The sequence below is a fragment of the Vulpes lagopus genome, chromosome 1, assembly GCF_018345385.1.
Source record: "Vulpes lagopus strain Blue_001 chromosome 1, ASM1834538v1, whole genome shotgun sequence".
Lineage (NCBI taxonomy): Eukaryota > Metazoa > Chordata > Mammalia > Carnivora > Canidae > Vulpes > Vulpes lagopus.
Window position 1 is genome coordinate 173645068 of NC_054824.1, and position 288358 is coordinate 173933425.

Genomic DNA, 288358 nt, shown 5'->3' on the forward strand with positions numbered 1-288358 from the left:
AACTTTCATGGGGCACAGAGCCTGTGTGGCTGTAATATCTTGAATCTAGCGTCCAGCAGAAGACCTGGAACATAGTAAACTTCAAGATACAGTTGTTGAATTAATGCATAATGATTGTTTATGTAGGAATGGAAAATTGCAGCCTTACGTTTGTAGGCATAAATAAACCAGTGACCTAAAAGTCAGTGATCTTCTGTTCTTCCAGATACGTTAATTTACTGCCCATTTATACTGTCTCCTCCTTCCATAGACAAGTGGTGGCGGACACCGCAAATATACGAAACTATATGGGAAAAAACACAAGAAATTGAGAAACTTTTATGTACTCACTTTTTGGGGAGATTTTAGAAGAGACAAACCATTATATTTTGTATTTGTAAACCGTTTTAATGCAATAAAAATTGCATTTTACCCGTAGAAAACGTTAATACTTACATAGACTTCTGTACCGGTGTTTGGGGATTGAAAGATAATTTATGACTGACATGTCCATAGAAATCCAGATGTGTGGATTTCTAACCCTAGTTCCAGAACCACAGGAAGTCCACTACTTGTATGGTTCCTAGAGCATTGGCCCAAATCACTATTCTTCAAAATAGGAGGTTTGTGGAAAGGAAGATATGAGGGAACTATGAACTTCTAAAGCCATTGATGTAGCAGAAGACTTGTCTCAGAAAAATCAAGGTATCATATGATTTTAGAGTTAAAAGAAACTTTAGGCCAATTCCCCTTATTGTGTAATCAGGGAAACAAAGACCTATAAGTGAATTGTAGAATCAAATGGCCAGTTTTCAACTTGTAATAATGTCACTCTTGTCTGAGTGGATCAAGCTCCAATCCTAAATTATGTGTGTAAATTTGTGTAAATATTGAATTCATACTTACAATCAATACTGATGCACATAATATAAACAAGGCAATGGTCATATAGCCTTGGTGATTTACCTTGAATAAGAAATAATCCCCCAATATATTTATTTCATAAGTTTGGAATTTTTATATTAGGTTTTCTCCAAAGTGAGGCCCTGCTGAACTACTCTGATGAAATCCCACTTTTAGTACAAAAAATGTCACTTTCTCCCCTTACAAGCTCTTGCTGAGACATTGGTGAGCTCACCATGTGTCACACAGTGAGACCAGAGCCATGTGTTCCAACAGCCCAGGCACAGCTATCAACAGCTGGAGTGGAGGGTCTCTTGTACATGAATCATAAATCCCCACCCTGCCAATATTTTATAACTTACTGATTTCTCTGCATTTTTGAGGAAATTGATAGTTTTATGTAGCCATATCTTAATATTTACTTTCTTGGTAACAGATTTTGGTTAAGAAATAACTAGTTAAACATAAATATAGGGCTTTTTCTCAAATTATTTTTCTTTTTCTTTTAAGATTTTATTTATTTATTCATGAGAGACACAGAAAGAGAGGAAGAGGGAGAAGCAGGCTCCCTATGAGGAGCCCCATGTGGGACTCAATCCCGGGACTCCAGGATCACCACCTGAGCTAAAAGCAGACGCTCAACCACTGAGCCACTCAAGTGCCCCTCAAATTATTTTTCTAGAGCACTTGCTTCCTACAAATCAGTAGCAATGGTTTTGCTGGTTGCAAGTCAATAAAAGTGAGTATTCAGTCATATATATAGAATATGCATAAGGATGTAAGTAACTTTATGGAATAGCTATTATATAAACTTTTTATTTTTTATTATAATTTTTTTCCTTTGCATGATTTTTCAAATACTAGGAATTCTGTAGTTAGAATCCTTCTATGGCCTTCATTTACAGTTTGTACAGCGAAGTGCTATTTTAGCCAGAAATGGTGTTTCCATGCTCCTACTAAAGATTTTCTTAAATCCCAACCCTGTTTTCATTATTTGATTATGCCATAATGTTTTTTGAGGTTTTATGCCAAGTCTCATTTAATTTGAACTATTCTCTTTTAAATTAAAAACTACGGAAAAATGTGGTAATAATGCTCTTCCAAAAAAACAAGCTATTGAACATTCTCCCCATATTCTATCATTTAAAAAACCTGCACCATCCATCTTTATCAAAAAGTATGTATTCATTCAAAATGCTGTTATTAGGTATAGGAAGTGTTGACTGATGATAACGAAGACCTGTTTCTGTCTAAATATAGTACATGTCTTACTCAACTGGGTATTATCAGCACTTAGTAGGGGATTATTAAATATTTCTGAAATAATGTTGAGATCAACTATGTACACAAAAAATTAACATAGTTAACCTGTATATAGTCGATAAGAAATAGATTAAATCTAACATAAATACAGACATATAAATGTTTATAAGGAGTTTGTAGGAAAAACTGGGTAGAAAAGATGCTCTCTTTAATTGGGAAAAATGTCACAAAAAAGATTCCATTGACTTTATAGAACATATGGAGCTGGCTTGGCAGATGGGTGGGAGTAGGTGGTTCCTGGCGTGCAGAAGGACCTCACAAGTCCATCTTCCTGCTTCTTGTCAGAAAAGAGATAATAAGATGTACACACTAAATGTTTCTCTCTGTTTTTAAATAAGGTTCATGTAGTTATGATACTTGGTCTCTATTTATATTTGTACGCTTGCTGAGCTTTCTTTTTTCCTTTTTCCTGGACAAGTTTACTCTGATGAACTTATCAGCTATTTTAATGGGATAATTGTAGCTGAAACAAATAATTTTAAAAACTGAATCAATAGGCTTGACCAGTTGTTTTGGTGCCCTATACAGAGGTTCCCTAAAGAGTCAGGTCTCCTGACTTTCTCCAAATCATGGACCACGGGGTGTGTGCATTTAAAAAGTTATGTATAAATCACTTCTTGGTCTTTTGGCTAAGATCAAGTGCGAAAAGTTATGTATAAATTTAATAAAATGTACACATTAAAATCAACAGTCGTGTTCACATTTTATTATTTTTTTAAGATTTATTTATTTATTCATGAGAGACACAGAGAGAAAGAGAGGAAGAGAAAGAGGCAGAGACACAGGCAGAGGGAGAAGCAGGTTCCTCGCAGGGAGCCCCAATGCGGGACTCGATCCTGGATCCTGGGATCACGTTCTGAGCCTAAGGCAGATGCTCAACCATTGAGGCACCCAGGTATCCCGTGTTCACATTTTAAAGGTGCCTTTGGTTATACTTATGGTTACTAGTTTTTGGTGAAAATTCCTTCCACCCAATCTAAAATTTTTTCCCTAAGTTTGAAGTATTTATATTGTCTTTTCTCCAAAGTAAGGAACCTTTGAACTTAGTCTGATAAGTCCAAATTTCAAATTTTGTGCAAATGAAAATTTCATTTTCTCTCCTATGTCGTTCACAGTTTCGGAAATGTTCTTCTAAACTTAAAAAAGAAAACCTTGTGTATGTCTCACCCAAAATGTAGGATGACTCACAGTCAGCATTTTGTAGTAGCTAATGCTTAACCTTGGCTTTTTCTTGCACTTAAGGGGGAAAAAGAAAAAGAAAAAAGTACATTCAGAACATAAAACCTTTGTATCAGTATAGAATTAAAGTGATTATCTCCAGGGAATATTAAGATGAAAATGTGATGTGAAAACAGATAATCCACCTTTTAATTATTTCAAAATTGTTTGAAATGAGAACATATTATTTTTATAATATATACTTATAACTTTTAATTATTATTAGGTTTTTAACTTCATTATTTCATATTTATATAAAATTAACCAGAATTCTGTGACAAATTCCCATATAGCCATTACTCAGCTTCCATAATCATCAACTCATTGACAATCTTATTTTATAGATATTCCTCCTACCTCCGGGAACAAAGGTTATACCTGGAAACAAAATCCAGATACAACATTTCAACTATAGATATTTCAATATATATTTCTAAAAGAAGGGTATAAAGATAATAGCAGTTATCATATCTCAAACATTTTACAATAATTCCTTAATATCTATTCAGTGTTCAAATGTCCTCATAAAAGGCATAAACAGCTTTTTTAGAGTTTATTTAAGTTAGGATACAAATAAGGTCACAGGTTGTGATAGTTGATACATCTTTTAAGTCTCTTTTAATCTTTAGTTTACTCCTATTTCTTTCCCTTATCACTGAACTGTATTTGTTTTTTTTTGTTTTTTTGTTTTTTTTTTTTTTTTTATTTATGATAGTCACACAGGGAGAGAGAGAGAGAGGCAGAGACACAGGCAGAGGGAGAAGAAGGCTCCGTGCACCAGGAGCCTGACGTGGGATTCGATCCTGGGTCTCCAGGATCGCGCCCTGGGCCAAAGGCAGGCGCCAAACCGCTGCGCCACCCAGGGATCCCACTGTATTTGTTTTTAAAAAATGTTTTCTAGGGGTGCCTGAGTGGCTCAGTCCGTTAAGCTACCGACTCCTGATTTGGGCTCAGGTCTCTATCACAGGATCGTGAGATCAAGCCCTGCATCAGGCTCTGTACTGAGCATGGAGCCTGCTCAAGATTCTCTCTCTTCCTCTGCCACCACTAGCTTCTGGGGTTTTCTACATCTGACATTTTGCTGATTGCATTTCTGAGATCTGTTCAAACATATTCCTGGGCTCTTGTATTTTTTTTTTAATTGGCAGTTGATAGCTGGATCTATTCTAGGGGTTTGGTCACATTCAGGTTATTTTTCTCAAAGCCAAAATAGTGATAGTTTAATATCCCTTTTTGTGATGTTAGCAGCCAATGACGCATGTGCCTAGATTTTTACTTTATCCAAGGCAGCAAAATAATGATACTCTCATTTTATTATCCCTTCTATTTATTATCTAGGATATTTCTATAATGGAAAAAAAAAAAAAAACCTTCTCATCTGGTACTTAATTACCAGTGGTATCATTTCCTAGGAAAAACAAGATGGTTTGGTTCTATCCCCTCATTTATTATTTTTCAAAACAATGAGTTGGTTCTAGTGGTAACTAATTCATTTTTTTTCTTGGATCATTTGACAAACTTTTGGAAATAAACACATTTGAAATGTTACACATAATTACCATTATTATCCTTATTGACCTTAAAATTTGCCCATCTCTAGCCAATGAGAATCTCTTCAAGGTAGTTCCTGAGTCCTTTGGTTATGACCTAGGTGTTCTTTTTTTGTTTTGTTTTGTTTTTTTAAGATTTATTATTTATTTGAAAAAGATCAGGGGGAGGGACTGAGGGAAAGAGAAGGGAACCTCAGCAGATCCCTGCCTAGCATGTAACAGCTGAGCCACCTAGGCCCTCATGTTCTTTTGATAGCTTTCTTGTATATATGTTTCTTGCATATTCTTTCCTCAGACCTGGAGTCCACCACTTCTCTAAGGATCCAGCTTCCATTTAGTGGGAAATATCTGGAATGAAATGATGTTTTTAGTTGGATGAATACTTTGATCCAATCATCTTTCAGCAACCCCTGAGGATTGGGATTAAAACACAAGATTTGGAATAAAAAAAGACTAGGGTTTGAATATCACTTACCACCTTGGTGATCTTGGAAAATTTACAGGGTTCTAATGTGTAGTAAGATAGCAAAGCAGCACAGGCCAGAAGCACAGCAGCACCGGTATTCTCTCCTGAAGACACGCCACAGAAAACGATGGACCTGAGAGCTGTTCTCAGAGACTAGTCCCAGAAATTTCTGGGATGGGTAGACATAGATTCTGTCCACAGGCAGGGAAAGGAGGAGGGCCTAGAGTCACAAATAGGTACCAGGTTTGGGGAAAAATGTTTTAGTTCTGCCCTCATCCCCCTATTGCCCTAGGCAGATTTCCCCCTTCCTTTTGGTACTTACTGCAGGGGCAACGATATCAGAGTTTAGGCCAGAAGCAGTGGGTAACTCTGCTTGCTCTGACCTGGTATGGTTATGAGCAGAAGACCTTAGTATAGCCGGTCGGACCAGTCCCTGGGAAGCCCCCCCCCCCACCCCCCACCCCCCCCCCACCCCCCGCCACAGCCTTGCTCTTGCACTCCTGTGGGCATCTGCTTGTAACAGACAGACTGCCTTCAAAAAAAGATTATTCAGGGATCTCTGGGTGGCTCAGCGGTCTAGCGCCTGCCTGCGGCCCAGGGCGTGATCCTGGAGTCCCAGGATGGAGTCTCATGTCAGTCTCTCTGCATGGAGCCTGCTTCTCCCTCTGCCTGTGTCTCTGCCTCTCTCTCTCTCTCTGTCTCTCCTGAATAAATAAATAAAATCTTTGAAAAAAAAAAAAAGATTATTCAGATGTCCCCTGGAGAACAGGTGAGGACAATACCATGTGTCTCCCACAAAGGCCTGTGACAACAATTATATACTCCAATTCACCTGAAGAAGCACGATCTTGCTAGACGTCTGCCCCTGTCCATGGGTGCATTTTACTGATCAGGGCAGCTAAATGCCCTGAAGGGTCAAGGATGAGCTCAGAGGGCAGATTCTGAGAACTCTAAGTTTGGAGAATGTCAAGCTGAACAACCAATACCAGAGAAAGCAGAACTCATGGAGAACAGAAAAAGAAGTTAAAGCCAGTGTGATAAATATACTTGAAAAGATGAGAGAATTTCCTGGGAACAGAAAGTGAAAATAAGCAGTTGAATAAAAGAATTAGAATCATTAAGAAAGAATGCTTCCAGGGAATGACAGTACTGCACAATATCATTTACTTGTGGAATCTAAAAAAAATAAAATAAACTCTTAGAAACAGAGAGTAAAATATTGGTTGCCAGGGGCCGGGAGCTGAGAAAACAGGGAGAGTTTGGTAAAAGGGTGCAAACTTTCAGTTATAAGATGAATACAGCTTGAGGCTCTAATGTATAAAACAGTGACAGTAGTTGATAACGCTGTTTTGTATAATTGGAATCTGCTGAGAGTAGAACTTAAAATGTTCTTATGTGCACAAAAAGTAAATGTGTGAGACGACAGATGTGTTAGCTGGATGCACATTTGTATCAGATCATCACACTGTACCCTTGAAATATCTTACAATTTTACTTGTCAATTATACCTTGAGAAAGCTGAAAAAATAAAGTGAAACTTAAAAAAACATTTAAAGAATCCTATAGTTCTGGAATAAAGGATTCAATGGATTGTTCAAATAATGAAAGTATCTGGTAAATACGAGAGCTGGGGAAGTTGGTCACAGAGTTTTCCCAGGACGCATCAGGGAAAAGATAGGTTCGAGAATGGAAAAGAAAGAGAAAAGAAATTTGGGTAATCAGACAAGTGCCCAAGTCCATTTGTTAGGGACACCAAAAGAACGAAAGGAAATGGGAGGAGGCCAACAGTTCAAGCAATAATGACCAAGAATTTCCTAATGTCACACGGCTAGTGAATGGCAAAGCCAGGAGGTCAGCCCAGGCAAGCTAGCTGGACTACATACCCCGCCTTGGATCTACTACATCAGATGCCAGTGTGGAGGAGGAGGAGAATGAGGTTAGGAATAGGGCATAGAGAGGGGACAACTACAAAATAAGTAGAAGAGAACCCGCGCGTGAATCGAGGGAGGCAGTGCGACAGGCGCGGGGGATAAGTCTAGATGTCTCAACTCAATGCGACTGAGGTCTTTAAAAATAAACACTGAAACCCCCAAAACTCAGAAACCACAATCTAAAAATAACAACAAAAACAGACAAGTCACTTCCTCTCCCTACTCCTGATTTTCTTCATCTATAAATGGCAGATGGTAACCCCTACCTCCTGTATTGTTGTAATAAAGAATAAATCATATGACATCGGTAAGATGCTAAGCATAGGAGAATAACTGCACATACTTATGTAAAAATAATTGTTTATTTACTTAAAAATTCAATAATTGTTGAGGATTTTCTATGCACCAGGAGGTGGAATACAAAACACACAAAAATCTTGAAAGTGATGGATTTCCTGGGGTAGAAGGTGGGTGGTAGGAGGGGGTGGGAAAGGCAATAAATAAATATTAATAGATCATATGATGCGAGGCAGTGTGAGTGCCACTGATGAAATTAGAACAGGGTGAAGGAATAGAGAATGGGGTGGTGAAGAGGTACTATTTTGACAGGATGACTGGGAAAGGTCTATGTGAGGAATGAAGTGAGTGAACAAGCCAGGAAACGTCTGGAGTAGATTCTTGGGGGGGAGGGGAAGGGGGATGGACAACAAGTGCAAAGATCCTGAGGTAGGAGAGTCCTCGCCATGTTCATGTTCAAGGAATAGCAGAATGCCAGTGTCTTGCGTGGAGCAGAGTGAGCCAGGGAAGAGTAGTGGGAAGTTAGATCAGAGACGTAGCCAATGGCTAGATCGTTTGGATCTTCATCCGTTGCTAAAAACTCAGCTTCTCTTTCACCATTTGAAAACTTGCTCTTTGTGTACTCTGCTAAATCAGGGGTGCCAACCGTGGAGGGAAGCCCAGCTCGTGCCTCTCTTATGTTAGTAAATTCTTTCCAGCCCCTACGAATGAGTATGTTAGAAGACACCTCTGCCTTCTAGTTGAGCAGAAGACACCTCAAAATTGAGCTTCCTAGGCAATTGCCTTCTGCCTGCTGGCCACAGGAAGTATCTTTTGATCCACAGTGGTCATTCCAAACCAGTCCTCTAACTGCCCTTGTCCAGATCCATGGGAATTACTCAGAAATGTTTGAAGTCCCAGAGCCAGGCACACTCTGAGTCACCCCTTGGTCTAGGGGAGGCGGCCAGAAAGCAGCCAGGTCTTAGGAGAGGTTTTGATTTAGTGCTGTTGGATTCTCTTACACAGCCCTGTCCATACACACAGGTAACCCTATCTCACCCCTGCAGGCTGGGGTGCCCATGTTCTTTAGAAAGGCATCCTAAACATGACCTGATCCTTCCCTCCCCCAACGAAGGTTGTTCCTTTTCGCTAATCACAGCCGAAGATTCCTTTCATGTCCCATACCTCTTGGAGGGGTGCTCTGGCTACAGCTGCCGATGTCCGAGACAAATGCACCCTGTTCTTGTTTTACTTTCCAGTCTTTTCTGGATTTGTACTCGGTCCAGAAGGCTGTCCATTTTTCACCTCTCTCAATCTGCTAGAGCAGTTTGCTTTATTACTTGCTCACAACTTCATCTGGGTGTTTAAATTACATTTAAACAATACGCCCAAAACTAAGGAGATGAGAGGGCGGGGAATAAACTAATGAACTGCCACCTATGGGGGTTTATTTAAATTTGTCATTTAGGACTCCCAGAAGGAGAAGACTCAGTGGCCCATAAGAGGGTAGCCCAGCTTTCTCCCATTGGATACAGTTTCGGAGGTTTTGGGCAGCTAGAAATACTGGCAAACATAGACAATGTCAGAAAAAGAGCCATATCTGGGCTGGCCCCTGTAGGCCAAACACCATAATTATGAGAAGGTCAAGATAGACCTCCTAACTCCAAATATTTTTCTTCTGAGGTTGGTGGGAAAGGACTAGAAAATGTGCATAATGAAGAGGGGAGTCTATCGACTTTTTTACTCAGAAATGTCCTGGCTGACTTGACTTCCTATAATAGTGTGCCTAACCAACACTTTCTTTATCTGCTGTCAACAATAATTTTAAGATTGCTCTCAGGATTTTTGCATCCCAGTTATTCTTAGCAACCTGGCACCTATTCCCACTATCATGCCACTAAATGGCAACAGGCAGCTATTTCGGAGAAGATTAAATGAGGATAATTATAGCTATCATGTACCTGCCCTCATGCAGCTCAGGAAGGGTGTTGATGGCTCCTTGGCCAGCCATGGCAAATTCTATAGCTGTGTACCTTCCTAAGAGGTGGGCCAGGTAGGGATATACACAGGATGGAAAACCATTCAGCTTAGTTCATGGATGGGAGATGCATAACTTAGAATTTAGGGTATTTATGACCTTTGGAGATTGCTGTCATGAACAGAGGTGACTCCACACTCCCAGAAAGTGTGACCTCATGTCAGTCAAAAGCAGCCTCTTGTGTGCTAGAAGGACCACGGATCCAACTTGCCACTTCCTGGACCCCATGCAACTAGGAGCCAATGAAAGAAACAGTAGCAAGATATTAAGGTGTTTTGAGAGGATCTGTTGTCTGATCTAACAGCAGCTTCCCTTCCCCTTATGCTGTGCATGCTCAGGTAAACGTGGGAAAAGAACGATTTGAGAAAATTGGGAGACATGGCCTTTGTATATGTGTCTTCTCATTAGCACAATTTATAATCAGCCAGGTAGAGCTGTCTCCTGGTAAACCACCGTCATGGGAACTTAGAACACACCCGATTTCCCCTGTTTTTACTATCCTATCCAATTTTGGCCACCTTCTAACTCTAGTCCTGACGTATGGTGGTACTTGATAAACTTTGCAGCAACATGATGGATGAAAATGAACGTGAACTTTAGAATGAGAAATGAGAAAGCTGTGAATCCTGGCTCTACGATTCACTTAGGCACCTACTATCTTCGTTACATGTCTGAGTATAAAGTACATAATGTTGTGAGGTCTCAATTTATTTTGCAGTGAAGCAACAACAAACACTAACCTAAGTGCATTAGCCTGCCCAGGCCACCGTAACAACATACTACAGACTGTGGAGCTTAAACAATAAATGCTGATTTTCTCACAATTCTGGAGGCTGGACACCCAAGGTGAAGGCGCCTTTAGGGTTAATTTCTGGTGAGACCTCTCTCCTTTCTCTCTTTCTTGCTATGTCCTCACATGGCCCTTCCTCTGTGCACACATAGAGAGAGGAGCTCTGGTGTGTCTTCCTCCTGTTAGGATACTGGTCCTATTGGATTAGGGCCTCACCCTCATGATCTCATTTAACCTTAAATACTTCCATAAAGGTCTTATTTACAAATATGGTCGTATTGGGGGTTAGGACTTCAACATATGAATTTTAGAGGAACAGTCAGTTTATAACACTCAAATGCTGTCCCCAGGATTGCCTCAAATTATACACACACAGGACCTAATCTCCTTCCTAGAGCACAAGTGGATATTGGTTCCCTTACCTTCCACCCGAGGTCATTTCCCCCCCTAGTGGGTCACTTTCATCTCTCCACATGAGAAGCCAGGTTTGGTCCTTTGCATAGATGGTGGAGATAGTTACAGAGTGAACAGAGGGATTCCTAAGACTTCAGTTTGGTAAAAAATTTCTCCTTTCCCTTTCTGGCGTGCTTTCACTGTTTGTCCCCCACCCCAGCGCCTTCCGGCCACTTTCTCCTTTCTGGGAACTGTCCTTCCCACGCAAAGGGCTGAGTCCAGCCACAGCAGTCTGTTCCTTCTCCAAGACTCTTGGTTGACAACTCAAGCCACGTTCTTTCTCTTAAGCATTTGGATTTGAGATTTAATCCCTGCTGAAGGGGAGAAAACCAGTCTGCAGAGCTGGAATGGGGTTGATGATGATAATATTGATAGGTAATATACTAAGAGCTCTGTGTGTATCAGGTACTGTTCTAATTTAATCATTACTACAACTCTACAAAGTAGACATGTTCATTATTTCCCCCTTTCTTTTTTACATCATTCTCCTTTTTTGAGGAAATTCAGGTGAGAGTTATTCGCCCAGGGCTACATAGTTTTTAAGCCTGGATACCTGCAAAGGTGGAGGATAGTATCAGACAGGGGAGAGTAGCAGAGTACCCTCATGGTTCTTTGGTCCCACCCTTCTTTCTCAGGATTCCAAGACATGTTTCAGTATCCTGCCAATATATTCCTTTTTGGCTTGGACAATCTGAAGTGGGTTTTTGTTCTTACACTGAAGGAACTTATACTGAGGCAGTTGACCTTGCCTACCAGGTCTGTTAGATTCAACATGAGAGTAACATGAGAGTTTTACCACATGTAAATGACTATGGAAAATGTAAAAACATTTTTAAATGACTCTATTCTTTCATAAAGTTTAAAATTGTTTAAATCAAAATGAAGAAGCTCTCCTAGATTACAAGAGCAGTAAGATCCTCCTTTTCCAGATAACATGATTTTAGGCAATAAGGATTGGGTCAGCTCATTAGCAGTGCGCCGAGCAGAGAATGCAGTGATTTGATGCGTGTGTACATATTCCCAGTGTGTAGGGAGATAAGCTGTGTGGTTCCCATCAGGCCTGGAAAAGCTAGAAGGCAGTATTAGGGTTGGGGGAAGTGGGGAAAGTCAGCAAGCTGAGCCATGTGGATATGAACAGGAAGCTGTGCCATTAAAATATGATTCAAAGAGTGTTTGCAACCCAAGGTGAAATTTAGTAGAGAAGTGAATACACTGAAATTGGTAAGATCCTGAATAGTGCCTAGGTTTTCTTTTAAATCTTTCTGAAAGTACAAATTATGCATGTGAATTACTCTTTCTAGAATGTACTTGATAATATATACTGCTGCTGTACAGACTTTTTAAAGAGTAACTAACTGACTGAATCTTGTGCGTTTTCATTGGAAAAACTATTGATCTGCCTAGAGTGAATGTCCAGAGAGCTAACTGATATCGTGGCCCATGTGGTCAACTGTAGTTGCCAGAGGAGCTGGTAAAGCATCTCAGGAGGACATAGTCATCTTTCTCCTCCCAGCCTGAATAAAATACAACATAAAAATGTTTGACATTCTTTCCAGAAGGAAGTAACAAGGAAATAATTCACTTGTGGCTTAGGTTGACAGGCATGGAAATCGGGGCCCTTTCTCCGTTGGCTCAGGTCAGGGAGTAGTCAGTCCCTTTGGGAGGCAGAGAGCCTTCTGCTGAGAAGTGGGTAGAGGAAAGAGAAATAAAATGGAGAGGAAATGACCACAAGGCTCAGTGACCAGAGAGGAGGGCACAACTAGAATGAGAGCGTGAGATATTAGGACAGATGAACCAGAGATGGTATGTGACATACACACTATGGAGAGACTCCAAAAGAGCCTGGAGAGCAAATCCAAGCAAACGTCCTGCACGTTCATCTAATTTTTTTTTTTTAGATTTTATTTATTTATTCGAGAGACAGAGAGAGAGAGAGAGAAAGAGAAAGAGGCAGAGACACAGGCAGAGGGAGAAGCAGGCTCCATGCAAGGAGCCCGATGTAGGACTCGATCCCAGGTCTCCAGGATCCTGCCCTGGGCCGAAGGCGGTGCTATACCACTGAGCTGCTCCAAACGTTCATCTAATCTATGCCTCCACAAAAGTCTCTCATTATTTTACCAATATTTGAGCAGAATGTGACTTACTGGCTTAGTCAACGTGGGGAAAGGCTGCGATGGGGTCCCTTCTCCCCGCCAAATGAAAAGCCTCAAAGATGCAAGAGGAGGGAAGTCAGAAATGATTCTTCCAAAGCAGGTACCATGAAACTATTTCTAAAGGGAAAACTCCTAATACCACGGTCACCACATTGTACAACTCCAGAGGATGCCATTCACACTCCAGATGATTTTAGCACATGGAGTGGCATTGTGTACTTGTATGTGGCCATACACAATAGCTCTGCAGAATCATGTAGCTTGAAAAAAATCACTAGATAACAAGAAGTTCCTATAGTGGTCAATTTACTTATTTGTTTTTCATTCATAAGGAGCTCTGAATGCGTACTACCATAAAAACACTCTTAAACGCGGATCTTCCAAAGTGTTCTCTTCCTTTCCTTCTCTGCTTAATATATTTTTGTGGTTACTAATGATCTAGGCTTATTTTATTACATTTTTGCTGTTAAGTCAGTGGTTCTGAATTGGAGGGAGTCAGTATAACAAAATTATTTGGGAAATGTTTTCAAAATATACCTGCCCAGTACATCAACAGAAGAATGGAGAGCAAAATCTGATATGTACGCACACACACACACACACACACACTCTGTAATTCCATTTATATGAAGTTTGAGAACTAGCAAAACTACACCATGGTGGAGAGCTGATATGGACTTAAAAGTCACAGGAAGGAAATTTTTATGCTGATGGACATTTTCTGTATCTTAAACTGGGTGGTGGTCATATGGATGCATGTATATGAAAAAAAATCATCAAGTTCTGTGTACATTTAAGACTGTGCTTTTGATTGAATGTGAATTATGTGTCGATAAAATACTGTCTAAAAACATGACAGATAGATGCATAGATACACCAACCCAAGCCTCCACCCTAGACTGAGGGAATAAGATAAATAAGATAGAGAGCAGGGGATACAGAGACCATGTGTATTTTTAAAAAGCTCCACATTATTCTTTCCCAAGATTACTGTAAGCTTCCAAATATTCCTTTGGGAATTGGAATTAGACTCAGGATAAAAACAAATACATAATATATATGACTTTAACATTTGGAGAAGGTCCCTTGAGATCATCAGTTTTCCTAAAAGTCTGCTTACTTTCCAGTTTGCTTTGATTGGGGATCTTGTTTTTGTTTTCCTTTCAAGTGACTTCTGAAGGTATAATATTAATAAATTAATGTGAGGAATATATTGAAGGTGGGAGGAATTCATGAAGGCCCATGAGATCCTGTCTGTATTTATAGTTTGAATCAGGCTTAGAACAGGTTGAAATATTTTGGGAGATATCTAATACTGACAAGTTCCTAAAACTGCAAAGTTTTAAAGTAAATCTGTAGTGACATATGTGTTTGGGACCTGGGTCATCAACCATCCCGTTCACTCTGATGCATATTAAGGAGACTTGAGTGTGATGTAGACTTAGGACATTTTTTTTTTTTTTGAAAGTAGCTTGTGACTACTAGCTTTATCGTATTTATTTAGAGAATGAAAGGCTTTTTTCACTTCACATCCAACGTCTTATTTAAAAAATACTTACTTGTAGCATGACTTTTTTGTGGTATCTTCTAAGAAAGAGAAATGTATCTGGTCAGATGTACTTTATGGGCTTTTAAACTGATAACGTGTGTGGTTTTTCAAAAGTTAGAAGTAGAATTATTTAAATTAAAACGAGGCCACAGACTTAGTGCTAAGTCTTGGGGTGTGTGTTTTGTTTGGGCCATGGACTGCTCAGCAACATTCCCAACATTCATTTTGATTCCAAAGGCAGCGTGAAAACAGTCCTCACCCCAAGACATCCTGGCCTTATCACTTAGCTTCCTTCACAGGCAGGCCATCTGCCTGGAGGAGTATACACATTCATTCAAGTTCAGACCCGGGAAAGACCTCAGAGATGAAGTAACTCAACCAAACTCTGACCTCCATGTCACACTCCACTTAAAAAATAAACTTAGGCCTAGGGGTGAAGTGGCTTGTTCAGGGTCACATGGCTGGTCAGAGGCAGAACCAGAATTGTATGTCTACGTGCAACCTTTGCTCTTCTACACCACAACTGTCACGGCATGCTGTGCTCACAGTTTGGCATCACAGAGCCACAATACACAAATGCCTGCATCTTTTCCTCCAAGACCCCATGCGGCCCCCTCATCTGTATTCCTTTGAAAGCCGGCAGGTATTTCCTTCTTTATAATTCTAATCCTACTTTGGTCAAATTTTGATGAATGTAAGAGCCTGAGTTCTGGGGCCAGACTAGGGTCCATCATCACGTTTCACGAGTTGTGGGGACCCTTGGTGAGACAGGTGAATTTTTCACTCCTCACTTTTCTCACCTAGGAAATGGGGGAATAATGCAGGTGCACATAAAAAAAAAGTGCCTTTTGTGCTTCCTGGAGCCAGTAAAGCATTCGGAAACTTTCTTTGGAAATCCAGCAAGTTCATAGTGAAGCTATCCAGCTATGTCCCTGAAAGTTTGAGAATCGAATTTTCAATTCTCTGCAGTCTTTTCCTTCCATCCCTGTGGGGGCCTTCTCGACTTCTTTATTGTTCTGGAGGTTTGCAAATGCTCCGAGAAGTCAAGAGTCACACAAATTGGTCCACGAAGGGCACAACAGGTTTTGCTTTTTGGTGTTTCCAGTTCTCTTCCCCAAGAAATCCGGGTTGTTTTTTTTTTCTTTTCTTTTTTTTAATGAGTTGTGGGGCACTGACAACTTGGGACATCTTCTGTGACAACGACTTCAAGGATCTTTTTCAGGCTAAGAAAGGTTGAAAGAACTGGGTTGCGAGTCTTCGTTAAGATGACAGATCCCCAAGACCTGTTTTTGGCAACGCAAAGGACCACGGAGAAATGGAAACTACTAGGGAAATGATTTTACAGCTGCAGAAGGCAAGGCTTCCAGGAGCTGGGATACCCCCTCGGTCACCCCTTGGGTCACAGGCACGGCGGGTCCTAAACCCAGGTTCCCTCTCCGGGGCCGCGTGCTTTCTCTGGCAAGCAGCTGTGTCGCCCCAAAACCCAGCTCTGAAAGTGCTAAGGAAGCCCCCCCCCCCCCAGCGCCCACCCAGGCAGGGGAGACGACCTCTTCCAGGTCCCAGCTCTAAGAAACTGCTCCTGCGATCGCGGGCGCTGCGGGGGGGGGGGGGGGGGGAAGGGGCTCGAGGCACCGGATCCAGGACGCAGAGACTCCTGGTGTCCTGGACCGAGAGCCTGGGAATCCCTGCTCCGAGTCCCGGTCTGCCCCCCCAGCCCCCTGCAGCGGCGGCCCGGGGACGTCCAGCTCGGAGGGTTCCCCCCAACGGGACGCACTGTCCTTGCTCACGGTCGGAGCGCGCAAGCCGCGGCCTCTGCCCCGCCCCTGCGGCTCTGGAAGGTCTAAGGGGGATTTTTTTTTTCCTTCCCTTCCCGCCCCCGTCCCGGTCCGGGTCCCGGTCCCCGCCCCCGCCCCCGCCCCCGCCGGGAGCGGCGCTAGGCAGTGCCGGCCGCGGGCGCTTCTCCTCCTCCGCTCCCGCGTCCCGGGCTCCCGGGCGTGTCCCGTCCTCCCTCCCCAGCCGTCACCTTTCAACAGTTTCCCCAAAGCCACCGCACCGCCGGCGCGCGGCTGCTCCCGGGCCTGCTCGGGGAGCTCCTGCCGCCCGGCATTCCTCGGATTCCAGCGCCGTGACGTCCCCGCGGCCGCCGCGCCTGCAGCCGGGAGCCGGGCTCCGAGTTTCGGCGCTGCCCCGCGCCCCCCCGCGCCCCCCGCCCCGCGCCCCCCCGCGCCCCCCCCCCCGCCGCGCGCGCCTCCCGGGCGCATTCCTGCCCGCGCGCCCCCCCGCGCCCCCGCCCCGCCCCCGCCCCGCCTGCGCCGCCCGGCCCGGCCCGGCCCCGGGTGGGGGGAGCCGCGGCCGCCGGCGCCTGCTCCGTCCCCTCCCACCGCACGGCCCCTTCCTCCCTCCCCTCCCGGCCGCTCGCGTTTCCTGCCGCCCGGGCTCCCGCGGCCCCGGAAAGTTCTGCCCAACTTTCCCCCGGACCAGCGCGCGCCGCGGGGCGCGGGCCGGGCCAGGTTGCCGCGCTCGCCCTCGCTCGGCCCGGCGGGGTCCCCGGGGAGCCGCCGAGTCCCGGGCGGCGGCGAGCGGCCCTCCCCGCCCACCTCACCCCCACCCCCGGCCCACCTCACCCCTCCTCCCGGGCCCCCCCGCCCACCTCACCCCTCCTCCCGCCCACCTCACCCCTCCTCCCCCCCGCCCACCTCACCTCACCTCCCGGCCCCCCCCCGCCCACCTCACCCCTCCTCCCGGCCCCCCCCGCCCACCTCACCCCTCCTCCCACCCCCCTACCTCACCCCTCCTCCCGGCCCCCCCGCCCACCTCACCCCTCCTCCCCCCCCCGCCCCCCCCGCCCACCTCACCCCTCCTCCCGGCCCCCCCCGCCCACCTCCCCCCTCCCCCCCCGCCCACCTCACCCCTCCTCCCGCCCCCCCCCCACCCACCTCACCCCTCCTCCCACCCCCCCACCTCACCCCTCCTCCCGGCCCCCCCCCCCGGCCCACCTCACCCCTCCTCCCCCCCGCCCACCTCACCCCTCCTCCCGGCCCCCCCCGCCCACCTCACCCCTCCTCCCCCCCCCCCGCCCACCTCCCCCCTCCTTCCCCCCCGCCCACCTCCCCCCTCCTCCCGGCCCCCCCCGCCCACCTCACCCCTCCTCCCGGCCCCCCCCGCCCACCTCCCCCCCTCCCCCCCCCGCCCACCTCACCCCTCCTCCCGCCCCCCCCCCCGCCCACCTCACCCCTCCTCCCACCCCCCCCACCTCACCCCTCCTCCCGGCCCCCCCCCCCGGCCCACCTCACCCCTCCTCCCCCCCGCCCACCTCACCCCTCCTCCCCCCCCGCCCACCTCACCCCTCCTCCCGGCCCCCGCCCCCTCCGCCGGGACAACCCCGGGCTAGGGCTCTCCTCCTCTCCGGGTCGGTGCGCCGGGATCGCGGCGGAAACCTCCCTCCCCTTTCGCCTGCTCCGGCCCCGGCCCCGGCCCGGCTCCTTCCCCCCGCCCCTCCTCCGCGGCCGCTGGAATCAGTTCCTTAGGGAATCGGGGCGCCGCCGCCGCCGCGGGGACAGGCTTTCCGCGCGGGACCGCGGGTCGCGACGGGGCCATGTGAGCAGGTAGGCGCCGTCTGCGGCGGCGGAGCCTCCTCGAGCCCGGGCGCCTGGCCGAGGACCGGGGCCAGCCTGCGACCGGCGGCCCGGGAGGCTGGCGGGGCAGCGGGGGCGCGGGGCGGCGGGGCGGCGGGGCCCGGGGTCGCGGCGGGGGCGGCCCGACGCGCGGCGCTCGCCGGGTCGGGGGTGGGGGCGGCGGGGGGCGCTGCGGGCGGCGTTGCCCGGCCCCCTCCTCCCGGCTCCCTCCTGCTCTTTGGGAAGCGAGCGCGGGCCTGGAAAGGGCAGCGGGACGGAGCCGGGCGGCGAGGGCAGGAGGCAGGGAGGAGGACGAGGTCGCTGCGGCTCCCGCGGACCGGGACGCGGCTCCCCGAGGCCCCATTCCCACCGCCTCCTGGGGGGTCTCATGCGCTCCCACTAGGCCGCAGCCGCGCCCCCGGACTCCTGGGCTCCTTGGGTGGTCGGGCTGGCTGCGGGGAAAGCCTGTGGCCACATCACTTCGCAGCGGATCCGCGCCTCAAACTTTTCAAAGTTCTGAGTATTCCCCAGTTCCGAGGGGCTGTTGGTGCGCCCGCCTCTCCTTTCTCCCTGGCGTGATCCCTAAACCTGAGTGTTTGAGTGCTTCAGTGGATTTTACACCTTGGGGAGGGAGTGGTCTCAGGTACTGGTGCCATCTCCTTAGCATCCCCTTCCGCTTCCTTTGGTTCCTGCCACCCCCCCCCCACCCCAACCCCAACCCCAACCCCAACCCCACCTACAAATCAAGGAGATTGTGGGGTTTGCGCTTCAGCCCGTGCTGGGACTGGGTGTTGCAGGCTCTTTGTGAAGATGTGCGGCATCTCTCGACCGCAGGCGGAACACAGGGTCGCAGGGGTTCCACCGACCTGTTAATTTCTTAAACTGGATTAGTTCACCCATTCACCCAGCAAACCTGGTGTTGCGCCTCTACTCTGCTGGGAAAACAGGATGCTGAGACACTTAGACAAGCGGTAACTGCAGCCTCCCGGAGGAAACCCACAGGCTGATGAAGAATTGCAGTAGTGAGCGAGCGAGAGGTGCTGGAAGAGGCAGGGAAGGCTCGGTTTTGGAGACGAGGGGCACGCTGTGCCCTGGGTTTATAGGGTTAAGGGAGTGTTTACCTTGCAGGAGTGATCCGGAGAGAGTGCATTCCAGGTGGAAGAAACAGCTTGTGCAAAATGAAGAGTCATCCAAGAAAAATGAGTTCAAAAAGCTCGCTATGTGACCCAGCTATTTGGGATACGATAGATATCAGAAATGAAACTAGAAGCGTTTTATCCCCTTACGGGAACCAAGTAGTTTCCAGAGGCGCCTGAGTCTCTCTCTTCGGACACACCTCCTTGTCTGATGCTGTTTCCCTACAAGCAGCAGTTGTGTGACCATCTAAATTTTAATTGGCACTAATTGGCCCATGCCTGTTTTCATTAGAATGGCACTTGATTCCCTTTTAAAGAGCCACTTGACAGCAGTGGGTGATAATACTGCAGCATCACAGAACCTTGCATTAAAGTTGCTTATCTTTTGGGGTTGGGGTTAAAAGCTCGAGCGGTGGAAATGAGTGGGAGCTGCGCAGGATGACGCTCTTTTTGCCTGATCTGAATGGGTGGCCACAGATGCGCAGAATGAGCCCATGGACGGGTGTCCCTGTGTTTGTCATGGTTTTCTCTACATGTAAATGTCATCAAATGTTGCTTTAGCACACTTGTAAGGTAACTTTTCCTTCCTCTGAAACTTTATAAGATCGAATTCTGTTCCATCGGGTTTTGTAGCCTGATGGTCCAGGATTGGGCAGATCTTGCCTAGGAAGGTTCCTTATAGGACGGAAGCACAACGTGGGTTGCCCTTCAGGGGTGCCTCTTCACTGGGCTGAAGTGGAGTCCTAGTAGTATTCACCGTGGCTGAGGTCCAGCCAGTACATCGGAGGAGCAGAAAAAGAACAACTTGGGGGTGTTTGGCTAGGCCCCTCCACAAACACTTTCTCTTATCTCAAGAACAGCCCCTTGACAGGAGTTTTATTGGAGGTATAGGGCCTGCGTGAGAGACATGGCTGAAGGGAAGCTCTTTCTCGCTAATCCCGGTGCTCGCCCGGCTTCCATCATTGGCTTAGACACAGTTATTATTCACACTTTAGTTATTCAGCTTTGTGCACATGTGTGGGCCGGACAGCTGTAATGGAAAGAGAACAGTTAGACTATTTTAATATGGAAGAACCTAAAGAATTTCGGAAAAAAATCAGAATTTTTTAGGAGAATTGCTATTTGTCCTGAATGACTGGGCCAGGGGTCAAAAACTATGAGTTTTTTTTTTGTTTCCTAATGCCCTCCCTCCTTATTAAGGGTTTATGTTTTTTTTGCTCCAGGGAAGCAAACATAAACCCTTTGATTGCACAGTGAACCCCACCTGGATTCCATATTCTTATTCTTTTTCACCTGCTATGCTGCATTTGAACTTCTAGACTTCGTCACCAGTGGTCGTGTAGAATCTGAACTCATTCTGAGCCTCAGAGCTACGCTGTGCACTTCGTTAAAGAGAGAAGGCAAGGGAAAGAGATAAGATGAAATAGTTCATTAGCCAATTAAATCATTACTTGCTTGAGCTGATTAAAAAAGAACGAGAGAAACCAAGTTTTGGTACAGAGGGGATTAAAAATAATGTTAGAAATAAGACTTTGGGATCTCCCCTCACTGATTTAATTTACCTTCCCCTGTCAGAGCCCCATGGAGTGGTTCCTGAGCAGTCCAAGGGGTGTGTAGCAAGTTCTGCAGCTTTCCGGTTAGTGTGCTGGAGCAGGGGATCCAGCTTTGGAAGTTTGAAATGTAGCTATGTTTGAATCCCAGCTGCACCACTTTTTAATTTTTATTTTATTCATTTATTCATAAGAGACACAGAAAAGCAAGGACACAGGCAGAGAGAGAAGCAGGCTCCATGCAGGGGGCCCGACGTGGGACTCGATCCTGGGACTCCAGGATCACGCCCTGGGCCGAAGGCGGGTGCCAAATCACTGAGCCACCCAGGGATCCCCTCAGCTCCACCGCTTCTTAGCTGTGTAATGTTGGACGCACTCTTCAGTCCTTTGGAATCTCAATTCTTTCATCTATAATGTGGGGTCGGTAGTATGTAACTTGCCAGGATATTTGTGGAGAATTCAGTGTAATGCTGTATGTCACCCTCCTCATATTGTGCCTCGTACAGAGTAGGTGTTGGATCAAGGCTATTTATACGTTTGAGGAGTTATACGTGGCCATGAATGTGCTCTTTATGTGGGTCATTTTTTTCCCCCAGCAGTATGAATTCACGTGCATGCCAACATACACATAAAGCTTTGTCTTTGACCTTTTTTTTTTTTTGGTCTTTTGGCTCAAAGCAAATGTGTTGGCTGGCAGTTTTCATGTGGCCCCTCTATAGGAGGAGGTTGAGAATTGCATGATCAGACAGTGGGGAAGCTTGGGGGAGGAAAGGCCACTTAAGAGAAGGGGAGAGAAAAGGATCCTTTTCCCTGGACACCACTTACTGTCACAAGGGTCCGGTGCTAATGGAAGGATCCTTGTATTTCTAATGTCGGGATCCAGTTAATTAGAGAATGTGAAGAATGAATCTGCCTGCTTTTAGCAAGAATGCAGGAGCTGGCCAGTCTTCACAAAGGAGTGTCTTTGCAGCCTTGATTTCTTTCCTTCTTTGAAGCCCAAATATAGAGTGTACTGCAACACCTCTAGTGTAATGCCAGCTCAGGTCTCTTGAACTTTACTGTTACCTTTCATCTGAGAAGCCTAAAGTATTTGACAAACATTAACTCATTGATCTTCATATCAGCCTCTCAACAGGAGGGATTGTTAGAAGAAGGGAAAACGTCAGTAGAGCAGGTTTGTAGTATGTAATACGTATTCTTGAAGCAGAATGGGTTGTTAGAGCCAAGAATTTCCAGTGTGGATTGCATGCAGGCCAGGAGGTCATGAGAGTGAGTACCCCTTCGAGAGGTTGGGGGGAGAAAGCCTAGGAAAGTTGAAGATCTGGCTGCAGTTTTTGCCCTGGGAGGAGGAGAGGAAGTCCATGTTCCCCAGACCGGCTATGCCTTTGCCATATATTCTTTGCACACTGATTATGAAAATAGTCTCTGAATTATTTATAATTCTGAATGAAAGGATATGAGGCAATGCTTGGAGATGAGGACTTAGAGTAGCTGGGGATAAAAGGTAATAATAATGACTCCTTGTGGGGTGGTTATACGTCTAAGTTGGATTATAAATGGCAATTAACATTGTTTTAATTTTCTTTATCGTTTTCTTGTTGGTTCTGTAGTTCTTGGCTTGGTTTTGTATTTCTTTCCTTCAAGCTTTTGTTTGACTTCTTTCATGGTTCTTGCTACCGGAAAAAAACTTGTGGACATTCTTAGATCAATCTCATGTGTAAAGTTTGATACTTGATTTAGCTTCGTTCCTTAGGGACTGTATTAGGCCCAGCTCGAGGGTTGCATCCTGAGCCTGGTCAATTAGCTTGACCCAGAGGCCTATCGCGTATCCTGAGATCCTGTAACCCTAGGTGGCCATGCCCATAAATGCTTGATGTTGGGAGGTGTCTGATGAGAAAATGAGAAAGAGATTGGCCGGCGGTATGGCATCCTCTGACGTGCGGAATATCTTCTTCACATTTGTGATGTTTGAAATCTTAGCACTGAACCGTATTCCTAAATTAGGAAGCTCTACTGTATGGGCCACTGACTCCATCTAATTTGCCTTACAGATTTTTAGCTCACAGGGAGAACTCCCTCATGTTAAAATTAGTAACAGGTCCCAATGCTTTATCCTTTACCTACCCTCTACTTACTTAATTTCCTCAGGTCTTTGGAAATCCATCTCCTGGGAATTCTTTTTTTCTCATACTTCTTTGCGTTCAAGTAATGGAGGCAGTGGCTAAGGCAGGGGCTTTGAGACTCTAGTGGGCATCAGAATCACCTGGAGGGCTTGTTAAAACACAGAGTGGTGTTCTCCGTGCTCACTCCAGCCTCTGAGTCAGTAGGTCTGGGGTTGGATTCGAGAATTTGAGTTTCTGAGGACCTTCGAGATGATGCTAATAGTCTGGTCCTTGACCAACTGCATTTTGAGAGTCACAGAGCTAAGGAGTCTGTCCATCTCTGTCCTCAGGCTCTTATGGTAGTCTCTGAAGGTTTTTGCTACGCTGGCTTGAATGACCCTGTTCCTGGTAGTTGTAGAGCCCTGGAGAGGCCGGGAGTCACTTAGCCCTCATCAGGCCCATGAGTGCATGACTTCTTTCCATTTCAGTGGATCTGCTTGGTTAGCATCACCAATCCAGACTTCTCCACCTGGTTCCAAACAGTTTGGTTTATCTGGTATTTCTGTCCGCCTGGGTATCCAAATTCCACCTGTCTCAAACCGAACTCACTAATTTCTTGCCACAAAATGTGCTGTCTCTGTATTTCCTGTCTTAGGCAGTGACCTGTTGAGTTAGCTGTTGAAACCAGGCACTTGGAGTTCCCGTCAGCATGTCACTCTTAGCAGCCCCCAACTTCTACCTGCCAGTAACAAACCCTATCAGTCTTTAGACGGCCTAAAATATCTTTAGTTTGCCCCTTGCCTGCATCCCTGCATATGGGGCTGCCTGTCATATATTCTTCATCTACTCTTTCTTCTCTCAAAGAGTTTTTATTTTAAAACAGTTTTTAATACTATTTAAATTCTTTTGATTCTTATTATGTGTATGACAAAGCTTCTTACCCCTGACTATCTTGGGGTCATCTGCTGTTCTTTCTCTCTCTGCTAGTGCCCTAACATCTGGTGACGGTTAATTTCCCTCTTTCTTATACTCCCACCCAGAGGGACCTCTCCCCTTTGCTACCTGCCTAGCTCCTATGCATTCAACTAAAGCTTCACCTTCCCAGACGTTCCTTCTCACCACCAGTTAGGCTTCCCTTTCGTCATGGTCCCAAAGCACTTTGCACTTACTTATGTTGGTGAGTTGTGTCTCCTTTTGTCACATTTATTTCTCTCTTTGTCTCCTCTACTAAGTTATAAGCCTCCCCACCAGTAATTACATTTGCTTGGAATTAGAATTTGGAATTAGAATTTCTACCTGATACAGATATTGGATAGCAGTAGCCATGGCTTATAGGTACCGCTGCTGACTCTATAATTCCAGTGTTCATAGCACTCAGAATGATTTTATTAAATTTTTCAATGACACTTTGAAGTAGGTACAATTACTATTTCTATTTTTCAAAGAATAGAATGGAGTTCTTATTATTTATTCTCTAATAGGTTCAGTGCTCTGGGAAAATTACATCATATTAAGGATTCTATGACTTTTGTAATTACACAGGTACCAGTGCTGTTTCTTATACACATTTCATTCGTTCACTTAAGGAGATGAGTCATATCCCTAAGCAGTTTTCTGAAGTTACTGATGCTCTGGTTCTTAGTGTTATTTTGCTTTACTTGGAAACTTTTTAAAAATGTGCTCATTTTTTTTCCCCTCATTTTTCAAACCTAGGGAACCTTGCAGATCAAGGGAGTGTACATATCTCAGAGGGATTAATAAGCAGGAACATTTGGAGGACAAGGCATCAAACAAAATTGTTTTTGTAGGTTTAGGTACATTGATTAGAATATGCTTAACTTCCTGTCCATACATTTTGCACCCTTATATTAAAGAGCAAGAGACAGAATTTCTCATTATTCAAACTCTGAGTCACTAGTTTTTAAACTGAGAGAGAGAGAGAGAGACCCTCTGTGACAGTGTCCCAGCCGCTTTCCCAGTCTGCCCTTAACCAAGACTGCCTGTTCTGCATCTAGGACTATGATAAGCAGCAGTAGTATCACTGGCATTATCCCCCAAATCACAGGATTGGCTGTTGCCATTATTTTAGTTCCCAAGTAAAAGGGATTAAGGCAGATTTCATGGTCACGAAAGCGAATTTATTATGAATTCCATATACACACTGTATACACTTCATCTTGATAGTTCAGCCTCTCTGCAAATAACCCCCCAAATGGCCCTCTGCTTTCTTCAGATTTATGTTCCCCACGGTTCTGCCAAGGTGCAGCTGTTTCCCGAATGGGCCCAATAATTTTTTCCACCTCTCCCCAGGAATCCTCCCGCTCAACATTGCTTGTCAAAACTGTCCCTTGAGGGGTACCTGGGTGGCCTGCGGTGTGATCCCGGGGTCCTGGGATCGAGTCCCACATCGGGCTCCCTGCAAGGAGCCTGCTTCTCCCTCTGCCTGTGTCTCTGCCTCTCTCTCTGTGTCTCTCATGAATAAATAGATAGAATCTTAAAAACAGACGACTGTCCCTCGAGACCCCCCCTCCTTAAGTCCCAACTCTCTGGGCAGCCTTCCTGGGTCATGCCCTGGTCAGGTTGTCCTGCCCATTTGTTCCTGGTGTTTACCAGGTTGTACTTTTGTGTCCTGGCTCATCGGCCTGGATCCTCTCATCAGTGTTAGCCGGGGCCTGCCACCTGTCCCACTTCTGTCCACATCCTGCCTCGGGGCTCACTATAAACTGTCCCTTCTCTTTTGCTGCCTGTGCACCTGTGATGGGACCTTCAGCTCCACCTCCTCCTTGGCCCAGGAATGCCCTCCGCCGCTGAGGCTGCCCCTTCTCTCTCCATCATGACGGTCCTTCACTGATGACAGCTCCCTTGACAGCTCTTTCTCACCTGCCCCACTGCCCCTAGTGTGGAGGCCAGTCTCTCCTCTGTACTACAGAGTCTTGTTTTCTTTTCTTTTTTAAGATTTTATTTATTTATGAAACACACAGAGAGGCAGAAACTTAGGCAGAGGGAGAAGCAGGCTCCCCACAGGGAGCCCGATGAGGGACTCGATAGGATCCCAGGATCATGACCCGAGCCAAAGGCAGATAGATGCTCAACCACTGAGCCACCCAGGAGTCCCCAGAATCTTGTTTTCAACACATCTGATATTTTCTCTCTCCTGCTTGCAATCTGTCCTGCTGCCTTACTTATATTATTTGGAGATGCCTGTGTCTGTAGTAAAAGCGTAAGGAAATGCCAGAAGGATAAACACCAAATACAGGGGATGGATGAGAGGAGGTAGAGGTGAGGGCTGAGATGTGACGTGGTATTGCTTTTTCCCCCAGGCTGAGTGGTGGGAACATGTATATTTACTACATTCTCCTGTAAAATACCTAATTTAGGGGCTCCTGGGTGGCTCAGTTGGTTAAGCATCTGCCTTTGGCTCAGGTCCATGCTCCCAGAGTCCTGGGATCGAGGCCCACATCAGGCTGCCTGCTCAGCAGAGAGAGAAGCAGGCTCCCTGTGGGGAGCCCGATGCGGGACTCGATCCCAGGACCCTGGGATCACGACCTGAGCCACCCAGGTGCCCCAATAAATAAAATCTTCAAAAAATAAAATACCTAATTTAAAAAACACCCGCAATCGCCCACGTTTAAACGCAGATTCCCTAGCAGAGCATTCAGGAGTCGCCTGCTCTTGTTCCTACCTAACCTGATCCGGAGCTCCTACGTCTCTTGGCTCCCCATCACCCTTCTGCAAACATTTCTCGCAGTTGAAATCTTGTGGCTTTGACTCCTGCTGTTACTTTTCCCTTAAATTCTTTTTCACACCTGGTCACATAATCATCTCCACCTCTGTTTTTTAATGTCTAGTATGATTTTGATGTCTTTGTAGATGTTTTGTCTGACGTTTCCTTGTTATCATTAGGAGAGTTCATTGTCACACGATCTGCCTTCCGGTCGTATTTCACCCATTCTTTACTGATAAGCCTCATATTGTATCTATGCACTTGTTTCTCTACCTCCCCAAAGTTGAGAACTTTGAGGGTGTGTTTTGTGATTTATTTATCTTTGGCCTCTTGGCACCTGCTGCAAAGTAATAGGTTGGGGGAATTGTTGAATAGTACAGATATGTTTTTAATTGAAGTCATGTTTTCTTTCTTTCCTTCTTTCTTTCTTTCTTTCTTTCTTTCTTTCTTTCTTTCTTTCTTTCTTTCTTTTCTTTTCTTTTCTTTTCTTTTCTTTTCTTTTCTTTTCTTTTCTTTCTTTTCTTTTCTTTTCTTTCTTTTCCTTTCCTTCCCTTTTCTTTTCTTTTCTTTTCTTTTCTTTTCCTTTCCTTCCCTTCCCTTCCCTTCCCTTCCCTTCCCTTCCCTTCCCTTCCCTTCCCTTCCCCTTCCCCTTCCTTTCCTTCCCTTTTCTTTTCTTTTCTTTTCTTCTTTCTTTTCTTTCTTTCTTTCTTTCCCTTCCTTCCTTCCTTCCTTCCTTCCTTCCTTCCTTCCTTCCTTCCTTCCTTCCTTTCTTTTTGATTTCAAAACAAAGCCCCCAAAAAAACTTCAAAGCAAATTAAAAGGACTATCTGTTGGGCTCAATATCTGAAACGTGGGCTGTACATTTGAATGGCTTTACACATGGATTTCCTAAATCAAACCCAGTTGTAGAAAGTTTCTTCTGCTTTTCCCATTTGCCTTCTGGTGGTGGGTGATGCTTGGCTTCTTTGGGTTTGTTTCCGTGTTTCAGCCCTTGGCCCCCTCCCCCTCCACCATGGAGCATGTTGGTGGTTTCCGTAATGGTGTCTCAGGGTGAGTGTGTGAGTCTGGGTTTGGAAGTAGATCTGGGCTGTGAAGTGGTACCACTTGTTGGAAGGTGACTACTGCCGTCAACACTTACTTGCTCTGGGATGGAGAAGTGACACGTCCATTTAGAGAAGAGGCAGCGGAGTTTATTTTTGTGGCAGACGTGTCCCACTGCAGAGCTATAATAACCGTAATGAAGGAGGATTATGCTGTATTAGGTTTATGAAGGGTGTACTAGTCTGTTACCAGGGTCAGTGGTGACAGCTCAAGCCAGCAATTAGGTTTCATTAAAGACTCCAGCCGGCAATTAGCATTCACTTCTGCCCATGAAATCCTCTGATCTATTAAGCATATTCTTCTTCATGATACATTTTGCAAAACGTGCTTTAGATGATAAAGGTACATATTTTTTTAGACATGCACAAGTCTCCAAATGATCATTTGAAAAATGGGGCTGACTTTTGGACTCCCTATGCTTACATCCGTGAGTTACCCTGACATTCTGGGTAGACTGTACTGTTTTTAGAATCTGTACATTTTTAAAAGATCATATAAATACTTTTCTTCAAAGGCAAGGAATTTGTTATGGACTGTGATTTCATTATGTGATTTAGGAGGGAAAAATGTGTGACTGATAGGAAACGAATTAAAACAGGAAAATAATGAGATGACACCTACGGATCTTAATGATATTCTTTAGAAAATTATTGTTTTGCTTAAGAGGCATCTAAAAATAAAGCCTGGGAAGGATGAATTGTGCTGTGCTTCTGCTGAGCAGCTGTTTGGTTGTTTTGAAAATGAGGCTTATTTTTCCAAGCGCTAGGTTAGGTACAAGCATGTATTTCATGTCTCTTTATCCTGATGAAAGCGTTTAGGCATTTTAGCTTCGCGGCGAATATGAAGTGATGTTTACACTAAGCTATTCAAAGAAATTTCTCCCCTCCTTCCTCCTCTGCTCCTTTCTCTTCCCTTCTTTCTCCCTCCCTTTATAATAAATTGTTTTCCTTTGGAGGCTTCTGATGGCTTAATTACTATATATATGTATTCAAGATTGATACTTATCAGAGATCATAAAAGGAAGAAATGCACAGCGCACAGCACATCAGGCCAGTGCAAAGATCTGTGAAGAATGCCTATTGCCCTGGTATAATTAAACTCTGTCATTTGATTCTCAATTCATATTATTATTTTTCTCATTCATAGACTGGTAAAATGGTGATAATGGCTAAACATAGCAGTTTGAAATCTGTGTACATGAGTGTATTTTAAAGACTCCAAGAAGTCTTGCAGTAAACAAAAGTGTGTCATAGCTGAATTCATTTTAGTAGGACCTTTATTTTTTATTTTTTATTTATTTTAAAGATGTTATTTATTTATTCATGAGAGACACACAGAGAGAGAGGCAGAGACACAGGCAGAGGGAGAAGCAGGCTCCTCACAGGGAGCCCGATGTGGGACTCGATCCCGGGACTCCAGGATCACACCCTGGGCTGAAGGCAGAGCATAGCTGCTGAGCCACCCAGGCATTCCCCCCGTCCCCCTCGCTTTTTTTTTTTTAGATTTGATTTCATGGGACGTGTGTAATCTCAAGGGACACTGATACTCTGTGAAATACTTTCTAGAAAAAGTTTGGTTTAGGAGGTCTTTGGAATAGAGAGATGTCATGTTTATTGTCTTTAAGAAAGTCAACATAAATTAGAGAGTATAGTGACTTGGATTATTAAGATGGGTAAATATTTAAAATCTCTATTTGTAGACCAGACTCACTTTTTAAAAAAATTAATTGGATTTTTCTTGGAGGGGTGGGGAGCACATAAGAAGAGGAAGTTTAAGGGGCGCCTGGGTGACTCGGTTAAGAACCTGCCTTCCGCTCAGGTCATGATCTCAGGTCCTGGGATCTAGGCCTGCATTGAGCTCCCTGCTCAGCAGGGGAGTCGGCTTCTCCCTCTCCCTCTGCCCCTTCCCCTGCTTATGTTCCATCTCCCACTGGCTTGCTCCCTCTCTCAAAACATAAATAAAATCTTAAAAAAAGAAAATATTTTAAAAAAGCAAGTTTAAAACAAAATATCAGGAATCTTCACAGAACCTTCAGGGAATGTTTTAGGGACAGTAAACAGTTCATCTAACTTTATGTATTTATATAGTAAAGAGTAATATTTCAGATTACATTTGTGGCACTGCAGAAACCTCATTGTTGAAAGAAAGATTTAGGCATAGTGAGGAGCCCCATCTTATCGAGGCCAGAAGCTGTGGTTAAGGCACTACTGAAAAATCGTGGTTCTCCGGATTCTGGCAATCGGCCCTCCCCCCTCCTCCCCTTTGCCCACGATACTGCCAAGAGGAAAGCAGGCAGGCTAACGAGGTAGAAAACCATTGAGGGCTTTAGAAAGGTCATTGCAATTATTTTATTAATAGCTGCCACTGTTTAACTTCTTTTGTGTAACCGGGCATTTTTAACAAAGGCATTGTGACTATAACACGAACGGTTTTCTCTCCACCATGGCCCCTTTATTACCTCAAGCTAATTTGCCCCGTATCCCCTTCATCAGTTTTTCCTACCCCCCATTTCTGACCTTTCACAAAGCAGAGCTTTATATATGGGAACGGCTTTCCCCTCTACAACCTTTAAACTCCTAACAATCTTATGAAAGAGATGTTATTTTTATCCATAGCTTATCCCCCAGAAATGAGAGAGTTGAAGAGGTTATTGATGAAAGTCTTGCAGCGAGTCAGTGGAGGAAGTGGGGTTTGAACCTGTTCTCTCCAACCCCACAGCTCAATTAGTCTTAATGCGACAGACACATCTGTGTCTGTGCTGGTCCAGAACATCTCCTCTCCTCTTCCTTCCTTCCTTTCTTTTCTTTTCTTTTCTTTTCTTTTCTTTTCTTTTCTTTTCTTTTCTTTTCTTTTCTTTTCTTTTCTTTCTTTCTTTCTTTCAAGATTTTATCTTTGCAGTCATCAAACTGGTTTCAGGGACAAAACAAATCCTTGTGAGATACAGCTTGGCAAAACAACTTAGAGAAAACCTTGCTCTTTTTAGCAGCACATTCTCCCATAGAAAGGGACTCACTTTGTTGAAAAGATGCTGGCCTGCCTTCCTAGGCATTAGGATCACTTGAGGTCTTCGACTAAGAGATTCAGAAGAAAGCTACATTTCTTTCTTTTTTTTTTAATTTAAAGATTTTATTTATTTATTCATGAGAGATACAGAGAGAGAGGTAGAGACACAGGCAGAGGGAGAAGCAGGCTCCATGCAGGGAGCCCTATGCGGGACTCGATGCCAGGACCCCGGGATCACGACCTGAGCCAAAGGCAGACGCCCAACCACTGACGCCCACCAGGCGTCCCTCCTTTCTTTCCTTTTGTCCATCCATCAGTTTCTTTTAAAATGGCTTTTGATGTTTTTGAAGAAGGGGATGTCTTTCTGCGGTCATAATCTTTAAAATAACAAGCAACTAATAATGTAGCTACTGGCCACATGACCATTTGGCATCTGAAATGTGCCTCATTTGAGTTCACACGTGCTGTCGGTATCAAATACATATCAGACTTTGCAGACTTGGTATAAAAAAGAATGTAATATTTTAAAAATTGATTACATGTTGAAATGATATTTTGGATATGTTGAGTTGAATAAAATCTATTATTAAAATCAATTTCTTCAGTTTTGCTTTTTAATGTGACCAGGAGAAAATTAAAAATTACCTGCATGGCTTGCATTGTGGTCCACGTTGCATTTCTGTTGGAGCAGCACTGTTACAGATGGTTATCAGACTATTCCTGGGAGCCCTGGTTCAGAATGATGCCTCAGGATTGGGGACCAGTAGATAGAGACAGAAAACAGCAATAGTTAGTGATGGTAAGAGGTAAGCTTGATGACACCTTAGATGACCACCAGACAGAGACTAATATTAGCTGGCATTTATTTACTACTTAGGGTGTGCAAGTACTTTGTCGAGCACTTTAAGTGGATTATCATTTTGATCCTCACAACAGCTCTGAAGTAAGTACTCTCACAGACTTATTTTGTAGATGAGAAAACCAGGGCTTAGAAAGGCTAAGGCACAAGATCCTGCAACTAGTAAATACTAGTTTACTGTGTAACACCATTGGCATGCAAATACTAGTAAATGATGGAGCTCAGTGTCAAATCTGGGCACGAATCCAGAATGTGTACTTGTAACCACTCTGCATCACTGCCTCCCAAAGGCAAAAGAGAAAACATTACCTAGAATGATCCATAGCAGTGCTTTATTTATTGAGTGTCTATGGGTGGGGGGCAGGCACACAGTCTCCTCCTCGGTACTGGCAGACAGCATCTCTGTGAGGGAATATAGTACAACGGTGATGTTCCTGAGAATGACCTTAAGTTAGCAAGAAATGATGAAATTATGCTTGATATATGTCATTTACTAGTTCAAGGTTGCCTTAACTAGGAAGATTTTTTTAAATCAGAAATTGATTTTAGCAACTTCAGGAGTGTCTGGGTGGCTCAGTCCGTGAAGTGTCTGACTCCTGATTTCTGCTCAGGTCATGATCTCAGGGTCCTGAGATCGAACCCTGTGTCAAGCTCTGCGCTGAGTGTGGAGTTTGCTCGAGATTCTCTCTGTGGGCACCCCCGCCCCACACAGGCTCATGTTCTCACTCAAAAAAAAAAATTAAGCTCATTTAAAATTGCAAGCTTTTTAACTGAGAGGCATTGATGTAGCAAGGATAGCAAGGATATTTAGTAAGGATATTTTACATAGCAAGGATATTTTGTAAATATAAGCATTAAATCTCTCCCCCTTCAGAATAACAACTTGAAAAAACATGGCAAAAGTCTACCCACAGGTCTATTTCCAGCTAGTTAAAATTTTTTTTTCACATTATTCTTATCTTTGTTCCTAAATAGATGTATTTTTATAGTATTATGTACTCCTTCATATATATACATGCTTTTCATACTTATTGGTTAATAATATTTAGCATATCTACATAGTATTGATATATTGTAATTAGCTTTATCATTTTTTATTACAGAAAATACATACACTTAACGTTTCTTGCTATCCCATAAAAGATGATAGTGAGGATCTTCACATTCATAGCTTATTTTTGTTGAATTTATTTTAGGATAAATGTCTGTGAGATTATCATGGACATTTTTTGTGATATCTGAATCATACAAACAGAATTTCAAGCATAGCTCATGAAGACTAATTGAAAGGTGACACAACTTTATTTTCAGATGCTGATACTCTTTTAGATCTTGCTTTTTTTGTACAATGTTTGATGCCTAGGAAGTGGATTATCCCAACAAATAAGTCTTGCCTTTGTCTGTGTGGTTTTTCTTATAGTTCCCTTTGTTATAGTTTGACAAAAGGATTTAATGAGCCCTAAATCGATACATTCAAAGGCTGAATAATAACCCTTACGCTAGATTCACTTTTGGCATAAGTGCTCACTAATCCTTACATCATTTAATGCAGAAAAAAATATGTTGGAATTATTGCTGGATATGATATGTATACTATACATATATATGGATATGGTGTGTTTAGAATTATTGAAAATATGTTTACATAAGAGGTAGCATTTAAAAGGGAATTAAAGATATATATGTATACATGCTTCATTGATAGAAATAATTATAAACTATTACATTATTCTAAGTTAATTTCTGGTGCCTGTTGGCCTGCCTTATTTTATCTAGATGTCATCAGTATCTGCTTCTTATTCTTGTCTTTTACTTTTTACCAAGCTTTTTTCAAATATGTTTTCCTGTAATTTGCCATATTTTGATGACTATTGTATTTTCATAGTTCTTGCTATGGTAACAATAGGGTTCCAAAAACTTAGTGGCTTTAAACAGCAAGTGTTTGTTGCTTGTCCATGTTATGTGAGTGCTGTGGATGTGCCACGGCTCTTAGTGGCTTGACTGGGTGTGGTGGTGCTCCATTGTCTTCTCACTCAGAAACCCAGGCCAACGGACAGCCCCCATCTGGGACATGCTGTGCTCATGGCTAAGCGCAGGAATATAGTGAGAAGCATGCAGTCCCATTTAAAGCAGCTGCATGAGAGGTGGCAAATACGTTGTCTCCTCATGTCCAATTTGCCAAAGTATATTATCACATGGCCAAGCCAAAACCCCAATGATTTAGGGACCTATACTCACCCCACAGGATTCCCAGGCGAGTCCCTGGGATGTGAAGGGGTACATTACAGGAAGGGAGCAAAGGGTTGGCATCAGTAATCCCATCTTTTATTCCATCATCGATTTAACCATTTCCTTATGGTATTTGGATTGTTTTTTGGATTTGGATTGTTTCCAGTTGTAACAATGGTAAATAGCATTGTTCTAAAACACTGTTGAATAAATTACATTTATTTATTTGGAGATTATTTTCTTGGGATGTAGTTTCCAAAGTAGGTTATCTGAGTCAGGGAGCATGAATTGCTTGTAGATATTGTTACATGCAGCCAGATTGCTCTCTAGAAAGCCTATCAGTTTATCATGCCATCATTAATATTTAAGTATTTCCTTATATTCTGCTAGTGCTGGGTTTTGAAATTTTCATTTTGTTGGTGTTCTCGACTAAAGGTGGTATTTTAAAACAAAAACTTTTAGAACAGATTTTGTTATTCATCTAGTTAGCTAGGTAAAACAATAAAACAATCTATAATTTTCTTTCCCAGTTTCTGAAAGACATTGTAAAAAAAAAAAAAGTGCTCATTTTCATGCCTTCTGTTTCCTTGGACTCATATTTTTCTGAGTAGACTGTGTCTTAAATACATCTTATGTTAAAACAGTGATTGAAAAGAATACACATTTGATTTGAGGTTTTATCACTGTTATTTTTAAATCAAATCATAGTAATAGCTACTATGGAACTGGGTAAATGGCTGAACCTACTTATATTGCTGAATTTTGTTGCATATTATAAAGTCTTAGGAGAGAGGATTTATTATTATCCTGTTGCCTAACATTGGATAGGTTTAATTCCATGGTTTTCAGATGCCCCTATTACTGTATGGTTTATATAGCAGAAAATACCAGTTGAAACCTAAGAACCAGCCCTTCCTGTAGTTTCCCCCCTCAAACTGTAAAATAAAACTTTTTATTACCAACTGTATCCTCTCACTTGGTTTACTTTACAAGTGCCATGTTGCCTGCTGGGTATGCTTGTCCTTGGCTTCTGCTTGGAAATAGCGGTATCTAGGCCTACCCATAAATATCCTTGGTTATATTTCTTCGTGAAAAGCTCTGAGATCTCACAGCAAAAGCAAGAAGACTTACAGGGCAGATAAGAGAAATCCTTAGGCCACTCAACCCAGAGTCTATAGACAGAATAGACGGAGACAGAGACAGTGTTGGGATGGGAAGTGGTGCTGGGATTTGGGGATGATAGCTGGATTTTGCAACTACTACTGGAGTGCAAATGCCTCCCACCCCATTTAGCAGAGGAATGTCAAAAATCCCCTGAACTGAGAAACCCATTCTCTGTGTTTTGAGACACAGCCTGGTAAAGCTTGTAAGAAATATTACAGCTCAGTGGGAAACAAGCCCGAGTGTGGGAGAAGCAAGATATGTGAAGCAGACATCCGTGTGTGAAGTAGAGTTTATTTGAACAGTAGTAGTTGCTGACTGCAGAATGTTAAAAGTATTTAGGATGTTAATAGTGTGAATTAAGACTCAGATTAGTTGTTGAAGACATAGGAATTTGAATAGATTAGTCTTTGAGTTTCTGTTCCTGAAATGATTTCTTATTTCAATTTAAGTTCTTTCTGTAAGTCTTCTGGGAATTCTTGGCAAATTTTTTTGGAAGACGAGGACTCATTGGCTTACGAAGTTTTGATTTTGTAATAGGCAATACGCTTGGGAAAACTGGATTCTGAGGCTCAAAATAATTGAGAATCAGGGTGTTTTATGTTAATACAAAAGAAGCCAAGTAATTACAGAGACTTTTAAAAATCAATGCAGTAGGGGCACCTGGGTAGCTCAGTGGTTGAGTGTCTGCCTTTGGCTCAAATTGTGATCCCGGGGTCCTGGGATCAAGTCCTGCACCATGCTCCCCACAGGGAGCCTGCTTCTCCCTCTGCCTCTCTCTGTGTCTCTCATGAATAAATACAATCTTCAAAAAAAAAAAATCAGTGCAGTGAAACAGGATGCTGGTTTGTATGGAATCATTACATACCTAGGTTGAATTGATAAAAAGGTTACTACTGAGCTCTTCCTGAAGGTTGTCATGCTCATGGTAAATGTTTTCTTAAGCTGCTTAGAACTTTGAAGAGAAAAGGAGTGCTTGCACCTGCTGTGTGTTCTGCTTCACTCAATTTTGTGTTTGGGAGAATTGAGGCTAAGGGTGTAAAATGCATTATACGTGTATATGGCTTTTAAGTCTGGTTTGATGGTCCCACCTCTGGGACCCATATCAGTTAGAGTTACTCTGTTCCACCCCCTAGTACTTTTTTCCTCCTCTTCCATTTTACTTCCCTCCAAGCCTGAAGGTTGGCCTACCAGTGGGATCCACTTAACTTGTTGCTGGGATCTGCTCCCACACCCCCAATTCGTATGTGGCTTTGGGGAGGTGATTAGGTCATGAGCGTGGGGCTCTCATGAATGAGATTAGTGCACTTATAAGAGAGACTTCAGAGAGTTCCGTGGTCCCTTCTGCCATTTGAGGATACAGCAAGAAGTTTGTGATGTGGAAAAGGGCCCCCACCAGACCATGCTGCTATCCTAATCTCAGACTTCTAGCTACCAGATCTGTGAGCGATACATTTCTGTTGTTTATAAACTACCCAGTCTGTGGTATTTGCGTTCTATCAGCTGAATGGACTGACAATGTGGCTTAACCTGATGAGTTAGGGTCAGGCAAAAGGTTGTGGTTATTTACCGAGGGAGGCCGATGACTGCAGACTGTATTAACATACCTGCGTCCATCTGACTTTGTCTTTAACCAACACTGAATGTTCAGTGCAGCCCACAACTTTTGTGGACATAGGCCAAATTTGTGGTTCTTCTAATCTGTTATTTATCACATAGTAATTAGTGAATGTTTGCTGATGTCCACGAGTTATTTGAGGTTGTTTGTAAGGAGGGAAGTGGCAAAACCCAAGTTCATTTCCCTCATGTCTCCTTGCTGCAGATCCCCCAAGGAAAGTGTAGGCCTTATACACTGACTTGCTTGTGCGCTCACTTGTCAAATACGAGTGCATTGTTTTGCGTAGCCATCTCGTGAGTGACCCATCATTGTCCCTTCTTCTTTGCTCTCTTGAGAACTTTGGTCTCACAACTTCATACTTTGCTTGTGATGAGATATCCATGACATAAGGATTAGCACCCATAATTCTTGACTTTAACGTGTGTGGATATCACACTGAAGCCCATTTTTTAAAACAACCATGCTTTGGTTTTTGAAATGTCTCAATAAACTTGGCACTAACGATCCTACCACTTAAGCATAGCCACTGTATTATATATTCTTTTTAAACTTTCTGCTAGCTATGTAACTATAATCATGTTCTATGTATAGAAGAATATTCAAATAGAATAATGTGTTGAGAGAATACTTTTTTCTCTTCTTTTCCCCCACGTATATTTATACTTTTCTTGTTTCTATACAGTCCTCATGTATATATAAATTTAACAGCTGTATGATTAATTCACTGAGTTAATATATTAGCAATTTCTATTTCTTGATTATTTGAGTTGTTTCCGGAGTTTTTGGTTATTATAAGTAAAATGCTATTAACATTTTTGTCATGTAGTGTCCTTCATCTTTTGGAGTATTCTTTTAGGTTGAATTCCCAGGAGAAACAGTAGTGCATCACAGGAAATAATGCACACGTTTTTATGTTTTTTGTTGGCAAAACCACCTTTCCAAGATTTGCCCAATCTGCTACCATATTTTATAATTTATGAAGTTTATATTTAGTCATTGTTTTGTTTTATGGATTAATACTAAGTATCACTAGCATATTATTGACTTGATGTCAGAGTCTTTTATTCCATGATTGGTCCTCAGAAGTTGCTCAGTAAATTAAGTTCTTGAGCTTTAGGAAGAAGTGCTTATCAGTGTTAGCATTTCCAGTATATAACCATTCCTCTTTGTATGCACTTTATTGATTTTTATATATATTTTTACAGGGTTTTTTTGGGGGGGGAAAGCTATGAAGAGAAAAAAAAATTAAAAACCACTAGATTGCATTTGGCCCAAAGATTGCAATCGCTGCTTAACTGCTTTTCCCATCTACCTGTTAGATTTTTCTGCTTGATTGTGATTGGTTAGGTGTATCTCGGCATGCTTTTCTGTGTTGCTGTAAAATCCAGTCCATTTTTAAAGTACATGACTATTCAGAATCATGGACATAACTGCTAGAAGGAAATATGATTGTGCTGATAGGAGTGTGTAGCAGTGAACGCTAAAGAGGAGGAATTTAATGTGTAATTTCTGTTTAATGGACACCCTGAACAGGCAACAGAAGTGTCAATTGTGAATAGGCTAGCCTTGTCCTATTACAATAGGTAGAGTGATTTAATTCCCTTTATTCAGAATTTTTGAGTATTAAACTCATTTGCCCAGACATTGGACCTTTTGGGTTGAGAATGAGCTGAGTCCCCTTGACAGTTAGGCTTCTCAGTATAATTTCTCAATTGGTATTGGTTGCTCCTGATTGAACTCCTGAAATCAAGTTCCTCGATGGGCAGAAAAGTAAAAGACCAGACCTGATATGTAGACAGAAGCCACTGTTTGCACCCAGACAGAAATCTCCAGATGTCCTGAAAACCTATTCTGATTCTCGTGTCTTGACTGAAGCTTTCCTCCCCTGATGGCAGGGCCTTTCCTGCTGTCCTCTTGGATAAAGTGCACCATTTTGCCTTCCCCGTTTACATCCCCTGCTCTCTGCTACTTCATTAACTTTCTTTTCTTCTGATGTTCTACTCCCCCATCATTTCTTCCACATATCCTAGGAATAAAATAAAATAAAATAATAAAATAAAATAAAATAAAATAAAATAAAATAAAATAAAATAAATAAAAAATAAAATTCCCCTGGATTTTCTAACTTTCTGTCAATCACAGTTCCACTTCTTCTCTGCTGTGTCTGACTCAGTCAGTGGTGAGGCATAGTCTTGGGTCCTCTCATTGCTGTATTTTGTTTCTGGGAGCAGTGCTCAAAGAACTCTACTAAAGCTAGCTGTCTCTATTTCTTTCTTTTAGTATTTGGGGACCTGACAATCCTTAACTAAACAGATTCTTTGTTTTTTTTATTTAAATTCAATCAGTTAACATATATTACTAGTTTCAGAGGTAGAGGTCAGCGATTCAACAGTCTTATGTAACACCCAGTGCTCATTACATCACATGACCCCCCCCTTAACATCCATCACCCAGGGACCCCATTTCCCCACTCCCCTCCCCTCCAATGACCCTCAGTTTGTTTCCTGTGATTAAGAGTCTTAACGGTTGGTCTCCCTAATTTTGTCTTGTTTTACTTTTTCCTTTCTGAATAGATTTTAAAGGTAGTCTCCTTATTGTGGCTTTTTTTTTTTTTTAAAGATTTTAAATTTATTTATTCATGGAAGACACACACAGAGAGAGAGGCAGAGACCCAGGGAGAGGGAGAAGCAGGCTCCACACAGGGAGCCTGACATGGGATTCGATCCCGGGTCTCCAGGATCATACCCTGGGCTGAAGGCGGCGCTAAACTGCTGAGCCACCAGGGCTGCCCTATCGTGGCTTTTTTTTACTGGTAATGGATTCATTAAATAAATTTTACTGGCAAATGGATCCATTAAAATATCCACCGTATGGATATTTTTTCCGTAAATTACGATTTGACCTAGAAAGCCAAACAGTGACTTCTTTGAATGGTATTTGGATTATTGTTGGTATGTGTACACTTGAATTCCAACTTGATTTTAATCACTTTGATCACACATAGGTCTAAAAAAAAGAAAAAGCCATTATGCATTAAAAAAAGGCAGCACCATTATGAAGTGACTCTAGCTTGTTACATGAGAGTCCCCTTAGGCCATGTAAGATGAAACCACTCTGGGCAGATGTGTAATGGGCCACGTCCATTTTGAATTTTTGCAAGCTCTCCAGCCATCCCCCATGACCCCCCACGTGGTACAGTGGAAAGGGCACAACTGTGGAATTTCAGAAACCTGAGTCCCTCCTTCTGCTACTAATTAGCTATTTTGGTGTTAGGCAAGTTACTTAGCCGCTCATGACTCAGTTTCCTTGTCTTCTTCATGAGTTAGTTGGTCTAATAGACTCTGATTCCTTAGGTTCCTAAACGCCACACTTCTCTGAAAATTCAGGAGTTCTAGAAAACTTTTTGTTTCAACCCTGCGGTTGAATTTGTGGTCAGAGCAAAGAAGGAAGCCTCTGTGCTGTTTCTCTTCTCAGAAGAAACTGCTGGTTGTCTGATGCATTTTTGTACAGGAATAGACTCAAGGCGCCTATTTAAATCTTAGATTTAACATACTTTTTTTTTGGTAGTGATAGTTCATTTCCATGTTTCTGTGGCATTTACCTCTGAGCGTCCCTGTGAAAAATGGGGTTGTAATGTATGGAATCTACTTGTTATAACATTCATTTAAATTAATGTTGATGTATTTAAATTAATGTTGGGATGTATTTTCAGAGCTTCACTGGGGTGGTGGAGGTAACTTTAGGGCGTATCAGGTGTTGCCCTGTCAGAGAGGCAAGGACTGGGGTGAGGTGACTTGGGTAAACAGCAGAAGTCTCCATCCTGTGGAAAAAGATACGTATCCTTCTGTCCATCCATTGCCCTCTGCAAAACATTACCTTCATGACTGTGTGGCATGACTTTCAGATCTCTTGGCAGAGACTTAATGATATTGCTGTTTACTGTGTTCATCTTGAAAGAGTTTGTAGGTTGTTGTATGTCACATGTGTGCCTCTTTGGCTTCTGCTGAGCTGTGATTTGCATCCTTTTGAGAATTGTAACATCATCTCCAGGGTTTTGGGTTTCTTGACACCCTACACTGCAGATTTCTTTAATAGCAAATGCTTATTACATTGATTTGTTTTGAGAATTTCATAACTTATTTTGAAATACTTTGAGACACTCAGGGGTGTTTCAGATTCTAGGCTGGAAATCTCCAGTCTAGAAAGCTGTGCATGATGGACGAGAGAGAAAACAAGATTGAGAGATGGGTCCTTGATATCCAAATAGGGAGAATGTTTTTATATACAGGTTGCCGGATGGGAGCATACAGTAGTCGTCCTTTATCTGAAGTCACAGTCATCCACGGTCTGGAAGCAGATGATCCTCCTTCTGACTCATCCTCAGAAGGTTAGTAGTAGGCTAACCCTACATCACAAAGGCCATGTCGTTCACCTGACTTCATCTCAGACATTTTGTCATCTCGTATCACAAGCAGAAGAAGGGTAAGCATGATCTAAAAGGATATTTGGAGAGACAGACCACATTCACATAACTTTTATTGCAGTGTATTATAATTGCTCTGTTTTATTATTATTGTGTTAATCTCTTACTGTTTCTAATTTATAAATTAAACTTTATCACAGGTATGTATGTATAGGAAAAAAACATGGTATATATAGGGTTCAGTGCTATCTGGAGGTTTCAGACATCCCCTGAAGATCTTGGAAGGTATCCCCCACAGTGAGGGAAGGACTCCTGTTTTCTGGAAAAAAAAAAAAAAAGATTTTTGTAGTATATTTGGTATCTTTCCTTCGATCCTATTATATTTTGAATCCTTTTGTATTTTTATTTAAAGATGTTATTTATTTATTTATTTGAGATGGGGAGGGGGAAAGGCAGAAGCAATTTCCCCTGCTGATCAGAGAGACTGACTTAGGGTTTGATTCCAGAATGTTGGGATCATGACCTGAGCCAAAGGCAGATGCTTAACTGAGCTCCTGAGACACCCCTCCTTTCATATTTTTAAAAGCATACCTTGCCTACTCTCCACTTTAACTGGATTTTAATTTAACCAAAAATCTGTATTTTTTTTGTTCTAGACACACAGATGAAAACAGACACACAGCGCAGTTTGTTTTTATTGATGCAAATTGCTCTTTTTTGCTTTTACTGCCTTGAAACACACATACTGTTTCCACTTCTAGTCTCCTTTTATCCAGGAATGGTACAGAAGTTTGTGAGTCAATTCTCCTGGAATCAGAAATTGATTTTCCTATAGAAACCATGCCTAAGTTCTCAGCTAGCTGGTGAAAGCCCATTTCCCTTAGGTAGCATACTATGGAATGAAGCTACTCTTTTTAAATAGTATTTCAGTGCAAAAAGAGATCCCCAGCTCTATGCCTAGTGACCAGAGTTTGAGGCAAGAGACTCAGCAAGAGGAAGGGCTCCAGGCTTTATCGTGGTGGCCAGTGTTCCTGGGGCCAGCTGCTTAGGAAATGCCACTGGACACCTGGGCTCCCATCCCGCTGGAGGCCTCTCGGAAACTGCCCACAGGGTCCTTAGCTGTCAAATCCACGGATTCAGTTACAGTGATTGCCCTTGGGTTCATTCTTGGTTAGGAAAGACTACCAATAAGATATGCGTGAGGAAAATGGGAATTTAGGGGAGGCGGAGTAGAGAAACAGATGTGTTCCTATGAAAGATTATGTTGACCTTTGGATGCGAGGTCCAAGGTCCCTGCCTCTATAAAAATGGATCATACCAGTCCCTGTAGATCCTATATTGTGCAAATGCCAGAATCACCCAAGGATTATAGTTTATTAGTCTTCTATATGCTTAGAGGCCTCATACATATGATTGAATCTTAAAAAGCAGAATTAATTTTCATTACTTTGGAACATAGTTGCCTCCTGATCACCATTGCAATTAAAAAAAAATCTTAGCTTGGTGTTTCCCTGCCTTTTTTTTTTTTTTTTTAAGATTTTTTAAAGAGAGAATGTGTGTGAGGGAGTACATGCGGGCTTGGGGGAGAGGTAAAGGCAGAGAGAGAGAGAACTTAAGCGACTCTGTGCTGAGGCAGAGTGTGACCCAGGGCTTGATCTCATTACCCTGAGATCATGACCTGAGCTGAAACCCAGAGTCAGACGCTTACCCAATTTTGCCATCCAGGTGCCCCTCCCTGCTTCTTATTGGACCTACTGGCTGCTTCCTTTTCCCTCTTGGCCTTGTCTTGGCAGCATTTAAAATGTAATTGATATCACCTGCAATTTTATTAAGTGTTAAACATAAAGTTGCACAGTGAATCACTAAAAGCGCCGTGACGTTTATTTTCACAATTGGTGATCTTTTGTTTACAAGTAAAGTTTTTGCAGTTTTCTCATCATTCCTCCTCCCCCTTCCTCTTCTTTTTTCCTTTTTGGTCGTCTTCGTATACACTTTCCATGTTCTTTATTTAAAACAGCCTAGAATCCAGTATCCGCACTTAGCACTATTTGGTACAGGATTCAGGAATCTTAACTATTTTTTTTTAATGCTGTTCTAAGACAAATGTAATTAGGAAAGCAAATTTGTTTCAGAACCTGATATAAAGCATGTGTTATATATGTATTCTTTAGTTACATTCTACTGGTCTAGATGTTTGTATTCTCAACATAGTTATTTGAGGGGCACCTGGGTGGCTCAGCATTTGAGCATCTGCCTTTGGCTCAGGTTGTGATCCTGGCGTCCTGGGATCGAGTTCCACATCGGACTCCTCGCAGGAAGCCTGCTTCTCCCTCTGCCTATGTCTCTGCCTCTCTCTCTGTGTCTCTCATGAATAAATAGATAAAATCTAAAATAATAATTATTATTTGAGTCTGTTGATTTAGCTGTTGATCGATCATTTTGCAAGTTACCCTTTTTGAAAAGGAGACACTTGTTTAATCTAAAGCTTGCCTTAGTAATGATCGTACCAACCCCCAAATTGGTATTTAATAAAAGCTAGTTTTGAATCTTAGTTGCTATATTACTGATATGAAATCTCTCAAACTTGTGAAAAAAAAAAAAAGATCCTCTAAGCTCTCAATTTATTTATGTATTTTTTTTGCAAATTAAATATAAAGAAGACAAATCTTACGAAACATGGTCTTTAGGTGCCTCTGAGAAATTGGGGGAACACATGCTAGATCACTGTTGCCCATACTTCTTCTGTTTATTTTACCACCTTTAAAGATTTTCCTCCTGGGACGCCTGGGTGGCTGAGGGGTTGAGTGCCTGCCTTCCGCCTAGGGCGTGATCCTGGAGTCCTGGGATTGAGTTCCACATCCGTCTCCCTGCAGGGAGCCCACTTCTCTCTCTTGCTGTGTTTCTCATGAGTGAGTAAATAAAACCTTAAAAAAAAAAATGAAAAAAAAAAAAGATTTTCATACTGAACTTTTCTTATTCCTATTTATTTAACCGTCATGTAGTTATTAGTATTTATACATGCTTTTTTTTTTTTTAAAGATTTACTTATTTATTTATTTATGATAGACAGAGAGAGAGGCAGAGACACAGGAGGAGGGAGAAGCAGGCTCCATGCCAGGAGCCTGACGTGGGACTTGATCCCGGGACTCCAGGATTGTGCCCTGGGCCAAAGGCAGGTGCTAAACCGCTGAGCCACCCAGGGATCCCTATATATATGCTTTTTATAGAAGTTAGGGATCTGCTCTTTTAGTTGTACTTGTCTCTTCAAAAAGTTCTTTCCTGTGGCAGAGCTTAATTAGGGGACTAAGAAGTCCTTTTTTTGCTGCTAATTAAGGGATTATTAAATAGTTTATGAAAGCAGCTTACATACATACAATCTATTGACACTATTAACAAGCCATGTATACCATGAACTTTGCACTGATTGATGCCTTTAATGCCTTTTTTTTTGAGAGAGACAGAGACAGAGAACATGAGCAGGGGAAGGGCAGTTAGAGGTGAGAGAGAATTTTAACCAGGCTCCATGCTTAGCGCAGAGCCGGACAGCAGGTTCGATCTCATGACCTGAGATCATGAGCTGAGCTGAAATCAAGAGCCAGACACTTAACTTACTGAGCCACCCAGGCACCCCTGATTAATGCCTTTTCAGCAAAACTATGTTTTAAATTGCACCTAGCTACATTTTTTTCTCTTTTTTTCAACTGCCACTTTCAAAGATAAACTTCAGTCTCAAGTTAGGAAAACAGATGACTCTTTTTCCCCCCTAAAATTCCTCTCTGAAATGACATGTGGACCTGGTAGCCGTTGTGAATCTGCTTTATTTTCCCCGCTGTGTTATAAAAAGCAAGGCAGGCATTTTAGTGCCCTTTCAAGAGATGCTAGCCTGGGGTAAATAACAATTTAGTTCAGGTGGGTAGAAAAGAATGCTGATGACATTCTTTTCATCAGCTCCATGTGTAACCTCCAAGCAGGAGGTCAGGCAGTAAAACATTTGAGTGAACTGGTGAAATGTTTTGTATTTATTTACAGGCCTCTGAATCACAAGACCGATCCCAATAAACTCAACAAGTCAGAGTGATGGAGGAAAGTCTATGAGGCATGCAGAACAGTAAAAGTGGGCAGTGGAAGGGACCTGTAGAGTACATTTAGCCTGCTCTTCTGTTCCCGCCGTGGAAGGATGACCATGAGGATCTCTGGTGCGGTGGACGTGGGTGGATGTGATGAGGAATGGGATTGTACTCCTGTTCTTCCCACTGGCTGCTGAACTGCCTGCCATTTTGCTTTCAGATTCCCGCCACCCTGAAGTCTTAGAATTCTGTTTTGCTGAAAATTCTCAATTCTTTTTCTTGAACCTTTCCTACCCAAACCTTCTCTTGCATCATTCTTAAGGCATTCTGTATCTTCTCTTGTACTAGACTTGATGACTTGATGTCATTGCCTACCACAGTTGGGTTTAAAGTTGGGGGCATTCTGAAACCTTAGTGTTGCCATTTTTAGTGTTACCGTACTAAAGAATGATTGAGGTGTAGCTTGTAGAGAATTTTTTAAAAGGGAAGAGAACAGGGCCTTTGGGTAGGAAGTCCATAATGTTTTCTGACACATGGTGAGCCTTGGGGTCCATAGACACTCATTTCCTCATCTCCTTCCCTGAAGCCTTGCTGTTCACCTTCCCGTCGCATGTCCACCAAACTGTGGGCCGACCTCTAATTCCTACCTGACTGCTCTGCCTTTTTATATCTCAAATAAAAGATTTCATGGGGGTAGGAGGGTTAAACTCTTTGTGTGAATATTAATAACCCAAGTTAATTTGGAAGAGCTTTTGTTTTATATACTACTAGAAAAATTGTTTTTATAAGCAATTATCTCTGTGACCTAGCAGAAGTCAAGGCAGAGTAGATTCAGTGAGTAAGAATAATTTAGTGTTAGCCTATTGTACAAATAAGAATGCTTTAGAATCTAAAATAAGATTTTCTTAAAAAAAAAAAGATTTTCTTATTACTTGAATGTCTCTCTTTTTCAGACTGTTGCTGGACCTTATTAAAATGTGTTAGGAAGTTACTTCTCGTTATTACAGACCAGCAATCATTACTGAGAATTTACTCTGCTGCTAGGTGAAGTGGAAGTGGTAGGTTAGGAGTTATGAAAAGATACCAAAGCATGGTTCCTTCTTTAAAGGAATTGTATTATAAATTCTTTATATGTTAAGTCCCCTTTTTAGAAGACTTTATTATTATAAGCTTTATATTTTTAAGCCTTTTCTTTCCTGCCCTCCTCTTCCTGCTTCTAACTCCCCCCCCCCCCCCATTTCATCTCAAGAGCAAGATATGTTTTGCTTTGCTCCTGTGTTCTTGCCTCTTTTCATTTATGGCTCCTGGTGAGTGCTGTGATAAGATTTTTGGGTGTGGGTGGCTAAGTGACACTTCTTTCTTTAGCTATTTCAGCTGTGTTATCCTCATTAAATTTGGTGAGTTGACCCAGCAGCAGGATCTTCAAGCTGCTTCTTTAGATGCGATGGATGGACTGACTTTGTCTTCGACTAGTCTTAACCTCGACGGGCCGTGATTTGATGGGCTATCCATTGAGGGAGGGCTCGCCCTCCATTTAGGTTCCTTAAAATTTTGGCACAATAATGGTTTCAGAGAGGAAGAAACATTGTGCATTTTGTAATGCATACATAAAGTCTGCTTTTTTTGGGAAAAGCATTTTAGTGCACCTACCGGGCTTTCACAGAATGGAGAAGGCAGTGCTATGAGGCAGAAGGAAGTATATATGTAGGGTTGATGACTGCTCTATAAATGATTTTGAATAAAATATTGCAAAGGCAGGACTTATTGCATTTGCCTGGATGGTATGAAGCGTGTTAGCAGAAGAGGAAGTATCTGAGTCTGGAAGGATGAACGGGACCTCCAGGAAGAAAGAATGTCTCCAGAAGGAGAGAGGTATCATGGGCTTTGAGAGTGGTGGATATGCAGGGCATACTGAGGAGGCTAGGAGTCCAGTATGCCTTGTGCTTGGGGTCTGCGGGGGTGGTGGGAGGTGGGCAGAGGTGGTGGTAAAGAATGAGAATTCCTTTTAAGCCGGGATATGATGGTAACAAAGGAATGTGTGTGACTTTCCTATTTGGAAAGATTAGAATTTTTCTAGATGGGATCCTTAGTATCTGCCTGTCTCACTGAGGTTTTTTTTTTTTTTTTTTTTCCCTTGTATCAAAGTTAATCCAGTGTTTTCAAACCTACATGGCTTTTCTGTTTCCATTTGACTCTGTCCTCAAAGAAAATACATATTTATAGGACTGGTAGCAATATGGATTACCTGGGTAAGCATTTAGGGACACAGGTAACTTTAAACACTCTTTACCAAGCCATATTCTGTCTTTGTTTTGCTCTGGTGCTGATATGGCAAAAATGGTGTCCAGCAGGAAAGTCAACATATCTTAATAAGCCATTTGTTGTACAGGAATGCTGGGGTTTTGGCAAATGTAATATCTGCCTGGCATACATTTTGCAGTGATGACTCTTTTAAACTTGTTCCAACGGGGGCAGCAGCATATTTCATTGGTCACTGTCAGTCTTGCAAGTAAGGGAGAGTCTGACAGGCTTTGAATTACTTTTCACTTTGTATACATACCTCAGCCTCTTAGACTGTCACCATGAAAAACAAAACAAAACAAACATCATACAGAAATCATTTCTACCCATTTAGTACTATGCCTTTAACTGTCAGAAGTGGGTGGGAAGAGTGAAAAAACTGAAGAGGCAATTCATCTGTTCTTATTTTGTGACTGGGCTTAACACCACATGCATGTGCCAATACAGGGAGAGTTTTCTTGAGAACCTGGAGGTGGGAAGTGGAGTGGGTGGGGGAAGCCTAACTCCTCTGGGGAGAGGTAGAGGTGTACTTTCTGTTTTTATTGTTTGGCAGGAGGGGTTCAGGAGAATTATACCCAGATAATAAGAGCTTCTTTGGAAGTTGGGCACAGCCCTCTTTATCACCTATAGGACAAGGCCTACATGAGAAAATTGGCCCAATGTCATTTTGGCCAGGAAAGTTGTCTTTTCCCAAATGTTACTTTTCCCAGGGCAATGATACAGCAGGACATTTCTGAGAGAAGGAAATAAAATGTGTTTTATGGGATTAAAATTGCAATGAAGATGCTGAACTGAGTTTTAAAAAAAACTCAGTCACATAACAGGTAAATTCTTCATTGTCTTTTATTCTGAGACGAGTCTTTCTGTGCTTATGGAAGGATCTTTCTGTGCAGTTTTTGATATCTGACTGGCCAAAAGGCGTTGATTGAAAAAATGCCATTCCCTGGATCATGTGTCTATTTTATTAAGTTTGAAGATACACTGGGAGGAGGGATTTCTTTTTTTGCAGTGTGTTCTGCTCCTTGGTCATGGCCATGGATGGGGCAGGAGGCAGATGCTTGATTATTATTGACCATAGAGCAAGGGCACTGCCAGGACTCTGAACATTAGGCCCAAGAGGGTTTCTGCTGAGCATGTGACTTTACACTGTTGCCTCGAGTGCCTGTTCCGGTGCTCACATCCTCTGTTATATGAGGGTCCCGAGGGCACACAGCACATCTCTTTTGGAGACACAAGTGTGTGGTATTCACACAGTGGGGTAGCACCGTGCAGCAGTTGGTTTGAGCTGGGGTGAGGGAGACAAGGCTGGGTATGAGGTTGGAGGTGTGGGGACACTTAGGCATCTTGGCCAGCCCTAGCTCCGCCTTCCAGGGAGCTCAGGAAAGGTGGGGTTCCTGCAAGGGACTCCACACAAGGTGAATCACACTCTCTAGTGGTGGAGCCTTGGAGTCTGCATTTTAACACATTCCCTGAGTAGCTTTTCAGTTGGAAGACCACTGGTTCGTGCTTTGCTCCTGCAGATGACTGCTCTCAGCCCATTTTGCAGTATTGAAAAACCTTTCCTCAGATGGTCTGGCTGTGGGCTGGTGGGTGAGGAGCCTGGAGCATTTCTCATGCACTAGCAGGGGCTCTAGTGTGTAGCACGCCTTAAAATCATGATATCTCAGCAGAGAGCTTGAGAGTCTATAACAAGTATGAGGTTTGTTGTTTTTTTTTTTAAAAATGGGTTGTTTTCTTCTGTTCAAAGACAAGCTCAGATTATTAATTTTGCTCTCTGGGGTTATATGCTGAATATGCTTGCTGCTCTGGAAATTGTGGTTGGGGGAACGTCCAGATGGTAAAAGACTACCTGGAGTTCCTAAGTCAACTCTTCAAATTATTCTAGATGGGGGGAAAAAAAAGAACACAAAAGGAAAACTGTTGAGGGCCAGGAGTGAAGGAGGGAATCTTTCACAATTGGGGAAGTCCTGGAATTCCTTCCATATTTGTTTTTCTTGCAGTAATAATGATGATGATGATGGTGAAAATGAAAGTGAAAATATGGCAACAAATAAAAAGAATAGCAAGGATTTTATGAGGACTTGCTCTATGCCTTTGCATACATCGCCTCATTTAATTTTTGTCACAACCCGATGAAATAGGTGCTGTTATTTTTTGTTAAGATTTATTTTTTATTTATGATAGACATAGAGAGAGAGAGGCAGAGACACAGGAGGAGGGAGAAGCAGGCTCCATGCCAGGAGCCTGAAGTGGGACTCAATCTCGGGACTCCAGGATTACGCCGTGGGCCAAAGGCAGGCGCTAAACTGCTGAGCCACCCAGGGATCCCAATAGGTGCCATTATTGTCACCCCATCTTACAGATGAGGAAATGGAGGTAGGCAGTTTCACACAAGTCAAATAGCTAATAGTGGCAGATGTGGAATTCAAACTTTGAACCTGAGCACAAAATCCAGTGCAGATTCAAGATTCAAATCCCCTTCCAGCTAGGCAGGAAGAATAAATGAATGAAGCAGGCCTGTAGTCACACCAGAGTGGTTCATTGTCAGTGGGTACTCACTTCAATCCCAGCTTCTTGTTGCTAGGCTAAAATTCAGGCCAGTGCAATCAGATCTTATTTTTTTTTTTTTAAGAGCAAATGGAAATCTATTTTTATGCGAAACATCTCAATTTTTTTAATAGTGGCAACACATTCAGATTTTAAAACTATCTGGGCCGAGCAAACCATGAGAACGTAAGCAAGGCTTTTAATCTGCTTACTGCTATATGCCCAGCACCCAGAACAGCGCCTGGCCTATGGCTGGTGCTCAGGGGATGCTTGTTGAACAGATGAACGAATGAATGGCTGTGGGCCGCATTATTGCACTCGGAGGCTGTCAGTTTCTCACCTCTGTTCTGTGGGTTTCCCCAACTACCTTTTAGGTTTTTCTGCTGCTTCCAGTCCCAGACCAAGTCATTTTTTAGCTAAATATATCAATCAGCTGTACTTCAAAGGTTAAAATCCCTTTAGTTTGAGTTGGTGTCCAGACGACCAGCATTCCTGGTGTTTTTCTTAGTTTTTGTTTGTTTTTAAAAATTTCTATTTGGGTCGCCTGGGTAGCTCGGTCAGTTGAGCATTTGACTCTTGGTTTTGGCTCAGGTCATAATCTTGGGGTCATGAGATGGACCCTGGCACTGTGCTCAGTGCTCAGTGTGGAGTCTGCTGGAGTTTCTTCCCCCCGCCCCCTCTCTCTCTGCTTCTCCCCCTCTATTCCGCTCCTACCCCTCACATTTTCAAATAAATAAATAAATAAATAAATAAATAAATAAATAAATAAAATCTTTAAAAAGAATAAAAACTGTAGGGCGCCTGGGTGGCTCATTTGGTTAAGCATCTGCCTTGGGCTCAGGTCATGGTCCTGCGATGGAGCCCCACTCAGCGGGGAGCCTGCTTCTCCTTCTTCCTCTGCAACTCTCTCGCTCACTTGCTTGGTCTCTCTCTTTCAAATAAATAAAAATCTTATAAATAAATAATTCTTTTTAAAAAAAATTCTGGTAAAAAAACTTCATAAGAGATCATGGTTACCATTTTAACCATCTTTGCAGTATACAATTCAGTAGTGTCAGGGTACACACACTATTGTCTAACAGATATCCAGAGCTTTTTCATTTTGCAAAACTAAAAGCTCTATACCCACCAAAGGACAGCTCTTCCTCCTCTAGCCCCTGGTAGCCACTGTTCCATTTCTACAAATTTGACTACTTTAGGTACCTTACATAAGTGGAATCATACAGTATTTGTCTTTTTGTGACTGGCTTGTTTTCACTTAGCATAATGTCCTCAAAGTTCACCTGTGTTGTAGCATTATTAGAAGTTCCTTGTCTTCTAAGGCTGCATTGTATTCCGTTGTGAGTATAGACCACATTTTGTTTCTCCATTCATCTGTCAGTGCATACTGGGGTTGCTTTTTCTCTTGGCTATTGTGAACAGTGCTGCTATCAACGTGGGTGCACAAATACCTGAGATTCTGCTTTCAATTCTTTTGGATATTAACCCAGAAGGGGGATTACCGAATCATATGGCAGTTCTATTTTTAATTTTGGGGGGAACCCCATACTCTTTTCCATAGTGACTCTACCATTTTACATTCCTATCAACAGTGCATGAAAGTTCTGATTTCTTCCCATCCTTGTCAACTCTTGTTATTTTCTAGGGTTTTTGTTATTATTATTTGTTTGTTTGTTTTTGTTTTGTTTTTGGATTGCAGCTATCCTGATGGAGAGGAGGTCATATCTCATTGTGGTTTTTGGCTTTCATTTTTCCAGTGACTGGTGATGTTGCACATCTTTTCATGTGCTTGCTGATCATCGTTTTGTATTTCACTTTTTATTAGCTATTTTTTTTAAAGGGTTTATTTATTCAGGAGAGACACACACAGAGAGGCAGCACACAGGCAGAGGGAGAGGCAGGCTCCCTGCAGGGAGCCCAATGCAGCCACTCTATCCCCAGACCTGGGATCTCACCCTGAACCAAAGGCAGATTCTCAACTGCTGAACCACTCAGGCACTCCTCTTTGGTAGCTTTCAATCTATGAGCTTTCAAGGGCTGTAAAAGTATATTTCCTATTATTGGCGTGGTGTAACATAGAAGAATCTTTTCAGTGTGATTGTGTTCTCTTCTGCACAAAGATGCAAAAGTTCATCCAACCAGCCTAGCTTGAGGAACCATTCAAGGATCAGAAACTAAAGTCAGGAACCCTGGTGTCTGGCTCTAACTGCTTAGGAACATAATACTTATTTCCAGAAGACCTACTATGTTCTGTTAGGTTTAACCAGAAAAAGTACAAACTGAGCAATCTTTAGTCTATCAAAAAGGGGGCCACCTTTCATCCTGAGAACACTGTTCTGTGGAATATGATTAAAACTTTTGGAGTCGAGGTGGTGAAGGGTAAGGGAGATGAGGGTTGAAGTGACTCACTCCTTTTTCAGACAGTGAACCATCTCCTAGTGACAAGCTTAGTGTACTTAGAAAGGATTGACAAACGAGAGTGGCCATATAAGACAAGTAACTAAATGATCTTTCCCCCCACTGTATCATTAGTTGGTGCTGATTAGAACAAAAGAAAATTGGTTGTAATCAATCTGGTGAAAATAATGCTAGGGTCAAAACCCCCTAAATCCTGGAGAAGAGGAAATTTCACTCTGTGACAGCTAATTTGTAGTTTTAGGGTTAAAACGTGTTATATACACCTCTTAAAATTTAAAATTAAAAAATTTTAAATTTAAAATTCTAGAACTCACTATGCTAGAGTGGACCCCTTGTGACTCAGGATTAATCGAAAAAAGGTAAACATGTCGAGGTCTTGACTTCTGAGATGTCCTTTACTGATAGGGCATTGATGTGGGATTGAACATAATCTGCAGCCTTCCAAACAGGAGGCATTCCTGACTTTTCAGTGTGTGGTTTGCGGGCCTGGAGGGCTGGGAAGAATTGTGGGGGCTATTGTTAGCCGGTAGGTTAATGGTTAACTCCTGCAACAGGCCAGAGGGAACACCTAATAATCTCTGATGAGACCCACTGCTCAGAATGAGTAATAGTTAACCATTCCTTACCTTTGACTAAGACCATATACCTTCCATAGTTTGTTCTCCTGAGTGTGTGAGACTGCAAGGGTTTTGTTTTTTTTTTTTTTTTAATTTTCCTCTTGCAAATAAAATGTACATAGCCCAGAAGTTTTATGACTCATTCCTTGCAAAGAAAGCAGGTGGTATCCATGAATAGTTTGCCCTTTTCAGGGACAAGTGGAATGATTGTTACCGAATCTTCACTTAACTCAATTGCAGTTGTGTAGAGACCCATATAAAATGGTCTTGTCTTCAGTGTTACAATAACAGCATTACCCTTAGCAAATGTGCCCTTTTAGTCTGCTGTGCTGCATGTGACAGTGAGATTTTCTCATTTGTGGGGACCAGTCATCTACGGTTGGAAAAGATAAAAGAGTTTTCAAAAAGGGGGAGCAAAGAAAAACAGGAGGTCCCCCTCTCTTCACCTGGGCTGCTTCATGCTTCAGGCTGGTTGCATGCCAGGCTCTGAGGAGTCAGATGCCTCATTCCTGGTTAATGCGTGGTAGTCATCTGGTAAAATGCCACCACCATGAAGGTGTAGTTTCAGATGTTCCATTTATTATGTCCAACTGAAGCTTTTGGTGCTCATGCCCACTTAAGAACATCCTAGAAACATTAGAAATAGCCTTTATATTAAAAAAACACAACACTTTGGCTGAGAATTTTGTGCCTGATATGTTCATGGTTCTAAGCTCATTATCAGGGTCCTAGTGTTTTCTATTAAAAACCTCTCCAATGTTGTTTCCTTTCTTCCTCGTAGTCTATCTGCTATCTCTAATTTGAGGATGCATGGCTGACATGGCCAGTGTCTCTCTGGCTTCGGTTTACCTTTGAGAATTCATTGTAAATCTATTCTGAACCAAGAGTTTGGTCTGTGTTGGAGTATTTCCTGCTTATTATAAACTCTTTATTTGAAAAAAATTTTTTTAAGGAATTCATTTATTTATTTGACAGAAAGCAGGTGGAGCAGCAGGCAGAGGCAGAGGGAGAGGGAGAAACAGGGAGCCGAATGCAGGACTCGATCCCAGGACCCTGGAATCATGACCTGAGCCAAAGATAGACACTTAAACCCACTGAGCCACCCAGGTACCCCATAAACTCCTTACATTAAACAAAGAAACAAAAAAAGACTGGTCTCTTTGCTTGGTAGCTAAGGCATTTGAGGGAGTTTCTGAGGGTTGACTGCATCTCATGTTCGGGCTTGGGCTCCATGTTCTTGGCTGATGGCACCATCTCTCCCTGGATACTGCATTTGCCAAGGGGCCAGACATCTCATAATGATGTAATTCTCAGCCTCTATCGTGTTTGACTTTCCTTTGAAATTCAACATTGAACACAGCCTCCTCTTTGAAGCATTACCTTCTTGGGTCTCCTTGATGTTCCTTCTCCTACCCTGGGTATTCTTTGTCACTGTCCTTTGAAGATTCTCCTCCACTGATTCACCTGTTGAATGTATGTGTAGTCTGGCATCTATTTTCACAGGCATATCCAAGACTTCTACTCTAAGCTCCTCTGTAACTCATATCCCTCTCTCTTTGGGGCCCCCACATTCCAGCTGCCTACTAGATTACCCATGGAGATTGACTGCAGAGATCTTAAACTCAGAGCGGCACAAACAGAATTCATTGGCTTTCTCCTCAAACTTGTTCCTTTCTTCTATGTTTCTTACTTTGGAGATGGTGTAAGAGTTAAACCAAGCACTTGAGTCAACCTAAGAGCCTCATTCTCCTTCACCCTCTATCTGCCATAATTGCCAAAACCTCTTCCTGACTCTACTGTAGCTACTTTTTTCCTAATCTTAGGTAATCCTAATTTCCTAATCCTAGTCCTTCCGATTCAGTACGTACCTTACCTTCTACAGGAAGATTCCCCGAATTGCAGACCTGACCCTCCTCCTGGGGTATGCTTTACCTGTTTCCCTTGGGCATCTGTCTGTGATTGAGTTTGGCCTCGGCAGGGACCATGCCTCCTCCACCATAGTTTCCTACTCACCAAGGTGGAATGGTACCTTGGAAATCTGTCATTTAGTGGAAGTGTTTGAGTACTATTCCATGGCTGATGGGTTTCTACCCTTTATATTAACGGATGGGGCTGGGACTTCAATCTGTTGACTTTCTGGTCCTAAAGGTCCTGTTTCTGTGGTGCCTGTTCCCTGTTTCCTTGCTTCAAGCTGGTTATGACCTCTATGGGAAGGTGATGGAGGGCAGGAGGCAGTTTGGGTGCATTGAGAAGAACAGACTTGCAGCACTTTGCTCTAAGGACTAGGGAAGAAGCTCCTGATGAGTAGCTAGTTCTCAGTAATGGGATGTTTGGGGCAGCAACCCATTGCTAGGGGCTGGGCTGGATGCTTGCATGCAGCAGTGATAAGGTTCCCTGTTTGGCTAAATAGTGATTGACTGAGGTCACCTCTTCATCTGTTTTATGGCTCCTGGGGTGCAGTGTGAAGGTCTTCTCAGGGCTGGGGATCAGGGGGAGGCAGAGGCAATTACTTTACATTTGTAATCTACGTTGGAAGACTTTTCTTTAGTCTTGGGTTGGCTTTTCCATGTCCCATAACATGTGGGGAGGAACTGGGACATGGCGACATCACTGGCCGTATCTTGCCAGTCTCCTGATCCGGCAGTTTGGGGAAGGTACCAGGTTCCCAGCTACATCTCACACCTGTCAATAACAAGAAAGCTCTGAGATCAAAATGATTACAGGCCGAGGAAACATGTCCTTACTATGAAAGCTCAGAGACTCACACCCGTGAGCTAAAGTAAATGCGTAAAAAGACAGGAGGCAAACATTGGAGGAGGGGAAGTCGTATGTTTGCTGCTGAACAGATGGAAATGTTTTATATGCAGATAAAAGACAACGACTCCCAATAATTGTTGACATTAGGCTGTGCTCTTCCGGCAGCTGAACACGTTGTGTGATTTTTCCCTCCTTGCCCTGCCTGGTTGCTCACAGGCGACCACTGCAAAAGTGGGATGACAAGATTGCATATTGGGCACCTGGGTGGCTCAGTGGTTGAGCGTCTTGCCTTTGGCTCAGGGTATGATCCCAGGGGCCTGGGATCGAGTCCTGCATCAGGCTCCCCGAAGGGAGCCTGCTTCTCCCTCTGCCTGTGTCTCTGCCTCTCTCTGTGTGTCTCTCATGAATAAACAAATAAAATCTTAAAAAAAACATTTTAAAAAACCAAGACTACTTATTAATGTGCTGCTCTTCACTTTTCAGAGATGGGACAGTCCTGAACTGAGAGATGTGAAGTGACATTGGAGTGCTGGTTTTGATTTTTCTGTTTCTTACACTCTTTTTTGTTTGCTTGTTTAAAGTTGATCTTGTCCTGCAAATACACACCTGCCTACTGGAGATAAGAATGGAAGAGGCAGCTGCCGATCAGCTTATGTCTATGTGTGAATAAGGTGCAGGCCTGCCGATTACTGAGCTGTGTCCAAGACCAGATCCGGAATGTCTTTCCTCACCCCAACGACATGCGTTTAGCCAAACACACGTTTCTATTATGTCACTGGAGATTATTTTGAAGATTGAACAAGTTAGGTCTTAATAGAGTACTTGAGATAGTGCCTGTCACAGTAAACACCGTATAGGGCTTGCCATTTTATTGGTGTCATTACTTGCTTTTAACGAAGTTGTGCTTCAGTTTTACTCTCAGTGACATGTGTCTCCAAATATAAATTAACAGTGTGATTTTCACAGTTTGAATTTAAAGCTCAGAATCCCTCCCTTACTTGGATTTTGTCCTTTTGGTTGGAATTTTCTTTTGAGATATTTCGTCTGCTTTTGTTGGGGTAGGCTGCTGCTGTTGATGCTCAATAATCTACTCCGATTAGCTTTTAAAATTGCAAATTTTGACAACTTCCTATGTTTCTGTCCTGTTAAAAAACTTTGGAGGAAATCTGGTTATACCCTATACAAATAGCTGCTGTGAGAACAATGGCGTGGTTTCATTTGTATTTTCCACATGGATAGTTTCTGTGATATTGTTATTTCTGACATTACCATGCTATGTTTTATTAGGGAACTATTTTGCATGATCAAATCACTCTGCCCTTTTTTTTTTTTTTTTGATAATTTCTTTTCAGTTCCTTGACAGATGCTATATTTGCCCCAATGCTTAAATAACAATGTCTGTTATTTTAACTTAGCTTTTAAATTATAGAAAGGTTGGAACGTCTAGATGGCTTAGTGGTTGAGTGTCTGCCTTTGGCTGAGGTCCTGATCCTGGGATCCAGAATCAAGTCCCAAATCAGTCTCCTTGTGGGGAACCTGCTTCTCCCTCTGCCTGTGTCTCTGCCTCTCTCTCTATGTCTTTCATGAATAAATAAATAAAATCTTAAAAAAATACATTATAGAAATGTTTAATATTACATATACTTTTCAGGGATTACGATGTGTTGGGCACTATTTGCATCTGTTTTTCGTGGTTGAACCTTGCCACCGAGTGAGCTGGATTTCAGGAAAATGAGATGTGTTTTGCACCTGGGAAAACAGACCTGAAAAAAATGCACATCACACACACACACAAATGCACATCACTTGCTAGGCTAGTAAGGGGCAGAACTGGATTGAACCCACATCTCTCTCTCTCTAAAGTCCAAGCTCTTCACTACCACTATAAAAAATTTTCACAATCACTCTTGGAATCATGTGTATGGCATGAAAAAATGGATTTCAGTTAGTTTTCCTCTATATCCACCTGGTGGTCCCAATTCATTTCCTTAGCAGCTATTTATTGGACTCTTGCTATGTTCCTGGTACAGTGCTGGGTAAGCAGTTCAACCAACAGGCATAGGGTCACCTCTTAAAGAGTTGATAGCTGCTCGTGCATAGGATTCTTACTATGTTTTCACTGACGAAGTTTTCTGTGTTTTGCCAGCTCTCATATGGCTTCTGGAACTATAATGTTATTATAATCACAATGTAATATTACTAAAGTATTAATAGAGGAGCTTAGCATTTTTGCCTCGTTCTGCCTTTTGCATTTCACTATTTGCCATATTTTCCCTTGAATTTTGGTATTGACTTGAACCTGCACAGCGTATCAATCAGAATATATTTTCGTCTTTAATTAGTTACCTCAAACTTTTTTTTTTTTTGTTTAGTTTTATTCATTCATGAGAGACACAGAGAGAGAGGCAGAGACACAGGCAGAGGGAGAAGCAGGCTCCCTGCAAGGAGTCCGATGCGAGACTCGATCCCAGGACCCTGGGGTCACACCCTGAGCCAAAGGCAGACGCTCAACCACTCAGCCACCCAGGCATCCCTAGTTACCTCAGACTTACTCTGGAGCATGGTGAGTGTGTTTTAACAGTGATGAATGATACCACCTCCCAGGCGTCTTTTTTAATCTTTGCTGTAGTGTTGCACAACCATCCTCCAGAATGGGTCTGTGTTTTCCTCCTGTTATCGATTCAGGGACCTGAGACACCACAGGCTCCGCAGACATAATTCCGGAGTAGGTCTCTGCTGGCTTCAAGTTTCTTTTAGTCTTTCTCATGAATACCATACACAGGCTGTAACAAATTATCCCCTTATCCCCTTCTGGGTTAGCTAAGGTTCACGTAGTCATTGAAATCTGGTGAGACTCGATGATTGAACATTTCTTTCTGTCTGCTTCTCATTGATTCTGACACCTTAGAACGTTGTTGTTCTCCAGATTTCCGCACCTTATCCAGTTAATCCGGTGGTCTTAGAACCTCTTGTATCAGGAACCAAAAAAGAGTTGTTGTTTACTGATTCCCAGGGGAGGGTATTGGTGACTTCCTTGTGTTGCTCAAAGAGTGGCACTGATTTATAAGAAGCCTCTCATGTAGACAGCACTCAGGAAAGGTGAAGCCACGTCCTGTGGAGGAGTCTGGGAAGTTGGGGGAAGGGGTTTAAACAACATTTGAATTGACTTGGGGTTGTCACAGAGATTGAAGACTTGGCTAGGAACAGGAAGGCTTGGGCAGGAACAGGGTATGGCTCCTTCTAATTAGGAATCTGGGACCCGAGTCCATCTCTTGTCCCAGGCTGCTAAGAGCACTTTTCAGGTATCCTTCCTAATTGCCACAGATAGGTCAACAACATGAACACGTGTGGGTTTGTGTTACTTGTCTGGGAGAATGTTCTGCTGAAAACTCTTGGTCTTGAGCACATCCTCATTATGTGTTAGAATGAAGTATAAAGCCAAAGTGCCATAAACTGGAATTTTAGTTCATGGCTTAGAATGAGAGAGTATCACACACGAGTTGCTGGCAGAAACACAGGTAGTACTGTGTGCCCTTTCCCCTCCTCAAGAGCCTGGTCCAGAAGTGTCACCAGGAGCAAGAGTTCCTGTAGGAAATGTAATGGCGTTTGAAGTTGAGTTTCCTGTAACATGAAGAGTGTTTCTGTGTTCAGAGACATCAAACAAAATGGAGTATTACTTTCTTTTTCGGAATGGTCTCATAGGCACGTTTAGAAAATTTAAACTTCAGTTGGAAATAATATAACAACGTTACAGAGAGTTTGAGAGATCAGCCCTTTAAAAAGTTGCAGTTACTTGGATTTTGGCAGACTTTCTGAGTTCACATAAAGGGCTAATTTTGCTGTATAAGGTATTGGCGTTGAAGTTTTCCTTAGAGGAAAGAGATAAATGCATTATATTTAAACTCTAAGTTATATTTATTTTTGTTCGAATGGGTGAAAAAAATAAGGCAAAATCTTAAAAATATAAAAGGTGATGCAGTAAAAAAGTCTTTATTCCGCTCTGTTTCCTGGTCTCAGTTCCCCTCCTAGAGGTCATAGTTTTTAATATGTTTATATGTTATAATAATATATTTCCTGGTCTCAGTTCCCCTCCTAGAGGTCATAGTTTTTAATATGGTCTTCCAGAGGTATGTTGTATACATATAAACATACATACATCTCCCTGTCCCCCTTTTCCCACACCGCTAGCACACTGCCCCGCTCCTGTTGTGTACCACGAATTGTCTCTCATCCTGGAAGCCATTCATTTCAGTGTTTAAAGGACCCCTTGATTCATTTTTCCCTTATTTGGACACACCATAATTTAGGCTGTCTTCTGTGATGGACTTTTTAGGTTGTTTCCAGATTTTGCAATTTCAAAGAATTTTTCACACATGTATGAGTCTTAGGATAAATTTCTAGAAGTGGAATTGCTGAGTCAAAGTCATTTGTAATTTAAATAGATAATTGCCAAATTGTTTGCCATGGGAGTTATACCACCAGCTATATAAAGGAGTACCTTGTGGAGTATGGACTTTGAAATATTGAGTTTGAGAATCTGAAATATGCGTATTTATTTTCTAAAAATATATATATTTATTTGACAGAGAGCACACAGCAGCAGAGGGAGAGAAGCAGGCTCCCAGCTGTTTTTAAAGATTTATTAATTTGAGAGAGAAAGCAGAAGGAAGGGCAGAGGGGAAGGGAGAGAGAGAGAATCTTAAGCAGACTTTGTACCTACGGAGCGCAGAGCCCAATGTTGGGCTCCATCCCGTGACCCTGACATTGACCTGAGTGAAAACCAAGAAGTCAGTGGCTTAACTGACTGAGCCACCCAGGCGCCCCGATGTGATTTTATATTTTCCCTTTTCACCCCTGCAGCTCCTGTTTAGGATATACCCTTCCAGAACTTTTCCTTTGCACATACACAGGTAATTTGAAATGTAAAGAAAGTTTTTGAAAACAAATTAAAGGCAAAACTATACCATGCATGATGCTGAACTTGCTTTTGCTGTTCAGACATACATAGTCAGGCCCTTCTTATGTACCAGTCCTAAGTCTCCTAAGCATTTGCACCATGTTCCATACAACATTCTAATGTATTCAGTTTTCCCTATTATAAATAATGCTGAGATGAATGTTTTTGTAAATTTTTTTTAAAAGATTTTATTTATTTAATAGAGAGAGCACATGCCATAGAGCACAAGCAGGGGGAACGGGAGAAGCAGGCTTCCCACTGAGCAGGGAGCCCAATGACGTGGGGCTCTATCCCAGGACCCTGGGATCATAACCTGAGCCAAAGGCAGATGCTTAACCAACTGAGCCACCCAGACGCCCTGAACATTTTTTTCTTTCAATAGATGCATGTAGAATCTTGTGGGCAGATTCCTAGAAGTGAGAATACTGGTGAAAGGTCATACACACTTAAGTTTTTACAGGTAATGCCAGATTTCCCTTTAAAAAGTCTTACCGGGATCCCTGGGTGGCGCAGCGGTTTGGTGCCTGCCTTTGGCCCAGGGCGCGATCCTGGAGACCCAGGATGGGATCGAGTCCCACGTCGGGCTCCCGGTGCATGCAGCCTGCTTCTCCCTCTGCCTATGTCTCTGCCTCTCTCTCTCTCTCTCTGTGTGACTATCATAAATAAATAAAAAAATTTATAAAAAAAAAAGTCTTACCATGTATATTCCAATAAATAACACTTCTGTATCGTCAGCACTGAACATGATCAGTCTAATTTTTGGTGTTTTTTTGCAGCTTGAGAAATTTTTTTAAGTGGCCTCTTCTGCATGTTTAATTTACTTTTTCCTGATAGTGAGATCGAATGTCTTCATATGCTTCTTAGCTCTGTTGCTTTCAGCTATAAATGGTCAGTTTTTCTAGTTTCTTACTGGTTATTAGCATTCCTTTGACACTAATTTTTGTGTGTTACATATGTTGCAAGATTTTTCTCCCAGGTAGTTATCTTGTCACCTGCTGTACATCATCTTTAGCCAGACAGCACTTTTAAATTATGTAACAAAATCTGATATGGCTTCAGAGTTTGAGATCCTAGGAAAGACTTCCATAGTTTCACATTTATAATGTATTTACTTGTGGCACTTTTATAATTTTGTTTTCTTGCATTTAGACTCAGCTAGGTTGACTGAATGGGTGAAGTCTGTTCCTTTCCCTCTGCAGTTTAATCATGGAAATTGGCATATTTTTGAATAGGATTTTTATGACTGAACAGAGCAATTCTGTCCAATAATAAATCAAGTTAAAATTGAATGATGGAAAAAAAATTGAATGATGGAAACTTAAATTTTCCAGGTAATTTTTTTTTTCTTGAGGATTTACAAATCTTTCTCCAGCTCTCATTTAGGTTTTTTTTTTTGTTTGTTTGTTTGTTTTTGTTTCCAAATAGTATTTCCTGGTCCCAGGACTTGGGATTGGGGTCGGGGGTGTCACAGAGGATGTACAGGTGTCAGCAGGCCAGTTCTGCTTTTATCTGTAATGTTTGCTTAAAAAAAAAAAAAGGAAAGAAACAGAAAACCAATGCTTTGCTAATCTATTTGAAGTTTGGGGAGCTGGGTGAGTAATAGTAACTCATTTTCCCCGAGGGGCTCCAGCCTGTTGGTGTTGGTCATGCGTGCGGTTAGTGTGCCTGGAGAAGAATTCCTTGCAGTGAGGGGCTGGGCTGGCCTGAGCCTCCTGTGTTTCCAGCCCTATCCTGTTACAGTTATAAAGTATGTTCCGTGGTTTGACCTTCTGCTCTAGAACACTTTGCCCGCTATTATTCCACATTTCCTCTTGGATACCTTTCTCATCTGTACACCGGGGATCTCGTTATGCAGGAGCAATAAATACTTCAGAGCGTAAATATTTTTGTTAAGAACTGAAGTACTTTTCTCAATCTGTGAGCACAAAAGTAAAATGGAAAGTTACTGAGTACAGTATAAGCTCAGGACCAAGAATGCCAGGAGCGTTTTATTTTTGTGTTTAGAAAAGAAACATGAAGTGTTGCTTATCTGTGGGTGTGAAAAATATATTAAAATAGCAAATGGTGACTATTTCAAAAGGTTTTTTTTTTTCTCTGCCCCATCTCAATTTGCCAACTGCAGCTTTGTCCAGATGCATTTTTTTTTTTTCTTGGAGTGGATTAATGGCACATTATTTCTTATTTGGACACCCTGGAGGTACTGCAGATTCTTTTGCCCATTCAATTCTTATTCCTCACCTCTAGTTTGTTTTTCAGAAGGTATCAGATTAATTTTAGCTCGTTGTATACCCTTTCAAATCTTTTTATTTCTTGAGGTTTTTTTCTTTCTTTTAGCACCTTTCTTCTAATTGTAATAGCTATAATAATAAATAACTTATTAGGTATTTCGTTGTGGCCAGATACTCTGGTAACTGCTTTACATGCATGACCTCATTTAATCCTACCCATAACCCTGTGATGTGTAGTGACTATTACAGTTGACCCCCGGGCCATGTGGTTGACCTCCTCCCCCAACACACAGTTGAAAATACACATCTGACTTCTGACTGCCCCTAAACTTAACTATTCATAGCCTACTGTTGACCAGAAGCCTTTGTGATAACATAAGCAGCCTATTAACACATAGTTTGCATGTTATGTGTATTCGATACAGCATTTTCATAGTGAGATTCTAGAGAAAAGAAAAGGTTGGGTCACCCGGGTAGCTCAGTGGTTGAGCACCTGCTTTTGGCTCAAGTCATGATCCCTGGGTACCGGGATCGAGTCCCACATTGGGCTCCTTGCAGGGAGCCTGCTTCTCCCTTTGCCTATGTCTCTGCCTCTCTCTGTGTGTCTCTCATGAATAAATTAGTAAACTCTTAAAAAAGAAAAAAAAAAGGTTAAGGAAATCCTAAGGAAGAGGAAATACATCGACAGTATTGTATTATAAAAACTCCACATGGAGATGGACCTGTGCAGTTCAAACCCGTATCATTCAAGGGCTTTTCTTATTTTCATCTTACAGGTGAAGAAACTGAGGCTCAGAGAAGCTAAATAGTTTGCCCAAGATTTTACAGTTAGCTGAAACTCAAGCCTAGTATTCCAAGTTTACAACACTCACTTCAGACCTCAAGCTCTTAACTATTATGATGTCTTCAGACATCACCTTAGAGCGTAAGTGGATGTGTCCCCATCCCCTTCCAGGATGAGGCTAAGAAGAGAATACACCTCAGCACAGTGGCTGGTCCCAAGTCTCAGATGGTTGCTGCTTGATCCAAGGAGAATGACAAAGTCATCTCCAAGACTTGTTTAGTTTCATGAGTCAAACAAGAGGAATCCCACATCTTGCAGGCATCTCTGCCTTAAGTTCACTTGCAGTGAAGATGACTTGTGGTCAGCGTTGCTACTTAGACTTTCCTCCCTCTTTTACTTGAATCTTGTCCAGGAGCAGAACCCCCTCCCTCATTCCCGCTCTTCCATTCAGTAACACAGGGGTGACTCTTGGCATCGGAAATGTCATGGGGGGGCCACACTTCCTTTGACTCCTGAGTAGTTTGTTAGCTTTGGTTCTCTCTGTTTCGCTCATGGAAGAACTTCTGCTGTATGGGCAGTTTCTTAGCATCTTTTCTTTTCACTTTCAGAAGAAAAAAAAAAAAAAAGAGCAGCTCTAACTTGTTACGGTTAGCTAACAATGACACACAACAGAGCATGCACTTTAAGTCACTTAACTCAGCGGGTAAAGAGAAGTGTATCCAGGGCTCGCTCCTGTTTTGGCCAGAAAGCATTAAAGCGTATGTCTGTATAGCAGGAATCTCCAACCTCCGTGATGTTGGGGGGTGCTAGGCCATTAGGAGGGCTGACAGGACCACTGACATCATGTGTAAGGGAAGGAAGGAGAGACACTAGGGATGGGGGGGAGCAGACACCAGTGGGCTGTCCCAACAATTTACCTCATTGTCTCTATGGAAATTAAGTACCACTCAAGTTGAGAAATTGTTGTTTCCTCCAATAGATGCCAACAGGACTACGTTCTGTAAAAGATCCTCCTGGTGTAATCATTCTGCCCCTATTTCAGATTTGAGGAACTTTTGGTCCTGTATAGGTGACCCCATATGAATATAAAGTATGTCTGGTGTGGGCCAGCATATGAGCTTGTATCATCTTCATTGATTCCACTGTGCCTCTGAATAGATTAAAATTATGTAGAAAAGGTCAAGTTCTGGTTTAATGTTCTGAGTTTTTAGACTAGGTGCTAATGTAGTAAATTATTCTTTTTTAGAGGGCGAGACATAAAAGAAAAATGAAACATGAAAGGGAAAAGGATGTTTGCTGTGGTCCGTTACACAGATGAGCTTAACTCTGGGGGAAATCCTTGTGCCCTCCACTTCAATCTATAGCCCCTTTCCAAAACCAACTTTATGGAAATCCCTGGGTGGCTCAGCAGTTTGGCGTCTGCCTTCGGCCCAGGGCGTGATCCTAGGGAATCCCGGATCGAGTCCCATGTCAGGATTCCTGCATGGAGCCTGCTTCTCCCTCTGCCTGTGTCTCTGCCTCTCTGTGTGTGTGTGTGAATAATGAAATAAATAAATAAAATATTTCATGAATAAATAAATAAAATATTTTTAAACATTTTTTAAAAAAACAACTTTATGACTTCCAAAGTTTTCATTATAAGCCTGGAGGGGGGCACAGCTGTGTTTTTATCAAGACTGTTGAATAAAAATTGGGATATTCCAGCAGCATTGGCAGCTCTTACGTTGTAGTTTTATCTATGAAATAATATGATATTGCAACACCATGAAAGCATGTCAGGTGAGGCTTGATTTTAGAGTTTTTCTGGACCATTCTTAGATCTACATAATTATTACAATGAGATCTTTAGATTTTAAAAACCTGTTAAAGAAAATGTAATTTTTTAAAGAAAATGTAATTTTAAAAACAAATCATGCCTAAGCCACTGAATATGGAATAAAACCATTTGAAGTAAATTGTATTTTTCAAAGTAGCATAAATAGAACTATGAATTCTGACATTTTTCATGGTGCTGTCATGTATATATACAAAATGGGAAACACTTCTGTTGTCTAATTTATGACCAGGGATATTTTGATGAATATGGCATAAAATGACTAGGGTTTTAAATCATGACATCGTGATGCACGTGATACTATTACTAATAGTGCTTTGTCAAAGGCAAATGTTATACAAGCAACTGTATTATTCTGAGCTAGGTTATCAGTTACCACGGAAATGTTTAGGAGAGAAGGTTAAATTCAAGGTTAAATTCAAGGTTTTCCTTTAAAAAAAAAAAGATTTTATTTATTTATTCATGAGAGACACAGAGAAAGAGAGAGGCAGAGACACAGGCAGAGGGCAAAGCAGGCTTCGTGCAGGAAGCCCGACATGGGGTGGGACTCGATCCCGGGTCTCCAGAATCAGGCCCCAGGCTGAAGGTGGCACTAAACTGCTAAGCCACCCGGGCTGCCCCAAGGTTTTCCATTTTTATGGAAAAACTTAGATGACTCATTTTTAAAAAGATTTTATTATTTGTGAGAGAAAAGGATGAGCAGGGGGAGGGACAGAGGAACAAAGACAGAGTCTTTGCCCTGAGCTGGGAACCCGACGCAGGGCCCAGTCCCAGGACACTGGGACCATGATCTGAGTTGAAACCAAGAGCTGGCCGCCCAACCAACTGAGCCACCCAGGTGCCCCAACCTAAATGATCTTTAAATGTTTAGGTATGGAAGGGACGTGGATTGGGTGTGGAAATGAACTTTCTACCTCCCAGCCACATCATGAGAAGAGTGACTTTATATCTGTTCACAGCCTTGAGGTTGGAGGGGAGAGTAAAGCGGACCATTGGGGGTAAAGTTCTTTGTTATTAGAGGGCCTGGTTTTTACTGTACTTTACTACTAATAGCTAACATTTATTGAGCACGTACTGTGTGCCACTTACTGAGCTAAGTTGCTAAATCAAAACCCTGAGGACAGCCTCTTGTGCTAGGTGCTCCTTGACAGCCTTCGTTTTATGGATGAGACACTGAGGCTTAGAAAGGTAAGTAAATTGGTCAAATTGGTGAGAAATGGAGTCAAGACTTGAACTCAGGTATTTCTGGTTTTATTTAAAAAAAATTTTTTTTTTATTTATTTATGATAGTCACAGAGAGAGAGAGAGAGAGAGAGAGAGAGAGAGGGGCAGAGACACAGGCAGAGGGAGAAGCAGAGGGAGAAGCAGGCTCCATGCACTGGGAACCCGACGTGGGATTCGATCCTGGGTCTCCAGGATCGCGCCCTGGGCCAAAGGCAGGCGCTAAACCACTGCGCCACCCAGGGATCCCCGTTTTAGAGACCATCCTGGAATGAGCCCCTTAGTCTCAATTCACTTTCCTCCTTCATTTGTTCCACCAACCAACACAGTTCTTTGATGCCCTCTATGCGTCTCACTGGGCTGTGGAGCTGCAGAGCTGGACGTGAAATGGCCCGTGGCCTTGAGCAGCTCATGTCTGAGTGACGCAGTGGGAGAGCGCTGTGAGGGAGGGGGTCCATGCCCAGGGTGGAGCCCATCCAGACAGGAGGCATCAGACTTAAAGAGGGGGCACCAAGAGAGGTTTCCTGGAAAGGTGACTCCAAGTGAGTTCTGAAAGACAAGCAGGAGACAACTGGATGCAGACTGGAAAGTAGGGCCTCCCAGAGAGAATAGTACTGAAAGGCAAGGAGAGTAGAAATGCCACCACTGCAGGTATTTGGTGCACGTGAGGCAAGGGTGGCTGAGGGAGGCCATGGTATGATGGGTAAGTGGTTGGGCTTGGCTTTGCCACGTCCTGGCTTTGTGTTCCTGAGCCAGATCTCTTCAGTCCTCCGTTTCCTAATCTGTACAATGGTGATAAATAAATGCGGGTCTTGTAGGGCTGTTAAAATCACACTGCTTGATGCATACTAAATGCTCAGTACATTGAAGGTACAGTTATTGGGGCACCTCGGTGGCTCAGTGGTTGAGCGTCTGCCTTGGGCTCAGGTCGTGATCCAGGGGTCCTGGGATTGAGTCCCAAATCAGCCTCCCTGCCTCTCCCTCTGCCTATTTCTCTGTGTCTCTTGTGAATAAATAAATAAAATCTTTTTAAAAAGATGCAGTTATTAATCACCATTGTCATTGTCAGCATCCTTTTCCTCCTCATTATTTAGGTAGGCCAGGAACAGATCTAATAGGATCATCCTCATACTATTGTATTTAATCTCTAGGAGCTGCCTTAGCCACAGCATAAAATAGGGAAAATTCTGATGTCTCTGAGTGCCGCAGTGGAAGGGTAGAGTGAATTTCATGTTTTGAGAAGTGGCAGCAAGCTCATTTCAATGAAATGCATTTCAACACAGCAGAGAGGTCAAGAGCCCATTCTGACATTTCATGGTTGTTATATGGACATTTGTAAGGCGAAAGAGGCAATAATACTACTTTGTGTCAGTTTTGCAAAAAATTTAAAAAAGTTAAAAAAAACTTTTTAAACACAGCTGTCAAACCTCTTTCCGGAGTATGCCATTTGCCCTCTAATTCTTAAGAATTCATCCTCATTAGTTCGTGAACCTCTGAAGACAAGAACCATATTGTATCTGCAGTGTCTGACACTTGGTAATTGCTCAGAAGAAACGAGTTGAATGAGTGCAAGTTGGTGGTTTTCCTCAATGTTCTGGTGTTTGATAGTTTAAGGAAGGCACATATCGTTCAGAAAGAAGACTTGTGCCAGTGTGTTACTCGGTGATTTTTTTTTTTTTTTAATATGCTCAGCAATAAGACCGCCCTGCTTAGACTTCAGTGCCTTGCTGCGCCTGTGCACACAGTTGTTTTAGAGACACTTAAGGTATCTTATGGTGTGAGGACAGCACAGCTGGGTTTCTCTTAAATAGTTTTATCCCTACTGCCTAGCCTGGTGCCTGGCACGGATAAATATCCGCCGCAATGAATTTCCTTTAAAAAAGTGCATTAGGCCATTGTCCTGAAATACAATCTTAATCTAACAAGGGCAAACCAATTTGACTTTAGCTTACTTTTCTTGGCCCATAAGTAGGATTGCTTGCGGTCAGCACAAAATTCTAGTTTGGGTGGAAAGGCTCTTCTGCTTAGAAGGCTGGCGTGTGCACCGGCTGGTGTACCTAGAGCTGTTGGTTCCTCCGCCTGTGTCCTTGGTTAGCGTCAGATGGAAAGGGCCAGGCCTTTGCGCTGGGTGGGTACAGCGGCGTGTTAGGGCATGGACGTTAGGTCCCAGGTCCGTGCCATGTCCATGCGGCCCGGTTACCATGACGGGGCTGTGGGAGCTGTGCCGTGGGAGGGCAGGAAGCCTTGCCGTCACGCTTTGCCCCCTCCCTCAGATGCATCCAGCTCTGCGGCCTAGAGACCCTACTGCCAGCATCTGCCTCCTCTTTCCCAGCCTGTTAGAGACGGCCTCCCTCCAGCCCGCTGCCTTCTCTTGAAGTCGCTGTGAGCTTGTTACCTTGCCACAAGATGATTTCAGACTCTCTCTCTCTTTTTTTTTTTTTTAATATTTTATTTATTTATTCGTGAGAGAGGCAGAGACACAGGCCGAGGGAGAAGCAGGCTCCACGCAGGGAGCCCGATGTGGGACTCGATCCCAGGACTCCAGGATCACGCCCTGGGCCGAAGGCAGGCGCTCAACCGCCACCGAGCCACCCAGGTTTCCCGCTTTCAGACTCTTTCACACATTATTTGCAAAGCACAGGTTGGTTAAGCTCTTTTCCCTTGTTGCTCTTATAATGGGTTGAATAATCTCGGATTCACTCTCCTAATTCCAGCCTGGCTGGTTTCTGAGGCCGTCAGGAAGTTGTTCCCTGCCTCCCCTCCTTCCTTTCCTTTCTCTAGTCCTATGTGAACTGTCCACGAATGGGTGACTTGACCTGAATTCGTTTTCATACTGGAACTGGCTTGTGAGGAGCATGTGCCGCATGGTTTGTGGTCGCATCTGCGCTTACCCATGAAAGGAGAAAAGCATATCAGGGTGTTATTTTTTTTTCTGGTATTTATTCTATTAATTTTTTAAAATTTTTCAGCTTTTTTGGAGTAGAGGTGCATATAAAATTGTAAGATAGGGGATCCCTGGGTGGCTCAGTGGTTTAGCGCCTGCCTTTGGCCCAGGGAGTGATCCTGGAGTCCCGGGATCGAGTCCCATATCTGGCTCCTTGCATGGAGCCTGCTTCTCCTTCCGCCTGTGTCTCTGCCCCTCTCTCTCTTTCTTTCTGTGTCTCTCATGAATAAATAAATAAAATCTTTTTTAAAAAAATAAAATAAAATTGTAAGATATGTAAAGTGAATGTCATGATATGAAATACATATCTATTGTGAAAAAAGTCACCCCCCCAATCTAGTTAATCCACACATTCATCACCTCACACGTTTATCTGGTATTTATTATTCTGTTGGTAGAATGAAAAGATGCTTTGGAGAATTTGACCAGAGTGTACAAATTAATACGAATAGGTAAACGCTTGGTGCCTCTGGGTGACAGTGGGTCAGCTTTTCCAGATTTCCTGAGAAGTGCCATAGTTAAAGGTTGGGATATGCCGGTTTTTCATGTAAATATCTGAGACCTTTCCCACATTCCAGTTTATTTTATTTTATTTTCTAGCACTACAGTATCAACATTGGCCTTCGTTCACTTTGGGGAGGAATGAGGATCTATGGGACGTTGTTTTTGTTTTTGACACAGAAGAGGAGTAATAGGGTAAATGCCAGACCTGTATTTAGAGTAAACACCAGGCACATGTTGGGTGAAGACTGGGACACCTCCCTTTCCACTCCGTCTAATCTCAGTTCTTGCTTTTTCTTCTGACCCAGGGGTCATTTAGCAACTTCATGCCCATTGTCCTAACCCTAGGCACTGGAGTTTTTTTTTCGAACACAGTAAACTAGTTGTACACAACACTATCAGTAGGTCACAAGCTCTAAGTTAGATTTCCATTGGCAGAGATTGACTTCCCTGTAACCCTCCAGACTCTGTAGGGAAGTCATAACAAATCCTCCTTTAAGATGTTAGGGAAGATAGGAGACTATATAACCTAACTGAGACTATGAATTCCATCACTAGCTGGTATGTCATCTTAGGTGAGGTAAACTCTGTAAGCTACAGTAGTTGACTCATCTGTAAAATGGGTATAATGTCTTCCATAGGGTTGATGGTGTGAATACTAGAAATAATATATGTACAGAGTTTAGTATGGAGGAAATGCTCCAGAAATGCTAACTATAATTTCTGGTAAAATTAGGGCATGGCTTTGGTCATGAACACATAGTAACCATAACGTTGACACACTATCAGTAATATCATTCTTAATAGTGCCAGCGTCTATGGATGTCTGCGCTCAGGGCATCACCATGTACATATAAAAAAAAGAAAGAAAGAAAGAAAGAAAGAAAGAAAGAAAGAAAGAAAGAAAGAAAGAAAGAAGAAAGAAAGAAAGAAAGAAAGAAAGAAAGAAAGAAAGAAAGAAAGAAAGAAAGAAGAAAAAGTCTTCAGCCCTAGCTCTTCACAGGTTTAGGCTCAGTACAAAGCTGTCTGAGCTTGCATTGAGATGGACCGTCTGTATGATTTCGGTGGTGGGGGTGGGGAGGTCTAGGTCAGGTATTTTAGATTTCTCTTCAGGTCCACTCACCCCAGCTCAGTGTCCACTGGCTCTTCCTTATTCATCTGTTCTTGTCTAATGAGGACTTACTTCTGGCAGTTACCATAGACTTCCTGAAGTTGGGCGGGATGCTTCCCTTCTCTTGCTGAAGGAATTCCAAAGGCTGACAGCAGGGCATTCAAAGGGGGCTTTCCTTGCTAGAGAAATCTCCCTCTTTCCTCAATCTGGGAGGCTTCATGATGTCTTTTGTTTTGTGGTAAGACTCCCTGGGAGAGACACAAGGCCCGCTTACAAATGCTCAGTAGGACAAATATAAAAGATGGTGAGTCCTCTGTAATGTTAGCCAGGAGGATGGTGGTGGCAGTGGCAGCAGCAGGGAAGGACTTTAGCTCATTTTATACATCATCTTCCTTGCCACCATTATTCCAGAATCGTTGCACTGATATTCTGGTTAGATTCAGTTTAGTCCTTTCTGTTCAGCATAAATAGGCAAGTCAATGTTTACAGCTTAGCCAAGTGTGGTGTTTAGATTGGGTTTTCTTTCTTGAACATATTTTGTTTTTTTCTTGAGTTTGTTGTAAATGCTTCACCTTTGCATTTGCTTGGTTTTCTTTCAACATGTGACTAAGCCTTCCCACACACCTCCAACTGCTTTAAGGAACTCCTCTTACACAACTTTCCATGTGAGCCGGTCTTGTCAGAGAATTTCACCCCACCCCCTGCTTTCTTTCCTCCTGGAGCCCTCTGACTTCCTGTGCCATCTGGACTGGGAGGAGTAACACGTCCTTATAAAGACATTAAACAATCCCCCTACTTTCAAATCCTTCCCTACTGACAACCTACACAGTTCACAAAAACAAAACGATGTACCCACCTCACAAAACAAAAACCGACAACTGGTACCTTGTGCCTCTCAAAGTTAGGCCTCCAGACAGCCTGTCTAGCTTATTCTCCCAGGCTTTCCCTTTCTGTATTTGTATTTCTTTAGTGTGGGGTTTCTGAAATCTCCCTTGTTTCATCAAACATGAAGCTTGTAGCATGTGTGCCGTGTTCTCCTTCACGATTTGAAGTGATTTTTCAACTGGGGAAACATTTTTGTTTTGTCACTTAAACCTGGTTATCTCCCAACTTCCAGCTCTAACTTTCTAATTATCGACTGGATGCAAGTAACCAGACAGAGCAAGGGGTTAAGCCTAGATATTCCAGACCCACTTGGTACTTTCTTTTTTCTTTGTCACATTCTTCATTATCTGACACAAATGAGAGCATGGTTAGATTTTCTTTTGGCGTCTTCTTCAGTGAGAGATCTTTTTGTTTAAGTGACAATTTCATGGGCAAATCCAACATATGTGTTCTTTGTTTTCTGTTGCATAGTAAGGCCATCTCCATGAATTAGGTTGTAAAGATAACTTGCCTCATTTTAGTTCTGCAACGAAGAGAAAACGAGAAGGCTTAAGAGTAAATGAGGAACCACAGAGATGATTACAGGGCAATGAACTCGTACCTCAAAAGAGAAGGCAAGCAAGGTAGGAATATTTATGTTGGAGAATCTGAGGTGGTAAGTGTTGTATTAAGAGTGTTAAATATATGAAAACATGATATGGAAATGTTGGTTCCCAGTTGCCCTTTTCAGGGTGAAAGACTTCAAGGAGGAAATAGATAAAATTATCAGTGGAGATTTCTGTATATTTTACAAAGAAGAAATTTCACTATGGTTGAAGGATTGTTACTAGAATGAGCCGTCTTGAATAATTTTGCTTTGCTGTGTTTCTTTTTTTTTAATAGATTTTATTTATTTATTAGAGCATGTATGAGCAAGGGGAAAGGCAGAGACCGAGAATCTCAAACAGATTCTGTGCTGAGCATTGGGCCCAACATGGAGGTTGATCTCATCACCCTGAGATCATGACCTGGGCCAAAACCAAGAGTTGGACGCTCAACTGACTGAGCCACCTGAGTGCCCCTCTTTGATGTGTTTCTAAAAGTTCTAACTTAGTAGAGAAGTGAGTCCCTGCCATTACTTTTTATTTTTCCAAATTACTTCAGTCTTCTTTGAGAAGGTCCAAGCACAGGTAGTAGAATGAAATCTTCAGTCTTCTCTACTTGCCTGTTCTAATTGCTAGATCAGAATCCTCGTTTACCAGTCTGACTTACATGCTCCGAGCTCTTGAGGACCATTGACTATGGCTCCAGTGTTGGTTTCAATGGAACAGTTAAAAAAAAAAAAAAAACACACACACGTACTAGTAAGATGAATAGAATATTTTAATTTTTATTCTTGCCTTGTGCTGAATTTGCTCGGGCTCCCCATTGCTTTGGCTTCAAATACTGTACTTATATAGAATAAAATGAGCTTCGACATAATCTTCAGTAAAAATCTGTCCACACTGGATGCTCTTCTTTTTATTTCTTGAGCCATTTGCCTTTGCCATCTGCTCTTCTGCCTTTTATAGATTATCCTGAACCAGAGGGCAGCCTCTGGGTGGTTGGTGTGCATTTTCACCCACTCCTTGTTTCTTGCTCATCCTCGCCTATGTCTAGGCTCATCTCTTCCCAGCTGCCCAGCCTATGTGCTGTTCTGTTTTTATCCTTACCTAGCATTTCCTACTACTTGGTAGGCAGAGAGGGTGTCTTTACTTGTTCTTTGGGATTTCCCACAATCAGTAGTCTGTGCTGAGTGAATAATAGTTTTTGAGGAAATGATATATACATATAAGGAAGTACAGTCATTTGATGTGCAGGCCAAGTGATTTCCATAGTTACCACTTGATGGAGGACACTACATTGTGTTTCTCAAAAGCTGTCATCAGAGCTGCTGCTTCTGAAGTTGTGATGCTGTGACCTAGCTCTGTAGCTAATGAGAGAAGGGATCCCCTATTTATTGCAGGCTGGCTTTGGAGACACAGTCTGTTGCCCAGACCTACTCTCACATTAGGACTTTGATATATCCTCTTTGGGTTGAAATTTTCCTTTCCTAAAGCCTTGGTGAGGAGCCATGCTTAAGGTAACCCAAAAAGAAAACACTATTATTGAGAAACCAATTGAGAAAACACTATTATTTCAATCATCTTGCAGGTAAAGAAATGGAAATCATAGCAATTTATCTGCATTTGACAGTCCTTTGGGAATCAGTTGAGGAATATGCAATAAGAAACTTCTAAAAACATACAGCATTTGATTTAACTCTCTTCCTTAAGAATCTGCCCTAAATGGGCACCTGGCTGGCTCACCTGGTTAAGAGGCTACCTTCTGCTCAAGTCATGATCTCCTCCAGGATTGGGATCTAGCCCTGCTTCAAACTTCCCTGCTCTGCCGGGAGTCTGGTTCTCTGTCTGCCCCTCTCCCTGCTCATTCTCTCTCTTTCTCCTCTCTCTCTCTCTCTAACAAACAAATAAATAAATAAAATCTTAAAACAATCTACCCTAGAGAAAGAATCAGAGGTATAGGCAAATTGTTTTGAGCAATAGCAAAACATCAAAACCGATGTAACATTTCAACAAATAAATGTTGATCTGCACTGTAGAATATTATGCAACAGTTTAAACTTGCTTTTGAAAAGTCAGTTTTACTTACTGAACTTATGTTCAGTAAGTTTTTCAAAAACAGTAATATAGGAAAATAGATAGTAATCAGAAAGAATGAAAGGTATCAGACGATGAAGTACGATCCCAACTATGTCAACAAATTTAAGATATACTTTTTTACAAGAATGGGATAAAGTATGCAAAATTTAGAAATTGATCCTCTTTGAGTGGTGACATTGGGGCGATTTTTGTTTTTCTCTCACAGTTTTCTATAATATTCAATTTTTTATAGTGAATTGATCATCAGGAAGGATTAAAGATGATTACAATTTTTAGTTAAAGTAGAAAAGGAAAGGCCTGCCTAGGCCCAAGAGAATGAAAACTCATCGAAATCCCAGGATTTAAGTGGTTTTAATGCCAATTGTGAAAAGGAATGCTTGAGCCCAAGTGATTTTTTTCAGTTTTGCTTTTGCTCCTAAGTAGTCAAGGTATGATTTATATGGTGCTAAAAGCCATGTAGTTAATGAGATTGTGTTCCAAGTATTGTTATGTGTGAAAGGGGCATATATGGTCAATGTGCATCTTACTGCACGTGTAATCGATAGTAAATAGTCTTTCAATAGTAAAGACTGAGCTTTGGAGCCAGTCTCTGCCCACCTGCTAGCTTTGGAATTTTGGCCAGGTTATGTAGTCTCAGTTTCCTTATCTGTAAGCTGGGATTGTGAGGGTCAGATGATACAGTCAGTGCATGTGAAAGACTAGCTCAATTCTGATACATGGTAATCACTCAGATGATATTATAGCTGACATGGTAAATGGTGGCTGATAGAATAATACTCCTGAAGGAAGACTTCTCCCCATTTTTTTTTTTATAGTATTTCGGAGAGACAGTATTTATTTATTTATTTTTAAAGATTTTCTTTACTTGAGAGAGCAAAAGAGCATGAGCAGAGAGAGGGACAGAGGGAGAAGAAGCAGCTGACTCCCCAACTGATCAGGGAGCCCAATGAGGGCTCAATCCCAGGACCCTGAGATCAGGACTTGAGCCAAAGGCAGACATTTAATCGACTGAGCCATCCATGTACCCCAGAAGAGGCAATATTTAAAATATTGGGGTTTTTTTTTGTTTGTTTAACACATTAATACTCCAAAGATTATAAAGACAAAGTAGATGTTCTGTTTCCCCTTTTATCCCTCTGAGGATGGACATGTCCCACCCCTTACTCCAACCTTGTGTAAGCATAAACACAAGATGACTAGCTTTGCTGTTTCTGCCTTATGTATTACCCTGTAACTTTTCCAACAAGCCAGTGGTTATAGAATTTTCGATGGGTGTTGCTCTGAGTTTGTAGATTCAGATTTAACTAATTTTTAATAACTGCATAACACCCTAAATAAGGTGGCTATGCCAGAGTTTGTACATAACTCTATTATAGATATTCAGGTTGTATTTAGTCTCCCACCATCTACTACAGATGACGTTTACTGCACCATCCTTGTACATAATCCTTAAGATCCATTGCTTTTATTTCCCCAAAGTGGCATTGCTGAGTTAGAGTATGTGCTAATTATAGTGCAGAGGGATTTGAGGTTCTAAAAGCTGTAGAAAGCGTTGTTGGTTCCTGGCCTCGCACAATCTAGTTGAAGGATAGATTTGCCTTTCTTTTCCCAGGAAATTTTTGCTGATATACAAAGATTTCAGTAGACAGGGTTTATTTCCAGGGAGAGTTGAAATCCTTAACATTCTGAAACATACATATAAATCAGTAGAGCAAAGGGAGTCTCTTCTTTTTTTTTTTTTTTAAATTAAGATTTTATTTATGAGAGACAGAGAGAGAGAGGAAGAGACACAGGCAGAGGGAGAAGCAGGCCCCATGCAGGAAGCCTGATGTGTGGGACTCGATCCCGGGTCTCCAGGATCGCCCTGGGCCAAAGGCAGGCGCTAAACCGCTGAGCCATCCAGGTGTCCCAAGGGAGCCTCTTGAATTAGGTTTACTCTATAGTATTTAAGGTATTTATCAGATCTGAATTTGTTAGAAATTGTACATATTTAAGTTTCTCAGTCTTTAAGAGCTAAGAGTCCAACCTGAGAACTGAAGCCCTAGACAGTTGCCCTCCTGTCCCCCACCCAGGGGGAGAGCCATCCCTGCAGATAGCATCTTGTCTCCAGAGGCACAGGCTTCCTCAGCACTGATGCAGTCAGCTGAGCCCATTTTCAGTTTTGAGGTCACCAGTGGTAACAGGAATGTCAGTGTGCTAACGACTTGTTTTTGTAACAGCAAAGTTACTGTGCTCGAAACAGGTGCCTTTTCTTTGCAATGTTGCTGAGAGCTGCTTAGTACAACGTTAACGTTTTTCCAAGTACTCACTTAGGTCGTGTGTGTGTGTGTGTGTCTAATAGGGGACAGAGAGCAGAAAGGACGGTTAGGATGGGCTTTCTGTGCGTGTGTGTGCATGTGTGCATGTCGTCTACCTATTATGTAGATGCCAACCTGTAGCATGACCATCTCTGTTTAGAAGCTTTGTTTTCTCCCATTCGTAATTAACGTTGGGTTACATCAGTTGGGATTATGCAACTCTGCTACAGCTGACACTAGTTCATACCTGTTTCCATTCTTTTCTCCCCTCTGATTCAACTTCTTGGCTCTGGAGAAGTGATTGCATTGTAACATTTTAGAACCCTCTTGGTTGTATTCCTTCTCACTGAAGTGGTCACTCTATTCTGGAACCCACTGGGCAGCATCCTGTCATGGTTCCCAGTCAGGGGGACCTGCAGTTGCTGGTTTTGCATTCACGGTTTGTCTCCTTGTGATAAATAGCCTTACCTCTAAAACTTCGATAACCATTGGCTTGTTGGAAAGCAGTTCTTACTCTTGTGACACTTGGCAGTCTGTGTTTCCTTGGGTTTCCTGCGGTATTCAATGACAGGAACAATAAGGACAGTGACTGTGGACAGATGACTAGCGCTCACCGTGTGCCAGGCACTGGGCCAGGACTTGATGTATTGCTAACGGGTGCAGTCCAGCAGCTCTGCGGGGTGGGCACTGTTACCACCCCATAGTACAGTCGCAGAAAGTGAGGTTATATGGCCTGAGGGTGGCCCGTGCAGGGAAATCACTCCACATCTGGACAAGGTTCACCGGTGGGGCTGGAGCAACCAAGGAACGTGGCGATGCAGCCAGGGCAGCTGGGCGCTGGGTGCACACCGACCCACTTGGAGAGAGAGTTGGCAGAGAGGCGTGGCCGCCGCATATGTTTGGATAGGAAGTGACATGGGTGAGTCCTCCCATCCGAAAGCCCTGGACATGTGAGGGGAGTTGAGGGAACTCAGGCACAGGCAGGAAGGAAACGGGAGAGGGAGGTGTGGAAAACTTTGCTAAGGGAGGTCACTTGCCACAGCCTCTGGCGAAGAGCCCCTGTCTCGATCAGCTCCGTCCCTTCGGGGTGCACATCCCAGAGGAGGGCGAAGCAAGTTGGAGGTATGTTTACCTTCAGCGAGTTTCTTTTGTTTTGATGAGTGAGTCATACGAACAGGCTGGAAAAATCTCTTCGTTTGCTCCTGTGATTGTGTTTTTCAAAGTGGTTTTTGAAGGGGTGGTATGGGATGGGCTAGGATTATCCCTCTCTGCAGTGCAGACTGCAACTGTAGAAGCCAAGTTGTCTAGGTAAGAGGCACTGGGTTTGGAAGGGGGGGAGGAGGAGTGGGATGCAGTGACAGAGCCAGGACCCCGATCCTGCTGCCATGCCCTCTGGATAGGCCATCCTAGGACTCAGGACCATTTCCACCATATTGGAATAGAGTCCACTCTGGGTGAGCATAGCTGGACTGCAGATGGCATGTGGAAGCCTTCCTTATAAAATGTTGGCTATTGTCATGATGATTTTTATATCACCAGGTCGTTTCCTGTCTCCTTTCTGGGCCTTTTTAGCATGGTTCATTGAGTAAGAGCCCAGGGTCAGCTAGTGGCATTAGTAACTGTGTGATCTTGGGCAGGGTCATAACCTCTCCAGCCTTGGTGCCCTAGTCTCAGAAAGGGGGTGTCAGGAATAGCCATCTCATAGGGCCATTGGAGATAATGCTTAGCAGGATGCCTCCATCATTGTGTCTGCTTTAAGAATTACTGTCTTCTTAGTGTTCTGACACTCGCAGGACCCTCCCCTGTTTTGCTTCCTTGCTGTGATTAGCTGTGACATTCCAGGACGCACATCACCATGGGTGTAGACACTGACGGCAAAAAGAACTGGATTTGGAGAGCTGCAGATTCTACAGTCTCTCAAAGAAGGGTGGAGTCTCGTAGACAAAGCATTCCTGGCGTGAATAGACAGAGAAAGCTCCTCAGAGAACTAAGCCAGCGTCAGGTGTTCTGATACAGTTGATGAAGCAAGTTGCACGGGGCAAAATCCCTTATCCTCCACCTGATTGTTCTTTGCATTTTATTCAGCTTGTCAACTTTAACTTGCAAAAAAGAATTTTTCTTGCCCTCTTTTAAAAATGGAATGAAAAATCATTACTGTCAGTTTCATCTGGTAAAAGGCAAGTTTCGTTTTGGAAGGGCAAGAAGGGTTTGCATGGCAGGAGACTTCTGACCCCTTTTTCCTGTAGCAAACCCCCACAAAGTGGGCACTGTTTTCTATTTTACCAGATTACTTTATAAAGTGCCATTTAGGGGTGCCATTTAGTGTCTGCCTCTCTCTCTGTATCTCTCATGAATAAATAAATGAAATCTTTTTTTTTAAAAAAAGATGCCATTTTTTTAAATAAAGATTTTATTTATTCCCAGAGAGGCAGAGACACAGGCAGAGGGAGATGCAGACTCCCTGCGGGGAGCCCGATGCGGGACTCTATCCCGGGACCCCAGGATCATGCCCTGAGCCAAAGGCAGACGCTCAACCGCTGAGCCACCCAGGTGCCCCATGAGCCGAATTAACTTCTCATCCCTCTTCTCCACCGTTTAGCCTCTCTTAAGCCCCTACAAGTCAGACCTCTCCCATGCTCCAGATTCTTCAGGTGGCACTTGAGGTCACTTGAAGGCCCCTGCCCTAGCTTAGCCTCAAAAACTCGAATCAAATTCTTTGATTTATCATAATGACAAATATTTATTTAGCTTTCTGCTATGTCCAAAGGAAGACTACAAATCTGAATCTGACACAGATCTTTCCTTTTGAAATTCTATTTAGGGAGCTAAAACGCATCCAGGGGTTTCTCTGGGGTGAGGGAGACTGTGATGTGCCATCAGCTATAGAGACACACCATATGGATTATAAGACCAATGACCATAAATTGCAATCAATTTCCATTGGGGGGAAAAAAAACAGTTGTTTAACACAACACACTATATACCTTTTGTTGACGAAGATAAGAAAAAGGCAATGGCCTTCCTACCCATGTAGGATGGACTGTTTATGGGAGCATTTCTTCTAATGGTTGGCTCCTTTTTGCTCCAGGTGTCAGCATTTGGGGGATTACAAAGTAGAGTGCTGAGAGAATACGTGGGTCAAGTTTTATACTTGGTCAGTTTCCCCAGGACTTGTCATACCTTCTTGTTCAACTCCATGTTGTTTGCTTTGCCTTTTTTTTTTTTTTTTTAAGACTGTAGGTGATAAGATACCCAAGTCCTTCTTTTCATAGCTGCTCTACTATCCTTTGAGCAAACGGGGCTTCCTGTCCTGGGGGGCATGGGAAAGGGACATGTTTCTACCTGTTGAGTTCTTCACAGAAGCATTTTCTCACTGACTTCTCACAAACAGGTGGGGAGGGTATTATTTTCACAGATGAGTAAACTGAGGCTGGGACAGGTTACGTCACTTGGCATTCACCCAGGCCAGTTCTTGCAGGAAAGTTTGCACATGTTCCCTTTGTTTCCAGAGTAAAACTCTGGTCCTTAGAGAGGACCTCCCTGCTCCACTGTACTTCACGCCTTCTGCATGTGGGTGTTCTTCCTCCAGGCAGCCTTCCAAACACGCTTCCCAGTTGCTTCAAGGAATGGACCCCAGAGCCTGAGAGGTCAGAGAGTTGGTGGCACTTTCCCTGTGATTTTTTTTTTTTTTTCACATTTGCTTCTTATCCCCGTGATTCTAGTCACTTGAAGGGTTAGGGTCTAACTCTCTTATCCGATGCTATCTTTCTCACTCTGGTATATCTTTGAAAAAGAGGATCAACAGATGATGTTTTGAAGTTAGAGTATGTTACTGTTTGTCCTGAGAAAAAATCATGGTCAGCACTGTTGGTTTCACTATTTATACTAACAACAACAACAAAAAGTCCCTTCCATTAAAGTTCCATGAATGGGTCTCAGCAACATTTGCAGCCTGGTATTATTTACTGGGTATGTTCTTATAGATAAATAAGACTCTAGACTTTTGTTTGTAAAGAAAAAAATGACTTTATTTGTAAAGGAAAAAAAATGTAAATTTTTTCCATTAAAAAAAATCTTATGGTAAACAGAATTGACGACCCCCTACTTAACCTCTTCTGAAAAGCCAATTTCATCAGAAAATCTAAAGAGTCATAAACATGTGACCTTTTTATGAGAATATGGCACTTAGTTCTAGGTTTTATAATGTTGTTCATGTGCTAAAGTAAATATGATGGGGCCCCTGAGAACCACTCGAGGAAAGTCATGAGAGTGCCAGGAGCCAGACTAATTAACGGAGAGGACTTGCTTGTAATGGATCTCACGGGCAAGTCTACTGTCTGTGGCATATCTTCGTCCCTGCTCCCTCTGGTCGTCAAGGACAAAGCAGAAGAATTAGGCTTAAAATACAGAGGGTGCTGGGTTACGTATAACGTCGAACTCTGTGCCTATAAATGGTTAAAAGATGGACTCGTGATACATGTGCTATGGATTCCTTGAGAGCTAGACATGGCGGATAATTCATGGGCTATTAAAATGTTCAAACTGAAAGGGACTAAGAGGTCATCTTTTCTAATCCTATCGTTACAGATGAGTGTCACATAGATTGTTTACTTGAAATCATTTAGGTGGAACCCATCCTAGAGGTGAGGGGTGGCTTCAATGAGCATCTGAAAGCTCTTTCTTCCAGAAGGACGGCTCTACGGCCACACAGGTTCTGGGTGTGAAGGCCATGAACTTTTAATTTAGGTGAAAGATCTGGGTGTGAAAGAGAGAAAAAACATGTCTCTAGCTCCAGAGGCGTTTAGAGTCAAATGTGCTAATACTTTAAACACAAGTTTGATGAGTATGTTAAAGTAAGCAGAAATGATGTGGGAGTTCAGACAAAGAAAGAAGACTTTGATGGGAGGGATCAGAGAAATCTATTGAAAGAGGCAGCTACGTTTCAACTGAGCGATAAGGACTATGTTTAGTACTGGCATTGAGGGTTGCCTTTTTTTTTTTTCCTTAATCTTTTGACTATGAACATTTTTAGGTAGACAGAAAAGCTGAAAGAACAGTGAAGTCAATATCTCTACACTCACCATCTAGATTCAACAGCTTAATGTTTTGTCATATTTCTTCAACTCTTGATTTGTCTAGGTATATATTGCTTTTTTAAGCCATTTTTGAATAAATTACAGATATTATGGCATCTTTACTGTTAGATGTATCCACTGGCATCTCTTGAAGCATTCTGTTAGACAAGCACAATTCCACTGTCAAAAACAGAAGAAAATTATCAGCAATACATTAATATCATCTAACTTCTAGGGTCTATTTCAAATTTCCCTTGTTGCCGCATGTCTTTTATAGCTATTTTTTAAAACCTGGATTTGATTAAAGTTCACACATTGCATTTTGTTTTTATAGGTCCTAAATCTATTTCACTCTAGAGCTGCCCGCCTCTCCGCTCGCTTGCCTGCCTCATTCAGTTTTTGTTTTTGTTTTTTTTCCACAACATTGACTTTTCAGACCAGTTTTCTTATAACTTTTTTCTTGATACCTTACCTGGCAAGTTTCTTGCAAACTGAATATTTTAAAAATCTTTAAAATCGTCAGGCATTTTTTAGGAGATATATTGCCAGATTTGTCAGTTGTTGCTTCTGACATACCATTTTTGGTAGCTAATGTATTTTAAGCTAATCTGTATTTGCAAAAATAATATAAGGCGACTATAAAATGTTACGACAGTTCAGAGATGTATAAAATAGACTTCTATATAAAACCACCTCTGTGTAGCCCTATTAATCCTTTTAGTGAACGTACATTCTTTCCCATTACATTGTGTTTTTTGGTTTAGTATAAAAATTGCAATCATCTCTATATTTTGTGTATGTTTACTCTTTATTTCACTAACTGTGCATTATGGATGGCATTCTGTAAAACATACAGCACAGATTGTTTTTAATAGTGGCTGGGATGAACGTGTACCTAGCCAGCCACATTCTTTCATAGGTGTTTAAGGTGAGACACACCCAAATGTAAAGTGCCTGGCCCAGGATTAGAAATGTGGCCTATGCCCACAGAGCAAATATTTTTCTCTGTTTGAGGCTCCCTGGTTTATATATGAGTTAAATCTTAGTGTCTGCTCTCCTGTGCTTCAACAAGTGAAGGAATGTGTGAGTAGTCAACTCTTAAGGGCTCTGTATTTGAATTCTGGCTCTCTCTTTTTTGCTTTTTTGGGTGGATCCCTACATAGTCTTTTCTACAGATATCAGATCATCGGGTTGGCCTACCTTAGAGGTAAACAGGACACTGTGCCAACACAAAGTGATTTAGAAACGTTAATAGATTTCACCAAGCCACAGTCTCTAGAATGTGTATTTTAAGCCATCATAAAACATATACCTGTCATGCTAAGGAATGTGCTGGAGGGCAGGCACATCAAAGACTGGCCGAGGGAGTCTGGGAAGTATGTTTTGCTGTGTTGTAGGGTTGTGCCCTGACAACCTCAGTGAGGCCTGGGGTACTGACAGGGAGTGGTTTCTAAATAGTAAAGCCATTTTATTTATTAATTCAGGAATTTCTGTTAGTAGTTATTTGCATTTGCCCATCTAAGTGTCCGGGAGCTCATAGGTAATTCTGTGGATGAAGGGTGTGAAGACAGACCGAATCTGCTTGAGTTAGGGAATCAACAGAACAGTCATAGGAGCAAGTGATGGTCTTTTGAGCTTAACGGAGAAGGAAGAGTTGAGCAGAGAGGCTGCCTGGACATTTCTGGCTTCTTTGGAAGATACGCTTAATGAGCTCCCAGTGGGAGTGTTGGTTGGCTCAGGGTGGAACAGTAAGGCCACTTTTATTGTTGTTGTTTTATTCTGTGTTCTCCATGACAATCACATCATCACTTGACTTTCATGGGACATCAGGATGTCCATATATCCCATTACTAGTAAGTTAAATTATCTATAATTTGGTGACAGGGCTTTTGCATCAAGCATTTTGTAAAAGAACAAAATGACAGGGCGACTCCCCCACATCTAACTGTTCAACTCTTTGGTAAAGAAAAACGCAGAGAATCATGATCTTAAATCCACAAAAGGATTCATATATTTAAAACTTTTTCAAACGTACGATGTTATTGACTATAAAATGTGTATTCCTTCCATTTTCTGTCATCCATTCTAAGTGTAGAAGTAAGAAAGTAAAGTAAATAAAATAAGTATTAAAATTAAGACAAATGTTAATGAAAAAGAGAGAGGCAGTGTTGCAAAGAGGAGCAAGGAACGAGAGAAGAGTCTATGTTCGGGATCAACGAGTCACTTAGATCATTAAAGCTCCCTTCTTCTGTTGAAGGGGATCCTAAAATCTACACCATCTGGTGGGGTTAATGAGATCGAAATGAGATAATCTATTTAGAAGGTAAGCAGGGCTCAGATTCCACTCCTGCTGCTTTCTTGAGTGGATAGGATGATGCACGAAAGAAAAGCGCGTGAACTTCAGTTGCACAGCTGTGGGTTTGAATTCTGGCTCTGCCCTTCACTCTGTGCATCCTTGGATGAGTTCCTTTCATCTCTCCGACCCTCCGTGTCCTCAGCTGTCCAGTAGATTTGATCAGATCTGCCCTCTCGTAAGATAAGTAAAGAGCCTGGGCTCCGCCAAGACCTCAGAAGCCGCAGAGCTTGCAGGATCTCGAGTGGGGATGTTCAGCCGTCGGGGCCGTGGGCTCACGTGCGCGGAATGTGGGAATGTGCCGCAGCGTCCAAAGCTCCCTCGGGGCTCATGACCTTGCTGCTTTTCCCTTTGCAGCGCCCCTCGGGAGTGCCGCACCGGGCATGGCCACCTTTCCCGGCATCTGGAGGAGCACGTGTGCGAGTGTCCTCACCCAGTCACGAAGCTGCTGAGGCCGTCGCAGGGCCGTGGGCGCCAGGAGAGGAAGGCGGCGTCCGAGGGCCGCATAGCCATGCCTTTCGGCCTGAAGCTCCGCCGGACGCGGCGCTACAACGTCCTGAGCAAGAACTGCTTTGTCACGCGGATCCGCCTGCTGGACAGCAATGTCATCGAGTGCACGCTGTCGGTGGAGAGCACGGGGCAGGAGTGCCTGGAGGCCGTGGCCCAGAGGCTGGAGTTGCGGGAGGTAAGAGCGGGTGTGCGGGAAGGTGTCCGAGCCAGAACTCGCCCGGGGACCGGCCACCTGCCCCAGCCTCGCGTCTGGAAGGATCCTGCTGTCCTTGGCCCGGGCTCGACCTTGCAGCCTCCGTGCATCAGGAGGCCTGCTCCGGTGCCGTGCGGAGCAAGGACCCGGCCCGGAGCCTTGCACGGGGTGGTGGCTTCCCCTTTGTCCCCGCCGGTGAGGAGGTTGGGGGGCAGCGTCTAAAGTCATCGTCTGTCTCTAAAACCGTTGAGTGGGTGGCCGGGGTCTCGCAGCCAGCTGCACATCTGGGAGGAGACGCCCACTTAGGGGCTGGATGCAGCTGCCTTTTGTGTTTGTTTGTTTGTTTCTATATTTTCCTCTTCAAAGAGGGGGGAGAAAATGGAAAAAGTGTTTAAAACAAGCCAGACCACTGAGGCTCTTTATGGGCGCTTGTAAAACGGGCGTTTTGTTCCCTTCAAGATTCCTCACGACCCTGCTTTTCTTCGGGCCGCCCGTGAGGCTCTTCTGGGTTTTAGGCAGAGCCGGGGTTGGCCGTGAAGGCTGCCCCGTTATCCCCGTCCCAGTGAGACTGCCAGGCGCTGTGGCCCGGTGACGGCAGGCGAGCCCTGCTCTTCCCAGTCTTCAGACGTTCGGGCTCCGGGGAGAAGCCCACACACGCCCGCGTGTCCTCTGCCGTGGGGCAGCCAGGCCAGGGGGAAGGTTGGTGTGGTCGAATGGGTGCCAGTGCTGGGGTGACTCCAGCCCCTGAGATCTGAGGACCAGGAAGAGCTCCGTGGTGGGCCCCCTAGGCCCTGGGAGCGCGTTGCCCCCACCTCAGGGCGGGGTGCAGGAGGGGATGGTGCTGCTGGAAGCGATGGAGGTTGCTGTCTCTCCCCACACCCTCGTTCATGATCCACTTCTCACCACATACACAAAGGAATTGGGGTCAGGGAACGTCTTCTGCCCCCTTGGCGTCCTCCACAGGCCGACTGCCGTCCCCTGGGGGACTGTCTCACCTGAGCACTGCTGTCTCCTGCCAGTCTTCGTGTTTGTACTTGGGTTTCTGTGATCAGGGCTTCCTCTGACGTGTATTTTCCTGTAACGGAGACTCTCCTGTCCAACAGCTACATGGAGCTTGAGAGCTGGTCCCTTTTTGCTTCTTGGTAGCACCTTTGGGTGTGCATATGTAAATATATGCGTGGGCATAAAGGAAAAACCTTAATAGTGAAGATCGGTTGGTTAGACGACTGGTCTAAAAGCTTTAAAAGATCGTTTAAAAAGATATGCAGTTAGTTCCACTTTTGAGTAATCTCGGTAACTCACGTTAAAGTAACTATCCTTTGCATGCATCAGGGGGCACTATCGCATGTGCTTATTAAGTAGTCACAGGCTCAGTCTTCTGTGTCTGGGAATTGGGTTTAAATTATCATTCTGTCACTTAGTAGGTGTGCTTGGAAAAGTCACTGCCCTTCTCCGGGCATCAGTTTTCTCACGTGTAAAATGGGAATAATGGTACTCACCTTACTTGTCTTATGGAGCTGTTGTAAATAGTGTGGAAAATGCCTAGTGCTGCATCGAATAATTTGTAATTGTCCCAGTTTTAGTGTCTTAAAAGATTTTCGATTGAAGAAAATCTTGGGCGACCACAGCGTGCCAGGGTACTATGTTAGGACTTGATGAATGAAGATAAATAGGGTATAATTTTGTCTTCAAGAGATGCACAGGTGAGTAAGGGAATCCGGCATTTAAATAAGCAGTTCAGATTGAATGCTATCCATGCTAACCTGCAGTGCAGGGGCAGGCCTGAATCAAGGCAACAGCTCTTCTTAGAGTTGTGCAGTACACAGTCTGCACCGCTGACCACTGCGGCCCTGGGAAGGGGAGAGGGTGTTCGGTGAAAGATGAACAGAGCCTTCACTCTCTGCATGGGGACTTGAAGGATGCATAGGACTTCAGCAGGTGGAAAAGAAAGCAAGGCCATCCAGGGCATGGGGAATTGGATTTTTGAAAATCCAAGGACTCAAAAGGGCAGGCGCCCTTTTGGGGGTGGAGAAGGCATCTCTGTGAATCCCCAGGTAGAGCTAGAGTCTAAGGTGCAAGCGGAGGCGGGTTTGGAGAAGTATAGGGCAATAATTACTCTCTGCAGACTATTGTTTCTCTCAGGGAGAGGGCAAAGGTCAAACCCGGATTAGCTCACAACTGTGTTGTCACAAAGGATAAAGCAGTGAAGTCCAGATTCTACTGTCAAGTGTGTGTTGCAGGGTGATTGATCTTCTAATGCTAAGGTGGGGTTGACATTTAACGCTGGCTTTATTTTGACATGCTCTAAATGGGCGCATCCACATTAGAGCCAGTCACTTTCTTTTTTTAATTGTATGCTTTTGTTCTGTGACAGATGACATTGAAGGTACGGCCTTTTGTGAAACAATACTATAGCTACTTTCAAACTAAAGGAGGAGATCAAGCAATCTTCTCCTCTGTTCTTCACTTGCACATTCACACCTCAAGGAGGAATGCATTCTCCCAGAAGCAGGAGGAGGAGGGGATCAACATAGGGTCTGCTCTACTCACTTGACTTCTTTTGTATTCAGGTCATTTTCCAAATAGAGCTGATGGAGCTTGAGAAAGGAAAGTGAAAATCCGTCTAAACTATAGCAAAATGTTTAGTCTGTCTTAAAGCTTGGAAACCAGATAATTGTGGATATCTGGCTTCGCCATGAGAGGTGTTCTGGAGGCTAGATTTATCTTAGACTCTAGAAGAGCTTTATATTAGGAAAGGAAAATTAATTTTGATTTAATTTTTGATCTACATTAATTATCATTTGTGTTTTGCCACTTCGTTTGATCATTTTAGACTTTGGTTTTCTTTCTTTTCTTTTCTTTTCTTTCTTTCTTTTTTTTTTTTTTTTAAAGATTTTACTTATTTGTTCATGAGAGACACAGAGAGAGAGAGGCTGAGACACAGGCAGAGGGAGAAGCAGGCTCCATGCTGGGAGCCCAACCTGGAACTCAAACTCGATCCTGGGTCTCCAGGATCATGCCCTGGGCTGAAGGCAGGAGCTCAACTGCTGAGCCACCCAGGCATCCCTTCGGTTTTATTTCTTAAAGCAGTTTTAGCTTTATAGCACAACTGAATGGAAAGCAGAGAGTTCCACACACCTCCTGCTCCCCACTCCCACGTCCTCCCCTACACCAGCGCAGAACATTTGTTACAATTGTTGAACCCGCATTAACACATCATTATCACCCAGATCCATAGTTTACGTTAAGGTTCACTCTTGGTGTTGTACATTCTGTGGGTTCTGACAAATGTGTAATGACATGTATCCATATGGTAGACTTTTTGGGAGTCACGTTTGGTTTTGTTGTTGTTGTTGTTGTTTTAAGATTTTATTTATTTATTCATGTGAGACACAGAAAGAGAGGCAGAGACACAGGCAGAAGGAGAAGGAGGCTCCCTGCAGGGAGCCCGATGCGGGACTCGATCCTGGGACCCCAGGACCACGACCTGAGCCAAAGGCAGACGCTCAACCGCTGACCCACCCAGGCGTCCCTCACGTTTGGTTTTGAACGTCCTGATGTGCTGACATTTTGAATGGCATCTAGAGAACCCAGGCCCTGGCTCATAGGGTCAGCAAATACAGTCGTCCCTGAGGGAAGCTGAATAGGAGAGGGTCCCTGCTCCCAGAGACTCTGGAATTTAGAGAATAGGACAAACAAGAAACAAAGCAAAGGGAATAGCCCATGCTGAGGTAAAGAAACAGGACAGCCCATGGAATTTTCAGGGATGGGCAGAGTTCATTTTGCACTGATCTTGTTGTGTGTGTGTGTGTATGTGTGTGTGTGTGTATGTGGAGGGGTCATGGCAGGGAGGGTAGGAGTGTAGAAAGGCAGGCGGGAGTCTGCTTTTGAAGGGTTTGATGTCTCTGGCTAGGGAGTTTCAACTGGATTCTGTTTCTAAACTGTGTCACAAAAATAATTAAAATAACCCCTACCTTTTAATGCACCACGTATTGTGCTGAGCACCCTCCCTTTATCAATTCATCTAATTCTCTTAGCTCTGTGAGATGGCTCCTCTAGCTGTCTCCATGCTACAGACGGGGATACCACAGCACAGGGTGACCTGCTGGCCGTGACTGGGCTGGCTCCCACCCAGGCAGCCTGACTCTACTGTTCGAATTCCCAGGGGTGCATGTGTAGTGGCAGAAAAGGAGCTGTGGTAAAATGCTTTGGGAAACACCCTCATAAATGCTACTTTTTAAAAAGGTGTTGAACTCCGTGTTTCACAATTATTTTAGCCTTCTGTTAAATCCTCTTTGAATTGCCTGGAGAATAAAATGCTGCCATGAGATGGGAATACATCTAAGGGTTTCAAGGTGGAGCGTGACCATGAACACCTTGCATTTTAGGAAAAGTACCAAATTGCAGAAAGAGAATGAGGATTGGGGTAACAGGAGGGACAGAGGTGCTAGCCGGCTGGACCTAGCAATAGTGCTGGCAAGAAGAAATCAAATGGACTCCTTAAAGAAAACAAATTTTTAAAAATTGTTTTAAGTTCAGAAAAACAAAGTAGGCATGAATTTCTGGCTAGGAACTCTTTTTTTTTAGATTTTATTTATTTATTTATTTATTTATTTATTTATTTATTTATTTATTTATTTATTTATGAGAGAGAGCACAAGCCAGGGGAGAGGGAGAAGCCAGACTCCCAATGAGCAGGGAGCCCAGTGCAGGGCTTGATCCCAGGACCCTGGAATTATGACCTGAGCTGAAGGCAGATGCTTAACTGACTGAGCTACCCAGGTGCTCCAGGAATTCTTATTGAGGAAGACACTTAAAATGTAGAGGCTCAGAAAATTAGAATTCTGATAATATTTCTTCCTCACTGCTGCCTGTGGAGTTGGCAGCCATCTGTTACTAGGCATCATGGCCTCCCTCAGACCTCTGGTGGACCCCAAGATCATTAAAGAGGACCAAGAAGTTTATCTGGCACCAGTCAGAATGATGTGTCAAAATTAAGCGCAACTGGCAGAAACCCAGAGACATTGACAGTAGGGTGCACAGAAGATTCAAGGGCCAGATCTTGATGCTCAACATGGGTTAGGGGAGCAACAAGAAAACAGAGCACATGGTGCCCAGGGGCTTCTGGAAGTTCCTCATTCACAATGTCAAGGAGCTTGAAGTGCTGCTGATGTGCAATGAATCTTACTGTGCAGAGAGGGCTCACAATGTATCCTCCAAGAACCCAAAGCCGCTGTGTTTAGAGCAGCCCAGCTGGCCATCAGAGTCACCAATCCCATGCCAGGCTGCTCAGGGAAGAAAATGAATAGACAGCTTATGTGCGTGTCGTATTTGTCTTAATAAAATCATAAAACTACAAAAAAAAAAAAAAAAGAATTCTGGTAATAGTTAAAACATGTTTGGATTAATGGATGTCACCCTTCTCTTCAAATGAGATCCTAGGTGGAACTTCAATCTATAAAATGGAGCTATTGTGTTTGCAGAGGGGTTGGATGTCTGGAACCCCATCTCCTTGTACCCTTCCTATCTTCCAATACAGTTTGAGAATCACTGACCTAAGTTAAGAGAGAAATAGTTAAAACAGCGTGTCTTGTGACTAATTCTCATATGTAAAAAACAAATGCCTGGAGAAGCACCAGGGTTTATGGCTATGAATGTGAGCCTAGACCAAGCTGCTTGAATTGGAGTCCTGCCTCTGCCACTTATTACCTATGTAATCTTGGATAGTTACTTAAATGCTCTGTGCCTCAATGTCCTCATCTATAAATAAATGGAAATGGTAATAGTAACCTTCAGGACTTACTGGGAGGATTAAAAGAGTTAGTTTTTGCAAAGTTGCCACTGTTACATAGAACTTGGCACATAGGAAGCACTCAATATGGCAGTCCCCTTGGTGAGGCACCATGTGCTCTAGATCCTGCCGCATACTTCCAAAAAGTGGGCTCTTACCACTTTATAAGTTTGCCTGTTTCATTTTTAGATGGCTTGAATTGTTAGAAACTGTGATCATGCATTGAGCCAAAATCTTTCAGTTCCTTAAAGAGTTAAGATTGTATTCTCCAATACGATAGCCACTGGCCACATGTGGCCACAAAACACTTGAAATGTGGCTACTTTGAACTGAGAACTAACTTTGCAGTTAGTATAAACACATATCAGATTTCAAAGATGTAGTATGAAAAAAGTTAAAATATCTCATGAGTCACTTTTGTATTAGTTACATGTTGAAACCATGCGATTTCGAATGTATTTTATTTGTTTGTTTATTTATTTAAAGGTTTTATTTATTTATTCATGAAAGACACAGAGAGAGACAGAGAGAGGCAGAGACACAGGCAGAGGGAGAAGCAGGCTCCATGCAAGGAGCCCGATGTGGGACTTGATCCCAGGACCCCAGGATCACGCCCTGTGCCGAAGGCAGGCGCTAAACCGCTGAGCCACTCCGGGATTCCCCTTGAATGTTATTTTTAATAAAATTTATTAAAATTAATTTCACTTTCCTGTACTTTTTTAATGTACCTGTTAGAAAATTTAAAATTAAATATGTGACTTACATTATATTTCTAGTAACAGTACTCTTCTTAGAAAGGTAAGAAGGCCATGTTAATAGTAATAAGGAATGTTAAGAACTTTATTGGAATATGAAGAATTCCAGTAAAATGTAGAAATAGGCTAGATTATTTCCTTTAGGGATACTCCTGACTCTACTTTTAATTAAAAGATAATAAATGGAGGAGGGATAAAAAATTTCCACAAAGGTACCTTCGTGGCTAAACTTTATTCAAGACAGAGAACCATTGCTTTATTAGAAAATTGGACATCCACATGCAGAAGAATGAAACCAGACCACTCTCTTGCACCATACACAAAGATAAACTCAAAATGGATGAAAGATCTAAATGTGAGACAAGATTCCATCAAAATCCTAGAGGAGAACACAGGCAACACCCTTTTTGAACTCGGCCACAGTAACTTCTTGCAAGATACATCCACGAAGGCAAAAGAAACAAAAGCAAAAATGAACTATTGGGACTTCATCAAGATAAGAAGCTTTTGCACAGCAAAGGATACAGTCAACAAAACTAAGAGACAACCTACAGGATGGGAGAGGATATTTGCAAATGACATATCAGATAAAGGGCTGGTTTCCAAAATCTATAAAGAACTTATTAAACTCAACACCAAAGAAACAAACAATCCAATCATGAAATGGGCAAAAGACATGAACAGAAATCTCACAGAGGAAGACATAGACATGGCCAACACGCACATGAGAAAATGCTCTGCATCACTTGCCATCAGGGAAATACAAATCGAAACCACAATGAGATACCACCTCTCACCAGTGAGAATGGGGAACATTAACAAGGCAGGAAACCACAAATGTTGGAGAGGATGCGGAGAAAAGGGAACCCTCTTACACTGTTGGTGGGAATGTGAACTGGTGCAGCCACTCTGGAAAACTGTGTGGAGGTTCCTCAAAGAGTTAAAAATAGACCTTCCCTACGACCCAGCAATTGCACTGCTGGGGATTTATCCCAAAGATACAGATGCAGTGAAACGCCGGGACACCTGCACCCCAATGTTTCTATCAGCAATGGCCACAGTAGCCAAACTGTGGAAGGAGCCTCAGTGTCCATCGAAAGATGAATGGATAAAGAAGATGTGGTTTATGTATACAATGGAATATTACTCAGCCATTAGGGAATGACAAATACCCACCATTTGCTTCAACGTGGATGGAACTTCCAACGTGGATGGTATTATGCTGAGTGAAGTAAGTCACTCGGAGAAGGACAAACATTATATGGTCTCGTTCATTTAAGATCAAATAGTGAAAGGGAATAGAAGGGAAGGGAGAAGAAATGGGTAGGAAATATCAGAAAGGGAGACAGAACATGAAGACTCCTAACTCTGGGAAATGAACTAGGGGTGGTGGAAGGGGAAGAGGGCGGGGGGTGGGGGTGAATGGGTGACGGGCACTGAGGGGGGCACTTGACGGGATGAGCCCTGGGTGTTATTCTGTATTTGGCAAATTGAACACCCATAAAAAATAAATTTATTATTAAAAAAAAAAAGAAGAAAATCTACTCTTGGGAATGGTGAATTTGATAATTCTCAGACCTCTCCTAAGGCTAGGCTAAAAGAGCCCTGGTTTCTAAAGGAGGCTTAAAAAAAAATCCCTAACCATTCCAGAGGGTGGGTGATGATCCTCAGATTTATCCCCTTTTTCTTTTGCAAATTTGTATTTTTGTTTTAACTGAAAGGTGATTTATCACAGGCTATGGGCTACAGTAGAAATGTCCTGCATTTTGCTGTTTTCATAATGGCTAGAGTTTATAAAGGTACCGAATCTTAACTAGCTTAAGCTAACTTACATTAAAGATATTTCTGTGGTTTGATTTTATGCTAATCTTCTGGGCATTGGTAACATACCATGCTATTAGGAGAGGAATTAGACGGGGAAACTACTCCTATGGAAATGCCATAGGTTAACTCATAGGTTAGATGGAATACCTTGTTTCCTGGCCTGTCTGATAATAGTGGAATTTGCTGTATTTGAGAGCAAGAGCCTCACCATATCCATCTGTGTTTGTATCTGCACAGGACTAAAATCACCACTAAGCAAGAATCAGCTGAAGAGTAGACTGCTGGGAGATCTCTGGTCTTTGAATGTTCTATTGCTTTTTTGTCTTTGTAAAGATTATGACTTGAGACCTTGTTAGCATAATGTCAGTTCTGTGAGGCAAACTGGCACCAGTGTCTGTTTTCTACATAGATTGTAGGTGAAATAATTTCCCCTACAGTCTTCATCTTTCTGGATATTTTGAGTGAGCTGTATAACCTCAGAAGAGTGAGCCCCCCCAATCCCCCCCCCGTCTATGAGGTTTGCTTCTTGGGTCTGTGTTACTCTACAATTTCTTTTCCGATACTTTTATGAAAGATAGGCTAGGGAAATGAAGATGGGGCAGTTGTTAATTATAGACGTGTCAGTTATGGAAATCCCAGAACTGCCCAGAGTAGAGGTGGATCGCACACAAGTTGTTCATTACGATCGTCCAACTCATGTAGAGTGGTTTATTTTCCAAAGCCATTGGAATGAAATGGCATGAAGTGCTGTTTCAGAGTCTGCTTATAGTCATCTTTTGAAGCATTTTCCATGCCTCAGTGAAAGTTTTAATGCTTGCATGTAATTCCCGTCTATTTTATGTGGAGGCATACCAACTCTCTGTTCCTTAATTTACAACCTAAGCACTGGCTATGACAGGCAACCTATTACAACATAATGCAAGATATTTTAAACTTTTGCTTCTGGATGATTAACTCTTCAAAATGCTTGAGATAAGATCGTGGCTTTAATCCCTGGTAATTGCCAAGGCTGCATCTGTAACCCTTGCGAATAGCATTAAAGCTGTGCCAGTGGTCGCAAAACTGGAAAAACAAAATCCTCAAAAAAATCTTTCCCCATTAATAATAGCTCATGTGGGGGATACCACCAACTTTACAGGTAAATGAACAAACAAACCACAACTCAAACTATCTTTAAAGGCCCTTTTCACTAGAATCTTTTTCTAAGGTCCCTCAAGAGGGACCTTATTTTGGCACTAAAGTATTCACACACCAATCTGCCGCTGAAGAAACTAGCATATTTTTTAGTGCATGCATACATTTCTGCTTCCTCCGTTAAAATGAAAAACTCCAATTAGACTGGGAAACTACTCCTATGGAAATGTCATGTTAGGGTGTCTCTCCTTACACTGTTTCTCACTAGTGCCTTTTTTGTCACTGATTCAGAGATGTGGTTCCTTTCCCTGGGAACTGGTTCTTCTGTCTTCTTTTTTCATTGCAGTGAGCTCATTGCAGAACTCAAAGCACCAGACCTGCCTGTTTTCTAGAGAAAACTAGAGAAATGAAATGGGATTTATAGCTCACTCATAGGTATTATGAGGATTAGCTGGACCTGGCTTATGTTTAGAGCTGCAGGGAGAAATAAAAAGTGCCTGGAGTATTTACCTGGGCAGTACGATGGGATCTTTTTGGTTAGGGAGGAGACAGCTTCTATTTGGAATCACCCTACCACATTCTCCTGAACCATGTGGCAATGGTTAACAGGGGAGCTCAGCTTTCAGGATTCAGCAGGAGTTTAAATTGGCAAGTCAATTATGAACCAGCCTTGTGTGGTCTCGGCTGGGCCTGATGGCATTAGTGGTCCCGTGGCTAATACAGAGGAAGTTGATTGGTGCACATGTTAGCTTAAGTGAGGAGTTAGTTGCTGATGCCATTTCTTGGGAGCCACGGTGGATACCTGGCAAGATAAACTCATGCTGCATCAGAAACTTGAAGGATGGGGTCTTTCTCCTCTGTTGAATACTCCAGGGTAGGGATATAGCTAGCCAGCAGAAGAATGGTGGGAGTTGTAGGGTGGAAAAGGAGGAAGTTAACTTTGGGCGTAGCTTCACAATGTGGTGTGGGCATGGGCATCTCATAAGTGGATTTTATTTCCCACTAGATAACCGAATTCGGCATCTCTAAAATTAGGTTATTCTGGCCATATAGGTAGGAACTGGGTCTTCCAGGTTATCTGCCTCTCAATTCTGCCTTGTGCTGGACACCCCATTTCTTGAGGAGGAGTGTAATTATTGCATTGTTTTTATTTTATTTTTTTTAAGATTTATTTATTCATGAGAGACACACACACACACACACACACACACACAGAGAGAGAGAGAGAGAGAGAGAGAGAGAGAGAGAGGCAGAGACACAGGCAGAGGGAGAAGCAGGCTCCATTCAGGAAGCCTGATGTGGGACTCAATTCCAGGTCTCCAGGACCATGCCCCGGGCTGAAGGCAGGCGCTAAACCACTGAGCCACCCAGGGATCCCTACTGCCTTATTTTTAAATGCATAGTGGGTCACTCAGATATTGTGTCTTCTGGAAAATGCCATATAGCAGCAACAAAAACATCTTACGCCATGCATTAGGTTTTTGCAGTAGAAGAGGTTTATGTGGTTGTTCCCAGCTCTGTACTATTGATTATGGTTCAAGACGATTTTTTTTTTAAAGATTTCATTTATTTATTCATGAGAGACACAGAGGCAGAGACACAGGCAGAGGAAGAAGCAGTCTCCCCACGGGGAACCTGATGTAGGACTCCATCCCAGGACCCCAGGATCATGACCTGAACCAAGGCAGACACTCAACCACACAGGCATTCCTTGGCTCAAGACTATTACCTTGATTTCTCTTGTATCTCTTTCTCCTGTTCACTATACGCATGCTTGTATCTGTGTACCCCATAGAACATTCCTTCTCAGGGTGTTTTTTTGGGGGAAGATCAGGTCTGATTTAATGATCTGGTAGGTGGGAATGAGAGGAGGAAATTTAAAATACTAGCCTTCAAAGCACAGGCTAGTAAAAATTTAAAAACCCTTTTTGGGGGGCAGAGTTGATGGTAGAATGGTGATGCAGTTAAGGTGGACCCGTTCTATGAGTGTTGCTGAATCAAGTGAATGTTGTAATTTGAATGAAGTATGGATCATAAAGTTATACCCCCAAATGTCAGGACTGCTTTTAGTGAAAGGTAATAAATCATGGTTGGCCTGTTTAAGCAGCTGCAAAGCTTCTCCTCCCTTTCTCCACCCAGGCTTTTTATAAAAGGGCTCTTTTCCAATGAAAATAAGTATTACATAGCATGTTACTGTTTACATATATTACCTCATTTATTCTATGCAAACTCACTCCCAGCTACCCAAAATGCTGTGCTCCATACAGGAATTCAGTAGAATGCAGAGCTACCTTGTACCCTTTTCAGACAGTTAATTAAGTCCCAAATTACCTCATTTTAAGGTTAGCTTAAGCCTGCCTCATAGATCCCTTAGGACACGATCGGGGTGATGTTCCAATGTCCCATAAATACCAGTAAGCCTCTAAAGAAAATCTTAGGGGAGGCACTGTTTTGTAAATTTTTTTTTCCTTAAACCTTTTGGGTTTTTATATTATTTCTAGGCCTCCCAGCTTCCACTTTTGCCTGCTTTTTCTCATTTATTTCCAGATAACCTCTGTTTTCTAATTCTATGGTTCATAGATATGCCAGGAGTGCTGGCGAAAACGATTCTTGCCTGCTTTCATTTACTGATGACGATGGTAATGACGGTGATGATGATGATGATGACAGTAGCAGCGACAGAAAGTACCATGACTGAAGTAGTTACTTAACATGCGTCGTGTGCACGGTTCGAGACATGATCTCATTTATGCCCCTTGCAGCCTGTGGGCGATGGCCGTAAGCATCACCCCATCTTACAGATGAGAAAGCTCTGACACTCTGGAGGCTCAGCAACTTGTCTGGAGTTATTAAGGCAGTGAGTGCAAGCACTGGGAGATGCACAGACTTTTGCAGCCTATTTTCTTTCTCTTCAGCCACGTCTCATTTCCCCTACATCATCCATCACATTGGAACAACTAACAGACTCACCGCAGCTGGAAAGTGAACCATAGGGTCAGAATTCACTCAAGCAGTTCGTCCAAGTTGATGGAAATAGAACCTTGGCTCTGTTTGTTGGCATTTTGCTGCTCAAGAAATGCCTAGGTTCCTCCCGTGAACTTGCCCCTTAGAACATCATGGAGCAAAGCTGACAAAGTCATTGTTGTCATCTGAAAGCACATGCACTTGAAAATACCCTGCAGAGTATGTGGGTCGGTAGCTTTAAGTCAGCAAGGCTATGTCTGGTTTCCTAGTGAAGTCAGAGTCAAAACTTTTATAATAGCTTTTGGTAGAGTTGTGGCAGGGATTGATGTGCGGTATCGTTGAGGAGACAGCCAGCTGGAGTGCCAACACGGACACAAGAATGCCTTTGGAAATTAAACATTGTAATGAAAACATTCTTTTGAAGGCAGGTTTCCAGGTGTGCTGTAAACCGTTCTAAGCTATAATTGAAATATAAAAGAATATTTCAAAAGCAGTGATTTATTTTTTGGCGATTGTTGTGCTAATCCTGAAATCCTAGCACGAATTAATATAAAGACAGGATTGGATGCATAAAAGTACCTGTTTTAATCATTTAGCACGTTGTTCAAAACTAAACTGGTTGAGGCTTCAAGTCTAAGGGTGAAAATCTCACTTTCATCTATCAAATCCCACCATAATCTGCCAAGAACAGCCACCAGGGGCTCCTGTGGCAGCTGTGAAGACATCCTTCCATTCTCAGAGCTTGATGTGGGGGAGAGATTTGCTGCAGTTCATGTATAATGAAGTGGTGGAGGCCGATGTTTTTGAAAGTACTTCATTAAAACTCAAAAAGAGTGAATCAGTTTTCTGTTGAAATCTGGTACTGTATGGAAATATTCTACAATGTGGAGGCTTTCAGCTGGCAGAAGGTTTTGTCTTAGGAGTTGAGTCATAACTTACTTTGCAGCAGGTGCAAGAACTGTGTTTGCCGCTGCCAGCATGTTCCACGTGAGATGGTGAGGCATTCAGAAGGCACGGGAAAGCCAGCCTTGGGAGCCTAGGAAAACAGACAACATTGTCCCCACCTTGCACCCACCCCCTTGCCAAACATAGGTGCGTCGGTACCCACATGTACCCAGTAACCATGGGTATGAATACCGCGTCGGACACTCAGTGTAGATTGTGTGCATGTGGTTTCTTTTAGCTTGTCCCAAAGTTAGAAAGCAAAAGCTGGATCATCGTGTATGAGCTGGGAAACCAAAAATGACATAAGGTGCTGGAGTCTTGTATTCCCTTGCAGTCTTGGGGGTACCCCTTACAAAGCATACACTGATGTTACTTTACCCTTTTATCTAGACGCACTACTTTGGCCTTTGGTTTCTCAGCAAGAGCCAGCAAGCACGATGGGTGGAGCTGGAGAAACCTCTGAAGAAACATCTGGACAAATTTGCTAATGAGCCTCTGCTTTTCTTCGGAGTCATGTTCTATGTGCCAAATGTGTCATGGCTTCAGCAAGAGGCCACAAGGTAAGTGCATTTTTTTCCTGTGTTCCGTATAAGGGTGTGGATTAACTGTGAGGCTTCAGATGAAGTAGATGAGCAGGTTGATTTAGGGATGTGTATGTGTAGGTGTGTGTAGTGGGGGAGAGGGTGGAGTAGCTGCGGATTGTTTACCAGGTGCTTTTGTAGCTTTAAAATTGAAGTTTGAATGCATGGTGCTAATAACTCCAGTGGTTCCCTATGATGCTAGTAAGGTAGCAGTGATCCTGAGGCAGTAAAATATGGTGTCTAGCAGCATGGAAGTATAAGTTGGAGACCCTGGGTAAATAGATGTGCTAGAATTTAATAAAGAATTAACCACCTAATACTTGTTTGGCCTACTTTTCCCCTTAAAAAGCTCCCAAGCGAAATGTAGCATCAGAATTTGGATTTTGAGGATTGAGAAGGTAGCTAAAGATGGGAGCAGAATTGAGGAGGACATTGAGAAGGGAGAGTATTGCTCATCCTCAGTTACATAAGAAAAGACAGGAAGAGAGGAGACCTGGGATTGACCCTACCCTCTTGCTCATTGGCTGTATGCTTGGAAGAAAGCACCTACCATCTTTGAAATGATGCTTTTCCCTTATCTGTAAAGTTAGGGGTTTGCAAATGTTTCTAAAGTTCTGCAGTTCCGTGAATGAAAAAGTTGGTGTTGGTTGGTATTATTACTGGTAAGAGTTTTCCATTAAAATATGAATTTTCCATCCACATCAAATGGTTCTTTATGGTAATAAAGGGAATTATATTAACCCTCTGTTTTTTTAGCTTTTACTTGAATGATGGCATTCAAAGTACTTGGGAAGCAATGCTAGTGACACACTGAGAAGGGGGAGCAGTATTGTACTTGATTATTGCACGCCTAGTTTCTTAGATTTAAAATGTTTAAAGTAAGAATGCACTTAAACATTTTTGTATGCATTTGAAGGTGATGGTGTCCATCTTCTTTTTTTAAAAATCAAAAATTATTGTTAAATAGGAGGTATTTCTCTCAGCAGAGGCCATGAAATAGCTCACAGCCTGACCCAGAAAATTTCAGGTGTCGCTCATTTGAAGCACTTGGGTGGATGTTATACACCATTTTCAAGTCTTTTCACTTAATGTAGGTTCCTTTCTGGGTAAGAAGTTATTAACTCCTCAAAATGGAACAGTTTTCACTGGCTCCTGAGATCTCCTTGAGTATTTTACACAGTGTCAGGAACTCAGCGTTAGATTAATAAGTACTTGCTGATTTGTGGTTCTCAGACTATGAAATGCAAGGCAGTGGGTAACGAGGATGAAACATGGACTATAAATTAATGCATACTGGGCAAAGTTCAGTCTGTAAGAAAAAACGAAGTGGTGTTAACTCTGGACAGACTTCTTCTGTAAGGTCTATTGTTGAGGAAGAGCAGTTGAAGTAAATGGTGAGGGCTCAGAAATTGTGCTTTATGAAGTTAAAAAAGATTGGTTAAGCTTAGAAAAATGAAGACTTGCAAGAGTGCAGTAGCTGCCTCTGGATAGTTGAAGACTCTTGCGGGGAGGGAATTCTGTGTTAGCTCTGGAGCACAGAATTTGGGCCAGTAATAAAAGAAGTGCAAGGAGTTGAAAGACTTTGGTTATTTGATTCAACACAGGAACACTGTTTCTAATAATTAAAGCCATAAAAAGGTAGAACAGCAGACTTATAAAAGGGTGAGTGCTCTGGTTTATGGAAGTGCTGTGGCACTGAGTGGATAGTCAGGGTGGTATTTGGAAGAGGAGACCGCAATACTGGGTAGGATGTTGAACTAGATCAATAGTTCTCAAAGAGACCAGGGCTTGCTATATCATAATTATGTGGAGCGTTTACTGTAAATGTGATTCCAGGGCTGTAACAGAAGTCTGAATTGGAATGTCTGGGGCTGGGAATCAGGAGAATATATTGTTTAAAATAAACAGTATTCTTCAGGCGGTTCTGATACTATCCAGGCTGGGTAATTAGCAAATTAATTAACCTCTAACGCTCTTTACAGTTTTAGATTTGCCAGGTAAGTAAACTTCATGCCAGATTATTCACTGTCGATATTTGCATTCATAAGCTGAAATGGAAAGTGTTGAAATCTCAAAAATGGAGTTATAGAGTAAGAATTATGATGGTAGGGGTTATTGAGACTGGAGATCAGGAAGGACTTCTTTCCTTTTTCTTTAGAATTTCTTTTTTGCGGGACGCCTGGGTGGCTCAGTGGTTGGGTGTCTGCCTTTGGCTCAGGGCGTGGTCCCTGGGTCCTGGGATCGAGTCCCATTTTGGGCTTCCCTCGAGGAGCCTGTTTCTCCCTCTGCCCATGTCTCTGCCTGTCTCTCTCTCTCTCTCAGGAATAAATAAATAAAATCTTTAAAAAGAAAAAAAGAGAAGAATTTCTCTTTTACTCAGTTAGCTTGGTTCATTTCAGATGAGTTTTGATAAGGAGTGAATGAAATCTTTTCCAACCCAGGATTTTGAAACAAACTCTGTTACTGTCATTTGATCAGAAAAACTAACAAAGAAATGAAAACTTGAAGGATATTTTTACACTTAAACATGGAACCAAACTGTATAGATGTAAGGTACAGCCCTCTCTTTGTGGCAAAGGATATTTAAAGGTAGGAGCTATGTTAGGGTGAGGAATTGTGAGTTTTTATTTTTTATTTTTCCCCCCAGTGTTGCAGAAGTTTTTGTTGCTTGCTCCAGAAGGGCCCTAAAAGTGGAATGTGCCAGAGGATGTCAGAGCAAGTGAATGAGGGGAGATGAGAAAATAAGAGAAAAGTATTGTAAAAGTACAGAAAGGAAAATTGATGGAGAACGAAGAGAGAATGGCATATACTTGGGAAGTGACCCAGGTGTGTGATTCACGAGACGTACCACAAGTTATGGGCGAATGGACTAGATAGGGTACAAAGGAGATCTGGTTTGGATGGAATACCGTTGTAAAATGTGCAGGGTTTGGTGTTAGAGACCAGTAAATGAGCTGCACTCAAGGTGAAGAATGCTACTGATGGTCATCAGGAGCCTTTGAGAATCTGAGCCTTCTCGGGAGGTTTCAGAAGCTTTGGGGTCCGAACCGAACACTGAAACTGTCTTCCAGGCAGAGCAGCCAAAGAAGAAGCAGTGGTGGTAGGGCAGGATTCCAGAGGAATGTTTCACAGAAGGCCCCAGCAGCATTCATTAGGAGCGGGTCAGTGACTAACTCCTCAGCCATTCGCTGTTATCCAAGTTACCAGGCATCTCAGGTGGAGATGTGCTTTGGCATCTCCGAGAGCACCTGGGATCTGCACCTCTGACACAAAACAGTTAGTCTTTGTGATGCCCTGCAGAGTGAGATATTTGCATAGATTAGAAATAGGAATCTGTCTTTCATTGTGGGCAGCCCTTTGGAGGAGGCAACCATTCAACCATCTGTGCTTAAAAAATAAGCCTTTGTCTAGAGCCAACCAAACTTGTTTTCACCCAACACATGTTTGTAATGGTTCGGCTACTTCTGTTTGGGAATAAAACAGGTTCTATAACATGAGCAGGGCCCAGCCATTTCTTCTTTCTGAGTAAGGACAAAGAGTTTAGAATTAGTGGTCTGGTTGTTTTGAGGGTGTATGTGAACCCACATATATCAAGACATATAGCAGTGGGAAGGAGGATATATTTAAAAGTTGTGTATTTCCTTTTTTGTCCTCAGTGCCATTCTTGAAAACTTGCAGTTTAATAGAATACTGGGAACAACACAACAAAAATTTGAGGATGATGTTGATTGTCAACTATCTCAGAAAAGTGATTGACTTTATTAAAATTATCAGCTCCGGGATCCCTGGGTGGCGCAGCGGTTTGGCGCCTGCCTTTGGCCCAGGGCGCGATCCTGGAGACCCGGGATCGAATCCCACGTTGGGTTCCCGGTGCATGGAGCCTGCTTCTCCCTCTGCCTGTGTCTCTGCCTCTCTCCCTCTCTCTCTGTGTGACTATCATGAATAAAGAAAAATTAAAAAAATATATTTAAAAAAAAAATAAATCACCTCCTTCATTTCATCAAGATATTGCATTTAAAAAAAATAAAATAAAAAAAAATAAAATAAAATTATCAGCTCCAGATTTTTTTAATTAGAAAACTGAGCAGCTCTGTTATTTTTTGACATTAATTTTGACATGCTGTGTCTCATCTCATCTCCTGGATATGATTTTTTTGAAGAACAAACCTCTTTGTAAGAGAAGGATGTCTGCCAAAATACTCTTATTGCATTGGAGGAGAAATGGACAATTCAGGCCCTACCTTTAAGTGATAATTGAACAAGAAGACAAAAGATACCAAAAGGAGGACACTCACAGGAGAACACAAACATGGGGGGGAAAAATCTCTGGATATTCTTACAGAAGTGCGAAAAAGCTGATACAAAGAACACACTAGTAGACAGATGGAAGATGAGTCATGAAACCATAGGAATTAAAGAGATTAAGACCAGGGTTGGTTAACCCCACTCCAAAATGTAAGATACATTACCTTGGGGCTTTAAAAATGTTAGTTTTCCCACTTTGGTTAAAATGACTCAGGGGATGGGACCACCATAATTTTTTCCACTTTGCTTTGCTTCTCCTGTTCTTTTGGGCCAGCTCCTCTGTTCAGCAAAGGGACTCTTGCTAGCGATTCCTCTTTTCCCGTTATGTTCTCCTCCTGACTCAAAGGAAAGATTTTTGTAATGTGTTTTAATGATTTGCGTAGCAACAGGCTCAGTATAAACACAGGGTTTTCAGATTTGTCTGGACACAGAAGGAAAAAAGATGGTTTGTGAGAAGTGGAGAAATTCTTCGTCAAACAGAAGGATACTTAATAATAGCAAGGGGAAGCCAGAAAACTGCTGGCCAAGGTTCCTGCTTTTAGTTGAGGTCTGGGGTTTTTTCCAAGTCTTTCTCCAGTATGGAAGTGCCTCTTTAGGTTTTTTTTTTTTTTTTTTTCAATATGAAAGAGAAAACTTTTAAAAAAGCAATTTGTTTTTTCAGGGTGAATTTTGGTTTCAGAGTATAAGTCACCGACCAATGCCCTGGTTTCTAAAATGTTTAATTCTCATTTTCTTGTTAACCAGAATATGTTTGTCTTTGCATTACTCCCTGCTGAGTGGGATGTTTGCCCCATGCAGAGGAGCTTTTGATTGTCCCCATGAAGTCAGATCACCTTTCAGAGTCTCTTCCTGGACAGGTCCAGAGCCTGCCAGTTGAGGTGGGGCTATCTGCCCTCCTATGGTGAGTGCTGTGGAGAGGCAAAGCCACTACTGCCACCAGCACGAGGTGCTTACCTTGACCAGGACAGTCTTAGCACATCTGGCACATCTGGTGGCCACTCCAGAGCTGTGGGACCTGTTACAAGCTCCCTCCATCAAGTGGGTGCTTCCTCTGTGTTTGCTGCACCTCTCGGCCTCCATGGGTATCCCCACTTTTCAGGCTCACAGTTCTTCTATATATTTCCCACTGTGTCTTAGGCACCTGATAATGAGACTGAATTCTAGCCTATTAGGTACACCCACCAGGAATTAACAAAAAGACTTAAAAAGTACTTAATCTTTGCTTGGGCCCATAGAGGGCATTCTTCTGTGTGTGTGTGTGTGTGTGTGTGTGTGTGTGTTTAAGAGAGAGAGAGAGATAGATTGGGAGAGCAGAGGGGGAGGAGAAGCAGACTTCCCACTGAGCAAGGAGCCTGATGCAGGACTTGAGCCCAAGACCCCAAGATCATGACCTGAGTCAAAGGCAAATGCTTAACCATCTGAGCCACCCAGGTGCCCCACATTCTTCTATGTTAAATGAAGTTCTTTATCTGGGAAGAACTTACTGGGCAAGGGTGTCATTCCACTCTCTGGGAATAAATGCCCAAATTGAAAAGCACACGGTTCAGGTATCCTAGAGAGGGTCAGGGCATTTTTTTTGTGACTGTGCGTGACAAAGGGGTTAGGTGATTCCATGTGTAGACTCTGATGGGGCTCGTTCCCTCCAGTTACGGATTTGGGTCTGTGGCATAGTGATGGCAAAACCAGATCAGATGACTCCTTACATCCCCATCAAGGTCCAAATGGTGTTTGGATTTTTGGTTCGGTTTGGTTTGGTTTTGAAACTAGGTTTCAGGAAGTATTTCCAGTGACCTTACAAAAGCTTTCTTCACCTTTCCTGTCCTTAAATACCCATGCTTTCCCGGGGGAGCCTCTCTCTCTCTCTCTCTTCTCTCTCTCTCTCTCTCTCTCTCTGAGTGCCCTGAGTGCTATTGTAAACAAGTCAGCCCTTAACCAATGTTTAAAGTGTCTCTTTTAAACGCTCTAATTATGGTAATGTTTCCATTTCCTTTTACAACACCATTTATTTTGTTCCTCCGGTTCTTTGAGTTCTTTTATTATTTTGAAATGTCATTTTTAATGGCTAAAGTTTACCCATGGGCTGGGAAATAGGGACTCCCTTCAAGTCAGACTTAAGATCCAGCAGGAGTCCCCCATAGATAATATAATTGCTGAGAATGGCAGATCTTCCTCCCGGCCAGCTCCAGCTGGTGAATGGGAACTTGTTTCCCTCTCTCTCTCCACCCCCTCCTCCTCTCTCCTCTTCCTCCTCCCCACCCTTCATCCCCCCTTCCTTTCCCCCCTCCCTTCCTCTCTGTGTGTGTTGATGGTTGAGAACGGAGCTGCTTCTGCCAGATATTTTAGACATTTTAAGATGCTGTTGTTACTAGGATTTAACCTTAAACATTATTCTCTGTGGGTCATGTATCATTTGATGAGAGGAGAAAACTAGAGAGGACGACAAACTGACAAACCGTGAGAGACTCTCCACTCTGGGAAGCAAACAAAGGGTTGTGGAAGGGGAGGAGGGTGGGGGGATGGGGTGATAGGGTGACAGGCACTAAGGAGGGCGCTTGATAGGATGAGCACTGTTACATTATATGTTGGCAAATTGAATTTAAATAAAGATGATTTTTAAATTACGATATAGCATTAACTCTTAATGCAAGAAGAGCATTTCTGGAAATTAAGACAAATAAAAGATGATGTGATCTGGCCAAAGGAAAAAAAAATGACTGTCTCTAAGGAGCATCCTCGAAGCTCTTTGGAAGGAAGAGCTGCTTCCCAAAAGAAGATTAATTGATGACAATGTCAGTTGCTATTTGCATTATTTTACATTTCAGCCATATTAAGGACCTATGCTGTGTCAGGGTTTTACTAGTCAGAGACTGGAAGAAGGAACAGATCGTCACAATCCTTTTCTGCAAAGAACTAGGGTCTCCAGGCACTTTTTATTTCATTTCCATGTATTTTATCTATTGGGTCTATCCTTAAAGCTTACACTGCTGACCCTACTGGCTTTCTGGAGAAGACTTTCTCACTGTTTTGGTGAAACCCAGAGAGCCTGGCATGTGTCTCCCACTGGCCAGCTTCATGGGCCTGTGACCTGTGCAGTACGTTGCACAGTCCCGAGCTCAGAAAGGCCCTGCACTTGGTTTAATGCTCTGCTGTAGCCCCTGTTGAAATTTATAATAATTTTTGAAACACCAACTCTACATTTTTTATTTTTCACTGGACTCTGAATTATGTTGCCAGTCCTGCCTGGGAGAGCCTATTTCCATCTCTGTTCATTTTCTTCTTCTTGTTTTGATGTTACCTTATGATTTGTTCTCAGTTATGGGTGGATCTGAGTCTACTCTGATGACCGTGATCAAAGAGAAAAAGTAAGAAAACAAAAAACAAAAAACCCTGCCATGGAACAAAAATAACATTTTCACTATCTATGCAATTATGAAAATAGAAACGTGGCCCTGGTAACCATTCCTCCTCCTGGACCTGACCACTGGAAAATCCTGCAGAGTCTGGGAGACTGTTATAATATCAATTTAATTTCCTTTATGGAAGGTGTTTGATTAGTGTATCTCATCCCTCAACTAGGATTTCTTCATGTTTTGCTGGGAAGGTGTCTCTGCAAAGTTTCTATGTTTCTTGATTAAATCAAGGGTGCACCTTAGTCCCTGTTTAACTGTTCATGTCTGCCAAATGCATAGGGCTGGTTCTTGCCCAACTTCTAACTCTCCTGCTCCTACTGTTTGTAAGACATGCAAGGAGGTTGGTAGCTATATTAGCAACCTACTGCCATTAGAACAACAAAGTATAGACAAAGTGAAGTTAACCCTTAAACATAATTAGTATGGGTTTTTTTTTTTTTTAATATTCTTTGCCTTTAGGGGAGAGAAGACAAATAGTAATACAACTTCAGCATATTTTAATACTATCACTTAACATTATTATTCATTGTAAGTGTCCTATAATGCATGGAAAATGAGAATTTCTTTTTTTTAAGATTTTATTTGAGAAAGAGAGTAGGAGAGAGGTGGGGGGAGGGGCAGAAGGAGAGGGAGACTGGCTCTGGGCTCAACCCCAGGATCCCTGGATCATGACCTCAGCTGAAGGCAGATGCTTAACCCACTGAGCCACCCAGTGCCCCCCAAAACGAGAATTTAGCATCATTTATATTTCAAACGAAGCTCTGACATTTGAATTTTACCCTTTGTAAAGTGAGGTATACTTACATATGTCTTAATCATGAGTAAAGCAAAGTTTCCTCAAAATAGGTGAAGTAGTATACCTCAAAAAGCCTTTGCTTTTAAAGTGTTAAAATTACCTTATTTGTAATCCTATGGTTGACGTATGTTTACCAGTAGTTGATGATCTAGCCTGAACTTTTCAAAAGCAAACAAATATCATTTCTAGTAAGCCATTTTGAAAATAACTTAATTTCTGAAGCAAGGGTTATATTTCCAGTCTTCATGTATTTCTTGATTTCCAAAGATAGATTTATTCATTTGTCCATTCGCTCAGTCATTGATTCCAAATAGTTCTTTATCAGAATTACATTGCAGAAGACTGGGAAAGATTCCACATTTGACCCAGGGAATAACACAGATTTGTAATAGAGTGTGGACTAAAATTTTAGCATATTCTATTTTTTCAAAAGCTGAGTAGAACATGATGATCCCGCACAGCACTGTTTACCTTCAGCTGAGGGGTGGAGAGAGGGGAAAACAAACAAAAGCTATGTATGGGAAGAGGTGTTTGGTCATGTCAAAGCATGCCAGCTATGCTTTATGAATTTTTTAAAGACATCCACTTCCTTATGAAGGATTCTTAGGATTTGTAGGGGTATCATTATAATGGGTGGGAGTTTCAAAATGGGTTTTTGAGAATCTTAGGAGGAGAGGGAAGCACAGAGAGTAAACACTTTTGAGTCCTCTGCTCTACCTTTTTCCTGGAATCTCAGGGCTGGGATCTTAGGTTGGGGTTGAAGGGGTGCAGAAAGAGGAGAGAAGTGACAGATGCAGTATTCTCATACATCACAGAGACCCACGGTATCTGAGCAGCAGCAGGATCTGGAAAGCTCAGAATCCTTCACTGTGCTTTATGGTATAGCTGCTGTCTGCCCCAATACCAGACTTCCAAATCTCCTCTGTGGAGTTCTGTGCAAGAAAGTAGTTTACATTCCATCACCTGATATAATTTAATAATAGTAATAATGACAGTGGCTAGCATTTATGTTCAAGGCGCTATGCTAAATATCTTCAGTGATCATCTTTTTCAGTCCTCACCAGAACCTACAAATGGGCATTCTTACTATCCTCTGAAAAAGATTGTTTTTCTAACAGAAGTTTTATTACCCACAAGTAGAGATTTCATCCATCAAATAAACTGAATCTTTTAGGTTCCATTGCCAGAGAAATACATATGTCCATATGTCCCCCTACTTCCCAGCTTTACCAGAGTAACAGGGAGGTTTAATTTCTACTGAAGTGTCAACAAAGAAATCCAGACAGCTAACATTCCTGTGAGGTCAAAGGTGGTAAACTGGTACCATGAGGGTGGATTCTGGTTGCCCGGTAGGTTTTGTTGCACCTGGACCATTTTTTTAAAAAACTGAATTTGGATGCCTTATGTATAGGCATATGCCAAGCAATCTGTGCCACTTCCTGCCCTGCCCACGGTGTTACAACGTTTACTCCTGTCTGTAACCTGCTGGTCCTGTAGGCATTTAGACAGCCCTTGATTCGTGTACTGTCCATACAACCTGAAGTCCTTCTGGGTACTTGGGTCAACCAATACCTTTGCATTGGCCCACTTGGTTTTATGCCACTCAGTATCTAACTGTCTTAATACTGTGGCCACCTATCAGAGAGACTGTAGCTGGATCTGGGAATATCATTTCCCTCAAGTCCGCATTTGAGAACTGTTTCTGGGGACGCCTGGGTGGCTCAGTGGTTGAGCGTCTGCCTTCGTCTCAGGTCGTGATTCCAGACGGAGTCCCACATCAGGCTCTCTACATGGAGCCTGCTTCTCCCTCTGCCGCTGTCTCAGTGTCTCTCATGAATAAATAAATAAAAAATCTTAAAAAACAAACAAACAAACAAACAAACAAGAAAACTATGTTTCTGTGTAAAATTACTCTGGGGTGCTAGATTCCATGGTCCTCTGCAGATATAGCTCAGGTCTTTCAGATTTCCTCTTCTTATTGCTTTTTAGTATCTGCATCATTCTGATTACCCATCAACGGTTGTTCCATCCAGAAGACTGGCACCAAATGTGTTCTGTAGGCAATAAAAACAAAAAAAAAAAAAAGTCACTAAAACCTTAAGCAAACATAGTCTATTTGAGAAAGTATAGTTTGCCTTCTATCAAGACAGATCAAGCTTTACTAGAACCACAGTCACATCTAAATACAGCACATCAGGGATCCCTGGGTGGCGCAGCGGTTTGGCGCCTGCCTTTGGCCCAGGGCGCGATCCTGGAGACCCAGGATCGAATCCCACGTCGGGCTCCCGGTGCATGGAGCCTGCTTCTCCCTCTGCCTGTCTCTCTCTCTCTCTCACTCTCTCTGTGACTATCATAAAAAAAATAAATAAATAAATAAAAAAATAAATAAATAAATACAGCACATCACACATGCCGATGGAGAAACGGAACCAAGGACATTAAAGGGACTTCGCCCATTGTCACTCTCTGTCCCTTGACAGACGCCCGACTCTTGGCGAGGTGCTGAGCCGGTTTTAGGTGAACCGGGCAGGCAGGCATGGCATAGCCCACGGATAAGATTCATGTAAACTTCCAGAAAGCCCCTGCCCGTCTCCCCCTCCCTGGCCCTGCTGCAGCGAAGACACTGCCACTGGCAGAGATGAGTTCTGTCAAAGGGAAGGAAGTAGTCCAGACAGAAGAAACAAAGTGTAGAGGAAAACAGACACTTCTTTGAATGGAGTCATTTAAATAGTGCGCTTTATGTAGAGCTTGGAACTAAGATGGGTTTTATTTAATGTTTTTATCAGTCATCTGCAGCCCTGGGCACCGAGGGAAAGTGCCAAGCTTTCAGATGACACTCAGCCCTTTGGAAGAGTGGAAAATTGAGACTTTGGAAATAAACAGCAGAAAGGTGTCAGCGAGTGTCGAGTTACCAGGTGCGACCATGAAATAACGAGCCTGCTTTCAGGTGCAGTTTGGGAGCGCCAAGCAGAGGAGGCGTAATCTGGAGGGACGTGTTGCAACATGTTTCATTTTACCCCATCCGAACTCTCTGTCAAGGTCAGCCCTTCAATCTTAGCCTGCAGCTGGGGAGAGAGCATCGATGGGCCTGCCAGGGGAAAAATGTTTCCTGCCAGCGTAAAAATGTGTTACTGTTATTCAGACCAAAGCCCAGCACATTTTACGTAAGTTGACCTAAAAGCAAGTCAGACACATGATACTTTAATAGAAACTCGCCGAGATAAAGCAATGTGAGAAACACATGTTTTTGACCGGGACAGATGTTTTGAAGGGGGTAGTCAAGACATTGATGGTGGTGACTAAAGAAAGAAACCTGTAGATCTGAGGAAAACTGGAAGAGTTCAGATGATTTGGATCCTCCAAATAAATGACCAACTGTGGATCCTGATGGAAAAATTTGAAGGCCAGTTATGGATCTGCCAGACTGTGTTGTATATTTAGAATGATTGACGGAATCAGCAAAGAACTGGTATTTGGCCTAATCTTAAAAAAAGAAAGCTGAGAATAAAATGTCGTTCAAAACCAAAACTACCTCCCTGTAGCAGCTCAGACCTGAAGTCAGAGGATCTAACTCCCGGGTATTTGTTTCTGGGCTGGTCCTGTAAATTCCTCTAAACTTACCTTCTGTGTTTATAGTCAATCAGGAAATGATATTTAGCACAGCTTCAGAAAGCACCTATCAGTATGTTCAGTACGTAGTAGGTATCCAAATCATGTTTGTTTTTTAAATAAAAAAGATCTGTTAGAAGATAGTGACAAGGAGCACCTGGGTGGCTCAGTGGTTGAGCATCTGCCTTTGGCTCCGGTCATGATCCGGGAGTCCTGGGATCAAGTCCTGCATCAGGCTCCCTGCATGGAGCCAGCTTCTGCCTCTGCCTATGTCTCTACCTCTCTCTTTCTATCTCTCATGAATAAATAAAATCTTTATTAAAAAAAAAAAAAAAGAAAGAAAGAAAGAAAGAAGGTAGTGACAAATTGCTGCATCCCCCAGGAATCCCTGGAAGAAAGAGTCCTGCCCCATACTACCTGGAAGCGCACAGGGAGATGCATTCTGGGAAATGTAGTTCAGCCTAGCCAAGTTGAAACATTACAGTGCCACTGAGGGACGGAGTACATAATTGATGATTAGCAGAGTCCAGATCGCTGTTAAAGGCTATTAAATCCAAAGTTGGTACTGACTCATGAGTTCCAGAAAACAAAATTATTCTCAAAAGGTAAAAGTTTTAATGTAGTTGAAGAGAATTTAAAATCTGTACCTTAGTCTCTTGGACACTCCCCAAGGATGGAGTTGCAAAAACTCATTTAAACAAAAACTATATTGTTATCATAAATACAGCTTTCCCAAGGAGGTTCTCCATCCTCACTCCACTCCCATCCAAGGGGACAGATCTAATCCAGAGGGCCCAGGCTGGTCCTGCTCACTCTGCTGAGGTTATCAGATGAGCATGAGGAAAGAGGATAAGGCAGGCCTGGCCTTGAAGCTTCACAGATGGTCAGAGCAGCTGTTCAGGGTCTTGAAGCCAGGTTGGCTGCAGCAGGAGGGACCAGGCTGACCTGATGCTAATCTCGCAGTACTTGTAACTTGAAGAGGGTGTAGTCTGAAGAAGATAAACAGATTACAATTAAAGATTAGTTAAAGAGATGATAGACTCTTGGTAAGTGATGATTATTTTAAACAAAACAAAACAAAACAAAACAAAGCAAAACAGAAATTGGGAACCTGTTGACTCTTTAAATGTGGTCCTTAGCAGAATTTCCCTGTGTCATTTTTTAAAAATGCAGACTTCTGACCACTCCTGACTTCCTGAGTCGGAATCTGTTTTTATTTAGTGCTATAGATTATTTTTACACTTAAGGTTTGGTTAAATGGAATGCAACTATATACCTTAATATTCTTTCCGCAATAGCTGGTGTTTTATGTTAGTATATGGATGTTAGAAACACTCTGGGTGGATTTCAAGGAACTGGGAAAGAGAGAAAGAGTTGCAAAGTCTGGAATATCTGGTTTAGGCTGAAGAGTTTTTACAGGATGGATGGCATGGGCTTATTTGTAGAATAACTGTGGGCATCTTCATGGCTCTTGGAATAAACAACATGAGAACCTAAGATTCTACAGAAATTTTAGTCAGTTTGTATTTCCTCTACTTCAAAATGTAATATTTTAACCTTTTAATTAAACTTTGATAATGCATAATAGATTATACATAGTATAATGTATGATGTACATTATAGGGAAAATACCATGTAAGGATTCAGTGTTCTGTGCATCTGTAATAAAAGCTGTAATAACCACTTGCCGGAATTATACTACATTAGTACTCTAAAACCTTAAATGAGACCTTTTCCACTATTTCCCCAGATTTTGAAATTGTAGACTTAATTTAAGAATGAGAATTTTTCAAAATTGAGAATTCTGTTCATGGATTTCAGTAATTCTCTTGCCATTCTCTGCTTTTTTTTATTTCTACTGTATTTAGGTAAATAAAAGATGAAACAATAGGTAGATTGTGGTAAATTGGGAAAATTTCAGATAAAAGTCTAAAGTTGTGAAAACGTTAAAATATCTTTTCATGATCCGCTTCTAAAAATATATATATTTTTTTCTAGACTGGTTATTGAGTCCTTGATTCCAGTTATCAATGAGAAACACAATATATTTAAGTAAAAAAAAATTTTTTTTAATAGAAAGGCTCTGTTCCAGATAGCATTTATCTTAATTTTCCAAACTTTTGTGACCACCTCCTTACTATACATGGAGAGATTTGTGTTGCTTATATGCGCACTACCCCCCACCCCATGATTTTGTGATGCGCTCCCTCTTGTTATGAGTAGTGAACGAGATAGCTAATATTCTGACAGTCTTTCACAAAAAAATTCCATGTTTATTTTTAAAAAAGAGGCTTGGAAATATTTTATCCACAGGAAGTTGGAAAATACCAGAGATAGGGAAACTGTATTCTTTCTACCTGGTTCATGTTCAAAAGGGTGTCACAAATTATTTAACCATTATTCCCAAAGTAGGCATTTTTCCTTTCTCATTTGTTGTGATTATTTGCTAATTTGTAACTAATTATAACTACAATGCAATTAGAATGCATTTAGAGTTTTGAACATCTGTAGGAGAAGAATATTGAATTGAATTGCAGAGATTCTTATCTGTTGCTTTTTGATACTTGCATTTTACCTGAAATCACATACACAAAACAAATCTCAAACATTTGACCCCTCTTTAGCCTTTACTCAATCTATAAGTAATTACATTAGAGAGCAATCAAATAAAAGAGAGAATCAATCTAGCTTTTTGGCCATGGGGAGCGAAATATATCTATTTAATTGTCTAGAGTAGTGTTCGCAGAAAAGATGCAGGAGGCTCATTTGGGCATTGTACAGATTCTCTTCTTATGATTTTCATTTAAGAAACACAATCTTGTAATGGTAAAGGACATTACAGATCATCAGATCTGACTCCTTAGGAAACCAACCTGATCAGAGCCTGCCCAAGCATTTGCTTCCAGAATGGTGTGCCGTGCCTGTGTCCTGTGCTTGACACTGTCCAGCCACTGATGAACCCCTTCCAGCCCCACCCCTTCCAAGGATGGAGTTTCAGCTCTTCGCAAGAAAGTCAGTCCTTCTGCCTTTTTCCTTGATTCTCAGTGCTTTGCCCAGGCTCACTCCCATTTCCAATAATTTTCAAATATTTTAAGTATCTGCTTCTCATAGATTCCTTACCTTCTGTTTCAACCATTTTTTTTTCTCAATCGCAAAAATTAACCACAAAATATTTACACTTGTATATAGTTATATGCCCTTATATGTCTTAATTCTTAGAGAATATCTCTCTTACCTTTGGATGTCTGGTTTTTTGCTTGTTTTCTGTGTATTGACCTGCTGCCACTATCATTTTGTGCTTATCTGTTCCTTTTGAGTCCTTGAAAAATTATGTTTGTTATCAATTTTGCTCACATTGGCACATTCGCCTCTTGAAGATTCTCAGAGGACACCCCCACTTCTGAAGCAGTGGCCTTTTCTTGCTCCTGTTCTCTTCCCTAATGGATGACACTAGACATGGGAACCCACTCCTTGAAATTCTCCTCCTCCTTGGTTCCTGATGCGTTTCACCTCATCCAGTCTCGAGCCTACTGCTTTTCATCTTCTGATCTCCAGTTTGCCAAAACTCTGCCCTTCTAAGGGTTTTTATATATGCTCTGGAGTAGACTTTAGTTATCTTCAGCCTTTAGACGTAGTTCCTGACAGCTGTGTCTTCATTTTGTACCAGCTACGTCTTATTGATTTCCTGCTGACAGGACAGTCTTTCAATCATTCATTCATTTACTCATTCATTCATTCATATATTGAATATCTACTGTGTGCAAGTCACCAGAAGTATACTTAAAATACAACCCTTTTCTCCAGGAGCATGCATTCACGTCAGCCCCTCTGCTCTGTGTTGCATTCTTGCTTCACACTCTTTGGGTGATGATGACCACTACCATTTGTCCATCATCTCTACACAGGATACTTTGCTCATTCTACCTCAACCAGTCCTCCTAGGAACTAGAAAGATTGATACCAATGAACTGTTTTCCTCCTGTTACTTACTCTTGACCTTAAATTGTTCCCCAAATACCTCATTTTTCTCTAAATGACTCTGATACTTTTGCTATCACAAACTGGAGATTAGAGTCACCTGGGTGCTCCTTCCTTCCTTCTATTATTTGTTACACTGGGCCTGACCATTCATTCAAGCTCTGGTAGACATTTCTCTTGGAGTCATGTTGTCCCCTTCTATTATTAGCAAGTCATTTCTTTAGGTAAACTGTTGAGGTTGAACAGACAGCTGAGTACAGATATCAAAGGATACAGCTCAATGAATCTATGCAAAGCAAATACATCTCTGTAACCAGTCCCTAGTTCAAGAATTGAAACATCAACATCACCTCAGAATCCTTCTTTGTATTCCCTCTCAACCTCTGTCCCCCAAGAGTAACCACTATCCTGACTTCTAACAACATAAATTGGTTTTGCTTTGATTGTTTTTGGGTGGGATAAGATAGCATGTGCTCTTTGGTGTCTTACATCTTTGATCAACATTTTTTGAGAGTCATCTGTATTGTCGAGTTTGGTTAGAGATTGGTTATTCTCAGTGCTGCCTAATATTCCAGCACAGGAATATACTATATTTTTAAAAATTGACGTGTTGCTTATGTACAATATTCTGTTTCAGGTGTACATCATAGTGATTTCAATATTTTTATAGATTATGAAATGCTCCCCATGATAACTTTAGTTACTGTCTGTCACTGTACAAAGTTATTACTGTATTATTGACTGTGTTCCCTATGCTGTATGTTACATTCCCATGACTTTTTAATTTTATAACTAGAAATTTGTATTCCACATTTTACTCATCCTACTGTTGAAGGGCATTGGATTGTTTCCTGTTTGGATCTTTTGTGAACTGTGCTGCTGTTTACATCTCTAGTATGTGTGTATTAAGGGCATCCAAGTGCACATCCTATGGACATTCTTACATGTAGCATGTACTTATTTATGCTGAGTATGTATGGCAAGTTTTACCCAATAGTTCTCCAAAATTCTTATTACTACCAGCAAAATAAAAAGCATATATTTTTTTAAATAAAAATTTTTATTACTACCAGCAAAATAAAAAGCCTTACTTTTATAAAATAAAAAGTAAGGCTGAAAAATTTTAGATACTTGACCTCGCTTCCCTTTTAAACTCTATATTGAATTCATCATTAATTAAATATTTATTGAGTTTCTACTATGTTTGAGGCCCTTAGTCTACATCAGTAAACATAAAAACAAGTACTCTGGCACTTAGTTGCAGATCAATAGGATTAGTGATCTTTCTTAACAGTAACATTAATGATGACCACTAATGTGTATTGAGTATGTACTTTGTAGCAGGGCACAATTCTCAACTCTATATGCGTGTAGTCATTTAGTTCTTACAACAACTTTTAGAGTTAGCACTATTATTATTCTAATTTTACAGAATAGGAAACCAAGACACAGAGAGGTTGTATAACTTACCAGCATCACAATATGTGTAAGTGACAGAGTTGTGATCTGAACCTACACTGCGTAGCCCCCAGAATCCACATTTCCCACTATTCCACACATACCTCATTTAAATCCATTCCAGTCTACTTAGCCCCTACCTTATGTTTTCTTACTTCTGGCCTGAAATAGAAAGAAGTAAGGAAAAGCACAGGTGTTTGTTTGTTTGTTTGTTTGTTTGTTTTAAAGCACAGGCTTTTGAATCAAAGAGGCTTGGATTTGAATCCTGGCTCAGTTGCTTACTCCTTGTGTGCCCTTGGGTGAGTGATTGGTCCTTTCTGAGATTCAGTTTCTTCATGAACAGAAGGATCCTGCAAGGATTGAACTGGTTATAGTAAGTGGAAAAGCACACTCTATAGTGCTTGACCACCATTCCCATTATTATTTGGCCCTTTGTGCCAAATGCAGTGTACACACCAGGGGCACTTGGGTGGCCCAGTCGATTAAACATCCAACTCTTGTTTTTGGCTCAGGTCATGATCTCAGGATGGTAGGACAGGGTCCACACTCTGAGGAGCCTGGTTTTGAGGATTCTCTCCCCTTCTCCCTCTGCCCCTCCTCTTTCTCTCTTTTTCTTTCTCTAAAATAAATAAATAAAACTTAAAAAATATGATGTGCACACCAACTCTGTGCATACTCCTTAAAGTCTGTTGTTTTCATCATTTCCTTCTCTTATCAAAATTACTTCATGACTTACCATTGCTTGGCAGGTAAAGACAAACATACAAAGGCTTTGGAAGCTTTGCAAGACTACATCCTTCTTTTGCCCTCTATTTCCTTCCACAAACTCTTCTTACTTGTCTGACTGGTCTATTCAGTATTTGACACCCTGGGCTTCTCAGTCCTTCCTTGGGTCTTTGCCAGTCACTGAGGTATGGGAAGTGGAGGCCTGGGAAGCCTCCTCTGTCTTCTGGACTCATCTCTGGGCATTCATGTATACATGAGTAGAATGTATAAAGTATACTAAGTATTATACATTCTAAGTATAAAGCACTCTGCAAAATGCAAAGTGGCACAGGATATCACTCCTGTCCTGAATGGGTTTTCCAGTCTATGAGGGAAGATTAGATGGTCACATAAACATACCTACTATTACAGGGTGTACTATATGATATGTACCAACTGGGGGGATCCTTCATGGGTGGAGTGATAAGGGGAAACTTTGGCAAGGTATCTTAGGGTTTTCTAGAGAAGCAGGCCCAACAGGATAACTATATCTATATATATACAGAGATTGATTTATTTTAAGAAATTGACTCACATGATTATGGAAACTGGCAATTCCAAAATCCATGATGTAGTTTTGCATCCTAGAGACCCAGAGACCCCAGGTTGAGTCAAAGGGTAGCCTGCTAGCAGAATTCCTTCTTCTTTGGGGGATGTCACTCTTTTTCTTAATGCTGTCAACTAATTAGATGGGGCCCACCCACATTATGGAGGGTCATCTGCTTTACTCAGTCTACTGATTTAAATGTTTATCTTATCTAAAAATTACCTTCACAGACACATCTAGAATAATCTTTGACCAAACATCTGGGTAATATGGCATAATCAAGATGATACAGAAAATTAACCGTCATAGGAAGTATCTGTTGAACTGGGCTTTGAAGAAGACATTGGATTTTGATAAGTGAATCAAGACTGTTGGAAGGGAAGACAAGTCAGGCCAGGGTCCGGTCCATAAGCCTGTTTTCTCCCCAGCTATACCCAAAGGGTAAGACGGATGGGTGAAGGTGGGAGGTGTGAAAGAAGAACATTCTGAGGAGAGGAAAATTGAAATGTAAACACCTCATGGGTGTTGTAGAAGGTGGTGGGAAGGAGCCAAATGTAGCAGACAGAGCCCTGAATTTATATTTTGGCTTCATTCCTTCACTCCTTGCATAACTGTACAAACTGACTACCGTCCATGAGCCTGTTTTCATATCTATAAAATAGAGATGGTTAGGTTTATTCCTTCCTTCTGCCAACACAGGCATATCCATTTGTCCAGTTACTTTCAATCAGTGTGGTTGCAGCCAGAAATAGAGAAGACCAGGGGCCAGCAATTTTGCATTGCTTTTGGTGCCCCCTGTTAACTTTCTGTGTGACCTTGGGGAAACCAGCTAGCTTCTCTGTTATCTCCTTAGTCTGGTAAATATCTTCTTTACCACAGCAGAATTTGGAAATTTCCATCTTATAGAAATAATTAAATCACTTTGCATAAGGTTTTGATTTCGTGGAAGAGTTTTTTGAAGGACATGATTTTCCTGTTATTACTGGGTCACATATTCCTGGTATGAAGTCGTGTTCTGTGTCTTGGAACTAAATTATGTAATTTCTTCTTTAGAGTTTTAAATTGGTGATTCATTAAGGAAAAATACTACCTTCCATGTCTAGAGTACCCAATATTTCATTATAAAGGGACCACTCTTCTTTTACTTTTTCTTCTCGTTATAAAACCCTGTTTTGAGATTATTTATTTGTTTTAGAGAAAGAGAGAGTGAGCAGGGGGAGGGGCAGAGGGAGAGGGTGAATCCAGAAGCAGACTCCCTGCTGAGTGCCAAGCCAGACTTGGGGCTCCATCTAAGGACTCTGAGATCATGACCTGAGCCGAAACCAAGAGTCAACCACATAACCAACTGAGCCACCCAGGTGCCCCCAAGCCCTATGTTTTGAAAAACTTTTCTACCATTAGTACTTTCTATCAATATTTTATTATTAAATATTACATATTTATCTTTAACATGAAATAATTAATATAATTTACTATGATTTTGCATTATCAGTATTTTAGTTAACTTGGTGTATATACATTCAATAAGTATTCACTGAGCGTCTGTTGTGTGTTAGAAATCTTCCAGGTACTGGAGATACGGCAGTGAACAAAATAGACAAAATCTCTGCCCTCATGAAGATCACATTTTTGAAATGTTTATAGTAGCTGATGAATGGCTCCTTCCATTTTCATAAAATTCTGGTTGGGAATTATAAGAACATATGGTACTCTAGTTACTTGAATGATCAAAATTAGATACTGAACTATATTCTCTAAAAAAGAGTGTGAAACAATGTTCTGTTCCCAGAGAATGGTTTATGTTCATGTGCTAATTATTACAGATCCCCTCCATAGAGAAGGTGATCAACATAAAGAAGAGCTTATACAAACACATAAATGATAAACTATAGAAGAGTCCACTACAAGATGTTTTCCTTTGTCTATGCTTTTTTTAAAAAAGATTTATTTATTTATTTATTTATTTTTGAGAAAGAGCGTGAGCGAGGGGAGGAGCAGAGAGAGAGGGACAAACAGATTCTGTACTGAGCGCAATTCCTGATGAAGGGCTTATTCCCATGACCCTGAGATCATGACCTGATCAAAAATCAAGAGTCGGACCCTTAACCGACTGAGCCCTCCCCCAATCACTCCTTCCAGTGTAAAGGTGATAGTGGCTGTAAATGAGTTTTCATAAAAATAATAAAATTCTAAATAACAAAATATATGGGCTTCTAACTATTAATTACACAAACTTGTTTCTCTTCTCTAATTTTTTTTAGGGCATGTTTTGTGGTTAAGTTGTACTGCAAAGACCATTTTTAGTGTTATTATTCTTAATTTGATGAATGATACTGGTTGTGTTTTTTGTTTTTTTTTTAAGTATGACAGTTTTATAATGAGGATCAAGTAGGAAGTGGCTGTGATTTGACCTTTCCAGAGAGTTTTGCCAAAGATGGAGTGAAAGTAGTGCTTCATTTCCCATTTTGTACCACTTAACCTTTGCCGATTTCACACTTACTACACATCTCCTTATCGTTCTTGGTCTGCGTGGAAAATTCATGTCATAGAAAACAAGTAGAAATATCTGAGTTTCATTCTGTAAAATTATTTCTTTTTTTTTTTTTTTTTTAAGATTTTATTTGTTTATCTGACAGAGAGAGACCACAAGCAGGGAGAGGGGCAAAGGGAGAGGGAGAAGCTGACTCCTCACAGAGCAAGGATTCTGATGCAGGGCTGGATCCTAGGACCCCAGGATCATGACCTGGGCCAAAGGCGGACGCTTCACCAACTGAGCCACCCAGGTGTCCTGTAAAGCTATTTCTCATACAGAAATATGAAGCAGAGGATTTAGGGAACAAGGAAGAGAAAAAGAATGATTAAAAAAAAAAAGAGGAAATCAATTGCTATATCAAAAAGAGTCCCCCCCTCCCTCCACAACTTAAAAAAAATATGAAATCAAATGTTTGAATGAAGTGGTTTGATGAACTTATAAGTTTTAGTGAAAGATAATCTGGGTACAATTTTTTTAAAGCAATAGTTAAGTCTATTTTCCCCACATTTAAGAAGCAGTCTGTCAGTTCTCCAAAAAGGAGGAGGAGTCTTCATCTAAAATTTTTATTTTCGAGGTACCCAGGTGGCTCAGTGGTTGAGCGTCTGCCTTTGGCTCAGGTTGTGATCCCAGAGTCCTGGGATCGAGCCCCTCATCAGGCTCCTCCCACGGAGCCTGCTTCTCCCTCTGCCTGTGTCTCTGCCTCTCTCTCTCTGTGTCTCATGAATAAATGAATGAAATCTTAAAAAAAAAAAAAAAAGTATTTTCATGCCTCCAGCGAGAACTCTTGCAAGCATCCTTGAGTTCCTTCTCACCCAGCCCACATCTAACCTTCAGAACATGCCCAGAGTCTGACCACCTCCTCACATATCCGCTGCTACTTTTCCAGCTCGTCCACTGTCCCTTCTCCTGACTTCCATCCTGATTTCCACCCTTGCCCCTCATAGACCAGTGTCTATGCAACAACCACTGCCTTTCTTTTCAGTGTGCTAGGTTATATGGCTTCTTTCCTTCTCCTGCTTTGCCATCTTACACAGAATAGTCCAGAACCTTCCATCACAGTTTGCCTCTGTGACGCTTCCCCCTTCCTTCCCTACCATTTGTCCTCTTGCTCACTTCTCGCTTCAAGGTCTTCCTTGCTGTTTTTGAACACATGACTACACCAGTTCCTATAAGCCCTTGTATCTGCTGAACCAGAACATCCTTCCCTCAAATACTAATAAGGCTAGCTCTTCATTTCTTTCAGATTGCTGCTCATAGTTCACCTTATCAGGGAGACCTTTCTTGACCACCTCCCACTTTACTACTCTCCATAACTTTTATCTGATTTTATCTTTGTGAACTTATTTATTTCCTTAATTGTTGCTTGTTGTCCTCATTGGTAAGTTCCTTGAAGGAGAGCAGAGACTGAGATTTTTCATTTGCTGCCATATCCTTGGTGCTGAGGACGATTCCTGGCATGCAGTGTGTGCTCATTGAGTTTTGTCAGATGGATGAATAAATAATTGAACATATTTACTAGTACATTTCTAATATTTTGCCAGTAGATTGGGTCTAATTTGGTGTCATTTTTTAAATAAAAGTGTGCAAGAGGCTAAGAAATCATGATAGTTATGGGATTTGACAGCTTTTAAATGATTTGTAACCAATAGATTTCAGGCTGGTTTCATGGGCACATTTAAATATAGGAGACCATATATTTTCTGCAGGCTTAATTTTTAGGACAAGCCTACTGAGCTTTGTGTTAAGGGGGAATTTGAATACCTACTTAGTACTTCTGTAGGACTCCTGTCCTCTAAACCTGGAGTTATATACCCACCATGGGTGCCCAGTTTAGCCACTGGATGTCCAGAACTGGCACCCTTTCTTAGATTTATGCCCCAGTGAATTCTTGGTTCCTAAAAAGACTTTTGATGTGCTGCTATACCGAGTTAGTTTTAAATTCTTAAACTTAGAATGAAAAGGCGAAGTGTATTTATAGCACCCTTCTCCATGAAATGGAAGAAACGAATTTTCTCTGATGTGCCAATTACAGTTCTTGGCTAGACAATCCCCCGTCTTTGTCCTCATACCTAAACAAAGGGCTTCTTTCCACCTGTATGTAGTCTGTTGTCTCTGTAGATCATCATTTTCTTTTCTAGGAAATGACATTTTCTACCTTTAAGTTTACAATGTGTTTGGGGAGTAGGGTGTTAAAGATTGCCTTTAAAAGGGACTGGGGCAGTTAGAAAACCATACTCTAAAAGAAGAAAGGGCATCCAGAAGTATTTCTTAAATTGCATCCAACAAAAGGAGTATCTCTATCTAGTCCTTTAATCCTAGAGCCCTAGATGAGGGTTGAAAGGAAGAATTGTAGACAGACATTTCCATGCCTGAAAATGTCAAGCACAATTTTGGCAGACATAACAGCATAGGAAGATGCTAGATTCTTGGGCAGTGAGATGTTTGCTGGTTTGGTATTTTATCTTTGGCAGTTGCTGCTACATTTGATACCCTCAGCTGCTTTTGAAGATTCTGCAGAAGAAGAGCATTCATTTCCAGCTGCAAAAATTCAGTAAATGGTCCCTGGTCCCTGGATTCATGTTGTCTTGTGTTTACAACTTTCTGTAGTTTTTTTTTTTTTCATCCTTCCAATGTTTCCTTTCACATTTATACTCCAGATCTACAGAAATGACAGACCATGCCAGTTGACTACACAGGCACAGCATTGTAATAAAAGGGCACTTGCCTATAAAATTAGAAGACCTGGCAAGTCACCTTGCCTCTCTGAGCTTGCATTTCCTCATGGGTAAATGCAAAACATGTGACCATCTTTGAGAGTTTCTGTGAATATGAAATGACATGAACTACTGCACCTAAGAACACTTGGAAAACAGTGTTGTGAATCTAAGCCACCATTATAATGAAGGATCATTTGAATCTTCTGATTTAACATCTAGAGAAATTGATTATGATTTCAGTTGTGGAGATTTCAAGGCTCTAAAGCTTTTAATAGACATGTGGGATATTTTTATTTTTATTATTTCTTTCAGAGTATAACCTAGCAACAATGTAGAGTTTCTTTCAGCCATTCTGTAATTAGTTGGCTTTGAAGGAAGGCCACGTCACATATAGGTGTCCTCCTGTCTTGCTCTGATGTAAACGTACAGTGAAGACCTACTGTATGCTAGATGTTGAGGGCAAATACAAAGAGAAACAAAACAAGCTTTTAAAATAGCCAAGGAAAGTAGATATTCATAATTAAACAAATTGCCTAATCAAACTATGTTAGTTACAAAATCCAGTGGCAACAAAGAAGATAGAATGAAATATTCTAGTTCAGTGGCTGGGGAAAAGCTTTATATTGTGCAATACCTGGAGTTTAGGTGATTTGGGGTTTTTGTTTTGCTGCTGAGTCCAATATTGTTTTATGCCAACTATGTGGGTGGCTCGCTTCCAAAGAAGCATTCTTTTTACCCACTGCGCTTCTCTGAGTCAGTAAATGATCGTAATGCTTTTTGCACAGGTTCCTGAGTCTCAAATCATCTACTGTATCTGTGAATTATTAAACAAAGAGGGGTGGTTACTGACTTCAGGGTTACTTATGGGCTCAGTGGAAAGGGGTGAGCCTGTCATCATTAGCAATATATAAAATCTGGGACACTGAAGAGCTGTGGTTCATGAGAGGTTGAACATGAATCTTATTGGCCAGATTCAAAGTGGGATGGGCTGGGCAGTTGTCTCAGAGTAGGGTACATAATGTGGAAATAAATGTCATCCAGTAGGATCTCAAGGGATCTCCTGTATTTCTGACTTCTTGGTAAAAGTAGCTCTTTTGCTATTTCTGATGAATTTCCCATCTAGCTTGTATATGTATGTGTGTTTCTCTGTCAGTGTTTTTAAATATACTTTAATATGGGTCACTCTTTTAGTACTCAGACGTTTTTAAGCCATGACTATGAGAAAATGTGCATGAAGTGACTAAGAGAGCCCATGGGTACCTGCAGAGTTGAAGTACAGAAACCTAAAAGCCCAATGATTAGACACATTTAAAATTTCAGTTAGGGGCAGCCCAGGTGGCTCAGTGGTTTAGTGCTGCCTTCAGCCTAGGGTGTGGTCCTGGAGACCAGGGATCAAGTCCCACATCAGGCTCCTTGCATGGAGCCTGCTTCTCCCTCTGCCTGTGTCTCTGCCTCTCTCTCTCTCTCTCTCTCTCTCTCTCTGTGTGTCTCTCATGAATAAATAAATAAAATCTTAAAAAAAATAAAATTTAAATTGGCCAATAAGTAGAAACCGTAACCAGAGTATAAAATTAGACTTGGCTAGCTCATAGGGACAAAACCTGTGTGGGGCCATGGTTTTGATGACAGGGATGCTGGTGGGAGGGATGTGTAGGAGGTGATGTTTGCAGAGTACTGAGAGGTCAGAGCCCAGACTGGGCTAACTCTAGACAGAAATGAAGGCAGGCAGGAAAAATACCATGATCAATGACAGATCATTTCCTTCTAACACTTACCTTAGATGAGAGAGTCCCCACAGCTGCAAGGTGTTCCCTTGGCCTGACTTATCACTTGCCTTTTGGATAATATAGAATCTGAGGTGGTTTCTGGAGTCCACCAGGTATGTGAGTTGGGTCGACTGGCACATTCCTTTTTTTAAAAATTTTATTTAAATTCAGTTAATTAACACATAATGTATTATTGGTTTCAGAGGTAGAATTTACTGATTCCGTAATACCTTCTAGTTCCTTCCACATCCTTGCAAATGGCAAGATTTCATTTTTTTTGATGGCTAATTATTATTCCATTGTATTAATTCCATTTCTGGGGACGCCTGTGTGACTCAGCAGTTGAGCCTCTGCCTTTGGCTCATGGCATGATCCTGAGGTCCCGGATCCAGTCCCACATCAGGCTTCTTGCAGGGAGCCTGCTTCTCCCTCTGCCTATGTCTCTGCTTCTCTCTGTGTGTCTCTCATGAATAAATAAATAAAATCTTTGAAAAAAAATAATTCCATTTCTAAGAGCAAAGGACAGCCTCCACTTTGTGCTGACCTGCTGTGATGGTAGGAAATTGGGTTGAAGAAGATAGAATGCTAGTATCCGATGGTCTTCCCATTCATCTGTATCCATCCTGAGCTTCCTGGTCAACAGTAATGATCAGAGATACTCTGTGTGTCTAGCTATAGGCTGGGAACTTCTATTTCTCTCTTCTATTTCTCTAGATCCCTAGAGATCTATGATCTCTAATTAATTACAGAAAGTAATTAATTACTTTCATTCCATCATTCATTCACCAAATATTTATTAAGCCCATACATAGTATCTCCTGCTCACTTCTGGGACATTGCTGCATTGAGGGAAGAATTAGCTTCTTTGGCAGTTGTCACTTTTGAGAATGTTGGCGCTATCTTTAATTAGGGACTATAAGGAAGAGCTCATGACCATCCACAGAGATGATCCTCTCGCCTCATGTTCATTGATTGTCATTTATTTTCTCCTTCAGAACAGGCAGAGAGCTAACAACAGCCCTACTCTTCCGTCTGCTAGCTCACCAAATTTTTAAGGATTCATGTCAACTTCTTAGCCACAATCCTGGCTCTTTACCAGGAAGACAGATTTTTGGAAAGTTGACTCACCCAACTTACAGCTGTAATTTAAGCTCCCTTTTCCCACAGTGGAGTTATAGGTAATATTATGAACATATGATTTTCGAGGCAGGCAGGTATATAGTTTGAACTGATGAGTCAAGACATACTTATTCCTAGTATCAGAGGGATAAGGCTCCATATTTTACAGTGGCAATGTAGAGGAGTGGTTTTGTCATGCTAGTCTGCAGGGACCCTTGTTGTTTTTGCCCACCATGAGGGTTACTTTCTTTTTTTTTTTCTTTTTTTTAAATTCTTGATTTGAATTCAATTTTGTGGGATGCCTGGGTGGCTCAGTGGTTGAGCATCTGCTTTTAGCCCAGGGCGTGATCCTGGAGTCTTGGGATCGGGTCCCACATCGGGCTCCCTGCATGGAGCCTGCTTCCCCCTCTGCCTGTGTCTCTGCCTCTCTGTGTCTCTCATGAATAAATAGTAGACTCTTAAAAAATAAATAAAATAAATAATAAATTCAATCTCACGAACATATACTGTATTATTCGTTTGGGGGGTAAAATTTGATGGTTCATCATTTGCATGTAACACCCAGTTCTCATGACATCACATGCCCTCCTTAACGCCTGTCACCCAGTTACCCCATCCCCCACCCACCTCCCCTCAAGCAACCCTCAGTTTGTTTCCTAGAGTTAAGAGTCTCTTCTGGTTTACCTCCATGAGGGTTTATTTCTTGCTGTTGTTGGTCCTTGACTGTGATTCAGGCCTGAGTTCCTTCTTTGCTACTTGGTAGCTCAGAAAGCAGTGTAAATCATCAACACGTAAACAAATGGTCCACACTGAATAAGTTGTGTGTGCGTGTTGTTGTTGTTGCTTGGTAAGATTCTTTTTTAGAGCAGGTTTAGATTTACAACAAAATTGAGAGGAAGATACAGAGATTTCCCGTATACCCCCCTGTCCTCATACATGCTTAGTCTCCACCAATATCAGCATCACTCATCAGTATCTTTACCGAGAATGATACATCATCATCACCCAGAGGCCATAGTTGACCGTAGGGGGTTCACTCTTTGTGTTGTGTATCCTATGGATTTGGACAAATGTATAATGACATGTATCCATCATTATAGTATCATATAGAGTATTTTTACTACCCTGCGAGTCTGGGCTCTCTGCCTATTCATCTTCCCTTCCGCAACCACTGTTCTTTTTAGTGTCTTCATAGGTTTGCCTTTCCTAGAATGTCATGTAGTTGGAGTCAGACAGCGTGTAGACTTTTTATATTTGTTTCACTTAGCAATAGACATTTAAGGTTCCTCCATGTCTTTTCGTGGCTTGATAGCCCATTTCTTTTTGGTGCCAAATAATATTCTATTGTCTGGATGTGCCACCGTGTGTTTATCCAGTCACCTACTGAAGGACTTCTTGATTGCTCTCAAGTCTTGGAAATTATGGATAAAGCTGCTGGGAACATCTCTGTGCAGGTTTTTATATGGACAGAAGTTTTCAACTCCTCTGAGTGAATACCAAGGAGCATGATTGCTGGATCATATGGTAAGCGTATGTTTAGTTTAAGAAACCACCAAACTGTCTTCTGAAGTGGCTGTACCATTTTGCATTCCCACAGCCGTGAATGAGAGTTCTTATTGCTCCACATCCTTGCCAGCATTTGGTTGTCAGTGTTCTGGATTTTAGCCATTCTAATAGTTGTGTAGTGGTATCTCGTTGTCTTAATTTGCCTTTCCCTCATGACATGATGTGGAGTATCTTTTCATGTATTCCTTTGCTATCTACTTATTTTCTTTGATGAAGTGTCCACTAAGATCTTTGGCCCATTTTTTAATTGGGTTGAGTTTTAAGAGCTCTTCGTATATTTTGGATCAGTCCTTTATCAGATGTATCTTTCGTAAATGGTTTCTCCCAGGCTGTAGCTGGTCTTCTTATTTTCTTTGACGTTGCTTTTTGCAGAACAGAGTTTTACATTTTAACAAAGCCAGTAATTTCCTTCATTAATTGTGTCTTTGGTGTTGTATCTGAAATGTCATTGCCATATCCATAGTCATCAGATTTTTTCCCATTATCTTCTAGGATTCTTATGGTTTTACATTTTGCATTTAGATCTGTCATTCGTTTTGAATTAATTTTTGTGAAGGGTGCAAGGTCATTTCAATTTTTTGTTGTTGTTGTTTAGGGTTTTTTTGTTTTTTTTTTTTAATTTGTTTTGGTATGTGATCCACAATTATGCCAACACCATTTGATAAAGAGGTTGATTATCTTTGTTCCATTGTATTGCCTTTGCCCCTTTGTGAAAGATCAGCTGACTCTATAAAGGTTTATATCCAGACTCCCTCTTCTGTTGGTCTATTTGTTTATTTTTTCCCTGATACTACATTTTCTTGTCTGTGTCTTTATCATGTCTTGAAATTGGGTAGTGTCATTTTTCCAGATTTGCTCTCCTTCAATATTGTGTTGGCTTTCCTGGATCTTTGAAGGAATTTTCCCCCCTTTGTCTAAAAGCAGAAGTTCAAGGCTTTCTGCTTAGTGCATGATGGCATGATGGGTTACATGTTTGAAACTTCTCGTTGCCTCTTTTGTACTATAGAAAGAACATCTCATAATCTTACTATGAGGTGATCAATCTCCCTCCCTCTGTATGAGTTCTCCTGTTAGCATTTCATCTACTCAGAAATGTTTATTGAGTATGTACTTAGTGCCAGGTACTGACATCAAATTATAGGATCCCGTCTCCAGTCTGGGAGGAGGTTATGGTGGACTGGGGGAGGTACAGATGACATTGCAGGAGAGTCCTGGGTGAAGTGCTGCAGGGGCTGGGGAAGGCTCCATTTACTGGCTGAGGTTTGGGAAGCTGATGAAAACAGATCAATTTCAACTGAGCTTTAAAGGATGAATAGGTGATTGTACAAATGGAGGAGGATGGGCAAGGACTGTCAGCAGAAACAGGAAGGAGGCGTAAAGGAACATGGTGGGGAAGCATAGTACACCGATTACAGTTCAGGTGTGTGGCATGTAGGGAGATGTGAAGTCAGAAGGGAAGGAGTCCTGAGTGGATCATGAGGAGCCTCTATACCATATCAGAAGTGTGAACTTTTTCCCAACTAAGGCAGTTGGAGGTTTTATTTGGTTGAGATAAAATTCACTTCACATAACATGTAATATTTTAACTATTTTACAGTATACCATTAAGTGGTTCTTCGTATAATCACAACATTGTGCAACCATTGGCAGGATCTAATTTCAGAACACTTTCTTGCCCCCGCCTCTCTTCTCTTAGCCTCTGACGACCACTAATCTACTTTCTGTCTATGGATTTGCCTATCCTGGACATTTCGTATAAATGGAAGCATCCAACATATGACCTTTTTGTGTGTCATCTTTCACTTAATGTTTTCATAATCCATTCACGTGGTAGCAGTATCAGTACCTCAATCCTTTCTGTGACTAAATCCTATGCCATCGTATGGACAGATGGACAGATGGCATTTTGTCTATCCATTCATAAGTTGATGGACATTTGGGTTGTTTCCTCTTTTGGACCATTATAAATAATGCTGCTATTTGTGTACGAGTTTCTGTGTGAACATGCATTCTCAGTTCTCTTGGGGATCCACCTAGGAGTGGAATTGCTGGGTCATATGATAACTCCATAATTAACTTTTTGAGGAACTGCCAAACTGTTTTCCAAGCCATTGGAGATTTTTAAGACAGAGCAAAACAGACTCAGATTCTATTTTAACATCACATGCTCTAGGACTGTATTTTCTTTCAAGACTAGGTATTTCTACTTCTGTTATGTTTTCCTAGTTCAGGGCATCACAGCCCACAGCAGTGAAACCTATCTAGCTCTTTTAAATCCTATCATTGGGATTGTCATGAAGGAATCTGTACCTACTAGCATAGAGTGTGGCAGAAAGTAGTGTCAGGATAGTCTCTCTCCCTCTATGATGTTGTATTGTAGAGAAGGAGTTTTTCTTTTTTAAAGAGAACCCTTGATTAAATTATAGGCTATTATTAGGGAGTTTATTGTACTTATAAACTGTACTTGGATTCCCTGTAATTTGTTATAATTAATGCAGGAGTTCAAGAGCAGAAAGCAAGGATCAGGTTGTGGCATGCTTTTCTCTTTTGCAACACCTTGCTATCATTGGCCTTTTTTTCACTCGTAGTTAAGGCCTGTGTGTGTTTGTGTGCATTTCAACAAACATTATCCTTTTTAGGAAAGAATTGCAATCCTTTGACTCATGAGACTCCTAAGGAGTCTCGATAAGAAGTTAGGCGTCAGTGGCAAAACAGGGTATCGATCCATGAACGTTGAAAACTTCTGGAATTGAATCTTTCCCAAGACAGTCTTGTCTGAGTGTGTTTGAGTATATGCACGTGTTTGTATTTTCATGCATGCACATGTATTGGCTTGTGGTGTGAAAAGGCTAGGACAAAAACTTTCCCTTTTAAGGTTATCTTTGTCAAGTTATAGTGTTAGCCATGCCTCCCCCATTGGGTTTTTTCAATTTTGCACAGTTGCAGGAGTGTTGGCTTTGTAGTAGGCTTGACAATGCAGAGTTTTAATTGACTGTCAACTTGAACGTTCATTAAGTATAAAAACTTTCAGATAGTGCATGGGTCAGGTCTCAAACACATTATTATACTTGAATAATCATAAACTGAAATCTTCTAAGGGTTTTTGAGGATAGAGGGACAGAGGGAGGGAGGCATTCAGGTTTATCTGGGCGCATTCCTGTGTCCGTCCTGTTTATCTGGTCCTAGCAGACAGAGAACAGGGTGGGCCACCCTGCCCATTATCTGGATTTACAGTTGTGAACACCCTTTGGAATGGATGGAATGTGCTCTTTCTCTCTTGTTGGTATCTCTGTCAATCTCAGTGTTAAAATTACGTTCCTTTGCTGTTCTGTACCCCAGAATTCTAGGACAGCTTGTCCTCAGTCCCCTCTTTTTTTTTTTTTTTTTGTCTTTTATAGTAGAGAAACTTGGACATTTATTTCCTACTTGCCCAATGTAATGTCAACCAGAAAGCAATGCTTGTGCTTTGGTACATACTGCACTGTCCTGGGAGAGCTGGGTTCCAGTACATTCTAGCAAGATTAGTCTGATGTGGATGATTGCAAAGGAAGTTTTCTAGTGAGGAAACACTTGCCTTCATAATAACAATAACAAACAACCCATCTTTCTCTCTGTTGCACTCCTGCTCCAGTAGTTGATGGAAAACCTTCACGGATTGAAGAACGTAAGGATGGCATTAATATGCTCCCCTCTGCTCTAAGTTGTCACATCTCCACTGACTACACACATGGGAAAAGATAAGCTGGTTTGACTAACCTTGACCTGTAGAGAAGGGAGAGGCAGACAGGAGCTGTCTGGTAATAACAGTGGTACTACAGGTCGATAGTTACAGCTTACAGAATGCTTTCACTAACCTATTTTTAACTATGAGAAAGCATTTTCTTTCTCTCTCAGATCTCCTTGGGCAGTGGGGGTGAAAAAAGAGTAATGCATGGGTGATATGTGCCAATCATACAACTCATCAGGTGTTATTAAGTAAGCTAGCAACAGAATGAAGTCTAGATAACTTTCTTACGATCCATAGTATAGAAGTACCTTGTCTCAGTGCAAGAGTCAGTAAAGAGTGTGTGTGACACTGAGGATGAACTGTAGTTTGCTTTAAAAAAAAAATCTGCCATTGGAAATACACAGCCCTAAGGTCCATCTAGGCCCACTTCTGGCTAGAGCCTAGCCTCTCCTAGGTAGGGACCCTGCTCTCTGGGTTTTACTTTGTCTCTCTGTGGGTCTTATACTGTTGTTAACGAGCCATTAGAATGCACAGCTCCATCTTCTTTGCCTCCATCTATCTCTGGAGGAGGAAAGTGAAATTTCCCAGAGACTACTGCTGGGACAAAAAACCAGATCTGAATCCACTTAGGACTGTCCTATAATATGTTTTTACAGAAAAGCTCCTCATGTCAGTGTCTGTCTCATGCTGTGACACATACAACCTGATGGGGAGGAAGGGTGCTTGGTTATGAAAGCCTTTCCTTAGAGACCTCTGGATCATAAATATCACCAGGTAGCATATGTTTTTATTTTTGGACTTCAATGGGAACGATGACTTGCCTGCAGTGGCTGAGAATCAGATCCCACTCTTACTATTTGTGTGGTTGCTGTGCGGAAGGAGAGCTCCAAGCTCTGGTCTGTCTGGCCCTGACCACAAGGACAGTGCTACCTTGGGCCAGTCATTCTTCTTCCTCCACACAGTTTCCTTCTATAAAAACAAAAGGGTAGGACTTGGATTTTTGAAATCTTTCCTTTGTCAAGTAGCTTAGGCTTAATCATGCCGTGACAGTGCATGACCCATGGATCTCTTTGGCCTTCAGAAACAAAGGCCTGTGTCTTGCCTGACTTACGTGTCTACTGTGTCCACTGCCTTTTTTCCCTGGAGCTCAGGCCAACTGAGCGGCAGTCCTCATTGGACACAGCAGGTCTCAGGGCAAAGAGAAACAGATGACTTGGAAGCCTTCTACTCAGGGGAGGCACGTGTCACCTCCACCCCCATTCCATTGACCCCAAAGCCTAGTTACAGAGTTGATGAGGTAGGTGGGCGGAGGGGAGGCTTCATGGAGAGCAGACATTTGGAGCAGTAATAATGGCCACCCCCTCTCCTGTCTCACCATCCTGTGATTTATGCTGAGAATGTTGAGCCCTTGAGTAGAAGCATGATCAAGATCAGCTCTTAAGGCTTTTGTTCTTTCGCAGCTCTTCTCTGTTGGAGGCACTTCTGCTGAACTGGACTTGGAATGAATATTTCACTTGTGGGAGGGGTGGGGAATACTTCAAAAGCAACACGTACTCGTCCTCTATGTTCGTCCTGTCGTATTTGTGGTTCTGTGGTAGTACAGTCCATACTTTTCAGGACACCACATGGAATGTCTCCATCTGAGAAGCAGTCACAGACCTGCAAATAGAGCAGAGTTGCATAAGTGCTTAAAGTCCCCATATATAAATCAAAAAGAGAGATTGAAGATCTTAGCAGTACATCTATAAATGTTGAGGATAATGTTACAGAGTATAATTTTGAAAGAGTTCTTTGATAAACTGTCAGAAGTACTGAATACTCCATTGATTTGACCCGGTCTGGCATTTTTTAAAACTTCCTTTTCAGAATTCTTGAGGGAAGAAAGAACATGGAGAAGTCACTTGTTTTCTCAAGATTGAAGGGGAACTATCCCAGATAGATGAGACATCCAACAACTGGCTCATATTATCTATCAGTTTCCAGTTAATAATATTTAATAGCACTGACTATCAGGAAGCTTTTCTGTTTTCTCTAGAGAAACCTGAATTTTAATCTCTATGGATTAAAAACAAAACAGAACACTTTGAGAATAGACATTTTACCTTTATTCAACAAGCATAATTATATTTACCAGTTCTTGGAGAGTAGAATCCTAACCTAAAACTATTCATTGGACCCCAGCAGTCAGATGGACTATTTCCAGGGTCTTTGAATATGAAAAATGTTAAAAAGTTTTCCTTGTGAGCTAGGGTTTTCAAAGAGGATCCCTTTGGAAAGTTGGCAAATACTTACTTTCCTGGCATGAAGATTGGTGTGCTTTTTTTTTTTCCTCCTCCACCCAGAGCTATGACAGGGTGGAGTATACTTCCGTGAAATTGCATGTTTCCAAAATAGGATTCACTGTTATATTTTACTGCCGTTAGAATTGAATCTCTAATCAAAAATAAGCAAAACCCAAACATTCTAGAAATAGAATTTCAGCTCATATTCTCTAATTTAGTCTTCATATAGGATAGAATTATTATACTTTACAAAAATGGCTTTTGAGCCAAAATGTACCAATTTCCAAAGTGGTCCAGATTTCGTTCTCATTTCTGCAATCTCACATCGTAATCTCCACAATCTCACGTGGGAATAGCAGTGTATCATTAACGCTGTTCAGATTCTCTCGTAGTCTGGGTGGCTTCCGGGAAAGAGTTATGCATTCAACAGCTCCTCAGTCTTGTGTCCCGTAGGAGCCTATGTCTAACCTGATGACCAGGAACAATCCTGGTGTTCTTTGCTAGTGGGCTGGGACACACTGTTGCCTAGAATGGAGTGGATCTGTTCTAGAACTGCCCCGTATGTTATAAAAGTGTTAGCTATAGATGAAATTGGGTCCAGCAGGATAAGAAAACTACCACTATTGTTTTGCTGGATCCTGTGGATTATATTCCCAGAAGTGTCAGCCCATCAAAGGCTCTAGCTATGGCAGATAATGCTAGGGTAACACCTTTTAAAATGCTTTACTCTTTGGTTCTTGGAAATCAAGCCCTTCATAGCACATTAGAGAGAACCATGACATCAGTGGTTCAAGAGAAGATGAGCATCCCTGCAAGGCAGAGACAGTCGTAAACCTCTCCAGGGTGTCCCTCCGCATCTATCCAACATCTGCATACAGGAGTACTTAATAAATGTGGATATCCATGTTTCTCCTGGGCTTGGAGAGCAGAAAATAAGTCAAAACTGCTCAGGATGGGGTGGTGTCTGGGTGGTGCAGTCATTTAAGCAGCCAACTCTTGATTTTAGCTCAGGTCATGCATGATCTTGGGGTCCTGGGATTGATGGGTTCCCTGCTCAGTTGGGAGTCTGCTTGAGGATTGTCTCTCTCCTTCTCCCCCTCCTTCTGCCCCTTCCCCCTTATCTAAATTAAATTAAAAAAAAAACACTCAAGATTGTAAGGAGTGGATGGCATATAGAAGAGATTTGGTATTGTAGATTAGGAGGGGTAGGTGACCTTTACCACTTTTTCCTACCTTGAAATTGTGTGTTCTGGTTTGTTCTGTTTTTCTTTTTTGAGAATCCCATTGCACATTTCTTCAGTAAACTTAAGATTATTTCCTATACCGAAATTGTGGGGGGCGGGGGGTGGCATTTGTTTTTGTTGTTTGGTTGTTTTGTTTGTTTGGTTTTAATATCCTTTACCTTTTCTGAAGAAAGTCACAGCAGGATCATCTGGCAATAAGATGAGGTAACACTTCCTCATCCTTCTTTTCTTCTTCTCCCACTTTCAGAAGTATGGTCTTCAGATTCTAGGTGGCTCCTCTTCAAAGTTCACAGTGAACTCTTGTCACTCGAGAGGATCTTTTGCTGACCTACGACCCCCTGGCCTGCCTCGATGTCCACAAGGAGGTGATCTCCTGCCTAAGAACTGGCTAGGTTAGAAGCATGAAAGAGCTTCTGTAAAAGGCTCACGGGCAGGTCCCAGCCTCTTGAAGGGAAAATGACCTTACACGAATGAGTGGAGCTTTTCCTGTTTCCTTGAGAATTGGCCCAGAGGCACAAGACAGATGCTGGAGGAAAACGGAGAGTCAGGCTGGGGAACAGGGAAGAACTTGGCAGACGGTGCTGAGGAGGAACCCTGATGGAAGGGAACAGACAGGAAACGTGCTGTGCCCCATGAAAAAGGAAGTAAGCTTCTGAAGCCCAGGTTTTCCATCCTGGTTCAGGTTTTACTGAGCTTTCTCCCAGGATGAACTAAGAGGGTGCATCAGATTATACTGTTAGATGTGAATCTGTTATTTAAGGCTGTAAAACCCGAGCTTTGCTCCCAGTTGGCCGGGTGCATATTCCTTGAAGCAAAGGCACTAACGTAAACCATTTCTGTTGGAACCTGGGATTCTCAACACTGACCCTGTGCACAGCTTGGAATGGGAGAGAAGCAGACAGACAAACAGCAGGCGCTTGTATCGTAGGAGTGTGCAGGACCGCGCTTCTGTAGTGTTGACTCACCTGGGGCGAAACATTTGAAAATAAACTTGAATGTACCTGAGCTTGGACAGGTGAAGAAAGAGAATCAGAAGATAACATGTGGCATTTTTTAACCACAGCAAACCAGATTTCTTAGCCTTTGCTCTTTTGGTTTACTCTTGGTATTTCTTTAATTACTGCTTCAACATGTGTTCCTTTACTCTGATTCTCTGCTATGCATAACAAATAGACAGGTTATGACTTTTGCTTTAACTTTCATGGCAGATGATTGCCCAAAACTACCCCCCACCCCCCCACAGGCAGCGCCTTCCATTTCATAAGGTCCTTAAAAGTATCCTACTAGGGAATCCCTGGGTGGCTCAGCGGTTTAGCACCTGCCTTTGGCCCAGGGCATGATCCTGGAGTCCCAGGATCGAGTCCCATGTCAGGCTCCCTGCATGGAGCCTGCCTGTGTCTCTGCACCGCCCGCCCCCCCCCCCGCCCCCCGCCCTTGTCTGTCTGTCTCTCATGAATAAATAAATAAAATTAAAAAAAAAAAAGTATCCTACCTAGTATTTCCTCCTTACTGTTTGTGCACTTTCAGAAACAGCAGCACTGCTACTTTATTTAACCAGCAAAGGACTTTTAACCATATGTTCTTATATATAAGGACTTAGAATCCATGACGCCCCTAACCAGCTAAGGATATAATAACTAGGTGAAATGGAGCCGTGTCTGCTAGTCTCAGAGCAGGAGTGGGCACAGAGCTTTTCTACACATACCAAGGACTTGTCTCTGAAAATCAACGTAGATACTTATTGTATATATTACTTGATTTAATCCGTAGTGGAGCTCGGGTTTTACAGCCATAAATAACAGATTCACATCTAACAGTATAATCTGATGCACCCTTAGTTCATCCTGGGAGAAAGCTCAGTAAAACCTGAACCAGGATGGAAGTACAATGACTGATCCAGTAGTGGAGCCTATAAAATGATTATGAATAATTTTAGGGGACAGGTAGGACGGTAGTAGGAAGAACATGTTGTTTTTCTGTTACCTACTAGGTTTTACTAAAAAGGATTTTCAAATAACTCAATGTTGGTCTTTGTGACTTGAGAATAGGTTTTTCCCACCAGAGACTGACATGGTTGTCTGTACCCCATCCAGTAGATCCAAGAGGAGACAGGAAACAGAGACTCTTTGGAAGGAGGCAGAAAACCCGAGACCTTCCCTCAAATAGGCATCGGATTGCTATGTAATGATATTCATGATGCCAAGGTAGAGACAACAATAATTAGCTCTCAGTGCTGGTTGCCTCTCTTTAAAAGAGTTGAGCTTTGGATCACTCTTGAGCTCCCTGGATTGACATGTCCAAATTTAGAAAAAGTAGAGTGTTATGGTTACCCAGAGCAGAAAGGTTGTTAGCATTTGCTAAGAATTAAGGCTAGGAAAAGTCTGTTATAGAGGTGACTGTGTTTTTCAGAGTATGGTCAAGGGAAGGGGAGAGTCCTAGGAAGAAACATTTGGGGATGAGGAGATTTCTAAATGTTTAGGTAATTCTATTTTTTTTTTAAAGATTTTATTTATTTATTCATGAGAGACACAGAGAGAGGGAGAGAGACAGAGACATAGGCAGAGGGAGAAGCAGGCTCCATGCAGGGAGCCCGATGTGGGACTCGATCCCCGGTCTCCGGGATCACGCTCTGGGCTGAAGGCGGCGCTAAACCGCTGAGCCACTTGGGCTGCCCATAAATGTTTAGGTAATTCTAAGTACAGTTTTGTTGGCAAGGAAACAATGCACTGTATTGGCTTTTGAGGACAGTGGTCCACTCTGATGTTTGATGTTGCACATGGGCACACTCTATTTACCTGTACTTGGCTGTTTGGGAATGTTCTTCAGGTTGGGTTTTTGTGAGGCACAGACCTGTCAGGTGAGCCTGGCTCTGAAAAACTTTATCCCATCCACTAGCAGAATGCCAAACTATGTGGCCTGTTTGTGATCCACCCCACCAAACTGTTGAGCTTAAAAAATGGCATGTTTCCATAATTTTTTTTAGGAATGCACCACTGTTGGATGTAGGTTTGGCAGCTCTGCTGCCATGGGTGTCCAGGTGTGCAAGAGCATTTTCCTTCCCGGTCTCTGTTATGAAGAACTGGTCCTTATCAAGTAATTCATCCTGCTGACCTACAATGAGATGATTTGATGAATGCTCTCAAACTGAGAATGCACAGGATGTGGCACCTGCCACATCACACAGAGATAAACACAGGCAGAGGGCACATTCCATCTTTCACAGGACTGACCTTTCTCAGCATCGCCTGCATGTCCTGCTGTGTATACAGAGTTTTACATCTAGAAACATTGATCCTGTGGGAACATATTTCAAGTGTGTGTTTTTAAGGTTATTTGTTCCTCTGCTCCCATGAACAGATATCAGTATTACCTGCAAGTCAAAAAAGACGTGCTTGAAGGCCGGTTGCGGTGTACGTTGGAACAGGTGATCCGGCTGGCCGGCTTGGCTGTGCAAGGTAAGGAGCGTGATGGCCAGCATGTGAAATCCCATTTTTCTCTTCAACTGCAGTGTTGCTGGCCTCTCACAGGGAAAAACTGAATTTACTTAAATGATCTCTTAGTAACTCTCACTTTCCATTTCAAGATATGTTAAAAGTACAGAAATAGAAAAAACAACAGAAATAGTGATTTCTGGTGGCAGGCTGGTGGATTTCTCAAAGCTGTTTGCAAATCATTCATGCTTGTATCATTTTAGTTTTATTTGAAGAAATAGCAGCTTTCATCCTGCCTTTAATTAAAGCTACATGCAGGGTTTGTGGAACATTTTCTCAGAATGATTCCACTGCCCATGGTGGTCATATTTTGTGGCTTCATGTTATGACTCTTTGACTTTCCCATCAGTTTCAAGTGTGATAGCTTTAAACATTGTAGAATAATTTATTCTCACACAGTTAAAGGGAGATTTAAAGTGTACAATTGGGGATCCCTGGGTGGCGCAGCGGTTTGGCGCCCGCCTTTGGCCCAGGGCGCGATCCTGGAGATCCGGGATCGAATCCCACGTCGGGCTCCCGGTGCATGGAGCCTGCTTCTCCCTCTGCCTGTGTCTCTGCCTCTCTCTCTCACTGTGTTCCTATCATAAATAAATAAAAATTAAAAAAAAAAATAAAGTGTACAATTGTAGGGGGCGCTGGGGTGGCTCAGTTGCTTAAGAGCCTGACTCTTGCTATCAGCTCAGGTCTTGATCTGAGTCATGAGTTCGAGCCCTGGGTTGAGCCCCATGCTGGGCATGGAGCCTACTTACAAAAATAAATAAAACAAAATGCACGATTATAATATAAAGCAACACACACATAGTGGAGTGCATTTACCTTTCAACCTGTCCTACCTAGACTTATCGGACAGTTATTTTTTTTCTTTCTAAATTGTTACATATACTTTTACATATTTTTATGTAACATATATTACATGATTCTTACACAGATTTATACATTACATTACTCTTTAGTGAGTGGTGGCTTAATTGCCTTTAGTCACAGTGAAAAGATCAAAATGTAATTTTTTTTTAAAGATTTATTTATTTATTCATTCAGAGAGGGTGAAGAGAGAGGCAGAGACACAGGCCGAGGGAGAAGCAGGCTCCCCGCAGGAAGCCCAATGTGGGACTCGATCCCGGGTCTCCAGGATCACACCCTGGGCTGCAGGCGGCGCTAAACCGCTGTGCCACCGGGGCTGCCCAAAATGTAATTTTTTAAAAGAAACTCGTGTCCTTTGCAGTCCTTCTTTTTCCTTAAAGTCAGTTCCCATCCAAATGGAATCCCAGCCGCCGAGTCCTTACTGTGTGGACTGTTGTTGGAGAAGCTGTGAGCTGAACTTCCCATCCCCGACTCTGAACTGATGTTGAACCCTTTTTGGGCTCTGTAATATCTAAAGAGGCAGCATTCCCTTGATCTTTTTCATCCTGGGATATTAGCAGTTGAACAATTTTTGCTGGACACACGATTCCCAGTAGTTAGCTGCTGTTGTTACCTTCTGGATGAAAATACACAAAATATGTTGTATCCCACCTGTCCACTTAAAGACTAAAAGGGGAAAGAACAGTGCCCAGAATGATACAGAACAATTAGTATTTATAACAGAATGATCCTCAAAAACACGGAAGAAGACACCTTTAATAAAGAGAAGATCCACTATGTCCCTCATCTGCCAATCACATCTTTCTCCTTTCAAAAAGCTTTCTCTCCTGTTCACTTTATTACCCTCTTTTTTATCCCTCTCACTCTTCAACCAGCAGGTTTATTACAGAAATCCTGGATATTGGAAGACCCTGGTGATAGCTTTCAGGCTAAAGGAAGTTGGTGAATTAACCCTGGCTTCCCTTTTCACTGGGTCCTTAAAGCTAGCCATTCGGAGTGAGGGAAACTCCTCCAGCTATAATATTTGTAAGATAATTTTCCCAAGAACCCTTCTGGGGCAGTTAGCAAGACACAGCCACAGAGCTATAAGTTGTGAGAAAATATGATAACTGATGAGTAAACTTGAAAGTAGGCCGAGCACCTGACCTTTGCTGTCTTGAACGCCTCCCCTAATCAATCATTCGTTATGTGATGAGTTAGTAGGTACATCCTTGTGTTCTCAGCAGTGTCTGTTCGCTGGCCTTCTGTCTGGACTCTTGTGTTCCATGTCTCCCATTAGATGCCAGATCTTTTACATGAAATTAAATTTGTATGCTGTTATGATTCTTTTCTTCTTGAGAGCGAGCAGGATGAGAAGCAAGACATTTATAGATTGACGATATGGACTCATGGTATTCTTTTTTGCATGTGCTCAGACATACCATTGTGAGATGAAAACAGGACAAAACAGAGTTGCTGGCATCTTGCAATATGGGAACTTGTTTGGGAGGTGTAAAAATTTGCAAGGTTGCTTGCCAAGGGTGATTTACAGGGGGAATTTCCAGCTGCAAATATATGAAAAGATGCAGATGGGTTTGGCTCTTCAGTTCTCTTAATTAACCTTGAGTTAAAAAGTCCCCTTGGCAGATATTCTTAAGATATGTGTTGATGCGTATTTAACAAAAACATAAGTATAGGTTTGTTTTAAATTTTTAAAATAGCTTAGGGATCACTTTCAAATTTCCCTGGGTTTTTTTTTTTTTCCTGGAAAATTGTATAACAGTGCTCACATGCTGATATTTACAGTATTGCTAAGTGAAAGTGGTAACAATATCAAACACATCGTGGCACTGTTTTCACTTAATAGTGCAGAAATAGGATGAAGTAGGAATAATAAATGTGGCAATTTTACTCTTATTTTATTCCATCTTCAATTTCATATAATGTACACTACCACTCCCCCCTCTTTTCTTCTCAGCTGATTTTGGAGACTACAATCAGTTTGATTCTCAAGATTTCCTCAGAGAGTATGTGCTATTTCCTATGGTAAGTGTAATTTCCTTCTTAATTAATTTTCTACCTTCTTTGGATGTTTAATTCTTTTCTTTGAAAATCTCAGAGGATTTTGCAGACACGTATTCCCTGGGGAGGCAAGTCCATGTCCATGCATTTATGAAGTAGGGACATATTTTGGAAAAACAGTGAAAAAGTAAACATGCCTCTTCCCCCCTCATTAAGACACTTCCCTGTCCCCTGACATCCCCTCTGCAACCCTCAGTTCTACTACTCTCCAGAGCCCTGGTGCTGTTCCTTCCTTCCTTCCTTCCTTTATTTATTATTATTTTTAAGATTTTATTTATTTATTCATGAGAGACACAGAGAGAGAAGCAGAGACACAGGCAGAGGGAGAAGCAGGCTTCATGCAGGGAGTCTGATGCGGGACTCGATCCCAGGACCCCAGGATCACGCCCTGAGCTGATGGCAGATGCTCAAACACTGAGCCACCCAGGTGCCCCCTCTTCCTTCGTTTCTGAACACATCAAGCTTAACTCTTATCCCAGAGCCTTCGTCCTTGGGTTTCCTCTGCCTTCAGTACTCTGCTCCAGATATTTCTATGGCTTGACATTGAGGTCTTGATTCAAATGTCATGTCCTCAAAGAGGCCTTCCTTTTCTTTAAGCGCCTGTATGATACACTCCAGCCATCAACTATTTCCTGCTAAATCACCGTTTATGTGCATATACTTCAGAGCTCTTTCAGTATCTAAATGTGTTCAGTACTGATTGATTGTCTGCTAGGACGTCAGCTGTGTGGTCCGTAAACGAGGACCCTCTCTGTCTTGTCACTATTGTCTGGCATATAGTCCACCCTCATAAAAATTCACTGAATGAGTCAGTGAGGTCAGATATCCAATCTTGGGTTAAATTAGGAATGAGGCTAGATTTTAATCCCTGGAGAATGTGTTTGTTTTTTGGTAGCTTTGGGGTAAATGAGAAGAGTTGTAATGAGGAGGGATTAAACGTTTGAAAAGCTATACCCGCTCCAACATCCTGGCTCAGATTTTAGAAATCCTGATCATTCACCACTTATTTTTTTTTTTTATCAACGGTTTTGCCCAAAGCACTGACCTGGGTAATAATTCCCAGGGGATGAAGTTATATAAGAAATGGTGCTTGTTCTCAGGGAGGTGGCACAGTAGTTGAGTAAATAGGAAGTTTGCAAAATCAGAATGCAAAGCCAAGCATCATAAAGTGCACTCAGGATTTTATGTGGGGAGAACTTACATCTGCGTGGGGGGTTAGGGAAGATTTAAAGACTCACGGAGTGTGAGCTGCATCTCAAAGGATGGGCAGGATGGCAGCAGGCAGCCAGGGAGCAAGGAATGATCTAGATAGGGAGAGAAAGAGCAGGGGCAGGGTGGCACGAGTCAATGGTGAGTGTGGCTGTCACTCAGGAGTGGCAGCAGATAAAATGAAACATCTCAGGGCTGAGAACACATGGGCTCTGTCTGCGTTTGCAGATGCCACACTTCGAGAACCGCTGGATTAAAGCAACGTGATCATTTGTGAAAGCAGGTCGGATGAGAATCTGCATGGTGCTCTTGGCCAAGAGAAAATTTAGGTGTTAATGAGTGGCAATAAAAACAAGAAAGCAGTGCAAGAGATATTTTGGAAGTAAAATGGGCATCCAGTTGGGTGTGGCATATGGGAAAGGGTAGAGTGGTGACAAAAGTTCAAGTTTTGAAAGACTAGGATAAGTAAGGCTACAGCTGTTATCCCTATCACTGTGTGATGAACTCAAGTTGTCACAAATTTACCTCATTCTTGTAGGTTAGGATCTCTCCGTTTTGCATGAATAACTCTATCTTTGTTCTTCCCTCCAAGAAAACAGCAGTGTTATCTGATGGGGCTCTTGTTTTTCATGCCTCGTTAATTTTACCCAGCAAATCAACCTGCATTCAAAGAGATGAGCATATTATTTAGCAGAGAAGTTCTTCCTAGGATTTGGTGTCAACTGGCTTGAATCAATGTCTCCACAGCCTCACAGGCTCACCTCAAAAATCAGGAAGTTTCCCATTATACTTGGTGGGAGGGAAGCAAAGCTCATACCTTAGAATTTTAGACAGTGTGCATTTTTGTGTCAATGGAGACGATGAATTGGCATGATAATCTTCCACATTTTTCCCCCTTTCTCTCCTTAAAGGTCTTAATCACATAGACTTCAGACAGAGACCAGGCTTGAGCGCTATTTAGAGTTTTTATGAGTTTGTAGATATTAAAATGCTCTGGCAGGTCCAAGTGCTATCTGTCAAGGCCAGAAGGGAGTTATTTTGTGTATCATGCCTTTTTCAGAATAAGACTGTGTCTCCACTGGGCTCTGAGCAAATCAGATACTTGAATGACATAGACCTCATGAAATCTCACCATGGGCAGACAAATAGGGATGTGTTATTCTTGGATCTAAAAGTTCCCTCTTCAGGGAGTTGCCTGGATGGCTCACTTGGTTGGAAAGCCAACTCTTGGTTTTGGCTCAGGTCATGATCTCGGGGTCCTGGGATCAAGCCCCAATTTAGGCTCCCCACTCAGTGGGGAGTCTGAGATTTCTTCCCCCTTCTCCCTCTTCTTCTGCCCCTCTCCCTGCTCTCTCTCTCACTCAAATCTTTAAAAAATAAATAAAAACAAACTTCCCTCTTTGGCATAGTAGCTCCTTATGTGGACAGGTGACTACTTACATTCAGATTTAAGTTAACTAGAGTTAAAATTAAAAATTCAGTCCCATAGTTGCATTAGCTACATTTAAAAAAATGTTCAGGGGCCCCTGGGTGGCTCAGCAGTTGAGGACCTGCCTTTGGCTCAGGGTCTGATCCCAGAATCTAGGAATCAAGTCCTAGATTTGGGCTCCTTGTGGGGAGCCTGCTTCTTGCTCTGCCTGTGTCTCTGCCTCTCTCTCTCTCTCTCTGTGTCTCTCGTGAATAAATAAATAAAATCGTTAAAATAAATAAATAATTAAAAAATAAATAAAAATTTTAAAAAACGTTCAGAAACCACACGTGGCTAGTGACTACTGTACTGGAAAGCCCAGATACAGAACGTTTTCATCACTGCAGCAAGTCCTGTTGGACAGCCCTGAGGAGGCTGTGGTACAAGCTGATGTCAGCATGTGTACTGGAGTCGTGCACATTCCCTGGCTTTTGCCGTGTCATTCCATCCCATGTCATACCCTGGACACACTGTGGCCTGTGGTCAGGTGGTTCAGGCTACAGGAGCCAAGTATTCTGTGCTCATGTCCTGGCAGTGCCCCTTATCAGCAGTGTGAACTCGGACCATTATTCGGCCTCATTTATGTTTGAAATTACTTATTTATTTAACCAAAGTGTCCCATTTTTTTTCATCTAAAAATGGGTGTAGCAAGCTCATTCCAGTCATGAGGACAAAAGGAGAGGATGCATGTGAAGTAACGTACCATATGGTAAATTCTCAGCGAGTGTTTAGTCAGTTGTCCTGGTCCTGGCCATCGTTGTCCTCTTATCAACACGACTGTCCCACCTCTGTTACGCAAGCACAAGGGTGTGCAAGACTGTGCTTTTCAGGCAGCCGTACTCCGTGCATTTTGTAACGTAAGCAGAGGACAGCCAGAGGGTACAAACGATGCTTAACCGGCTCTGCGTGATTAGAGACCCCCCCCCCCGATCATGTGACACTCATACGTTGCTTTACGGAGTTGAGGTCAGTGGCATTTGCGGATCACTTCCTGTGTCTGGAGAGCTTAGAAGCTGGCGTGGTGTTAAGAGCCCTGTCGTAGGCCCAGAAGGGATGTGGAGAAGAGCTGCCGCCCTTAGGCACCTATAATTTAGTAGAGGGAGGCTGACGTGGGTACGGGGTTAGATGAGCATCCAGATAACTGTGTAAGAGGGACCATAGGCAGACTGTGGTGAGGGCTGCTCGAGCCACACTGAGCGCAGAAGAAGCAAAGGCTTACCTCCTGCGTGCCGGTGGCGGTGGGGGGGTCTGGAAGCCGCTGGAACGGCAGCTGAGACGGGACCTGAAGAACAGGGTGGCATTTCACTTGCCGTGATGGGCCCCGGGTGACTAGCAGGAGGGGTCAGCATGAGTGTGTCAGGCGGCACACACGCGTTCTGCTAGGAGAGACGAATCTGCCAGATGCCTTCAGCCCTTGAGAGGGGCGGTCTGGCAGGCAAGGCGGGGTCACGCCGAAGGCTGGTCTGAATGCCAGGCCCAGGTGTTGACCTAATTGAGCAGGCCGTGGGGAGCCACGGAAGGTTGTAAACTTTCTGCTTGGTTCCACTAGAGCTTTCAAAGGGAAGAATGCATTCCTTTGGTGGGGGAGGGAAGATGGGATGAATGGCCTCGTTTGATCCTATAAAGCAACCGAATTTGTCAAATGGCATTTGTGCAGCAGAGAAAAGAACAAAGTTAAGTACACAGGGCACTCCACAGGTGTGCAGCTGTGTACAGGCCTGCACTCTGCCAGTTGCCATTCACGCGGGGCGGCTCGCGGCCTGGGCGGCGGGCGCATACCTCCGGGAGGCCCAGACGCAGGCGGCCGCGCTGGAATCGGGAACAATAGCAGAGGGGCACCTCTGGACTTTTTCTTCTTTCAAAGTCGGAAGCCGGGGTTTAATGGAGCACTTTTTGATCTTCACTTACCTGTTTTTTATTTTATTCCATTGGCCACACGCCTTTCATTAGCTTTTCAAAATTAGTACCGGGTGATTAGCGCCGCGCGGTACCCAGGGGCGCGTTCCCCGACGACTAGGACTGAGCGGCTGCTCCCGAGGACTCCAGTCACTGCAGTAGGATGGCTAAACGCATCATCGGTGGATGCGTGAAAAATAAGGGCCGCCAGGAATTCCCTCCACCTTCTCTGAGGTTTCTCGTGACCATCTGCAGAGCTAGAGAATTCCCAGTGTGTAGTTCACGCCCTCCGTCTTCATCTTTCAGAGATAACTGATTTTTCAGGTTTTTGTGCCTCCAGATGGGATGTTTCTTGCAGTTTGGAGGTGCACCTTTTTGGGGGTTAGTGCTTCATCCAGGGAAAAACTGTTAAATTGGAGACCATCTTTATCTAAATGGTGTTTTGGAATCAAGGCAATGCAGTGTTTGGGATGTTCTCTGCCAAATTTCAGCCCCCAGGCCCCCCACCCCCAGTGTCTACGATGAGCTGCAGAGGGCCCCACCGGGGCACACAGCTCAGAGCCCCTTCTGACCACCCCCCTCTGGAGCTCAGAAGGAAATGGTGCGCATCTGCATCCTCTTCAGTATTTACCGCCTGGGGCAGGGGCCGTGGAAGCTGCTACCTGGCAAGGTCCGAGGCAGCTGGCCCTTGGCTTGAGCCTCCCCAGGCTACCACCAGGGATGCAGGGAACTCTGGAATCGCCGTGTCTGTCAGGGTCTCAGAAACTGGTTGCTCTGGTCCTCCCTGTCTTGAAGTCTCCTTCAGACCATCTCTCTATCCCAGACAGTGCTGTGCTGGTAAATGTTTAACAATCCCTGATAGACCCCCACGGTCATTGAAGGGGTATTGGGAAGAAGTGTGTGCAGTTAGCTCGCATCCAGTGGGACCCAGCACACCAGTGGTCCCAGGGACCTAGGATTCAGGTAGTTGAGACACCAGCTGGTCAGCTCCACACTGTGACCTTATAGAACTCCCTAGTTTTAGCCAACGTGGCCCCTTCTGCTTCCAAGGCTCTGTCAAGTAACATTGGAATGAGCCTCTCTGCCTTCAGGTAGAAGAGTATTGGGCCTCAGGTAGCAGAGTACTGGGGCACCTGGGTGGCTCAGTTAATTGAGTGTCCGACTCTTGATTTCAGTTCAGGTCATGATCTCGAGGTCCTGGGATCAAGCCCCACTTCGGGCTCCGCACTCAGCAGGGAGTCTGCTTAAGATTCTCTCTCTCCCTCTCCCTCTGCCACTCTGCCCTGTTCTGTCTCAAAATAAATAAATCTTTTAAAAGAACCACGTAAGTACTGACAAAGCAATTTCAATTAAAGTGAATCTGAGAGTCAGACAGGGAATAAGAGGGTAAATGAAAAAAGGAGACATTCCCCAGGCCCTGAAGAATTTAAGCAGTGACCCAAACTATGCCTTGAAATAGGCATGTTAGTTAGAAGTGGAGAGCCTAAGTTACACTGGAGAGCCATGTTATGGAAGTCACAGTGGACCCTCAGTCCTACCATGGACAGCCTTTGATTTGAAGGAATACGGGGGACGGGGGGGGGGGCGATGAAGTGAGGCTCCTCGGGAACACTTCTGGAGAAGAGAGCTCTTAAGGTTTATAAGCAAAATGGTGATGGCCTTCACTGCTTCTGTGTTGATAGGATTTGGCCCTGGAGGAGGCCGTTCTGGAAGAGCTGACACAGAAGGTAGCCCAAGAACACAAAGCCCACAGGTAAGGCCGGCGAGGCGCTGGCCCCCAGCCCTAGCCCCTGGCTCGAGTTGCCCCCGCTGTGTTTCTTTCAACACTGGGTGGATTTGAAAACTCTGCTGCCTGCCCTCCCTCCCCTTTCTCTGGTTCTCTTTTTTTTCTTCCTCTCTCTCCCTTTTTTTTCTTTTCTTTTTTTTTTAACACCAGCAAGCCCACACAGACATGGAGCTGCTAGCCAGGGGAATTCGTGTCTCCGACCTTCCTCAAGCTCTGCTGCCAGAGCTGGGGAGCCTGGGGCCGCTTGAGCTGAGTGAGAAGACCTGAAGAGCAGCTTTTGGGGGGGGGGAGTCAAGATCAAGAGGGAAAGAGGATCGAGACTCCAGGAGGCACTGAGAGGGTGCTCTGAGGGCTACGCAGAGTTATGGGACCAATGGAAAACAAACAGCCTTCCTTCAGACCTCAGAGGGCCTGTGTGGTTATCCCAAGGTCTCTCATCTCAGCTACTTAGCTCCCCAAATGGCATCTTCATAAACTTTTTCCTTTTTTCACCTTTTTTCTTAACAGTGGAGATTTTTTCTCCCAGGTAGGAGGGAAAAAAAATTTTTTTTAAAGCAGGCAGCGCTATTCACCAGGATGTCTGGAATAATTAATGTTTATAGGGCTGTGGCTCTTAATTAAACACTTTACCTTCCTCTGATTATTCCCCGTTGAGTAAAAGCCGGTGGGAAATATGTTAATGAATTACTTAGTAATGCACCATGTCCTCACAGTTGGGTGATGATTGCGCTTCCCAGAACTAGAACTAAAACCACAGCTCTGGAATTTGCCATCAGGAGGGTAGGACCCTGTACTGCCTTCGTTGCCCATAACCATTTCCTTCTTTGATGCTGTTGTGATTGCAGTGGGATCCTGCCAGCAGAAGCTGAGCTCATGTACATCAATGAAGTGGAACGTTTGGATGGATTTGGACAGGAGATCTTCTCTGTGAAGGTAGCCAGCCCTGGCCTATCCTTTCTTCAGCTTTCTCAGAATGGCTCAGGCAGTCAGATCGCTAGCGATGACAGGCAGCAGGCCAGAACGACCTGGCTTCCTTATGCCTACGTGGCATCGGTTGGCAAGTCCAGTGGACGTGAGGTAAAGCAAACACTTTTTCTTAACGAAGAGGTTTTGGAGTTGGCCACAGTGTCGGGGAAAATATCTTGTTGGTAAGACAGGCATCTGAGTGTGTCCCAAACACCAGCCCAGCCCGCACTGTGCAGGTATCCAGTCGGCAGGACGACCAGCTAATGCCATGTGTGCATTAATATAAAGCCCCTGATGGGTGGTTTTTACCTGCTTCTTCTCTTTTCTCTCCTTTGAGCTGATCTGGGAATAATTGTGAGGCAGTGAAACATTTCCCGTATGCAGTCACACTTTATTTCTCAATGTAGAGCCTGCATTGTGGGCGTCCAGCCCCTTTGGTGTGTTCTGGAAATGGTGCCTAGGAAACTGCTACAGCACATCACATCTTTTGCAACACATCCAGCTCCTGAAGTGGGTGTGGTTGGGGGGGTCAGGGTCATGGTGCATGGTCACGTGTGGAGCGGAGCCCAGAACCCAAACTCATTTTCTTCTCTCTACTGACCAGCTTTACAAAAGACGGGGTTTTATCAGAAACCTAAAGCAACTGGCACATTTCAGCAATTTGGGAGATACTGCAATTTTAGCACAAACATTTCACTCTAAACTGGCTTCGCTGGCTGTTTTATAAGTGTTCTGTTCCCCCTCTGCTGCACGTTTGCAATTTGCCTTAATGAGAACTGCCCATGTGCATCAAGTAGAACGAGCAGGGTGGCCGCAGCTTGCGAAAAGGGCTAAATGGCTCTTTTTTAGATTTGTTTAATTTTCTTTTGCTTCTCTCATGGCTGCCCTTCGTAGGGTTGTAATCCATTTTCCTTGCAATAATGCCTTATGAAGCCATCTGCATCCCACTTACATTTCAGCAGCCCATATATAGTCATGATATTTTGGGTCACTGAAAAATCAGGGTAAACTTTTCTTCACTTCCAGAAAACCCACTTCTCAGCCCCAGGAAGTTGGGGGTTGAGTTGTTGTGGCTCATTTATTTGTGCTGTTTTTAGGAGTTCTGGGCTGTGGGAAATAGGGGCAGTGGAAATAGTGTTGAAATCCACTGTGCTTGTTTCTGATGGCCTTTCTGGTATGTTCTTTGGAGCGAAGAGCGCGAGGGGCATATACCGTACCTTGGTCTGAGTGGGCAGACGAGCACTGCTGACTCACTGCCAGGGAGTGTGACTGAGCTGGGCGTCACACGTACCGGTTCATGACTCAGGTGACCCCCGACAGACCACATGACTTCCAGAGAGCTGAGGATGGTGGGAGGGACAGCAGTACCAGTCGGGGCGGTGCTGTGGTCAGCTCTGAGATCCGTGCAGAGGCAGACGGGAGACTGCTGTAGTGATGGAGTCCCTTTGGCTTAGTACAGGTCCTTCCTGACCGAGTGAAGTAAACAAGCTTGTTACGGATGTGCTGTAGGGAAGAACATTTCCACATAGTGTGGGCTTCTCTATGAGTGGTTCTTCAAAATTTTTTAAGGTGGGAGGAGTACCAGGCCACTCCCCGACAGGTCGGGCCCTCCGCCTCCACACACCAGGAGCCACATTAGAGATGGAGCCTTACGTTCTGACAGACGCAGCACCCAGGCATCCGTCCTGTGTGTGTCCCATTGCCAGGCCCTGGTGAACTGCTCCTCCCATGGCCCCATCCCCACCGGACCCCTGCACCCATCCGTCTAATGGCACAGTGCCCCGGGAAGGATTACCACAGATTTTTCTTTCCCCTTCCCACCTCCACTTAGCCTATCTTCTTACCCCCCATATTTTTTTCTCCAGTGTGATTTACCTTCTCACTTCTGACTACCAAGGCATTTCTTTTCCTTCCCGCTTCTTTCACTCCCAGCCCTCTTCTCTGCTCAGTCCCCAGCAGTGGTCTGGCCCTCTCTGTGTCCCCGTTAGCGGGGCCCTGTTCGATGTGCGCTTTGGTGGTGGGTCGAGAAGAAGTCCCTGAGAAGGGACACTGTTGTCTTTGTGTCTTCCATGGAATCGAGTGTTCTAAGGAATATAGAGAGCCTTCTTTTCCATCTTATGCCTGGATGATACATGCCCCTCTGTTCACTCCACAACGGCAGTGTCATCAGTAAAAATCAGGGGGTTGGGTGATAGCTTACGCCCTGGCTGGTGAGCCTTGTTCTCCCTCTGCTCTCGGGCACACTGGCAGCAGGTTATACTCTCCCAGGCAGGAGGCTGGAAGCACCTGACTGGACCAGGAGACCAGATTGAAGATAAGTCATCCGGGCTCCCCCAGCACAGTGCCTGGCAGACTGCCCCGCAGCTCTGCTGTCTTCACACCCCTCCTGAACTCATGAAGCTCCCGGCCACTGCTTAGCATCCCACTCTGGAGCGTGACTAGATGGCCAAGGATCACCCTACAGGCTGCCCTCGCAGGAATGACAGAGACCAAGGCAAAGGGACCAAAGTAGCCTGGAAGATGTAGAGACTGCAGGGTGAAGAACCCTCTGCCTAAAATACCATCCTATGAGTCTCTGAGATAAAAACATAACAATATATTCCCTCCTTAAAGGAATAGGTTCCTTTTAAAAGGGACCATTCAAAAAAGAAGAAAAAGGAGAACTCTCAGAAGTTAAAAATAGGGATCCCTGAGTGGCTCAGTGGTTGACCGTCTACCTTTGGCCCAGGGCATGATCCCAGGATCCCAGATCGAGTCCCACATCGGGCTCCTTGCATGGAGCCTGCTTCTCCCTCTGCCTGTGTCTCTGCCTCTCTCTCTCTCTCTCTCTCATGAATAAATTAAATCTTAAAAAAAAAGTTAAAAATATATCAGAAATGGAAAAGGTAATAGCTTACAAGATAAAATTAAGAAAATCTCACCAAAAAATGAAGTTATGGAATATGGAAGGTGGGAGATAAAATTAGAAGGCCAGCCCAGGATGTCCAACATCTGAATAGTGGGAGTTCCAGGAGGTAAACAGAGCAAATTGAAGAAAGTATCCCAGGACCAAGGACCATGAGGTTATAAATCGAAAGACCAAGCACAGTGGATGCAAATAAACACTCATAAGGGTGTTAAGTAGTGGAAGTTGGTGGCTCTGGGGAGAGGAAATGGCAGGGCTGGGTCTGCTGTTGACCTCTTTAAAACAGGCTCCAAAGGATATGCTCAATCCTGCAAACAGTGGCCACATAATAAACGCACACATATGACATGCATACCTAATCCAACTACATACGTGTAAAATTTTGATTTAAAAAACCCAAAGTGGCAAAGATATTAATAGAGGTTCATGAAAGAGAAACTCTTAACACTGCCAACAAATCTGAGAAAATCCTAAAATTCTCACTTGGACAGGAAATGTGTTGTGACAAATTGAGATAAAAGAAAAAATATATGTATGTATATAGTCCACTGGGATGTGCAGGGGAGGTGAGTCCCTTCAGGGCCGCATTGCCTGTTGCCCCAATGCTGCCTGTGATCCATTTGTCCATGGGCCAGAAACAGGGTATGGCCTGCATGGGTGGGCTCCAGCCTGGGCTCTCGGCTTTGCTGGACTGCTGGCGATCTGTTTGGTCACACCATTCTTCTGTTGATCTCATGCAGGACAATCATGGAAACAGTGTGCACCTGGGCATTTTCTTTATGGGGATTTTCGTGAGAAACAGAATTGGAAGACAAGCGGTAATATACAGGTAGTCCTCTTTGTCTCTTTCTCTTTTTTCTCCCTTGAAGGATTCTAGAAAAGCCCACTGAGTCTGACAGTTAATCTCAGTGAGTTAAGAGCCAGGCTGTGATCAGAGTTGAGCTTTTCTCAACTCAGATAAGAGGGGCCCACTGTGAGATTTGAGCAGTTGTGGAGAGATGCATCTTCTTTCCCTGGAGGTCTGGTTGGGGGGTGGGGGTCAGAGGAAGCTCCTTCTTTCCACTTGACTCCAGGAAAGGTGCTCTTGACCCCTGCAGAGCCCAAAGAGTGGTGCTAAACTCTGTGAGTCTGGTTAGAAGCAGGCCGTCCAGCCAGTCCTGCTGTTTCCCTCTGTCCACATTATTCATGACCAGTCATTAAATCCAGGCTGACTTCTTCCCATTTTCCGTCACCCTCTGCCTGACCACAGGTGCTAGAAGACTGTGGACTAATTTTTATATTAAACGTATCATTTATATTTGAGAAAGTGCATTTTGAAAAGCAGTGAATTTGCTATTATGAACTAAAGGATTTGGGTACTTTTAAAAATTATTATTATTTTGCATTTTAAACCCTCTTCGTTTAACACGAGAGAACCAATTTCAGGATTTGGGAAAGCGTTTCCCCCATTGCATGTCAATGAGCTGGCTGGGGTTGGTGCCCATAGTTGTCTCCATTGCATCAACGATCTCGAAGACTGCATGCTTGCTTTCATTTACAAGGGTGATATGGCCACTTATTTATTCGAAGAACAGCTTTTCTGCACGTGCAGTCCATGGGCAGAGCTGTGCACCTATGGTAGATCATCCAAGACAGCTCTTAGAGGCAAAGCAAAGTCCACCTTCTGGAAGTGGATCTTGTCCAGCTGTGTACTCCCAGGATCAGTAGTCGATGCAGGCCATTTTGCAAATGGTCTCCCACCAAAAGCTTCCTAATCAGCCCTTTCACCCTCTAGGTCCCTACCCTGCCATTATTTTTGTCCATTGATTTTTCTTCTGCTCTTTGAATGGAGACATTATTGAAGCAGGAGAGGGGAGAGAGAGATCTTTGTGACTACAGAATAAACTTTTTTACTTCTGGACATAGTCAACTCCATATACCTATAGCAAATTATAAATTAGTCAACTACAGTCTGTACATTTTAAGAGTTGTAACTACAAATTTGTATGTCCACTTAAAGCTGTCCAGGCATTATTTTGTCCCACAGAGTTCTCCATAGCTAAATCAATGCTTCATATTCTCCTTGAACCTAGGGAAGTAGACAAGTCTTACATCTCCAGCTATGGAGGTTAAATAGAAGGAAATAGCCATTTGAAACTCTGCTGATGATAAGCCACTCATGGTTTGGTTCAGTTCCTTAGGAGCTGTTTCCACACCTCTTCAGCATTTACCTTGACAGCCCTATAGGATGGGAATTGACTGCTACCATAATGTCATGGTAAGGATCCCCCTAAGTGAAGTCACATTGTTGAGTGAGGAAAGGATCCAGAGTTGTGGCAGTTGATTTGAAGGAATGGAGCCCGAGGAAACCAAATATCTCTTATCTCTAGAGACCTTCACTGAGGAACATGTAGCTACCAGTCTGTGTAGATGTAATCTGATGGAATTATAAGTCAGCAGACAGCTGTGCTGAGCTCCAGTAGAGAGTATGGCTCCAGCAGATGTCTGTAAACACAGTTGGTGTTGGGAGTAATGGAAAGGTGACTGGAGGAAAGCCTGGAAGCCCCAGGTGTAGAACTCCAGCTTCTCTGATGAGCAGAGTGAACATGGCTATGTCCTGTTCTCATTTGTGCCTAAACGGTCTCAGCTCTAAAGTAGGAACAAAAATAGCATCTTAGAGAGGTAGTAAAGAAACTGTACTCTATACAGATGGAACGCAATATTATTATTTTTAATTCTTTCAGCAAACATTTATTGCATGCTGCATGCCAGGTACTTGGCTCAAGTGTGTGGAGTACAGAGGTGAAGAAAGCAGAATCTCTAGGCATGAGGCCTATGGTCTCTTTTGCCTTAGTTGGGGATCGAGTCACAGAAGTAAACAATTATAATGCCATGTGGTGCTCAACAGAGGACTATACCAGATTCTTTCCTGCCATGTGAGTGGTTAGGGACGGGGAAGAGAGAGAAGGTGACTTCTGAGCTGGGTCTTAAAGAAATCATCTAGGTGGAGGATAGGGAAGTATAATGTTGGCATGAAGAGGCAGTGGGCAGGGCATTATAGACTGGGCACAGAATGAAGGTAGGCAGTAGTAAGAGATGGTTAAAAATTGACAAGTAGAATGGGACACAGTAGCTTACCTTCCCTTGTCTGGTGGTTATTTCGTATGTCTCATTTCAGCTGTGGTCTTTATGAAGAAAGAGAAGAAAATTTGTGTGTGTAGATCACAAAACTGTGGGCACATTAAGCATCCCCTGGGCACTTGTTCTTGGTGGCATAATCCATCTGTAGTGTACACCGCAACACAGAATCTATGTGGATACGTTGGCCTAGATTCCTGGAAGCACATGACTTTAAAATACTTTCCATCATTAAAAGCAGGGATCATGGGAAATGCTTTGCAGTTTGGAAATGTGAAAAACAAGACAAAAGATCCTTGAACATTTTTCCCCCTAACTAGTCATAAAGGCAACGGTGCCTTATGAACAGCAATATCTAGATGTAGGTTATACAGCATTTTTAGGTATTTAAGTCCATGCAAGTTGTGTTTTACTTTTTTGCTTGGAAAGAAGGAATATTTGGCTTTTAAAACTATAGTTAAATCATACATTGTCAAATGAGACTCACCAGTAGCAGATGACCCTCCTACGGAACTTCGTTGGCAAACCCAGTTGCCTATCTTTTGACCAGGTGGAATGATATCGGGAATATCACTCACAACAAGTCTACTATTCTAGTGGAGCTCATCAACAAAGAAGAGACTGCCCTCTTTCACACGGTAAGCAAAATAGAAAGACAGGGGCAGGGTCCGACAGGCAGCTGGCTTTTTGATTTCTCAATACACGATATCCTTCCCTTGCACTCCACACGGCGAGAGAATAAATGTTCTCTTGAACTGATAAGTGTCCAACACTCGCCCGGTGCTGTCATTACTCATTTCTGGGTAATGGTTCAAAATGCCAGGTTTCCAAGTTGAGTTCGGACTCTGGGATTTGGGTTCCTCCACCTGCTGTGTTTGTGGTGGATCACATGTCTGGCATGCCACGTTCCTCAGTGCTTAAGTTACAGCCTGCGCATCCAGTAACCCCCCTGATGATATTGCCCAGCACTTTCTTTTGCCGGCTGACCTGAATTTCCTTCCCCATCATAGCCCAAACCTAACCCGAAGTAAACTGAGTGATCACCCTTCTGTCGAGCGCCCCCTTGAGAGCCAAGGCTGTTGCTTCACCGCCCTGCCTCTCAGTGGTCATCCCATGCTCTGTCTTCATTCATTTCTTTATTTTTAAAGCAGTTGGTTTGGAATTGTGTAAAGACACGCCAGCTCATCAGTGTAAGCCCAGTGCCTTATTCTTTAACTGATGGATTGTCTGCATCCGTGGGGGGGGGCTTCCTAGCCATGCTCGCCATAGATTTCAGCACATCGGTTTGCTGCTCGGCCTGACAGGAGGGAGGGATGTGGGCCCATTCAGAAGAATCCTAGGTAGATGCATATAGAGTCAAACCAATGTTTATTTTTTCCCCATCTCTTCTTTTCCAAGGATGATATTGAAAATGCCAAGTACATCTCTCGGTTGTTTGCTACGCGACACAAATTTTACAAACAAAACAAAATCTGCACTGAGTAAGTAAATATTTCGTGCACTCCTTGCTCCGTGGCTTGAGGGATGTGCCTCAGGGGTGTCCTAGATTGCTCTTTCCACTTGCTCTATTTCCCCTCCTTCCTCTCGGAAGTTAAAGGAGTAAGCTGCATCCAGGCAGGAGTGAAAGAACTTTAATGATGAAGACTGTCTGGTGCAGTGCATATGCCTGGAGAGAAAATAATTCACAAATTGACTGAGTGCTTGACTACCTGGACGGGTTGGCCCATATTAGTGCCTTTCCATCCTCTGCTATGAGTTTGGAGGAGCCGAGCCGTTCCCAATTTGCCAGGGTGCCCCTTCGTGTCAGATGCGGAGTCGGTTCAGAAGTGTGTAACAGAGTGGCAAGCCAACTTGAAAGAAAAGAAGCTTCTGTCATCCTCAGCCCTGTTTCTCTTACACAGTTGGCTAACCCTGCGTGTGCTTCTGGGTCATGTCATCTGCCTGTAAATGAGAGGCCGGGGTAATTACAGGAAGACTTGGAAGACGCTAATAGATGTCACAAGTCCATGTGTGTTTTTTAAATTTAATTTGGAAATAAAGATGATAAAGGGAGTCTGATACAGGAACTTAAATGTGACCTGACCTTGGATGTAGAGTAGCTGGGCCTCACGCTATCAGTGCCTTTATTTTGGTTGCCTTCAAAAGACGTCCCTCAGCAAAGTGCATTCGGCAGGTGGGGCGCCCAAGGTGCTTAATTGTGTTTCAAAGAATTCGGGGATAGACATGCAAGCGAGGAACTGCTTTTCCGTTCCCCCAGTGGACACATCCAAGAGTGTGAGAGTATTGTCCCAGAGCAGTTCCTGCTGAAAACTGCGGCTGCTTTAGAACTGGAGCTTCAGCTCCTGACACACTTTCTTCTCTACACGATGGAGGCTCTTTCAAGCCAGTCATTGCGATTGGTCACTGTTGGAGTCTAAAAAGATAGGCGATAGTATCCGGTCTGCCCGCAAAGTTTGCAAATGTAAATTTAGAAGGGCAGTGATGAGGGAGTGGCAAATCAAACAGCCATAACTGTACAGATGTGCGTGCGCACGTGCACGCACACACACACACACACACACACACACACATGCCGTTCTTTTGAACAGATTCCCTATAGATCACTTCTGTGCGGGTCTGTCCTGCTGTTGCCTTTGATTCATGGGGGTGTCTTTGACATGAACAGGGACTCTACGGTTGACTTCTGGAGGGCAAATTAAAACAAAACTGTTCCAACACATGGATTTTACTGTGGTCTTCTGGTTTGACCATTTCTCAGCAAGTGGATTTGTCATAAAATTTTCCACGTGTTTTTATTTTGAGGTCTTCTAATATTAGTGAACATCCTATATTAAATGGAAAGCTAAGGAAATTGTGTTTTCTATTTCTGCAGTAATCATTCTTCTCCTGTTCTTAACCAGGTATGGGAGATTCCCAACCTCTTATCTGATAAGAACCTGGACTCTCTAAGATGTACACACACGTACTCCATATACTCAACAAATTCAGAATCTCAGTGCAGGCTGCATTAAGGCCTGGGATAACCCCCTGGAGTTTTATGAATCTAGCATCATCTTCACAGCATCCTTCTCTAGAGGTCTCCTCACCCTGACCTTAAAAGACTGTCACTGATTTTTATTTTTATTTTTTGCACACAGAGCTGTTGCTTGTCATCTTCCCACATAGCTCCAGGGAATGGTTCCCATATTTCTTGAGAGAAGAAAAATCGCAGGTCTTACAATATTATTATAAAACCTGTAACTAGGTCTTATAATGTATTTGGCCAGTTGTTTAAAAAACATCCAACATTACTGCACTGTTTCTATCACTTCATAAAAGATGTCCTATCACTAAAGAAGGTAGGAAAGATGAACTCTCAGATTAAGGAGAGTGCTTTGAATTGGAGAATTCTAGCTTGGTGGAGAACTCAACATGTCCTGGATCTTTTGTTTGTTTTTGTCTTTTTGTGATCTCACTGAGGACTAGGGAAAATGTTGCTCTGGAATTCGGGACCCATTTCTCAAAGGCACCTTTGATTTCAGTCCTCCAGAGTTTGATAAAACCCACTCCCAGTCCCCACACATGTTTATCTCTCTGTTAGAAAAAAAAAAAATCACATTCATTCTCAGTCTGGAAAGGATCCGATTAGATAAATATTTGTAATCGGTGTTGCCTTAATTCAAAAAGACCTTTATATGCTCTTACTTAGACATACTTAATCCACTCTGGATTTCATTTGACTGGCAACATTTTAAAGAGTATTTTTTTCTACTTGCCGTTTTTCATTATGAAAGATATTACACACACAAAAAGATAAAAAGGGTATGATTCTTAAAAACCCGTGTAATAACTGTGATATTTTTCAGTCTTGCTTTCTTCCTCTCGTAATCTTTCTTTTCTTATCCTGCTATAAAACTTATTTTCTAAGGACCATATGCTCCAAACATTTTGGAAATAAGGAAGAGAATAAAAAAGGCAATCAAAACTTTTCATAGCCTCATCATTCAGAAATAAATGTTTATGTTCTGCTATAAATTACTTACCTATCTTGTCTCTTTCCCCTCCTCTTATTCCCCTCTCTTGTCCGTCTGGTTGTTTTACGTCTGATAAATATAATGACCATTTTCATTTTTTTAACTTCTCATGTAGACAATCAAATTCTCCACCCCCCATCAGACGCCAGCCCACCTGGAGCCGGTCCTCTCTGGTATGTATAAAGCCTTCAGTAATCAAGTGGTCTGACTGTTGGGGATGGAGTATCCTTTTGTTGCTCATTTGAAAGGAGACATCCTTAGGCATCATGACCAGTTAAAGGTCTGATGAGAACACAGAAGAGCATCAGTCTGCCAAGCAAGTGTGATTGAACATCCACGTCCTGTCCATGTCCCGTCGTGTGGGACATCCTTGTGCCCATCCATGGCCATCACTTCTCAATGTGTGGCTCAGGGTTCATCCCTTAAAGAGTAAGTCTTAGGGCCAATGAGACCATGTTTCTTCAGCATGCAACCTAATGTGTGTGTTTTCATCCACTTGCTCATCTTGGTTTTATTACTCACTGTTCCTGGTTGTTACATACAGACATGTCTAAAGTTACAAGCTCCACAAATTCTTTTGTAATCACTGCCCATAGATAGAGCTTAATAAACTAATCAGAAAATGCTTTTTAGGGGAGCTTGTGTGGCACAGTTAAGTATCCGACTCTTTTTTTTTAAAATATTTTATTTATTTATTCATGAGAGACACACAGAGACAGAGAGAGAGAGAGAGAGAGAGAGAGAGAGAGAGAGAGGCAGAGACATAGGCAGAGGGAGAAGCAGGCTCCATGCTGGGAGCTGGATATGGGACTCTATCTATCCGGGGTCTCCAGGATTACCCCCTGGGCTGAAGGCGGCGCTAAACTGCTGAGCCACCCAGGCTGCCCAGGTGTCCAACTCTTGATTTGGCTCAGGTCATGATCTCAGGGTTGTGAGATCCAGCACCACATCAGGCTCTGTGCTGGGTGTGGAACCTATTTAAGATTCTCTTTCTCCCTTTGCCCCTCCCCTCACCCTTCTCCTTTCCCCTCTCTTAAAAGAAAAAAAAGGAAAGAAAGAAAAAAGAATGAAAGTGCTTTTTAAATGAACCAGAATTGAATGAGTTTAATTGACAGTTTCAGGTAGGGTATTCAGTGGGGAAGATTAATTGCACATCTTCTAATCTTAAGGTCAAGAAAATTGACCTAGTGAATCAATCTACTTTTCTATCTAACATTAGTTTAAAAAAAAAATCTGTTCCTTTTCTGAATAAGGAAACACAACTCTAATTTCTATACATATGTTCTGTCTTAAGCTGTGTTTTATTTTGAGGATTACTTAAGAATGATATCATAGAAAGATGCAGGAGAATTGGTTTCCTTTAAATTATCTACTTGTTTTAAATCATAATTCTTCTATTTGAGGTTCTGATGTGTGACACAAAACCAAAATAAACACGTGACCTTTAAAATTTTCTAGGTGAGCATTTCCTTCCAGTTGATAGAATAAAATTGAATTTTTCCTCATATACAATGTGTGCCCTATAGCATATCTTTAACTCGTCTTTTAAAAGGAAAGTCTTGAGGATTTTTTTTTCTGGAAAATACATAGATAATGAACTCTTCGAATTCTTGAGTTGCACCATTAGGTCATCACATTCCTGAGTACCTCTATGCATATTATTAATCTCGGTATCATGCAAAATATTTTACAAGTGGCCCTTGCCTTGGAGATCTAGAGGGTCACTTTGGTCTTTTTACTTGAGGCATTAATAGATCTGTTCATAGCGCTGGTCTCTTTATACTTCTCCTTTGTGAGTATTATTTTTTTTTCTTTAGAGTCTACATGTCTTCATTAGGGAGATAATTTTTCACTTATGTCCATGAAACAACAGCACAAGGGCAAAGTATTTTAAGGCTGTCTTGTGATTGGATCTCATCCTACTCATCTAGAGAAGATAAAGAGGCTTTCCTATTCTATCTGGATGAAGACAATCTGCAGGAAGCCAAAGTCAGGGTGTCCCTCTTTCCTGTACCCTTTAGGGTTAAACCATTTCACCACGAGTTCCCTGGAATGAGTGATGGGGTCTTGTTCTGCCTTCCTTACTGATAACCGGTCCTGCAGTTTTCTCTTGCCCTTCTGCTGCCTGTGTTTTGGCATCACACTCGTTTCTATATTAGCAGTTCTGGAAAGAAATAGAATGATATGCATTATATAAATGGAGTATATACATATATATATACATCTATGGAATAAGTTATATCCTGAAATGGTATTTGGAGGGTTTGTTGTTTTGTCCTTTGCTGTACACTTACGCCAATTCATAAACAGGCACTTCCTGGATGTTTTTTTTTTTTTTAAATAAGGGCAAGAGAAGGCAGAGACTCAACTTCGCCTTACCATGTATTTCTGTTACCTCCTATGAATCCCGCCCCACTGTGTGTGTGTGTCTATGTATGTGTCTGTCTGTTTTTTTCAAGCCTCAAGCCAGCTGTCCCCACTCTGGAAAAATTGAGTTGAGTTATGTATTACCAAGAAGAGGAAAAATATTTTAAAATTGTAATTCAAAAACCAGCCAAAGGGAGATTTTGGGAATATTTATAAAAGCTGATAATAGCACCTTTTCCTTGGTACCAAGAACTACTTTCTCAGATTAATTTCAGTTCTTTATTTCTTCTCTCTTGACTCTTTTTAATTTTTGGATCCCTTGTCTTCATTACCTTCTTTATATGCCCTTTTGATGTGTAAGCATTATTTGTGGCCGAGAACATGGTAGATGAGTTATTTACCCAGCTTCAAATTCTGGAGAGACCTCTTCTTGTACTGGGGGATACAAGAAAGTGTGACCCCTGCTGGCTTTGAGTTTTTAGGCTTGATCTCAACTTCTTTCCTAAAGTAACATTTAAACCAATATCGATAAGGCTAATTTCGAAATAATCAAATAGAAATATAAGACAGCCTGTTTCGTGGTTTACAAGGTTAAAGTTTTTAAAAGACTTTTTTAGTGTCAAAGCTTTTTCCTCAAACAGGCTCTCAGCTGGAGCCCGAATATATAAATAAATTGGATATTGTTTGTGATTTGACAAGAAGCTGAGACTTACTAAGGTTCAGTGTCTCGCCCTAGACCACATTAGCAACTAATCATATTTCCTTTGATGGCTCATAAATACTGAACCTATGTACGCATTTTTCCCCCTCTGAAAGTTTACCCTTGCCTACAGTAGGAAGTTAATCAGATTGAGGCTAAATGCCATCTTTAAGAATCTCTTGGAAAAGATTCTTCACTGAAGAGGGGGGCAGGAGAGTAGATGATTGAACCAGATTGCCAGCAAGGCCTTTCCATATTGTCTTCTACAAGTAATTGCTCTTGAGAACAGCACACTTGTTGTTATGGCTCACTTTTCAGATTTTTATATAAATTTGCAAGTGGACCGAGCTTCACACTACCCTTATCCCTATTGGAAGTCGATGGTGGTGCTGTGAACAAGGGTCATAGGTACAGCCAGTTTTGAATAGAATGAAAGAGTTCCCCCTCCATGTTGTCATTATTTCTTAGGAAGAACATAATAATATCCATGTTCTGAGTTATTCCTTTAAATAAGGCATTGGGAGTTTTGCAAGTGTATCAGGAAATAGATGATGTGTTCGTTGTAGCCTCTTTATCTTTCTCGCCTTGAACCAGCCTCCGCACCCCTCCCTTCCTGTTTCTCCAGGCCTAAACTTACGAGGGGATGGAGGTACAGGTGAGTCAAAGAGGGAGGGATCAAGGGCAGACGGGCAGAGCAGTCACACAGCGCCTCCCTGTAGATGTGGGTGAGTGGTGGGCTGGTTCCCTGCAAGAGACCCCGGCCACTCGTGTCACGGCCTTCCCACCTTTGTCATGTTCTCTGTTTCAGCCCCGACAGCAGCCGTACATCTTGCCTCCCATGCACGTCCAGTGTGGCGAGCACTACTCGGAAACGCACACTTCACAAGGTAACCACGGCTTGCCTTTTTCCCTTCCTTCCTAAGATGAAAAACTGAGCACCCTATAAGCAGTAAAGGTGATTTTTTTTTTTTTAGACGACAGTGATAACTTTTGTCTTGATTTTGTCATTGTCTGAATGACAGCAGGCAGCAGCTTCAATTTATGCAAGGCACAGAATGTTATTTGCCCCTAAGAGAAAAATTTTTCCAGGATTGGCTGCCAGGGGAGTTGGGAGAAAGCAGTGAGCAAGTTCCTTTTCTCCTGCCTCTGGTAAGTGGGCTTGGAGAAGGGAGAGGGGCAGTCAGCCCAATGGAATACTCTTCACCCTCACTGCTGGTGTCAGAAAGCTTGTAGCAGTTGGGCTCTCAGGGTGACAGGGGATACAGGCATCCAGAATACTAACAGAAGGGCACAGGTCATCTCTACTCCTCTTTTTTATCTGTTGCTTGCCAGTTGTTAGTGCCCTTGTTGTTGCCTCCCAGTAAACGAAATCTCATTACTCTTTTTCTCACCAAACACTCCCATGCAAAACGTGGGAGAAAAATCCATTCCAATAATAATGATTACAGTGATAACAATGAACATTTATAGAGCAACTCCTCTCCCTGAACACAGTGCTGAGCACTTGCCACGTATTGTTTCATTTAATCCTCAAAATAAACCCATGCGATAGGTACTGTTGTTCCATTTCACAGATACAGAAAGAATCCAGAGGATCCAGGATAGTGGAGGAGCTTAGAGGTGAAAATTGGTATCATGATGCCTGAGCCAGTGCATCGTTACATTAACTGCATCACCAGAAAGGAATGATATTAAACTTAGATGTTGACAATATGTTAGGTGGATAATTAGTTTCCGCGTTACCATATGCTGGCTATCTTGAATCTGTCTGTACTGTCAGAGTGTGGGTATGGAAACGAAGATAATCAAGACTGTCTAATAAAACACTACTTTTTTTACAAGCAGACAGGCAAAATTGCCCAGCTTCTGTGGGAAAGCACCAGACCCCACTAGAGGTGGATGAGTGGGCACCTTCGTCTCTGTGTTTTGCCAGTTTCTCTTATCTAGCTCAGCTCGTCTGGCCTGTGCCAAACTCCTCTTCAGGCAGCCGAGTGTTTTCATTCACCTTTTCTGGTTGGTGGGGGTGTTTTGTTTTGTTTGCCTTTCTGCTATGTCCTCTTCTACTTTGTCCGTGCTTGAATCTGAGTATGAAAATGAATGTACTTTGCCCACCAAAAGCAGTGTTTTGGCAAGAGATTGCCTTCCTAGGGCTGCGTATGCGTGCACGTGCGCGTGCGTGCGTGGATGAGCATTAGTGTTAAAGGAACCCTGGACACCCAGAATGGGCCTGACGTCAGAAATCTACTTTATATCTTTGTAGGTACCTCCTTAAACTACCATTAATTTTAATGTGAATTGACCTCAGTGATGAAACCGATTCTAGGGGCGAGTTTTAGGCAGTGGCTAAAAGAACTCCTGATTCTGGGTTTGCCCTCCTCTGGTTGCTGCTCAGAACAAGCTAGCCATGCATGCTGCCATCCTGACTGCATCACTTGTGTCTTTATGAATGCTCAGTGGTCCCTCAGGTAAGGGGACCTTTCCCCACTGCAGTCAGGAACAGAAGCTGCAGGTACTCCGTAACTTCAAATCTGCTGCCCTGGTAAAGTTCTTGGCCTCCTGGCCCAAATGTTCCAGTCCTGTTTCTGGACAAGGCGACAGGTTTACCTACCGCGAGGGCCATCGATGGTGCCTAATTTCAAAGCTCATGGCAAAGTCAAGAACTGTCCCAGGTGATAACTATTCCAAAGGTGTACATAGCGTTCTTTGATTAGATTCCCTTTTTTCTTTTTAGTATGCTTTAAAGTGTTCCTTCTGTATGTTGGCCTCTCACCCAAGAGTTGCTAGTTTTTTCATGGAATATGTGGGTGGAGACCACAGAATTTCACCTTTAATGACTTCTAAAAATCATGCGCATGAGTGTGAGGATGAACTTAATTGAAGCAGGATGATGTGGAGGCTCACGTGCCTTTGTTTGACTTCTTATAGACAGCATTTTCCACGGGAATGAAGAAGCCTTGTATTACAACTCTCACAACAGTCTGGACTTAAATTATTTAAATGGCACCGTCACCAATGGCAGCGTGTGTAGTGTTCACAGCGTCAACTCCCTCAGCTGCTCCCAGAGTTTCATCCAGGCTTCTCCTGTGTCCTCCAATCTCAGTATCCCAGGGAGTGACATCATGCGGGCTGACTACATCCCTAGCCACCGGCACAGCGCCATCATCGTGCCATCTTACCGGCCCACCCCCGATTATGAGACAGTCATGCGGCAGATGAAGAGGGGGGTCCTGCATGCCGACAGCCAGAGCCAGTCTCTGCGAAACCTCAACATCATCAATACGCATGCCTACAACCAGCCGGAGGATCTGGTGTACAGCCAGCCCGAGATGCGGGAGAGGCACCCCTACACTGTCCCTTATGGGCCACAGGGAGGCTATGGTCACAAACTTGTCAGTCCATCTGACCAAATAAACCCAAAGAATAGCTCGGTGCCGAGCAAGCCGGGGGCAAGTGCCATCTCCCACACGGTGAGCACGCCAGAGTTGGCCAACATGCAGCTCCAAGGCACCCAGAACTACAGCACGGCGCATATGCTCAAAAACTATCTCTTCAGGCCGCCACCCCCTTACCCACGGCCGCGCCCTGCCACCAGCACCCCAGACCTCGCCAGCCACCGCCACAAGTACGTCAGCGGCAGTAGCCCCGACCTGGTGACCCGCAAAGTGCAGCTGTCCGTGAAGACCTTCCAGGAGGACAGCTCCCCGGTGGTGCACCAGTCTCTCCAGGAGGTGAGCGAGCCCCTCACGGCCACCAAGCACCACGGCGCAGTGAATAAGCGCCACAGCCTGGAGGTGATGAGCAGCATGGTGCGGGGCATGGAAGCCATGACCTTGAAGTCACTCAATATCCCCATGGCCCGGCGAAACACGCTCCGGGAGCAGGGGCCACCCGAGGAGGTGCCAGGGAGCCACGAGGCCCACCAGCTTCCCCATTACCACCACAAGAAGACTTTCTCCGACGCCACCATGCTGATCCACAGCAGTGAGAGCGAGGAGGAGGAGGAGGAGGTCCCGGGATCGGTGCCCCAGATCCCTGTGCTCCGGGAGAAGATGGGGTACAGTGCCCAGCTGCAGGCGGCCTTGGCCCGAATCCCAAACAAACCCCCACCCGAGTACCCTGGCCCAAGGAAAAGCGTTAGCAATGGGGCGCTGCGGCAAGACCAGGTCAGCCTGCCTCCTGCCATGGCCAGGGCCAGGGTCCTGAGACACGGGCCAGCCAAGGCCATCAGCGTCTCCCGCGCTGACCAGCTGGCAGTGGCTGGGCCTTCCCTGGGCCCGTCCATCTCTGAGCCCGACCTGACAAGCGTAAAGGAGCGGGTCAAAAAAGAGCCTGTGAAGGAGAGACCCGTGTCTGAGATGTTCTCCCTGGAAGACAGCATCGTAGAGAGAGAGATGGCCCTCAGGGTAAGTGTCCTCTGCTCCGGGGCAGTGTCGGCGTCCCCATGACACAGGGTGCAAAAGCACCAGGACCAAAGGCAGTGCGAGGCTGATCCAGGGAATGTGTTAGGGAATTAGAGTATCAGTTGGCATTTCAATGGGCAGTACTTTATTTCACAAAACTTTCGTTTTTCCCCTTTCAGTCAAATCTTCCATTTTCATTTGGGCCTTCTAATTGCTGTGCTTGGTGCAAGGCGCCACAGTGGAGTCAGGATGCTGCAGGTTGTTTGGGCCAGCATTGTGCTCTTTATTCAGGGTCAGACGTCCTGTTGTGTGAGCTGCTGGGAGCTCTCCTTCCTACATTTCTTGTTGGTTCTTTTAGGGAGAAGCATTTTTCCCCCCAATTAGGTAGTAAAAGAGCAACATCCCTTCAGAGCGCAGCTCTGTGTAGAGAGCTCTGTGTCAGAGATGGCTCACCAGTAATGACTGGACCATGACGTGTTCGGCTTTATTTTCAGATTTTCTTTCAGTAGATGCGTAACACAAACCATAAACATTACCGTAAACTCACAAGTTCATCACTGAGCTTCAGTTCCCCGTAAGCTCATTCTCTCAGTATTCACACACATGCATGTGAACATACGTGTGCATAGACACACACGTAAAGCATTTGGAGATGCCTGATATTAGACATAAATAACTCTTACTGAGGATACGTACCAGCTGGAGAACCAGGTATATTGTCACAACAAGAGTGTATAGGTAACAGGTGCACACACAGACCAACAAAGTGCATTATCTCCTAGTAATGAGAAAATTGCTAGATTGTAGTTGCTACTTTAAGATTTCATTTATTCATTTTATTTTAGAGAGAGAGAAAAAGTATGAGCGAGCAAGGGGAGGGCCAAAGGGAGAGGGAGAGAATCTCAAGCAGACTCTGAACTGAGCACAAAGCCTGACTCGGGGCTCAATCCCATGACCCTGAGATCATGACCTGAGCTGAAACCAAGAGTCAGATGACTAAGCCACACAGGCACCCCTGTAGTTACTACTTTAAAAAATATTTCAGATCACCATTACTCCTTGTTTTAGAAATTTCCTTAAAAAGGTAAAAGAATCGGGCAGCCCCGGTGGCACAGCGGTTTAGCGCTGCCTACAGCCCGGGTGTGATCCTGGAGACCCGGGATCGAGTCCCATGTCGCGCTGCCTGCATGGAGACTGCTTCTCCCTCTGCCTGTGTCTCTGCCTCTCTCTCTCTCTCAATAAATAAATAAATCTTAAAAAAAAAAAAAAAAAAGTAAAAGCATCATTTCACTACAAGTCATCAAACCCATATTGACTTCTCCTCTGCAGGTACCACATTTCTACCATAGGGTGGCTGGCACTTATTTTAGGAACTCCAGAACAGTTGCAAGCTAAAATTTCCTTTGATGGAGTTCTTAGGCTCCCTTCCTCTAGAAGTCTCCCTGCACCCCAGTGGTTATCAAACTAAGGAGAACAGTTAAGGACCAAAGTTTTAAGAAAGCCACGTTTTTGGGTTCAGGAATCTAATCCGTAGGAACATTACTACTTTCGACAAATTTTCAGAACATTCCCAGCAGCACAGTTTTGGCCACGAGTTAGAGTAGTGCTAAGAATTCGGTACAGGCATAACTTTTTCCACTTTTTGCAAACCTAGAGGGAAATTGTGAAAGATATGCCTGTGCCCCTGGCCAATAAAACCATTTGGCTGGGGGATGGAATGAAACACGGGGGTGGCGCCCTGGGGGAGAGCTTTCCCAGCCTGGAAAAAGTAATGAATGCATTGGTAGAAATGGATTTTCAGCACGTCCTGGCCCAGGCTCCTTTACCACAACTCGAGAACCTGTGAGTCCAAGCGTTCTGCTTTGCTGTTTCCCCTGCTGATCTGATGTTTATTGATGCCTGCATGGTCCCGTAGCCTCACATTGGTCATCTTCATCCTCTCCTGTTGTTAACCTAAACTCAACCAAACCCTGTATCCAAACCCATGGCACCGACTCCCTACATAGAGCTTCATGCACCATCACCGAGATGCAAGGGAGTTTCCACTGTGTGCTCCCCCCCCCCCCCGCTTTCATATGAACAATAATGAATAACTGGTTTCATTTCTTAATTGTAGCTCAGGAACATCATTACCCATTCCTACTTCGTTTTCCCATTGTTTTGTTTTGTTTTTCCAAATTAAATATACTCAGGAGCTCAGGGACTACTCCCCTTAGCTGGTGTCTTGACCCTAGAGAAGGACTAGGAGGTTCTTCAGTGAGCCACTGTGTGAGCAAGATGGTGACACTGCCAGTGACTCTGAAGGTTGGGATGGTTCTTCATCCTTTTTTTTTTTTTTTTTTTTTAATGAGGAAACTTACTCCCATGCCCTTCCCACATCTCAGATGTTCTTCTGCCCTCCCCACTGTGGGCAGCTTTTGCCTGGCTTGTTAGGAATGAGTAAGAATGGAGAAGGCTGTCCAGGCTTCTCTAGGCTAAAAAAAACAGTGAGAAAATTTAACCGAATGGGAATCGGAGGGGCACAGGGATGGTGAGAATGTCCCCTGCAGGCAGCTCTCCATAATTTTGGAGCCACTCGTCTATTTGATGGACAATTCCGGCCTGCTGTTGTGATAGCTCCTCCTTCTGGCTCCTACTGCTGCCTTGAGGCCATTTCACTATTTGTAGCCCTGGAGCCCAAAATCGGGTGCCAGGAAGAGAAAAGTCCAAATCAGGTTTTTGAGTTACTTATTTTTTATCTCTGGTAACAAGCTGATGGGATAAGTGAGAAGGAACTAAGAGAAATTGTTTATCCCTGGGATTTCAGTATTCAGCAGGTAACTAGTAATCCTTCCAGGGAAGACAAGTTAGTTATTTTTGCCTTAGGCCTACTTCGATCCAGATGGGAAGGAAGCAGATGGACTATTTGGAGGACCTTAGGGACATTTCTTGCAAAATGATTGCTTTTCTCAGAATGTCACAGAGGAAGTGAAATGTTCCCAATTAAAAGAGGTAACTAATAATTTTTTCCCCTGGTTACCTAGTTTGTCTGATGGGTTGGCCTTGTCACTGAATAAAGCATCACTCAGAAAGGCCAGAGCTCCGTTCTGACTATAAGAGGTTTTGAGAGGCTGACCTCATGTAAGGTGGAAATGCCAGCCAGTCCCCCCACAGTTAGAATAATCCACTAACTCTTTGTCATCTGCCAGTACCATGGCTCCATCATCACACCTCACTAGGGACTAAATTTATACATGACAGACTAAGAAAAAAAAAAAAAAACCCTAAAGCCTTGAAAAGAAACCAGGGATAAGATGACCCCTTCCTCTGGGGCAGCCAAAGGAATCTACAAAGTGGTTTTACTTTTGTTAGACTCAAAATCTTAAATGCTGTCTAACTCCTCGGCTTGTATGCTTTCGGAAGTCCTGCTATTCTTCTGTCTTCCAAGACAAAACTATTTTTGGGAAATGCTCATATTGGCTTGCCTGGGCAAAAGGAGATTTCTTTTATACCTCAGTCCATTTGGGGAGGCATAAGGAATTACAGTAGTAGACTTAACACCGAGAGCCTTGACTGATCAACTTCAGAATGTTGGTGCAGGTGAGGATGGAGAGGAAGTCAAAATACCACACACAAGGACCATGTGCTGACCTCCGACCCTTTCCCTATTGACTGGCCTGCTCAGCCCCCAAATCTGTATTCTCCCATAGTTGTATCATATTCAGTAATTTCCCACCATGGTCATTGGGAGCCCTGGTGCCTACTCCTTGGGGCCTTCTGATGCGGCATGAAGGATAATGCCTCATGGATCATGTTAAACGACCACAGACTTTGGTGTTGGCAAGGCTGCTAAACCACATCAGCCCTCGTACTGGGGATGCTATCCCAGGGACCAGAGCGTCAGCATAGGATTGACATCCTCCATCTCAGCCTCTCAGAATGGAAACTTGGGAAGATTTTTCTGTATGGGTTATGAGTCTGGATTTCTTGACAGTGCTACAAGTGGTATCTATAAGGTGTTTTTTTTTTTAATCATTTAATCTGTATAAAAGGTCCATCACTGTGATTGGATTGAATTGTTCATGAAAACTGTTTCTCTTTCCCTTGCCCTGTCTTCATTCAGCCCTTACAATCCTGAAATGTCTTGCTTGTACACTGTTTTGCTTCCCCCGGCCCCCTTTTTGAGTGAGCTCCACGGCAGGGGGATATTTGTAGGTAGTCTTTGCTCTTACTTGTTTGTTTGTTGTTCATTCATGCATCCATTTTTAGATAAAAGCTCAGGAGTCCTGTAGGACCTGGCTACCTCAGGCACAGTGGGAATAATGGGAAGGCTGTGTTTGAATTTGCCCTCCTAATGGTGATTGTCTGCATTCCTTGGCTGGGCAGTTACAGATTTGGGGAGATTAAAACACATTCCAGCATTCTACTCGTATTATAAACAATGAGAACATGCCTTTTCTTGCCACAAGAATCTAGAGAAGCAGAAGATGGCAAGCCTGGAGGCACAGAAGCGGCCGCTCATGTTGGCAGCGTTGAATGGACTCTCAGTTGCCCGGGTCTCGGGGCGGGAAGAGAATCGAGCTGATGCCACCCGAGTTCCCATGGACGAGAGGGTAAGCGCTGGGCTTGTCAAACACGTGATTCATTCTCTGTGGTCTTGGGATTCCAGAGCTTGATCCTTGCCCAAACATGCTGGCACTAAGGTTTATTTGATGAATTAATTCTCCAATTTGAGATTAGCAAGACCTGGTGTGCATTGTATTAAATCGATTCTTTCCAGCATCTCAAGTTTCTTTGTCAAGTTGGTGTAGTGAAGCCTGCCTAACGGGACCAGCCTGAAACAAGCTGCATTGCCTTGGTCAAGTCACTTCATTTCTTTGGGCCTGTTTCTCTTTTTTGCAAGATGAGGAAGTTAAGCCATTACTGTAGTTTCTGAACTTCTATGAAATTTGCAAACCATTACCCTTTATCAGGGAGTGAATATCTTACCTAAACATTTATAGAATTCTTTTAATATACTGTCCCCTTGGTTGACTATAAAATGCGGCTGATTCATAATTTTTAGGATAATGCATCGTAAGAATGTTGGTTTCGAAAAGCAGGAAGAAGCTGCATGGTGGTGTTTTGGAAGTGAAGAAAGGTGTGCTCCTTTAGTTCCTAAAATTACTGTCCAGCGAAACACATGTAAATTTAATGGAGTGCTAGAAATATTCCAGATTTCTGCCAGTATATATGAAGTATTAGAAAGGTTTAAAGGCAGAAGGGACTTTAGAGGAATCATTTAAGGAATCACTAGGACTTTAAGCAGAGGTGTTAATACCGAAAATACTGATTTTGGAATTTCAGCTCTTGCCTGGCTGGTTCTGTTTAAAGCATAAATGAGAAGGAACTTGGTTATTGGGCCAGAGAAACTAGCAGTGTGGTTAATAATGAGACCAAATAATCAAGCATTCGTTCGTTGTACCTCCTGAAACTCCTTATTAACACGATCACTATGAATGTTTAAAGGAATCTGACTTGTTGGAGTTTTTGGATAAGATAATCCAGAGAGCTGAAGATTAATTTCTGTTGCAGTTCAGAACCCTGAAGAAAAAGCTAGAAGAGGGAATGGTGTTCACAGAATATGAGCAAATTCCAAAGAAGAAGGCGAATGGCATTTTCAGCACAGCGGCTCTGCCAGAAAATGCCGAACGAAGCCGCATCCGTGAAGTTGTCCCCTATGAGGAGAACAGAGTAGAGCTGATCCCGACCAAAGAGAATAATACAGGTTACATTAATGCCTCCCATATCAAGGTAAGAAGGGAAGCGTGTTGGGGAGGCTTGTGGAAGATTGCTGGGTTAGAGGTGGAAAATGCAGAAAGGAAAAAATTGCACGGCTCCGACCGAGCATCTTGGCCTGTCCCCAGCCCCTGAGGAAGTGTTTTTGAACTCCCCTGATTCTTAGTCAACTGGAAGGGCATGCCTGTCACTGCAGAGAAGGAAGCCCAGCAGCCTCAAGGAAAACCTCAGGTCAGCTATTTCTGAAGCCTGCTCACCACAGAGGATTTCACTCTATCTGTGTGAGTTGTAACTCTCCCTAACGCTCACAGGAAAAGCTGAGGATTGTCCCCTTCGGTTTATAATTAGCACATGATAGAGACTTTGGAAGTCGCGGGCATTGTATTTCTCCAGTCGTTGAAGTTTTTATGATGTTCAAGAGCAACAAAAACTTACCAGTTCCCCCCTGCACTACTACAGGTTACGTGTTGTCCAAATTTACATGTTATTTAGAAGAGTGGGCTCATTTCAACACAAGCCCTGGAGGTGTGGTTGATGATGAATCTTGCAAGATTTGCCACATCGTTCAGGGCATGAATACCATTCCATTTTTGTTAGTATTCCAGAGACTTCAAATTTTCATGTCTCAGGATTTCATCAACTTTAAAATTAGCTTAGGTCAAGCCCAGCTAGAGCTTAGAGTTATAGATACGTGCATGTATGGTTAGCCGTTTCCTAAATGGCGTACCTTCCTCAGTCTTTAGAATGCCACTGTTTGTTCTAAAAGTGGGAGAATCTATTCATATACTAATATTAAAGCAGTTGTTACAGGATGTTTTTAAATAATACACAGTTCACGTTAATAGTCTTTTATGATTATAACCTTAGAAATCTGTTTCTGGCCTTGTTTGGAGTTACTCCCTTTCTTCATTGGACTTTCCAACTGGAGCTGAATTTTTGGTAGATTCCTTTGAGCTTCTAAAATATAGCCAGATGTCTGGTGCATGTTTCCGTTGTAAAAGTTGCAGGACAGAATATGAAAAGAACACTGTGGTTGGATGCAGGGTTTTTGTGCGCAGAACCTAGATAGCTATATGTATATTGTTAACTACCAGAGAGTACGGTCAAAAAATGTGAAGGAGTAACTATCATGGGTCATGCTGGGTATTTTAATTTAACTTTGAGAGTGAGAACTAAAGCTATAAAAAATGAACCTCAGGAAACTCTCAAGTAAACTGACTATGGTCCTGGGCTTAATTTAGATGATGAAATAATAACCAAAATAATGAATCAAACAAAGATACAAATCACACAGCTGCTCCTTGATAGGATGTCTTTGGCATCTTATATAGTTATATCGTACTATCTTCTTCTTTTGGCCAAATATCCTTCATCATTTTCCATCTGCTCTCTGGAAAAGCTGTCACTCTGCATCAAGTGTGCCCATTGGGTATTGTTAACAGAAGCATTCCCTTCCTCTGTATTCTCCGAGGCTTACATTTCATCTTGTGGATCAGGGTTAGACATGGGTGCATTTAATAGACCCATCGAGCTTGCAAGAACTTGTCCTTGTGTTTTTTGGAATAGAGTTGTATATCTTGCCAATATTTTCTCCCTGGGTTCCAAGCAGCTATTAACATAGAGCAGAGATTGATTTGCTCCAGAGGTAGAATCATCACATCTGTGAAATCTACCTCAGTAGCATTGGTTGTTGTGTTTTTAATGCAGTTTTTAATGCCCTCCTGTCAATACTTGGAATTTGTCGAAAGGCCCCAGGCAGCCACATACTCTGGAAGTATTTATGGTTCCTATATGTTGGGTGCCAGAGAGGCTAATGTTTAAAATCACAATTCCACAGATAAACGAAACTCCTAGCCAGCCAGCCAATATATGAATGTTATCTCCCACCAGTACTTGGAAAATGGATTTTGCTTGCCAGCTTTGACCTAAACATGTCTTCTGTAATGAGACAATAACTGACATTGTTTTTGTTGGAATCCAGTTAGTATATAGTTTTATAAAATAAATGAGGGGAAAAAAAATTCAAACAATGATCACTTCATGCTCCGAGAACTAAAGCGCAAATCTAGAGATTTGCGCTGGTGGGTGTCTAAGGAGGCTTGACTTTGTAATAATGCCAAGGGGCACAGGAATGGAAAGGAACACAGGAAGAATGCCCCCCAAAGGGCACTACTTCACCCTGACGGTATGACCTTCAACACTTTGGGCACAACTTACTTGTGATTCTCTGCCACTGATATTTATAGCTGCAGAAGTAGCCTTCCAAGATCACCCGGAGCCGCATAGGTAATAATTTTATTATCCAAAATCATCTCATGGCTCCACAGTTTGTTTGGATACTGTGGTACCACACAAGGGGAAGTTAATAATCAAATATCACGTATTGTTGATGTAAGTGCACTCCGCACACCTCTACCGTATGTGGCACCACAGAGTAGCAGAAACAGCGGAGGTTAATGACACAGTTCCTAGCAGGTCACTGGTACAAAGACATCGCTTCCAAAGGGATGTTATTCCATGATACACTTTGTTTTAGTTGTTTAAAGGGATACCAGAGAGTACTATGCCTCAAACTGTGGATCGCAATATAATAGTGGGGTGTGAAGTCAATTTAGTGATCAGGACCAGTTTGAGTTTGTGTGTGTGTGTGTGTGTGATTAAGAAAATAGACTAGGAGAAAAGAATAGAAATTATCAGAGTACATTGCACATGGTAAGCATAAGTATTGCTTCTGTAACAAGTTCTGTTGGGTTATACACACCCATATGGTCATGTAATGTATGTGTGTGTGTGTTTGTTTAACACGCACTGGTTTGTATATAATTACTGTAAATTACAGGAAAGAAAGATTAGGTATATTTTAATAGGCTTGAGTGGCAAAAAGTATTATTATTATTTTTTTTTGCAAAAAGTATTTTTGTGTAAGAATGTGCCAGGGGCTTTTGAATAATGGCACTTAACCCATTTGGCCTAAAAAATATTATCCAGGGTTTGCAGGTAGATACAAACAGACCCATGCTCAGCAGGTAATGCTGTCCTGGATTCGGGGTTCATTTACCGAAGCTTTCCTTGGTTTCCAGGTGGTGGTTGGTGGGGCGGAATGGCACTACATAGCCACTCAGGGGCCCCTGCCGCACACATGTCACGACTTCTGGCAGATGGTGTGGGAGCAGGGAGCGAACGTGATTGCCATGGTCACTGCCGAAGAGGTAAGGGCACTGGCCATACAGCCATCTGTTCCCAGGGGAGGGAGGGGTGGCCAGAAGATAGGCTTTGCATCTGGTGACCTTGCTGCTCTGTCCTGCTTCCTAAGCACCATTTCTCTGCAAATCCTTTTCTCTCTGGCATGCATTTCTTTTCTCTCCTCCCACATAGATTTATTTCCCAAAGATAATTTATTATCGTATCCCATTTTCATCCAGCTTTTTAGCTCTTTTCCTTAGATTGCCATAAACTAAAGTCAATCAAACAAACAAACAAATAAGAACTGAACTTCAGTTCAGCCAACTCACTTTTGTGTGCCAAACAAAGCAATAATCTTTCCCCTGGAATTTGAGTGAGAACTTTGGGCTGCTGTGGGTAAATCAGCACATATTACCAACCTCGGGCATGGCCAACCCCACACGCCCTCATGCTTATCAGCTGAAAAGAGACCAGAAACTGTTGTTCCTGTAGAGGTCTCTATTCTTTGGAGAGAGGGGGGAAAGAAAGCTTTTTTCTCTCTTTGCCAAGTAAAACATAGTTTTTCTGTCCTAACTAGAGAACTCTACATGGTGTTATTAAAAACTGGCACACACCACTGGTCAACCTAGCAGTTTGCGCGGAGCTTGCTGTCTTTAAGGAAAGAAGTTTTGTATTTCTTCTCTTGTCACATTCTCAGTTTTCTATTTTAACCACTTCCTTTGCTTCCTTTCATGAAATGTTAGCTTATGTGTTGAAGTCATTTAAGGGACTAGCCTCATCTGTCTTTCACCAATATCTGCAGTAAGGCATACATATCCCCTTCCTACACATTTTTAAAGGGTGAGGAGCGGACAGTGAACTCGGGGGGGGGGGGGTCATGTTTCCTTCATTGACACTCCCCCCCCCCCCATTCTGAGCAGTTGCTTTCCAGAACAGCCCCTTAGAAGATAGTGGTGAAGGGCAATTCAAGCTACAGCCAGTGGTACTTCTGTCAACTGACCCATTTGACTTTCCCACGATGAGTAAATTCTCCATAAAATCTCTAGAATCGTTTTATCCTCTGATCAGATCCCATTACCGTTAAGGGATTCATTCAACTCAAGGCAGTGTGTCATCTGTGCTGACCTCAGGGGCAGGTGGTGACCAACCAGACAGGCATGATCCCTGTCCCCAGGGAGCTTCCATCCTCGTGGGAGGAGGCTAACATAAAATAAATAAAGGAAGCTCAGTGGGGTGACCAGCTTGAAGGAGATGGAGCAGGGATGGGACAGAGAGTGGATCTACCTTAAAGTAGATGTGCAGCCGAGGGCCCTCTGAGGAAGTTGTAAGTGAGCTGAAACCTGAGTGACCAGAAGTGCCAGCCTTACAGACACGAGGTCTAGTGATCCATGTGGCAGCTGGAGGCTTACAGTCTCTTGGAATTTGTAATCAACTTAGACACTTACCAGTAATATAAATTAAAGCCTCAGGTAAGCCTGCTTTCACAAGATTGGTCATTAACGAGGCAGGTGTGCTTCAGACTTAAGAGAGTTCAAGCAGATGAATCAGGGCAGGAGTGTTTGTACTCTCCCCACTCGCCCACCCCCTCCCCAACGCCCCAGGATGTGTTGCTCCGGGAGCAGGGAACCATCAGGGCTCCTACTCGCCTCCCCAGAGCAGCCCCCAGTGCTCACATGCACTCCCACCACTGTGTCCCTTCAGCACTCCTCTGTCTCCACCTCCTTCCTGTTCTGGGTTTCCTTCTAAGCCACCATCTGATCCCCCCGCCCCCTCCAGTGATTGAACTGTGCAAACCTTAAAAATAGACCCCATCACGTTCAGCTGCAGCTCATTTGTGAATCTTCTGAATATTTCATGGCTGTCACTACCGTGGCAAATCTTGTTAGGCCTTAGCCACGATGCGTGGGATCTCCTCTGTGATAGGGACCGCACAATGCATGAGTTGGCAACCCAGAAGCCATTCACATTTCCTCTGCCCTCAGATTTTCAGATTAGGTGGACGAGACCTTCCCCTGACTTATTTCTGATTTTGCTTTTGTGTGTGATTCAGGAAGGCGGAAGAACCAAGAGCCACCGATACTGGCCCAAACTGGGTTCCAAGCACAGCTCGGCCACCTATGGCAAGTTCAAGGTCACCACAAAGTTCCGTACGGATTCTGGTTGCTATGCAACCACAGGCTTGAAGGTCAAGCACCTTTTGTCTGGGCAGGAAAGGACGGTGTGGCATTTGCAGTACACCGACTGGCCGGATCACGGCTGCCCAGAAGATGTTCAAGGATTTTTATGTAAGTTTTTTTCTTCCCATTTAGAATTTTACCAGTGCATCAGTGGTCTCATCAGTTGGGAGTGAAAGGGAAAGAGAGGATGCGTTCTCATAAGTGGCAAAAGTATGAAATCATTGCAGTATATATCCCTGCATATGGTATGAACGGGGCAGAATAATACATGTCATTCATCATAGTCTCCTCAGCTTTTACTCAAAAAGCTGAAACTGTGGTAAATTAGCTCATTCTATCTTAATGTAGACCTTTAGGTACCCATTAATAATAGAGCTCCTCTGATAGATGTCACATGTCTGAACCCTGAAAACCTTATGCTGAGTAGAAGAAACTGGACACAAGAGGACCAACATTGTATGATTCCAATTTAATGTGGTACCCGGAATAGGAAACGTCACAGAGGTAGAAAGGGTAGTAGAGGTTACCAGGGGCCAGAGGAAGGGGGGAATAGGGAATAGCAAGTTACCCTTTGATGGGTACAAGGTTTCTGTTCGGGGCAATGAAAAAGTTCTAGAAATGGATGCCAGTGATAGTTACACAACACTGTGAAAAACACTTATTTAATTTTTCATGGGGGTTTGCATCTCATAAGCCCCGCATTTCCCTAGAGCAGAAATCTCAATGCATTCTTCCTCGTTGCCCCTGTTTAAGATACTGGGAATCACTGAAACCAACTTGGTGTTCTTGAAACTATCATTTTTGAATTCGTCAATTTATATATATTTCTCAGAGAGTATGGTTTTCTTAGCAGCTCATTGACCTAGAATATGTAGGCAGTACTTTATTTGAAAAGCCCAAACTTGAGTGTGTGCCCACTGCATTCCAGGCTGTGGGTCAGGCTCTCAGAGTGCAGGAAAGAGTCCGTTTTGAAGGCGCTCACAGCCTCCTGAGAGAGGCAGGCCGCTGAGGACAGTCTGAGGGTGAGATCTGACACTGCCGTCTGCCTTCTGGTGTCTGCCTTCTGGTGACGGCAACAGTCCCCAGCACTCCCCCTTCCTTTTCCACAGTCTCGTTTAATTGTCCTGCACTTGCAGGGACATCCCATTCCTTCCTCACCCGGCAGATTGATCACCTGCTGTGTTGTCAACTCTCCAGCTGACAGAAGACAATGATGGGAACATCATCTGGATATTGGATAATGTCAAACCCTTGAATTTATTTTGATATTCCCTTAGAGTTGGCATATGCAGAGAGGAGAAGAGAGAGAAAACAGGTTTTTGAGAACGCAGAAGTACCATTTCCGAAGTTCCAACAGGAAGCTTCTGATGCATACCTGTTCACTGATGCAAATACTTCATTTCCCACTAGGCCAGTGATGATGGTACTTGGGCGGTCACTGACGAGAACAGAAGGCTGATGGGAATCAGAGGACCTAGAGCAAGATCTAGAGAGGCCTTAGTGTCTTGCCTGAGGTCAGACAGGTATCTGTAGCTCAAAATATTCATAAGGAAGGCAGGGACCTTTGTAGAACTTTCCTTCCTCATAACAGTGCTCTTGTTATTTTTTTTTCTGGTAATCTTTTGCTAATTGATTTACTAAAATTATCTCCAAGATGCAGAAAATGGAAACGATAAAAGTAGATCAGTTTGGTGATTGGCAAACAGCTCTGGGTTAGAAGATTGAGTTTATAAGGTGATTAAAATTGGGTGCCTGGGTGGCACAGTGGTTGAGCATGAAACTACTCTTCTGGTCATGATCCCGGGGTCCTGGGATGGAGTCCCACATCAGGCTCCCCCTGCAGGGAGCCTGCTTCTTCCTCTGCCTATGTCTCTGCCTCTCTCTGTGTGTCTCTCATGAATGAATAAATAAAATTTTTTAAAAATAAGGTGATTAAAATTATAGTTAGATCTTTTCAATCAGAACCAGTTTAAGGAAGTAAGGAAGGCCCATCTAAATTACTGAAGATCATAGAGAATTTTTTTTTAAAGAATTATTTGTTATTTTAGAGAGAGATAAGAGTTGGGGGAGGGGGGCAATGGGAGAGGGAGAGAGAGAATCTCAAGTAGACTCTCTGCTGAGTGCAGAGCATGATGCAGGGCACGATCTCATGACCCTGAGATCATGACCTGAGCCGAATCCAAAAGTCAGATGCCTAACCAACTGAGCCACCCAGGCACTGCCATAGAGAATATTTTTAAACAATGTAAATTTATTTACACTTCTAAGAAACTCAATGTGCTGAGGTGGGGTGGGGGTGGGGGCTTCTAATTGTTGGCTCTTCCAGATTTTTAGGAATTTAAAAAGATTTTTGCTGGCCTTTAAATTAGATTCCCTGGAGGCAGGGGACTTAGGACACATGGCCTTCCAGCCTGGGGAAGTCTTCACCGAGTCACAGCTTAAAGAACTTTATTAACATGATTGCTAGAGAGAGCATCCGTTGTGATCCAGTTTCTCTGTGTTTTATGAAATTCCATGTGGTGGAAGCATCTGCTTTATGGATCAGTATTGCTTGAATTTAGCACAAGGAAAAAAACCTCCCTTTTGTGTGTGAACATCGCCTTTTTTGTCAGAAGAGAATCCACGGTCACCTAATTTCTTTCCCCTCTTAGAGGAAAATTGTGAAGATTCCACACACAGACCTTAGCTCCCGTTGGTCCCGGATAGTAACTACTCTTTCTGGTCATCTCAGGTTGCCTTCCCACTTTTTTGTTTCATCCCAGATCATTTTACATCACTGGCGGTCATGGTGCTGGTGGCGGAGGTGGTGGTGGAGGGTTGGTATTAATAGTCTATTTTGGTAAACTACTTCAGATGCCTTTGTAATTGCAGGAGGTTATAAAGGCAAATAGGAGTTCATATTAATTGTAGGTAAACAGATGCTTCTGAATGACCAGACTGGTTTGAACACACATTTTTTTTTACACTTTTTTTTTTTTTTCTCTCTTCAACAATCTGAGCGCTTCCCCTAGTCTTATTTTACGATGCTGCACTGGGATGAGATTTTCTGTGTATCAGGAACCTTTAAATCGGTGTCTCCCCTGAACTAGCTACTGTCAAGCCTCTGTTACTAACTGACTGTTTCCGGCTCTTGGACCGTTTGAGGCTTACATTTTATAGACTTTTCCTTTTTTTTTTTTTTTCCTGACCACGAAAAGAAAAAGTCATTAAGGCTTGTGCTGCTATAATTTTTCATTCGCGCCCAATTGGAGTAGCGAACAGCCCCCCGCGCGGCCCTGCTGAGCTAGGCAGATGTCAGAAGGGACGAGGGAGGTGGCTCGACCCCTCCACTCCGCACACATGTTGCCTTCAGAAAGGGGAGGGCTCCTCGTGAGCATCTTACATAAACCACATGGAATCGAAGCTGAGAAGCAGGACCCCCATAGCCTATTTTTCAATCTAAAACTGAAGTCAAGCCTCAGTTGACATTCACTCATTCAGTGAGGGGAAGGAAACAGGGGCAGATGGATGCTCTTCCCACCAGAAATTGGCTCTGACAGGCGGGCGTTTCAAGGGGACCTAGCTGGTGTTCTGATCCCGGTCTGTTAATAGTAGAAATTGCTGTAAGTAATGTCGAGAATCATCTGCTTGGGGGACTTTGGGATTTGCAGAGGGGAAAACAGAATTTAATTTTTAAAAAAGAACTATTTAATTTAAAGAACAAATTCTCCCATGGACTAATTGACTCCCAGCTGGTCCTCTCTGGATCCAGGACTTGTACAGTGGGTACCAGCCAAATAATTAGTGTCTTGTAAGAACTGTAAATTATTGTCACTTTACAAAAAAAAAAAAAAAAAAGAAAGAAAGAAAGAAAGAAAAGAAAAGAAAGAAAAAGAATCACCATTAGATTTTGGGTTTGTTTTTTTTTTTTTCCTCTTCCCCCTCTTGTATGCCAAGCTGTGTAGGACTTTGGTGAGCGGATTTGCATTTTTTGTCTTGCAGCCTACTTGGAGGAGATCCAGTCGGTCCGTCGCCATACCAACAGCATGCTGGAAGGCCCCCGGAACCTGCATCCTCCCATCATCGTCCACTGCAGCGCCGGGGTGGGGCGGACCGGCGTGGTCATTCTTTCTGAGCTGATGATCTACTGCCTGGAGCATAATGAAGTGAGTCATTCTAGGCTTTCCTGAATACTCCACCTTGGGGACACATCTACACCACAGCCAAGCCTTCCCCTGTACCCTTTTACTTTTCCAGGGCTTAATTTCCTGTCTCCTGACAAGAGTTTTCCAGATCCCTGTTTCCTAGTAGGCCTCTGCCATTTACAGCCTTTCTTATCTTTCACCTCCCTCTGCTCAGTGTAGACACCCAGATAACCCACAGAAGAAAGAGATGAGTGGGAGATAGGAAACTCTGAGAAAGTCTGATCTGCATGGCGTCTGCTTCCAGAAGTCTGTGGTGTTTTGTAGACGGTCCAGTTTTGTTGCGGGGGTCGTATTCCACGGCGGGTTAGCTGGTCACAGGTCATCTAGATGCTACTTGCATTTCTGGGATGTGTTTTGGCCTAAATCCCATGTGAAAATGTGTATTCTTGATCTGTGTTTTTCATTCTTCGGAGGGAGGTTCTATCTAAAGAGGGTTCTTTAGACTGGCAGTAGGCTGGCACTGCAGGCTGGATAACCAGAGGGTGTAGACGTGGCCTGCCTTTGCCAACACTGGTTACCTAGCTCTTCTCCCCATGGAAGTGGGCTGCGGCTGCACCCATGGTGTCCCCCTGCTGCTGAAGGCCAAGGAGCCATACATGGGCTTTTGATTTCATGGGGATGAGACAAACCTCAATCAAAGGCTAAAGAACCATGCCTCTGCCTTCTCAACGTGTGGATCTTCCAAGGTTTTAAGTGGCTTTCGCTTATTTTTGTTGTTGTTTTTAGTTGGGGTCTTCATAACAGGCATGTAGAGGGCTTGGGCACATGTCAGTCCCTCCGTTTTACAGATGAGGAAACGGAGGCTCAGAAATAATTTAGTGACTTGTCTAGGGCCACATGGCTCTAAGCAGTGGTGCTAAGGTGAGACGTGAGGTCTTCTACCCCCCGGTCCCGAGTTCATCTTTCCTGTCCTCACTCTTGTCTCCAGATGCCAGGTGTCATCGGTTCTTATTCCATTTCCAAATTATACAGCTTGGAGCATCCAAGGAGACTTTGAAGTGGTTCATTAGTTTTTAAGTTAGGGGATGTTATAATGCACAACCTGTGAAAAAAATTCATATATGTATTTACTCAGTAGCATCAGTGGTTGGAAAATCAGATTAAATATGGCCCCACAAAGTTTGTTATACTGAAACTTCCAGAAAAACAATAAATACCAAGATTGGACATGTTCAAGGGATTTTTAAACCCTCTGCATATGTGAAGTTAACTTTGGAAATTTTGAATCCATATATATCAGTGTGTTGCTAAAAAGTAGAACTGGGGGGCTCTGGGGGGGCTCAGGCGTTTAAGCATCAGATTCTTGGCTTCAGCTCAGGTTATAATCGCGAGGCCATAGGATCCGGCACACAGTGAGGAGTCTGTTTCTCTCTCCCTCTCCCTGTGCCCCACGCTGGCCTCCCCTGCACCCCCAGCTCTCTCTCTCTCTCAAGTCAATAAATAAATCTTAAAAAAAAATAGATTCTGGGTTATAGCAAAAATGGCTATTTTTAAAAACAAACAGACACACTATTGATGAACAAATGCCCATCGTAGAAACAGCTGAGGCTAGCTAACAGGAATTTCGTTATCTTCTGTGAGTTTTTATTCTTCCGTCTCACATGGTGAGATTTCTTGATTGTTTGCTCTCCTGTCACTACTAGAAGTCTCTAGAAGGGTCTAGTAGATTGAATAGCTTGCCACTGAGTCCCAAATCAACTCCGTGCCGTGGGGGTGGGGGTGGGGGTGTGGAATCAGGGTATATATATGGCCTGAGTATATTCCGGGGTACGCCGGAGATGCCACTGGGCTCCAGAGGAAGAGGAAAGGCCTCTTTGTTATCCCCTCCCCACCTAGCTGTCTTACTGCCCCAATATCTCTCTTTCTTCCCCACAGTCCCCTTCTGTTCTCCATTCCCTGTGAACTCTTCCTCTGCCCGCCACCCCCCTCTCCTTCTGTCCATCTTGTCTGACATGAAAGATGGTTCTGTTCTGAGCTCTTTGGAGACCCATCAAAAGCTGAGCCTCAGTAATGTGATGACATGAGGGCTCATTGGCCACCAGATGTTATTGGCTTGATAGAACATAAACAGCACATGTCGGAGCCAGTGTGGTGCTGAGTGAGGGATTCGGCCATTAGGGCCTCGCATGGACTTGGTGCGGGCTCAGGGTGATTAAATTCTCTACAGTGTGTCCAAACATAGTGGATTTCCTCAATGCCCAGTTGCACGCCAGAACATTCTTTGCTGGACCATGGTCAATCCAAAAAGGACTTCTGTTCCCATTGATATTCAAAGATAGCAAGATGACTCATATTGTTCACTTCCCTTCCCCTAGCACAAATATAGCCAGCCTTATCTGTCCCGTTTCCCATCGTTGCTATTGGTAGATGGTTAGGGGAGGAAAAAAGTTCCCGACTTTGTTCTGCTTCAAACCTGGCTGCTAAGATTCAAAACCCTTATTTCGGGCGTGGAAACATGTTTAGCTTTTTTGTTTTTTAAGCAAAGAGTTTGACAAGCAAATATGAAATGGTGTGTCCTGTTTTTCTGTCTAGACTTTCCTGCCTTCTTTCCATGGCTTCTGGATTTAGCATGCTTTATATTTTAGTCTGTAATCCATACAGTTTTAATTTTGTCAGTGAAATACCTTTTTTCCCCCTCTGGGAAAAAAAGATTCCTACAGTAAGGTCGGGTAGCTGTGAGGTGGGAATGGGAGGGCGGTCTCCCAGGCTGCTCTGACAAGCCTCTTCGTGGCCCACTGCTTTTGACCACTGAATGTTAGCTTGACATTTAATGCTTTTACTTTTTTTTTTTTTTATAAAGCACTAGTTTTATGGTTTGCGATACTCTCTTGCCCCCCTGTATTTAGCTCTCTGTCCTAGATTAGCTCATTATAAAAGGTTAGGTTCTCACCAGCCAACTAATGAGATATCTTGTCTTGCTGCTTTTCTGAGTAAGTTATCCCTTCTCCTTGGAGTTGAGAGGCAAAAACACCTTCTAGACAAAACTGAGCAAACTGGGTATGATTCCTTGGGGTTGGGGACAGTGGACAGCAGATACTATGAGAGTGAATCCTCAAGGCAACTAAACTAGGACTCTCATTGATTCCCAGGGGAACTTTCTTTATCTTGTCTTCAAACTGCCCCTTACCAGATGTCTTTAGGGCTGCATTTTATAGGCTATTAAGATGGCAATGCTCATGATGGTGGTAGATGGAGGTGGAGGTGGTGGAGGTCACGTGGTGGAGGTTGCGTGGTGGAGCTGGAGGTGACAGAGGTAGAGGAAGATGTGGTGATCATGGAGGAGATGATGGTAGTGGAGGTGATGGAGGGGAGATAGGTGTGATAGTAGAGGAGATGATGGTGCTAGTGGTGGTAGAGGTGGTGGTAGAAGTGCTGCTGATGCAGAAGACAATGGTGGTGGAGGTGGAAGGGGTGGTGATGACAGTGACAACAGTGACAGTATTACAGCAACAGCCAACCTGTATTGAAGGTTTACCATGTGCCAACACCCTTCTGGGAACCTTACAATTCAAGTAGCCTTCACAATAACCCCATGAGAGAGGTCCTATTAATGCCCTTGTGTGACCAGGAGAATCTGAGGCACAAGTAATAAAGGGAAGTGTGCACATCCCACAGCCAGGAAGTTTGAAGGCTGTGGTTCAGCAGATGAAGCCTGACCTGGGCCTGTGCTCTTAACTTCCATGTGACACTGCTTCCCTGTCAAAACCTTGATGGGAACAGGGAGAAGCAGCTTTAATCTCTCCTGTACCTTCAGCGCCCAGCTCAGTCATGCTCATCAAGCACTATGTTCTTACTTAAGTTCATCATTAGGTGCCTCTAGGTTGTACATCATGGTATCAGTTACTTTGGAGTATCGTGTAGGCAAGGACCCATCAGTCAGCAGCTATGGCGTAGGGTGTACATTTTGGCAAACAGCTTAAGGATCCACATGGCTTTTTCTCTTTCTTTATTACTGGGGACTTGGTCCCCTTTAAATCTGTGGTTTGCATTATTGAACTGTTTTTGGAGAAGAGCAACTAATAAGGCTGGCATCTGTTGTATCATAGTACACAGTTTGGAAATAGCTGAAATGACTTGTAAAGGTAAGATGAGAAAAGACATACAGCTGGATAAAGAAGAGGTCTGTGTACACACACACAACACACACACACACATTGGAGTACTACTCAGCCATCAAAAAATTGAAATCTTGCCATTTGCAATGACATGGATAAAACTAAAGAATATTGTGCTGAGTGAAATAAGTCAATCAGAGAAGGACAGTTATCATGATCTCAGTCATATGTAGAATTTAAGAAACAGGATCATAGGGGAAGAAGGGAAAAAAATAAAACAAGATGAAGTGAGAGAGGAGACAAACCACAAGAGACTATAAATCATAGGAAACAAACTGAGGGTTGCGGGAGGTGAGGTGGGGAAGGGGATGGGGTAACTGGGTGATGGGGATTAAGGGGGGCATGTGATGTAATGAGCACTAGGTGTTATATAAGACTGATGTATCACTGATGTCTACCTCTGAAACTAATAATACATTATATGCTAATTGAATTTAACTAAAATTTTAAATTTTAAAAAGGTAAAAAAAAAAAAAAAAGCCATACAGCTGAGTTTGTATTGTTTTACCTCCAGTGGTTGCTCAGCCCTTGATAACTTCATGGGGGTGGTATTGCCCAGGTGAAGAGCTCCCAGAGTGGGGGCAGTGAGCTGAGGCCACAATGGCTTTCCTGACTCCATGATACTTCTGGCCTGGCTGGTCCAGGAAGATGGACATTACTCAACTGAGCCCCTGGTCTGCTCTAACACTGATGACCCACCTCATTAATTCCCTTCGTTGAAGCTGGTTCTATATTCTCAAAGAATTGACACATAGACAATTTCATTTAATATTCAAAATATTTTTTAGTGAAAGGTTTTCCCTCTAACTATGACTATTATGATGAACACCAGGTGTGGTACCGAGGTGTTGAATCTCTACATTGTACTCCTGAAACTAACATTACATTGTATGCTAATTAACTGGAATTTAAATAAAAACTTTAAAAAAGCAAAGGAAAACTGAGAAGCAGCCTAGTATCCCAGAGAGGACTCCAAACACTTAAGAATAGGTAGTATTTCTGAAAATGGGTGGGTTTTCCTAACAGACTGGTGTGGATTTAAGATATCCCACCAGTGCCAGTGACACATGACAGCCAGGTTGTCCCGGGGCTAGTATAATAAGGTCTTTGGGAAGACCCAGAGGGGCCAAGCCCTTTGCTTTCTCTTATACCTACAGATGCGTGGCGAGCAGAAGCTTCCTGAGCAGGGAAGTGAGGAACAACCCCAGGGTGGCTTTCTCATCTTAAGATCTTGTGCTTTTTTTTCTTGCAGAAAGTGGAAGTACCCATGATGCTGAGACTCCTCAGGGAGCAAAGGATGTTCATGATCCAGACCATCACTCAGTACAAGTTTGTCTACCAAGTCCTCATCCAGTTCCTTCAAAACTCCAGACTCATTTAACCCCCCCGCCCCGCCCCAGCTACTGGGAGAGGGCCCCAGCTCCATCTGCAGATGGGGAGGCACCTCCAGACAACATCTGCTCCCCCAGCAGGGCGCGGATGGCCAGAGCAGGCAGGTCATCGGCTCCTTGACGACAGGAGCCAAGATTATTCACAAACATCATATATTATTTTATATGAGATAATTTATTTTTTTCCCCTTTTGGATAACTTTTGTGAATCATTGTAATGCAGTTTTCACCATTAATATAGTACTTTTCATTTGAACCTTTTTTTTTTTTTGACTGATCTGCATTGTAAATATGTCAGGGAAGGTTGCCTGGTGGATTGTTTGGGGGACAGAGGCATAAAGGGAACACATCTCTAGTGAAGTTGCAGCCAGATGAGTAGCCAAGCCTGAAATTCAGCGGCCTGATTGCTCATGTCCAAATCAAAGATGGCAAGAAAATGAATTCGTTCTAAAATAAGGGCCAAGGCCCTTCCCTGAAGGAAAACAACAACAACAACAAAAAACACTATTTTCTTGTATTTGGGGGTTCCTGAGCCTTGATGGACACTGGCGTCCTTTCTTCCTTTCTGCCCTCGTCCTCAGCAGCTTGAGTTAAAAACAGGAGCAGCTAGAGGAAACGCAGCCTTTATGATGCAGTAATGGCCATCGCCCGGCTGAACGAGGAGCTCTGGGTTGTACCTTTCTCAACACCCCTTCTTCTGGACTCTGGGGCCCCGTGTTCCCTGCCAGGGACTGCACCCTCAATATTTCGCTACTACTCCCTGTTTACTCAGTGAGCCCCAGTCTGGTGGTCTTTGAGGCTCTGGGCCAGGCCATCTGTGCAGCTAGGCCTCTTGCCCGATTGAGAGAAGATAATGGGCCGGAGTGGGAAGAAAAAGGAGACGGGCAGGCCCTTGATGGTGTTTCTTATTTAAATAGGATGTGTGTGCTGGACGGGGGCCTGCAGGTCGAGGTGCTGGGTACATTCTGTCTTTCCATCAGTCACCAAGTCACTGGAAAGGTTATAAAGGGAACAGTTGGGAACGCTGATTTATGGGGGCTGTTTGGCACTCAGGTGGCAGGGCCCTGGCCAGGAACCGCAGCGAGAGTGAGCCCCCTCCCAGCTGCGCTGCTGTCCCCCCAGGCTCTGGCCTGCAAGAGCAGAACTAAGCCCACTCAGAACGCTGTAATCCAAATTTTGGCCACTGGATGAAAGATGCTGGGACCTGTCTCGCACAAAGCCCCTCACTGCTTTCCTGTTCTCCAGGCACCCCACCCTCCAGTCACCTTGCAGCTTGGTTCCGTTTGTCTCTTCCTGAGCCTACTCTGGTCATTGTCCTGAATTTCTTTCTTTTTTTTTTTTTTTAAAGATTTTATTTATTTATTCATGAGAGACAGAGAGAGGCAGAGACACAGGCAGAGGGAGAAGCAGGCTCCATGCAGGGAGCCCAATGTGGGACTCGATCCCGGGTCCCCAGGATCACACCCTGAGCCAAAGGCAGGCACTAAACCATTGAGCCACCCAGGGATCCCCTGTCCTGAATTTCTTGGGTCAGTACACAGTAAATCATATTCCACACATTTTCCCGCTAGCTGGATTTTAGGCACGTTGCCTCTCTGCTGTCCAGTTCTTCTTGAATGCAACTTTTAAACTGTGGTTTTGTTCTTAGAATTGACATTTGTGGGTGTTCCATTATGCCCTCCCCCGCCACTGCCTTTGTTTTGTTTTGTTTTGTTTTGTTTTTCCTGAGCTGAAAATATTAAGAAAGAATGGCATCAGATCAACCAGAAAGAGCGAGCCTGTGTGACATCCGGTTACCACACAGCAGCAGAGGGGTGTGGAAGCGGATTCCCGATGAACTCCTTTGGACTGGGCATCCACTCGGTTTCACGTCTGGCCAGGTGTTGTGGTGGTGGGTCTCTCACTTAGACTCAGACTATCTGGTGATGGAGGGGCTCCTCTCTTCTACTCCAGAGACTGAAGAATCGGTCCAGGAGGGTAACTTCAGTTACACTGTAGAGATGCTGGAATTTGGGTATATGTGCTGGAAAAGAAAACCATGAGTTGGACTTAATGTTTTCAATGGAACAGAGCTCAGCACCCTCACTGGGAGATGCTCAGAACTCTGCTCATCGACAGGCAAAGAGGCGGGTTTCCTTTCCTTAGACACTCTTCCATCCTTGCGATGGTCTGCTGTGAGGAGTGTTTTCGGAGTTGGTCTGCGGTTACTGGCTTATCTGATGCACGACACAAACATTTCTCTTTTCATCTCTCAGGCCCCAACGTGGGCACTGTTAACATCGAGTCTCACGTGGGCAGCGTGTAGATCTGCTGTCTCTTTGAGCTCATCACACATGCTCTTCTTTTCAACCCGTCCGCTGTTGTCACTTGGTGCTGTGGGAATAGTTGTTAATGCACAAAACGCAGGGAAGAAGTGGGTCTGCTGTCCAATTTCCTAGCCAAAGTTTATATCGAAACCCAAAGGAAACCACTTAAAAGTTACTCCACATATTTCATTTTTAAAAACAAATGTTTTTGGTTCCGTAGCGCATTTTGCATTCCTTTTCCCATCTCCAGCGAATGCCAGCACAGTTCCTGTGAAATTAGCAGCAGGCATTGAAAGTCCTTCTAGTGGCATCTGCATAATAATTGCCCAGAGATGCTTTATATCTGGGAAGCAAGCCAAGGAATAAACCTTGAAGCAAAGTGTATTAAATTAGTTATCTAGTTAGAGCTTTTGGAATGAGTTCCTGATGATGTATCAAGTCTGAAGCTGGAGCGGTCGGGGTCTATTTTTCTGTTTGGATTTGAAGAGAGAAAATTAAAAATAGAGGGGGAAAAAAGAGATAACCATCTCGCAGCAAAGCCATTCAACTCTTTGGGGCCTCTGGTTTTGAAGTTTTCCAGTTGAAATGTGTTATTTCTTTGATCCGTACTCATTTGGGCACGCGGAGCCAGCGTTTGTCCTTGGTTAACTGTTGTCCCTGGATGGCAGGGCTGAGTGTGACGTCTTCATCCTTGAACTGCGCTGGGCCTGCTGGGCTTATTGGTTCCCTTGGGCTCCAAGGAGACCCCACCTTCCGTAGCACTGACATTTACACACACCTCTTTCCTTGGATGGGAAGTAAGGGAGGATTTGGCTGCATTAGAGAGGGATGCCAAACGTTGATTTTTTTTACAGGAGAGGAAAGAGGAATGAGCTGTTCTCAGTGAGGGGGAACAGTAAGATCAGGAAGGGTGAAAACCTCTCCACATGGAATATTTTGAGCAATATGCTTCCAAGGAGCTTAAATAGAGAGAACTTTACTTTTACAATCTTCGTGATCATGGATTACAAAGAGGAACTAGTCTTTTATCTATTATTTATCTCCCATTGCTTGCCTAAGACTCACTTGGCCATCTCTGGCCCCTTCTTCCATCAGCCTGGTCGGAGGGGCATTGCGGGCCCTGTTGAGAGGGTTCTTGTGGGACCCAACCACTGGCTTTCCCAATACTCACTTAACCTCTATCATGCCTACTCTGTGCTTTTGAGGTTCAGTTTTAAACTCCAGGGGGGCTCAAGAGGTCAGCATTTTTATCCAGCTGCCTACTTCTCTCATCTTTTCAGCTTAATTACAGGTTGACCATGTGAAAATGACAATAGCTGGATCATTTTTTGTTACAGTGACAGAAAATTTACATGAGTCAACCTAATACATACAGTATTTTTCTTCCCCCTGATAGAGTAGGGGTCCCAACACACCATATATTATTTCTCCTCACAAGGGCTAGGAAACACAAAAGCGTGTGAAGTGGATGAGTTGGCTTTGCCATAATGAGCTTTGCACTCAGTGAATGGGTCACCTCCTGGGGCTGGGAAGTCACTCTGTCTGCAGAGATGTTAGTACACCCAGATGTTAGCACGCTCTCATAGGCAGTGTTGGCCATCAGGCACATCACTATAGGATTTTCGGTGGCCACCTTTTTTTGATGTACAACTTGTGTTAACTTAGCAGACCTTAGCACAGTGCTTATGGCACATGGTGTGTGGACCTGAAGCTGTCCCCAGCCAGAAAGCAGAATGTGCTTTTTTGAATCTCATTCTTCCACTTCTAGTGACAGGTTTGATGGTGAAAGCAGGTATAGCTGTTGACTTTCTTTTTCGGGAAATGTGTCCATCCCTTTGTGGTGGAGGAGTCTAAGATATGTGCAAGAGGGCTGAGACACAAGGGATGGGATTGGGTCAGACCTACGTTACTGATAATCTATCCCTCATTCCCCCTCCATTTTGGCAATAACTGTTGGGGTCCTAGAAGAGATTTCAAGAAGTACCAAGTAATCACTGTTGGGATCTTTAGGCAGCCCTATTTGGGCAATTCAGCTTCCTCACATTTGACCAAAGACTCTTCTGCTGCTGTTTAATTTTATTTCTATGTACCAGATGCCCATCAGGCTCTTATTTTGTGATTTCTTTGCATGAACAAAGTAACAATTCATCCAGTGCTACTTCCAGATGGAGAAATTTGGGTTTTCCATGGATACTGCACAAATTTTCCAGTGGCCTACAGCCTTATGGATGACAAATTAGTTGGCCCTATAGGGTGGAAATCTCTAAAATGTTAAATTATGTTTGAAGCTTCCCTTGGATGCTGTGCAAGAAAATAGAATGGTTCTTGTCTTTGCCTCGGCTTCTGAGACATTTGGGGGCAGAAGACCTAAGGGCTACATCTTTGGAAAATAACAAGAGAGATATGAGGGTTTATCCAATCATATCTGCCCATCCAAATATGTTGCCCCTAAAGTCACTGTTGTTCGTGGAATTCTGTAAAACCCAACAGCCAGCTTACCTAATATGCAACCTTTATTGTGCTGACTACCTTTAGCTCCAGCTTAATATAACTGCATCTTCTGCAAGGTCAAACTAAAATGTTCCCTACTAAAACGTCCAAGAGCCTGGCATATTGAGTATCTGGCATCAATCGATTGCATGAGACCGGATAGTTTATTGTTGTTTGGTGCAGTGAAGTGGGAGGATGTGCATCAGTTCCTATTGTTCAGAGCTTCGGTCAGCCCTTCTATTTTAAAAATAAATTCAAGGACATTTCGTTACAAGGCAGGAGGGCGAGAGCTGATGCGCAGCCTGGCTATGACGAGCATCTGCATAGAAAGTCACTGTGTCTTCTGCGGTGCTTTGGGCCATCAGGGTCTTTCGTTTCCCCAAGATGCCATAGGCTTGCTTAGAGAAGTCATAAACGAGGCCAGAGGGGTGGTGTGCCGCAGCACCCCTCGGAGGGCCCGGCTGCAGGGTCCCGATCGGTTTCACCCTTGCTCGTGCTTTTAAACGGCCCTCAGGGCCCTGGGAGAGCTGGGGAAGCTCCAGGATTCGGGTGTGAGCCCGGGGTGCCCGCTCACTGGCCTTCCTGGCAGAGGGCCCTGCCCACCGCCTCGCCCCCCGAGATGGCATCTCGGCTCCCTGCGAGCCCGGGGCGCACACTCACGCTCCAGGGTCCCCATCCCCCCGACCGCACTTGTTTCTCGTCTCCCTGGGCGGGACTGTCCTGGGAAGGCACCGTCCCGGGGCCACCGTCTGCTGCCCCTGCCGCGGTCGGTCCGCTCTCCCCTCTGCCTTCCCTCCCCTTCCCGCGCGAGCCTACAGAACAGCGCAGCCTCGGCAGAAGCACTCTCGTAGGCAGCCTAAATTACACGGTTAGGAAACCGAATTTTAATTCTAAAAAGCTCATAGAGTTTGAAGGATCAAGATCTGGCAAATGGAAAGGGCCAGAAAGAATGGAAAACAGCTGGAAAGTTGCCAGCAACCACGCAGCTGCCCTTTGCCCCTCTCCCCGCCTTGGTCGGGGTTGTGGCCGCTCCTCGCTCCTGGGGACGTGAGAGCAGATGGAGTCGATGACAGGCCCGGCAGAAGCAGTGCGGGTAGCAGAGGTACTTTGTTTCCTTCCAGGGGGACCTGCACGCGGTCCCAGCGGCTGCGGTGGCCGGTGACCCCTGTGGTCAGGTGCGCGCAGCACCTGCCTCCTCCTGACCAGCTCCCTTGGCGCAGCCTCTCCCCTTGGACTGGGCCTGGCCTCTCCTCATGGACTGGGCCTGGCCTCTCCCCTCGGACTGGGCCTCAGCCTCTCCTCATGGACTGGGCCTGGCCTCTGCCCTCGTACTGGGCCTGCCCGGCGCTGTGGGTGGGATGGGTGGCAGGTGTCCAGGGAGGGGCAGGACACGCTCATCACGTGCACCTGATCCTGCCGTTTCTCCCCCAGCCGCCCTCAGGGAGACGCAGACACCTGCTCCCCTGACCGCAGGGTCCCAGGGGGTCCCAGGAGTGAGCGGGAAGGTCGGGTCTTCTCGTCCTTGGGGTGGAGCTGTTTTCGCCCCCATCTCAGGAATGCTGCCTGGAGTGAGTCAGGGTAGCTCTCAGCAGGGGCGTCTGCGCGTTGCCCAGGGCCTCCCACCTCCCCCAACTGCAGTGTTAGCTAAGAACTACCTTCTCCAGGGAACCCAAAGCTGTAATTCAGAGCCTTTGTGTTTTTTGTTTTGTTTTGTTTTTCATCGTGAACATCGTAGAATGTTACTGCCATTTCCTTTGGCTAAACTCTCTTGCCAGTCTGGGGTCTAAAAAATCTATTAACCATTTTAAAAGCAAGGTTACTCTTCATCGGAGATGATTTCCTGTGTGTGTCCTTCGTTCCTTCCATAGCCAACTGACTTGAGGATTCTCAAATGGGAAAAGGAGAACAGTTTACATATGCAGATGACTATTTAAACATATAACCTTGTGTGATTCTCCTTACATCAAATAACAGGCCAACGTGGTTTGTTTCACTGGACTTCTTGTCGGGTTACTTAACTCAGTATTTTGATGCTTTCCTTGTCTGTGTTTTACAAGATGTTGTGAATCGCGGTCTCATTCGAAACAATTGGCATTTCGTAGATTTCCTATTGAAACAACGTCCGGACAAGTCCCCAGCTTAGACACCAGGCTGTTCTTAAGGCCCTTGGGTCAGCCCACGGAAGCCTTTGGACTCGGACAGAGCTGAAACGCAGGGTGGGCAGCCCAGTGTGGTTGGCTGTCGTGAGCTGACCTGGAAATGTAACCGCCTCGGGTGGTGTTGCCATGAGACATGCGTTCCAGGTCGGGACTGGGGATCCTGACAACCCTTGTCCCCCCCGTGGGTAGCCACTTGCTACCCTGCAAGGTGCAAGTCCGTTCTCTTTGCTACAAACAGTGGTTGTCAGGCGAAAGAGGGAGTGAGAGGTCTATAGGACATTCCCTACGTCAGGGGGTGATTAATATTCATGGCAACTTTAATTTGGTATAGCCTCCCTCTCAATTTAATAATATTAAAAGCCTTAAATAAAACTATGCATGCTATTCTATGTGCTTTTTTATATCAGTAAATAAGCTTATGCTTGCCAGTTTTATACACAGTTATGAGGTGTGTAAAACTGACTTTTGACAGTATTTTTTGCACTGTTTCTTCTGTTTTTATAAAGTCTTTAGATAACGGTCCTAGTTGCGTATTGTTTATGTTTTCACCACCCTTGTCATTGCTGTAAAATGTTTCATATGTGCCTTTACAAATGTGAGATCTTTATTCTAACTTTTTTTGTAAAAGATATCTATTGACTTCCATATACAATAAACCTTTTTTTTTTTTCAGAGAAAACAGTTGAATCTTCTCTCTTCTGTGTCCTGCATGTTTGCATTAGATGAAAGGACCCACATCCTTTACTTATTAGGATTATTTTCATAGGCAAAAGGGCCTGGTAAAATCTGCTTTTTTACCATTCTAAAGCCCGTTTATTTCTACCCACTTCCATTCCTGTATAACTCGATCGTACTGAAGAATTTGTTCGAAACTTCCAAAGTTATTGTGGTTATAAAAGAACAAAACAAAACAAAACACCTGACGAGGGTGATCACTAGGCAAGTGGAGTGAAGAATACATAGAAAGGGATCTTTCCTACAGATGCTGTGATAACCCTTAGCAAGCGTCAGGTCCCTTCCCCCAGCTGTCACTGCCTCAGACCCCAGACTGTCCGCTTGGCAATGGCAGGCCCCGGGCTGCTCTGGGACACATTCTTGGTGTGTCCTTTAACAGCTCCTGTCTAGGTCTTAAGAAAGCTGCCCTGCCCATACTTCCAGCCCATCAACTGCCATAGACACACAGTGAACCCCTGGTGATGAGGGTGGACACTTTCTTCATGTATCTTTGATGAGTAACAGGGCAACACATTCGCTTCTGTGTTAACCCATTTATGCCTGGTCACACTACAAGGAGTTCACCCACTGAGGTCCCAGCTTATTTCACACCATGTAAATGAGAATACTGTGAGCCACTGTGGGCGGAAAGGGGATGGCAAGCATTAAATTGAAATAATTTAATATATTATTAAATATAGAAATTATTAAATATAGAAATAGTTCTATAGAAATAATTATAGAAATATAATTATTAAATAGGAATTAAATATAGGAATTATTAAATATAGAAATAATTATACAAATAAGTCTGGGTGTATGTTCAATGGGGCAACAAAACAATTATAGTTCTTGAAAGAAAAGACTGATGTTAAAAAAAAAAAAAAGTGCCGGTGGAAGTGGAGAGAAGCGGAATGGAAAGAAAAGAGGTACATACGCTAATTTGTTTTCTCCTCCATGGACTGAGTAAACAGACGTTTATTTTCTTTGGATAACAAACAGGAAAAAAGTAGTCTTATCGTATAATTTTGAGATAAAACAGTAATCACCAGTAGACCTGTTTATTTCCAGACTGTTAGCAGAGCTGAGGAAGGAAATTTAAGAAAACCCGGAGAGCAAAAGATAAATATAAGGAAAACATACACAAACACGCAATGAATCAAATACACCTATTTTGTGATTTTTACATCTTAATAAAAATAAATGGGGAAAAGTTATCTGACATACCAGTTAAGAAGCATAATGGAAGAAAAGAGCTCATTCATAATAGCTAAGGAAAACAGAAAATCTAGAAACGAAGATCAATGCGTAGGACCTATATAAACAACCTAACCGAATGGATAACTCACCACATTCTTGGATAGAAAGACTCACATTATGGTGAAGTCAGCCCTTTGTTTATCACTCACTCTAATGCAATTCTAATAAATCCCAAATAGCACGTTTGTGGGGGAAGAGGGAAAGACCAAGAGCGGGCTTGGCCAAATGATGCTCGAGTACTTTGGAGGGTTAAAGGTGAGAGAATGGTCAGAACAAGGGAACACAAACCACTAGCCCTACTAGATACAAAACATTTTCCGGTGCCACAATAATGAAGAAAACAGAAATAAACCTAAATCTTAAAGGAATGATAATGTGACCATTTCAGATCAGCAGAGGAAAATAAATCAATAAATGATGCTTCCATAAAGGGCTAGCAATTTTGAAAATCACAGATTCAAAGAGTACAGTTGGATCTCTTTCTAGACTATAATTGCAGGTAGAGCAAAGACTTAAAAATTTGATTTATTTCTTCATTTAAAGATGAAAATGGGGCAGCCCCAGTGTTTCAGCGGTTTAGCGCCGCCTTCAGCCCAGGGCCTGATCCTGGAGACCCGGGATCGAGTCCCACATCGGGCTCCCTGCGTGGAGCCTGCTTCTCCCTCTGCCTGTGTCTCTGCATCTCTCTCTCTCTCTCCCTCTGTGTTTTTCACGAATAAATAAATAAAATCTTTAAAAAAAAAAAGATGAAAATGATCTGCCTTTTTAAAGCAAGCGTCATGAGAAAAAAAGTGAATGGACAAGCAGGGAAAAAAGTATTTTCAGGACATGGCAAGGAGTTAAGAGCCCAAAATGCATTAAGAATCTGGCTCTTGGTATCAGCTCAGGTCATGATCTCAGGGTTGTGAGATCAAGCCCCGCAATGAGCTCCTCGCTCAGTAGGGAGTCAGCTTGAGATTCTCTCTCTCTCTCCCTCTGCCTCCACCCACTCACTCTCTCCAATCAATGAAATCTTTAAAAAGTAAAAATAAAAAATTATTATGAGAGACCTGATTAGCAAGATAGGCAATAGCCGTGAATATCGACTCACAGCAGGAATGCAGGCATTCCAAATTACAGCAGAAAGTGCCCAATCTCATTAACAATTAATAATCTCATCAATGCACAGCAAACAAAATACTTCACACAGTAGACCAGCAAAAAGAATTCAAACAGTACCTTGTTACGGTGGTAGAGGAAAACAAATACTACAAATATCCTGTCTTCTTGGTACCCGATGCAGTGTTTTAAAAAGGAACCGTGGCCATACTTATTCCAATTCCAAAAGTTTTCACTACTGGGTCCTGAAATTGAACTTTCTAGGACTCTAGGCCCCAAGATGCTACCACCTGGCCGCTACGGTCTATGTGGAGGACCGCGCCTCTGGCACTGTCCATAATACCAGCAACCTGGAAAAGCCACACGTCCATCAGTAGAATGAGTAAATTATGAGACATTCAGTGCAATGTTCTCTGCAAAGTATGAAGCAAATCTGCAAATGCTGGAACGAAAAGGGGTCCATACTGTGAAGTCCGAGACGGAGATGCAAAATCCTATGTCAGTACCATCCTGCCTTTGTTTTGCTCGTCTATTTACCTACACCCCTTACATGGGCAGATGGGGAGAATCGGGACCACCAAGTGCAGGGCTCAGGGTCACCTCTGGGGAATGGGGCTGGACAAGAAGAAAGAACGGCTCGCTTTCTTCCAGTATTATTTACATTTATTGAGAAAGTATTACTTCCATAACGTTTATAAAACCTACGGAAATGGGGAGAGGGGTCCTATGCTTATTTTCGGCTTGGCTAGAGTAAATTAGCACCCTAAACTCCCTGCGGCCAGGACCCGGGCCTCACCCAGCCCTCTGCACTTGGAGAGAGATACAGGGTGCTTTGCATACAGGAGGTGTTCAATAAACTTCTTGCACTTCGCTGAACAACAGAATGCATTGTGTCCCCTGCAGCCCACTGTGTGCAGCTGTGTGTGCGGGACACACGTGTCCGTGGGGGACGCACACGCGGACGGGTGTCCACGAGGCAGGAAGAATGAAGTCAAGCTGCTTGCAGCTCCTGACTGTGAAGGGAAGCTGAGGCGTCCACGCCACGGGGCTTTCATTATTGCGGGTGGGGAAGTGGCCGTGTTTGGACGGCAGGAGCCCCGCGGGGAAGCGGCGCCCACGGGCAGCGCCTGCTCGCAAACAGGCCCCGGGGCTGCCATCCGGCTGCGGGAGATCACGGTTTGCTCAGTAACACAGGGTCGGTAAGGAAAAAAACATTTTTTTCCCCTTCTCAAGCTTACCCTGGAGTGTTTCCAAGGCAGGAGGGTACTGCATTACAGCAATCAACAGAGTGAGAAATGGAAAGTCGGCTTGCAGGCGGAGGAGGGGAAAAAGAAAAGTCAAGAAAGCGAAGCATGAGTGAGGCCCCTTCAGTGCATTACAGGGATTCCAGCTACCAGACCGAAGACTCCAGACACACTCCCCTGCGGGGGGGGGGGGGGGGGGGGGGGGGGGGGGGCCCTCGGGTCACTCCGCTGCACCTTCTCTCCCCCTCCACGGGCACTGAACCCTGAAAGCCAGCGCAGCCCACACGCCCCCACCTGCACCCCCCCCCCCCACCCCGCTGAACAGGTGTGACTGCGGCTCCCGCCGCCCCTGTGAGATCCTCCCCAGACATAAGACGAACTTCAAACACCATTACCCTTTTTATTCTCTTTCATCATCCAGGTTTGCTCACAACATTGTAAGAGGCATGAAGGGAAAAGTCGCCGTGTTTCTTCAATTCAGTCGGTCCAAAGCACGTGGTAGTATTTAGGGAAATACAAGCATTCAAAAATTATTTTGGTACTAAGTACAGGTGAAGGCCAACCTTCAGGTAAGCCATGGGTAAGGTTTAGGGGCAAGCAGGGTTTTCATTCCAGTGATTTTACAGAAATGCAGGAGTCATGAGTACGCCCGGATATATTCAAATCCTTGAAGGCTTCTGCGCTAGCATTTAAATAAAAATTAGCGTGTTGGCGGAGTTTCAGTGGCTTTCAATTTCCTGTTTGATCTCAGAAATGTACGGATGATCTTTGCCGTGAGCCACTTCCATTATGGCGATGGCCTAGGAGAGACAGAGACAAGTGAAGGCTTGAGAGCCTGGAGGCAGCACCCAGCACCCAGCACCCTGCACCCGGGCCCAGGAGGCGCACTGGCTCTTGGAGCCTGATTGTCCTCCAGGGTCTCGATCTCTTGTTATCTTTTAAATTGCGAAGATTATCTGATAACTGGTTGCCCAGTCGGTACCACTGAGTGAAGCAGCTGAAGATCGGATACAGGAGAGATGGGCTTCCTGACGTCCTAGAAACCGCAGGAAGGCAGGCTCGAGGGACAGAAAGCCCTGGCTGTGGGCTCCCCGTGAACTTCGCATCAAACCTACTTTGATTTTGGTTACCACTGCTCATCCATAAGACACGACTGAACCGTTCTTCCCTTTGAAAAAGCACATGCTTTCCTTGTAACGCACACTCTTTAAAAAAAAACAAAACTGAAAAGTAGTTGAGGAAGCTGGAGAGAAGGTATTTCATAAGGCTTCTTATAGGGCGGCAGTAGGAAGCGGGAGAGTCACCGGTGGCCCAGCATTCCCTAGCTGTGTGACCTTGGGCAACTTACTTAACTACTCTGTGCCTCACTCTCCTCATCTGCAAAACAGGACTGATGCCTACCTCCCAGGGCTCTCCGCACACATGAAAGTCTCTAGAAGAGCATCCAGCACATAGGAGGCGGATCCCAAATGTTATCTGTAAGGATGCATCTTGCTTTTTTTTGTATTCGACTATAGTACGCACAGATAGAAAAACTTAGATTATTCTCCACTCTCCAAACGGGGAATGTCTGATGGCCTGTGCCTGATGGACAATCCTTTCACGGCTACCATTCTCCTCAGAGATCTCAAACCAGCAGGAGGAGCCTTCAGAAATGTCCGGTTTTCAATGCCTCCCCTGCTCCGGCCCTCTGTGCTCAACCCACGACTCACGCTCCCTGCTCACATCTACTGTGTCCTTCGCTGATCTTGTAGCTCACTGCCTACCAGCACCCCCCGCAACTGGGACCCGACTCGGTCGATTTTCCCTCAGCTCGCCAAGGAAATAAATCTGCTGTCTTAGGACACAAAGTCTATGGTTGAAAAACAGAAAAGTTTGTGCGCTTAGCTCACACTTCTAGCCTGGTTGGGCCCGGACCCTCCCATTTGGGAGGTGGGACCTTATACCATCGTCTCAAGCAGGCTACTGGGAAGATACAGGGAATCTGGCCCCAACTTTGACAGACGCTCTCTTACAGGACTTAACAGACTGTCTCAAAGATCAAACATTTCATCAACTGTTAACTACCACGTAAAGAACAACGAGAATTAATTTTCAGGACGGTGATTCTGAGCTCCTGTCAGGTGCCGGGCACAGGGTGGCTGTGAAACACGGGGAGAGGCCAGGGCTGCCCAGGGCCCAGGCTGCCCCAGTGTGGGTCACCACCTGGGTGAGTGGAGCGGATGCTTTCAACTCAGAAAGGCTCCAGTCTGAAGGGAGGCCTCAGCCTGCCTGAATCTCAATTTTTCCATCAGGAAAATCTACCTCATTTTCGTGAGAATTAAAAGAAAAACCACACATGAGGGTCCTGGCATGTAACTGGTACTTGATGCAGTGATGAGGATTCCTAAGTACATTCTAGAAACTGCAAATGCATAGTTATAATACTAAGGAGAACCAAATGGAAGATTCCCTCACCACAGTCTCCGGAGCCACCCCGTGGCCTCTGGTCCACTTCCAGGGCCTCACGCGGGATAAGGGCAGTGCCTCCGTCTCCCCAGTCACGGGCTGTGCATGGCATCGAGGCCAGCCCCTCTTGATGTGCGCACCCCTTCCGTATGGGAGGGCCCGGATGCAGACAAGGCAAAGACTCCATCGCTTACCCCGCCCTGACCTGCCCAACCCGCTCCTCCCACTCCTCTGACCACAGGTGGGTCAAGTACAGGGTGTCATCTAGGAGTGACTGGAGTCACTCGGCCCTTTCAGGCGGGAGGGCAGGGGACGAAGGGGCCGTGGAGCACCAGGACCCCCAGCCCCACACTGCAGACGCACCTTCTTCAGGGCTCTCTCTCCAGCAGCTTTGTCTTCCAGGCCCATGTACAGCCTCCCCAGCTTCAGCCACATGGAGGCCACGTTGAGGGAGTACAGAGGGTAGTGCTTGCTGGAAGAAGAGAGAACATAACAGGCCACGTGTCAAAAGCTCCCGAGCAGCCTGCTCCAAGCCCCGGCAGGTGCTGGATGGACAGCATGGATGGTCTGCCCCTGTCTAAGCACCGCAGAGGCACTTCCTTTCACACAGTTGGTGTGTTTCTGAAAAGCTACAGAAAAACTGCAGGAGAAATCCCACAGAAAAACATGTATAAACACGACATTCGATCCCAGTCCCAGATTGTTGTTTTAGGTGCACCCAACGCAGGGCTCTGAGAAAACACCTTTTAAAAAGACTCCCCTATCTATGAACACACTAGGCCTATCCCCTCATGTTAAAAAGGCATAACCCCTAAAAATACACACACCCCCATGTGTCTTCGGACCCCTGCTCTCTGTCAGTCTATGGTACCAGCTGGTTTAGCAAAGCTATCAGGTCTCTGAAGTCAGGAGAACACCTACTTTACTTCTAGATAAGCTTTCTCTGGTGTCCAGTAGAGGGCTTTCTATACAGTAGGTGTTCTCTCTGGTTTCCATTGAAGGCTAACAGCCTGCCAGGGAAAGAGAGCAGGAGGCAGCTTATGGGTAAGAGAGGATGGCAGGAGAGAAATGCATGTGTAGGTGTTGATTCACAGACGGGTCTGTACCTCTCTACCCTCAAAATCCATCCAAGAGAGACACATCCTGGCTGTCTTCCTGGGCAGACGGCATCATGCTGCTTGGAGGAAGCCCTGGCGCCAGTGGCCCCACAGAGGGCCAGCGCTGGCCTCCAGGAGGGGCTCAAGCTAAGGAAGGGACCAGTAAGGCAAGGCCCTGCTGCTGGAGAGCGACCACAAAGCTAAGATGATCTCATTCTTTCCCATTCTTTCTCTCTCTCCCATCCCCTCCCTCCAGATCTCACAGAGGGCAGTGTGCCTAAGGCCAGAGGACTTTCTCACCCACCCCAGGAAGAAGATAGGCCTTGAGATCCTCAATGATGCAGCAAATTTTTTCCAAGAGCAGATTTTAGGAGCTGTCTTCCCTCGAACTCCCCCTGATGGCTAATCCAGGCAGCGCAGGGTAAGTGGAAGGCTCTGGAAATCCTGACTGGACACAGACTTTACAGTCCCCAACCTTAGACAGTGAGGGAGTACTTAGGGCTTCTCAAATCCATGAGAGACACTGGGGTGCTTCTGGGGCACAGGGCTCTCAGCTCTAGTGCCCAGAGATTCTGAGCCACTTGGTCTTGGGGAGATCCTGCAAATACACAATGTGAATGTGTTTAACAGGCGCCCCACTGATAAGATCTAGGCCATCCCAGCCCTGAAATGGCTAATCAGAGCCAGAGGACACTGCCACAACCTCCATCTGTCACACTTTAAGGTTTAAAAACCCTCTCGACAGGAAACTTCCCCGGGGCTGGTATTCATTATTACTGTTAAGTTAAAATCCAACTTGCTTTATTCAGAAGCAAGCAGGGGAGGGGGGCTGTTAATGGATAACCAGAGCCAGCTCAATGGTCCTAGCCTGTCCCCGTTTGCAAACTGGGCTGCAATTTTCAAAAAGCACAACGAGAGGATGGCCTGAGTAATGATGGAAGAGCAGGGATGGGAGACCACCACTCAGCAATTAATCAGTGTGTAACTGGGAAGGTGGGGAGGGGGTGGGGGGGGAGTCACAAGCCTTTTAAGACTGATCTGAATTAACTACTTTGGATACAGCACCCTGGACAGGTCCTGGCAGGGCTCTTGCCCCAGCACCCCCCTCCTAACCTCAACAAGCCTCCACAGGTGTGTGTCTTGGCGGAGTGCACAGGCCGGGCCCAATGGAGCAGCACCCTGCACCTGTACCTCCAGGTGTGGGTGCAGGAAGAGAAAGCTGTTCTAGGCATGTTCCGACACAGGACGCCCAGAAAACAAAAAACAGCATTCCAGATCACCAAATGCCATCCCCTGCCAAGAGGACGAGAACAGCCATGGCAATCACCTGTAGGGCTTAATGATTTTCTGTCCGTATCGCAGGGCTCCTTCCCAGTCCTGCATGTACAAGCAGACACCCATGGCCTGGTACATCATGTGCAACATGTACACGTTGCTGTCCTCAAACACGGAGCCCATCTTCTCCTGGCTGAGCTCACAGATCTCCAGCAGCTCACTAGGGGGTGCTCTGGTGTCAAGGAAAGGACAGGCTCAGGCCTCCGGACTTGGACACGTCCCAAGGCTGGGTTCAAGGAGCTATTTCATCCGCTCTGCCCCTCCCCTCCCCTCCCCTCACACCCTCTGAAAAAGTACATTACAGAAAGCTAAGCAAAAGTGAAAGGGAAATTTTTTTTTTCTTCAAGAAGCATATTTTTCTTATACTTCAGGAAAAACTGAAGACCTCAACTATCTTAAACACAATTGAAAAATTCTAGCCACGGGGAACAGACCCCTTGATTCGGCTGTAAACAATGTTTAGGATTACAAATTCAACCTCCTGGTTAAATTTAAACTTTCACCCAAGCTCAGCACTTTAGTTGAAGCATTTCTAAGGAAGGAGTCCCCACGAGGGGACAGTTCTTTTTCTTTCTTTTTTTAATTTTTTTTTATGGCTGCGAAAAAAAATGTGCCTTTGTACAATTTCCTCCACCGCTTTTAGTTCTTCCCCTAATGTGAATGTGATGTGTTTTCAAGCTAAGAAAGCGCTATCAGGTAGTGGTTAAGAATATGGATCACGGTAGTCAAATCCTAGTGAGCTCTGTCCCTCGGGTAAATTGCTTGCTACCTAAGAGTCTGTTCCCATCTGCGTCCTTGGGTGTCCCCCGGAGGATTAGGTACCATAACGTAAGCAAGCCCTTGGCATCGTGTTTGCCTGGAGGACGACACCCAACTGAGGGCCTTCAAGGAACTCTTCTTCCTAGCTTTAGACCATAAAACTCTTCCACCACCACATCCAGCTCCTGACCACACTAGTGAAACAAGAAGATGAAATCAATACTACACAACTTTGATGTGGCTGACGCCAGGTCATGGGCAGTCATTCTTCCCACCATCTGCCAGGAGACATTCTTCCTTCCGAGTTCAGAATCTTACCCCCACCCTCTCACTCCCTCCTCCCAGCTCTCCAGCAGCTCTTGCAGGTGAGGGACAGTAAACTTCTAGACAGCTGTAAAGGATATATTTGTAGTGCTTGGCCCTCCGGAACTCCTCGATGACGTTGCGTGCGTATCTGACCATGTCACGAATGGTTTCTGCCTTTGGGGGATCGCTGAGCTTCCGGATTTCCACCTTGGCCTTATCCTGAGGGAAATGTCCAAAAGTGCAAGGCATCAGCTCCCAAAGAAACTACACCCAGCGGGAAACCTCTCAGATAGTATCTTTTTCCACGCAGAGGTGGGGGCTTGCCCATTGCAAAGTCACAAAATAACACACAGAAATTAGGCAATGGATCTAAGGGAAACCCAGTACCCTGCTACCTTTTTACAACAAACAAAAAGACTAATTTTCTAGACAATCCTTATAAGCGGGACACTTAGGTTATGTTTGCTGTGCGCAGATCTGTGTGTTCACACATCTATGAATCAAGAGGATAGAATGAGGAGGGGTGGCATGGACAAAATAACACAGGCAATGCCAGAGAAAATTTTCCATATTCTGGCGAACAAAAGCTGGGAAAAGCCTGAAAATTGGTCTCATGTGCTTTTCCCCTTCCCTCCCCTTCTGAGCTTCCATTTCTTTTTGCGATACAGCAGTGCGGCAAATCCTTCTCTCATTTGCACGGTATAATGGACATGTGGTTCATCAGCTGTGAGGGTCAGGTTTGAACAGGGACCTGGTGTAACCAGATTCCCTCTAGCTGTCTTAGTAAGATGGGTTTAAAGGGTCAAAAATACCGTGGAGGAGTACTGGCCCAGAGGTCCTGAGGCACCGGGTATGGTCCTCTCGGGAACCTACCTTGTCTTTGGTGGTGCATTCCTGGCACTGGCAGGTGAAGAAGTACGAATCTCTCAACCGGTCGTTCCTATCTTCTGTTGGGTATAGGAGGTCAATGTAGCTGGTAAAAACCTAAGGGGGCCCAAAGAGTGGACAATGCAGTCTGCTACAGGCACACGTGTTCTTCATCCTTCCTGTGGCTCTGCAAGTACTCCGGGGATAGGCCCTGAGAAGGACCACAGCATGGGATATGCTCTTTCCCTTAAAACACCGAGTTCTTCATATTTTTTTTTTAAAGATTTAATTTATTTATTCATGGGAGACAGAAAGAGAGAGGCACAGACCTAGGCAGAAGCAGGCTCCATGCAGGGAGCCCCATGTGGGACTCAATCCTGGGACTCCAGGATCACGCCCTGAGCCAAAGGCAGATGCCCAACCATGGAGACGCTAAGTTCTTTAGTCAGCAGTCACCTAGTTTTGTCCACCTCCTTGTGATGGAGAGAAAGGACCTCTCCTCTCACCTTCTAGAGAATCAAGGAGTCCCCCAAGCAGTAAACTGGGAGGGTTGACAGCATCCCCATTCCCTTCCTCCCCAGAGAGGGCCAGCTGTGGATCTGTCCCAGGGACACGGCCTTGTCCCAGGTGTAGACCAGAGACCCTACCCCTCCTTGAGCCGGGCCCTGCTCTGTCCGCCTGGCCTTCAGTCAGCCCCTTTGCTGTCCCGGCTTGGGCCGGCTCAGACACGTTGCTGGGGACGGGAAGCGTGCACACAGCCCTCCGGATTGGCTTCCCTTTCTCCTTCCATCAGCTGGCAAGGGAGCAAGCAGCTTGGCCCGGCAGGCTGGGACAAGTGGGCAGAGGGAGGACACAGCTTCTAGGACACCAGCATGCTGCTGCCTTACCCAGCTGTGCCAGAGAACTTGGAAAAGTCTTGCCTTTGGGCTCATCGGGTTCTCCCGTCCTTGCTTTTTCCTAACGGGGTCTGTAGCTGGGACTTGGAGCATATGGAGGAGACCGGCATTTAACTGCCCATTATCTACTCACTGGGACGGCACTTGCTGCTCATCCCACACCATCAGGCACATGTCTGACTGAACAGATGGATGTCACAAAGCCGTCAGCGTGCCAGTAACCCCGGGCCCTGGCAGGCAGGCAGGGGGCACTTGCACTGGGCTGGGTGCTTGCAGGCGCTGCCAGGCCAAGCTCTCCCCGACCCAAAGGGCAGCAATGGAGGCCTCGCGGCTCATCGACACCCTCTTTGAAGGGCAAGTGTCCCCCAAGCAGTGGCTTCCCCAGCGCGGGGTTACCGCGGGGTACTGCTGAGCGTGGGCCAAACCAGCAGGAGCCAGGCCTGCACACAGGAGAGCTGCCTCCTTCCTTTGACGTGACTGATGGGACACGCAGCGCAACAAACACAAGGGCCCAGAAGATGGCGACAAAGGCCGCTCAGTGTCGCTACTCCAGCCCAGCCAGAGCCCGGGTGGGTGACCAGCCGCTGAGCCTCCACCCGGAGCCTGGAGCCTGCTGACTTACACTGGGACCTACTGGGGTGGGTGCACGACAGAGGCCTCAGCGCAGTCGCATGACACATGAAAACCAAGAGGCCCCAACCGAAAACAGGACACCCTCGTCATGATGAATGAAGCAAAGGCCACAAAGTCTCATCTGTGCCCTGGACTTCTGGTCCCTGTTCAGCTGCGGCTCGGTCCACGGCTTCTGGAGAAGCCAAGGTCTTGCCTACTCGGCACACTGATCGTTGTATTTAAGGCTTAAAATATCTAGACATGTTCCTTAAAATAGCACTGAAGACCATTAAACTGAAATGGGCTCTAAAGTGTGTGATTAAGTTCCCTATAAATTCATGTGTCCTTGAAAGGGATTTTATTATCTACCTAAGAACACAGAGCAATCCTCTAGCAATTTGCCAAGCAGCCTTTCTGAGCCTTCTGGAGGTGAGGAGCCTCCTACGGTGGTCACAGAGGGCAGCGCGTGGGAAAGGAGGGGCAATCACGGCGCAGGGGACCGAACACCTGGCTTTCTCGGCGTCCCTAAGTTGAGGAGGCTATGTCTTGGCCATGGACTGCCTCTACTGGCCCTGCCCAGTGTCCGTGTGTACAGCCCACCACCCGCACCGCATTCCTAAAAATATGATCTCTCTGGAGTTCAGATGTGGAACTGACGGGATGTGCGATGCTGATGTGTCCATGTGCAACTTTCACTCGTTAGCTACTGCTGGGTTGCTTTTCTCTCTTTTAGATGACAATGGCATTAACCTTCTGGGGGAGAGGGGAGAAAAAGAGGCCGAAATCCCCTAAGTAAGAAAAGCTCAAACTCAATTGTTTGGTGGTAGAAATACGGGGACTCTCAAGAGGTTCCAAAATTTCATTTTGCTCATTTTGGCAGTGCCCTTTCTCTGGAAATCTCTACCGGTCTTTGTAAGAAATTGAGCTCGAATTTATTCTTTCCTGCTCTTTTCCTTGGCCACAGACAGAAACAGGGAGCATCGAACGGAAGGCAAAAGCGGGATTCGAAGCCACGAGTCGGGACTCTGCTGACTGACCTGCCGGGCCTGACGATGGAAACGGAGTAGCTGCTGGCATCACTCGCAGCCCGTCCTACCCAGCGATGCTGTGCTGACGCTCCCACGCCGCCCTTTGGAGCAGCGGTCGGAAGCGCAGGGCCACGGCCCAGTGGCCACACACTCACCTCCTCTCCTGGGCTGATCTCCTGTACGGCGCGTACTTCGGCCAGGGTCCCCTTGTAGGTGACGATGACATTGGGGCAGCAACTATGGTTCATCAAGGCGACACTGTCAATCAGAAGAGAAAACCCAGTTTTCTTAAGAAGGTAGACAGACTGTTCAGGCCCTCCTTGGCCGTTCACTTCTGAAGTTGCAGGAGCAGGATCTTAGTAGGGCGTTTAAAAAAAAAAAAATCTACTAGTTGGCCATCACAGCCTCAGAGGTTGTCCTGCCTGTATTTATGAGCGTTTCTAACATCTCTAACAATACTGAAAAGCGAAATTCACAATTCAAAATGGTGACATCTAGGCCAAAAAAAAAAAAAAAAAAAAAAACACACACAACAATAAAAATAGCAGCGACGATGAAGCCACGAATATTCCTTCCTGTGAGATGAAGGACTCAAAAAGCCCAGCAGCGGCTGCAACAAACCGCTCCTCCACTGGACGTTGCACAGGACAAACAGGTGCCATTTCCAGGCAGCTTTTTCTATTTGTGGATTCTTTCTAATGTGTTTTCTTCAGCGGTTGTGAAACCGCCACGGTGGGAGAGGCCAGCTTCCTTGGGCAGGGCTTGGGGTGCCCCGAGAGGCCCCGAGGAGCCCATCTGCCTCTCTCTGCACCTTGATTTCCTCATCTGGAAAATTGGGACATTACTGCTCCTGCTGCTCACTGTCTGCTTTTCAGGGATGGAGAGGACAGAGAGATTCGCCTATGCGAGGGGCTTTGAGCTTTCTGATTATATCAAGGTCAAAGTTCTGAGAACAGAAATTTCTAAACTACAGGGAAAAAGTGCTTGATCTCTGAAAATGCTGCCTTTGAAATCACAATGCCGATATGATTTCTGCCCAAAGGGATTTTTCCCCCCAATTAAAACTGTCTGGAAACTGGGGCTCAGATGGACACTCACATCCATATGCATCGTGGCTCTGGTGGCCAGAGTCACTTGCCTGAACCGTCAGCAACCAAAAGCCCTCTCGTGTTTGCCCCAGTGCGAAAGAGCAGAGAGCTGTGGAGGCCGGTAAGGACGCGCTGCCCCGGGTTTGCCGTGCACAAGAGGGAGTGGTCCCCTTCCACCTCCTAGTTGCTACAGGCCTGCGTGAGTGAGGCATGTGGCTGGCCTCGAGCCTGGGAGGACGTGTGGCGACTTCCCTGTCTTATCCTTAGGAAAGGTCACCTCTCTCATGCATCACAGGCCATTGGCTTACTGACAGGCAATCAGGTCCTAGGGATCTCACAAACAAATACACAGAAGTGGTTATTAAAGGAAAAGCAGCTTTCTAGAATGTTTTGTAGAGGAACTATTCATTCATTTCAAGACAGACTCCTGGACATCTTTTTAATGAAGGTGGAAGGAGTTCACCAAGGCGAAGAACCTGAAACAGTTCAGGCTCTTGGTATCAGCATTCTCCTGCAATCACCGGGCAGGGTAAAACCTCAAACAAGACCACTCCTGAACCCTGCCCTTAAGTCTCGAAAATAATACTAAGAGCAGACACAGTCTTTCAGGCCTGAAGCTGTCGGTAAGAGCCTTCTAAAAGAGGGTCTGATGGTCTTTCCCTGTTTCTCCTTCCTTTCCCCAAGGGCAAAAGCCTAATAGAGCTCCTCCCCAAGACTCTTCTTTCCTCGCTATCAGAATTCAAACTAGAGATGACACTATTTTTGGCCACGGGGACATTACCACGTGAAAAAACTTTTTGTTTCGCTGGCCCGGAAAGCCTATGATTGCTCAGGAGACATGGGCCTGTACGGATGCTTCTCTATCTTTCAGACCCGTGTGACATGCAGACCCCGGCGGCTACAGACACACACACTGGGGGCTCACGCATCATCCACGGCCAGCGCGTGGGTGTTCCCTTTAATTGCTTCAAAACAAAGCTAGAGCTCCCCGTGGTATATATTAAGCAACATCATCAGTCTACGATGTGGATTCACTCGCACAGGGGATGCAGGGAGGCCTCCTTCCCTCCATCTGCGAAGTGAGGACTGGATTTCAGGGAACTGAAGCATTCTGAGAATACCCATTCCATCAGACACCACGGCAGAGCCGTTTTTTGGCAAACTCATGACAGAGCTATAAAGATCTCTGTTTGTCAACTGGCCAGCCTTTCTTGAATTACTTAAGTGCTCCTGAAGTCAAGAAAAATCCTGTGTCGTTCTTTGAAATTTTCCTGGTTCCCTACTTTAGCAGAGTCTCCCTCCCAAACTGTGCTGTTCCTACACTAGTATTTTTCGAGGAAAACAAACAGCCGCAGAAGCAGCTCATACAGTCTCTGCATTAACCTACAGCCAACTCTTGGTTGACAATCAGTGTCTCACTTTGAATGTAAGAAACCCAAAGATTTCCAGAACCAAAGACAGGCGAAAAGCAAATTTCCCAGCAGGGCATGGGCTGTTCTAAAATATTCTTTAATAAGAGCTCCATACCTAGCAGGACCTAACAAGCAACTGTTCTCTTAACTACTACCTTTGGATCCTTAAACGTATGGGAAATATTTTGAGATCTGGCGGTATTAAAAAGGTGTCTTAATTCACTTGGAGTTTCACGTCTGCCACATGCAGTTAGGTAGGTTATTTTAAAAAAAATTTAAAAAATCTAATTAGTGTTAAGTAAGTAGAAAAGAAAAGAAGCGAAGTCAAACTCAGCCTACTCGGGAAATATTGCTGATCCCAAATGAGAAAGCTCTTCATCTTCAATTGTGAAGCCATTACAGTTAACCTGCAGGGAGAAAGGGTGAAAAAGAAAGAAACAGGTGAGCTGAGGCTTCTCTCTGGATAGAAACCATTTCTTTAATTTTGACCCTTGACAAATTAACTAGGAGGATGTTCCAGTTTAGTGATGTAAAAACCTTTCTTTCGGCCAAGGCATCCTGGGTTCAAACACAAGTGACCCACCAATCTCATGTGTAAACAAACAAAAGCAGATTTGTTAGGAATGAAGCACCTTTGGTGTAGCCGGCCTGCCCCTGCCACACATGGGGGTCCAAGACCACTGTAACCCCTAAGGCTCTAGGGACTGAAGTCTGGCATTAGCGTACCTGGAGTCCAATCGCAATTATGCCACAGATCAGCTGTGTGATCCTGAGCCAACCACAGAATCCCTCAGTCCTTGACTTTCTCCCATTAAAAAAGAAGCCATGACCCATGATGGATGTAATACAGAGAATCTAACTCTAAGAGGGTAGGAGACCCACTCCTTTGTCTCTTAATCTCTTCCTCTGCATGGAGCTTAACTGGATCAGTCTTTGACTCCAAAATCCTTCAGGCTGGAATGTTCTACGACCACTGGTCGCTTGATACCCTCCACCTCCTCCTCTCGCTGCAGAAGAGCGAGCGTGTTTCTTCATGAGCAAAGGCTCCTGTAAGCACAGTGTCATCACTGCTCCTTCCTGGGAGGTGGTGATGGGGTGTAAGCCAAACTGCATAGCAATTTCTCTGCCAGTTTTCCCTCCCTGCTGAAATATCCCTAGAGAAGAAAAGTGAACTTGCATGTTAAGAAAGATGCATGGGCCATAGTCCTTTTTTTCAAGTCAAATCAGGCGTAAGTGCCTCGCTAAAGCTATTCTCATAATTAGCATTTAGACTAGATGTAGGCTGCACACCAAAAATACATTTCCCAACCATGCATATGTTCCCAGTGATTAAAATGCACCTCAATACTGTCGGAGGAGTGCAGTCACCTTCTGCTGCCAGCTGCTGCTGGGCCGCAAGTGAACCCATAACACCCTCCCTCGAAGCAGGGAGAGGAGAGGGCTCTGAGGCTGGAAGAGCGGACACACAGCTTGGGGTTGGGGGGCAGGACCAGAGGGTGGCCCGGGGCTGGAACGGCACTTTTCACTTTTGTTTTAGACTTCTCTCTGGGGATGCCAAATGTCCCTTCTCAAATTCATATATAAAAATGTGTGTGTGTGTGTGTGTGTGTGTGTGTGTGCACGCATTGTCCACACACACACACAATCTGAGAATGAATATTATGATTTGATAAAGTCTCTAAAGGAATTACTTATCTCAGTTATATATGTGTGTGTGAGTGCATACACCTATCTATATCTCCTGGATTTTCTGAGTCAGTCCAAATGTCAAAGATTCTGAGTCATTTTCACCACAAACACACTTCTCCTTGTGAGAACAAGTGCCTTGATTTCTGGTTATGACAATAGGGTCCCATAGCTCCTACACCAGCACTGAGAAGTCCTATCAGCATTCATTACTGTGATGGGAGAAAAGTCATCTTTTTTCACACCTAGAAGGGAAGATACCCTATATTTATTTCCTCTCTCCGGAGTTCTCATACAACCATGTCCCTTCTGGTCCAGAAAAGTCATATATCTCATTTATTTCTTAAATGGCAGATTAGTCAATTCCTCAACTTCCCACCGTCACCCAAATCCACTATCTTAGGACACTTAGGAAAATGTGTTATAAATCCAGGATAATAGGAAAATCTACTTTAACAATCATAACTGGAATCCATATATTTTTCCAAGAATGGCATTTTTTACTGAAATAGAAATATATTCACAAAATAGAAATATATCTATATAACACAACGCCCATCAAGGAATTCATCCAACTAGTAGCAGTGATGCTCACAGGAGTTGAAGGCTTACTTCATCCTTTGTATGTGTAATTTTTCAAAGTGGAAGGATTATGGGTGCCTTTTAATCTTTTTCTTCTTTTTAATCTCTTTCTTTTTCGTATTTTTTTAAAAAATATTTTATTTATTTGAGAGAGAGAGAAAGCACATGCACTGGGTGGGAGGATGGGCAGAGGAGAGGAAGAAGCAGACTTCCCAATTAGCAGGGAGCCTGAGGTGGGGCTTGATCATGGGGAATTACGGCCTAAGCCAAGGATAGATGCTTAACCAACTAAGCCACGCAGGCACCCCCTTTTTAGTGTTTTCTTAAGTTATACATAGTCATTGTAGAAAATTCAGAAAATTACTCAATTAAAAAAAGCAAAAATTGGGCAGCTCAGCAGTTTAGTGCCACCTTCAGCCCAGGGTATGATCCTGGAGACCTGGGATCGAGTCCCACATTGGGCTCCCTGCATGGAGCCTGCTTCTCCCTCTGCTTGTGTCTCTGCATCTCTGTCTGTGTCTCTCATGAATAAATAAATAAAATCTTAAAAAAAAAAAAAAAAGCAAAAATTTTCTACAACTGAGGAGATAACCACCTGTGAACTTCCACTGGATCTTTTTTAATATGTGTATTTTCATATTATAACACATTTTTCATCCTGATTTTACACTTACAGCTGTATCAACATTTTGCACATCCCTAGACATTTGTTGAAACCAAAGTTATAAAGGCTATATAAGCTTCCATCATGACGCTATGCCATAATTTATTTTCTAAACTCCTATACTGCTGGCCATTTATATTTCCTTTTTTGCTTTTGTTTTGTTTTGTTTTTCAGTTTTAAAAAGAACTTTGCAACAGACAATCCGTGTGTCAATTACTATCCATAATCTCTGATTACTTTCTTAGGACAGATTCCTAGAAATGGAACTACTGGGTCAACCGGTACATAGGTGATGCTGATTCTGTTCTACGATAAAGATGGGTAAGCATCCACCCAAGGTCTTCTGTGGAGCTAGAGACTAAAATTCCAGCAGGGGAATGTAGCTCTGTCTGGAAGGTCACCTTCAACTACACATTTGGCTTGTAGGGAAAGCTGCAGGGTATGTAAGGGAGAGAAATCTGACCCAGCAAGTCATGCCCGGAAGAACCACCCTTGCCATAAGAGGAACATCTATGCAGCCAGACTATGTGCTGCCGAAGGATGATCCCTACACTTTCTTCATTTGTTCCAACCATGCCTATGTCTCAGTCTTTCCACATGGCAGATTTCCAGTGCCTCAATCACTTCTAAGTTGCTCTTGTCTAGAAGTCTCTGTAATGTTTTAATTAGATCTGAGCTTGGTAAACCTAGACTTCTCTAAAGATTTCTTAGCAACCGTCAGTAAACACTTTCTGTGCCTAGACCCACTCGGGCTCCTCTCTGTGGAGACTGTCCTTCCTAGGGCCACCCGAGAGGGCCTCCCTCTTGGGAACATCTGGATTTGCCTGTGCTCTGTCAATATCGTGTTGGTAGGAGTAAAAACATTACTGTCAGAATGGAAGGTTTAAGAGAAGAAAGGTAAAATTTAATGTGGGCACCTCAAATGATCTTTTCCTTTCAAAGAGATTCCAGGAGGCCACAGTATTGGGACACTGGCAACCCCTCTGTTTTCAGAAACTCTTTCTGTGGTAAAAGGCTGAAGTAAGGTGAATTTCCTATGCACCACCCATCAAGGAGGGCCGGCTCAAGGTCTGCTCAAGGTCACCTAGCAGGGCTATGCAAAACAGGGTCCAAGAGGTCAACAGCCTTGTCGTCACAGAAGCCATCAGTCTATTTCGTTCATCTTTACCAGGTCTGTGTTGGGAGAGGGAGTTGGGCAGGGAAAGGCTAGAGTAGCATCACCTGCTGCTAGCGTTCTTACCTGTGCAAAGAGTACCACCAAGCTCTCACTGTCAGGGAATTCAAGGTGCTTGGAGTAAAAGTGATGAAGAGCAGCAATGTCACTCTGAATCAAGTCTTTCTTCTCATTGTCTAATTTATCCAGATCTGTGGAGAAGCAAACCATTATTCGCCAGGTAGAAAACTCTGGCTTTCTAGCTACTTCCCTGTCTTACTGTAAATAGCATGGGGGGGTGGGGAATATGTGGAGCCCCCAGAAAATATTCTTCCCCCATTACTTGGTCTAACTGATAAATTCTAGGGTAAGAAAAGCATGCTGTTTCTTTCTTCTCTTCCTCTGACAACTGGAAGTCACTCGGGATGTGAAATTTCAACTGACCATTAGCAGGGAGGTCAGGAATGAGTGGCCAGCGCTGATAAGCAGCCTCGGGCTAGTCCAGTCCGCTCTCCCCACATTGGCCCTGGAATCCGTGTCATGGTCAAGAAACTGGACAGCCCTGATTTAATGTCTTTCAGTAGGGACATCAGCTGTTTACAGGACTGCAATTCAGCAAAGATACCAAAATATTCAGCATGCCAGGAGAGCCAGGAAGAGATAGCTCAGGATGCAGTAATTCATCCTGCAAGTTCTTACTTCCCTTAATTATTTCCTAGTAATCAGGTCAACTCAGGGAAAAAAAAAAGTCGTTTTTCAAAACAGGCACACAAATCAAAGTAAAAACTAGTAATTAAAATACCCAGCACCACAAGGAACACACCCTGCACCTTTCTCCAACCCGGCCTCGTCCATAGTAATGGGTCGCCAAAATAACTCCTCTGCCAGTCACAAAGACTTACGTGATTCAAACTCCTTCACAGCTAACAATTTCTCGGAAGGTGTTCTCTCTGGGTGGATCTTCTAGGAATTGGGAAGAAATCACACAGATGGGAGATTTTAACCACCAGGGCAAAATGTAGTGCTTTCGCTTTCACACCGACATAAAGAAAGAACAACGATTCCCAATGAAGCCCAGAAAACTCTCCAAGGAGTACTGCCAATGGGTGCTGACAATGTCTGCCCAACACCGAAATCAGAAGGACTATTTTGGAAAACTTTTTAAATTGTCTGCCATGTTCCTAACACCCTGATAGGGCCATCTGCACACAGTAGGCTCAAAGATGCCTATTATGGAAAAGAAGAGTGGTGAGAAATCAACTTTTTAGGGCCCTGACTTAAAAGGACTCTGAGTCTACAGAGGAACCATCCTATTTATTATTTCTCCTTCTAAAAAGGAACAAAATCAAACCCCCCATCCGTTTTACACTTTCTTTAAGCATAGGCTAAAATGATCTCAAATTCTGTGTTTCAAAAAGAACACTTTTGGTGGTATCTGTGAGCCCAGATTCACTTTAAACGTGTTGCTGGCTTTGTTCTAGACACCCCAAGAGGAGCTAACAATAGTAAACCTGCTAGGCTTTGAGAACATGAATAAACTTGGTGTTGACAAGAGTTCAAAAGCAGAGCTCAAGAGCTGGCCTGAGGCCGTGTCTTTGTAATCTGGCTATTCAATTTGGGGATACAGGTGGTCTAGCAGGGCGCTCTCACCTCCCTAGTTAACATGTTAAGCTTCCCCTTGGTAGTTGGGTAGCCGGTCTCCCCTAATCCTTTGCAAGCTACTAGAATACAAATGGTCTGGTTTTTCTAATCATCAAGTCCTACTGAGATGAAAAGATGGCCAGGTAACTTTTCATTTAATAGACTATCAGTAGTAATAGTAATTATAATAAAAGTTGAATGGAACTGGTATAAACTCATCAGAGCATTCAGACCACCCTCCTGGTGCCAAAACATTCCAATTGTTCTTTTTTTGGAGCAGAAATCTTCCATTCACAGGATACATTTCTGTAAGATTAGTTAAGTCATCTTGCCTGGGAAAGCTGTTCATTCAGGAAAGTACACCAGCTTCTTCTGAATTCTTAACCACAGCACTGTAAAATGCCATCAGAGTGTGAGGTGGGGAGGGGAGAACAAGCAGACTGGCCACCCCACCCTCCCCCAAATGCTTCCAGATCCAACCATGATGGCCTGTTCACCCTGACACCTCACCGGGTCACACACTCCTCCTACCCTACCCTTTCCTTCTGACCAAAACTTGGCATATATTTAAAAATAACTGGTAGTAAGGACTCAAAGTTAACATCTTCTGGGGGCAAACAATGTGGATTTTTTTTTCTTTTTTTTTTTTTTTTGGGCCTCACCCTGCAGGCAACCCTTGAATCCTCCCGTTACCCAGAGTGGATGAAGTGGCACTTCAGCAAGCACCTGACCCACACCGCACAGAATGGAACAGTGACCTCAGAGTTTGGAAATGTTCTACTTCTGTTTATGTGGCCCACGATCCTAACTTGGGTTGGGGACAGATATGTGCCAATCACTACAACCACATTTGGCATAGATAGATAGATAGATAGATAGATAGATAGATAGATAGATGAAAGAAAGAAAGAAAGAAAGAAAGAAAGAAAGAAAGAAAGAAAGAAAGAAAGAAAAAAGAAGATTTTAAAGGGAGGCAGGGTGGCAGGTATAAAAGAAGAGGTAGATGAAATTTCAGCTCTAAGAAATGTATAGGACAGAGGCCTTGCCACCAACTTCTTACTAGCAAGCACCTCCTTAATATGAGCAAGCACCTCCGTGGACCTATGCCTTCTAAGCTCCACACAACCTATTCCATTGTGTCACAAGGACACGTTTGATGGTGTTTCTCCCTCTTTTTTTAGTTTGCTCCTTTGGAGATCCGGCACCTCATTAGCCACCATCAGTAAGGACTGACCAAAAAACAAGGATACCGGTCCTGGCAACATCTTTAGAGGAACTGTTCGTGGCCATCATCTGTTCCCACTGGGGGCATCTCTTTCTTTACTACTTCTTTTACCCTCTTCCTCTCTCACCTTGCCTCCATTTCTACTTTTTTCCATTCCTTCTCCTTCTCTTCTCCTTTGCATCTGCCAAGCGGCTGTTCCATCCCATTCCTTGCCTGCCTAGGCAAGAGCAAGCAAGGAGACGGGGAGAAATAGGACACTGCTGGGAGGAGAGGCAGGGAGCACTGGGAGGCATCAGAAAAAAAGGCGAAACATCGCAAAGCTTCTCAGGCCACTCTGGTTCCCTGGAACGCTCTAGTTATTGTCACTCGGGTCTTCATGTTTCGAAAGACTGTATTTTTCTATGTAAACCTGTCTCGTGAAGAGTTCAGAATGTAACAGCTGTGGCTGTGTTCCTGACCTGGGGTAAGTGACATCCTAGTCGCACGGGCAAACAACACACTGGCTTGTGCCTGCAGTGTTATTCCCACGCCCGTCCATAGGGATGTGACAGGAAATAGAGTCCAAGAATATTTAACAAGAGATGATCACCACAGGCCACTCATCTTTCTGACCTTTAAGAAAAAAAAAGGAAAAAAACTGCACTTGAACATTATCCCACATCCTCACCTGTTTGGCCAGAATCCTTGCAGTTAGCCTGACAGTCTCTGAGGGATTCCAGTTTTCCCCAAAAACAACCATGGGAGAACATTCCAGCTTGTGCATGGGCCAATCTTCTTTCTGGGAAGGTAAAAAAAAAAAAAAAAAAAAAGATTAAACACACACACACACACACACACACAGGAATAAAGTTCGAGAAGAGAGGATGATGCAGTAAGTCCTTCTAGTTAAGGTCAAGTGAAATGTGTTTCCTTTTGGAAAACACGATGATGCTCACAAAAGCTAGAGATAAAAACATCCTTTAAGATAGAGATGGTCGTTCCTAACTCTGGGAAATGAACACGGAAGGGGAGGTGGGCGGGGGGACGGGGGGACTGGATGATGGGCACTGAGGGGGGCACTTGACGGGATGAGCACTGGGTGTTATGCTATATGTTGGCAAATAGAACTCCAATAAAAAAATACCAAAAAATAATAATAATAATAAGATAGAGATGGTCGTATGACCTTGACTTGGGCCTGGCCAAGGCTGTTGGGAAGAGAAAATCTGCTTTGTGTTTTTCCATCAAGCATCTCGTGTCTTTCTGCAACCTCCCTCATTCTTCCAACCAACGCATACGGCTTGCCATTATCTGTGGGAGTTGTCAGACTGCAGCGCTGAGTGATCTGGGGTATCAGCCATGGATCTGGCCCTGCTCCCTCACAGTCCTGTTCTGGTTCTGTTCTCACATCAGGGCAAATAACTGAGATCCGTACCCAGCAACTAGTCCCCTTTCATAGGTGATAGAAACAAAACACAAATGAAGGCTTTGTCAAGGGCCCTCAAAGAGCCTGCCAGAGACGACTACTGAGCATATTTAGGAATACAGACTCCCTGAAGACTCGTGTGATAACAGAGGAACACTGACTGTGTTCCTTTTAGTCCTGTCTTGATGCCCTTATGCCCCGGGTTGGGGCACAAAGGGTATGTCCTCACTACTGGCTGGGTAGCGACGCTGTGAGTGTGGCAGGGCGAGGCTGAGGAGGAAGGACACCGTGGTGCCGTGTGGCCATGGAGGGAAGAAGTCTGAGGAGCAGGGAGGACCCGGTGATGCCGTCGCTGGTGGCAGGGGTGCTGGGATACTGAGAGACTGCACATCATGGAGGCCATTGCTCATTGACATAAACCAGTGGTGTCGGCGTGATGGGGCCAGGAGCACTTAGGGGGCATATCCAGGGAGAGCCGAAGGGGTGGGGGGTGGGGGGCAGAAGGGTGGAGGGTGGATGACTTTTGAGGTGGGAAATGCCACAGCACTTGGTATCCTGAGGGGAGTCTACAGACACGCTCCCCCTCACAGGAAGTAGGTACGGCCTTTGTCCCCTCAGCCTTCCCCACCTCAGGATACAGCTGGGCTGTTCTTTCAGATGATCAGGCTGGAACCCGGGGCCATCCTGGCTGCCTGTCTCCCCACTACACTCTACATTCACCCCTAAGCATACCCCCTTTCCCTGGCTTCAGGACAGATCTAGGACATGATCACCCCTCAATGCCCCACTACCTACCCTGCTGCAGCCCAGACACCTCCCCTCACCTACGCCTCCTACCCAGATGCCTGCTTCTGCCCCTGCCCCTGTAGACTAGGCTCAACAGAGCAGCCAGGGTAGTCGATCCTACTACACAGAACTCATCTCATGCCAGTTCTCAGCTCAGAACCTTCTGATGGCTTCTCATCCCAGAGCAAAAGGCAGAGTCTTGAAGATGACTGATAAGCCACTCATGATGGAAGCCCCCTCCTTCATTCCTCTGACCTCATCACCTCCTACCATGCTGTCTCTTGCCTCACTCCACGTCAGCCACATAGCCCCCCCTGCTGCTCTTTACAGAGACCATGCAGACTCCTGTCTTCAGACCTTCCGCACTTGCTGTACTCCTGACTGATGCCCTCTTTTCCTAGATATCTATTTTGCTCCCTAACTCTTCTACATCTCTGGCTCAAATGTCACCTTGTCAAGATGACTGCCATGAACACCGTACAAAAAATGGCATATGCCCAGCACTGTCCACTTCCTTGCTCTATATTTCTTAGGTGCTTCTCACATTTGATATTACATATTTATCAGTCTTTTGGTCAGTATCTGTCTCCCCCCATTAAAATAAAGGAACTCAGTCTGGTGTGGGTTTTTTCCCACATCTATAACTCCAGAAGCTAGAACAGGGCCTGCCACTTACTATGTCCTCAATAAAGTTGCTGAGTGAATGAAGAGGTCCCCCTACCCTCTTCCCTCCACAAGAAGGAAAGACACGAGAAAGAAGGGCATGATGTCACATTTAACGTGCTGCTACATGGTGCAGGCCATTTGCTCAAGTCCGGTACCAAGATGCTCCGCACAGTTAAATAACTCCATGCCGAACATAACTAAGAGCAGAGAGAGAAAGAAATGACAAGATATGCCCAAGGGGAAGGGGATCTGTTTCTAGCCAAAGCCTGAAATGAGAGCATGGCAATGAGGCAAAGAGGGAAAGATCAAGAGGCCTTCAGGCCTTGGGATATCTGAGAGGGACGGGGACTGCCAGCCAGGGACAGCTAGATAATTACACGTGTGAGCACATTTCCAGTGGGAAACCAGGAATTCTAAGAGAAGGCCTTTGCAGGGCCTTTGACGTGCCGATTTCTGAACGGTAGGTCCTGTCACTGGTGTTCGACAACAATGACTCCTGGGAGAAGGAAGTTTAATACCTTTTCTTACCATGATGTATCTATCATTTATTAATGGAATTAATTCATTAACAAAATTAATATAAAATCAACGTGAATATAAATTAACACCCAACGATGACATTCACTGATGTGAAAGTCCTCAAAGGGAAGGGAACCTCACTATAAAGAACACTCTGGAAGGAGAGTGGAGTTTTGTCAAGTAAGAGGACACTGGTCTGGGGCTCAGGAAACCTGCATTCTTTTCCCTGCTCCGCAGCTATGTGACACTAGGCAGATCTCTTAATCCCTCTGCATCTGTACCCTTGGCTGTAAATAACATAATCCCTGAGTTACTTAGCAGGTCCAGAATTCTGAGGCTATGATTTTACACCTTCCAACAGCGATAATCAGATACGAAGCCTGAAGACCAAGCCGTGGAGGACCTGCATAGAGGGATAATCAGGCAGTCGTGCAACCACGAAGGGTCCTTGTGGGGATCCAATCAGCTCATCCACGAGAAGCACTCAGGGCAGCACCCAGTGCATACCACACTCTCAAACACATGGTAAACTGTTCATTCATGGATTCGTTCATCCATCCAATAAGCCCTGCAACTGACCCTAGAGGGAGGGAGGGGAGATGAAGCCTTTGACTTTAAGTGGTTTGTGACTGTGTCAGAAGACATATATAAGAGCACCTATAATGTGAAACGGTCCCACACACAGCAGTGAAATCAGAGAAATTTATTTGATAAATTCATTGATAAATTCAAAGAAGTGTGGAATCATGTAAGTTTCATCAAGGGAAATTTCCCAAAATAAGTTTTCAGTTCCTGCTGGAAGATGGCAAGAGATGTGGCGTCAAGGGAGGAATGACACAGATGTATCTCCATGGCACACACACAAAAGAAGGGTGGGACGGAGAACAGCATCTGGCAGAAACGTCAGTTAGGTTTTGAGCATATCCTGACATGCCTTCTTCTATCATGGTCCACATACCATAGAGAACCTGATGGTGGCAACTTGGCCCAGTTTTGACTAAAAAAAATTGTACATAATCAGGTTGGACAAAACTGGAAAAAAATTAAGCTATCCTGGTGAACAGGAATAAATATTAACATTAAAAGTTTTTGTTTGTTTTGTTGTTTTTTAGTACTCGGTGGTTTCTTCATACACAGAGTAGTTTTGCAACCACTTATGCTTTTTAAAACACTTTTGTCAGTTTTTCTAAAATTTTTTTGAGTATTTTTCTTCAAAAGGCAAGCTATTTCTCCTGCCCTGATTGCATTCTTTTGATAATTTTATGTAAATCTGGATCCTACCATGCAGAAAAATAACACGCAAATAAACGGGCAGGAAGGACTCAGAAAGACATGTAGCAAAGTGCTAGTTGTGATTTTTCTCTGGAAGGACAAGATTATGGATACTCTTTCTGTCCTCGTTTCCGACTATACTTTCTGGTTTTTCTAAAATGAGCACAGATTATTTGTGCAATAAAATGAAATAATTAAGTCTACGTTAAGAGTAAGATGCAGAAATTTCTGTGACCCTTTTAAACTTCTATGCCATTTTCAGCCAACATAATAACTGCTCTGCATGATTTTCCTGTTTGTGCGTGGACAGAAATGCTGCAAGACGCATAAAGAGTTGTAAAATTGTCTCATGGTGCACCAGCATTTCCAACCCTAGAAGAAATGACTGGCTGTTATTTCATCCAGTTTTCTGCTGAGCGAATGATAATGCTGTCTTCCTGGCGAAGGAGATTGAGTTTTTATTGTGAAGTCCCCTTTTCTAACTCTTGCACCTGGTGTTTCTCATGCTCTAATGGAGCTTTCAAAACAGATGTACTCTACTTGGACAAATGCATGTAACTTCCTGAAATGTGGAATGTAAGAAAACATCATGGGATTTCTGCTGCCACCACCATTATCATCAAGAGGAAGAATGCAAAAGGAATCAGGTGCACACTGACCATCTCATACAAAGGTGGCTGGGGCTGCGGAACCCCCATCACAAAGACATGTGCTTTGTTCTATGTTCCCATGCAAGAGCCAGAGGATGTGCTCATTCCTTCAACCACACCTTTTCCTACTGGTGATATGAAAACATTCAGAGAAAAGAGTAATCAAGTTCAAGATGCTTCCTAGGTTTGGGTTAAGAGACCAACGTGAATTTAACCAGGATTGAACCTATGACTCTGGACCCACTCACTAAATCACCCATAACAACAAGAGGGTCAGATGAGCATTTCTTAGGCATTTTCTACACTTCAGTTACTTTCTCATCAATGACGAAAGTCACACATTTTCGCATATCCTTAGTCACTTGCTTCTCACACATTGCTTTTTGTGTGAGAAAAAAACACACATCCCCATCAGGGCACGCCCCTTCTTACTTACGAAAGCACACTTGTAACCCCATCACCTCCACTTATGAATCACAGTTTCTATTTTCCAGTGTTCAGAAATAATACCCTGGAGAGTTCTACTCTACAATGATTCCTCTATAAAATAACTTTGTAAAACTCTTCTCTTGAACATGTCATGGTGCAATTTAATGAAGAAGTCTAAGAGAGGGAATAATATACTTAGCTTTCCAGGCATATTTATAAAAATAAATAGAGTTCATTAAAACACACAGGTTACAAAATAAGCCTAACTAAAAAGGAATTTCTATTTCTTTTATGTTTCCTCCCATTATCCTTTCATGCATCATCAATTAAAATCTTTCCTCTGGCAGGATCACACTGAGTCAAGTGAATGAAGAGAAAAGTAAATGGGACAAGATACCACCAAATTGTATAAAATAAAGCAAAATCCTACAGCACTGCAGTTAGAGAAGAGGGCCTGGGGAGAGTGTACGTGGTGGCTAGACTCTCCTGAGATGCCGTACTCCCATGGAAAGAGGGAACCCTCAGGGAGGAGTGTGTGCCTTAGCACCCTTGGGAGAGATTTTCAGCAAGATGACACCAAAAGGGGCTCTCCCCTCCCGCATCCACTGAAGGCCACTTCTCTGTCTTTGACATGTTCCCATAGTGTCCCATCTCCCAGAGGACCCTCAGAACCCCCAGCCACAGTGTTGGAACAGGGTGATGGCCCTCCGTCAGCAGCATGTGCAATCTAGTCTCCAGTTCTGCCACTGTGACCTTGGGCGGGTCACCCAACATCTTGTGGCTACTATTTTCTTATCTACTGACATGATGGACCTGGTAACCTTCACTCTGACCCTCCCGCACCCTGCTGTCTGGTGCCCAGACCTACACTCCAGGTGGGAGGGGTCTATGTCTGAAAAAGGCCCAGGTCATGAGAAGCAGCTGAGGGCCCTGTTCTCTCAGGCGGAGAATCACTCAGTTACCTGCCTCTTACCATCCATCACTGCCCTGGTTTTGTGCAGCACAGTTTCCCCTCTGAACCCACCCAAGCACCTCCTTAGGAGGAACTTGAATATGTTTTTATCTGAACCAATCTTCAGATTCCTCCCTAATCATTTTATGTATGAAGCTCCTGAACTGCCATTTATTTCTAGGCATTTACTTTTATTAAATCCTAGGACCATTCTTTGTCCTTACAACCCACCGCCCTGCACTCACTTAGTTGTCCAGCACTAAAGCATGGCAAACGTTGATGGCCGTTAACCTCTCCCTATAACAAAAGGGAACGGATGAAACAAGAGTGAAAAAATGGGTGAGTAGCAGGGAAGATTCTCCATCATGAGGCTGGACCAGCAAGCTGTCCTGACCTAGGGCCTCTGGACATGACTTAGCATCACAGAGCAGTCCCCTCCACTCGAGGCTTCGCTGCCACCCAAGGAATCTCATTATGACTTGACCACCTGTACAATGTGTCCATGGGAGGAGAATGTACAGATCGTCAAACTGCTTGTTATTAAGTGATACGCAGGCATCCTGGTACACATTGGCCAGGGTATTAGGTTAGTGGGAGCCCTCCTAGAGAGAGTGCCCTTCGCTGTGTGCTCACAGATGAGCTTTCTGAGTCTGAAGCTTTGGGAAACTCCTGAAGGGAAGGGGAGCCACAACGGCTACCCTGAAAACCCCACTGGACCACAATGGTTCATCAAAATAATGCCACCTACTAAGGCCTTATGGAAGATGAGTTAACAGCATGCTCAGAAGACTCAGAGATAACTCGGCATCTAATGCATTCTGGTATTTTATATTGATGCAGTGATGAACTGATTACAGCTTCATCAGAGAAGTTAAGATCCATTTTGGAATAAGCGTGACTCACAAAATGTACATCATCAGTGTTCTCAAGTTCTTGGAATCCATCCATTCTCTGGAGTGGAAAAAAAAAAAAAGTCCCTCAATTCTAAAGTATGCTGTATACTTTATTCTTTGCACAGAGTTACACTTTGGTCCAGCCTAAATTACTGTCATATTATTTTCTATATGCCCTCATACCTGTCCACAGTGTCAGGGTTTATAGGGAGCTTTCATAGCTCTCATATCACGAGGTCCCTAACATTTGTCAGGATGGGCACTACTGTCTTCATTTGTGTTTGAAGAAAATGAGCTCAGAGATGTCCTGTGGCTTGTCAAGTTCATAGTGCTAGTAGGTTGCAGAGCTAGGCCCATCCCCTTCTACTATACCATGCACACTGGGTAAGCTCTATGTGATTTTACGATCTTGCTTCTCTAAAAAGCCAGAATGTAATGAGTTAATTGTTCTAGAAGTATTTAACTTAAATATAGAAAGAGCTAACTTATTGTGCCTGGAATCAAATCATGGAATTCCCAGGGCTCACTGATCTCCTAACACTGAAGCAGTCCAACCACAGAATATTCTATTCACAACTGATAGGAGCAAAGTAGGATCTCTCCTCTTCAAAAGAAGGCACACTCCCTGAAAACTCAACTACAAGCCATTTATATTGTTGCTGTCACATAGGCTGACAACCTCGGGAAGCCTATCTTGGGGGACACAAGGGAGTGGGCTGTACACAGAGCCTGCAGAGCCAAGGGAGATGTTCCCAGGCCCCTGGCTCAGCCTGTACCTCATTCCAGCAAGGGGCCATTGTGACTGGAGCTCTGTGGTCAAATGGGAATGCTCTTTGAATATTTTCAGAAGCCAACTGCACAGGGAGAAGAGAAAGAAAGCAACGAAATAGTAAGTAATCAGAAGTAGATCAGGGAAGGGTGGTGGAGTATGGGAGGTAAATGACACCACGTCTGGCCAGAGCAATGACAAAAAAAAAAAAAAAAAAAAAAGGTAAAGATTATGGAGAAAATCCTCCCTGTCACTTAAAGCCACTGTTTCATAATATTAGCATTTCCCAGGGTATATGAATAGATTTCCATTTAAAAAAAATAGACTAAGGAGGGTATACAGATGTCAAAGATCATATTCTCCCTAAATTCAAAGTGATAGAACATGGAAAGCATTTTCCATGGAATACCTATGAACATTCAGTCGAACTAGACTATAGTAGACAAGTATGGAAAACAACACTCCTAGGGCCTCAAAGAGCTACCAAGGGTTCCTTCAAATTTCTCCTTAAGCTTCCCATTCCCATGTTATAGGATTCCCTAGAGACTTACCCACCAAACCAGATGGCCCATGTTCTACGTGCAACCAGCCTCCTGAGCCTGCCCAACCCTGGCTGCTTCCCTGCTTCCAAGGCACCAGCCCCAAGGACAGATTCGGAGGAGCCACCCTCTGGCTGTATAAGGGCTGTGCCAGGGGCTCACCTACGTCTAGCTGAACTCAGACTGGGTTTGAACAGACCAAGGAGAACGTGTGGCCTGCTTATGGGGATTTATAATAATACAGACCTGTGACAGTAAAAATTAAAGTATTTTAAAGATACCATTTTCACATCTTTCATTTGTCACCTCTGCAGTGTTCCATCTGTTGCTGGTGGCCTTGGGGAGCAAACTGTCAACCTTGGCAATATACCTGCCTGCACCCAACATGCTCTCCTCATGTCTTTCCCCCTTCTCCGGCACCTGCATGTGGCCCCAAAGTGTTGCTATCTCTCACCGGCTGCCTGTCAGTCCTGGGCCAGCCCTCAGGGGTATCCAGGAACATCCTAGACCCAAACTAAGCTTCCCAGCTCTGGCTGCAAAAGTGTGCTGGGGATGCTGTGACAAGGAAAGGAAGGAGAGTAGGGTCCCAATCTTCTTAGGAAACAAGGCCCTCCCTACCAGTTGGCCCAGAACCTACCTGACACTCCACATTGCAGTAAAATGCCTGCTTGCATCTTCCACATTTGGACAATCCTTCTTTCCTTAAAAACAGAAAGGGCACTGTAGTGGCGAGAGGCACAGAAATGTGAAGCTGCATATTTTATCATGCAATAATGAAAGCCATCTGGTCGGAAAGCAGAGCCAGGATTCACCTTACCTTACTCTCCCACTGCTAAAGTGGCATTTTTCCCAAAGGAGAATTTTGACCAGATTCAGCCCTTGAGTAGGAGTAAGTTAGTCAAACAGTACATGCACCAACGTTTACCGCCCCTGACAGTGTGAAGGGCACCTTCTAAACTGCTGAGCGGTGTGCTCTTTGGCTCATGAGCCTGGCCTGGGACACCAGGGCTTCCACATCACCTGTGCTAGTACTCAGTAGTTTGGGGCAAGTCAAAGGCTTTTAGGTCCTGATTTTTTTCTCATCTGCTAAAGAAGGTCAGAAATAAATAAAACCATCTTGGAGGTTTGAACTCATACAGAGGATTGGAGGGCACCCGCACGGGGTTGGGGGGGTGGGATGCAGTGTGAATGACAACCTGTACCACTTAAAGATGCAAGTACGGCAGAAGATGGAACGGCGTCTGTCAGTAATTCCAATGCTGCCCAGAAAGTGAAGTTTAAAAATAATGCAACCTGGGGGGTACCATCTGATTCTTGGTTTCATCTCAGGGTGGGGAGATCGAGCCAGGCGTTGGGCTCTGCACTTAGCGTGGAGTCTCCTTGAGATTTTCTCTCATCCTCTCCCTCTGCCCCTCCCTCCATTCAAAAAAAAAAAAAATATATATATATATATTTATGATATATAGTGCAACCCAGTAAGGAGTGACATAATCTTGGATAAAATATTACTGGATGCGACCAGTGTCTACACCACCTTGTCGATGTACTGTACTGAGTGATCCTTCTGCCTCTTTTTTTTTTTTAAGATTTTATTTATTTGTTCATGGGGGGGAGAGAGAGAGAGAGAGAGAGGCGGAGGGAGGAGCAGGCTCCACACAGGGAGCCTGACATGGGACTCGATCCCAGGTCTCCAGGACCAAGCCCCAGGGCCGAAGGCGCTAAACTGCTAAGCCACCCTGCTGAGCACCCCCCCCCCCCCGCGCCCCCTTCTGCCTCTTTGTAATGACTTCAATACCCCCTTCCATTGCCATATTACTTCCCTGCTTCCCATAGAGGTCAGGGATTTTGTTGTTTCCCAACCATCAGGAGCTAGTGTGTTGTGTTAGATAAGCCAAAGCTCTTTTAAAAATTGTGAAGCCACTGAATTAAACCCCACAAGACAGAACCCTTTAAAAATGTGTTTGAGGCGGGGAATAGCCCCAAGGTTAAATCAGAGCACTATCTTAGGCCCCTAGCCACTGAAGCCGGCCTTCCACCTGCGGCAATGCCGACGGCTCGCCACGAGGGGCGCTCTGCTGCTGCCAGGGCGCTGCACTGCGCTGGAGGCCCCCCCACCCTCCCACCCTCCCACCCACTGCGATGCACCCCTGGGAGCTGATATTCCAGAATATACATATAATCACGCTGCAGAGTCCTCCTCTGCTCCTTGTCGGCGAGCGGCAGTCACCACACTACTCCCACGGAATTGAGACTGTTCCAGAAATGCTCCTGTTGGAGCTAAACAGACTGCCTTGCAGCTTTCATGACAGCGCTCGGATTCCAAGAAGCAGACTGGAGAATGTGTGGGAGAAAAACACATCTTGCGGCTGAGGCATAAATAAAAATCCCAGAGTTTGCACATCTCAATAGTTTAAAAAGGAGCTCACTGATTTAGCGGAGTGTATTCTCTGGCCTAAAGTAACCCCCTTCCATTCCCGCCCCAAGGTCTGCCTGAAGGGATCCTGACTCTGACTTTGCATTTTGCAATAAAAGAGAAATGAGATGGATGGTCCCGGCCCTGCTGCATTTTACACTGAGGGAGAAAGGACGGAAGAGGTTGCTCAGGAAACAACTGTGAAGTGACTTGTAAGCAAGTGCTAAGTGATGTGGACCCTGAAGGCATGCCCAGGGGATGGAAAGTAAAGATGGGCAAAGCCAGAGAGGGGACTTTGAAGGTTCTTTCCAAAAACAGGTGCGTTTGGAAATAGATAATGGGCAGGTAGAGGCCGCCTCATGAAAATGTCCACCTGAAGCAGCCCTTCATTGAGGTTTGTTTTTGCAAGGGGAGAGGTCACAGAAGCTCTTTGAGATTTGATTGAAGCTATTAATTCTCCCAACAACCCACCTTCTCCCCAACCACCCAAAGCAACAGAAAATTTTGTGCAATTTCAAGGGCTCTGAGCCACTTAGAGCCCATCCTCGGATACCGAACAGCCTCTGAAACTAGAGTGAAGACCCCCAATACAAAAGATGAGAAAACTATCACAAAAATATCTTTATTAGCTCTAGACCATACCAAAAAGCAAGCCTTAGGTGGCCCATCCTGCACAGAGGCAAGCAGTAAAGTTAATACGAAACCACGGCTTATTTTTAGCCTCATGGTAACATCCCAAGGGAGAGAAAAAGCAAAATTGGGCTCTCGAGAGCTGAGGAAGAACTCCAGTGGGATTTCATGAAAGGCCTCATTCACCCTACAGTTACCAAGTCCACAAGCCACAAACAAGAGACAGAAAGAAGAGGCTACCTTTTAGGTGTTGGCAATTTGTTGTGTAATTTCTAGAGTCTCTCCCCGTGGTTCTCAAATTGTGGTCTGTAGACTTCTGGGATCCCAGGGACTCTTTCAGGCGGTCAGTGGGGTCAAAGCTATTTCCAAAATAACACCACTATCTTGACATTGGCACTGCAGCAGGTGTAAGGTGTAAGGAAGCCTGGAGGGTAAAACTTCTAGAGCCTTGATAGAAATCGAGGTACGTGTCCCTGTGTTCATGACTTCCACAGGCTCTGAGCAAATGGGGGAAAGGCCTGTTTTACTTGAGAATGTCCCTGATGAAGCAGTAACAAATAGTAATTGTGTTAACTCGTGACCCTTGGGTACGTCTCTCTTGACACGCTGTGATGAAGTGGGAAGAGTGCATCAAGTGTTTCTTCTGCATCCTGAGGCATGATGGTCTCTCAGGGAAAAGAGAGGGCCATCATGTGTGTGCTCTCTTGAGCTTAACAATTTCTCAGCTGATGAGATTGGCGGGGGTATTAACAATTGTGGGGCTTATTTTTATACGGCTTGATGAAATACAGCAACTTGGACAATTTCTAGATAATCCAGTAAACCAATGTTTTTCAAATGACACGCGTATATTTTAAAAATCACGCATGGCTAAGAAAGTCATTCAAAGTGCAAGACAGACCAAGGCACTTCAACGTAACAGAGTCCTTTATAAGCTCACTGATAGGGCTTCAGACTGCACATTGTCTACTCTTCAAGACAAATTCACTTTAACCAAGTTTTAGTGCTAAATCAAAATATATTCACAATGAACTGAGAAGGCCATTAAAATATGCCTCTCTTTCTGATTACCGATCTACTTGAGGCTGGATTTTCTCCACATATTTCAACCAAAACTACATAACACCACAGACGGAATTCAGAAGCGTACTTGAGAATCCAGCTGTGCTCTGGAAATCCAAACATTAAAGAGATTTGTAAAACTGTGGAACATCACAACTATTCTCACTAATTCTTTTTTTTTTTTTTCTGTAAAATAGTTCTCATACAAATACATTATGCTGGCAGCGATAGCTGTTGCCATTTTAAATTAAGTACTTTATAATTTTAATTTCAAATATGGTAAATATTGATAAACATAGCCCATATGAACAAAAGCTCTTTGGAGTTCTCAATTTTTAAGACTATAGAGGAATCCTTAAGACCAAAAATATATGCTTGGGGATCCTCGGGTGGCTCAGGGGGTTAGCGCCTGTCTTCGGCCCAGGGCATGATCCTCGAGTCCTGGGATCGAGTCCCACATCGGGCTCTGGGCATGCAGCCTGCTTCTCCCTCTGCCTGTGTCTCTGCCTCTCTATCTCTCTCTGTGTCTCTCATGACTAAATAAATAAAATCTTTAAAAAAAAAAAAGACCAAAAATATAAAAACTGATCTTAGTAGGTCTATGAAAAAAGACATTAGGGGCAGCCTGGGTGGCTCAGTGGTTTAGTGCCACCTTCAGCCCAGGGCATGATCCTGGAAACCTGGGATCGAGTCCCACGTTGGGCTCCCTGCATGGAGCCTGCTTCTCCCTCTGCCTGGGTCTCTGCCTCTCTCTCTCTCTCTCTGTGTCTTTCATGAATAAATAAATAAAATCTTAAAACAAAAAAAAAGAAAAAAGACATTATTCCTATTTTTCAAGCTAATGAGGGTCCAAAGGTGAAATAGCTAACCCAACGTGGGCATTCAGCAAATAGGTAGCAGAATCATAATTCACATGTCGTGATGTACAAATTTCATCTTTATCATACAAGAACGTCCTTCCTTGTGTTATTGTGACAGTTATTCAGGAGGATATACCACATAGAGCAGAAATCATCTACGTGTTTGGATAATCTAATAGTAATAATAAAACATAAGTAAAGGTGCTCTTGACTCTGGTCTGTTGATACAGTTCCAAGGACAGCCCATTTATGCCACTTTGTTCCAAAGAAATACTGGGGAGAACCCAGCACCATTCTTCAAAACGAGGTTTTGGGAGGGAGCGCCCCCACAAAGAGGGTTTCTCAGCCAACTGTGTGACAAAGTAATTGGTTTCACTTAAAATGCACGGTAATGAAATAAGGAGTGTGTACTTGGTCGGTGCAAAGAAAGGTCTTCCCTGTCATCCGGCATAATACATCTACGTGCTCCTCAGGCAGATACTGGGCGAGTGCAAGCTGGATCATGTCCACTGGGAACTGGGTGATAGAATATTATAGCTCTCACAAACTACCTAAAAGCTCTGCCTGGCTCTGGGGCATATTTTCCTGAGTGTATGCTCATTTGGGCAACTGCCTGGTCATATGTGTTCTTAACATACGTCTTCCTGAGCCAGGCTGCCTTCAGAGCAGAGAGGGAGAAAAGCTAAACCAGGTACTGGTAGTGCCATACCAGGTACTGGTATGAGCAACGTTAGACGAGGTGGGGCAGTTGGCAGGAGAGGAGCTGTTTCCACTATCCAGACACCTGCCTCAGTTTCTGCCATAGCTAGAGAGAGATGTAAACTCTCTGTAAGCCTAATGGTTGCAACACAAACTAAAATTTGCTGAGCTGGTACCTACAATGTGTGTGTGTGAGTGGGGGGGGGGTGCACTTGGGTGAGTAAGGAGGACACAGAGAGAGATTTTCTGAGTGTTTGACTATTGCTGACTGAGACATTCAGCCAGAGAGAAACTTCATATGGGATATCTATTTTCACCGTAGGAACATACAAGGTGTTTGGAATAATCTCTGTTCCTACAGAAGACACAGCCATAATAAACCTTTCATTTGCAATGCAATCCGATCTGAATTGTCCAGGAGGTTTGGGGAAAAGACTGCAAAAAGAAGAAAACAAAACTCCTCTCAGAGAAAGACTAATGAAGGTCACTGGAAGCAATAAACTGAAATAACCCAAAAGGAATGGAACTCAGACAGTGAAGGGTGAATTGCTCCTAACCTCTCACAGGGTCTCCACCTCGGCAGCTCATGCCCATCTGGGCCTGGGGAAGGACCCAGCAGCTCCCATTCAATTGGTCTGTGCTGGGATTTTTCGAAGACTCCCCAGGAGATTCTAACGAGCTTGCAGAAGGCAGAACCACCAGCCTCGGCCTATGGCAATCCTTTCGGGGGGCAGTGTCGTTTGGGGTGCAGAATTTGCTGACTACTGTTGAAAAACTCTGCAATGCAGATTGCTTGCAAGGTAACTCATCTTAAGAATGAATGGCACATTCTGGATGTATGAGGTTATCGAGCTATCTTGATGATGAATGTTAAGGAGAGAATAAAGTGGCTGACACTGTATTTTCTAACAATGACAAGAAAGCGTTTCAGGAGCCAGGTACAAGTTTTGACAAAGAAGAAAGCTGAGGCTTTTTATTTTTCCCACCTCCTCCTGATTCCTGCTTCCCAATCTAGGGTGAATATGAGGAGTTACTTCCCCGCCTCTCTAGCTCAAATCCTTGCCTCCTCCTGGTGCCTGCAGTGCTGTGATCCTAGGCAAACGCATTAAGCCTTTTCCTCCACCGTAAAGACACGATTCCTACCTCATAGGTTCGTTACGAAAATTAAATGAGAAAATACAAGCCAAGTGTGCTCCTGTCAGGCTTTTCATTAGCCTCCACTCTTGTTTTTGTTTTCTTTGTTTTCTTTCTTTCTTTCTTTTCTTTGTTTTCTTTCTTTCTTTTTTTTTTTTTTAAAGTGGTATCAACTCCTGAACTAACCACTGTATGAGTCCCATCGCATTCAGGCTCCTATTTGCAGATTTACGCTGCTAAAGTCTTTGTTTTATGGGCAAATATCTACCCCGCTGTGAATGGAAGGGCTCTTTGAACTTAAGGAACAATTCCAGCCACAAAGGGAGGAGAGAGATGCTACAGAAAGGTGCAACTATTTGATTATCAGCGACTGGAGCAGCAAGCAGAAGACACGCTCCCGTCATTTTCTACCGGAGGAGACACACGCAGGGATTAATTTTCTTGCTCTTCAAATTCGGAGGCCGTGAAGATCAACAAGTCGGACATGTAATTAACAACTCCGGCTAGTTAATGCCTTGCCGCAGGTGCTGTGGGTCTGGATGAAAAGCATTTGATCCTATAAGCTCCCCCACTTTCTGCTACTGAAATGAATGCTTAGTGGGTTTCACCATGAAAGAAAGGGATACTGGCAATGGAGGGGGTTTGCAATAACAATTACTTTTAACTAACGGTGACAGAAGAAGTGACAAGTAGGCTCTGTTGAACAGAGGCAGCCCCAGCCAAATGAAAAAGAGAAAAGGAAAAAAGCCCAGCGGCGCAATGTAACTTCACCGTGGGTTGAAATAAGACAATCAGAAACAAAGTTAGCCTCCCACCCAGAGAGAGTGGTTACACTAGCAAATTTTTGTTTGAGAGAAATAAAAATTGGAGGAACTGTAGCAGAACCCTATTATAACCCTGGTCAGGGGACAAGGATAATACTAAGGCTATGGGGTTTTTTGTGTGTAATAGTGAAAAATGCTCCGCACATCACTTTAATCCACAATGTAACCGTGAAACGGACCCACGTGCAGCGGGGGGCTTCTTCCCAGAGCCCTGCTGAACCTTCCCCTTCGCACCGGGCTTTGTTCTGAGGCTTGTTAAAAGTTAGAGCCTGGGGCCTCTTGGGGAAACGGGAGATATTTAGGGCAGTAAGGTGGCAACTAATAGGTTTTCCCAACTGTTGGAATAGGAGCCACGATTTACAAGGAGGGCACGGGGCTTGGTGGTCAGGCCAATAAATGGTTGGCCCTGCTATAAAATGTCACAGGGCATGAGGGGGTGATGTAGGTCAAAGGGCAGAAATGTTCAGCTCTAAGTTCTGGGGCTCTCCAGTCACTGTCTCATAGTACGGTACCGTGTACTTGAACCTTGCCGCGAGCAGATCTCAAGCATTCTCACCACACACACATGTAAGTAGGGGAGGTGATGGGTTAATTATCCTGACCTTAGGAATCACTCCACAAGGTATATCAGATGGTCATGTTGTATACTTTAAATATATACAACTGTACTTGTCAATGATTCCTCAATAAAGCTAACAAAACCTTGTAAACATGACTCCACGCATCCCTGATTCACTAAAAGTCAGCCCAGGCAATGAAAAAAAAAAAAAAAAAAAGACACTGATTTAGGATCTGTTGTTAATGCAGGCTCTGGTGGAGATGAAATCTGCCTTTGTCTTATAAATTAAATTCTTTAAAGATTTATTTATTTATTTATTTATTTATTTAATTTATTTATTTGAGACACAGGGGGAGAGAGAGAGAGAGAGAGGCAGAGACAGAGGCAGAGGGAGAAGCAGGCCCCATGCAGGGAGCCCAACGTGGGACTCGATCCCGGGTCTCCAGGATCAGGCCCTGGGCTGAAGGCGGCGCTAAACCGCTGAGCCACCCGGGGTGCCCTGCCTTTGTCTTAGAAAGAAAAAAAATTTATGAAGCTTATGGACAGAGGAGAGAAATATTCAGCCAAAGGCACAGTGAACATGAAATTGCTCTCTGCAGCCGCTGGATGATGCCTCCGTGCCAACCTCACCTTGCAGGCCCTGTAAAATCGCCAACAGTTAAACCTGCTCCAAGAAGGCATGTACGTACTTTCAAAACTCAACACTTTCATTTGGAAACGTTTTCTATCTTAGCTTCCGTGTGAGATCCGAATGACACTTCCTTGCTACTTCATACTTGTACTTCTCTGACGCCCACTGACTGGGAAATCAGAAGGAAGGAAAGGACTAACGCCTTTCTTTTTCATTTGCTCTCTCATAAAGGAACTGACGATAAATAACATCCACCGTTTCCTCCAGTGGTTCAATAAATGACAGATGCTACTGTTAGTTCTTTGTAATGAATTCCGATAATATTGGATTCCCTGATGACCTAACTTCTGCAACACCCAGGTGAGGAAATATCAAGGAAAGGGACAAAACCCAAGCCATAGAGATGTAGCTATTTAAAAACTTAAGCTGTGCCTAACAATACTGCTCACGTCAACACTCGGGCCACAGAGTAAGAAAGAAACATGTACAAATACCTTCAGAACCTATTGCTAAATGTCAGTTCCAGAACAGAGGTCAGGCCCTCTGCAGCCAAACAGGAGAAAGAACACCTTGTCCAACAAACAGGTGACCTGCTCTGAATCCTGCTTATGAGAAAATGCGCCTTTTAAAACTGCTTACAGAAGAATTTTAACAGGTGACCTTCTCTCATGCCTTTGGTTTTATCTTCCTATAGACAATAAAAAAATTGAAATGCCAGTTTGTTGAGGTGAATGACTCCATTGTGGACTATACCTTGAGAACTCATTATCAGCTACTGTTTCAACAGATTTAAGACATTTTTCTAAAAAAAAAAAAGATATTTTTCTTTCAATCCTTATTGTTCCATTTGTATTTTTGAATTACAAAGACCAATTTTTTTTTTTTTTTTTATGATAGGCACACAGTGAGAGAGAGAGGCAGAGACACAGGCAGAGGGAGAAGCAGGCTCCATGCACCGGGAGCCCGACATGGGATTCGATCCCGGGTCTCCAGGATCGCGCCCTGGGCCAAAGGCAGGCACCAAACCGCTGCGCCACCCAGGGATCCCAAAGACCATTTTTTGTACAATAAAACTTTATACATGAAGCAGGAAAGAAATATGTTAATCTACCTTAGCCAAGTAAGTTATATTCAAAAAGTATTATTTTTCTTTGTGTAAAATATGATACCAGGCTCTGGAGGAATTATATTTTTGTAAAAGTTGAGCTATTTGGGGACATGAGCCCTTACCTTCATGCAAACGGTGATAAACATAAATATTAGGGAAAGATTCAGCATCCAAATGGCCTAAATGACACAGAATTGAGAGCAGGGAGCTACTCCTAGGACTGAACTCTTTAGGGACACAGAAGTTTGGACAACTTACAGAGAAAGCTGTCTTACTCATCTTTGAATCCCCAGGGTTAGAACACAGTGCCTGGAATAGCAAGAGTGCTCAAAAAATGTAAACAGTAAACTAACTGTAAAATAAATATAAAATAGTAATGAAATAAAATGAAGAGATTTGTGGGCTGAAGTATATAAGAGGAGCTTCATTAAAAAAAGTTGCAGTTTGAGCTGGATCTCCCTGGAGAATCAACAGACATAGGGAGGCACAAGAGAGGGAAGGGAATAATGCAGAGAAAAGCACTCGCGATTACAAATGGGCAAAAGGATGAATGAAGACTGACCCAGCACCTTCATGGGATACTGGAAAGACCACCCAGGTTGTGTTTAGGGTGTAAGTGAGAGAGCAGGGTGGGATGATGCTGGTTAGTGTGGGAAGGGCACTTGGTATGGAGGACTGGAACACTCAAGATTTTGTCCTGAAGAAAACACAGCTCAGTGAAGGGTTCTGTGAGTATTTATATGGATTCATTTCTAAGAATGGGCAGAGTATGCAGATAGATGAAGGGACCTGTCCAAAGAACCACTAGTAAAATAAGCTGCAGAAATGAGACTATTCATTTAATGATTATTCACTAAGGTAACCGAGAGATAGGTCTCAGGCTAAGAGCTGGGGTGACACAAATGAATGAGATTCCTGTATTCTGGACCAAGTGCACCCAAGGAAGTATTTTTACATGGTGCTACGGGAGCAAAGACAAAGGAGCTCCTCCAGCCTGCAGAAACCAGGACAGGACAGACCTCTACCCGGAGAGTTAGCCAGGCAAAGAGGGACAGCAGGGGAGACTCAGCATGACACGTGTGTTTGCATGTGCCCGTGTGTGTGTGTGTGTGTGTGTGTGTGTGTGTGTGTGTGATTGCAGGAGTGAAACTAACCCTGCAGAGCAAGCAGGCCTCAAACATCACTCCTGGTGCCTAGCCCTGGGGGCTCCCCAGCAGGCAGCCTTGACTCTACAGTGGAGTTCCATCAGGGCCATTCTCTGAAGATACATAGAGAAGGTGGAGGTGAGCTTCTTGTCCTGCTCGGAGTCTAGAAAATACTTAGTAATTGGGTGTTTTGAAAGGCCTGAATGTGTGTGGAAATGAATTAAATATTGAGGGAAATAAGGAGATTGTTTCTAAATTCTACATCTCAGAACCTGCAAGTTTTTAAGGTAAAAAAAAAAAACCTTAAAGTTTTCCTTCAAGTGATATTTAGAAATATTTACTCAGGTGTTGTAAGTAGACTACCTTTCATTAACTTCCAAAAACGGGCACCTGGGTGGCTGAGTGGCTGAGCGGCTGCCTTCGGCTCAGGTCATGATCCTGGGGTCCTGGGATCCAGTCCTGCATCAGGCTCCCCACAGAGAGCCTGCTTCTTCCTCTGCCTATGTCTGCCTCTCTCTGTGTCTCTCATGAATAAATAAATAAAATCTTAAAAAAAAAAAAAAAAAAAAGCCTACCCAAAGCTCTTGAAACACAATGTGAGGCTGTTACAATTTCATTAGACCTCAGGATTTGATCAAAGCTCGCCCTTGGTCTGCAGAAGTCAGGCACTAGGGTGCGTGGTTAGCTGAACTGTCTTTGTGACATACATGGATTATCAGGTTCCAACTAAATAAAAGAAAGAAGAAGAAAATACTCAACCCCCAGACCTTACTGCCCTCAACAACAACAACAAAAATATCTGCTGAAACCTCACAAAGTTCAAGGCACCGTGGCTAAAAAAAAGATGAAAAAACCCTGCCTAGAATATAAGCTCTGCGGTGGTAGGGACTTTTGTTCCTTTTTCTTCACAGTTGTTCCCCAGGGACTTAGAACCCAGCGAGTGCTCTGTAGATATAAATATTTGTTGAATACATTAAAAATAGAATCCCTGATCTCAAGGAGTTTACCATCTGCTCATAATTAAATGTCTCTTACTGTTGAGGTTTGAAGGCCATGGGAGGCTATCGCTGTGAACAGATTTGTGCAACCGAGGGATGAGAGCTTTTTCAGGTGGGGCGCACAGGCAAGCGTTTCCTATATAAACATCACCGCGGTGAGGGAAGTCAACAAAGTGTGAGCCCAGGACCTGCATCCCTGAAGAGTCTTTCCTGGTACTCAGAGATTAGAGAGAAAGGGCTCCTTCTGTCCAAGGTCTTTTTCTTTTGCTACAAATTGCAATATAATTCCTTTCGAGTGCCAGGATATAAAATCCTTGAGATTTGTATTTGGCTTCCCTGAAAACCTGTATCATGATGGTCAGCCAGATTTTCTCTCTACCTCCCTCTCCCAGGATACGCCTATGCCCTGGTGTGAAATTCGCTTCTCTGCTGAGTTGCCTTGATTTCCCCACTTCTCTGCGGGGGGGGGGGGGGGGGGGACACTCACCTGGGCGCTGACACCCCTGGGGAATCACAGTGCACTTGCTGATGCGCGCCAGTGTCCGCTATCATAGCAAGCACTCGTTTGGGATTCCAGGGACCATCACCTCGCCAAAGGTAAGCGTGTCCAAATTCTAGACCCCCTTCCCAAGAAAGTGAATCGAATCTGTTTTAATAACGGGCACGCGATGTTTCTACCAAGTCATCTGAAACCCTCCGCTTAGTGAACAAGAGTCCCCAGATTTTATGTTAATGAACTGGCACAACGAGCTCTGTGCTATTTTTAGACTTTTGACTGAAGAAGACTCTGAGACACAGCTGGATTTTGCAGCGAACGCGGGGACTAGAAAGAGAAGTTGTTTCCTGAACCCTCAAGACTTTTTGGTATTATTTTCCCACTAAATTGCATAATTCTGACCTTCAGAGAAGTCTGGAAGAGATCGGATTTCCTTCTGTTCTATTGTGCTGGTGTGAACGCCTTTGCAATTGAAAAGGAGGCCTCTGAGGGTGGTAGGAAGAGAGTCAGCAGAAGTTACACAGAGTGAGGTGCGTGGCTCCGGGACTGGTGAGAGCGCCCGTGCTAATGAGGCCAAGGTCACGGGTTCAATCCCTGAAAAGGCAGTGACTTCAGTCAATTCGCTCGCTGCCAGAGCACTGCACCCCTAAACTACCACAAATGTGCTAGGAATCCCAAGATGCGAGGTGGGGGATGTGGGTGGGAAAGGGGCGGCTGACAGTGAGGCTGACAACGTAAGTCCCCTGGAAGGGGATAGAAACCTCTAAGTCCCAGAACTGGACACTCTCTGGAGGGAAGGGGCCAGCACAGGGGGGGGCCTCGCCCCGGGGACAGCTACAGAAAACCAAGGAGCTGCCAGGCTGACCAGAAGAGGGCTCAAAGTCTGAATCCGGTCAAGAAGGACCATGGTGCCCTGTCGTAGGTCTAGTTCCCTGGTGATGATGGTGACACACATATTCAGAGACTCGGAGATAAACCCAGAGAGGGGCTGTCTGTGAGAGGAGCAGGAAATGGGAATGGGGAGTCAATCACAGAGGGGAAACTCTCCTAAATCGAACTGGCCTGACATGGAGCAGACGAAGCATGCCTGAAAGTGAGAAATAGGGTTACTCACTCTACATCTGAGGGCCCCCCCCAAAAAAAGTGTGGATGTGGGTGTGGGGATAGGGAGTGACCTTAGTTATTAATGACTCCAACAATATACAGGACATTTATAATTATTGATTGCCTTCTCGGGAAACAAAGTGGCATAAAATTGTAATTATTTCCTATTTTCCTTGTACTGACAAGAAAAAGAAAAGCGTTATTAAGGCAAAAGAGGTAAGTCAAAAGCACCAAAACAAAGTAGATGAGGCACATGGCTGGCTCAGGTGGTAGAAGGTGTGACTCTTGATCTCAGAGCTGTGGGTTCCAGCCCCATGCTGGCTGTAGAGCTTACTTAAAAATAAAATCTTAAACACACACACACACCCCAAAATAAAGGAGAAACCTTCTTTGCCATGTAAGTTAAAACAGGCAACTCTTCTGCCTGAGTTCTCACCAACTTGGAGTTCTCCTGAACACCAGCTGCTGCCAAACTATAGCTTTGAGACCTGGATTTTTCCAAAGAAATTTAAGATATGTCTTAGTACTTCTTAGAGAACCTTCTGACTGATAGTGAGTGGCCTGCTTGTCCTACAGGAATACCACCCAGGGCTCTCTGCTCCTCCCCGTTCGACAGACAGCTGCATCTTCTGGTGCAGGGCCAGCCGCGTCCCCAAGACACGATGGTGAAGGTTGGAGTGAACTGATTTGGCCATATTGGGCGCCTGGTCACCAGGGCTGCTTTTAACTCTGGCAAAGCTGATATTGTCGCCATCAATGACCCCTTCATTGACCTCAGCTACACGGTGTACATGTTCCAGTATGATTCTACCCACGGCAAATTCCACGGCACGGTCAAGGCTGAGAACAGGAAACTTGTCATCAATGGGAAGTCCGTCTCCAACTTCCAGGAGTGAGATCCCACCAACATCAAATGGGTTGATGCTGGTGCTGAGTATGTTGTGGAGTCCACTGGAGTCTTCACCACCATGGAGAAGGGTGGGGCTCACTTGAAGGGCAGAGCCAAGAGGGTCATCATCTCTGCCCCTGCTGCTGATGCCCCTGTGTTTGTGATGGGCGTGAACCACGAGAAGTATGACAACTCCCTCAAGATTGTCAGCAATGCCTCCTGCACCACCAACTGCTTGGCTCCTCTGGCCAAAGTCATCCATGACCACTTTGGCATCGTGGAGGGCCTCATGACCACAGTCCATGCCATCGCTGCCACCCGGAAGACCGTGGATGGCCCCTCTGGGAAGCTGTGGTGTGACGGCCGAAGGGCTGCCCAGAACATCATCCCTGCTCCACTGGCGCTGCCAAGGCTGTGGGCAAGGTCATCCCTGAGCTGAACGGGAAGCTCACTGGCATGGCCTTCCGTGTCCCCACCCCCAGCGTGTCAGTTGTGGATCTGACCTGCCGCCTGGATAAAGCTGCCAAATATGACGGCATCAAGAAGGTGGTAAAGCAGGCATCAGAGGGCCCCCTCAAGGGCATCCTGGGCTACACTGAGGACCAGGTTGTCTCCTGTGACTTCAACAGTGACACCCACTCTTCCATCTTCAACACCAAGGCTGGCATTGCCCTCAATGACCACTTCGTCAAGCTCATTTCCTGGTATGACAATGAATTCGGCTACAGCAACGGGGCGGTGGACCTCATGGTCCCCATGGCCTCCAAGGAGTAAGAGTCTCCTGGACCACCAGCCCCAGCAAGAACAAGAGGAAGAGAGAGGCCCTCAGCTGCTGGGGAGTCCCTGCTGCAACTTAATCCTCCAACACACTGAGAATCTCTTGACCTCCAATTAACATCCCAGACCCCAGGAAGGGGAGGGGCTTGGGGAGCCCTACTTTGTCATGTACCATCAATAAAGTATACTGTACCCCCCCCAAAAAAAGAAATACCATCCAGGAGCCTCCTATTATAGCTGTATCACAAATTTTACTTCCAAACCTGGCCAACTGAACTTTGCAAAGTTCTGAAGAACAACTACATTGAAGAAAAAGCAAAGAGGTTCTACTCTGATGCTGTCCTAGCAGAGGGCAGAGAAACAAACTCTTTACACGTAGGTAAAAGGACTTGGGTAAAAATCTCATCTTGGTTCTAGCACAATATTTTTAAATATTCCAAACCCACAAAAGGACCAAAACCTTGTGTTCTTTGTACATTTTATTATGTAATACTTGGGGCAGCCCGGGTGGCTCAGCAGTTTAGTGCCGCCTTCAGCCCAGGGCCTGATCCTGGAGACTTGGGATCGAGTCCCACATTGGGCTCTCTGCATGGAGCCTGCTTCCTCCTCTGCCTGTGTCTCTGTCCCTCTCTCTCTCTCTCTCTCTCTGTATCTCATGAATAAATAAATAAAATCTTTAAAAAAATTATATAATAATTGGAATATACAAAAAATATATATAGCTCTTGAGCAAATTCCAAGGCACTGTAATGAAGACATCTCTGAACTCCGTCCTAGTAGCCTAAGATACAGATCGAAGATAGCTCAATCCATGTATTTGTTCAACTTTTAGAAATAGTAGTTTGTTGTGTTAACGACCGGGGGAAGAGGATGCAAAAGAAAAGAGGTAACAAAAATAGCATTCACTCCAGGAGAAATCAGAGTTCAGTGAAATGAGTCCCAGTGTCCATGGGTGAACAACACAGTAGCTTCAGGCCAAAAGGGGTAGGGGAAGGTAGGGGAACCCACACTCAGGAATAGAAAGACATGGCTCAGGCCGTGAAGGGCACAGAGACTGGCCCTTTAGCACACACAATAAACATCTGACCAAAAATATGTGAGATTCAAGGAAACCACTTCATCTCTCCGACAGTTTTTTCCTACGTGCAATGGGGTAAAGTTCCCTCTACACGAGCCATCCTCAGGAGGATCAAAAGAAGAATGTATCTGGAAATGCTTTATGAGCTGCAAAGAGCAACATGATTTTAAGGAATGTCATTTTATGGGATCTTCAGATATTTCTGATGGAGAGGATTTTGTGCAATTGCTTTTGGGAAGGAAAAGTATTAGATGGTGGTTTTAACTCACCAGGGTTTGAATTTCACTTCAGCATATCCTGCTGCTGTTCTGTCTCTTTCATGTCAAATCATTTCCAACCATACAGCTTGGTCCCAGAGCCCCTATAAGCTGTAACAAGAGTTATGTTCCCTGCATATGAAAAATACGTGTGTCATGGCGCTTGCCACATCTAAAGTCTTAAAAGACTGTTCTTGGCCACATCTGAATCATGCAAAAATTAAAGAGCAGACAGGAGCAGTGACAGGCTTGCTGTGCACAAAATTCTGTTTGCCTCCATTTCTTTTCTCAAATATTTGCTTAGTTTCCAGGCAAAAGACTATTAATGCTTCTAAGCATTTGGGAGCCAGAAAAGCTTTAAAAAAAAAAAAAAGTTTACTTATGTAGGTTCATTATATCATATCCATTAGGTTTTAAAAAACAGTGAAATCCGTCAATACTCTGAGGGACCTGGGGGCTGAGAACTGCTGCTTTTAGCTCTGGGTAAATGTGCCATCTGAAGGATGACTCTACTGATCAACAATTTCCAGTATTTCCTTCCTAGTACCTACCCCCCAACCCCACCATGATAAAAATGTCCCTGACACTGCAATATTTTATCACCTTCTGTAACATTTAGTACAAGCCAGACTGCCAGGCGGACTGTGACAGCTTACTCTATGTTTAGGGCCTTACTAAGTACTTGACTTCTAATGCCTTGTAATTCAAAGCTCTGGAGGCAGGTATTCATGTGAACAATGTAAACATAAAGGAACCCAGTTGTTCAAAGACATTAAGTAATTTTGCTTAAAGACAAAACATCAGGAAGGAAGGAAGCCAGAACTCAAACCAAGTCAATCTGGCACCAGAGTCTCTGCTTTGCCCTCTCTGAATAAATGAAAACTTGAAATATTCTAATATTGAAAGTGACAATATAATCTCATTACCTGATATACTGGGCTGAATTTTGTTTTATTTAATATCACTTTTTAGAGAAAATCTGTTGTCTGTACATCGTAATCTTACTGCCCATTTTTAAAAAAAAATACTTGTGAAAAGGAGCGCTATTAGAGCATGTGTCTAATTTTTCATTCAGGAAGCAAGATAATTTGAGAACGTCTGAAGTCATTCCTCCCCTTAGAGACTCAACAATTCTCAAAGAATGTTCTGGGAATAAACAGAAATCACACCAGCCCTTGGGGATGACTCCCCTGCTCTGAGGGGCAGTATCAGGTGGTCAGCCCGAGGGTTCTTTCGGAGAACCTGAAGGCTTCTTGAGAAAACAGTTCATGACTCTTAGGAGCCAAGAGTTCATGGCTCTTAATATTAATTAAAATCAACTAAATATTACTTTGACAGTCTGGTAAAACAAGGGGTTAGACAGGATGAATAGTACTACAGAGTAAATCTGTGAGACATCTTTACAACTGCTGAAACAGGACATCTCGACCATACTGTTTTGCTCATGCAAGCATTTTAATTTTTAAAACCACTCTGAGCCAGGCTTGACATAAATTTCCTGAAATTGGGTTCTAACAGCTCTTTTGCAAGGAGGCTAAGTGGGCCTTCGTACTTTTCCCCCATACTCGGAATGAACCAACAAAAAAGGCAATATTCTGGCCCTTAAATGACCCACGACCAAGAAAATAAAACATCAAGAGGAGACATCTTCCCAACTGAGGAACTGCACACAGAATGAATATTCAGATGGAACGCTGGGTTACAGCAGATTTTTCCTTTTTTGAGACCAAAAACAAAGTGTTAAAATATGTTGAGTACTAAGTATGAAATATAACATAAAAGTATCTGCCACAGAAAGGTAGCTAATGGCCAAAAAGTAAGTGTGTGTGTTTGTCTGTGTGCATGTGTGTATGTGTGTGTGTACACAAAATGTATCTAAGAGGTGTGACAGGGACAGCTCCCAATTGGAAAGCATTTATATTTTTAGGAGTTGCCTCCTAGAAGCTGAGGCAACATAAATATCCTCCCAAGGATATTGGGAGATATCCAAACTGAGAAAATGTGTACAAATTTAAAATCCCCAGAAACAAACTTTTGTCTGAACTGTGTCAACGATGAGAATTTCCATTCCACTGTGACCTGAGAAACTTCGCTTTTTCAATTTATAGAATAAACTTATTACTGCAGAAATCACCTATTTCCCTTCAAAATAAGTTAAACCCAGATTACAATTACTATGACTATGAGACCCTCCAGTGGCTCACTTATCTTAAGCAATATTGTTTATGGTAAACTTCAAGCACAAGAAAGGATAAGAAATAGTTTGGGTTCCCCCCCCCCCATGTGGGAGAAGGGCAGGGGGGTAGGGAAGTAGCAGATTTTACCCTCTATGCTTTAATATTTGAGAATTCTCCTCCTACTCCCTTGAAGGTCCAGGAGACATATATGTGTTCTAATGCAGCTGGACAGACTGGTTTGTTCTTAGACATAATCAAATAGTTGGCAGAGAAAATGGTGCTACATCTATGAGAACAACCTAACCGCGAAGCCTAAACTAATCGAATTTAACAGAAATCATACAGTGGTGTACAAGGATATTTCCAGTTTCATAGGTTATCATGGTGTCATTATTTCTGGTGTGTTATTTTAGCTGATTTCAAATGACTCCTTGGGGAGAGAGAAGAAATGAACCGTGGGTCTTAAGAGAAGTTCACCCAAGCCAAACAGAGAAAAGTGGCTTGGATGGGGACAGATGCAGTGGTACCGCCCCAATGCACGTGGCAGCCCTGGTGACGGGTCTAAGACAACAGTCAGCTACAATAACAAATGTTATTGAGAAAAAGGAAAAACAAAGCACACCCTGTCCCATAGGGCAGGGTGATTTGTGGAGCAGCATCTGACCGCACACTAAAGTTGTAAGGTTGGGGGCGTGTAGAGTAGATACAGTCAGGACGCTCACTGCTAAAGGGAAGCATCTCTCAGCTCCGCTTCTCCCCTCTGAACCCAGAGGGATTTGATCTCTAATTCACTGGAGGAGCGCACTGGTAACTGCCATCTGAGTACCTACTATGTGCCTGGCGCTGTGATCTTCTCCCACAGGATGGACTCCAGGAATCACCAGGACTCCCGATGGAGGGGAGCACCTTCCGTGCTGGGTGACCCCGCTTTGCTCCTGCCACTCCAGACACCCACACTGCTTCAGACTCCGAGCCACAGCGAGGCTCAGAAGATCAAGGGACCAGTCACAGCAGCCTTTTTAACTTTGGGAAAACCCAATGCTCACTTCACTCAAACGTTGCAAAGTGGTGCCATGACCCTTTAGCTCTTGACTCACCAATTCAAAGAGCCACATCACATACAGCCCTTAAGCTGCCCACGGCATGATTCTGCGTCTAGTGCCTTTCCAGGTCCCCCCAAGCGGAAGACAGTTCTGGCAGGGAGTCTGGGCAAGATTACTATAATATTTAGCCTTTGTCCCTTCTTTCGCTATGTCTTATCATAGAATAAGGCACACGTGTCTGGGAAACTGGGTCCTTTGGTGTATGGTGGACTTGAGACCTGTCCTCAAAGGGTCCCTGCGGGACCTCAGGTCAGTGTAATCTGACCCAAGAAGCTCCATTTCCAAGATGAAGAAACTGAGATTCAAAGAAAGTAAAGCACGGTCCACTCTTCAGAGGGTGGCGGTAGGTTGGGTACAAACCTAATTCAACGCCATGCTTCGGGTCTCTGGAAGTTTCCTGGGCACCCAAACCAGCAGGACATGGGCAGAGCTGGAGAGAACAGACTCCATTCCCTTAACCATTGGTGTGAGGATACAGGTACCCAACCACACTGCCCAGCCGGGCCCGTAAAATGGAGAGAAGTGTGTCGGGACTCGGGATCTCGAATGTGCCTTTGGGGTCTGAAACCATCATGCAGCTTGCGGATACAATTATGTGTGGGTGCCTATGAATAGAGACCTATGTGAGTATACGTAGGTATATTTTTATACACGACACGCTACTATTAAATACCATTTCCGACCACACATTTTGCCTAATTGCCCCGGAGGCCACGTTTTCAAAAGAAGCATCCCAAAGCGAGGTCAGGTGCGTCCCCCCATCACCGCAGCCCTTCAGCATCCCGGGGTGCGCGGTCAGTAGCCCTCCGGCTTCTCTCCAAACAGCAGCGCAGAGTGAGGAGGAAGAGGAGGAGCCGAGTACTTTACACGAAATGTTAACAGTCATGAAGTTCCCAGAAGGAGGTGGCCGGGCCGGGCTGGGCTGGGGCTGGGGGTGGGGCTGGGGGTGGGCTGAGCTGGGGGTGGGCTGAGCTGGGGGTGGGCTGGGGTGAGCTCGGGGTGAGCTGGGGGTGGGCTGGGGTGGGCCGGGCTGCGGTGGGGGGGTGGGGGGTGCAGGACGGAGCACGCGGCAGGAAGCCCAGGTGGAGGGTGCAGGCTGCGGCTGCTCCAACCTGGGGCCGGGCCGCCCATGCACCAAGCGGGCAGCCGGGACGCGCCTGGCTCGGCGCCCACGTCTGCGGCCAGGACCCTGCGCTCCCGGGTGAGCCCATCCGGCGCAAGCAAGTGGGAGAGCGCAGGCCGCGCGGCGGGCCCTCGGCCGCTCTGTCCCCACGCACGTGGCGCGGCCCGAGCCGGGCACAGCGCGCCTCCCGCCCGCCCGGGGGCGGCCTCGGCCCGGGCGGCCGGCGCTAGGACCCCGCGCGCCGCGCACCTCCCCCGCCGCGGCGCCCGCCCGCCCGCCCCGCCCCCGCCGCCCCCGCCGCCCCCGCCCTACCTGGCGAAGCAGAACTCGCAGTGGTTGCCCCGCTCGTTGACCGTGAGCACGTAGGCGTAGGCCGGGCAGGAGAAGAGCAGGTCCCCCACGTGGAAGGGCTGCAGGGCCCGCAGCCCCCGGCCCTTGCCCGGGCTGCAGAAGCGCTCCAGGCCGCCGTCGCCCGCCGCCCTCATGCCGGCAGCGGGGCGGGACCGGCGGGACCGGAGCCCCGAGCGGAGGCGCCCCGCGAGCTGTTATTGGAGAAGCGTCACCCAGAGCCGCGGGGAGGGAGGCCGCCGCTCCCCGGAAGGGACGCCGGCCCCGCCCGGCCCTCGCGCGCCCCCGGGGGCGGAGGGGGAGGGGGAGGGGGAGGGAGGAAGGGGGAGGGCAGGGGGAGGGGAACCCGCCCGGCGCCCCGCCCCCCGCCCCTCGGCCGCCCGCCCCGGGCGCTTGGGGCGTCCCCGCGGGAGGGCGGACGCGGCCCCTGGTCCGTGGGCGGGCGGCGGGGATGCAGGGCCTGGGGGGGGAGGGGCAGACGGGCCGCCTGGGCCCCGTGTCTGCACCTTGTGTGCCCTGCCCTGGTCCGAGGCCCTACGCGGGGTCCCCCCGGGGCGGCCGAGGCCCTAGACGGGGTCACCCTGGAGCACCCGAGACCCTACACGGGAGGGCCGCCCGGGAGAGGCCGAGGCCCTAGACGGGGTCCCCCCGGGGCGCCCGGGAGAGGCCGAGGCCCTACACGGGGTCACCCTGGAGCACCCGAGACCCTACATGGGGTCCCCCCGGGGCGCCCGGGAGAGGCCGAGGCCCTAGACGGGGTCACCCTGGAGCACCCGAGACCCTACACGGGGGGCCCCCCGGGAGAGGCCGAGGCCCTAGACGGGGTCACCCTGGAGCACCCGAGACCCTACACAGGGCTGCCCGGGAAAGGCCGAGACCCTAGACGGGGTCCCCCCGGGGCGCCCGGGAGAGGCCGAGGCCCTACACGGGGTCACCCTGGGGCGCCCAGGAGAGGCCTCACAGTGTGGGATGCGCTGAGGGTTCAAGGGCACCTTCCCAAGGTCAAAGGCTTGGAAGCCTCCTGAGGCTGCAGACCTTCCAGGGGTCTCCGGAGTATTCAGATGGGAACCTTTGTCCCTCTCGTGGAAATTAATTACATGGACAGGAGAGGAAAAGGCAGGTCAGCCTGGAGCACTGAGTCTCTGCTCTCAAGAGACTTCCTCTTCGCAGAGAAAACGGGAGAGGATCTGGCCTTCAAAGAACTTAAACCCGTCCAGGGTTCCAAGTGCCATCGTGCGGCCAGAACCCTGGGCTGGAATTTGCAGTGGTCTTGATCCCTTGGACCCCTCCCTGTCATCTCAGGAAAGCTCATTTGGTTGCAAGTCACCCAGGATTTGGAAGGAACATGTGTAGCTCCTAGAATACGTAAGCCCAGAAGCCCATACACATGCATGCTGTTGGTGTCACTCCTCTGAGAAAGTAGGGTGTGATATCTGTGTTGCTACAAAGGATGGCAGTTAAGGACTGGAGCTGACATGTGTGCAGGAGAAACTCCTAAAAATGTGAAGGGAGACTTTAGCAGACAACACTTAATAACTAAAAACCCAAGTTTGATCTCAAATTAGGTTACAGGTGTAAGTTCAGGACTAGTTTAGCAAAGGGAAAGATGAATACAATTTGGAGGATATGTCGTAAGAAGAGTAGAATTTTTTGACGCCTCGATACAATCCCTAAAATGAAAAAGCCTGTAGCCTATTCCTGTCAAGAAAAATATAGCATGGATACTATTTCATTTATGGTTTTGAAGAAGCAGTCACTGATTCCAGTCGCTGGGATAAAAAGATGGGACAAAATGTAGGCCTGAGTCTTTGCATTTGACGCATTCACAAGCCAATGATAATTACCATCGGTTAGTACAATGGGCCAATTGTGCAAAGCACACCAAACAGTGTCTCATGTATTCTGTGACTGCAGCAGCTCAGTGAGTTAGGCATTAAGTCCCCCCTTTTCCAAAATTCAGAAACTAAGACTCAGAATCCCTTACAAGGCCTCAGTAAGTTGCAGAATTTGGTTTCAAATTCAAGTCCATCTGAGTGGGATATCCACGATCTTAACCCAGATGTCCCTCTGCATATAAACCCAGCTCCCTGAGGAGTGCCCTTACTCCTTGAGAGGTGGCTTGTGCAAAGTATTCCGAGAATACAGGCAATGAGTGACAAACTCAGCCTGAAGAATGGCCAGGGCCTGGGCCACATTCAAGGAACATTTGAGCCTAAAAGGATGGGCGAAACTTGCCCAGGAAAGGAGTGGAGAAGAGTTTCCTGGGCAGAGAGAACTGCACACAAAGAGGGACTTAAAAGAACTGAGTGTGTGGGGATGCCCTATGTGTGATTCGGAGCAGAGCAGAGTTCTCAAGAAAGTAGGAGGTGAGGCAGGAACAAGGGAAGGATATGGTCTGGAGAGGTGAGCTTTGTCGCAAATGTGGTATGGCAACTACTGGAAAACGTTGAAGCAGCGGGGTGCCGTGATCAGTCCAGCGTTTAGACTGAGTTCTACTGGCAGCTTTGCAGATAAACTGTGAGAGGAGAGGCCTGAACACAGGCCCACCCCTTAAGGGAGCATCTGCAGTATTTTTTTATTTTTTATTCATGGGAGACACACAGAGAGAGGCAGAGACACAGGCAGAGAGAGAAGGAGGCTCCATGCAGGGAGCCCGATGCTCGACTTCGATCCTGAAACTCAGAGATCATGCCCTAAACCAAAGGTAGATGCTCAACCGCTGAGCCACCCAGACGTCCCACGTCTGCAGTATTTTAAATGAAGGAGGAGGAGAGTCAGAATCAAGGCAGTAGCTTTAAGGAGAGTAGCATTAAGACAAAGGTGTGTGTGGGGGGGGGGGGGATGCCAGTGTCTAGCTTGGTATGTGGCAAATGGCAAGCAGACAACAGAAGGTGTTGGCTTTCTGGCTCTGGCCTGATCAGTCTTGATCCTGATCAAGATAGGAACCATAAATATCCTAGAATTTGGGGAATGAGAGAGGCATCTTACTAATGAGGAAGATGAGGCCCTGTGAAATTAAATAGCGTAGGCAGAACTAGCATGAGGTTCCACAACATATTCATTCAACATTTAAATATTTATTGCATGGTTACTGTGTTCCAGCGGCAGTGAGAAGGACTGGTGACATAATGATACCAGAAACTGGCTTGTTCTGTGCCCTCAGAGTTTTGTACCGTCTGGTGGAAGAAGATGATGTTAATCAGGTAATGAGGGAACCCCGGATGGCGCAGCAGTTTAGCCCCTGCCTTTGGCCCAGGGCGCGATCCTGGAGATCCGGGATCGAATCCCACGTCGGGCTCCCGGTGCATGGAGCCTGCTTCTCCCTCTGCCTGTGTCTCTGCCTCTCTCTCTCTCTCTGTGACTATCATAAATAAGTAAAAATTAAAAAAAAAAAAATCAGGTAATGAAACAAATAAGTCAGTGGTGTTAAGTGCTAAGCCAGTGCCGAGGGGTTTTGACCTAATCTGGAAAAGCTTTTTCAGAGAGAGTACTGCTTGAGCTACAGTCCAAAGGATGAATAGAACTTAATCAAGAGGAGAGGGGAAGGGACAGGCATTCTCAGCAGAGGGAACAGCATGTGCAAAGTTCCATTGGTAGGAGGAAATCTGACCTAGGAAAGACAGAGTGACTGGGGCAGAGCTAGAGGGAGAGTGTTATTTGAGATGACTTTAGGAGGTAAGTTGGTCTTGTTGGCCAGTCTACGCTGATCAATAAAAGCTCTGGAAGCTTCCAGACTATTGTGTTAAATGAGCTTTATGCCAGTCACATGATTTAAATCAATTCTGACAGTTATGTTTTATTACAGGTGGGCGTTCTATGTAAATAAAAGAACGTTTTTTCAAACTTTGGATGTTTCTGCCTATGCCTATGTAGGCAAAATCTTGGATACGTTTTTGGGCAATACAGTTGGGTTTTTTTTGGTTTTTGTTTTTTTGTTTTTTTGTTTTTAACATGCTGATTCTGTGGGGATCTAACCAGCACAAAGATGAAAGACTGGCATAAAAGTAAGTAAATATGTATACTACAGTAAACAATTCACTGTTTTAAGGATTAACTGTGCGAAGTAACCTCCTCGTTTACTTCTTTTATTACAAATGATTTTTTTTCCCTCTCTCATTGGGAAAGATTTCCAGTGGCTGGGAAGAAAACAATAGCCTGGCTACTGAGCTGTCTCTCCAGGTGAGCAGTGGCTGGAACAGGACTTATTCTTGTGGGCGAAGGTGGCTGTGATTTAAGAACACTGGAAAAGAAACAGCCTCATTTCAGAAAAATGTCTGTGCTGAACTCAAGTGACTCGAGATGGGGAAATGGTAAGTTAAGCAATAGTCATGAATTTAGGAGCTTAAATTACGAAGAAAACTGTGTTTAAAATAAACACCTAAGCAATGGCAACAAACCAGGCAGGCAAACTGATGACAGCACTCTTAATGCAGCTCATACTTGTCCGTCTGCCACTCTGCATTCTCAAATTCCGTGAAAGTCGCCTTCCAACTGCCAGGGCCCCTTCACCTCTTATCCTCTCTTCGGCCCTTTAGCTTGACAGGGACTGGGTTTGAACGGAGTTTTTTGGTGACTTTGCTTCGCTCTGTCTCAGAGGAATTGATACAAGGACAAATTGCTTTTTTTATTTGCTTAATTTCTCTAACCTAGAAGTTGATCCAATTCAGGAGTAAATTATCTCTCCAACCACAGATTAGCACATGAAAGAAATAGCTCTGGCCTGGTGAAATAAAGCCTTAGCAGAAGAAAGAATACCAAAGAACATGGAGAACAGATGTTGACCTTTTTTTTTTTTTTTTAAGATTTTATTTATTTATTTATTCATAGAGACAAAGAATGAGAGGCAGAGACACAGGCAGAGGGAGAAGCAGGCACCATACAGAGAGCCTGATGTGGGACTCGATCCAGGGTCTCCAGGATCACGCCCCGGGCTGCAGAAACCGCTGTGCCACCACGGCTGCCCAGATGTTGACCTTAAACCACTGTACCTATAAATGTATTTCGTTTACTGATTACATATTATGTGCCTACACTTTGATAGGCCCTGGTCTTACAAGGAGGAGAACACGGACATTCGCATAGTTGCTGTAATAGCTGAATAATAGCATCTAAAATTATTATATCCTCCTCCCTAGAACCTGTAAATGTTAGATAGGTTAAAAATGTGTGGCAGATGTGTAAAATTGTGGATCTTGAGATGACAAGATTAAGCTTGACAAGTTTCAGGGGGGCCCTCTATGCAATCATGGGTGGCTTACAAGACAGACGCAGAGATTTGACACAGGCAGGAGGAAGCAGCAGTGTTATCATGGAGGCAAAGGGGATGGTGATGTGACCACAATCCCAGCAAGGCCACCAGTAGCTAGAGGAAGCAAAGAACAGCTTTTCCCTTTGAACTTTCGGAGAGAGTGTGGTCCTGTGAACACCTTAACCGCAGCCTAGTGATACGGATTTCAGAACACTATCCTCCGGAACCATGAAAGCATACTTTTCTCTTGTTTTAAGCTGTCTAGTTTGTGGTCATTTGTCACAGCAGCCATACGAAATTAATACAAGTTACAATATGGGGCACCTGCATGGCTCAGGCAGTTAAACATCCTGTGATTTCTGCTCAGGTCATGATCTCATGGATCATGGACTCAAACCCTCCAGTTCTGTGCTCAGTGGGGAGTCTACTTGAGATCCTCTCTCTCCCTCTTCCCCTTCCCCTACCCCGTGCTCAATTGCACTCATTCTCTCTCTCTCTCTCCCTCTCAAATAAATAAATAAATCTTAAAAAAGAAAAGGTTATAATACAAGAAAAGTTTTAATAGAGGGAGGAACAAAATACAGTAGAAAGGCTTTATAGAAGACCTGACATTTTAGTTCCTTCTAGAATAAAGACTAAAGATTGACCAAAAGAAAGAGGCTCCCAAATGGATTTTAGGAACCTGAAGGTATACATTAACTGGAGTAGGAGAGACTTGACCATCTAGGCAAGTCTTTTTCTTTTCTTTTCTTTCCTTTTTTCTTTTCTTTTTTTAAAGATTTTATTTATTTTTAGGCAGCTGGCATACATCATGGTGGCCAGACGCCTCTTCAGGGCTACACAGACCTGGGCCAGCTGGCGGTCCCAGAAGCTCCCGGTCCCTGCCAAGCCTGGAAGACACCTCATACAGGATTAAAATCCTGCCACACACTCAAAGAAAAAAAAAAAAAAAGATTTTATTTTTTTAAAGTAATCTCTACACCTAATATGGGGCCTGAATTTACAACCCAGAGATTAAGAGTCACAGGCTCCACTGACTGAGCCAGCCAGGTACCTCAAGAATTTTTCTTTTATTTAACAAATACTTCTATAGTTCTTACTATGTACCAGGTACACTTTTAAAATCTATTTAAATCATTTTAATGACATAATTAAATAACATCCTAATGACGATTTATAGATGAGAACACTGAATCACTATAGTTAAATAACTTGTCCAAGGGAACAATGGGGTTCATGTGGCGGTGAGTCCATGGCCTGAACCAGTTCCATAAGCTACCTAACCGTCTGGCCTGGGCTACAGCCCTAGGTAGGGGGGGTCTCAGGTGAAGCTGGGCCAGCAAGGTAAGCCTCATGATGTAGGGTTCTGTGAGGCTGTGTGCATAGGAGTTCCGTGCACTGTATGAGGGCTACAGAGCAGGAGGAGAAATTTGGCTGGCGTGATCTGATTGTTGACTTAGAAAGATCATCTTCATGACTGAATGTAGGATGCATTACAAGGGGCTGAGGTCTGAGAGAGAAGAAAGTCTGATGCAGTAGATAGTCCAGAGGAGCAAGATTGCTGGCATGAACAAGGGCAGTGACAGTGGTGACGGAGAAGAGGGATATGGATTTGAAGAATTTTTGCTTCTCCCTCTACCTATGTCTCTGCCTCTCTATCCCTGTGTCTCTCATGAATAAATAAATAAAATCTTGAAAAGGGAAGGGGCATCTGGGTGGCTTAGTGGTTGAGCACCTGCCTTTGGCTCAGGTCATGATCCCAGGGTCCTGGGATTGAGTCCCGCATCAGCCCTCGCTGCACGGAACCTGCCTCTCTCCCTCTGCTTATGTCTCTCTATGCTTCTCTCTCTCTCTCTGTGTCTCATGAATAAATAAAATATTTTTTTAAAAGGGAAGAAGAACTTTTAATTTAATTACCAGGACCTCATGATTAGGGTGTGTGAAGGCAAAGGAGAAGGGGGAATATAAGCCATGGGGAATTATGGCCAACAATGGCCGACATCACCTCCATCCAGTCCCTCAAGTGTATTTCCTCCTACCTTCTGTCCTGTGCATATTCGACAAACAAGATTTCGTTATTTCTTCCCTCACTGTATTTCTTGTTCAGTGTCCCTTTGTTTCTATTTTTATGCCATTCTGTCCTTATGGCTTCATGCCTGGATTACTGCAATAGCAGTAATATTTTGAGATTGCCAGAGATCATATAGCCAGCTCTGCATTTCCTTTCGTACCCTCACCATTTCTCCCATTCAGTCAGTGGCCCTGACTCAGAGAAGAGATGATATTACAGAGGAGTAGAGAAGGGGCTCCTGGGCTTCAGGAGCTGAGGGTCTCAGGAGACTCAGGCTCCAATCTTCACAAATTCATGTTGATGTAGAGCAAGGACTCCCTCCGCCCAGAAGACCAAGCAAGAGGGAAGTCAGGGTGCTTATTTGAGAAAGGGGCCTGCACCTTCGTTTCCTTCCAGGCAACACTGGAGGAGTAGGGTAACATAACAAAAACCCCTTAATTGTCAGGAGATTCAGAATGGAGATGACCTATGGGCTAGACTCGTGTAGACCCCAGAACTCCCTGTGTACTAGAAATGGGTGTGTGAGAGACTCTCTGAGGTCTCCCACGGGAAGCAGGAGAGTGGGTTCCCATGTCCCCAAGGGGGGCTCTCAAGTGGACAAGTGAGCTATCCAAGGGAAGCACTGTGGATGAGAACAAGGGACAACCCAGCAGAGACCTGTGTGGACTGACGACCAAAGATCATCAAGGACTTGGTGCCTCAGCACCATGGTACCACCCAAACACAAGAGGCAACCCCAGGAAACAGAATAGGGTCTCTTCCAGTTCTGTGTGCCCTAGTTATAGCCATCAAACACATTGACTTAAAATAATTGCTTTCATAATGAGACTTTCTGTCAAAGAACTTCCCTTTGCTCTTGGTCATACATGTCACCAAGGTCAAGCTCTTCTTTCTGGCTTTAAAAATTCAACCACTTGTCCATCGAAAGATGAATGGATAAAGAAGATGTGGTTTATGTATACAATGGAATATTACTCAGCAATTAGAAACGACAAATACCCACCATTTGCTTCAACGTGGATGGAACTGGAGGGTATTATGCTGAGTGAAATAAGTCAATCGGAGAAGGACAAACAGTGTATGTTCTCATTCATTTGGGGAATATAAATAATAGTGAAAGGGAATATAAAGGAAGGGAAAAGAAATGTTGGGAAATATCAGGAAGGGGGACAGAACATAAAGACTCCTAACTCGGGGAAACGAACCAAGGGTGGTGGAAGGGGAGGAGGGCGGGTGTTGGAGGGGAATGGGTGACGGGCACTGAGGTGGACACTTGACGGGATGAGCACTGGGTGTTTTTCTGTATGTTGGTAAATTGAACACCAATAAAAATTAATTTAAAAAAATAAATTCCAGTTAATTAGCAAAAAATAAAAAATAAAAAAAATAAAAAAATAAAAATTCAACCACTACCTGCAAATCCAACCATTACCTGTCTTGCTCAGCTTGAGTTCTATCTATTCTGAGAAGCCACCTCCAAATGTTTTTGCCCATAATAATTTCTATTCCCTAAGGTAAGTCTCAGCTATCTGTACTTTCTTGACATGTAATCAGCAATGTTACACATACCCCATGTAAGTTAAAAGGTCTTTAAAGGGAGATGCTATATATTATATTTGCTGGTTTTCTCCGTGGAGACCTCCATACTTGTTATGTGTTAAATTCTCAAATATTTTCCCAGTGACTGAAGTGTTGAAAAGGCTGATAAGGTTTTGATGAGTGATGATACTTTGATTTTAGGAGGATGTTATGCTGGTTATGTTTTTGACCTAATTCCTAGATTCTATTACAACCATATTCCAAGAATGAATCAACAATTCTAGGTAGTCAATCTATGGAGAGTTTCAAGATCAGAGTCTTTATTCTGAAATAGTTAAAAACAATTTTAAAAGGGCTGAGAGTTTGTTTTTGTTGTTATTTAGAGGGGAGTATACTGTTAAAAGGGCTGAGAGTTTGTTGTTGTTGTTATTTTCCTGATCAAGCACTCGTAGGGTTGGCGTAGAATCCAGGTGGCCAAAGACACTCACCTGCAACAGTGGTAACTGTGCTCTGTTGTCTTTCTGGCAAGCAAAAGTGTGGACTCAGAAATAAACCCCTGCTTCCAGGCTGAAGTGCAGCAAGAGCGTTCCTGATGCATAATTTATAGCCCTAACACCAGCATCTCAGCTACACTGCAGCATTTTACTAGAGGCAGAGTTACCCTAGAAGAAGAAACTATTTCTATCAGTGGGAGGAGTAACTAAGTCAGAGAAAGCGCATAAATAACTATATCAGGGTGAGATTGACCAATTCGTAAACTACCAGCCATATTCTCTTGTATTTGGAAGGAGAAAGAAAGAAAAAGAGCTTAAGCTGGCTTTGTCCTTATGATTTAGGAAATATAATAGTTTTAACTAGATACTTAAAATTGAATTAAAAGCCAATAAAGGCCCAAGGAAAGGTCCCATTATTAACATATTTGGTTCTCAGCTAGATTCATAAGATCTTTTCTTTACCTCTGGAAAGTCTCACCACTTTTTTCCCCCATAAAAAATTTGTAAAAAGGACTAAATGTAACAAAGTTTAGAAGTCTTATATATTTCTATCTTTTTTTTAAAAGAATTTTATTTTAAATACTTTATTTATTCATAAGAGAGAGAGAGAGAGAGAGAGAGAGAGCAGAAGCAGGCTCCATGCAGGGAGCCTGATGTGGGACTCAATCCCTGGACTCCAGGATCATGCCCTGGGCCAAAGGCAGGTTCTAACCTGCTGAGCCATCCAGGGATCCCTATATATTTCTATCTTATTGAGACTTGTTAACAACTTTCTTAATTTGGAGGAGGCAGTGTCATCTAGTGGCCGGAGGAAGGGGCTGGGTACAGAATTTGTAACCAATGGCTGGCGACCTTGAGCAACTCACCCACAGATTTTATATGAGGACAGAGGAGTTCCATTAAAAGAAGAGATGAGGTGTGATATTTAAAGCCTTAAAGCCTTAGTCTACCTGTATTATAAGCTTAATTTTTACACAGAATTTGAATATATTTCTTTTAAAAGAGGGGAGAAAAATACAAGAGGAAAAGTCATGTGAATTGAAGAATCCAAGCAAAAGCTAAAAATAGTCAACTGTCAACATCTTAACTTTGAGTTATCCCAGCACTTAAAAAGAAATCTTTGGGGGCACCTGGGTGGTTCAGTCGATTAAGCATCTGCTTTGGGCTCAGGTCATGGTCCCAGGGTCCTGAGATGGAACCCCATGTAGGGTTCCCTGCTCAGTGGGGAGTCTGAGCAGGGGAGTATCTGAGAGGGAGTATCTCCCTCTCTTTCTGCCCCTCCCCCTTGCTCGCATTCTCTCTCTCAAATAAATAAATAAAATCTTTAAAAATGTTTGGTTTAATTTTCTTTCCTAATAAGGATTAAACATTAGCAGCATCAGATGTTTGTTATTTGGGAGATCATGAAAATTTAAGGTAAATACAATATATTTTCTTAAGCTGGAAAAAGAGGATTTGTTACTTCGCCTGATAACAAATGAATTTCCACAACAGTATCTTTAAATACAGCTAATTTAAAGAGCCAAATAACATATGAACTATTTTGAAAAGTACACCCAGGGCAAACAAATATTTTATCTGTATATATTCTAATGGCTACTTTTTTTTCCTAATAGCTACTTTTAAAGAAATTTTAGACATCCTGGCATTTATTTCACTGACTTATATTTTTGAAATTTACCACTTTGCAAGCAGCCTATGAGATTTTCATTTTTTGCTTGGATTGCTTGCTGGTTTTCCTTCATCACAAGCTACATCTTTGTCTTTTCCCATCTTTGGAATTTTGTAGACTGAAATCAAAGAAACCAAAAACTGGAGAGAAAAAATAGATGAAGTAAAATAAAGCAAAGTGACTAAATGTAGTTCTTGGGGTCAAAGGACAGATAGACTGAAGGGCTTGTGCATCCTTTCATTGTTCAGTCATGCAAAACACTCTTTTGGGTACCATGGAGGAGCCAAAGTTATATTAGACCTACTTCTTGAACTTCACAAGTTTAGAATCTCAAAGAGGAAACATAACATATATTTTGGAAGCTATAATAATCTACTAGAATGGAAACCTCATAAGGGCAAGGTGTTTTGTCTGTTTTGCTCATTGCTGTAACCTCAGGCAGGTGCTTACTCAATAAATATTTGTTGGATAAATGGATAATACAAGGCAGAGTGTTGAGCCATTTAAGAATTATTTTTTAAAAAAGTGAAAATGGTAGTAGGAGAGGCAGGTAACTTCCATCATCTTTGAAACATCTTTGAAATTATATATGTAACTTGTAGATAATTACGTTGCCAGGCCATGAACAGAATCTCTGTGCACTGCTACTGTGGTTCGCATCCACCAACTTCTCTATCAAACTCTTCAAGTAAGACCATGGCACGGACATGTTACTTAACGTGCTGGGCCACAGCCAAGTGAGGAAGTCAAGCTAGACCAGGGTTTGTGGGACAAATATGCAAGATCCTTTTGGGGGGCAGAATGGTTAAGTGTGTACATGAACCAATCAAACCTCTGATTTCATAGATGTGATTGCCCAGTGGAGGAGACCTAAAGGGAAAATATTAAGGACATAATAGTAGAGGTGCTCTGTAAATACGATGAAAATTGTGAAGACAAGACTTGAATGATTAAATTTTGGGCAACAGTAGAAGGGAGATGATTAGGGTCATTTTAGTGGCCCTAATAACAAAACAGTATTTAAATTAACTTCAACCAAAAAAAATGCCTTCTCCTAACCTAAACATCACTAAGCATAGTTTACTTTCATAAATCCTCTGTTTCTCAACATCTTTCTGGATAGTTGACTACATATACATAGTACCTGTTTTGTTTGGGTGCATTTTTTACAGGGAGCTCTCTACTGAGGGCTGGGACTCTTACAAAGCAGTGCTTGTACCTGCCAAAGCTTTTGCCAGTCTGCAGCAAAGTAAGACAAATAGGAATAATGCAATATCTACTTATAAAGCTAAGCTGACTCAGTTTAAAGGACTTTTCTAAAAAAAATCTGAGATTTGAACCATTTTATGGTTAGAATATCTTATCTTCATTTATGATGGAAGCTGAAAATGGTATTCCTTTGAATGGTCTAGAGAAAATAAAAATCGTCAATCCTCTGTGGATTCCACAACCTTCTAAATAAATTATGCTATTTTCTGAAATGTAAAGGCAGGGATGTTAAGAATGGCATTACAATGTCATTACAGAGGCTTCTTGGGATTGGTCCTTAAGATTTTTGTGGCTTCAAATAACCTTATGAGAAGTATTCAGGATCATGACACCTTGATTTCCTTTAGTTCTTGGTCATAGACACTGGTGCTTGTCAACATTTAATAGAAGGATCAAGAAACAGAAGGCTATATGCAATTGAAGCTATCATGTCTTTAAAGACATTTAAAAAATTCATTTCTGTTCTTACCACAATTTCATCACTTTTGGAAAAGAGATTAGGCATCTTCGATGGCAGTGTTATGAACATTACCATTTTAAGCAAGCATTTACTGATGTAGTTTTATTGAATCCCATTTTTCCTTTGACCATAAATGATTTATTTATGCTACCTAGAGTGCTAAGGAAACAAACTGTGGAAAAAAATGATAAGACCACTGATTTTATTGCTCTGTAAGCAATGTATATTAACTTTATGAAGCTTAGAAAACACATACAAAACCCAGTGATTACCAGCGTAAAGTTTTTGTTGTAGATCCTTCTCCACCTTTCTTTATGAACATAGAAATATTTTACAATAAAAATGGGATTATATTGTACATGCTCTTTTATAACCTGCTTTTTCATCTTAAAAATATGTTGTAAATCTGTTTCCATAACATTAAATATTTTTCTCCATCATTTTAATGACTTCATACTGTGATATTTTATAATGCTCTGTCATCTTGTAATGCACCGTCATCTATTTAACAAGTTCCTTGTTGTAAAATACTGTCCTTTTTTTCCCTACTGTTGAAATGAGCATCTTTGCTAAGTTAAATATTTTTTTACATTCTTGAATAATGCACTAGAATAGATCCTAATTTAGAATTGCCGAGTCAAGTATCTGCAAATGTATAAGACTTTTTGATACATAGCACAGAACTGATATACAAATGTGTTTATTTGCTTATTTATTTATTAAAATGTTTGCAGTCCGTGGAGAAGATAGAAAAAGAATCTAATCCATTGCATGACACCCCTTGCACTTCATTTAATTTCCAAAAAACTCATTACATCTTAAAGTGAGACATCTCAAATGAGGTCATCAGACTTTGACCAAAGGGATCCTGCATATCATCTAATTCAAAAGCTTTGTTATAGAGCTGAGGAAACTGAGTCTGAAGCTAACAAGGAGCAGAGCTGATCCAGGACTGGCCCCAAGTGCTCTCCTCTTCCAACTCCAACAAGAGAAGATCAAGTCGTTCTTTAGATATTCAACACAGAACTGACCTATCTCACAATCTATAATAGCTACAAGGTCTTTTATTGTACCATAGTTTGTTCAATCAACCCCTAGTTGATGGATATGAGGATTGTCTGGAGTTATTAACTAAACATTGTGGCAATAGACAATCTTTTAAACATGAGCTGTTTAAATGTCTCTAATAAATAAATTGCTTTTCTTTTGGGAAATGTTACATGTGTTATTTCCTGGAGATTCACAATGCATATTCACATATTAAGCAGATATGTAATGAACACCTACCGACTGTGCTAGGTGTTGGAGTTAACATGTTAAAGACTCTGAAAATTTTTACAGCGACAGAATCTTTTAAATTTTTAAAAATAAAAATTTCCCAACCTTTTCTTTTCTTTTGGATCATGGCACACCCTCTCCCCCTTTAAAAAAAACTGAACATCTACTAGTATTGCTCTAGTCTTATCTGGAGCTGAATTTGGAAAATGATAACCTGGTATCAATCTTATTGAAAACTACTAATTAAGTGTCTGTACCTAATTGTTACTTTTCTAGGAACTCTGAAAAATCTCGAGAATTATTTAGAGGAAAGATGTTCTAGGCATTTCAGAAGACTACATCTTTGATCTATACTGCCAGATTAACTTCCAGGATAAGTAGTATTTGGATATGAATATTTTGTTTTGTTTTGTTTTTGATATGAACATATTAGTGGGACAGCTTTATTTTATTTTTGAAATAGTATTCATATCCTCAGAACAAAAGGATTAGTTGGGGTGCCTGAGCGGCTCAGTGGGTTGGGCATCTGAGTCTTGACTTTGGCTAAGGTTATGATCCCTAGGTAGTGGGATGGAGCCCCTCGTTGGGCTCTGTGCTCAGCCTAGGGTCTGCTTGTTCCTCTCCCTCTACTCCTCCCCAGCTCTCTCTCTCTCTTTCATAAATAAATAAATAAATAAATGAATGAATGAATGAATGAATAAATAAATAAATAAATAAATAGAATCTTTAAAAAAAAAAAGAACAAAAGGAATACTTGAACATAAAAGGAGAATGTGGGATATAAAGTAGATTTTGGCTCAGCATTGGATTTGTTGGGGAGAAGGGAGAATTTGCAAGGGGAAAAGAACAGACAGAGAAAGAATGAGAGAGAGATGAAATTATTAAAGGGAATCAAGGATGGAGGTTTCAAAGATTCTATAGCAACGTGTGAAAAACAATTAAAATATTTGGTAGAAAAAGGAGGATACAAAGCCCTGCTCGTAATATGTAAAAACCGATTAGGAAAAGAAAACTGGGGCGGGAGTGAGAATCCAATGAAATAATAGTATTTGGGTTGGGGTGCCTTTTTCCCTCATCTCTAATTGTCGTTTTCATTTTTATTTTTAAAATATATAAAAAATTGAAAAGGAAAGAAATACTACAGGATCAGACAAAATTAGAAGAGAGGCTTATGGAGGAGGAGGAAGGTAGTGGTTGAGTCGAACAAAGGCAACAAATAGATTAAAGTGAGTTAGGGTAGAAGAGAGAACGTTCAATTTGTCCTGGAGGAGATCATTAATGACTCAAGTGCTGTGAAGTGGACAAAAGCCAGTCTGTAGTGGGGTCAGATGAGAGAACCAGACAAGAATAATTTTTTTTTGGGCCTAGGATCATAATAATTCACTTAGAGGTTCCCCCCTATCCACTATTACTTTAGTTCTGGTTTTATCATGTTGGGATTTTGCCTATAACAGTTTTTTTTTTTTTTTTCCAGGAGCTGATAAATGAAAACCTTAAAAAAAGAAATCCTATGAGTAAGTTTCTTTGCCCTTATATTTGAACTGAATAATAAAGAAATGGTAAATTCTCTTTCTGAGCTGTGTTAGAAATGCTACCATATAGAAGTCTTAATAATATACTCTGTGCGTGCCATTTAAAAAACAGAAGAACTTGGTCGCCCAAGGTCATTTCAGATGCCTTTTTTCCTAAGTGATTTGTGTACATTTTATCCATAAAAGACAAATTATTATGAAAGGATATGAAATATAGGTTTAAGAAACTCAAAGAACAAAGTGCATTCTTTGCTCTTTGAATTTCTTAAAATTAAGTTCTTAAGACTCCTGCTGCTTACCTTCAAACAAGCAACCTTGAAACTACTCCATGAAACCTGGTTAAAGGACGAACCAAAGAGTTTTCACTTACATATATAAAAAAATAGCACATGGGAGAGAGAACGCTCAAGTCTTCCAGTATCCATACTTATTAACTAAATTGAATGCCTGTGGCGGGTCTCTTGGGAGCACACAGTAGCAGCCTCTTTATATTACAACTCAGCCAGAAGCATTTATTTCCTTGTAATTAAGGTCAAGGGTGCAACGAGTGATGCGAACGGGAGCAATTATGTGGATTATTCAGCTCCCTCAACTTTTCTCAAGAGTTTGCATGTTTGTGGCTTTATGTTTGTCTAAAGTCCTTGTATAGCCCCCTGGGTTGTCCGTGGTTCTATCCAACCTCAGATAGGAACAGTAGCTAATACTTATACAGCACTTGTATGCCAGACACTGTTTTAGGTGCTTTCGATATATTATGTTCATCCATCCTTTCAAAACTCTAGGGGGGGTAAATGTGAAGTCCTAGTTCTCCAGAAGCAGGCCCTGAGATGAGGTTCAAATGCAAGGGAGTCATCCCTCAGGTGGTCCTGGGAGAGACCAATACGGAGTGATGGAAGGAGGACAGGAAAAGGTTGGTGAGCTAAACAAGGAGGCATCTCAAGCCAAGGTCCTCAGGGGCAGCTCCAGTTGGTCCCGCAGGGAAACTCTATAGGCTCGGAAGGGAAGCTTGGCTCCCATCCCACACCACAGGGGTGGCAAGGAACGTATGTGTGAGTGGTGGGTGGAATCTAGGAAAGAACAGCATCAGGGACTTACTGAAGGGGGTGGGCCAGGAACACCACTGACCAGTGTCTGCTCCAGGTAGGGACTATTATCTCTAGTATATCTTGCCCAAGATCTCAAATCTTGTAAGTGGAACATCTGTTATTTGAAAGCGTGAAGTTTGATTCTAAAAGTCATGTGCATAAACCATGGTGCTACATGGGAAAGATTGTATCTTGACAGTGTGCTACTGTATTATCAATACGGTTTCTAAAGTTTTCACAATGGACCGTGTAGCGTAAATTTATTTTATTTGGCTTCTAAAAATGCTGGAAGCATGTCCCAGAAGGAATCCATTCATAATCTGTTGAACTAAGTTTCGGATACCTTAAGCCCCTAAGCCTAAGGTAAGCTCAGAGAACAGACTAAAAAAATCAGACAGTTGGTGTGCCTCAAAGAATGCACTGCTCCCAAAACACCTCCGCAACGAGAAGATAGAAAAGGTGATTCCACAAGTCTTTCTTATAAAGGTGTATTCATGCTGATTTTACATTAAGGTTATGTCAGTTTATATTACTGACATTATATACTCATCATCCTCTTAACATTTTTTTTTGATTTCTAAAAAATATTTTCTTTTTTAAATTTTGTTTTATTCTTTTAAGGTTTTATTTATTTATGAGAGGCAGAGAGAGAGCATGAGTAGGGGAAGGGGCAGAGGTAGAGGGATAAGCAGTCTCCCCACTGAGTGGGGAGGGGATCCCAGGACCCTGAGATCACAACCTGAGCCAAAGGCAGACGCTTAACTGACTGAACCACGTAGGCACCCCTAAAATTTTTTATTTTTTAAACAAAGCTTATCTTCCTCTCCAAGTCACTAATTTTTGCTTGTTTGTTTTAGTGGAACACCTTTCTGAAACGTTTTTTAAAACATTTTTTCAAGATTTATTTATTTTGAGAGGAGGAGGAGCAGAGAGAGACAGAGAATCTCAAGCAGACTCCCCGAGGAGCCCAAGGCAGCACTTCATCCCCCTACTCCAAGATCAAGACCTAAGCCAAAATCAAGAGTCGGATGCTCAACTGACTGAGCCATTTTTCTTAACTTTATTTTTTTTTCATTTTTCTTAACTTTATTTTTTTTTAATTTTTAAAATTCATTTATTCATGAGAGACAGAGAGAGAGGCAGAGACATAGGCAAAGGAAGAAGCAGGCTCCACACAGGGAGCCCGATGCAGGACTCGATCCCAGGTCTCCAGGATCACTCCCTGGGCTGAGCCACCCAGGGATCCCTCATTTTTCTTAACTTTAAAGGAATTCTCTTTATTTTGTTTTGAGTATGAATAATATGTGTCTATCTCTTTACACTTGGTAAAAAGAGAAAAAACTTATGCATAGTACATAGTGGTGGGTGACCAATTAAGTAACATCAAGAGCTTGAGAATGGCTCTGCTAGAGCTGGTGGCTGAGAGAAAAAGTGGTAACCCAAACTCTGTGGAGAGAAGCAGCTAGAAACTTGCTGGTCCAGAGAAGACAGCAAAAAGGTAGACAAGGGTACTTTATGGGGAAGGCTTAGGGAATGCAGAATTTCTACAGTTTTCTTTGTGTGTTTTGGGTGAAGGGGAAAATTCTCCTTTTTAGCAGATACCTATGGAGGGTCATGCTTTGTGGATGCATTGAACCCAAGTCTCTGCTGTGCCACCATATTATCCAGGAGGGAGAATGAAGGAGGCAAAGGCTTGAATGCTTGCCAAAAGGTTCTGAGATCTTAGATAATAAAAGCTAACAGTTCTATGGTACTTCTTAAATGCAAGGGACTGTTTGAAGAGTTCTATATGTAGTAACTCTTGAAAGTCTCCTAATGACCCTACAAGGCTACTAGTAAGTAGGATCTCTCTTTTATAGAGGAGGAAACTGAGGCACAGCGAGATTAAATAGTCAAGATCACACAGCTTGTTTAAGTTGTGGGGCTGGAATTCGAGTCTGGGTTATCTGCTTTCAGATTCTATGTTCCTACCCATCACCCTGTACAGACCACCTAAAATGTCCAGAATATGCTAATGAGGTCACTCATAATTTATTTGTAGTTGAATCTATTTACGAACACTGCAATTTTTAAAGAAACCCCTATTTCACACTTGGTAATAGCTATAGGAGAAAATTTGAGTTTGGATAGAAACATTTACCAAGAGGTCTTAAAGTTGCTATCAAGTAGTAAGCCCCTAGACGTGTTTGGAAACTGTAAAGAAGTGGCAGCCGGGCAGATGAGCACGGAGGAGCCGGTATTCCCTGCCCACGGGGAGTTGGCACTGGCAGCAATTATATCACAAAGTCATTCTCAACACTCAGCTGCTTGCTAAGAATTAATTGCTGGAACCAGATCTAGTGAGCTTCATGTTACCACGCTTTGGATGAGGCACGCACATTAGTGTGATATATTTAGTTTTCAGAAACAGCTAAAATTAAGAATAGCTTTCAAACCAAAAAGATAATGTAAATCAGTATAACATGTGGTTATTTGCTTCCTCTCCTCACATAAACAACTGCACACCTATTTATTTTGTAAGAGTAAAGCCCACCTCTTACCCCAGGACAGGAATGACTCACCAAGGGTTCACTTGCAAAGAAGCCTGCACCTGCCAGGGCCTCTGCTGCCCTCCAGAGGCGAGTCAGATCAGGGCCGCTCACCTCGGAAACTTGCCTATGTCTGAATTGCAGGGAGACGCCTCCTTACTCTCCCTTTTGAGTGTTGCATAAATGCCATTCGTCAAAAGGTGATGAGGTGAAAACACTCCAAAGACAAAGAGCTATTAAATATTGCTCACAGTGCATGAGTGGTAGAGCTGAATTTGAACCCAAGTGTGCCTGGCTGCATGGACTAAGCTTGTAACCACTCTATTAAGGAGCACATCAAAAGTTTAATTTTAAGGTACAGGTTTTGTTTTGCTACAAATCTTTAACCTGAATCTAGTAATGAGGGAATGATTGGCCTGGACACTTTAAAAATGTCAATGATATGGCAGACAGAAAAGGAGGAAGAGAAGAAGAAGGAGGAGGGTAAGAGGGAGGAGGAAATATTCTAGAGATGTGACAAATAATTATAATGCATAGCCTGTGATATATATATATATATATATGTATGTATATATATATCCACATATAAAAACCCACATATAAAAAACAAAACTATAAATAATATTATTGGGAAAATTGAGAAATTTTGAATATGGACTATACTGGATAATAGTACTATAGTGTTAAATTTCTTAAGTATAATGCTTTTACTGTGGTGATATAGGAGGTATGTCCTGTTAAGTGATGCTTGATGAAGTATTTAGGGGTGAAATGTCATGATATCAGCAAATTACTCTTGCACATTTAAGGGGAAAAAATAAAAACACATGGAAGGGAGAAAGAGAAAGCACATGTGGCAAAATGTTCAAAATTGGTACCCCTAGTTAAAGGGGAGTATGATGGTCACTTACTATTTTTAAAAATGTTTTGTAGGTTTGGAATTTTTAGATGAAAAATTAGAGGAGAAATGCACTTCATCTCAAAATAAGAGCCAGTGAAGGGTGTCACCAATGTATTTGCCTGGACAGATAAGTGAGAACAGTGTGTGGGGGTTGAAATCCATAGGCAAGCTTAGCAATCCGTAGACATGTGTTATGTGTGGGTGTATGAGATGTTAAAGCTTTTCTATTAGTGTTTTTCCATTAGTATTAGGTATTACGTACACCAGTTTGTATTTTCAAGAAATATTCACATTTCCATCCAATGGAAATGGATAGAGGGAATTATAAAGCTCTTTATAAAATTAAAAATCATCTAATTTCAGTCTTAGAATTATTGCATTTTTGTTGTCGACAAATAAGGCATATATAGAAGTCTGCCTTTCCTTTTTTTTGTTCAGGAAATATGTATTGAAATGTTCGCTGTGTTCCAGGCACTGGTCAAGATGTTTGTTTGGTTAACAAACCAAGACCCCTGAATTGTGCCTGTCTTGTATTGGGAGGGAGACAAAGTAAACATAACGAAGTAAAGTGCAGGGAATATCAGAAAGCTACCATTGACAAGGGAAAGCACAAAAATAGAGCAACATGGCAGGAAATTTGGCAGGTCGTTGTGGAGAAAATGGTTTGTGATTTTAGATAGGATCCCCAGGGTAAGTTTCATTCAAATATGACCTTGTGACAGTCTGGAAGGAAAATAGAAGAACACGATGAAGAAAGATCCCAAGGTGAGAGCATGCCCAGGGTGGCTGGAGCTGAGTGGTCAAGAAGGAAAGAGTAAAAGGATATGCAGTCAGGGAGTAAATAGAGTAACTTCATACAAGTCATTATGAAGGCATTGGTTTTCATGCTAAGTAAAAATAGGAGGCCACTGGATGAGTTTGAGTAGAGCAGTGACATGATGTAACTTAGTATTTGAAAAATCAGTATTTGAGGGAGACCAAGATGGAAGCAGGGTCCCCAGTTAGGAGGCTATTGTAATAATCCAGACAAAAGATCATGATGACTTGGCATAGGCTAGCAGAATTGGTGGAGGAGAGATGTGATCAGATTCTGGATGTTTTGATGATGGAGCCAACATAGGAAGGATTTACCGATAAATTGGATGTGGTGTTTGAAAGAAAGATAGGTCAAGGGTCACTTGATCTTTTGTCCTGGGAAAATGAAGTTGTCTTCTACTGAGACAGGGAAGATTAGGTAAAACAGATTTTTGAGAGAAAGAGTTGAATTTTGGACATGCTGAGTTTGAACTATTAGACATTCAAATGGAGATGCCATTTGACATAAAGGTATGGAAGTCGAGATTGGAGAGAGGTCAGGACAGGAGATTGAAAACTGATCATAACTGGTTGTACAGAAGGTAGTGAGTTTGAATAGAGAAGAATCGTAAGGACTAGGCCTCTGGAATTATTCTGTTTTGTGTGTTTATTGAACTTGTTATGTTTCTCATTTTCTTTAGAAAATTACAAAACAAAAGAGAAAATTGACAATTATCTTAATTACTGAAGATAGTCTATTAAATAATTAGATTTTCAAAGTATATTAATTTTCCTCAATTATCTGGTTTGATTTTCTGCAAATGTGTGCATTATTCAGACACTAAAGCAGCTACAATTTTAGCTGCTTTATCCTAGTGTAATTTAATCAATAATATATTCATCTTTAAAACAGTCAAGTTCAACAATGCTTTCACGTAATTCTGTAGGTGGAGTCGTCGTGTATTATTTTCTGAATTTAAATTAAATGTTCTGTTGCTATATGATTATTCTTTCCTCTTTGTCTAATGCTTACGACTTCACAGTTCTCATTTTAGTGATATAGTAAGTGGATTTTAAAAGTCATCCCAAGCAAAAAAATATAAAAAATAATAATAATAATAAATAAATAAATAAAATAAAAGTTATGCCCAAGCAGAACTACTGCTAATCAAGGAAAGAAAGAAAAGAGGAAATGCTGTCTTGAGGGAAAGATATGTAAATATTTCTTGTGTATAATAAAGACAATTGGTATGATAAGGAGTTCATTCAATTGCAAATAAGCCTATCTCATAAATGCATTTTATCAATAAGATTTAAATTTTATTTCTTTTTTTTGAGATTTTATTTATTTATTCATGAGAGACACACAGAGAGAGGGTGAGACATTGGCAGAGGGAGAAACAGGCTCCCTGCAGGGAGCCCGACAACGACGTGGGACTCCATCCGAGGTCTCTAGGATCACGCCCTGGGCTGAAGGTGGCACTAAATCGCTGAGACACCGGAGCTACCCAAGATTTAATTTTTTTAAAAAAAGATTTATTTATTTATTTATGATAGACAGAGAGAGAGAGAGAGGGGCAGAGACACAGGCAGAGGGAGAAGCAGGCTCCATGCCGGGAGCCCAACACGGGACTCGATCCCGGGACTCCAGGATCGTGCCCTGGGCCAAAGGCAGGCGTCAAACCACTGACCCACCCAGGGATCCCCCAAGGTTTAAATTTAATGTCAGAGCCACTTGAACCTTCTTTTAAAGTTAATTAAATATGGGCAAGCTCAGGATAATTTTTTTCATAATGAACTAAATGATGGTGGTAGGTAATCTAGATAATACAGGCAAGTCATGAGATTTATCGGTAAAGAAAAACCCAATTTAGCCCAACTTTATTGAGGCATATAGCAGAAAATACCGAGGTGGTCAGGCTTCTGGGTTTGTTTATCAAGTATCTTGTGTCAGTTTTTTTGACTGCCTCTCTGCTCTGCCATCCAATGTCTTGTTTTCAATCCCAAGCTGACTTTCCTTGCATATCTAGAGAGGCTGCCAAAAGTAGCTGGACTATTTGCTTTCTTGAAAATGCTCAAGGAGAAGGAATGCCTTCTTCATTTATTAGGCAAGTGATCTGAGCTGGGTGCCAATCCCTGTGGCCAGTAGAATGCCATGTGCTGAAAGTCTTAAGGCCTCAGTCACTTGATCCCTGTGACAAAGGGCATGGGATTCTCTTGACTTGCTTTATATTTTTGGAGGTATCAGTGGGGTCAGTGCTCTTTGGAGTACATGCTTGGTACATAGCAGGGGTGGAGTAACATGCTGTTGGGTAGACAGTCATCGGGGGGAACCATGGACTGAATCATCCGGATGATTCAAACTCAGTTGACACTCCAGTTTGATTTATTGTTGAGACTTGCTTCCTAACCTTGGCTATATTTCTGTCTCTCATGGCCTTTCGCTATTTGGTAGTGATGGAAAACCATCTTTATCTAGCTGTGAAAAAAATTTAGCTAAAATTCAAAAGTCATGGACAAGAAGAAAAACTTTTACTTTTTCTTTAGCTACTACCCAATATAAAGAGTTTATGCCTTGTTGGATCTATACAGAATGTTTGCTTCTTTGTTACCAGAGCAGAGAAGAAAACCATGAAGTGAAAGCTAACCCCAGAAAAATAAGAGAAGTCATTGTATCTATGAAACAAGAACATTATGCTACTGAAAAAGAATATTCAGAGACTTATAAAAGAATGCTTAAAATGAAAAAATATGAATGCAAAAGTTTAAAAAGAAAGGAGAAAGATAAAATAGTGGAAACTTCCAATAAAGTAGAACAATTTAATGAAAATAGGACATAGAAACGATTTTAACAATTTGAATAGTCTAGGAATCGCCATAATAGGGATTCCAGAAAGAGGAAATAAATGAATGGGAGAGCAATTAACCAGAGAAACAATTCAAGAAAATTTCCCATTACTAATTAAGTGAACCCAACAAAAGCCTAGCATAATGGATGAAAACAAATCTACATTTTGTGAGATCAGCATAAAATTTTAGTACAGTGGAGATAAAAAGGAGATCTTCTAGATAAAGTGGAGGTTAGGAACTAGATAGAATGCAGGATGGGGACCATGTCACATTCATAGAATGTCACAATGGCATTTGAATTAGCAATAACCACACTGGAAGTTAGAAGAGAATGGAATAACATAAAAAAGTTCTGAGGGCAAATGATTTCCGATCTGGAATTCCACATACTGCCAAACTATCATTCAGAGTAAAGATATTTTCTGACACGCAAGGTCTCAAAAAATATGACCTCTATGAATACTTTCTTCAGAACTAATTAGGGAATGTGGTATACCAAAACAAGGAGATAAATCAAGGGGAATGATATGGTATCTAGAACACATACACAAGGAGAAATAAATTTCTGAGGAAGCTAGTGAAGGAAGATTGTGGGATATTAGCTGTGCAATAGCTCTATGGAGTACTCAGTTCAGAATGGAACTACTGGGAATATTCCTGATCTTGCCTTATTCAGAGATTTATACTTCTAGAGATCAACTTGTGAATGAATTTGTGATAAGCATTTAGGAAACAACACAAATGAAAAAACACAAATAACTCTAAAAAAACAAAATGTTCAAGAAGGAAATATATTTTATTCCATATTTTGTTGATTTTAAGATACTATCACTCATCAGGTGTACCAATATTTTGTGTACCATGAAGAAAAAAACCTGTAATTAAATGGTGACACAATGGCTTAATGTTAGTTCTGTGTGATATACAAATCAAGTCACAGCAGTCTCTTGCTACGTTAAAATTGCTTTCTTCCGAACTGAGGATTTTGTTATATTTTTGTCTTCAGTTGCATTGCAGGACTCCTTTCCATATTCTCATTAACTAATATAACAGTTTCATCAACTCATGGGTATCTCTTTTCTTAGATCTCACAAAGCCCTTGGTTATGCTTTGCAAGAAAATACCGAATTGCTGTCAACCTTCCAATAGCAAATATTTGCTTGACTACTAATAAAGTTATGCTCCACTGCTCTGAGTTGTTTTGCCTTGTTTTGTTTTTGCCTTTCTATGTACACAGGAACTTTTTGTTTTAATCCCAATTCACATTGTAGTCTTTTTGAAGACATTTTGTACCCTCTCAACATGTGTAATGTGTACCACTCATGAACTCAACCAAAGCAATGATGTTATGAATAGCTTTCACCAAACTCATGCATAAGCAGTAACAGATATTATCACAGCTGTCTGGATAACTACCACTGAGAGATACTTCCAGGATTCAGAGATATTAAAATGTGAGAAAAAAAAGAATTATTTAATAAAGTAGCTTATCGATGACAAGATGAACATATGAATAATACTATAAACACTGAAAATGAGCTACTCAAAAGTTAAGATGTAACTATTTTGGAGAACTAGAAGGAGGGAATGTGTGTATCTGTCAGTCTATGATGTGGATGGGAGCAGCAGTGTTGAAGAAAAATGAAATTCTCAGTTTTTATGGTAAGAAGGAAATTACTAATTCCTAATCTTGAAAACTCATGATGTACAAGTAAACATATTGAAAGATAATAATATATATTAAATAGCTAAAAAGATTGAAAGAGGTTACCTCTGAACAGTAGTTCCAAAGATAGGGGACTCTTTTTTATATTATTATTAAGCAAGGCTTCGAATTATTTGAAATTTTAGGTTACACATATGTAACTTTAATACATATAAAACTTACTTTTGAAATAAAGCAGTGCCCACACAAGGATTGCTAACATAAATTTCCATTCTTAGTAAACTGTATTGAAGTTTGCAAGTCTTATTTGATCTTTAAAAAAATATCTGGGCTCATTTTCTAGTGACAGACAAAAGGCATCAGATATGATATCAAGTATACCATAGGCTTATTACACTTATAGTGAACTAAGAAAGAGACTTGTGTTGTTATTGAAAGCGAATTTTTGTATTTTGGTTTAGATATAAATCTCACCCAAAATATACAGAAATGAAAACCTTCTCTCTTTAAATATTTTATTAATGAAGACATTTATAGCTAGAGTTATTTCCACCATTCAACACATCTGTATGTTTCTGATCATGACCAGCTAGTCTTTTAACCATTTCCAACATTTTCTCCTTTATGTTGTTTGCAGGTCAACCTCTGTGCTTTGTGATTTATTACCTTTTTGTGGATACTCCTCCCTCTGTTTACATCTTAGGTTGGTAGATCAAATTTCTTGGTCAAGACCCACTATCTCCCATTTCATAATTAACCTGAACCCTGTTAATCAATAACTATCAGGGCAGCATAATTTAATAAGAAAGGCATTGAAACAGGAACCAGAAGACTTAATTTTTATTCAGGCTGGTCCATCTGAGCATCTTGCCTTTCGTATCCTAGTTTTTTCATTTGTTAATGGAAAGGTTTAGAACAGAAGTTTTCTAAGGCATCTTACAGTTATAACATTGTGTGATTCTGGCCATATGCACTTATTTAAATGCTTTATTACCAGGCTAAAACATAACGTGAACTAATTGTGACTGGTAAAGCTCTGAATACAAATGTGTGCAATGGGTTGACAAGGACTTTAACAAAGAGTTAGATAGACCTCAGTTACTGAGCAAAGAAAATATCTGTGTAAAGATACACACAACTCTGTAGGGGAAGAAACAATATTAACATTGCATTTTATGCTTGTAATATATGAATAGCATGATAGTATAGGGATAAATGTGTCTTAATTAGTTGCCACACATTTGTGAGTGAATTGGGCATATATTCTATATTTCTAAATATTGCTTCCAAGCAAATTAACTATTTTAAATATTTGTCCACTGGATGTTATCCTGTGACAACTATCATTGCTTGCTTTACGCATGTGTGCTGTTGCCAGCCAAGGAGAAGCTTACTTTGCAAAATCAGTTGAATAACTACTTTGAGGACATAAGTCACCTATACTCTGTTAATTAAAGAATTAGAGACGATCTTAAAAACTCAGACTAAAAAAAAAACAAACCTCAGACTAGAATATAAAAATGCTCAGAGTATATACATCATGCACCATCTAAGAAAAATACCCTAAGTTCAGTTTACTGTATTTAATGAAACCAGTAGTAAACATGGCCTTATTGGTCACAAGAATTATGCCAGAGCCAGAAGGCCTTCAAAGACAAAGTGGGCAACCTTGTGATGGTTTTGTGGGTCAGTCCAGGCCGTGTGATGTTTGTGCTACTAGGAAGGAGCTGACTCACAGTTAGAAGACAACTAGTTTTTCCTTTCCCAAGGCTACCAACTCTAGCAAAGACCATTCCACAAAGAAGTCCCAGGTGAAAACATAGATTCATTCCCATTAAAAAGCAAAGTAATGTGGAATGTCAATGCTGTGTTCAAGCAATCACACAGTATTTTATCGTTTAAAGTCCTTAAATCGTACACGGGCCAAGTCCCTTTCTCAATGGTTTTTAACTTTTGATCTACCTTAGAAATACCTGAGGATTTTGTTTTTTCAAATTCATGTACCTACACCTCATCCCTCAATATTTTGCTCAATCTGTCTACCATCTATATTTTTTTGCAAGCTACACTAAAGCTGGTTCTAATATCAACCAAAGATTGCAAAATACTGTCAATAGGACAATTAAGCCCACTAATGAAACATTTCTGACACAACTGATTTTTTTCTTAAAATTGACTTGAATTCTAGATCATTACTTTATGGTCTTTGGGAGGGACATGTTAGTGACACATGTCCTGTTAGCTTACCATGCCATGGGTCTACTTCTTTTGACAATATTTCAGTGTTTCAAGGAAAATACCTAGTTTCAGCCTACTTACATCATCTTCATTCTTTTTCCTGTTTGGGATTTTACCAAATTATTTATTTTATATTCCTCAAAGTATGGGGAGCAGGGAAATCTGTAAGTCTTAGCACATGACATATAAAAAAATAGGTAGTAAATTATGTTGCTACCACTTTTCATGATCTCATTTCCCCTCATTTGTACATAGGATCAATACCCATGATATGTAGTCATCCTCCAAAGATAATGTACAATTTCAGAACCTCACACTTTTGGTCGATTTATACTTTTCTAACTCCCCTCAAGTCATTTGCTTCCTGGTTCTTATTCTAGTAGACTATGTTAAAGAGTCAGAAGGAAATACAAGTTTCAAGTAGATTTCTTCTCCTTTTCCTCCCTTCTGATTTTGTTTTCTGTTATTCAGGACAAAAGGTAATCGGGGCATGAGTGATGGGAGTGGGAGCAAGGGGGCAAAGATAGGAAAGTTTTGACGTACCTTGTTCAGTAGGCAATTTTCTTAAGAAAACCTCCCCCAGTGGGTCTTGGTGGAGTCGAATGTTTTTTTTTGACATGGATGGAAGGCTACAAAATAAAGCTAATTCCACATGCAGTGAGAAACTGCAAAGTGACTTTAGAACATGGCCAGGCTGACTTGGAACATGCTGCCTTCATGGTGGAGCTACTCAGGAGGGCCCTCCATGGCCTTCTGCTTATCGACCTGAATGTCCTCTTTCTGTGCTCACTTCTGGGCATAGACAGAGCCTTAGACTCCCAGTCCCCAAACCACCTTCACAGACTTTAGCAACCAAAGTCTTTCTTGGGCTAGATTTTATCCCATCTTTTCCTAGATATATTCTTTAATTCACACACACATGCACATACTTTACTTTCCAATGAACATGATGAAGGGGAGAGAAAGAAAGGTGAAGAATCCAAGAGAACAGACAGATCCTGTCTTTTATCTCAAGTCTCTTTGCTTCTATGGTTCATGGGACTTTGGTTTTGGAGTCTCAGCCCAATTTTAACGTTCAAGCTGCCTATTACTGGTAGAAAAGGGGGGGAAAAAAGAGCCGCTTCCCTGTCTCTTTGCCTTAATCTGCTGTTCACGTGGAAGTGTGTGCGGCTGACCCAAACCTCGCTGACATGTCAGCGTGCAGCCGCAGGACGAGGGGTGTTTGATTTATAAATGGAATGTATAATAGGCACGATGCCTTCTGAGCTGAACGTTCATGGAAAATCACATGCCGCTCACATGAGGGACCAAGATCTTTTTTTATTATTTTAATGAATTGAGTTTTTTCAGTGCACCAGGGAGATAAGAAGATACCTGCCAATAACCCTCTGATTGTGTCCTCGGCCAATTGGTGGGCTTGAACACGGGTACTCCTCTCGTCAATTGAGTTTGTGTGTTAAGTCAAGGTTTAGCTTTGGATTTGAAGCTCTCGCTCAAACAAAGCCACAGACGCTCCGACGGTGGAAACCATCACATAATTCTCCTCTTTGTTTCTTTAAAGAGCACGGGGTTGGTAAAAAAATCCATTTTGGGAAGACTCGGTCTGAAGATAATGATAGTGAAGATGAGAAAAGACAGCAGGTTGTAAGTTCTGGCCTAAGTTCGGAAAGAGGAAAAAAAAAGGTACAAAAGGTAATAAACTACAGCAAGGCCAACAGATCAACCAACATGAGAAAAACCAACAGGTAACAAGGGGCCTCTGGAGCTTCTGAAGAATAGAGATCAGTAGGAAAGCATTTTGAATGAGAAATAAAATGCTCCTTCCTGTCAGGGAGGAAGGGATGTGTATGGTGCTTGAGACATGGGAAAAAAATGCAATTAAAAACCCGATATGAATAAAGATCAGGTGAGGGAGGATGTCACCCTGTGGCCTTTGGAACTGTGTTTCTGCTGCTTCCAAAAATTATTTTTTTTCCTGGAACAAAGGAACAGTGTTGTGGAGAAGTGGGTGCCAGAGACTTTAGAAAAATGAGACACAGCGAAGCGGATAGAGGAGACAAAGACAATTGTGGTCATATGCAGTAAACCAAGGCAGCTGAGGCCTGAGACAAAAGGTGAAAGTCTGGAGCCAGCAAGATGACTGAACCATGGGAAGGAAGGAGGGAAAGATGATTCACAATAACATTTGAAAGACATTGGCTCGCATATTTATTAGATATTGCATACTGCTTGGCCTTGGGGAACGGCCTTTGTTCAGCGGGCCATTTCCCAGTCGTAAGGCAATAAACAGGAAACAAGCTTGAAAGATGGCCACAGACACTTGGTATGGAGTGTTTGAGAGTGAACCTGAGATAAGGCCATGGCTCCTAGACAGTGATGGGATGGAGGCATTGTCACCCAGGAGGATCATCTCTTTCCACAGTTAGACTCTGAGAAGAGAGGCATGATTAACATGCCATGAAAAGGATTTCTTGTCCTGAGATGAAAGTTTCCACCACACCCTCGGATGGGCTGATTTTCTTAATATTTCACTTATCCTGGATACAGGCAAGAATAAAAGAATGAGTAAGGTCAACTGTAGGATGACTGAATCTTATGAATCCCTAAGTGATTCTCCTTTGGGGGAACCTCAAGTCGCTATCTGTATCTAAAGATGCAGATATGTATTTCTTGTAAAGACAAGCACATCAGGGGTGATTTTAAGTGAGATTCGTGCTCCATCCATCTCAGGATTTTTTCCAGAAAAAAAGGATAATTTGTAGAAGAGGATCATCATCCTTTGGGACACTGTTCTTAAAATGTTAGTGGTATATCCCAAAAATGTGATATCCCTCATGTTCCCTCATTGGGCATGGTAGCTCTGCCAGCATGGCATTTTTCTTCTATCATTTGTTCTTAATAAAATGAGTTTTTTCCCGAGCTAGCCAAGGCCCTACTTCTATAACTAGTTGGTCAATGTTTATTCCAGCAATGAAAAATCACTTGTAACTATGGAGTTGTGATGTAAGCATTTATTAGTACAATTCTGCTCCAAGTAAGAAACACGGGATTTTAAATATAAATATAAATGAAAAAAAATCCAAAAGTTCATTTCCTATGGAGCTGAGACCCCTGTGCCAAATGGCACAAGAAAGGACATAGAAGAGCGAGAAGTAAACTTGGAGAACAGAATTTTCTGAGACATCGTGAGCCTGTTAGTGTGCAGGTGGTAGAAAATAAATGTCCTCCCTAATCTTCTGGAGCATTGCATCAGGGACTACATGCACTTACGCTAGCCAAGGGAATGGTAAAGGCACTCCAGTGCTGTCCACTTCAATACTCAAAGCAGCACAGTGTCCACCATGGAGGCTGGGACACCAGCAGATGTAAGGGTTAGCAGAAACAGGGTGGCAGGGACCCCAACACCAAGTCAGCCCTCAGCAAAAGCATTGACTTGGTCTTGGAAAGGAAATGCATGTTCAAGATCCCAACACATGCAAAAGTTGTTGTTACCTTATGTCTTCTGCAGAAGGGCCCCAGAATAGCTCCAGAGAAGTTGAAGCCCACAGTCTATTCATTTGCCCGCCTCCATACTGCTGAGTAAGTATGTTTACAAAGGTCAACTGAGATAGGACCGAGGTGGTTTCTGGATGGTTAGTTCAGCTGATATACAGAGGTTATTTCTCAATCTTCCCAAATTGGTGATATGGAATTCTTGAGTTGCTCCATCACACGTGAAAACAGAAAACAATGATTTCCTGAAAAGAAAAAGCGTAGGGGTATTTGCTTTACACAGAATTCCAAGATCCAAATGCAGAGAAACCATAATTATACATTATATCTCCATAGCATTCATAGTTTGCAAATATCTTTAACATGTGTAACTCATTTCATAATTAGAGGATGATTATTTGCTTTGACTAGGTAAAATGATTGAGGGCAAAGTCCTCATCTTGTTTGTCTTCATGCTATCATTGCCTAATAGGGAGCAGGGCACACGACAGGCATGCGATTAATGTTGTTGAAAAATGAAAGCTATTTACTTTGTTTCAAAAGAGATTCAAATGTTTCATCAATTCATTTAGTCTCTCTGTTTCTTGTGTTAAAAGTAAGGTGTTTGGACTAGATTTGTTCACATTTGCTGCGTAACAAAACAATTTTGGGGCTTTTTAAAATGAACACATTCGCAGGTTCCTACCCAGTCTACATAATCAGAATCTCTAGTTGTGGGTTTGGCAAAAGCAGGTCTGAGAACCAATGCACTAGATGAGCTCCAAAGTCCCTTCCATCTTCAAGATTCTCTAAAATAAAAAAACTCCTTTAGAGCTTTTAAGTGTTAGTGTATCAACTCTGGCAAATAGCTGAGTGAGGGGAGGGGTTTTCAAGACTGTCTATTGAAAAGGGAGATGAGGCATCTCTGAAGTGATAGTGTAAAGCAATAAATAAATAAAAGTGTACTTGATTTACAATACTATTTTATACACGTTCCAGAAGAACCTATACTGTTGTTATAATTCCTTATATTTGTGATTTGTAGTGTGTTGTCAATGACCTCATCTCATTATGTTGTGTGTTTTATCACAATGATTCCCCACACCCCCATCATGTCTGTCTTCTGAGACCTACACAGATGGGTCAGAGAGGAGAGAATTAAGGGAGGAAAAGCACAGAGAGCAAAGAACAATAGGAGGTAGCATTTCTGACCCTTCTGGTCATTATGGGATTTTTGCATTGTTAGTCAGCTAGCTAATTGCAATTTAGAAAGCTGTAGTTGTCTGTCTTACCTGGATGAGCAACATTTGCCCAGCTGCTTTCTTGCCATGGTGGATAATTAGATGGTGACTTCTGTCCTTCTTGAATAGGCAAATTTGGAATCACATTAGATTGTTTTCACTACAGGGACTCCTCTGGGCCTTCTGGGCAGTTGTGACAGCTATAGGGCAAGATTCAAGACAGGACCTGATAAAGCCACATGGGATGGAAACAACTACTAATGAAGATTTTTGAAAATATACAATCTAAAATGGAAATAGTGCTCTGCTAGTTTCTCTCTCACTCTTTTTTAAAAAATCAATATAGTGTGGACCATTTTGGATTTAAGACTGCATTAAATAAAAAATAAAGAAGAGAAAGAAGTCATAGCCAAGAATAGAGGAAAAATAGTTTTTATGTCACTAATGGCAAAGTCAGCTAAGTACATTTCTGAGGGGAAATGAAGATTTGGGGGGATGCTCCCAGAGACAGGCAGTTGGGCCTTGTCTTAGACAATGGTGGTGCATGAGTGTGCTTTGGGGACAGGAGATGGATTGAGGAGAGGCTATAATTAGTTTTTCTTAAAACCCACAGAGCTTGAAGGGAGGAAGAAAGGGCTACAAAATCATTTTGGCTAAATTTCCCCACCAAAAATTCTCAGTCAGGCAGCCCTGAGGCAACTGAAGTAAGCTCTTTTCTCTTCATTCTCAGTAGATGTGGTTTGAATTGAGCAGCCTTCTGGAAGGCACAGGCTGTGGGAAGGTAGACATGAACCTCCTGCAGGTCTGGAGGAGATAGCCATGGGGCCGAGTGGTTGGAGAGGGAGCCACAGATGGGTGAGAGAAATGAATGGCCTCCTGGAGCCCACTCGGAACATTTGTGGAGAAGAAACTCAGATTCATGAAAAAAATTGTGGGTTGTATTACCACACACTCAATTACGACTCCATGAAAATATCAGTATCTACACTAGCCTCCCAAAAAGAGGGATTTAGTATGGTAAGCAAATTTTCTTTTTGGGCAGGGGGGCAGGGGGGATTTAAAAATTGAAATTCTTTTTAAAAAGAGCATTAGCAACCAATGTATCAGGGAGCTAATTCATTCAGCAAATATTGATTGGGAACCTATTCTGTACCAGTCATTCTTCTAGTCTCTAGCAGTGGAAAAGATCTGTGGGTTCTCTGTATCTGGACTGTAACACTAGCTTCTTCTCCCAGGTGGGTCCTCAGCCTCGACCGCAGAGAGTCTTGAGGCACACACTGCCACCAAACTGAGGCTCACAGAACTGTGCACAGCCTACTTTTTGCAGTGTTCCTCACAGGGTATAAGAATTGGGTCTGAGCGAATTAAAGACATACCAACAAGTTGTTTTTATAGATCCATCTTTATTTTCAGTCATCCTTTCCAATGCAAATTAGCTTATTTACCTTCAGGAAATAAAAATAGTCATAAGCCTCCCCCTTAGACATCACTTTGAATTACTAATGAGCTTCCATGCCCTGGCATTAATGCTTTAGTTTCCCTCATGCAGTGCGATCACGCTGGGAAGTATATTTCTCCTCCCATAACATCAGGGACAGAGATCATGCTAAATACAAAGTCACATGGGATCCAAAGTGAAGGGACTCTGAAGAGTTTATTATCTGCACCAGTCTACACACACACACACACACACACACACACACACACACATTTTCCTTGACACAAACATAAGACTTTAGTGCCTGGGATAAAGATTTTGATTCCCTATGTAAATTTTACAGATTTGGAAAACCCAGAGTGTGGCAAACATTAAGACAAAGCATGACATTAAAAAAAATATGCTAGGGCTACATCTGCAATAGTTCTCCCCATGTTTAAACCATCCGTGTCAAATTCAGGTGGAGGGGTTAATTATAGTGTACATCCCTAGACCTGTTCCAGACCTGAGGCATCAATAGCTGGTGGTGGTTGGGGGAGTGGGGTGTTCCAAGCAATCTTCAATTTCAACAAACAGGTGGAAAATTCTGATGCACACTACACTTTGTGATCTAACTTTTTAGGGCGTTGGACAACACGCTCTGATACTTGTGTTTCCATTTGAAAGGCTGGTATCATCAGCCAAGAGGCAGTGTACCTTCTGGTGCTGCTTTTGAGGCTGGCCCTTGACCTCAAAGATGCTGTTTGTTGGAAAACCGCAGTTAACTTGGTTTGCAGGGTGGCAATTGGGGGATGCTTAGTACTTTCCCAAGATCTGGGGATTTTACATATTTGTGAGGTGAATAAGAATTTAGACTACTGCTATTCTAGGGTAAGCCTGCATGAGCAGTTGCTCTTCAGAGCTGCAGGCTTTAAGCTGGGAGGGTCATTGCTTGATTGGCTCTGTTGGCCACATAGTCAATTCCTAGCTAAACAGGCTTTTGTCCTTTCTGAGCATCAAACCAAAAGCTCCAAATGTTGTTTCTTACAATTTTATTTATTTTATTTTAAATACTTTATTTATTTATTCATGAGAGAGACAGAGAGGCAGAGAGACATAGGCCGAGGGAGAAGCAGGACCCTGAGATCACACCCTGAGCCAGAGGCAGACGCTCAACCACTGAGCCACCGAGGTGTCCCATGTTTCATACAATTTTTTTTTTAATTTTTATTTATTCATGAGAGACACACAGAGAGAGAGGCAGACACAGGCAGAGGGAGAAGCAGGCTCCACCCAAGGAGCCCGATGTGGGACTCGATCCCGGGACTCCAGGATTACTCCCTGGGCTGAAGGCAGCGCTAAACCACTGAGCCACCCAGGGATTCCCTCATACAATTTTAGATCCAAGTTTTATTTGAAGTGATTTAAAAGTCTCTATAGAGCATTATAAGTCTGAAGTAAGATTTCTGAAGGTGTGGTGTTATAATCACTCCACTGAATTCTTATTTTGAATAAGCCAGTCAGCACTGGCATTTAGACACCAGAAGACAGCTTGCGAGCTTAACTTTTGTGACTGATGACATCCATTCATCCACCCCTGAGGCTGCTGATCAGCATCCAGGACAGGAGCCTTCCCAGGTTCCCTTCCGTACCGTTTCTCTCTTCTTGTTGCCCTTTCTTGGGATTCTCTTGTTCATTCTTGTTCTTTGTACATTCTGATTTGCAAATCCTCTCCTTTTAAATTTTATTTTAAAATTTATTTTCAATTGCAGTATAGTTGACATACAATGTTCTATTCCTTTCAGGTGTTTGACACCCGATTTTCTCTTCCTACCTCTTCCCTAAAGAGTGGAACACAAATGAGAGAAACAGACTAAATGTTACCTTAGAGTAGTCTCCCCAGGGACCAGTCTTCCCAGATCATTATATTTGATTGATGAGCATGATGATGATGATGGTGATGATGGTACATGTTTATTATCCCATTGTGCCTGGCTAATAATGTCACAGAAGCTTCCCTTTAAATATCATAGATTGGGTTCAGTTTTCTAGCACTGGGACTCCACTAGCCCAAATGACAGCGATAAGTCAGTGTTAATTATTCTTCTCCCAATGTGCAGAACATATTTTATTACAGATGAGGGGGGAGGAAGTGGTACAATGAATGTAAGACAATATAGCCCTTGTTGATTTTAAGCTTATAATAAAATTGGTTAGCAAATATATACTATGTATATATTAATCTATATGTATATTAATATTTAAAATATGTATACTATATATTTGATATATATACTAATATACTAACTAGTAGATATAGTAATATCTTACCTTTACATCTTTAGACAGCTTGATAGAAAACTGGAAGAAAAATGCACTGAAGAACATTTGTGAGTGAGTGTGTATAAAGGCAATCTCTGTAAATAACAATGGTGTGAAGGAAAAAATCAAAGGAATAGTTTACATCATTTAGATTCAAGGGATTAGCTTAATTAAATAAATTAGCCTATTAATATTATAACATCGTAGAACAAAGTACTCAATAAATATTTGATGACTGACTTACTAAAAAGTTTGTTTTTGTTTTCCCATTAAAATGTGTGAATAAACAAAGCTAAAAATATATTGCTCTCCATGTAGGAAAGCCTTGGGTCACTAAAAATTAATCTGCTTCAAATATTTCCACAAGTTATCAGCTACTCTTTAAGGACTCAAGGGATTGTTGACATTAACCAGGATTTCCAGGAAATCAAGATTTGATTCAAATTGAGAGATGTAAGATTTTATGAACCCAAAGATTTAAAAAGCATTAAAATAAATGTTGACTAATCCCTTAGGGAAATCAGTGTAGGATCAGATTATGTTCCTATGGTAAATCAGAAATTCTCAAGAAAATAAATAAAACATCATGCACATATTCAAATATGCATTTTGTCTAGAAGATATAAAGAACAATACATTTATGTTGATATTTTGTAATACTTGAAATTCCTGTTGGCAAAATTTATTCTATTTTATTTAAATATGCTATCGTAGAATAATGCCATGAACACATTGAACGCTTTGTTGTTTGTTTAGGGGGGAAATAATGCTTACATCTGAAAATATACGATCACACAATGATACAGTTGCTAGGATCTCTGTAAACTGTGTAGTGAAACCCCTTCCCTTCACACAAGAGCAAACAAGGCTCAGAGGGGGACAGGTCCTATTCTAGGTCGTACCCATGGTTCTCAGCAGAGATGGTCTAAGAGCAAGGTCCATAGTTTATATCTTCTCTAGAATTACCTCTTTGACAGATGGTTCCTCAAATAGGAGAAGCAACCAGCTGAGATGCCTCTTGAAAATCTTCCTGATTATTTTAAGCCACTTTGTGCTAAAAATGAAGAGAAGAGGAAGAATTAATTCCTTGCCATAGAAAGGACCAAATGTTCATTGAAGCCTGAATGGAGTTAAGGGGGAAGAAAATAAGACCACATCAAGGGGTCTGTTTAGCTGCCAACTGACCCCAAAGTAATAGTAATGCTAACTAAGATGTATTGACTGTTTATTATGTGCTAAGGACCATGTGCTAAAAGCATTTTAAATAACTTTTATTTCATTAACTTTTGAGAAACATTATCTCATTCAATACTCCCAATAACATTATAAAATAATTACAAGTTGAGGAAATGGGTTCAGACAGGGTTAGTATAACTTGCTTATAGTTTTACAGCTGGTAAGCCACGGTTTAAAACAAGGCAGTCTGACTCCGGATCCTTAACCAGGCTTTTAAGCTTTATATTATGTCTGACAAAAGAGGTAAATTTGCTATTTGACACCAAGGGCAGTCCTGGGTAGAACTGATGATGATGACAGCTCATATAGACATCTCTTGGATTCAGTAAAAATCTGCATCAAAACTATGTCTAAGACCAATACACCATTTCTATTCAGCCCTGAAATGAAGAAGTCCCACCCCACACATTATAACACCCCCTACCCCTTCTTTTTGGTTTGGTGATACAATATCGAGAAGATTTCCTTTGTTGGATAATTGGTTTTTTACTGAGCTACTTGAAATCTAAAGTTGGAGTACTTTTCAATATGTGGAAAATGGTATAATGTAATGCTGTGATTCTCAATCTCCTGTCAGAGCTGCTTAGCATTCTTAAAAATTATTGAGGACTTGGGACACTTGGGTGACTCAGTGGTTGAGTATCTGCTTTTGTCTCATGTGTGATCCCAGGGTCCTGGGATTGAGTCCCGCATCAGCCCTGCCTGCAGGGAGCCTGCTTCTCCCTCTGTCTATGTCTCTGGCTCTCTCTCTGTGTCTCTCATGAATAAATAAATTAAAAAAATTTTAAAAATTATTGAAGACTCCAAAGAGCTTTTGTTTATGTGGGTTATTTCTTTTTTTAATTAATTATTTTATTTTTTATTGGAGTTCGATTTGCCAACATATAGTATAACACCCAGTGCTCATCCCAACAAGTGCCTCCCTCAGTGCCCATCACCCAGTAACCCCATCCCCCTGCCCCACTACCCCTTGTTCATTTCTATGTGGGTTGTTTCTATGAATATTTACCATTTTAGAAATTAAAACTGATGAAATTTTAAAGTACAAGAATACACAGTCTATTAGCTGTCAGAGTGCTGCCATCAACACTCGTCATGTAGCTTCTGGAAAACTGGACTGTATACTCATGAAAGAATGAAATTAAGAAAAGTCAAATCTTAATATGAAAATAGTTTTGGCCTCAGAGATGCTCAATGCCCTGATGAGAATGAATCACTGCTATCACAATTCCAGTTGTGGCTCTCCACCGACTAGGAGTTAGTTTCATCTTAAAATGTCTTTAACAGTGCCTTTCTCGTAGATTTGGTGTTAGTATTCAGTGAAATAATATCTATAAATACAATCCGGAGTTCCAAGGAAGCACTCAGTAACTGGTAGCCATTATTAATATGGGTTGTGTATCTGACTGATACACAAGTCCTAGGCCAGCAGGGAGCCGCGGTTATCTGTACCCAGAGAGTGTTACATCATCAGTCCTAAAAGGATCCAACTCACCTGTTCTATCCCCATAATTTCCCCCATTTCTGAATAAAGTAATATCATTTTAATTAAAATGACAGTTTTTGAAAATGAATGTGACTGGCAGAGATAGAAGAGAATCACTTTTTAATACTTTTATAATTTCTGAGCATTTTTAAAAGATTTTATTTATTTATTCATAGAGACACAGAGAGAGAGAGAGGCAGAGACACAGGCAGAGGGAGAAGCAGGCTCCATGCAGGGAGCCCGACGTGGGACTCGATCCCAGGCCTCCAGGATCACACCCCAGGCTGCAGGTGGCGCTAAACTGCGCCATAGGGGTTGCCCATTTCTGAGCATTTTGATTAAAGAGAAAGATCAACATATTTTATTCATATCATGAAATTTTCATTAAAAAGAATAAAATCTATTTTTACAGAACACTGTATGCTAGAAAGATGGTACTTGTCCAAAGGAAAAATTCAGCTCAAAACTATTACAACAAGTATGACTTTAGTTTGTATCTGTGGTATCAAAGCAGATTTTCAAGTATAAGCTAATGGCCTATTTATTTTAGGGCCTATTTTATGCACTAACATTCCAATGAAGTAGAGAGCCAGGAATCTGTGAGACCTGATTTTATTTGATAGTTTACGAATAGCAACTGTCTATGATGGAGGGCATATTTTGTAAGAAAATGCCTCGAAAATACAATGGGAAAAGTTGCATAGGTATACATTTCAACTTGGGTCTATGTATAGCTAGAGTAATGCAACATTACCTGAAATTGAGATCTCCAAGAGCTCCTTTTCTCTCATTCTTGCTTGGACAAGGTGAGCACTTCATTAATTTAGTCACCAAAGAGCTACCTCTCAGACATATTAGGAGTTAAGTGTCCACAGAGATCTGTAACTGAATTGGAGGGAAGAGATTAGAGTCACCAAAGAATAGTTATTTATTTATTTATTTATTTATTTATTTATTTATTTATTTATTTATTATTTTTTTTTGAGAAAGAAAACAAGTGACAAATTGAAAGACATCTGAAACTTGTTCACCAAACCCATTTCTGTGGTGTGTCTACTAAGCTTCCTACTTCTATGGAGTTCATCCACTGTCACTAAGAGTTAGTTAGCATCTGCCAGACTCGGGAACATCTGCTCCATGAGCATGGAGAGGTCTCCCTGTTCTCAGAGGGCTTCAGGCTCAAAGGTCACTTGATTCCAGTGATTTAAACATTCATATTCTAACTCGCATGGACAAACCTTGAGGACATGATGCTAAGTGAAATAAGTCAGTCACAGATGGATAAATACAGGATCTCATTTCTGCGAGATACCGAAAATAGTCAAATTCATAGAATCAAAGAGCAAAGTGATGGTTGTCAGAGACTGGAGGGGGATTGAGGGTTGCTAATCAATGGGCATAAAGTTCAGCAAGATGAGTAGGTTCTACAGATCTGCTCTCCCACATTGTACCTGTGGTTAGCAGTAGTGTGTGGTACACTTGAAAGTTTGTTAAGGGAGGGAAGGTGCCTTGACAGCTCAGTCTGTAGAGAGCATGATTCTTGATCTCTGGATAGGAAGTTCTAGCCTCACGTTGGGTGTAGAGATTACTTAAAAATGAAATCCTAAAAAGAATTCTGTTAAGAGAGTAAGCTATGTTTACTAAAATAAAATAAAATAAAATAAAATAAAATAAAATAAAATAAAATAAAATAAAATAAAATAAAAGTAAATTACTCCTTTCTCTGAACATTCTGGGTAAATATGCTGTCACTCAGCCTAGTCAGACCCAAGCGATGCAGTTGCAGGGCTTCTTCCTCTTAGATCTGTGATCAGTTATGAGCAACCCAGAAAGACTCCAACTAGTCTCCCTGCTATGTGTTCCCCAAGTTAAGGGGTGTTTCAAGGAGCCGTTTAAGTAAA

The 288358-nt window shown here is 43.3% G+C and overlaps 2 protein-coding genes and 2 pseudogenes across 3 annotated transcripts; 3 read left to right on the forward strand and 1 right to left on the reverse strand.

The window, feature by feature from the left end:
* Window positions 1-17968: 17968 nt before the first annotated feature.
* PTPN14 (protein tyrosine phosphatase non-receptor type 14) lies at window positions 17969-194937 on the forward strand. 2 transcript variants are annotated; one of them, XM_041756603.1, is made up of 19 exons: window positions 17969-18234; window positions 85085-85412; window positions 99234-99403; window positions 138604-138701; window positions 141556-141623; window positions 147915-147985; window positions 148864-148951; window positions 152630-152718; window positions 155557-155644; window positions 156405-156487; window positions 159135-159192; window positions 162895-162973; window positions 165012-166489; window positions 170935-171078; window positions 172040-172258; window positions 175324-175452; window positions 177477-177711; window positions 181585-181748; window positions 187155-194937. In XM_041756603.1, the coding sequence occupies exons 2-19, from the start codon at window positions 85239-85241 to the stop codon at window positions 187281-187283; spliced, it is 3564 nt and encodes a 1187-aa protein (XP_041612537.1). In that variant the 5' UTR covers window positions 17969-18234; window positions 85085-85238; the 3' UTR covers window positions 187284-194937. The 2 variants fall into 2 exon arrangements, with proteins under 2 accessions (XP_041612537.1, XP_041612531.1); XM_041756597.1 differs by lacking the exon at window positions 17969-18234 and adding an exon at window positions 77985-78421.
* LOC121491572 lies at window positions 90125-90739 on the forward strand (annotated as a pseudogene).
* A 4007-nt stretch (window positions 194938-198944) lies between the features above and the next one.
* SMYD2 (SET and MYND domain containing 2) lies at window positions 198945-247939 on the reverse strand. The gene is made up of 12 exons (XM_041763833.1): window positions 247623-247939; window positions 226881-226944; window positions 218031-218141; window positions 215400-215460; window positions 214585-214709; window positions 210752-210819; window positions 208068-208170; window positions 205383-205493; window positions 204608-204728; window positions 203437-203611; window positions 201376-201484; window positions 198945-199364 (listed from the first exon to the last, which is right to left on the reverse strand). The coding sequence occupies exons 1-12, from the start codon at window positions 247793-247795 to the stop codon at window positions 199284-199286; spliced, it is 1302 nt and encodes a 433-aa protein (XP_041619767.1). The 5' UTR covers window positions 247796-247939; the 3' UTR covers window positions 198945-199283.
* On the forward strand, window positions 240569-241636 carry LOC121495822 (annotated as a pseudogene).
* Window positions 247940-288358: the final 40419 nt, after the last annotated feature.

Coding starts and splice junctions, on each gene's coding strand:
- PTPN14 (XM_041756603.1), top strand. CDS start 85,239: ATGCCTTTCGGCCTGAAGCTCCGCCGGACGCGGCGCTACAACGTCCTG. Junction 152,719..155,556: donor AGACAAGCGGTAATATACAG/GTAGTCCTCTTT, acceptor TCTTTTGACCAG/GTGGAATGATATCGGGAATA. Junction 155,645..156,404: donor AGACTGCCCTCTTTCACACG/GTAAGCAAAATA, acceptor TTCTTTTCCAAG/GATGATATTGAAAATGCCAA.
- SMYD2 (XM_041763833.1), bottom strand. CDS start 247,795: ATGAGGGCGGCGGGCGACGGCGGCCTGGAGCGCTTCTGCAGCCCGGGC. Junction 218,142..226,880: donor ACTGCAATGTGGAGTGTCAG/GTAGGTTCTGGG, acceptor TTACCTTCCCAG/AAAGAAGATTGGCCCATGCA. Junction 215,461..218,030: donor CAAGGATTCTGGCCAAACAG/GTGAGGATGTGG, acceptor CCCAATTCCTAG/AAGATCCACCCAGAGAGAAC.